The following is a 232,135-nucleotide window of genomic DNA, read 5'->3' on the forward strand; positions in this document are numbered from 1 at the left end:
ATGTTCCGACGATGCTATGCTACGTTGTATAATTAATGCTATAATTTAAGTCAATCAAGCAGCTATGCTATCCATTCGACCGTCTAATGAGCGTACCTATAAAGAAATTTCGTGTATTTCGTCTCAGCTCGTCGATTCAACATTACGCGAAGTGTGGCAAAGAAGTTCATTATGAAACTTGAAGTTCAGTATGGAGTAGACAGATAAATTCACCACCGAAAAGATCTAAAGATCAGGAGAGATACCCAAACTCACCCCGATGAAAACCACAGAAAAATTTAGGAAAAAGCGAGACAGTGAGAACGAAGCCCATGTAAAGAACAGACAAGGGGAAATGTCCTTTAGCTCCGCCTCTAGCAAACACGTTTGCTTCCATTTGTTTTGTTCCGTTTTAGTTCATGTCATTGCATTGTTCCCTCTGTTTATTCTACACACATATTGCAATTCGTAGCAAACCGTAGATTAACAACGCACCAATGCACGCATATGCAAGCGCATAGGAAAATACGCACGCGGCGTAGATCGTTGACTGCCGTTGGTAGTTCATTCCATGACTTTGCTGTCGTAGAGCAAACTAGTCTGGAATCAACCCGTACCAACTGTGCTGGTTAGTCTTCGTTCGGGGCTTGCGAGACTCACGCAAGACTTCAGAGATCATCGACATCGTCAACAGTATTGTGTACTCCTTGGCTGCCTTTGGAAAGGATGATTTTGTTGCTGTTGTGCTGTTTCGCACAAAGAGCGTGCTGATGATCCACGCTCGCCAGTGCGCGCACGACAAGGCGCAATCAAATGCAGACAGTGGAGATACTACCGGTGAAACTCATTACCCTGAAGTGGCCTAACCACCTGGAATGGGTGTTATACGAGAACGCAACCCACAGATGTACGCCGTTCAGAGGTTATCAATTACCTTTTGTAGTGTTAGCACCGAGCACCATTTGGAGCACCGTAGTAGCATGGTTTAAATGCAGTTTCGAAATTACCCAGTGATAAGGTTGCCCCCAAAAGTGTCAATAGTGTGGTAACGCAACACATACTCGAACTGATCGGATTCTACTTTAAACTGCATAGATAGAACGTAGAACAACCAAGAAAATAAACAAAAACAAAGCACACAAACACACCTACTCTACCCGTATATCAAGCATATATGTTTCAGATCATTTCTGTTCGTCACCAAATCAACCGTTGCTGGAAGCCAAACCCTTATGCCAGTCGTTTTTCATACCCTACGAAGCATCACCGATTCAGCAGAGGATGATAAGCGCGGCCTTTGGACAGGGAGGACAGGGTGGCAACTTAACCACGCAGCCGGCATACTATCGACTCTTTTTTTTGCTGTGGACTTAGATTTTGGAAACCGTTCGAAACAACGAATCTATGGTGTCAATTGAATGCCTCTCTATTGGGAGAAATGTTTTGCAGCATGTGGCAAAGGAAAATGTCGAAGGAAATTGTGTACATCATAACTGCTGATCAATATTAGACTGCATTGGTTTCGCTATCTTTCAAACGACAACGTCAGGAAGCTATCTGATGATCTATTGCTACGTTATGTGTAGTTTTATTTAATTTACTCCATCTACTGGTAGTTTCCTCCGTAGATACAACCTATTTTCTAACTAAGTTCTAGGGGAGACGCGTTACAATCATTATCTTAGAGGAAACTAGCTACAAGTGTCGTCTACCAATCATTGAACGCAAAGTAGATTTGAGTATGGGTCGGGAGGCAGCTAACTAAAATGCATACAAGAGTGCAAGACAATTATCAATGCACAATAATCAACCAACATCCGTTGCGTTGACTTTCTCTCATAGTGAACCCATGAACCTTTACCTCCTACCCCCTCACCCAATGTCTAAAGTTTAAGCGTTAATCTATTTCCTTGTGCTGATCTTTAAATTATACAACAACAAAAACAAGGACAATGGGGACATTGCAAACAGTGTCGTACAACAAATAGCAGAAACAGACGTTGAAAACCAGCAAACAATGAACTAGGTTTGCAACCAGTCGTCAAAAATTATGTAAATCATCTATGTTACTTCAAATCCCTTTTGCTCTCGGATGCTAAATCATCGTTGAATTCTTGATGTCAACAACAAGCAGTTAGAATATGTTCGAATCTTGCCATCACAAACGATAACGGCAACTTTTTTTGTCACTGCATTCGACGACAAGTAGTAGTATGAGACAGGGCAGACAAAAGAAATATTAACTATAAACCCAACACAAATCTAAAACCAAACAAACTGCTCATGCTATGAGATGTTAATTGTTGAAAAAGTTAAATAAAAATGTAATGATAAAACCGAACCTGTCGACATTTGTTTTATTTTTCTTCTTCTTTATTTTCGATTTATTGGGCTTAGTTGTTCTTTAAGTCGCGGGCAACGTAATAAGCACTCTCGATTAAAATCAATAATGTATACATTATTTTATATCTTTTTAAAAAAGCCGAGTCAATGTATGAGTGAGGATGCAAAAGAATATATTTCGAAGCCGAGAAAAAGGATTTGCTGTAGTTTTGCTACCCTCTAACAGAGGGCGGAACAAACGCTGAAGAGAATTATGCCATCTAACTCCCCCTTTCTTATTGAAGTGAGTGACCACGTAGCTCAACTGCCCTGCTGGCAAAGCTGCAACGAAATGAGCCTCTCGCTACCCGTCCGGCAAAATGAGCGACTTATCCAATAGGATCTCAGAGGTTTCAAAATGAGGTGTATAGCAGACCCTAAATAACGGATGAGTGTCAAGCGCTCACGGACCACGACTTCCCGCGGCCTTTGCCCACCCAGCCCGAAACGCATGGTGTGCTCAACAGCTATTTTTGTGTTCTTTCTAGCCATGCTACCAACAAATCAAAATATTGTTGTTTTTTTTTCTTTCTAGCGGTGACACGATCGCAAATACGCAATTATTCTAGAAGTAAGCACAAACACGGTTACATTACGGTTATGGTTACATCAAACACTTGTTTGAAATTTTATCTAAAATAAAACACTTGTTTGAAATTTAATCTAAAATTTAACAACACATTTAAAACCTTTTTTTTAATATTCACATAAACATGACGTAAAATTGCGAAGTGCCGTTATGGCTACGGAAAGCTTGCCAACAATCGGCGTTGTCTCCGTTCAGCAAAATCATAGCTGTGAATAGATGCACTCTTACCTGTCAATGCAAGCACTGCATATGTGTCTATACACACTGTTTAGACAGTGATGGTGAACACACTTCACCAAAGCACACCGGCACGAGACACACAACGAAATGCGCACCAGCGCACAACGCCAGCGTGCGGAAGTTAGAACGCTGTAACGAACAGCTCCAAGCTGTTGAGTTCGCTGAAAGAAGACGCGTACATTCACAGACGACTCGTTTAAAGATGGTCCCAAGCGCCACAGATTAAGCTTAAACGACTGGAAAATCACAAATCAATAGAAAAAAAACGAAAGCTCCATAGCTACTGGTTTACTCAATAGATGGCGTTTAATAACTAATCATTGTATCATTGTAACTTTCCGAGCAAAAATCTATATGAATGGTTGTGTGCTCACACTAACGACCGTTACTCAAACCTCACTTGCTTCAGTGTTGGTGATTAGAATCGAAGTTTGGTATTTAAACAATCGTATAGCCGTTATAGTTAGCGATGCATAACTTCCATGCGAAACCATAGAACAGTACAGAGGGAAGGAGAAAGCTCCGCTGTGTGACTAACCCACCAACAGATGGCGCCACCAGGTTTTTTTTTGCTAATTTTAGAATGCTTTAGTCGTTTGCCGTCTGCTAAACGAAGTTTTTTTTTACATTCCTTTTAGGTTGAGAGCTTGAACCATTTAAGGCCTGAAAATACTGTTATTCGATTTTGGAATATATCCTTCAAACTGGGTTTGACAGAACATACTGGGTCGGAAAGTTGGAATTCAGTATGCTCATTTCCGATTGGCTCCAGAGTTGATTTTTACTGTCAATGGGGCCCTTTCCATTTTAAGTTCGTAGGCTGAAATTTCAGTCGAAAGTGAATTCTGTCAAAAAGTGATATTCAAATTTGGTTATAAAAACCATGCTATGAGACCACCTGGACTACATACACTTTGCTTCTAGATTCCACCACGTGATCTCTTTAATGCACCTTGAGGTAAATGTACAGTCAGTCCAAAAAGTAAGTTGATAAAGGGACCATCAATACACACGTTTTGCTAAAAAATAAACATTTAAATAGTGCAATAGCAACCAAAATACATAAAAAACTAAAAAAAGTCGTTTAAGGGGCGCGCAAAAAGTATTCATCTATCTAGCTTTTTAATTATTTATGCTGTACAAACACTACGTAGACGTGAATTAAATTTATTATTATCAATCTACTGGTGATTTCCTTCTAAATTAATGCATTTATGTTGTTTCAATTGCACTTCAAGCGGTCAGAGAGGCACTAAAGGCGGGAGAGTTAAATGATTGGAGCATGATGGCGAAAATCGTATTTTTGACTTATGCATAACCTATCCTACCCATTTTTGAAGGTTACAAAATGTTTGGGAGGCTTCGTTCCTTTATTTGTGTTAGAATAGTAATTTGATCAGAGTTAAGCCATTTTTCTGACACTAATTGAGTGACAAACTGCCATGTAAGCAGCCATCCTTGACGGTTAATCTAACGAAAGCAGTGGTTTAATGTCCAAAAAATCAAATTTTACCAAGGAATCAGTGCATTTTGTGATGGCCAATAAGATCAGGAAAAGAGATGGGTCACATTTGGTTGATGGGTTATGCTGCATTTCATCGTAGCTGGTCATGTAATAGCTTGAATGAGTGAGTTATTACAAACATATTTTGTTTGAATAATACCATACACATAAAGTGGCCAAATCTGTTAAGATGCATCAAATAATTCAGGAATTTATTCCAAATTAGGCTCTACTAACGTATTAAAACTTGTTTAAATCGCCAAGCTCATACGGCCGACATGTACCATAGCGAAAACTAGATCTACAAAGATGCAGCAACAAACTCTCGTGTAACGGTAGCACCATGGTGTCATGATACTAGGACTCAGTGAGGAAAGGTGAGCTAGAAAAATGATTCAAAATGATAGGAGACGAGATGGGGAAACATATTAATGCAAGTTTTAAGTACTTTGAGTCCCAGTTCTGAAAAATTTTACTTAAAAATGTATTACATGTTTCAAGAACAGTCGAGCTGGAGAACTTACAGAGCATTGTCATTTGCTCGAAACACCAAACCAGCTGAAACCAAACTGATTCAAATGATTTAGTAGACTCTCAATATGATATCAGTTGCCATTTTTTCAATTGAACTTGGCCACGTAGTCCGGAAATGCAATATTTCTACCAGAGAATAATTGGAACAAGTCTTGTAGGATGGGTGGATCAAAAATACGCCTTTTTTAAGGTTCAAATGAGTTCTTGCGTTGTGCAAGTAGTCACCAATAGTTATAAATGCAATAAGAAACAAGATCAGGACATTTTTTGATACCATAACCTTTGTTTTCATACGCATATTACACCAAAGGTTTGATGGACGAATACTTTTGCGCGCCCCTTAAACGACTTTCTTAAGTTTTTAATGTATTTTGATTGCTATTGCACTATTTAAATGTTTATTTTTTAGCAAAACGTGTGTATTGATGGTCTCTTTATCAAACCTCATCATTACTTTTACCACCCCATGCCTATTGCAGCCATAATTCGCGTTTTTCTACAAAATATTCAGCTAGACGAATACTTTTTGGACTGACTGTAAACAACACCGTGTTTTCGAGCAGGTACTCGAATCTAATTCTAGCTTTGAGGCTATAATAATCTAGACTGAAAATTGCAGGCTAGTTTTTTGTGTGGTTTTGTATGGAGTGTTTACATGATTTCAGCCTCCAACTGTCAAACTCCGTACAAAAAAATGACTAGAATCGTGAAGGGCCCCAATGTCGATAGAGTGAATTGAATTTCAGTGTTATTTTTTTATAAATGGAAAACAACGAATGATAAAGCCTCGGATAAAGCCAAGAAAATCAACAAATTAAATAATAAATGTGAAAGGTGACATAACAATTCTCGTACCTTATTACACGTACGAGAGGCATTTTTGTGCCAATGTCTAAGTTTGACAAATAAATGCCAATCGAGAAATGACAATATTTTCCTCCGTCTAATAAGGCCTTTAGAACCCGTTTAGTGGTTGTTTAGTGGATTTGTGGCACTTGGGATATTTATCCGACTGCGACCGGACTATTTAGTCGACTTAACGTCGACTCGAACCATTTTCTGGTCATGGTAAAGCTGCGCCAGAAACTCTCCGTGGTTAACAACTAACGGAGTCAGGCTACCCCAAGGCTCAACCTGGATCGGTTGAAGTGTGCTGATGTGGCGGAGGGGTATGCGACAGCGCTCGGGGAAGCGCTACCGGCCGACAACAACATCGCCGCGATGTCCCTCGCAGACCACTGGCGTATGGTGAAACGAGCCATCAGCACTGCAGCCGAACACATGATCGGCCGCTTACCACATGGAGAGAAAAAGAAATGGTTCGACGAAGAGTGCAGATGAGCACTATCTGAGAAGCGCGCCCGCCTGCTGCGGCATGAAACCCGTCAGAACGTGGAGATCTACAGACGACTGAGGAAACAGCAAACCCTGCTCTTCCAGGCCAAGCAACGCCGTTTTGAAGAGTCAGAAGAACAGCTGCTGGAGCAGCTTTCTCAGTCGGGGGACACCCGCTTGATCTACAGGAGATTGAAGGAGGCACGGAGCGGGTTTGCTCCTAAAACCGCAATGTGCCGGGATGCAGAAGGAAATCTCCTGACGGACGAGCGGGAGGTGATCGAAAGGTGGAAGTGCTACTACGAAGGACATCTGAATGGAGCAGAGGCAGGAGAGGCTGGCGCAAGTGGCAGAACAAGGCAACCACCACAGCAGCAGCACAGCAATAACAACAGCGACAGTATCGGTGCAGACGACATGGTGCCCCCGCCATCTCTGGATGAGATTGCCAGCGCCATCAAGCAGCTTAAGAGCAATAAATCTGCCGGCAGCGATGGTCTGGCGGCCGAGCTCTTCAAGATGGGGCCGGAGAGGCTTACCGTCGAAATGCATCGGCTGATCGTGAAAGTCTAGGAACAGTAGGAACTACCGGAGGAGTGGAAGCTGGTTGTTATTCACCCAGTCTACAAAAAGGGCGACAGGCTGGATTGTGCGAATTTCCGAGCCATCACAGCCCTGAATGCCGCCTACGAGATCCTGTCCCAGATCCTGTTCTGCAGACTTACACCCCTTGCTACAAATTTTGTCGGCAGTTACCAAGCTGGGTTTGTTGGAGGCAAATCCACCACCGATCAAATTTTCACTCTACGGCAGATCCTCCAGAAGTGCCGAGAGCGCCAGATCCCAACGCACCACCTGTTCATCGACTTCAAGGCGGCCTACGACACCATAGACCGGAATGAGCTATGGAACATCATGCAGCGGTACCACTTCCTTGGGAAGTTGATCCGGCTATTAGAGGCCACGATGCACGGAGTAAAGGAGTTTTGATATCTCGGGACGGTCGTTGCTTCGGACAACGACATCAGCAGCGAAATCCAGAGACGCCACCGAGCATCCTGACGGTGGCGAAAGCTGGCAGGATACGATGGCTGGGGCATATCATGAGGATGCCGGACTCATGTCCCACCAAGAAGGTGTTCGACAGCAATCCCCAGTTCGGCATAAGGCGCAGGGAAGCACAGCGAACTCGATGGCTGGACCAGGTGAAGCGAGACACGACGGAGATCGGGTGTCTGCATGGATGGGAGGCGGCAGCCAGGGACCGAGCATCCTGGAGAAATATTGTTGAGCGGGCCATGTCACATCGACGTGCTCTATCATGAGCAGGCCAACAAGAGAGAGAGAGGGGGATATTTATATTGATGTTAGTGAAGCAAGCGTATAAAATAGAAAGCGAGCTCTCACCACAGCTTATTTCTCCTTATCTCATCTAGCTTCCTCATACCTCTTGGTCAGAATTAGCCAAATTTTGGGATCTCTTTGAATGCGTGTCAGTTATCTACACCTTCTTATGTTTTAGCATATCATCGCATGCGGCGAAGATCTGACCGTTCCCTGACTCTTCAATTTATTGACTTCGCGGATAACATCAACACCTTCGATAGAAAAATGAGGGTTAGTACGCGAGACTCATATCAGAATATTTCGGCGAAGCCATACATCTGTTTGCCAAGTTGAGCTTCCCGAGCAGCGTAGGCACTTTGAAATATAAGATAATGTTCATTTTTGAGATATAGCACTATCCTGGGAGATACGACGCTGGAAGATATGGATGAGCCTTAGCGCTTTGTAATGATACTAATGTCTCAAACGCCTCCAACGGTTTGAACGGTTCTGATGGGTTCGACGGCTCTAATTTCAAACTATCGGCTCCGGATAGCTCCCTACCCAAGCGCCACAGATTAAGCTTAAACGACTGGAAAATAGAATATCCATAGAAAAAAAATGAAAGCTCCACAGCTTCATTGGTTTGATCAATAGATGGCGTATTACAACTAATCATTATATTGCTATCCTGTTCTTGCAATGTGTTTCGACAAGTTTCATCTTATCATAACCTATATAGCCTTATAACTTTCTGAGCAAAAATCTATGTGAATGGTCGTGTGGTCAGATACGTGGGTATCAACACCAACGACCATAACTCAATTCTCACTTGCTTCAGTACTGGTGGTTTCCGTTGGAGTTTAGTAATTAAACAATTGTATCGCCGTTCTAGTTCTAGCGATGCATAACTTCAATGCGAAACCATACAACAGTACAGAGGAAATGAGAAAGCTCTCCTCCAAGCGATGAAACTCAACTGGTTGGGGTATCCCACCAACAGATAGCGCCACCAGCTTTTTTGCTATTTTTAGAATGCATGAGTCGTTTGGCGTCTGCTAAACGAAGTCTTTTTATATTCCGTTTAGGTAGAGAACTTGAGTCGTTTAGAAGCCGTTTAGTGGTCGTTTAGTGGATTTGTGGCACTTGGGTACCGTTCTAACTAGGCATGTGTAAAATGAACGAGAATCGCACCGTTCGAACAGTTCGGTAAAGTGCACGAACGAACGAGATTCTTAACAAAAAGAACGACCAGGACTTTTGGAAGAAACTGACTACACCGAACGCGTTCGAACGTTCCGTTCAGTGTTCGACGGCACACATAAATGTGGTAATGAAACGTGCAAAATCATATTGCTTTCTCGCTCTTTCTCGCACCATGCGAACGGGTCGTCAGAGATCAAAATGTACCCTGTTGGTGTTGAAATCGTACCCATTCAACTCAATTCCTCGAACGCCGTCGAATTTGTCCAGCAGTGTTCGATACGTGTGCTGTTGGTGTGGAAATCGTATCTATACGACTGAATTCATCGAACGCGTTCGAACTGGCTCATTTGTGTTCGATCTGTGTTCTGTTGGTATGTAAATCGTACCTACACAACTGAATTCATCGAAAGCGTTCGATCTGATCCGTTAGTGCCCGATGTGTGTTCTGTTGGTGTGTACATCGTACCTACACAACTGAATTCATCGAACGCATTCGATCTGATCCGTTAGTGTTTGATCTGTGTTCTGTTGGTGTGTAAATCAGAATGAGAATGAGAACTTCTTTGGCTAAAATATGCGTCTATGGTGGGTAAATGAAAAAGATAACTAGCGTTCTTTGTGAATAAAAAACCCATGAAAAAAATAACGAAAGAATCGTCGTTCACGTTCGGTTCTTTTTGGTGAGCGAACTAGTTCGTTCGCGTTCGGTGAAAAGAAACGTTTTGCCCATGCCTAGTTCTAACGGATCTGGACGGTTCTGCATGGCTCCGGTATTGTATAGCTATCGACTGCCCGCCAGCGGCTCCGGCCGACCAATTGGCGTCGTGCAGTTTACGGCAGCTCCAGACAGCTCCGACAGCTCTTGGTGGAACCATGGGTTTAACAAAATTTGCGGTCAAAAGAGTCGCAAAAAAGGCCAAAATTCTTCAAAAATGTTCGCAGAGTTCAACGTTAAGAGCCATATCTTCTTCTTCTTTGGCCGTATCTTCTTTTTCTTTGGCTCAACAACCGTTGTCGGTCAAATCCTGTCTGTACCCTCTTGTGGGGTTGGCTTTCAGTAACTTATGAATTACCCCCCAATAGCAGGATAATCAGTCCTACATATGGCGGCACGGTCCATTCGGAACTTAAACTCATGACGGGGATGCTGTTAAGTCATACGCATTGACGACTGTACCACGAGACCGAAAGAGCCATATAGATAACGTAAAAGCAAAAAAGTGTGAAAGTACTACAACATATGTAAAAGTTCTACAACATATATTAAAAGCCATATGGCTATGATATCATCCAGAAATCTAAGAACCGTACTTTGCCGATGGTTGGTTTAATCAATGGAACATGAAAAATGAAATATTTGACAGGTTCGAGTCTTGTTTGTTCGACATACCTGACCACTGGACCTACATATACATTATATACGTTTGTTCGAGTCGAATGTCAAATGTTCGATTGCTGCCAGTGCTCCACTTTAATTCGAAACCTGAGTAACGAAACTTGTAAGTGGTTTTGAGACGTGGGTGCGATTCCCTCTCATCACTATTCTTATCTTTGTTTGCGTTGCGTTGAATTGTTGTGTTCTTCCTTTCAATCACTGTTTTAGTTTAAAAGTTTGTAGTTTTCTATATATAAGCATTCACATTATTGTACCAAACAAGTTATAAACCCCGTGAGTGGAAAATAAATATTGGGCCTAATATGAATAGAGTGAGGCAAACCAGTGAGGGAATCGTTTTGCGAGGGAATCAATACGGGGTGCGTAGGGTGTGACGCGAAATGTGCTAGCCAGCCAACTAACTACGTTCACCGTGTGGTTGTGCGCCACGCATTTTGCTGCTGTCAAAAGTTTGATTATGGTTCATTTGGCCGTGGCTTTACTAAGTTTCGAAATGGTTGCTTGCATTTTTTCTTCCTTGCAAAATATTTTATCTAACTGAACACCACTTAATGTTATTTTATTATCTAATAATTCAAGGGTTATGTAAAACCCAAATTGTCCTAATTTATTTTTTCGAAATCCTCAATCACCAAATAATCTGTCAAACTCCAAATAAAAAAAAAAACAACACAACCTGAGCTTTTCGTCTACTGATAGCAAAAACAATTGTTACTAGACTATCCGGGCACGAAATCAGAAGCTGTCCATCTTGTCCATTCCCACCCCTACGTAGAACGGCTTTCCTGTCCACAGTAACCGGGTCCGCTTGTTCGGAATGCTAATTTAATGTGGCTTCATGAGATATGGTCGTGTGCGTGCTATTGAATACACCGCACTTGGCCCCCGTTACACTCGCGCTTATCAGTGAATGTTAGTGAGGAGCACGGTTCGTCCAGCGACAACTTTGACCGCGCCGAAACTTCGTCAGTTGCTCAACGAGATCCGTCTTGATAGGTACAATCCAAAATCGTGTCCCGGGTTCGGACCTCATCGCGTACCGGCAGCAAGTACCGTAGTCCAGCCTACTGGAACCAACAAGGCCCATCATCTACTCACCCACCCACTCGGCCTCATCGAGCTTACATAATCAATTGACCTGAGACTTGTCACCAGTTGCCATGGCAATCGAACTACCTCGCGTTAACCTAGACGAACCGCGCTATGACCAGAGTACCTACCTTAATCGTGCCAAGCATTTCCTTATCGTGACCAATCCGCTGAACGTGTTTGCCACCGAGGAGCAGCTTGACCGGGCTGCCCGAATCGTGCGCGACTATCGGTAAACGAGACCTTACCCATCTGACCTCCTGCTGAAAAAGTCAGGATCGAAGAGTGCGTGCCCTCTGTTTCTATGCCCCTAATACGTGCGTTTCGCTTTGCTTTCCATTGCTTCCTTTGTGTCGTTCCGCTAGCGCCGGCAAACCCGTCCCAGATGTGAGCAGTGTCGATGAGCTATGGAGCGCCAAATATCTGTACGACAGTGCATTCCATCCGGACACCGGCGAAAAGATGCTGCTCGTCGGTCGTATGTCGGCCCAGGTGCCGATGAACATGACCATCACTGGATGCATGATGACGTTTTACAAGTCGACACCCGCCGTCATCTTCTGGCAGTGGTTCAACCAATCGTTCAATGCCGTGGTCAACTACACGAACCGCTCCGGTGCGTCACCCATCAGCCAGGAGCAGCTGCTGACCTCGTACTGCATGGCAACAGGTGGCGCCCTGGTGACTGCACTTTCGCTTAACCGTCTCGTTCGGGTATGTAATGCATTGCTTCCTGTAGCATCATCCGGGGGAATCCCCGTCAAAATCTTGGCATGTGCCGGGCTTGGCATCTGTTGAGCGCGAAAGAATTCTGATCTGAACTTCTCTCATTCTCCACCTTTTCACATTAGAATGCTCCGCCGCTCGTTGGACGCCTGGTGCCGCTTGCCGCTGTTGCCGCAGCCAATTGCATTAACATTCCGCTGATGCGCATACAGTAAGTATAGCTAAAGCAGCTAACGTTGCATAAAGACGATAGAGAGGAAATGGGAGGGAAAAAACGCTGAGCACACACAACATTTGGAGCTTCATTTGGCTTCTGCTCCAAACTCCCTTCATCCCAAACTCCTCGTCTTGGTGACCAAGTTTGGTGACGATGCATGCTATGGGGAAAGGGAATTCAAAAATAGAATCACTAATGACGCGAATCTCGTGTATCGTAGCGGTCTCGCATGGTAAAAAGGAATTGCAAATCTGAGCTGTGGTGACGGTGGTGGTGGTGGTGGTGGCGGCGCTGGTGGTGACAATGTGCCTTGACATTGGAAACCCTTGTTCCTCCTTTGGCAAAAAAGTTATTTATGAACCGAAGGAGGACTCAAAACCCGTTTCAACATGCGTTCGCCATATGTGAAACCGCTGATACCCCCAGCCATAGGGGATCCACATGCTTTAATTTCGTGGTGTTTTGTCTTTTTCAAGGGAAATCAAAAACGGTGTAACGCTGCTGGATAAGGATGGCAAGGAACTGGGTCAATCGGTTCGAGCAGCCAAGGAAGGAATATCGGCCGTCACGTTCAGCCGCATCTTGATGGCAATGCCTGGCATGGGTAAAACATGAACATTTCAAACCTTTTACCGTACGATGGACTTTCCTGTGCGCTAACCACGCATTTAATTCACATCTTCTCTCCAGTGTTCACGCCGGTGCTGATGAATACGTTGGAAAAGCGTGGCTTCTTACGCCGCTTCCCGTGGGCAAATGCTCCGATCCAGACGCTCTTCTGTGGGTTGTGTCTTACGTTTGCCACACCACTCTGCTGTGCGCTGTTCAGCCAAAAGGCTTCCATTAGCGTCGACAGTATTGAGGAGGAACTGCGCACGAAACTGCGCAAGGAGCGTCCCGAGCTGGATGTCGTATACTACAACAAGGGTCTGTAGATCCTTCTCGCATCAACAACGCCGGATAGCAACGTGCTTCGTCGTTTCGCTTGCACAACCCTGCTGCTCGCAGATCGTGCGTGGTTTGGCACTCGTTTGCATTTAGTAGTACAATGTGCTTTTTCATTCGAATTTTACTAATGACCTGTTTGGCGCGCAATTCGACTCACAACACTCCACTTGCCATATTTGTCTGTCAGAACTTCTCTTAGTAAGTGTTAAGTTTATGTCCATTTCTGTGTCGCTCTAAGCATAAAAACGAGCCAAATAAATATTTAATCATGTGTGTTTGCTCGTGTACGACAATAAACGTAGAATATACTTTCGATGCTGAAATGCCTGCTTGTGGACATTACTGGGAAATGGGTGGTATAGGTCGTTTGTTCATCGTGTGGCACAATGTAGCAATGAATAAATAACCTGCTCACTGATCATAACGATCCTACAGTGAAAGCTCGTCTCTATGTTACGACCTAAGAGAAAGAAATGTTCCTAATATCATCATGGCCGATTGTGCTTATAACTTACTATTTATTCTTATTGAAAAAAAAAACATCTCACCAGTACCCAATTCATTCATTTCTTCCACTAAAACTTGACCATCAAGTGATTTATTACGATTCTTACGACACGATTCTCTTTTGAGTGCATTCGTGTTGTGATTCTATTCTTTAATTCTGTCTCCAGAGGTTGCCTTTACAAATCAGTACACTCCACTTACTTAATTTACTCTTCATTTGAAAAAATATTGACCTAATGCAACACTTAACGGTGGTCTACAAAAACGGTATCGATAGTATAACAGAACACTGGTTTTGTTGAACTGAAAAAGAAAAGTTCCAAGAAGAAGAAAAGAATACATCCCCAATCATTGAGGTGATAAAACAAAAGCGATTATTTCCGAAGTGATCGAAAATCTATTATTGTAAGTGTACAGCCGCAATTTTTCCGTGACACGTCATGAACTATTTTATTATTCTTATGATCTTGCAAATGACGACTTCGTCGCTCGAGACTGTACAAATAATAGGGCCAGAAGTAAGCGCCATGAATGATGAATGATTTTAAGCGCTTTCCTCGCGTGTTTAATGGATATTGCGGGGACTGATAGAGGTGTGTCGATTAAGACGTGGCCTACATCATTGTCGTCGTTCAATCAAATGTACCAACAACAAAATCCTTCAGTTCAGACATTCTCAGAGACTCTTCGGCTCTAGCGATGGTTGTTATTAAACTGAACATATGCATTTGGTTCCCGTGTACTGCTCCAGAGCTAACGATGTTAGGTAAAGAAAAGTTGTACAACAGATACCCTGCAACGAATTGTGAATAAACTACCAACATCATCTCCACCAAACTGTACACGTCAAACTGAAGCTAGTTGTAGAGGATTTACCAAAAACGTTGCCACAGGAGTTGTATTTTGTTTTCGTGCGTATCGTAGCTTAAAGTGCGATCTGTCTCCCACACCAAACTGGCTCTACCAACACCACACACACACACACGCACACATCGTCTACATTTTCACAATGGATTAATATTCTTCCCCTTCAGGACACATCTTGTGGTCAGCGAATTGATTGAAACACACGATTGCAAGCGTAAAACAGTTCATTGCTTTTCATTTACGTTTCACCCCCATGTCTTATTAATTCAATTTCATTCCATTATTATCTGTCGAATTTGCTCACTTGCCTTAACCTGTCGTCGTGCTTGCCTTCGTTCTAACATTTCATTTCAACTTCCTGTTACTGTGTATTAAAACTACGGGCGAGAATTTTGCCAAATGGTGGAGTTAAGACTGGAAACATAAATTGCATTCAAGGAACCGTAGAATTTATCATATCATCTTAGCAATAGTAAATCGGAGAAAGATACTTTAGAGAAAAGAGGGAGAAAAAACAACAAAGGGAATAGGTGCATGGAGGTCAGAATGCGCAAAAGGTAGTACGGGATGCGACGTGTCCTTTAGGAGGACGGTGGTGACGTTATGCTGGCTCGTTTCTTTGAACTAGGCTCATCAGCATCATCTGCGTTCGATAGTAAATGTTCAGTGTCCGCCGGTACGGGTATGGAGGAACCGTCGTCTGATCCAGCGTCATCTAAGCTGGATGGAGCAATAGAGACCGCGGGCTTATTATCATCCTTATTTTCCTTTGCTGCTTCCTGCTCGGCCGTTTGCTTCGCCGTTTCAATGCGCTTCGAAAGCTCTTTATGGAGCTTTGTAATCACTTCTGGACGGGACTGTACCGGAAACGAGATTGCAAGGATCATAAGTTTAATAATCGGTCATTAAGGAAACGATTCAGTATTAAACATTTACCATCACTAGAAACACCTTTATCTGTCCAGTACTGTCAATAGCTGTTAGACGCAGACTTTTTTGACTCGGTTGTTGTGCGACCATTCCGGCCCATACCTGGAAGGCGATAAAAAAAAGATAGCAGACGGATAGTTAGCATTAAAAAAAGAAAATAATAATAATAGCATTATTTGAAAACAAGCTCTGAAAAGGAGTTTTTATCAAATAAAGATGAAGCAAACCCTTTCTTAATATCACAGCCACGCCACAAAGTGTGATGCTTTTTGTGTTTCTTACCTTAGTGTTGATCAATACACGAAGATTGCCGGACTGCCGAAATACAACGCGAGATTCATTGTTGTCTTTGTCATTAAGTCGCAGCGTGCCGTGACCACGCTCCTCCCAGTTCGACTTGGCGAACGCAAACAGCTTGCAATTAATTTCGACCACGTTCCGTTCGTCCTCTTCGCCAGTGATGGTCTCGACCTCTTCGTACTTGCGTTTAAGTGCTCCCCGGCTTTCCTCATAGCGGCGGGCAGCTTCCTCCAGACTTTCGCGATCCTTTGGCTCCCGGCTGCTACCATCCGAAGAGTCGGACCCATCCTTGCCGGTTGCGGTGCCGGTAGCGTTCGACGAAGCTGTGTTCGCTGAATTGCCCCCCGCACCACCCGTACCACTTTCGCCCGCTGTTGCCGCCACGCTTGTGGCGAATGAAAAACCAGTGGTTGGAAGCGTGTTGGCACTGGCGTTGCTAAGATTTTCACCCGTCACACGTTCGTGGACATTTTGGCCAAACACAAATCCGCACGACGCTTCGCTCAGCGTCGATTTTTTCACATTCGCGAAAAGGTTCGACTTCGGCAGGGAGGCACTTTTCAGCTTTGCCAACGGATCGATATTGTTGCTGTTCGTACTGTTGTCACCATCCTTGTCCGTTGCCGATTTGCTACTCTCTGCCGAGCCACCCTTTGCATCCGCATCCGATGGTTCATCCTCGCTGAACTGCGTCTTCAGGAAGGGATTTGTAGGGGCCGGTGCGACGGCATCGTTACCATTCTTATCTGCAGCTGCACCGTTGCCTTCTTTGATGCTTCCGATTCCGCCAAACGATAGCTGTGATGGTTTCAGCACGCTTGGTTTCAGGTTGAAACTGTTTGCCAAGCCAGCATTACCGCCGACAAAGCCGGCTAGGGATGGCGATGACGATATGCTGTTGCTCGATGAAGAACCACCTCCCCCAAGGAACGCAGATCCGCCAAAGGTAGACTGTCTAAGGACGCTTGACTTCAGCTGGAAGCTGGATGGTTGCACCACACTGCTTGAACCATTGCTGCTGTTGGATTGGGACGATTCTTGCTCTTCATTCAACATGTTGTCGTCTCCTGTGCGAAATAAAAATGAGGTGCAATGATAGATATCGCATGAAAACATTGAATGCAAACAATCAAAACCAGCCCCGAATCAAGTATTGGGGGATTAACACATAAGAGAATTTCCGATTCAATCAATATTGCAGGAGCACCCCAAACACACAATTCAACGACAAGACCCGATGTAAATCGTTCCAAAACTTACTTTCAACATTCGCCATTCGGTGGTAAAGCGTTCGTGCCCTTAGGACTTGGTGGTGGAATCTTCCAGGATGTGATGCCCTCCCGATTACGCCTTTTCCGGCAGTGTTACTTTCCGCAGCTCAAAGCAGTTTTCCGCAAAGCGACCAACGTTAGATGTTGCGAACCAGCACACAATGGATAACGTCGATAAAGCGCTGGGAAAACGTTTTGTCAGCATCAAATCTGACCTAATCCGCACCAATCGCCAATCGCATACAAAACGTTCGGAAGAAGGAAACAGTGGCGAAGTGGACGACGCTGCACGACAGTCGAATACCCGGAATCACGGAAGAAATCGCGATGACAACTCATGAAACCAACTTTCGTCAAACGTTCGCGACTTGCAGCCCTGACAATGACAAAGGCGAAGAGAATAGTGTAACTGTTTTATTTCCACAATAAACGTACTTAATTGTAAAAGAATGTCTCTATTTTTTTGGAATTTGGTAAAAATAAAACTATCGAGAATTAAACCCCACAGTATAGCGAGACGCAAAGTTGTCAGTGCCAACAACGTCATTTGCAGCCTCAGCTGTCAAGGCGACATTTTCTTTTTTCCATCAACAGCAGAAAGATCCAGCGTCGCATAAGCGAAGAGAAGTGGAAAGAAAATAGTGTGGGATAATTTCGTTTCTCCTCAGTCCAATTGCTTTGTGCTGTACTTTTGCGCGTTGTATGTGGAAAGGATAGGGTCGGAAGGATGTCACTGTCCACTGTTTTGCCCGCGCCATCCAATCCCGTTTGGGATCGAGATGATGAGCGCAAAATGAAGACACCTTCGATGGGCGCATTGGTAAGCGCCAAGGTTGCAGCCCCTCCGTACGGACAGCGCAAAGGATGGATTCCTCGAACTGATGCCGATTTTGGCGATGGAGGTGCTTTTCCGGAAATTCATGTGGCCCAGTATCCTTTGGGTAAGAAAGTGGAGCGAAAATTGGCGAAGATGCATCGGTTTATTTACATCCACTATCGTTCCTTTGGTGACAGGTATGGGTGCTCCCGGAAATGCGTCCAAGAAATCGAACGCGCTGGCGGTACAGCTAGACCAAACAGGGAAGGTGAAGTACGATGCCATTGCTCGCCAGGGCCACTCGAAGGACAAAATTGTGTATTCCAACATAAACCAACTGCTTCCAGCGGAAGTGCTGGCCGAGGACTCGGAAGAACTGCAAATGCCTGACCAAGAGACGATTAACGAAATAACGGAAAACACTCGCAAAGCGTTGGAAAAGCTGACAAATCAGAAGATCGTATCGGCTATGCCGGTGAGAGCCGCCGAAAAGCAAGCGCCCGCACAGTATATCCGCTACACGCCGTCCCAGCAGGGCGATGCGTTCAATTCCGGCGCGAAACAGCGCATCATTCGTATGGTGGAAGCACAAGTGGATCCGATGGAACCGCCCCGTTTCCGCATCAACAAAAAGATCCCCCGGGGGCCGCCTTCTCCTCCTGCACCGGTGCTGCACTCTCCCACGAGAAAAGTCACGGTAAAGGAGCAGAAGGAATGGAAAGTACCGCCTTGCATTTCGAACTGGAAAAACGCAAAGGGTTACACTATTCCGCTGGACAAGCGTCTTGCTGCCGATGGCCGGGGTTTACAGCAGGTGCACATAAACGAAAAGTTCGCCAAGATGGCCGAAGCACTGTACATCGCCGATCGTAAGGCACGAGAGGCCGTGGAGGCTCGTGCACAGCTGGAAAAGAAATTGGCCCAGAAAGAAAAGGAAAAGAAGGAAGACATGCTTCGCCAAATGGCTCAGCGTGCGCGAGACGAGCGGGCGGGGATTCGTCATCCGGATGCAGCTGGCGAAAGTCTTGCCGGGGGCTCGGGTACGACCGATTTGCGCGAGCGAGATGAGATACGTGCGGAAAGACACCGCGAACGAGCCCGCGATCGTAACCTTGCACGAGCTGCCCCGGAGAAGCGGTCGAAGCTACAGCGTGAGAGGGAGCGTGACATTTCGGAACAGATTGCACTGGGAATGCCAGCCAAAACTAACCTGGCAGGTGAATCCCAATTCGACCAGCGTCTATTCAATACCTCAAAGGGTATGGACTCTGGGTACGGGGACGATGAAGCATACAACGTTTACGACAAGCCGTGGCGTGACTCGGGCACCCTTGGACAACATTTGTACCGGCCGAGCAAATCAATCGACAACGACGCATACGGTGCAGATCTGGACAAGATCGTCAACACCAACAGATTCGTTCCCGATAAGGAGTTCAGCGGAACGGACCGCAGTGCACAGAATGTACGGCAAGGGCCGGTACAGTTCGAAAAGGAAGAGGATCCCTTTGGTTTGGACCAATTTTTGTCAATGGCTAAGAAGGCGCCTAAAAGGAAAGAAGATTCTTTTGCTGGCGCAAGTGGTAGCGGTAGCAGTAGCCGTGATAAGGATCGTAAAAAACGCAGGGATTAGAAGAAAATGTGCATTAGCAAATCTTGGCGTAAATCAACGAACGCTTATTTGGCATCAATCTGTATCATTTTAATTTCAAAACTACATTGAGTTGTTGGTTTATTAAAGAATCACCCAAAAAAACACTTTCAATGAAATTTAAACCGTAATGAAGCGCATCAGTTGTTGAGAAAGAGACTAAGTAGAGCAAATGTTTGGACGCTTTGCTTTTTCGATGAAGCAAAACAAATAATATCAAAATACATAACAAAAGGCCCTAGGCCTAGCACCGTTTCTTTCTAAAATCAAAACAAACTGCCTCCTGGCAAAATCCTCCACAGCGGTGAAAAGCGAGCGTTACGCTGAATCTCGCAAAACAAATGTACACATGAACTTAAAAGAAAAATATCAATTATCATATATTCTGATTCTGATATCAAAATACACTTGAAAACATATGAACTAGCATTCCTGATTCATTTGAGCTGTAGTCGTGGGAAACTCCTCTCCAAAATGCGTGCACCGCAAATGGTAGCGTATGTCCAACACGGTGATATAAACGCAACACAATGGCCAACTGTCAAATGACGATGGAATGCCAAAATAGAAAAAAAGGAAAGCAAAAAACACTGTTTCGTTTGAAACAATTTGCCGAAACAATGGTCGTAGCAGGGCAGTGATTTTGTGTAGATGTTATTCGCTTTAATTTCATTGCTTCTCTTAAAACAAACAGCACAATCGTTCGGAACTAAAGTACGTGTGTGATCTCGTGACTACCCGCAAAAGTCCACCGTTTGCCGTTCGTCCCGTAGCAATCGAGCTGAAAAATTGGTTACCCTGCGGACAAGATAACTACCTAAACCTGCTACCATCCGCCCTCCGCCAGCATCGTGCGACAATGACCCAGCCCCTTGCGGGTGACAATAGATGGAGTAGGCATGCTGTAGCATAGCGGTGTGCTGTCACCGTGTACGTCGTCTAATTAAATATCATCACAGGTCGCTGCCTTCACCTCGTACCATCGCGGATATCGCAGTAGTGTTCATCGGAGAAAAGTGAAACGAAACATTTGTATGCCCTTCTATTTGGATCTTTGTTACCCAGGTGGCTATCTTTTACTGTGCCACACAAACATTTGACTGAGCTTTTCCAACACCAACTTTGGTGGCTAATCGTGCAGCAGCACAGCAACGTCGTCCGTGTTCCGGTGTTCACCATCGATCCTCACCATCGAACAGTCCTTGGGTGGACATGAGTAGCGGTAGCGCCAGTACTGCTAGTACTGCCGGTGGTACTACTACTTCGGCCGATGGTACGACTTCCTCTTCCTTTTGGCGCAACAATAGCCGTACCATACCCGGACGACCTACCACGGTCACCAATCGTATAGGGAGCGGGCGGACTATCGGAGCTGGCTCATCGGGTGGCAGTTCGTCCTTCCAGGATTATCAGGACTCCGTTAGCGATGCGTGGGACCTCGGCGACGATGAATTCTGCATTATTTCCGGTGTAGTGGATACGCGCATATCAAAACGAGCTTCACAGACAGCGGCACTGAATGTGATTAAAACTCACAAGAGTGGTGCTGGCGGCAGTGTATCTAAACCACAAACCTCCGTCCACCTGGACACACAGGAATTATTGCCTGGCCCCGCTACGAATCCGATTGAGCAACAGCAGAGCGGTGGTGATGCGCACGTGGAGGCAGAGTTGAGAATAGAAAGCTTAGATATCCAATCCCAGTCCCAGCAGCAACAACATCAGCAACACCAACAACAACAACAACAGCAGCAGCAGCAGCAATCGTCCAACGATGGAGTGGGATACGCGCACGATCAACGGTAAATGACCGTGATTAGGGTAGGTGCCACATTATCGTACTTTCTTCTAATACCTACTTTTTTTGAATTTCAGACTTCGACAACGGTTTCATGCGTATCCTGGACGTCCACAATTATTAAAACTTTCCTCAAATGTGGCGTCGAAGGATGTGGAGTGTGAATCAAAGTACGAAAAGTTTAGTAACATCCTCGAGGCACCGCTACTGAATCTGATCGCGCTAAAGGAACTCAGTTGGTCGGGTGTGCCACGCAAAATGCGAGCAGTTACCTGGCGACTGCTTTCGGGTTACCTTCCCACCAGTTTAGAGCGCCGTCAAACGGTGCTGGAACGGAAGCGTGTCGACTACAGAAAGCTGGTGCAGCAGTACTTTGATGCGGACTGTCGCGATGAAAGTCAGCAGGACACCTACCGCCAAATCCATATCGATGTTCCCCGAATGAATCCACACGTGGCGCTGTTTCAGCAGAAGCTCGTACAGGAGATGTTTGAGCGAATACTGTTCATCTGGGCCATCCGACACCCCGCTTCGGGGTACGTGCAGGGTATCAACGATCTCGTAACACCATTTTTCATCGTTTTTCTACAGGAAGCTGTCGGACCGGGTACGATCGATGATGCTACAACCTGCTGTCCTTAGTGTGACAATAACAGTAATGAGTGTTTGTTTGTTTGTTTGTTCATCCTTTAGATAAAGATTTGGAGCAGTGCCAACTGAGTGACCTCAGCATTGAGCAGCGGGACATTATCGAATCTGATTCATTTTGGTGTTTGTCCAAATTTCTCGATTGCATCCAGGATAATTACATTTTTGCACAGCTCGGGATACAGGCAAAGGTCAATCAGCTGAAGGAACTGATTCAGCGAATCGATGGTACGAAGTCTCTTCGATTGTGAGTCGTCGGGGTTCTAACCAGGCCTGTATAACATTGCTTTGCTCCCCAGGAACGCTGCACAGACATCTGCAAATGCACGGAGTTGACTATCTGCAATTTTCGTTCCGATGGATGAACAATCTCCTAACACGTGAACTGCCACTCTACTGCACTATCCGGCTGTGGGACACCTATTTGGCCGAGTCGGACGGTTTCGCCGTGTTTCAACTGTACGTGTGCGCCGCATTTTTGCTCCACTGGCGGGAACAGTTGCTGCAGGAAAAAGATTTCCAGGTCAGTTGCATTAGTACTGTGGGTGGGGATGCGCACGATAAACCATATCCAATCTTTCTCCCGTCCAGGGTTTGATGCTGTTGCTGCAAAATCTGCCCACACACAACTGGATGGATTCGCATATCGGAGTGCTGGTCGCCGAAGCGTTTCGCCTTAAGTTCACCTATGCCGATGCCCCAAAGCACCTCGAAGCCAAAAGTTGACCCGTAATGACACTAGATGGTGGGTATTATCAAAACTACTGTAGAAACTATTTGTACAAGTTTATTTGAAACAATCGCGCAAGTGTTGTTTCTACGCCGCTCCGAACATCAATGGCGGGACGGACGATTCAATTCACTCAATACGATGCTATTACGATTTTGGTTTAGGAAGAACGATAATACGCTGAAAGAAAAAGGGTTTATAAATGATGATGCATGCAGGGTTAAAATCTTGTAAAACAAGAACTGCATTTCTACTTCTGGACAAAGGGAACAAGCCACACAATAGATGGCACGTGTCTTTGCATAATGTTTTCGTTTGTGTGCGGTGCGATGTTGGCTGCGTTTCGGTTTACTGGCAACTGAAATCATTTTTTTATCGTTATCGATCTGTGCATATAAAAATCATCGAATCCCGGAACATTTGTAATTTGCCCGTTTTTCCTTTTTGATAGAAGCAGAAAAAACACCTTATTTAGCAAAAAAAAAAACCGTCAAAAAATGCGTAGCACATTGCAAACATCGAAGCCAGGTGAGAACTGAGTGAGAACGGTGCAAGGATGAAGAACTGAAGGCAAAAAAGGAACTGTGTATCTAGCAGCAGAAGATTATATAAAACACAAGAGAGGATAACTACAACCAATTAGCTAATTATAAGAAAATAAATCATAAATAAATAAATCAAACCAATATCGGACAGCTTTATAGCAAACGGTATCAGTGAGGGGCTTTGTGTGTTATCTCACGTTCGTCGAAGAAATTGATAACCAAGACAATGAATGAGATATTTTGGACTTGCATAAAGACTCATACCAGCTCTATAAGAATAGTTTGTCATCACTACTTTGTACGCCATTTAAACCATGATTCATTATTCAAAATCGACAAAGTTTGTTTGTATTGTCCTTTAATTTTTCTTTTCTTATCTGCGATAAGAATCCAGCGGACAATCTATTAACCAACATTACAAACTACGACAAATAATACAAAAAAGAAAAACCCCTGTTCAAAGTTGTTACCTTCAGTAACAATCCGCATCGTTCACCTCAGCCGCGTAGTACGAAAACAACACGTCCTCCAAAAGTGAACCGAAGCTTTCCGTGTTCTCTAGCCATCGCTGCCGACTTGCCACGATCGCAGATAGATCAAGTGACTGTACGGAGCGCAAAAACTCTTCCGCACTGACGGAAGCATACTGTCGGAAAAGGTCCACATGTCGGAGTGTTTCGTCACAGCCGCAATCGTTACCCGTTTGACGCCCGTAGGCAGTCGCCACGTTCGTCATGTGAGGATTGTAGGTCACTGAAAGAAGGTTCATATCGTTGAGGTTCACAATAGAATCAATGATTTCGTCGGCATTGGCCGAACTGCACGCCACATTGCCGCTGTTGTAATCAGCATCGTTTCTACGCTGATGTCGAGGAGGTATCGTGCCAGTCCCCCCGGTACTTTGGGTTGCGGCGGCAGCTGTCGATTCCAATTGAGCCTGATTTTGTAAAGCGCCCGCTTCCATCGAAGATCGCTCAGGAGGTTTCACCTCGGAGTAGTTCGTATCGATAACCGACAATCGCCCTACCGAAGGTGAAGCTTGCTGCGAGTTTGAGCTGTTCGTAGATGATGCTCCTTGTACCGTGGCATTTGCCTTCGCCAATTCGCCTTTAGATTTTGATGGATATGCTGCGGAAGATCCAGACCGCAAAACAACTTGATAATAGTCTAGAAAGTTGTACTTGTTCAAATGCGACATCAGTTTATCGATGATGGCAATTGTTTCTTTGACCACTCCAAGATCACAATCGTCTTTGAGACAGGCGAGCAGCACTCCCAGGCATCCGCGCAACGATAGCTCATTAAGTACCTTCATTAGGCGTGTTTGAATTTCCCGATCGGTAAGTGTAACGATTTTTTTATGCTCCTTCGAGAACGTAACCGCAGGGAAGGTTCCGTCAATCATCCCTTGATGTTGAAACTGTCGGCACATAACCAGGCGCCAAAACTGAAGCGCATTAATCTTCACCTCCCAGTACAGATCGTTTGCGGCAGCATACGCTAGCACGGAAAACACACTGTCCAAACATTGCGGTTGTATTTTATGATTGGCGTAGATTTCCTTTACCGTATTGACGGCTTCGCGGCGAACCACTCCTTCACTTTCGTTATCGATAACGTCGATCAGGTGATTCTGAAATTGGTTAAATCGCATTTTTATTGCCGGCATATGAAACGTTCCGCCGTATGCCGTACCATTAAGGAAAGCTTTGAAAGCGAATGATCCCACAGCAACCGAATCTTGACCATCAACGTCAGGCAGCGAAGGGCCGAAGCGCGGACGTACGCTTCAGTGTCGTTCTTTGCTGCAGCTTCTACAACCGGGATGATATCACAATCGAGAATATGCTTTTGGAAAGCGGGAAATTCTGTGAAGAAAATAACCACATTAATATGGTTCATTCATGACTAACCTTAAGTACTGCTGTTGCGAACGATGGTGCTACTGATTTCCGATATGCTGACAATCGATGCGAGCAACTCGAGTGCCGAATCCCTTGCCTCCCAGCTGAGATCGTGCAGGCGTTTATAGATTATGTGGCCGACATGTTCCAGTCCCGATCCAGAGATATTATCCATCAGCAGGGCAAGGTTTGGTGCCAAGAAGTGCTCGATGGAGGTTTGGGTGAGTTTTAGTGCAAGCACGACCAGCTGTAAAAATGATTAATTTGGTGTAACAAATTCTGGACCTCAAAGTTCAATACCGTATCTTCGTATGAGAAGCGGTAAACTAGACATCTGAAGTCGAAAACATCTACAAGTATATAACAATACCTAAATAATGTTTACATTGTAACGATGTACTCACCCTCGGAGGAAGATTGGGGTTTGCCAGCAAGTTTAACATGAAATTAACAATCGCTGTCGATTCGATGCATTCTTTCCAGGTGATTTTGAAGTTTTCGATCAATGACATCAACCCATTGATGATTGCGGACAGGAGATTAGGTTTGCTCAGCATAAGATCCGCCTTGCCGAAGACGCTTCTTTCTCCCTCGACCGAGCAGCACATATCGGGAAGGAACTCCTTCAGCAAGTACACGAACGCTTGAAACGCAATGACAGCTCGCGGACGGGGTAGCTTGTGTGTGGTCACAATTCCTTGAATTGATTTACATGCCAACTCGGTCACATTTAAATTGTACGCCTGAAAAATGTCCCGGCAGGCGTAAATCAGCCGTATGGTAAACTCGCACGCAATGTCGTACAGCTGTGTGCAAAACTTTTCGATATAATCCGGCAAATCTTTCGTGGCGAAACACTGCATTTCGTACACAACCGGAAAGAGCTGCAGCAGTAATATTTGGTCGCCAAAACGAATGCTCTGATTTTTCAGTACAACCTCTTCCGGTGCGCGATCGCCAAGAATGCGCCACAATGAATGGTGTGTTTCGGCCATCAGCATCACGTTCTGGACGTTGCCCCGTCGGATGGAAAAGTTGACGTAGTTTAGAAAGTTTATGGTGTACCGATCGAAGGTCAGATCCACTGCCACCGTGTCCTCCGGTGGGATTTCCATCGTGCACAACCGGGCACAGTTGGCGAAGATGTGGGTTTGCCAGATTTTGGCAAGGTACGTATGGTCGTGCATGGTGTCAGTAAACTTCCAGAGATTGCGTTCGAATTTGTACGTGTAGAGGATGAAGTACGCGACCCGGGTGCGTTGTTTTGATTCGATGATTTTGCGAAACAGCGTTTGCATGAGGTTTAGCAGTGGAGAGATGATTTTTTGCGAGTTATAATCATTCACCAACACCGCATCGTCCTGCTCCGGACTCTTCCAAACACAGTCAATCAGAGGAGACAGGATGGTGCGCACGATTTCCTTCACCTCTTCGTAGTCACCCATCGTACAGAAGCGCTCCAGCACCTCGTAAATGAACAGCGACGTCTCGCGCGTTATGTAGATCGTCTGGTAACCATTGTAGTAGTCCAAACAAATCCGCCAAGAACCGGATTGCTTGATCCACGACATGCCCATTGCATGGCGAGAGATTGCCTTCAGCACCAGCACGTGGCCCAATTTGATGGATGGGTTTTGTAGCTTCCCATTACGCTGAATACACTCCTGAAAACGATCCAGCATCCGGCTTCCATTTTGAATGCGTGAAAAATCCCACTCGTTCTCCACGATCATCGCCAGCAGCTGAAGCGTGAAGGCGGAAATATCTGTCGATGGGGCACGATCACTTTCCCATTGCTGCAGTATGCTCTCTAGCCATTGGAATACTTCCGTAGACTTGACAAATTTACGATGGTCTGGAAGTAGTGTAAAAACAGCATTCATCGATAATGGCAGTGTCTATACAAACGTTTCGTAACATTAGAGTTCCTCGTCACTTACCATCGCAATACTTGCCGGACAGGTGACTGATTATCATTTCAAGATACACATCATTGTTGATCTTAAATCCGCGGTTCAGGAAAGCTGTTAGCACCTTGTGAAACTTTTCTTGGCAAGTATCGTCCGTGCATGGTTGGGGTCGATCCTGTTCCATAGGGTTGCTTGTCCCGCTGCCAGGATTGCTGCCCATCGTTGATGAGGCTGCATTGATTTCGGAAGCCATCGTATTCTTATCACCAATGTTTGTTTCAGTTAAGGTACACTGGATTCCCAAATAGCAGCGTCACCATTGTTCTGATGCAAACCTTACAACAACAGCCGGTTTTCAAGGGTGAAGAAGGCACTGAGAATGTGCGAAATCATTCGTACAATAACAAATAAACAGAAATACTTTAACAAAATATTAAGACACTGATTTTAAAGAACGCTGGGAGTTTCGGTGCAAATCATCGTGTTTTCGAAGCGATGCTGCAATGTTATGACAGCCGTCAGATAAGCGCTGTGTGACAGATGACAGCGCTGTGCATCAGCATTTGACAAAGAGAGGTTACACCATTTTTTCTAGAATTGACACTCAATGGTACGATTTAGAATGTAGTACAGGCGGTCCCCGAGATACACGGTTAATGGGGACCGAAAACGGCCGCAAAATACCGCGTATCTCGAATTTCCGCGTAAGTCAAATCTCGTGAATCCCAGCTAAAATTTCACTAATTTTCGTGTAATTTTGCTATAAGGGGGCGGTTTTAGTCACTGTATGAGTTATTTTATATGATTCTTACTGAATATAACAGTTTTAAACCTTTTGAAATAGTTTTTAACATTCGATCGAAACGGAAATTATTTGGCAATTTACAATTGATGTGTCAAATCAGTACAATTTGGTCAAAGAACTGTCAAATTTAGAAAACCGTGTATCTCCGAATCCGCGTATAAGAGGTACCGTGTATCTCGGGGACCGCCTGTATTGTCGTCTGCTATCTCTGATTATCGATAAAATAAGTTCTCCTCAATCAGCTGCGTCTGAAAATCTGCTGGCTATGTAGGGAAGCTAAGCTCCTGGTGTGAAATTGAACTGAAAAAACGACAAGGCGCAGTGGTGCTAAAACATTGTACGAATCAAGGCTGTTGTACCCCAAGTGCCACAAATCCACTAAACGACCACTAAACGGCTTCTAAACGCCTCAAATTCTCTACCTAAACGGAATATAGAAAGACTTCGTTTAGCAGACGGCAAACGACTCATGCATTCTAAAAATAGCAAAAAAGCTGGTGGCGCCATCTGTTTGTGGGATACCCAACCTGTGGAGCTTCCTCGCTTGGAGGAGAGCTTTCTCATTTCCTCTGTACTGTTGTATGGTTTCGCATTGAAGTTATGCATCGCTAGAACTAGAACGGCGATACGATTGTTTAAATACTAAACTCCAACAGAAACCACCAGTACTGAAGCAAGTGAGATTTGAGTAATGGTCGTTGGTGTTGATACCCACGTATCTGACCACACGACCATTCATATAGATTTTTGCTCAGAAAGTTAGAAGGCTATATAGGTCATTATAAGATGAAACTTGTCGAAACACATTGCAAGAAAAGGATAGCAATATAATGATGAGTTGTAATACGCCATCTATTGATCAAACCAATGAAGCTGTGAAGCTTTCATTTTTTTCCTATGGATATTCAATTTTCCAGTCGTTTAAGCTTAATCTGTGGCGCTTGGGACTGATATAACCCAAGTGCCACAAATCCACTAAACGACCACTCAACGGCTTCTAAACGACTCAAGTTCTCTACCTAAACGGAATATAGAAAGACTTCGTTTAGCAGACGGCAAACGACTCATTCATTCTAAAAATAGCAAAAAAGCTGGTGGCGCTCTCTGTTGGTGGGATATCCCAACCAGTTGAGCTTCATCGCTTGGAGGAGAGCTTTCTCATTTCCTCTGTACTGTTGTATGGTTTCGCATTGAAGTTATGCATCGCTAGAACTAGAACGGCGATACAATAGTTTAATTACTAAACTCCAATGGAAACCACCAGTACTGAAGCAAGTGGGAATTGAGTTATGGTCGTTGGTGTTGATACCCACGTATCTGACCACACGACCATTAACATAGATTTTTACTCAGAAAGTTATAAGGCTATATAGGTCATGATAAGATGAAACTTGTCGAAGCACATTGCAAGAACAGGATAGCAATATAATGATGAGTTGTAATACGCCATCTATTGATCAAACCAATGAAGCTGTGGAGCTTTCATTTTTTTATATGGATATTCAATTTTCCAGTCGTTTAAGCTTAATCTGTGGCGCTTGGGAAAGCATCGCTACACGGTGTTATCAAACATTTGACTCAATGCAAGAAAAGGGCAGCAAATCAACGGTTATTAAAATGGCTTATGGTGATCGAAATATGGAAGCTTTGTAGCGTCTACTTTTTGTTTATTGTTTTTGTGTAATTTGCACAATTCATACCTTTTTATGCTGCTTTTTGTAAAAATGTAGCAGCATCGTGCAAACATGGTGAAAAATGGTGTTAACAATTCAGAATTATTTTGACGTTGCCAAAGCTCGCTGTTGACTAACATGGCTTCTTGTGAGATCCAATGAGCCTACCTGATCGTCTCATGATCCACTCGCTCCCCTGATTTGAACCTCTGTGGTAGCATAAAAAACAATACTGTGTGCAGCTGCTGTTCGAGAAAAAGTGTGAACAGCAGAAGTAATAACTCTTGGATTATGCAGTTCGCGTAGATTACTTACCGTCGAAGCGTCGGGTAAATGAAAAGTGTGCTTAGCTAGTAATCTAGTGCCGTGAAAAGATTGATTTAGCGTTACTCGAGAGGGGTTTTTCCGCACTTCCACAGCATTGCAGCATTGCGTTGGCCTTTGTGTGGCTTTCAACCTCAGGAAGGAGTTGCAGTGGTACCGTTGTTTTGAGAGGGTGTGTAGAAAGCGGTGTCTGACATAGTGCAACTTTTGCTAGGGTATATAGATTCCAGTGCTTCCCAAAGTATGGTTCCGCTTTAAGGTACCGTGCAAGAACTTGGCAGGCGTTTTCTGTGTGCCAGTATGAAAGCATTGTACGAATGGTGAAAAATGTAGCAGAAATCTGTTTACTGTACCAGTGCCCCGTTCGCGGTGTCCCCGTCTCAGCAAGCGTTATCGCTGGAAGAGGTCCGGTTGGTGTTGGGACGAATCGCAGTGCGGCGATTCTTGTGCTGTCTGCTGTTTCCTTTCTATCTTCCCTTCCGCCACCATCGCTGCATGTCCGGTGTTGGTAGTTCGTCGGCCTCGTTCATTCTCCATTTCGCCGCCACGAGCACGCGCGACAGCTATCTCACTGGCGGCAGTGTGTGTGAGCGATAGAGAGAACGTAGCGATGTGAGCAGCGCACTAGCAATAATACTAAAAACAGCAGCGGCGGTGCGATAGTGCCAGCGACATCGCTTGAAAAGGGTGCGAAGTGCGACAAAACGATACCGCAACCGCTTTTTCCGTGAACCGAAGCAAGAGAGAAACGTAGAAGAAAAGTGTTTGCCGGGATGAAGGTTGGTATGTGTGTTCAATCGAAAAATGACAATTTGTGTAAAACGTATCAAATGTGCAAAGAAAAGATGCTCATGTTCTGATCAGCAAAGTGCAATTTCCTCCGCTTACAGCCTAGCGCTCTGGTACATGGTGTAGGGTTTCCTAGCTTCCGTGGAGAAAATCTGCTCCTGGCTAGCAGGAGGCCTGGGTGGGCTAGTGGAATAGCTGGTGGAAAAAAGTGTTTGCCTTATTGGGAGTCTTCTTTACATTGCTGCTTGTTGGGGCCTGTGTGTGTGTGTTAGCGCGAGTAAAAAAATGCGAGATAGTGCGCTGTCGACGACGTTGGTAATCTTTGCTATTTTCGGCCATTCTAGTTTGATGTACGTAAAAGTATTTGTGTGGCGTGTGTCTGGTGTAAGTGCAAGTGTGTGAGCGTGCGTGCGTGCGTGCGTGCATTATCCCATGCTTTGGGTGATTTCACGCCCTCCTTATAGTACGCCGGTTGGGGCCATGTTTCGTATCGCAAGCAAAACCCTGCTTTATTCGCAATTTGTGACGTGCTGATGTGATCTGCGGAGCATAATAAAAGCGTTTTTCTTGTGTTGCTCCTTCGATTTCAAATAGTATTGTGCTTGCTGAACTGCATAACGAAAAGAATGGAACGAGACGAAACGGCGAATCAATAGCTGATAGCTGCGATGCTGTAGCAGCAGCCATAGGCAGCTAGTAGCGCGCATAATCATCGTGTATTAATCTGATTATTCTATTGTGCCCTAGCTAATACGTGATAACTTAATGTGCGTACATATTCGGTTAAACGCTTAAAGCGCTCAGGAACGTCGCAGCGAGCTACATTCGATTACAGATTGGATAAAACAATCGGCAGCACAAAATGTCAACATCATCAGAAAGGTGCGTATGTCCCATCGATGACTACAGATAGATAGCTTCACACCTTCTTCTTACTGTTCTTTCCGGCACATCGTACACACCAATACCAACGACCGTTACCGACATGCGTTCTGCGTGCGCCGTGTCGGATAGAGTTGTTTGTAGCGTTGTGCTCGTAGCGGCTTTCTGAGTTGTTGATGATAATTTTGTGCGCCGCCCTTATTTAAAGGGCGAGTCGCCAGGAACAACACAGCTGCTACAATGCGTGCGAGAGCGTGTCTCGTTTTAAGCTGCTTTCTGCTGCCTTCTGGTATAGCTGAGATTCGGCATGGCATGGAACAGAGTCAAAATCGATACAAAACACGCTTGTGTTTACGTTCAAGCAGCCACAGAACGTAGCAAGCCTTTCCTTTTCTTGGCAAGCGTGCATGCTTTTGTTGTTTTCTGTGCAGTGCTGTTCGAAGAACCTTCAACGAGATCGATCAGCAAGTGATGTAAACGCGAGCAAGCAAAAGACGTGACTAGGATGCGTTGGGATGTTGTTTTTATGATGTTAGTTTCTTGCAATGATTTGTTTTGTGAATATTTTTGTTAACAATTTTGTTGTTGTTATCAACTCTGCTCAAACCGGGGGCAATCTTGAGGCGTGACCGATTTTGTGATGTCCCCAATCAGTTCGGCGTTTCGGCGGAGGGTTCTAATACATCTTAACTAACTTTGTTTTCATTTTCTTTTTCGTTCAATCATTGAATAGGGTGGAATGGGTGGAAATTATCGAGCCCCGAACCAAGGAACATATGTATGCTAATTTGACGACAGGCGAGTGCGTGTGGGATCCCCCTGAGGTAAGTGATTTTAAGTATTTGTGATCGAAATAAACAATAATAATTATAATAAGATTAATAGAGATACAATTCTTGTTTGAGTAAATAGTTCATGGGTTTCGGGTTAACTGTTAAACATCTTCTTCTTCTTCTATTTGGCGTAACGTCCTACGCGGACATTCCGGCTTATACAGGGGTTCGAGGCTTAATTCATTACCACGCAGCCGGATATTCAATCCTTGCTACGGGGGGGGGGGGGGGGGGGGGGGGGGGGGGGGCGGTCCATTCTAAACATGAACCCATGACGGGCATGTTATTGGGTCGTTCGAGTTGACGTCTGTACCACGGGACCGCCGCACTGTTAAACATACACACTAACAACTGTTAAACATACACATACACGTTCTGCTCATGTTCATCCCAGTTTCATAAAGTTTTTTTTTTTTTTAAGATTTCAACTGTTGTATTTTGTCAAAACAAGTTTGGTGATTTGGAATGTACTCACGGTCACCACGAAATTTCAGCAAGAACAGCACAGTGGTGTGAAGATTTTACACAACCAAAACGGCTGCCAATTCTTTCGCATTAATCCAGCAAGCCGAAATCTCACCTGAAATTTTATCGTGGTGTCTGTAAGTGCTCACCAAATCAATTTTTTTTAAAACATGACATTAATGCTAAAATTCAGCAAAACTATCTATTACTGAATAGCGTTCAGTAAAAAACTTCACTGAAGCAAATTTAGAAAATTTGCTGTATACAGTCTTTTCCCCAGTTACATGGTTTGTGCGTTCCCGAGGAATCCCGAGCGTAACTCTAATATTCGCGTAGGGGAACTGGGGGTAGTTTCGGCACCTTAAGGTTTTCCTCTGATTGCAATACTTTTACCACTGTAAACTTACTAGTAGACATCGAAAAAGCTCTATTGGTTTATTATGTACCATCTTACGAGAAACTACGGTTCCTGGATTGATTTTGATAACATTTTGAAAAAAATAAAAAAGTGTGTTTTTTGTTGCGTCACGACTGCAGTGCGGGTAAGATCGACACCATGATGGGGTAAAATCGACACCTTGGGGGTGATTTCGACACATTAGTTTTAGCTTTTAAAATAACGACCTCTGATGGCCTGTAGTTTTCATTGAAATTCAGCAAAGTATTTCGTATCAATTTTATGAAAAATTAATTATTGAATTGATTATTGAAATATACGAAAAAAATGAAGTTACAAAAAAGAACTAAAATTTCATTACAAATAGCATCGGACCAGACTCCATATAGTAGAAGCTGCGGCGATAGCATCTGGTTTACGGAATGATTGGTAAAGATCCCTTTAAAAATCAACCTGGCAGCTATCTTCCAGTAATCTGTTTTCTTTTTTATAAAGTCTAAAAGTGTTCAATTTTATTTTTCTCTGCCAACTCGAAAGCCAAAAGTCGAACATCGGCCAATGTGATTCCAAACCAGCGACTATTTTTTTCTTCAGTTAAGCCTACCCGGCCTAAAGTCAGCCTAAAATACGGTCAAAGCCATAACAATATTAATTTTCATAAGCCAACCATATACAAAGTACATGTTTTGAGTCCGAGTTTGGCAAACGTTCTGTGAGAGAATAATAGCTAAATTCCATAATTATAACTTCCTAGGTTTGTTGACATCTTGAATTTTAAAGCTTCTACGGTATTTTTAATTGCGTGTTTGTTCAGCTTGATTATTACGTTTGTCGTACATCGTTAAGGGACATCTGTATAAAATACAGGCACTTTCAAATTACGATATAAAAAAGTTAACATGCTAAAAATAAGCATTACACTACTACCAAGTGGGGTGTCGAATTTACCCCCATTGGCCGTACAAGTTTTAGTGACATTTTATATTATATAGTTTAATATAAAAATTACGCCCTGTGATACAGAACTAATCAATAGTATTTATAAAACAATACTATTAACACGGAAACTATAATTTTGTTGCAATAACGCCACAATTCCTTAAGTCCCAGAAGTAAAAACTTACATCGGCTGTCAATCAGAACCACCATGTGTTTATTTTGTTGTTTTTTGACAATTGACAGGTTTCTGATCAGTGAAATGTGACTCAAATATTCGAAACAGTTGACATAAATAATATGTATAAGTTTTTTGTCTTCAAAAAGTTCTATAAATACAAAAACGGCAAGGTGTCGAACTTACCCGCAGTGTCGAACCAACCCCGACTTCCCCTAAGTCGAATTTCGCGATTTTTGACCAAAATACAATTGGTTTCTTGGTATTTTTATGCAATTAAGTAGTTTTATACACTTTATTATTTATTTGATATGATTCGTGCACAACTATCTGATTTTTTTTCGCTTGTAAGAGGATTAAATTTATTAGCAATTATGTAATTTTACCTGCACTGGACAATTCTTGAAGCAAATTGTATTGATTTGACATTTAATCTGTCAAATTTAGAAAACCGCGTATCTCCGAATCCGCGTAACTAAAGAACAGACTATACTTTGTTTCGAGTTTAGCTCTACTATGCAAGAACCCATCGTTTTACAATACTAAAAATGTATCAAACATTAATTCTATAATAATGAAAACGTATTGAAAGCCATGAGTTCAGTGCATGTGCAAATTCAATACTGCAGCGAACTGTTTTTAACTGAGTTTACTATCCCGTGCGTGACATAATGATGCGTTCAAACTAAAAAAAATAAATATTCGCACAAATTATTCTCGCTGGGACTACCTGCGGAAGTCTGGAATGATGGTCAAACAGAACATGTTTAGCACATTGTTAATATGTGACCGAATTTAGACAATAATTAGAGACAAAAAGAAAAACAGACACACAAGCACTTACACGCACAACTAAATTGAAGGGTTAATCAAAACAAAACTAGTATGAAAAGGGAAAGTGATTTTAAAGTGTTGTGCTTTTGTGCGATATTGTGCTCAGAACATTGTCAGCTACATTGCACTTTTAAGTATACGAACCTGATGCAATTTTAAAACTCGACTGTAAATATCGTTTCATTATGCTGCACTATTTAAATTTCTTAGTAGTACAAATATGTCCGATCTTCAAGCGTCTGCAATGATGTGTTTATAAGGAGCTACGTTGCTACTCATAAAATAAGAGCATCGCTACGCGAGGTAGAGGCGCGTTTTGTTAAGATAGTGTACTTGTAAAGAGAGAGAGAGAGAGAGAGAGAGAGAGAGAGAGAGAGAGAGAGAGAGAGAGAGAGAGAGAGAGAGAGAGAGAGAGAGAGTGCATTACGTGGACCAGTGAAGCGTCGTTGTAACGTTTCACTTTTGCTGTAACATTCCGGGCGATTTTTTTTTGTATTGCTGCTTGGAGGTGCGTTGTATTGGTTGGTAAATGCAACGATCAATGATCACGTCAAACATACAGCGTTTAGAAACGTTCGCCTTTCGCACTTTCCGTAGGAGCCGATATTGACATCGTTTCACTTGTAGTGCTGTGTTATTGTCTCAAGATTGACATGGTGCTTGGCCAAATGTTCATCCATGTTTTTACTTACAGGGTTTCTCAAGCCAGCTCAACATCGAAACACTATTTTTCGAACACGTTAAACGATTGTCAACATCGTACATACAATCCGAATCCGTAAACTCTTTTCAATTTGGTAACACTAGGTTTTGAACGCATAAAATCCCAACTCGAATCTGGAAAATGTATAATGGGTGACAAGACAGCCAACATAAATTTTCCAGATTCGAGTTGGGATTTTACGCATTCAAAACCACCTAGTGTTACCAAATCGAAAAGAGTTTACGGATTCGATTTGTATGTACGATGTTGACAATCGTTTAACGTGTTCGAAAAAGAGTGTTACGATGTTGAGCTGGCTTGAGCAACCCTGTAATTACCAAGTACAGTGAAGGCATGTACAATGCAAGGGCGGTCCCATGGTACAATAGCCAATTCGCAAGACTCAACATGTTGTCGTGAAATCAAGTCTAGAATGTACCGCCCCCCTGTGGCAAGAACTGACTATCCGGCTGCGTGGTACTGAATAAGTCTCGAAACCCTGTATAGACCGGCATGACCGCGTAGGACGTTACGCCAAGTAGAAGAAGAGAATAGAGTTTAGTGAAATTTCTATGAAATATATGAAGTCGCGCATGCAACCCTGCAAATCGTACTTTGCCGACCACTGGCTTAGATTGACTACGGTTGAGAAGCGCTATAAACAAGAGGACAAAAATGGAACGATATTTTTGTACAGCTGTTTTTGTTTAACAGTACCAAAACGAACATCCGTGACGCACAGCAAAGTTGTTCTAACTATTTTATGTGAATAAAGGGTTCTATTCGTAAAGGAACTTGACCTTGATTATTATTTGTTTGCCTTCTGTTTGCTTACGGGCTTGCAGATTGTTTGTTTTTTCTTGTCCATCGTCTTTTCAGGCTTTCCGTGGCTTAGACTACAGCCAGAGGCCAATGATGGCAAAAGAATGTTATTTTTAAAACTTGAGTTTACTTATTCACAGGCAAAGGTGTACTAGCCATCCACATGACGGAAGGTTATTTTAATTCTTAATTATTTAACCACTGATGAGCGCGTATTTTAAATAGACACATGTGTTTAGTCACTAAACTAGGGACCGCAGGCCGCATGTGACCTTCGTAAGCTCATAATGCGGCCTGCAATGACTTTGTAAAGGTTAAAAAGTTCAGTATTTTCACTATCTTTATGCGTTACTTGAAATACAATTCGGCCCACCAACTGAAAAATTTTGCAACCCCTGGGCTATACTAAAGATGTTTACCTATATTTCAAATTGATCATGTTCCTCAATATCTAACCTGCTGACAACTGTATACACTGTAAACTTATCATTACTTCAGAGTTTTAGAGTGTGCTAGTTGAGCTGAATTGTTAGTTAATTTAAAAATAAAATTCAAATAATAAAGCAGACAATGATGAAAATGACAGACAACACAGGAAATAACTTATTAAATGCAGGCGGAAGAATTGTGAAATGCATCTGCGTCTATGGATACGACATGCCTTAGTCGGTAATCAATTTCGTTTGAATAGCATGATCCTGATAATCCATCAAAGTCTTCTTTGTATCATGTATTATTATTCTGTGAAGGGGAAAGAGGTGGGACATCATCATGTATTATTCTCAAAATATGACATAAAATATAAAACATTTAAGTTGAAGGATGAATTACCACAAGAATGTGTGTTTTAAAAATATTATAATTATAATTATATTTGGCATTATATTTGGAATTATAATGGCATTTTATTTTATTTGATGAATTTATATCTATTTTTATAAGAAAAGTACTTCTGAATGAATGAAAAGGCTTCATGAAGTTTAATAGGTTAAAAAAGCTTATTAGTTTTAGAGAGCTTCTTCATTTTCTTAAGAAAATGGAAGGAAAAAATTGATAAAATAAGGAACTAGTTCCTTATTATTTGGCATTTTATCGGCTTTTCTACGGGTTTAAGCCATTTATCTGATTTTGTGAATGTTTTTTTTTGCGAATCAAATGGATTGAATACTCTCGAAAAGATTTGGTACATCTTCATCTTCAGATTCAATGGAAAATTGTATGAACCAATAGAGTGCTTCCTTTGGTAGCGATAATCGTTTTTCTCGTACTCGTTTTCTCGGTCAACAATCAACAACCACTTCTCCATTAGCGGAGGCTCCGTACACCAGCAATGAATTCACATTGCTTTTTCCAGATGTTTATGTAAATATTGAACAAAAATAAACTAGAGTGAGGTGCACGAGCTTGCTTTCGCCAGTGTGCGCCATTGACATGCTTCTAGTAAAGCCGTTGCAACGGAAGATGTTTGGTGTATATCGCAAACAGATTGATCCGCATGCCGCATAGAATGCATAGAATTACGTGTTTCCGAAAAAGGAACAACAAAAATCGTTTCTTGCCGAAATGTACCGATAGACAGAAAAAAGCATAGTCTTGCGCGCATCACTATTTGACCGAACCGCTATGAATCATTGGAATCAACTGGCTTCTTCGGACATATTTACCCGATTTCCATTCTTCTGGAAGGCAAAGAAAGCAGCCTTAATTGAATGTTATTATTAGTGATGTCGGTAATTGTGCTTGCTGCTCACAAACGTGATTGTTTTGACCTCAAATTATTTAAAAAAAGCTCGGTTGATCGGAGGTTGTGAAAATTGAGTCGTCCTCAGAGCATGGAATGCTGATAATTTTTGCAACAATCTTTTTTTTACTTTTTGGAACACTAGTAAATGTTTATATGGGAGAGTTGATATTTATTACAATTATCCATGGTGTTGCAAATATATTAAATAGTGTTTATTGCAATTGTTAGCATTCATTTTTATGGAACTTTAAACAAACTAGATGAGTTTTTTTTACAAAACATGTGCTGCTTTTCCTTGACCCTGTGACTAGCGCAGTCATACCGGCCTTCAATTGCCTTACGAGCGACCTGTATAGCTTAAACTACACGATGTAACCAAAACTTACAAAAGCGGCCAAAGTCATACAAAATCATCAAACTATTTGTGCTATGGCACGTTTTGATCTCCGACCCCAGAACCGAACCAAAATTTAACAGTTAAAAACAGACAACACTGTGCATACGGAGATAGTGGTGTGTTTTTTTTTAAATGAGAATAAGTGTCAGTAAGCATTTCGTAATTTAAATACGTTATTACATTAGATAAATATAAATATGATTACATTTTCATTTTTTATGCCGTTTTAATATTTAGAAGTGTGTAAAAAGAAATGAGGACTGTCGTTATATATGACTATCGAACATGGATTTCAATGCGTTAGCTTTAATTTTTCCTTGATGATGTAGCCTGGTTGAAATCGTTTCTACTTAGTTCAACTGTCACCCTGTATGGTGCGATAATACTCCATAATATTTTTCACGTGCCCGCTCATGACATGAAAATATTAGACGTGGAACAGATTGTTTTTGTATGGACACTTCTGATTGAATATTATCGAATATCATCTATTTTTGCTTCACATCGCGTCGCGCTATTTGACGATGTATCTAGGTGCACGGACCAGTGCATAACTATTGCAATGTAATACCCTCATAGTTAAGAGTCACCATGGACCCAACCTAGATGCGCTTCAGTATTGAAGTGATTTTTTGCCAAGCTTTTCCAAATTAGCCGATTTATGATTTATTTGTGGCTAGATGAGACAGATTCAAGAGCCATATTCCTTGTTAATTATATATTAATCCTTGATTTTTCCGTCCACTAGGTCAGCTCGTTAGAGTATGAACCAATAGGATTGAAGCTGCCAAAAAAGAGTAATGTAAAAGAGTCGCCAACTTCTGGTCCGTGGCGCAAACAGACGTTTTCCGCGAAAGAATTAATTTTCTAAAATGAATAGCTTGTTACGATGCATATTGTACAGTTTTTTTTCCCACAGGCATGTGTAGAATAAGAGTAAAACATCAAGAAGCTTTGAACAAAGTCTGCAAATATATGTCCTAAATACATGTGGGCCGCGGAAAATATGTATATATGTTTGGTTAAGTGGTCCGTGATACTAAACAGGTTGGAGAGCACTGTTGTACTTCACTTCGTAGCGTAATGTAACCTTTCGTCTGTTGCAACATACTCCTTGTTTGTTATTTGTTCGAGGTATACTTGCTAGGATACGAGCACATGCCTATTGCATTTTTATTTCCAAGCTTTGCTCAATAGTTTATCCTGAACGAATAGATCTAATAAATGTTCGCGTAGAAAATTTCGTAACTGTAGACAACTACGAACTGGCTATCAACATTTTTTCACTAAGCTGTATGTGCGTTTGTTGTTTGTTGTGTCATAATTGATCGTAATGTTTTAAGATTAACATTCAAGGCTTATCACTGCCACCTAATTGTTATATCACTCTATGTAACCCTTGCATATGGTGTTCTTATCATTGTGTCAATCCATTGTGAAGTGTGTTAAGAATGATGGTGCAAATGGAAATGTCTAGACTTCCTCTGCAATTCACTCTGGTATAGTGCAATCGATCTCGATTATTGTTTTTGCTCTCCGGTGTTTTTTTTTTATTTTTTATTGTGTAAAATAAGAAAACGCGATTACCAAAGCCGATTAATTTAATATGCGTTACCGAAAGGAAAGTACCTCCCAGCAGTCCCAACACATAACGTAGTTTTTGCGACCATAGCTGATGCAAATGCTAATGGTACAGGCGATCGAATGAACCGTAGAATGATTGGTCTATCATTGCCACTTATAATTGAAGCAAATTCATCATCTACCCCATTCTCTTTTTTTAGAAGCGACGACTACATACGTTTCGCAGTTTGTGATGTGATCATCCATTTGCGATGCGGCCTTATACATATGCGTAATATGGCTCTTACGTTACCAAACATGGACGTAATGGAGACAGAATGGTTTCAATTTTACCCGTATTCGATTTATTCTATGCTTTCCAGTCATTCTCTTTTACGAAATGTATTATCTGTAGCAAACAAGCTTGTGGTGTAGAACGATTGACTATAGTCATAGATCTTTCAAATTGTTCCATTAGAGTATCCACAAACCGTGTGTTTGTAAGTAGAGGATGTGCAACAGTTTGATGGTTTAAGGGAAAATAATATTTTTTTGTTGTAATTTTTAGTAATAGATATATATTTCTCATTTAGCATTCTAAAAATGCACAAAACTAAGCACACACACCAAGTACAAACTAAGTAAAGATTTTTAAACTACAAAACTGCATCAAGAGAACCCTCGATAAGCGGAAACGATTTTTTAGACCCTTTCAGTTTTGTCCGGGTGTCATTTTAGTAACATTAATGAACGACTTATTCTTTATATAGTAGCATGGGCAGCTGTGACTGTATAGATAGGATTGTATAGGGTTGTATAGAGTTATTTGTAACGCTTAGATGACAGGCATTCAATGAAACGAACGGAATGTGAAGTTCCTGTTACACCGGATATTAATAAACCGACCCTCTTGGCTGCTTTTCTGCAGAAGAGGCAAAGAAACCTTGTGAGGAAACAAATCTGGTAGAAAGGAAGCGTTAAATACGAACCAGCACGCGTTAGCATGATCTCTCTGTGCAGGTCGGGTATAAACATTGCTAACAGTTTTACTCGCCCATCTTGACAGTGCTGCGTGTCAGCAGAGCATGGTGATGATAAGAAAGTGAAAGCAAGCCAGCAAATGGGTTTATCCCCACTAATATCTTCGATGTGCAAGTCGGTTGCACGTTGTGTTGTGCACATTGATCTACCGATTTCTTCATGTAATTAGCGTTGAGTTCCCTTTTAAAGGTTTTAGGTTTCTTTAAAAAATATCATTACCATACATTGATTTTCTTCAATTGAAAGAAGGCGCAATGACATCTGGCTGTTTGGGCATGCAAAGTCAAACAAAATTCTCTAGGAAATACGAATTGTAGGTGGTGATCGATCGATCGATTGAGCTCTTCTGCATTCACAACATTAGCCCTATTGGTACGCTGTGCCAAGTTAGCGGTTAAAGAGGCTGCTTTCAACATGGCAATGTATGTGGTGACCGTTAAAAGAAAAGAAGAGCAACCCGTTAGCGACCGGCCGACCGAACGGCCAATCGACCAACCGAACAGCTTTTGAAGGTTGGCCTCCACAGGGCATCGTTCGTCGCTGCGGTCGTCGAGTATTGCTACGGTTGGTTGATTTTTTTTTCTCCATTACGAGCGCTTTGTTTAACATCGAATCGGGAAAAGTTGGTCAGCTACTCATGATCTCCATACTTACGAACCTTCGAGTGGCCTTTATAATCGTGGAAAGTAGTATTTTGCTCGCTGTGCAAACATTACAATTCTCATGCTGGGTACACTTGATGCGCTGCCTGTTGGACAATAGTCGAAGTTTTACTACTAAATCTCAAGTTTATTCAACAATATATTTTGTAGGTAGATTTTTGGCAAAGATGCAGCTTTCATGTCCTTCTTATATTTCAAATTGTTAAACAAATTATTGTGTTCTATAGTTTTCTGTAATAGAAAAAGTTAAATTCGAAGCAACAGAATCAAATGAAACAGCCAGCTATTTCCGCAATATGATCGTATTTTGTTTTCAAGAGTGTAAGTGTATTCAGTAAAGAGCAATCTGATAAGAGGACATGTTTTCATTGCATTATCGCTATGGCTATGGGTCTAAGGCGAAAGAATAAACACAATTGCAATGTATTCACTGTCTCGGTTAGCAAATTGATCCAAACAAGGGAATAATTTCTTTAATAATATGCCATGTTGTCTAAAATACAGCATTTTTAAAAAATGTAGGTGATATCCTACCGACGAATGAATCACTCTTTGAAAGCGTAATTAGTTCATCTGCAGTTTTTTTCACGAAAAACTTAAAAACAGTTTTCAGACATTTTCCAGCCTTCTTTTATTGAGAGGTAGCCCAAAAACCTCAACCATACGCATACCAAAACCGATCCGTGGTGTGATTATTCAGCGGATATTTCTATTGGCAGTCGCTGCACCGACACCATCAACCGAACGGAAGTAATGAATTATTTCCGTTGCCACTGGGAACTTTAGGAAGGCTACTTGTGTACCGTCAACCGTGTCCATACGATTTGGACGCTTGGCGCTTGAGTTTTCTCTGCAATCGTCCTTTATAAATATTAATGTAGCGGAGCGGGCATTGACAACTTCAGAGGGATGTCAGTAACGGTTGGATTAACGTCGGCGAGATAATGCCGTGTCTTTGTTTCTTTGCATTAACCATACAGCCACTGTCTGGGTATGTTGGGCTAGTGGAGTTGTTCATCCTTATATTTGATTCGCGTGTCGAAATCATTTCCTGTGTGTGTGTGTGTGTGTGTGTGTTTTTTTGCTGCAATACGTTGATTGGCGATTACATACATGCATCAAATTGGAAGTAAAACTAAGTCAAACTCTTGACGCTTGTGTAAAGCATCTTGTATCAGAATTTATTCTTTCTTCTTCTTTGGCACAACAACCGTTCAAGACTTGGCTTTCAGTGATTTTTTGATTTCGCATAGCAGGATATGCTTTGAATTTTGTACTAATTATGAGTTGCGTAAAAACGTGCATATTTTATGTTTATTGGAATTAGCTATCGCAACTGTAACCATATGGCATTATGTGCTGACAACTCCGTGATACTGATAAACTTTGGTTTATTATTTTTAATCTTCAAAAGGGAGAAATTCCCAAATGAGAAGCTAACAAAAAGAAAGAGCATAAAAACGTAAAATACGAAAAAGGAAAGGGTCCGACCCGACCAATGATTCAAATGAACGTAAAAGAACAAAAAAAAAACACAACAAAACATGTGCACCACCAACATGCGGGCACATAAGTAACCCATACAAACATATGCTTGCTTTTGCGAGATTCTCCGTGATTCTCGAAACGAGAGACATGAAAGAATACTGGCACGCACGCACGCATTGATTGTCATAGTATCTTGGTGGTTAACCGCATAAGTTTTTGGAAGCGCACACGACGACACTTTATGCAACCGAATTTTAACGCCTTATTCGTGGTGAGTCGCAGTGCGTTTGTTTTCCGACCTTAAGATTATTGTCGGGTGGCTTACCATGATGCATCCGCTAGACTGCTTTTCAGTTAGCATTGAGTAGGCAGCATTTGAACTGGCATTTGAACTGGCAGCTGTTGGCTACACTTCCGGTGGATTGAACGTATTTGAGTAAAATACAACACAAACAACAGTACAGCGACACCGTTCCATAGCCTGATAGATAGATTATTTCGTTGTAGCCGTAAGATTACGCCTGTTTTTTGTTTTTCTTTATATAAATTCTATTCCGAGTCTTTTATATGAATAGAATATGATTTAGTCAATCTTTAATAGTAAAAAATTTCAATAGTTTCTTATTATAATGGATGTTTGCAAATTTAATCATATGTATTCATCAATCAAACGAATGATCTGTAATTGAAGTTTAAGCGACCCGTTTTGGCAAATTTATTCGGCCAAGTTAATTTTATCGGGAACAATAGCAAGTTGCAAGAATGTTGTCATCGTAGTAGATAACTTTTGAGTCCAAAAATACAGAATATACATATAATTTTACGAAATTGACAAACGAGAATCGCCACTGATGAATTGGTATTTGTACGTTTAATTGCACGAATGAATAACATAACTGGCTGACTTTGTTGTGCATGTTATGCATCTAATTTGTTGATTCATATTGACCAACAAGTTCCATCATTTCTACATTTTGTCAATGTGCTCAGAAATTGCTTGCGTGCGTTGGACATAATGGGGATACATTGACGAATGTATTAATTATTAGTTTAGATTAGACACTTTAGAGGCTCTACTGTTGCAGCACGTCCTCAATGTAAAGATCTTCGGTGACGGCATAAATAACTCAGAAATAATGATTGAAACGCAAAAACTTTGTTTTGTAATAAAATATTACCAATCTTTCTCAATTAGCATAACACAATGAAAATATTGTAATTTTGATCTTAAAAACGTGAAAAACATTGCATTCTCATACGCAGAAGTTACTTATAAAGTTCTTCAAGTATTAGGTTTTGAAAAACGACTATATTTTCATTTTATCCCCGGTTTTTCAATAGCTTACAGTTAGTTACTGGTTGTAACTGTTTTTGCTTTAGTTATTTCCTCAGCTGCTTATTTATCCTATTTTTCGAATTCTGTTACCGATATTTTTTACATCTTTTCATCGGATCAATTTTTTGTAATATTATTTAATAAAGTTTAATAAATAAAAAAAAATAATATTTTGGAAGAAAATATTTTTCTCTGTGGCCTTATCCTGTCTCTATATGGTGTTATTTTTTTAGATCTTTTATAGAATTATTATTCAAAATTTTGTATGTTGTTTTATTTTTGCTACTCCTTTTCTATTATTCCTTTTCTCTCTTGCAATTTATGTATTTTTGTTTAATTCATGGTGATTAGTCACATTTATAGATATTTAAAGGCACAACACAGCAATCGTTCTTCGCGGCATTATGGTTAGTTAAAGATTTTTAATCGTCTTTTTTAATAAAAAAAGATCTATAAACTAGACTTAAATTTACTAAAACGTTCTCAATCTTTTCAAATGTACTTACTTGTAGATCAATCCCTGAACGTATGCTTCAAGAAATTGAAAAAAATCCATTATCTCTGTATTGTTTAGCATTTGGAGTACATCATATATGATGAGATACAAAATAGCCTAAAGCAGCAGGATATATTTGTTGCTGAGGTGTGCGCTTTTCATAAAAAAAAATAATTTCATTATCAATCATGTCGAGAAGCAATGATTTTTGGTGAGAGATCCAGCATTGCAGCAAGCTGATTGATCTCCACGGTAATTACACTATAGTAACTGAGTTATCTAATAGATTAATTGTGATAGTGATGTACTCATACTCTCACTTGAAAGCTATAACACGAAAGTATTGCGACTGATGAAATTGATGTGTTATGATGTGTAATAGTCAGTATCAATAAAAACAAACTATGCTGCAATCGTTTACCTGAACTGTTATAATGGTTTCTATTAGGTGCCAATGCTAAGATATTATGTATTTTCTACTATAGATGACTACATTAACTTATTGACTGTCCTTTGTAAAGTAATGGATTATAAAATCAATAAAAAATTAATTGCATTTGAAATGTTTAAATTTAACAACAATGCAATCGTAACTTGAAGCATTTTAATGCAAAAATGTTTTTTTGTGAGAATTGTTTTTCTATAACATTTTCTTTTTTACATTTAGGGTGTAACTATCAAACGTACGGATGCATCGCAGTGGTGGGAACTGTTTGACACAAATACCTGTCGCTTTTACTACTACAATGTTGCCTCACAGAAAACCGTTTGGCATCGGCCACAGAACTGTGATATTATCCCTCTGGCCAAGCTGCAAACCCTGAAGCAAAACACAGATCCTAGCGATCGGAAAGATGCAACACTTCCGCATCATCATCACCACCATCACCACCATGGAACGGGCAGTAGTGGAAGCACCGCAGGTGGTATCGGTGGTCTAGGTTCACTCGGTGGAGCATCGAAATTGGGTGGCAGTGGTACGGTGGGAAAATCTTGTGGACATCGAACGACGACAGGCGTCACGGATTACCGTGACAGAGATCATCACCATCGTAGCTCCAGCTCTGGCCACCGTCGTGGCGGCGGTGGCGGATTGGATCAACGCAGTAACAGTGAGCTTCTGGCCAGTCCACAGGGAAGACACAGCCTTCAGCATAGGTAAGTCTCATCGGAACCACACGAGTGTGATACGCCTTTTTTTACTATACTTCCACTAGAATCCCGTTTTGCAATGCGACCACAAACGAGAAAGAACGATTCTACGCAGTTCTACGTATATTTACTGTTGCTGTTGCAATCAGCAATGTGTAAATTAATTATTTCCGTTTCTATACTTTGCTAGCCTTTTGTTATATTCCTAAATCTGTAATAGTACGTTTGTCCCATTTTATCAAAATTTTAATTTGCCGAGTATGTATGTACGCTGCAGCAGTTATTTAGGTCGATATCTATTAGAACAAAATCGATTAGTTTTTATTTATTCTTCGTTTTAAGTGCCTCAATGTTGTTCTGTTTTCTGTTCTGTGTTTTGAATTGTTGTTTTTCTCTTCCTTTTTTTCTCTTTCTTTTCAACATTTTTCGGATGCTTCTTTTTTCTTCGCTTGCGATATCTCTTCTTCGTCTTCGTACATCTACTTTTCGCATCGTTTTGTTCCTACTGTCTTCTGGCATGACGACGACGACTTTTGATTTCGTAATATTTTTATTACATAAATTAAATTTTTTTTTCATGTTTTGTATTGGTTTGTGGTATCTTGATTTGAACATATTATGTTGTTGCTATTGTTTCCCTTTTGTAAACACAATTTCTCGTAATACCGTAATTATTTCGTGCCGTGTAACATAATTTTGCCCAAAAAAATCCAAATTATTTTTTATCCCTGCACCCTAATCTTCGTTCGGACTATTCGGTATTTGGCTCTACGGAAAACAACAAAATTTGTTGTTTAATTTATCACCGTTTTCAACTCCAATGCTTTCCATCGTACCGTAATTTTGTTTGTGTGTATGTGTGTCTTTCTGTCTGTCTGTTTTGTGCATATCCTTTTGAATGGCATTTGGCTTGCTTACTGGCACACCTGATTTTCCCGAACTTCCTACTCGTCCTTGTCATGCAACTCTTTCACACTGCCACCACTTAATTTCCCTTAAAAACAATGGTGTAAACCACACATTTCTTGCGGGGATACCATCCACTCTCTGGCCGTTTAAAACGCACACATCTGGGGGTTGTTGTAATGGGGTTGATTTTTTTGTGTTGGTTGGTGACATCAGATTACCACCGAAAATCTTAACCTCCCCGTTGGCTGATGGTAGCAGCCACTCTTCGATTAGTCGATTGGATTCACACAAATTTTGCAGACACGGTGGCATGTCTGTGCCATCTTCTGGATCGGTTCGTGGCAGTCAGCGCTATCCGGCCAGTTATCAACATAGCCATCTTCACGCATCGCAGCAACACCACCAGCGTTTTCACCACCATCAACATCCCGATAGCTCACTCAAGTCGCCTGAGGGGGGTAGCCTGTCCGGAAGCTACCGGCGATTACACGGAGGCGTTGTGGGCAGCGTTCCTGAAGCAACGGGAAGCAGTTTGCTGCGGTATGGCAGTGGTTCCAGTGGTTATGCAACGAATGGCCATAGCACCGGTGGTACGGGTAGTAGAAAACACAATCCTGACAGTAGTAGCGGGTAAGTGCATGGAACGCAATCAACTAGATACGTACTCGGGCGAGGGAGGTGGTGGTGTGCATGGTGGTGTGTAGTATGTATAGTAGCGTGCGTGTGTGATCCCAAGATAAATCCTGCATCCGCTATCATTGTCACCCGTAGTTGTATGTGTAATGTGTTTGTGTGTGTTTGTAGTGTCTGCACGTCTCTATTGGCAGTCGACACATTCACGAATTCTATATGACTAAAACATAACAGAAAACAAGTCCAAAATTAATTTCACTATATTCATCCAGCATCATCTCACATAGAAGGAAAGCAAACTAAACGGTGGTGATATTTGGTTTTTGTGATCGTTGAGACGCAAAAGATCCCGTTTTTGATAATCCGCTTATAAGAATCATGTTTTTTTTTGTGTATTATTTTGCTAGCTATCGTATGCTGCAGGAAAGCTCCAGTTCGCACAACATTCCGCATTCTGTGGTAGTTCCCTCGCCTTCATCATCTACTGCAGCTGTGTCTGCAGTAAGCAGCAGCGAAAAGTTAGCCCTTGGATCATTACATCATTCGTCAGCACTACCGCCACCGCACCAAATGCTGTCGTATTCGATCTCAAACTCATCGGATCTTGCTGCTGGCAGCCTATCGTCACCATCACACTCGTTGAGCACGCCACAGTTCAAAAAGAAGTTCATGCATGACGGTGGTGTTGGGGGTTCCTCTTCAAAATCAACCTCGAAAGATGGTAACCTCGCTGGGGGCATGGTATCCAAGCACGAAAGCTTCGATTATGGAGGCAGTAAGTAATAGTTTCCTGCGGCTGAACTGGATGGTTTTGCTCAAAAAGAATCTAAAAGGATTAATAATTTCCCCAATGCTCTTTCAGATCCTAGTGCATCATCAATCTCACTTACAAGATCGGGTAGTTTCCTGTCATCTGCGGGAATTACTAGTGGTGTGGGCGGTGTTCTTGGTACTCCAATTTCTTCCCGACCGTATGGTCCTTCCGGCAGCGGAGGAAGTCATCATTCTTCCAGTGGATCTCATCGGAAAGGTAGCTTTGACGGAAATGGTGGAAGTGGTAATGTACCCGGCTCTGGAGCAGGAGGAAATGTTGGTGGTTCCGGAACAGCAGCGGGTGGTGGAGGAGGGGGAAGCGATGATTCAATGCATGAAAAATATTTCAAATCTGTTGAAAACACACCTATCACGCGAAGGCGCCACACCACGTCCTCAAAATCGCCCTTGCAGCAGCAAAAGCAATCAAGCGATTCTAGTCCTCAGAGCCCAATTAGTCCTCAACAGCAGCAACAAGTAAAAGTGCAGCGACCATCAGCTTTGTCGGTGGAGCTATCTCCCGGTAGCAGTTACCAAAACAACAGCAGCAACAAATCTAGTCATAAAATTAGTAATACCAATAGCAGCAATACAGGTGATCATCCTAGCGAACCATACAGTGTGGATGGTTTGAAGGGAAAAGCAGATAAATATCAAGAAAAGATGAAGCAAGACCGTGCTGGTAAAATATCACCAGGTGCGGTGTCTGTGGGTGGTAAACAGTCTCCTTATCCACCCAACATTCCGACATCCTCGTCCTCTAGTCATCCTGTGGATCAAACCAACAGTGGTAGCACTTCCAAGGGCAGTGCGGGCAAGGATCATTTTTCGTTAAATCTGAACCAGTCCAATCTCGACCGGCACAATAGACAGCTCGATCCACAACAAACATTGGAGAAAAAGTCGTCCGGTTCCACTCATACCGTTGCTTCGAATAATTCATCATCGCACAATGCAAAACATGGAAAAAAGTCCAAGAATTACAGCAATCATAATACCGCTGGTGGTACCGGTTTCGATTTCGATTACGACAACGGCAACACCTCGCCTTTGTACTGCAACTGGGATAAGGTAATACTTTCGAAAAAAAGAACAATAATAATGATCTATCACTTCGATCGGTCAAATGGCTCACCGCAACTGTGGTATCGATATTTTCTTTACAGGAAATGCAGGAACATTTGCTCCCTTTGCAACATTACATCTTAGAACAGGCGAAACTGTCGGGTTCTTATGGGCTTGGTGATCTGGATTCGGATTCGTTTCATTCCGACAGTCAATCTGAGCACTCTTTCTCGGGACACGAGCCGGATAATGAAGATTCGGATCATTCCGACGGCCACGGTGACTATTTAGCGCATTATCCTTATGAAGAGTATGGTGCCCGACACGCCCAGGACGGCGGTGTGTCATACTATAATTTTGAGTTTAATTTTGGCGACCGCGACGAAAAGGAAGACATGTAAGTATTTGAAGTACGCTATTCAAGTAAGGTAGATGTTGAAACTTACCTTTCGAATGTTTTAAATTTATTTTGGTCAAATATAGATCTGAAGAAGTGACAGCGAAGTTGGAGAGCATGCCGGATCAAATATACAGTCCAGTCAAAAATCATCCTCCACTGCACAAATTCCCGCCAGCTGCATTCCAGGGAGCGAGATCAGCTCTTGACTCATCCGGTTTGGTGCCAGATGCTGTTGATCGCGGAGTACCTACGGTTCCGATGGGCGGTGCAAATAGTACATTTGGTTCAAAAACGTCCTATCTACAACAGATGGCTGCTGTGGCCGGTCACCACCAGCAGTTACAACTCGGGGGAGCAATGCAGTCTCCACAACAACAGCCGCCACACAAAATCAATAAAGCTACGTTGCTACAGCGATTCCAGGAAAACCTCTCACTGGGGGCATCTGCTCCGGGAGTTGGTGGTAACGGAAAGATAGCAGAAATGGCTTTGCTGAAGGAGTGTGACATCGAGAAATTCGCGCAGGATAATCTGAACCTCCATTCTAAGGGCATTTTCCGGAAAAAGTCTTCCGTGAGAGATATGCTCAGTTGGACATCAAACGCGATAAGCCGTCCGATGTTGTCGTTGGCAAGGGATAAGGCAGGCAAGAAAATGGCAACGGATCTTTTCAAGTTGGTTCAAATATACATGGGTGATCGAAAGGCACGTATTGGTATGAGTTTAAATTCGGTGGCGATAGATATCGTTACGATGGCGATGGGCCAGGCACAGCTGCGGGACGAACTGTACATTCAAATGTGCCGCCAGACCACAGAAAATCCGAGTAGGGATTCGTTGATTCGAGGCTGGGAACTAATGGCTATTTGTTTGTCATTTGTACCACCGTCCCCTACATTTCAACCAGCCTTGCTGGGATACATAAATCGGCATCGGGATCCGTCTTTTGCAACCAGCTTCCCAGAAGTTGGCAAGTGGCCAATTCACGTTCAGATTTCGCACTACGCTACGATAGCATGCCGCCGATTGGATCGTATTGGAAGCTCGGGAAGAAAACAAGCTAAACGACCGACAGAAGACGAAATCAATCAGGCACGTGAGCAAATATTCCGCGACAGCATGTTCGGCAATACTCTGAGTGAAGTAATGGAACTGCAGAAGGAAAGGTTTCCAGATCGCCAACTGCCCTGGATACAGACAACACTTTCCGAACAAGTAAGTCGAAATGATTTAGAATTTCTCAAAAATGACCTGAATTTCAAATTTCCTTTCAGTTTGTAAATTGTTCAATTACACATAATTCATCTCTATTTCAATCTACCTTTTTAATCTATATATCTGTTTTATTTTATTCATTAGGTGTTACTTTTGAACGGGAAGCAAACTGAAGGGATTTTCAGAGTACCGGCAGATGTCGACGAAGTTAATATGTTAAAAAATCTTATCGATCGTTGGGAATTTCCAGAAAACAAAGGCACGATGGGTAAGAAAACATCATCATGAGCCTCATTGGTTTAAAATGGTTAAAAATAATGAATATTACAATATTTCAGATGCTCATGCTCCTGCGAGTTTGTTGAAATTGTGGTATCGAGAACTGTACGATCCGCTGATTCCGGATGAGCTTTACGACGAATGTGTCCAAACGGAAGACCCTGCTGAAGCAGCTGCTATCGTAGAAAAGTTACCAAAAATCAATCGATTGGTAGGTGTACAACATGTTTAAAAAACAACGTCTTTTGATCTTGGCCCAGATTATAAACAATCCATCAATCCTTCTTGTTGTCCTTTCCAGGTTCTAACATATTTGATTCACTTCCTGCAACAATTTTCGTTGCCTGACGTTGTTGCTAATACAAAAATGGATTCATCTAATCTGGCGATGGTATTTGCACCAAATTTGCTACGCTGTCAATCACAAGATCCAAAAGTTATTCTGGAAAATGCCCGTAAAGAGATGACGTTTATGCGTACCCTGATACAACATATGGACACTTCTAGTGTCACGTATCTGGTGTGAAGAGTAGACCAACATGTATTGAAATATCATGGAAATAATTTGTACAATCCCGTAGAACATACCCCAATTCAATGGAAACATAGACAGGATAGACAGGTATCTATTTCATTTATGCTGTTGCTATTTGCTGCATCAATTAGATTTGCTACATTAGCTATAACACGGGTTCAAATACGGCATTGCCAGTAGGAATGTTGCTGTATTTAACATTGCAATGTTTTCCTGGCAATGTTTTACTGTTGAGTAGGAAGTTATGCAAAGAAACATACAATCTTGATACAAACAGTTATCGAGTTGCGAATATAACAGAATATTTTGCTGCACATTTTTGGATAACCCGACCGTGAAAAACGACTGTTCATAAATCTTACGACTTACCAAAATACAGCTTAGTGAAAACAAAATCGTAACAGCGATACAAGAATAAGAATAAAAGTTAATGAAACAAAACGATGTAACCACACAACAAAAATCAAATATTTTGCACACACAGCTAAACACCGTAAAAGAAGAGCCGTCAAAAGACGCTTCCGGGGATTGCTAATTATTGTATTATTTACAGAATTTTTTAATAATACAGTACGAATAAAAATACACTTTCACATTAAGCATCTTATAAACCATACCAAGTATCACTCATTCATTCATTCTCAAAATCCATAAGCAACGTAATGGTTGCGAAAACTCTTGGGCGAAAACACACAGACACTGGCAAATATTGTTAAAAGTATAAAACATATGAGCTAAAAGAGAATCTAATAGTTATTTCTTACTGGCATTTAAAGCAACAGGTGCGCAATATGCACAATTAAAAACACAAATTACACAATAAAAGCTACAAAACAACTATTGGACTGTGCTGGGTAGGGAGTACTGGAGGATAGCTAAGTGGGTATACAGATTTTTTTTAAATTTAAACGGCAAAGCACGGGACAACAAGCACAATTTAAATAAACAAAAGAATTATAGAACAGGTAATAAATGTAGTCTTACTTCATAATTGCTCTCAGTTTGATTATCGCAAAAACAAACCACACATTCAGTTTGTTTCACACAGGTGTGTGTTGAGTCCATACTCTCCCACCAAAAGATTTCCAAACTATTATCGTTTTCACGAATGCAAAGATTTCAGAAGATGTAGCTAGGGTTTCAATAACTTCTTCCATCTTGTCATATTTGTTATGATTTTTTTCAGTAAGGTCTATCATATTGAATTTGACGTCAATTGACGAATTCACAAGCTTCTTCTTAACTGCTAGTGTCTATTGGAAAGTCTTTACTCATTTGATAGTTTTAGGAGCTAGGGATTGTTTTATACCAAAATTATATGTATTTTAAGAACAGGCAGCTAGGTGATAGTTTCTTTCGCTCTCTTGTTTGTAATAAAAGAGTTGTGTAGATATATATTAAGAATGAGTTTGTTCGGAACCAACGATATGTATGAATGATTTAACGTATAAATTAGAACACACTTTGCGCGTGGTTAACGAGAATCGATCGGAAAAGAATGTTATGTTAGCCCAATAGACCAGTACAAAAGGGTACGTAGTAGTGACAACAAACTGTTTGCTCTCATCGTGTTGATGAGTTTTACCATCTCTATGGCCTTCGTGTAACGTACCCTAGAGCGCAATAACATGAAACTTTCTTTTTGATTTGAGAAAATGAACAAAATGCGATCGTAGGAGATGAACACATTATTAACAAGCGTCCAGCAACGAGGCATGCACGAACTCATAATCTATTTATGCAGAAACTTTGAAGAAGCAAACACAAAACTCACTTAACAAGTAATCTATCAAACAAACAAACAAACAAAACAAACACAAATGCAGATGCGAGCAATGAAACAAAAATAAAAAAAAAAATGCGCTAAAGAATATTGAGATAAAAATATATATTATATATTCTATATTGAGAGAAGTTTAAGTAAAGCAAGCATGCAAAAACCAATTAATAATTTATTATGAGGAAACTAAAACATAGACGCTAGTGAACGCCGACGAAAATGAAGAAAGGACATTAACCTGACGCATTATAATGCAAATAAAAAGAGAACAAAACCTACTTAAAAATATGTTCCACTGCAAATTATTTCATATATTGAATTCTTTACTTTATGTGATGGTGTGCGTCTTGGCGTCATGGTGTGACAGAACTGTATGTATTGTTTGTAGCATCGTGCCCTGATGCGTGTTTGTAGTATCGTCGTGTTAGTTGCTATTCATGCGCAATGCCAACGAACCATCAGTGTTAATCTACTTTACTCCGAAACAGATCTAAAATGGGGTTGATCCCAACACTGATCGTATTGTTGTATATGTTTGAATCGTGTTTTACCGACTGTTCTAACTCGTTAGTACCTAAATTGGTGTAGTAAATTGTTGGTGGAAGTTATATTATGCTTAATTATAATGTTCTTTAACCCCATTTTGAATCCTTTCGTTGTAGTGAACATCCGATCGCAGCGCTGGTGCTAGCCCGTGGTGGATCAAAGGGTATACCATTGAAAAATATCGCCGAAATACAACCGAATCAAACACTGTTAGGACGTGCTCTGGGCACAATCCACCAGTCGGGTGTGTTTGATTCAATTTGGGTGTCGACTGATCATGAACAGATTGCTTACGAAGCTAATCGCCTTGGTGCTGCAGTGTTTGCCCGGTCAGCAATGCACGCACAGGACCACTCAACATCATTGGATGCGGTGCGTGAGTTCCTAGATGCACATCCGGATATTCACAGTTTCGCGTTAATTCAATGCACCTCGCCGTTTCTGCGGGCTCACTATCTGGTAACAGCAGCTCATCTATTTCATTCGCGTGTGAACGCTGGAATGGAAAACGCACCAGCGTGTACATTTAGTGTAGTTAGAAGCTATAAGCTGCGCTGGAAGGAAGATGTCGAAACTGGCCATTTAAAGGCGATTAACTTCGATCCTTTCGCCCGCCCACGACGCCAGGACTGGCCGGGTGAACTGGTGGAAACAGGTATGTTTTACTTTGCCAACCGACGGCTAGTGATGGAGATGGGAAGTTTTCAGAGCGAAACATGCACTGTAGTAGAGGTAGACGAGCAAGATGTGCTAGAGATTGACAACTGGAGGCATTTGACCTTGGCGCGTATTTTGCTCGGTATGGAGTAGCATGTTAAATGTAAAGTTTTCATAATTAATGTGTCGCGTCACACTTCTCATTCCTCTGCTTAGGTGTAACGAACCAGGCCTGATCTTTTTGCATACCGATTGAAACTCTAATAATACCCAAATACGGTAATAGCCAAATTGATGTAGCCAGTATTAAGTATATATGATTGCGCTAAGGAGGGAAAAGAGCCACCACCTAAACTCCACCGAAGATACCGAATAAAATTTCCTGTTATATGAGGTTATCAACTTTTAAGTACTACAGTTTGCTTCATTAATAGAGATTTGTTGTAAAACGTAGCACACATGATTTGAAAAAATATATGATGCTTAATTTAAATTATTACCTGCAGTACAATGAGTGTGCTCCATCACTCCATCACTCAGTATTCTATCAACTTGCTGTGCATTGGATTATAGATGGCAAACACAAAACGTTACAGCAGGCAAACGTGTTTATACCAAACTCGTCATCGATGAGGTGTTCAAATATGTTACTAAGCTGGCGAGCTAAGTACGGATTTGATTGCATGGGGTAATTATTGCCTGTGATTACATTGTTCGCTTGCTCATCAGGTGTAAATTCTATTGGAGTTGACACAACTTCGAAGCTTGGTATAGTCACGTAGTTGTTGTTTAAGCACGTTTTGCGATTAACACATGATTTTGAAGCTTCTTTTTACTGGGAGAAAGATGGCAATGTAATGATATTGTTCTCAAATTCGCTTTATTCTACACGTTTGGACATACACTTTACATACTTGGTGGTAATGTTGGGAAAGACAAAGCGTTCGTCCACCTTGGCCATGTCTTCGTACGACACGACGTACGTTTCCTCATAACCTGCCTTTGCTGCTGCTACTTGCGATCCGATCGCGGTAAAGCAGGTGGATGTTAGGGGCAAACCAACGGCCTTGCACAGAGGAATGCGCGCACGCAGAATTTCAGTGGCTATGCCCCGTCCACGGTAGTTGGGCGCTACCGACAGTCCCATTGCGCCAATATATTTGTCAACCCCGTATCGCTCGTAGACGTTTGCCTTCTTCATCGTATAATCGACAAGATCGTAGATGCATCGCCAAACGCTTCCCTTGCACTGTTCGATCGCGATAAAAAATATTCATGTCATGGGTATGTATGTATAAAGCAAGCGTTTGTAGCACAATTTAACGAATGCAGCTCCTACCTGATACTCTTCCTTGTCACTTTGCTGTGAAACGTACAGCATGTTCATGCCGGCAATTTCATCGCTGCCTTCCTTGAAGCACACGAGCACAAGACGCAGCTTCACGAATTCACGCCACAGGTCGGCAATCTCATCAACGCTTTGCTGCTCATTGACGATATCTGTGGGAAAGCAGAAACAGAACCACCATCATCAGGGCAAATCCGAGGGCAAAAGTTGCGGCAACGCGAACTTTACTTTTTGCACGGCACGTCGGCTCATCGTACACGAAGTATTCCATCATGTGCGCGATCGCTTCTTCAAAACGTTCCTCCGGAAGATCCTGCACCCGGTAGGTGACCACTTGATCGCTCTCCGTATCCTTGGCTTGGAATGTATGCCATACGGACGGGTATGGAATATGTTCCGGTCGTTTCCAAGTCATTTTGCGCCAGCCAGCTACCAAATTGCTACCGTTGTGTTACACACTCCACGAGCGAACGGATCGCACTGTGCCACTGTGGGTAACACCCTAAGCAACACACCCTTAGCATTATGGCCCATAACGATTTGCTGGGAAGAAAATAGCCGCGCACGTGAGTATGTATACAACTTGCTTGTGTGAAAGCATCGACTGTTTATTGTAGTGGCCGCTATGATAGTAGAGAACCCAGCCGTTGGTAGTATCAGTGAGGTGTGTTGATAAGGTGACCTTCGTTCTGGTTTGAATCAAGTGCGAAACATATTGAAATGTTTTCATGTCCCCTTATTTTATTCTATTTGATTGGTTATCTGTGGATGTTAACATCAGATCAAAAACATTAATCCGGTTTGGTGGTAGTAGAGAGAAAGATGGACTGGGATTTCATGAGCTTTGGAAGGGGACAATCGTTGATAAAGAAATATAAACCGGCACGCAAAATGTGTCACGCTTAATATTTGAAAGAAAATAGGGATGAACAGATTTGTGGGATGACATTAATTCATTTAAGAGGTAAATAACGATGTACGTGTGTGTGTGTGTGTGTGTGTGTGTGTGTGTGTGTGTGTGTGTGTGTGTGTGTGTGTGTGTGTGTGTGTGTGCGTGCGTGCGTGCGTGCGTGTGTGTGTGTGTGTGTGTGTGTGTGTGTGTGTGTGTGTGTGTGTGTGTGTGTGTGTGTGTGTGTGTGTGTGTGTGTGTGTGTGTGTGGTGTGTGTGTGTGTGTGTGTGTGTGTGTGTGTGTGTGTGTGTGTGTGTGTGTGTGTGTGTGTGTGTTAGAAACGGGCCATTGCACATTTGGTTTGGCCAGCTCTACCGCAACACACTGATAAGAAAGAAAAGGAAGTGGGTCGTTTTATTGATGATTAGCCGCGTTGGTAAGATGTGTGCGTTGTTGAACAAAACTACAGCCAGCCAGCCAGTACGGCAATGGAACGATAGTTGGCGCGAAATTGTTAAGTCACTGTGTCAACGACTTACGCTTCGCTTGCACATTAGAGCTAGTTAAGTATGTTGACTGTTCTTGCGCTCGTGTGGTGGCGTAAAGCAATATAGGTGCTTAGTGTTTGGTGTGCTCTCATCTAAATACTACATATGTGTATACACATACGAGGGGGTATGTTTTGTATTTTTGTATGAGTCATAAGCTACCTGTCCGCTCTCTAATCAGATACAGCACGTATAATGATGGATTCATTGATTGGAGTTGATTATGATGCAATGATAAAGACTCCTTTTTTGGACTAATCCCCGCACCAGTATGGTTGATGGTTGGTAATCTAAAACAAAAATGTTGGGTAAAAACGGATTTAGAAAAGAGTCTGTTCACTACTATCTGCTCAAAAGGATTTCGCTTACAGTTCAATCGACGCTCTTAGAACTAAAACCGTCTACAAGGACAGAGGGGGCGTGGTAGGTCCAAGTAGAGGTAGCAAGATGGCGTGGAGAAGTCCGCCATTAAAGCCGGTTGAATTAAAGCGGCTGAAACACCGGATAAGTAATGAAAATTGCTAATGTAGATGCTTAACAACTTTTTGTCGATTGCAGTGAAATCAATAAAAACACCAATGTAAGCATTTTGCATCCTTTCGTGAAACTAACGAACCTTCTGGATATTAAAGGGATTCTAAGGATTTTAGAATGTTTTCCGATTTTCTTATTCATCTCACGATTTATTGAAGATTTATCACATATTTTCCCACAATTGGTCGCACAATTTATCAGCATGTTTCTTATTCTTTTTTTTGTTAAAATATGTTACAAAAGTTTAAATATACGAATGAGGTAAGAAATAAAATAAATGACAGTCACTCAAAAATCGAGAAAAACCGATAAATAATTGAAAATTTGGCCAAAAATCGAAATTATGTACTGCCAATTGTGCCAAATACCTTTTACAACCAGCGATTGATGCGGTTCAGAAGTAAATTATTTAGGTGCCACCCTCATGGCATAATGCTACACGATCGTTGTAAAAGATGATCTGACGATTTTATTGTAAAAATAAATGTTCGCCGGGAAGTGTCAGAGATGCCCGAAGCTGGTGCTAGTGAATCAGATCAACGCGCATGCGCGGCCTTTGTTGTCATCACGCAAACACATGGTTTTTTACTATCTTACGCTTGCGACCGGCGTTGGGGGTCGTTGTTATCACCTACATTTCGTTGTCAATCGTTGGAAAGAGCTGAAGCTAAACACCGCTAGCCACCAAAGTGCTCGAGGAACTGTGTAACCTTAAGCTGTGATTACTTCTCATAAACGCATCATGCCCTGGGAACGACCGGCCAACGTACCTTTTCCGAATGTTTGGTGGACGTTCGAAGCTCCCGATCCGGACCGTGAGGATGGTGCGTTGGTGACGTACCGTGTAGAGGACTTAACGGAAGATCGATTCGATGATGCTATCAAACTGTACACCGAACATTTCCTTGACGACGAGCCACTTTGTTCGTATGGCCGGGTTCGGCACATTCCCGCATCCTATGAAGAAATGCTTGCATTCTGGCATTACCTGTTCAGCGAGAAGTTTACCATAGTATGCTACAAGGAAGGATCCAAAGAGATGGTAGGAGCCAACCTGCTGTCGGTGAAGATGGCCAGCGATAAACACGACCTAACGGATTTGGTTGGTATCATTTGATTACCCAGTTTTCTGCAAGAATTCACATGGTTCAACATTTGTTTGCAGATAAAAACTGAAAGCATGCAAAAATTAGTTGCCGTCAACGAGTACATGACCGATACTGTGAACCTATTCGAACGGTACGGTGTGGATAAGTACTTGACGGCGTACGGATTGAGCGTGAATAGTCGCTACCGTGGGCGCGGAATCGCCACCGAAATACTGAAAGCACGTCGACCGATTTGCCGGGCATTTGGTTTGCGACTTACGAGCACCAATTTCACCGCCATTGGTTCACAAATACCGGCCGCAAAGGTTGGCTTTACAACGGATCTAGAAATGCAGTGAGTTTGAGTTTGGTGTTATTGTTTCAGTCCAGTTTCATTTTTCAACAATCTTTCATTTCAGATACGATGAGTTTGTAAAAGTCAACCCGACTTACACCTTCGATGGAATTAAGAGCAAAAGTTTAAAGCTGATGAGCCTACCGATTGAATGAGTTACTTGGCGGAAAGTGTGAGTGTGTGATGTAAGGCGCAGCTGCTTTTAAATGTAGTGATGTTTAATAAATATGAAATTGTTAATGTTTAGTTTGGGGTGATTTCAATGCGTTGGACAAATTGCCGCGATAACAGACTGTTATCTTGATGATTTGGCACATTTGATGAGCTCACCGGAATGAAAGAAATTGCTTGCTATCGAGCTGGGATGGTAACGAGAGTTTAAACAACGTTTAGGTGAGGTGTTTTATTCTTTATAAGCCTATGCCTATGATAAGCCAAGCCTATCGATTCATGATTCATCAGTTTATGTATTTTCTATATATTTGTATAAACACATTTTAAATTTTGTGAAAATTCCCCAATGTGATAGGACCTTAATAAGAGGTGATAAGAGGTACCGTGTATCTCGGGGACCACCTGTACTTCAAATACGTGTTTTCTTTATTTTGCATTTGAATCTCTGTCAGTAACAGAAAACTTACTTACTTACTATACCGGCGCATTGCGGTCTTGGACTGCCACAGAAGTGTCTGATCCCGCTCATGGTCTCGCGTCAGTCCGTTATTCCGGCGGACTTCTCCAAGCCATCTTGTCACCTCAATTTGTGTCACCTCACAAATACGGGGCCTAAGATCCTTCTGAGCATCTTCCTCTAGAACGCGACTAAGACGGTTTCGTCAGAATCGGACAGTGTCAATGTCTCAGAGGTACTCACATACACCGGTACTATCCCAAATAGCCAGCTTGTACTTTATAGCTGATTTAGGGCTGTTTAACGAAAAATCGTTCCGATGTCGTACTTTGTGGCTGATTAAGAGATAGACGGTACTTGGCGGAACTATGAAGCTTTTTAACAGGCACAAGGTACTTTTTGGAACTTTGCGGCTGATTAGCACTTTGTGTAGGGTTCATGGTGGAACTTGAAGGCTTGTTAAGAAAGCGTACCGAACTTGGTGGAACTTTATAGCTTTTTAATGCATGACATCGGTACGAGATGGCTCTTGTCAAAGTGTCAAAGACGGACGCCGGCAATAACCTCATTGCTGCTGCACAAGTTAGATTCGTTAATTAAAGAATGAATATTGAGTGAAGTGATTGTGAATCATCAGTAAATTGTGTAAAATTTGGTGTAATTCATCAATACAAAGGATTTAAAAATATTCATATGTGTTTAAACGAAACAAATCTTGTTGTTTATTTTATCGATGACGCTTGCTTGAAAATAAAACACAAAGAAAAATAATACCTGGCATCGTGGCATAAGGAAGCTGCTTAGGCGCTGTTTGAAAGACCCACATAGAACTTTGATGCTGTTTATCTACTGCAAAAGGCGAATTAGAGCAGCGATCTTTAGCGTGCCAAAATGAGCTGCTTAAGCAATTCTGGCTATTTGGGATATAGGTGCTATACAGTCCCAGCTTCGTCCGTCGCGACGGATTCTTTGAGGCAATGAATTTTTATGAATTGATAACAAAAACAGATATTTTGAAATTAAAAGATTTTATTTAAACAATTAAACAAAACAAGAGGTAGCAACTTTATAACCACATCTTAATGTAATTTTTTGTGCATAAAACCGTATCTTGTCTAGGCTGACTGAACTGTTTTTGATAAGATTTATAATTATGACTAATTTTTGCACGTCCACTGGAGGGACGGTTGACGTAAAATCAACCGGTCGTCATCATCGCATTCTAAGATATAGAAATAATGGCCCATTACGTGCAAAATTTGTCAAAGTTCGCCCGACTTTTGACCGAAAAGATTATAGAGCAAGAGAGAGAGAGAGAGAGAGAGAGAGAGAGAGAGAGAGAGAGAGAGAGAGAGAGAGAGAGAGAGAGAGAGAGAGAGACTAATCTTTTTGAACACGTTTTTCAATGAATTTTAAAATAAACCAAAAAATTATATTTTTTTACAATCAAAAAATTTACATCAAAAAAATCTGTCATTTGAGAAACCCGCGTATCTACGAATCTATGTATACCTATCTGGTACCGGGTATCTATTTCGTTGATTTTCGCAGAGTTTTAAGATTTCACCTGGAGAGTTCACCCGGACGAACTTTGCCGCTGCTGTCGACGTTTAAATATGATTTTGTTCGGCTGGGTAGTCGTGCAAGAAAATTAAAAAGCTAGTTTTGTTGTCAAGATAATGATGATGATTTTTTCACTTATTTAAACTTAAACTTTGATGATACAATGTGATACATTAATGCTATTATTATTATACTGTCCACAAAATTGCATGAAATACTCTTTTTTATCTCTTAACACTCAACACCCTTTATTAATGAAAACGATTTAATGCAAGGAAACAATTTCCTATGCCGGGCATTCAATTTTCCCCCTGTATTCGCTCCAAGCGGCCCAGTGTGCGATGTGAGCAAAACAATCATTTGAAAACGAACAGCTTGATCGGGAACACAAACACCACGAACCTTTCGCGAAAGCAGAACCACAGACTCTTCAGTCTGTATCGGACGGCGGATCTGTGTACAGTGGCCGTGGCAGTGCGCCATAAGGTGTGAAGAAACGTAATCTATGCAATCGATTTTCAAAACAAAAGTGTATTTTGTGAGGAATATACGAACGCAGTGCGTGCTCTATCTAGTTTGATTTGTTGATAATACAGCTAAAAATTTAGTGTTTAATGTTATATATCGCTAACGGATCTCGAAGAGTGAATAAACGTAGAGCAAACTGGAAGATACCTAGGTGCCAATTTATGAACATCGTTTGGCTAGATTGGATCAGATTTAGAGTGCGATCAACGACACCGGAATCCCGAAAGAATGTTAAGAAAAAGTGCAAATTGTTGTTTGCGAACCGAAGAGTCCATCTTTTACGCTGTACAAATTATGTGATCAATAACCATCGTGAAAAACTGTTACCGTCGATCGTATTCGCATTCTGATCGGCATACGCATGTTTTGTGAAACAAATCTGTAACAAATGCATCCAAAACAGTGCAAAAGTCGCATTAACCTAACAACATACTTGAATAATATTCCCTGTAGAACTGTAAACTGTAATTTGACTTTAAGCTCAAATTTAAAGGACTGAACCGTTGTCAGTGGCACAAGCATGCCCAGCGGTGCACCGACAACGAGGTGTGTATGTGTGTATGCAGTGTGATGTTCTTTGCGCTCCAAACTGTCCAATTATCGGCCATGGGGGAGGACATGAGCTGAACGACTAGTGCCTTTCTTGCCGCCACTGCTAGGAAATGTGCGCCGTGCGGAAATAATCGCTCTACCCTCCGTACGTTCGTTCCACACACATACACACACACAGAACACCACCCGATTGCGCAAGTGGCCGAGTTGGAACCGCGGTGGCAAAACCTTGCTGCTCGAAGCCGACGTAGCGTCGCTGGCGGGTTTGGACATGGGTCGTGAATTCCTGGCTAATGAGTGAAAACACACCGCCCTGGACATGCTAGTGACTTTTTGTACGAATAGTTGGTTACATTCTAGTGCGGACACAATTTGCTCGCTTTTGGCTTTAGGGGGCGGGGCGGGGGGGGCGGTCAAATATTAGAACATGAGTAACGCAAAGAACACGCCAATTGAGTTTGCATGTGCCGAAACCAAACGACTCAGTTATCAGAGGGGGGAGACAGAAGCTTGAAGCTTGAGATCAGTTTGAATGGAAATGAATTTGAAATCAATTCGCAATTTCAAAAGCGCTAAATCAGTTCACTTGAAGACTTTCATCTATCATCGTTCGATGTATATGATGCTGTGCATACACACTTACACACACACTTACACACACACACACACACACACACACACACACATATATATATATATATATATATATATATATATATATATATATATATATATATATATATATATATATATATATATATATATATATATATATATACACACAAATTCCATCATTCGCTTGCACTCATGATGCCCTGTGCCGTTGAGAAGCACCCCATCACCGTACGGGCTGGATCGGCGATGATCGCCGGTCGGTTTGGTTCGAAGTAAATTTAAAAACGCAGGTTCCACTCTCTCACTCTCGGTCGCTCTCTGTCTCTGTTTTTCTTTGTGGCCGATTTTCAGGTTTGCGGCCATCCGCGCGAGTTCACCGAAATGACTTCCCCGCGAGAGCAAAAGAAGCGACAAACTTTGTTAGAGAAGAACTTCTCGGTAACACGAACCGTTTGCCAACAGAGCCCTCCCATGCTGCCATGCTGTGACGTCCGAAAGGCCAAGAACACTTCAAGCAGTCTGGTTGTTGTTGTTGTTGTGGTGCGTCCCAGTCGAGGGTTCAATTTGAATGAGACTTTTTTTTTCTCTTCACCTCGCCTCTTCGCTTAGTACGAGTTATTTTTTCTCCGTTCGAATCACCGATCCGTTACGGATACGTTTTGTGTGCCGCTGCTGGACAGCGAAAAGCAAAGAAGCGGGTTCTGTTCAGGTTCGGTGGTGCTCATTTTTATTGTTTTATTTTCTTCGATCTACTACACCCTGTTTGTCCCCCGACACTTGTGCCAATCGTGCAATGTGTGCGTGTGCACACCGATGAGAACCCTTGTGCAACCCCCCCCCCCATCCCCATCCCCATCCCTACGCCCCCCTAACTGAACAGTTTCGGTCGCAGCTGCCCGTTACCAATGTCAGTACCACAGGCCCAAGCGGGTCCGGTACGGTTAGGGCGGTGAAAATGTGAAACCAAGAAAATGTGAAAATTTACTATACGCACACATTTTGTGCCACTTGCATTGGCGTTTGATGCAACGGAAATAATTTGAAATTCGAAAACAGATTGGCCTTTGGGAAGCAGCGATTTGCAATTCTAAATGCAAGCGACATGTACCGGAACAATTGAACAAGTTTCTTCATCGTGATCAATATTACCTGGGATAATTACAATTATAATATTATTAATATTGATACGTCGCATTTGAAAAATTATGGCGGCGGTCGATAAACTTTACGACCGAAAGAGCCAAATTCTACAAAAATGTTCGTAGAGTTTCACGCGATGAGCCAAATTGTCAAACCAAGAGCAAAAATGTGTGAAAATTCTAAGAGCCGTACTTTGCCGATCGCTAAACTACGGCAGTACAAGTTCCTGCAAACCTAGTAGCTAAGGACACTATCCGGGCACTATGGACCGCACCGGGTCCAGTGGCGGATTGAGACGAGAGGAGGCCCTTAACGGTCACACGGATGTAGACCTGGTTGAAGCGTCCAACAGGGGATTGAATCAAATATTCTAAACCAGAGAAGGATTGAGTAACGACTTTACTTGTGAGCGGGGGTGGGTTCCATTTTCGGGGGCCCCACGAGGCCGCTTAGTTTGCTTAGTGCTTAATCCGTCCCTGACCGGGTCACTTATTATCATTTGTTAACACACACTAATACATACACATACGATTTCTGCCAGTGTGATCGGAGAGATGGATGAATGGTGTTATTAGTATTTTTTTTCTTTTTTATCTTTCTGTGTTTGTGTTTATACATTTTCCATGGAAACGTTAAATATTGTTTTCTCTTCGAGTTATTTTTTTTAAACCGTGTTGAACAAACTTTACTTCAACATTATAAGCTAAAAATAATTATTTCAGGATTACTTATGGGACATTTCGCTCGTTGTAAACGATATTTGCAGAGCATTATGGGCGTTATGCAAAAAATCTTTGTAATATAATATGTCACGAGCAAGTCTTCCTTACATTAGCGTTTACATTATGTGATGTGTATTTTTCTACAAGTTATTCTTACACGCCACGCTTTATGCTGTAGAGCTGTAATTATAGAATTTCACAGCCCCATATTTCATTCCTTCTCTTCTTATTGCTGTTTCATGCGACCCTAACCGCCGTTGGCTCCGTGTTGCTGTTCGTTCGTTTGTTTGTTTATTGTTTGCTCAACAGAACACCTCACACAGTCCGTGTGCGTTTTGACGCAGCTATCCCATAACCCTCGCCGGCCATGTAGATTGGAACAGAAAGGCCCTATTGGCTGTTGTCCAATATCGTCGGCACTCGCGGATCGTATGGTACGCAGATTTAGTGGTTTGAGGCAAAACTAATTGATTATATTATTCCATACGTCACCCTCCCCCTCTTTCCCCTCTCCCCTTCGATATTGTTCCCCACCACGCACCATCACCAGCACGTGCAGTTTTGTTGTCGAACTATCTGTGTGACTAAATAGCCCCGTTTTGTACAACGCGCATAAATCAATGCTTGCGCGACGTTTTCCAGCACCGCTGGCAGGCACCGAACCGTTCGATCGATTTGAATCAAAAATCGATCAGTTTATAGATGGGTGTGGAGAGCAGCGATGAAGCGAAGCCGTGCAAAACGCCCTGCTAGCACAAGTTGGTGCATAAGTTGGCCAACAACGGCAACGGTGCATGTGTATATATATATGTATATATAAATATATATATATATATATATATATATATATATATATATATATATATATATATATATATATATATATATATATATATATATATATGTGTGTGTGTGTGTGTGTGTGTGTGTGTGTGTGTGTGTGTGTGTGTGTGTGTGTGTGTGTGTGTGTGTGTGTGTGTGTGTGTGTGTGTGTGTGTGTGTGTGTGTGTGTGTGTGTGTGTGTGTGTGTGGTGTGTGTGTGTGTGTGTGTGTGTGTGTGTGTGTGTGTGTGTGTGTGTGTGTGTGTGTGTGTGTGTGTGTGTGTGTGTGTGTGTGTGTGTGTCTGTGTGTGTGTGTCTGTGTGTGTGAATAGCAATGAAAGAATACGGAATTAAACTAGGATGTGTACGTAGGCATGATTTACAATCGAAAAGTGCTAATATGCTGCATCTACCCTGTGTATGTTTGGAACTGTGTGTTACTTTATACCAACAATGCTAGTGATGCTCATTCTCCGTTTCGTTTTATTTAGTGATCGTGATCGTGCTTTCCATACACTGACTCTGTAGTGTAGTGTGTGTTACAGCGGCATTGTCGTGCAAAGGATTTCAAACGCATCGCATTGTCATGTAATGGTAAGTACCGGCCCCCTTCATTAACTGCCTCTCCCTGGTTTTGAACGTTATCCCACTAGCTAATTTTTATGCGCTGTATAAACTTTTGCTCCTACGTGAGCACCCTAAACAATAAATTGCATAACGCGTTCGATCGTAGCGCATACGCGTTACCACAATTCGATCTTGAAAACTTTATCGCTCAATCATCTTGCACCGCTATGCTCATTACGACGCGTACGGTGGTTCCAGCGATGTGATTGATGAATGTCCAATAATAATCCGATCTTCCTTTCATTACCACCCCACTCACCAGCTGTGTGTAGCGTACAAACGCAGATTGCGGCTTGTTGTCCCACGGCCGCGTAAAAGGAAGGTGCCAGTTAGTGACCATTTAACACATGGCCCACCGTACCTTGGTGCGAAATTGGCAAGGTGTGAGGTTCCTTTTCATGGAACGAACCGAATGTCCAACATGTACCACCCTTGCCTCGCTGCTGGCTAGTGTGTGGGGGCTGCACGGAGTGAGTTGAAAGCTTTTTCTGAATCCATCATATACACCCTGACACCCCGAACGAACACTTCGGGCTCGGATGAGTCGTTCGCTCGAGGTTACAGCTGATTGAAGCATCAATCGTCTAGAAGCAGGACGCGGAAAGCGAATGGAAGATGAGACACGGTTCACAACTTTGTTGTTCAAGTGCACGTCGAACCAGCGGAGGTGTTGAGAAACAGTGCTCTCTGGCCCGATCGTGCTGCTTTTCCCATGAAATGGGAGACGCGCCTGGCTACGGATGGCCCACCGCTGTCGAGCATTAGTGCTTTTGTGAGCTGAGCTTGTGCGGGGGCTCCATTGATGTATCGTTTCGAGTGTTACATGAAGGACCCGGTACGTTCTCTTTCCCGGACGCTTGACGCATTGAGCAATCGTCTCCCGGTTGTTGATGATGACGAACAAAGCGGTTCCGGTCGCCTCAACTTACCTTCCATCCTGAGTGTTCCACGCTCGGTTGTGTGTGTGTTTTTTGTTGGGAATGGATAAGAGAAATGGCCTTTACAAGAAGAGAAATATAAAACTGATACGTTGTTCTGAAGTTAGGGGTTCCGATAACCTTAGTTCCGTGTTTACCTGGAAAGCATCACTACAAATGTAAGATCATCTTTCATTTTGGTCTACGTTTTTCGTACTGTTGCCCAGCTTTTGGAAATAATCTTTGGAGACTAAATTATCATGCTTTTTTATACGTAATTCACAACACTTCATTTGTTGATCGTTATATAGTTCATCGATTTGTACTGAAACAATCACGCATGATGCGTATTTACGTGATGCTGCATGCGAAAGTTCTTTTCCTTGATCACGTGTTTGTACGATTGACCTTTTCTGAATAGAGTGTGTCGACAGTGTGTGCTGTTTGCTCGAGGGCGGCTAGGGGTATAGTTTGGAAGTGGAAACTTTCGCCTGTGCAGCTACTTTCAAAACCACAGCTAGACTGGTGGCAAAGTCATCGTGTCCGAATCTCATTGTTGCGATGGCACAGCTACGGGGAGCAAACACTTTCACTTGTTACCCCGGGGAGGTTGGACCGTTTTTACCATTTTTTTTGTCGCTTAACGCGTTCCGTGTGTTTCAAGAATAACACACTCAATATAGGCGGAAGGGTCACGATGTGCGAGATAACTCACTCCGCGGTGGGTTCGTTTCGTTGCGTGGCGTTGAAGTCTTTTGATGGTCGTGCGAGAAAACGCTTGCGCGAAAGCGAACGTATCCAATACCGGATTGAAGTGTTCGACGGTTCTGTTCTGCGTTATGTGTATCCGCGTTTGAAGCAACCACACAACAGCATTAATGACTGTGGGTGGTCTTTTGCGACGCGCGTCAACATTTGAAGAAGATATGGCGCATACTAATTTGACCGCGTGTCCCACGCTGTTAAAGCACCGTCATATCCTGAATGGTTTTCTTATTTTTCTGTTGGAACGTTTTCAAATTCGGTGATTCCATTTAAGCTCGTGCTTATTGGACTGTCCAAATTGTTGTAGAGATAAGTTTGCTGAACTCAGCTGGCTTGTCAGCAAGCTAAAGACCATCGTCAATAAACAAACGACCCCATGCTTAAAACTTGCTCATTGTCAGATATGATAGGAAGTAAACATACACAAGCAGCTGTACTACCGATGATCGCCGCATTCCGTACAATATTGACCAAGTTTGGACTGATTTGGTATCAGTTGTTGGGTCGTAGTTTTCCTGCATATGCCTCATGTGGTTCGCTTCAAGCCGCAGAGCATGAAACTTCTGTTTGTTCATTCGCAAGAGCCGCGTCAGAGTGGGGGCAATCGCGCTCGGCAAGCTGTAAAAAGCGACTGGCAAGGAAGCAAAGTATAAGCGTTCTATTGCCAACTCATCGCTACCACAAGAGTCGTTCCCTTTCGTGCCTTCCATTATTCCCGCCTTCCAATTGAACCGATTCGTCATGCACCAACCGTTCCCAGGAGAGATTTTCCAACTCCCAAGTCGTGCACCGTTCTTGGTGTGGCGTTATTTCCCACGGTTTGGCAATGATTCAACGGCACCGGGCCGGGTTCGCTACACCGTCCTCCTTCTCGAGTGTAGTGGAAATATTTATTTAGGCCGACCATAAGCAGGCCAATCGCGCTGTGTCGTTCGCTACAAATGCCGTTGACATTGGAAAACCGAACGCTTGCGCCCTCTTCCCCGCCCCGCCCGTACACCAATCGCAATCGGGCGACAAGGTGTACAGGGAACAGATTGACCAGCGCTGGGTCCGGTAAGCGAACGACATTAATGCGCAGCTGGAGAGGTGGTGGATTTATGGTCGGCTTCGTTTCAATTCAGGACCCGCATAAAGCTGGGTCATGGTCCCAGCGTTCTGAATATCGTGAGGTCGCATGAAGGGATTGCCGCATGATGCTGGCGGTTCACACTGCCTGGGTGAAATTAATAAACCAATAAAGCTAGATAATATGAAAGAGTTACACCGCAGCGCAGTGTGACGATGTGTCCAGTGCGTTGTTGATCCTTCGCTGCTCGGGGCCTCGGCATCGAAATGACGTCGGAAACAAGTAATTTGCCTCACGGCCACCTTCAACGGGCACTCCCAAACGCTCGCAGGCAGGCAGACAAGCATCATGTGGCAATATGGCGCCGAAGCAAATCTTGTCCTTTTTTCTGGAGGGGTGGCCGGGGTTATAAAGTTTCAGAACTTGTACGCAGATTTTCGATCGTTTTTCGAGGACAATGCTTTGAGCAAAATAACGTTTTTCATCGCAGTATTTAATAAAGCATGAATGATGAGGTTCGATTGATGAGCATCACCCAACGATCGCATATACCATTGCGTTTCGTGTGGTGTTTCTGTTTTAGTAGTGTTGTTACAAATCACACTGCAATCTTTTCTATTCTAATATATGCAAACATTGAATAAACACTCATGCAATTTGCCTTTGAAAACAGCGTTTCAATAAGACATGTCCCATTTTTTAAAGTCCTTAATATGGCATCACAGGCTTATCCTTACCACAACACAAAAACCGTATGCTCCCGGCAAACAACACAAGGCAGAAACAGATTTCGTACAGACAATGTTGTTTCCCCATTTTGAACAACACTGCTAGAGGGCAGTGTGAACGCAATTAATTTGCCATCCTTTTACGGATAGTTCGAGTTCTTCCCTTTCCCTACCAGTTTCTGCAACGCTGCGCTGGGCAATGCTACGTGCGATGAACTGTCAAAAAACCACTCTGGTGCCGATTGCATTGATTACATGGCAGGGCACGGCACGGCACAGGTCCGCAAGCCAGCCGGAAAGAAAATGGGAACAGGAACAGCAAAAAAGCATCGGCCCGACACCGCAGTCCGTGCTCACGACTTTACCGGGGTGGCAATTACAGCTAACCAGGACGTTACTTGTTATCACGTACCGGTAGCCAATGCACACCGGCAACGTGCCAGAGGAACGGTAGGTAAAACTCCGGAACCGGCCAGCCCCTTTGACCAGGGTGCAACTTAGCACCGCCATGTCCACACACACACACACACACACACACACACACACACACACACACACACACACACACACACACACACACACACACACACACACACACACACACACATACACACACACACACACACACACACACACACACACACACACACACACACACACACACACACACACACACACACACACACACACACACACACACACACACACACATACACACACACTCACACACACATACACACATACACACACATACACACACACTCACATACACACACACACACACACACACACACACACACACACACACACACACACACACATACAAACACACACACACACACAGTGCATTTACACGCTGGCAAGCGCATGTGTTGTTCGCCCGCGAGCGCATCGTAGACGGGAGGGTTTGTTTTCCTTTTCCAACTACCTCTCACAGCGTCATACGTACGATCGATTGGAACGGTTCGACAGTGTGGAGTAGAGGGGGGGGGGGGCTGTGCCCATACGCGATGTATGCTTCACTTCATGGCTTAGCCTAGCTTAAGCGTTGCGACGGAGTCTGGGGCAGTGAAAACAACGGGTGTGCGCATTGGAACGAGCTGAATGATCGCTTGGAGAAAATAAAATGTAGGTCACTCCAACTCTCCAACGTCAAACCCAAACGTCACCTGCATCCTCGCGTCGCTCGTGCCCTCCGTGCAAGCTGTGGGTGTCTTCACCTTCCACGTTGCACCCCGCTCTTACTCTCGCGGTATGTTTGCGAACAAGAAGCGCTCTTTCTCTAGTCTTCCCGCGGGAATAATCCGGTCCGTTCGTGTCCCACTATCGTTGAGGTGTTTTGTTCGATCGCGGAAAATATAATATATTCAATCGTGCGCATTCACCTGCCACAAATCGGCGCTGTCCTCTCGATGAGTATGGGCAATAAAACTGTTCCTCTCTCTCTCTGCCTCTCTCTCTCTCCCTCTGTCTCTCTCTCTCTCTCTCTCTCTCTCTTGCTGAAGGAGTTTTGATCAAGCATATCTAATGTAGTTTTACTTTCATAGGCTTGGTTCGAGGGAGTCTTCTCGGCAAACGGTGTATACCAGCATAGCAGAACCGAAAGTCGTCTTCCCCCACGCCTCTCCCCCCATGCTCATCAACACGCCCATGAAAGCCTCTTTCAGGCCAGCAGGGGGAAAAAGTGGAAATAAAGTCGACAGAGGCTTCCCTAAAACCCGCCCAAACGAGAGTTTACATTCACGCCTTGCACACGCGGCGTAAGTGGTGACGATATGCAGGACGGCTTAACGTGGGCTAACGCTGCCGGACAAGTTTCGATGCTCGATGGCTGCTCACACACAGGGGTGTGAGAGATTCCGGCACATCAGTGAATGCTAGAATCTGCCACAACGTCTACCATACATCGGCTCTCTGAACTACACCACACCACCACTGTGCGGATGCTGAAAAAGGGATGTGTTGGTCATTCCTTTCCGATTGACACGATTTGCCCGACAGCGTGCGGTTGATAAAAGAAAGCCGAAAGCGGGACTACATAAATGTTGTTTCCGAAGGGACGGGGCCGCCTCGCCAACTTATATGCACCGTTGCGTTTGGCATAAAACAGGGCGGCGACGACGCCAAATGCAGCCGATCGACCGATGACTGCACCGGTCGGTCCGGCCCGGAGTGTTGTTGAATTCAATTACAATTTCAAAGGAAATAATGCCGAAGTAACGGGTTACTTCCGTGGCATCATCGGTGGGGAGATGTATGGATTTGTGCGTACTGGTGGCACATGTTGCATCGAGGTTGGGGAACATCGATCAGCTAGGGCTTGACAAAAAATGAGAATTTTCCTGAGCTTATTTTTGTCGAGTTGAGCCGGTCTGGTGGTACAGTCGTTAACTTGTACGACGTAACAACATGCCCGTCATGGGTTCAAGTCCCGAATAGACCGTGCTCCCATACGCAGAACTGACTATTCTGCTATGGTAACAATAAGTCACTGAAAGCCAAGCTCACTTTACTAGTGGGTACTGGCAGGCCTTGACCGACAGCGGTTGTTGCGCCAAAGAAGAAGAAGAAGATTTTTGTCGAGTCTTTCCTTATTAATCAAACGTACGTGAGTGTGTGCTAGTTCTCAACGGTTTGTGCACCGAGACCGCACATTTTGCATTGCAACTTGTTTATCCCCTTTACGATGGGAATATCTAAAAAAACTCTCTCTTTCGACCACACCAATCGACTGGTACCAGACAAGTTCTCAAATCGCATCTTTCAAGCAAAACCCGCCCGAAACCATTCGAACCGCTTTCACGCGACTCCGAAAACTGATAGCTAGACATCGTGAGCTGTGGAAAAAGAGTTGTGTGTCTCGTGGTTGCGACATAAGCAAGCAGTCAGAAATACACATTAGTCGACTCAGCGGCTTCACAGCGATAGTACGCGACAAATTCACGCTCAAGCTGTGTATTTCGCTTATCCTGACGCGTGTTACTTTGTTGCCCCCATCGCTTTGTCCACTTTCGACCTTCGCAAAACCGTGTGCCGGAAGCAGCTGACGCCGCAACAACGGTTACTTGGCTCTAATTTTAGTCGTGATGCACGAACGAGTGCGATGCTTAAGTCCCCTGGCCTTTCGGGAAAATACGTGAGCAGGGGTGGTATCGGTGTCATAGGTGAATCTGAGGTAGGGGAACAGGAATGGTTCGAAACATCTTTGTCGACACGCAGCAGGGGTCAGTCAACTTTCTGCAAAGAGCACCGCCGTCATGTTGCCCGATAGTGGTGTGGCTTAAGATAGCGCGCAAAGTGTTTCAACTTCGCCGTCGTGTTTGGCGCATATCCCGCTAACGGTGAATGTTTGTGCCAAAGTGGTGCCAACCCCCTCTAAACATAGCCAACCAACAGTTGCCGAACTTGGACTTCGGGTGCCGCTAGCAGTCAGAAGAATGGCTAGCATTAGGGCATTAATGAATAAGAATGGCTTATTACACGGCACATTAGCTTCAGCAAGATGGGCTGCCCAAAGGCGGCTGCTTCCGTTCGTTTACGATGAAGTTTCACTCGAAGGCAACTCAAACTATTCCATCTGCCGGAAGAGATGGGATGTGTTACACCTGTCAATAGCGATGAATGGATAGAGGTTTGACAGTCGGAAAGGGAGAGATGACGAAAACGTCAACGAACCTTCGTCAGGTGCAATCGTACTCTGGCGTTCTAGCCGCACCCGACACTAATAGGGATCGAGTTAATAGTTGAGTAAAAGCCGTTAGCGAAATGGCTCGACTTTGGCATTGATCGTATCACGAAACCTTCGCAGAACGCTCCCGCCTCATCAATATCGACACATTCCACCGGCCGGTGTCGAAACATCTCATCCACCAGACCAGAGGCAGCTTACAACAGACTTCGAGTGTGCGTTTCTTGTTAAATCGGATTGGAAGAGATTTCTTCTCCGGCCGCGTACCGGTGTGTACCGTTTAGCGTTCGCGAATGATATTCTACCGTATGCGGGGCTGTTCTCGCAATATGTAAGCATTGCGAATTGAAGCTAAGAAGACTTCCTGCTGTTACGGACGGCCGAACGAGAGACCCAGCGGTTGTGGTATTGCCAAGACCATGGTTCTGTTGGAGGCTTCGAATAAGCTGCTGCCGCCCGACGGATCGTGAGATTAACCGATATTCAGATCTTGGCTGGTTGATATAGACAGGTGCTACAAAACGCATTGTGAATTAAGGTGTCTGCTTTATGTGTTTTTGTTCCCAAGAATAGAAAACGATAGCAAACCATTTGACGGATGAGGTGCTGTAAAGAAAGCTAACGGTGTGGGCCATTACTACCAGCGGGGAGGAATCTCCCCAATGTTGACCTCCCGGCGGTGACCAGTAATTAACACAAACATTCAAAGTAGCTTTTTCACACGTGTTTTATAGCCGTGCCTGACCCTGTGGCCCTCGCGACATTCACCGGTCAAAGCTTCGAGGAAGCATGCTTTTGGAACACTCGAAAAGGGTTGTAATACATACAGAGAGATAGAGAGAGAAGTTGGGGGTTTTTGGAAAGCATCAGCGTTGCCACCCCACACAACCGCAAGTGGCCATAGAAGAAGGTTTTGGTACGCTGAAACACAGCGTGTAACCCAAATTTCACAGAACGAGGTTTATTTCTGTTTTGTTACTCTCCGGCATCGGACAGAGCCATTCGAAGCTGCTTTCTTTTTACGACCTTCCCTGAAACGTTAGGCATTTTGGGTGCGAGATGTGTGTTTCCGGCGACGGGATCGGGCGCGAGACCCCACTGGTGCAGAAGCATGTAGTGATTTCCGCACTGTGACCACCTAAGCCTTGCAACATCTATACGGCTGTTCTGGCCGTTCACAACAGTCAACACGAAAATGCGGAGGTCGTGTTTTCTTACACAAACGTCAATTAAAAGTAACCCAAGTGACATTTTCGAGCAGATTGTTAGGGTTTTTCGAGTTGCTGGAAGCTTAAAGAGCAGACTTAAAACTGGCTTTAAAAGCAAGCGATATTGCAGAGTTTAAGCTTATTATAACAGTTGAAACGTCAGTGTGAAGCTTTTTTTCTGGTGCCATTTTGAGAATTGTCATCACGTTGTGCACAAACTACCGGCCCAAAACAAAACATGTGTACTCTTCAATCCGTATCAAACAAAAAGTTTATTAAAAAAAAACACTCTTTTACGTTGATTTGTTGGTCCATTCATTTCCCCGTTATTCTGATACTCCTAGATAGATCGTTTATTTCTTCTTACTCAGTGTTTTGGTTGTTGTTCTCCGAGGACGAAACTGCAAGCTTCCTGTTTGCCCGGCTTCTACCGAAGTTCTAACATAAACTTTAACGCTTCAACACATCGTTGTTCACGTACACACCCATGTTTTCAAGCGTTTATATGAGGCAATGGGTTACATCGAGCTGTTCACGAGGAGTTTAAGCTAAAAATGTAGAACAATTGTCACCTGGGAATGTACTAACGTAGGACAAGCGGGGGCGAAAATGATACCGATAGCATGACAGTGCGACGACAGGCGACGGTGTAGATACCATGAGTAGTTTGGAGAAACCTGATGTCACTTCAAACGGATGTCACAAATATATTATTAAGGCCGGTGTACATTGTCCGTACTCGCTAGTGTAATTTCGATTTTGACTAGCGCATCTGGCGGAGACTTTTCGAAGCATTTTGCCAAACAATTTGGAGCCGCTTCAGAAAATTTGTTATTTTTCCATGTTTTTTACTTCAACTGAACTGGACATGCTTGGTAAATGTCGGATAAATATATTGTGCAAGTATTTCAGCCATTTTCGCATCAAAGCACGGCGAAAAAATTACTTAAATTTGAGATCCGACACGACCATTCCCTAAATAACCAAAAAAAGCTTCCACCAGCCGCCGCCAGATGCGCTAGTGATAATCGAATTACACTAGCGAGTACGAACAATGCACCCCGACCTTAACGTTCCTAAAACGTTTCAATATCGCACATGCTCACCATGCCCTGTCATAGATCTGTCTAGATTCAACAACGAACCTCTGGCAACTGTTTTCAATTTGGAAACCTTGATTTATGTTACCTTGTACACTATGTTTAACAGTTGCTTTTGCAAAAAGTATACTACAGTTCACATATTGAAGACCTCTATAGCAACTCGTGCATGAATATGTAAAATATTTTCTCCATCAGCAGTAGTTGTTCCATCGGTGTTGTCCGCTTTACGTCTTCGTGACATACATAGCACGTGCTTGTCTTTCACGCCTACCATATTATGATGGTGGAGGTCACCTAATGAATGGGGTACCAAAATACTAAACATAAACATCACTTGCTGCCGATGTGTAGGGCCATATGAAAGCATTGTTCGAAAAGTTTCCCTGCATGGGCTTCATTGTTTGCTTCTTTGGGCTCCTCCGTGCACGACTTTGCAATCCTAAGTGACTCGAGTGTCTGTCAGCATCGTCAGCATCACGACAGTGCCGCAGAAATGTCAAGCATGCATTCATGCTTACTTGTGAATGCACATCACACTGACGACATGTGACACGATTGGCAACAAATTGCATGCATCGCTTGGATGCTCCCAATCTTCTTCCTCCCTTGAGTCGCCCGCCCAAGACATCATCACCATGGGCATCCTTGTCATCCTTGGATGTGTACCTAGACTCCCAGCAGCACATCATGCTTGCAGCAGCTTTGACACCAGTTACTACCCATTTACGGTCACTACCGATTATATTCGTCGTACTGCGAGTTTATTCCGGGACGTTTCTCGGAAGACGTTTTATCCAAAAATGGAGCGTTCAAGGTATCTGGCAGGGGGTGTGCATTCAACGAGGTAAAGATGGTCGTAGGAGGGGGCAAATTAATTTCATAATTTTGTGTGTCCCATTTCTTTGCGTACTCCCCCCCCCCCCCCTCTCTCTCTCTCTCTCTCTCTCTCTCTCTCTCTTTCTCTATTCAATCAAACCGCTCAACCGCCAGGGTAACCTTTATCTTCCCGACCGACGAACGTACCACGATGCTGTCTTGTCTTGCTTTTTCGGCGCCCGCCTGTCGCTGCTCATAACAACTTTTATTGCATTATAATTGATTAATAGCCAGGTAAGGCCCTTCGGATACGTCCCATGGTGATCGTTTCACTTTCATTTCTCGTCTTTAAACCGCGGGTATTTGCTGGTGGCCCCACGCACTTCACGATCGCACCTTTCGAATTGCTCGATACCCATTCTGGGATCTTTCGTATTTGCGTTGATGTGTGTAGCTGGATGTATCGTGGCGCGTGTAAACTTCACCTCAATCCCGCCATAATTGGACCATCGCTCGATCACGGAGATCAAGCCGTAGTTCAATCCGCACCTCTCGGCGATAGAGGTGGGTGGGCGTCATTTTTCTAACACGGGACGACGGTGATGATAAAAAATTAGTGAGTGACCTTTTTCGCTGACAGATCCGGGAAGCGAAACATATCATTCAGTCACGCGTCATGTCGTCGAACGCAAGAGCGTCTGAAACCAGCAAACGTATTGCAAAACCATTCGTGCTTTATACAGATGCTGCAAAATGCTGTGAAAGTCTAACAATTAAATCATCAATGGCCGTTGCTTGAATTGATATGCCTTTTTAGTCACTAGACTGAATACTACTGTAATGGGTCTACATCGACTCGTACAAAGCCGGATGGGTTCAATCCCCATTTGGAGCTATCCTCTCCCTAGTAGCAAGGTATAACTACACTATTTAGATTGTGGCGTTATTATGGCTATGAAGCCTACATAGACTGCCCCTCACTGTGGATATCATTATTGCAAAAAATAATAATAAAAAGACTACAAACATTACACGTATATACTTTTATGTAAGAGCTGTTAACTTTATTCATACATTTGGAAAAGAATGTCTATTTGTGCCGGTAATTGTTTTTTATTAAAACGTATCTCAAGCTTGAAAGAGATTTTGTCCCACATAAAACAAACAAATCTACTAACCACCGAACAGAAGGCACACGGCAAGCAGCACCCCAACGGTGCGACGTTGGGCGGGGAAAAATATTTCCTCATTGTTCGCCAAACCGTTTTCGGATCCGTTTCGTGAGATTAGTGACCGTTCCGCGTGCATAAGAACCGTCAGGCGGCCTCCAGCTACATGGCACTGCGCATTATTCTATCGTTTAGTGTGATCTCACTAAACGGCAGTTACAAGTTCATATCCACACGCTTTTCCTCCCCGAGCAGAATCTGGCAGTTTGCTGCTCGCTTCCAGAAAAGTTGTGGTCGATTCAGAAACGGTCTACGAAGTAGACAGTGCATACACCTCTTCAAGTGCCTCGATCCCGGTACGTAATGTCTAGCGACGGTGCGCTGTTTTTAGCAACGAGCCGATGACGTTTCCTGATAGCAATCCACGTGTCTGTGTGTGTGTACGTGTGTGGGTTCCATGAGAAGTTGTTAGCAAACACCAATGTTTAAAGGTTAGTAATACCGCGTTCCTCCCGCGTGCTTGTCTTGTCGCGTTCTATCGATGAGTTCTGGCGTTGAACTTGCTTTTCTTGCGCACATCTCGCGCACGGTTGTGGGCACACGCCGTACCAGCGGATACCGAACTTGCGGCAGGCATTTACACCAGCTTAGTGCAACTCAACGGCCGATGCATTCGTTGGGCAAATCATCAGCAAAGCACCGTGTGATCGGCACACTGCAGTGGTAGTGACCATACCAAATTAACATTTTTTCCATGAATTATTTTCCGATTGATCGTACGCCCGTATAGCAACCCTTCGCGAGGGTTTTGCAGCGTACAATGCGCTCTTATCACTTTCAGGCGATCTTCGTTCGTTCGTTCGTTCGTTCGGTGGGCTCTACGCCGTGAAAGATCGTTTATGTACGCTCTACACCGGTACGTACGAACGCGTTCCTGCTGATCGAGTGAAGGATTTTTGCGGATTCTAGCCCCTCACATCAAATTATAGACCAAATCAATGATGCCTAAATGGCGCAAGAAGAACCAGCCATGACCATGGTACATCTTTCGGGATAGGACGCCATGAATAAGCACGCGTTTTTGCACAGTAGTTGTTACAGGGCGCAACGACCCACCCGGTTGCCATTTTTGTACTACATCCCAGAACCCTCCGATTCTCTAGCCCACAGTTTAGGGTCTCCGTTACATTCTCGCAGGTTAGTGCCCCCGATCCAGTGCTATTGCTGCAGCGCTTTGCTTGCGCTCTTCGCGTTTTGCGCTGCAGTTATTTTGATAACGAGAGGTCGTCCGTTTTCAAAGTTCCTGCCGAAAGCAGGAACGAAAATAAGCAACTGGTGGAACCTGTTTGCTGCCATCGTGGTCCCAGGTCCTGCTGCTGCTGCTGCCTTGGGCATGTTTTACACTTTTTGCTTCGTTTTGGCAGCCAGCGCCGCGAGTCGCCGCAAAGGTAGAAATTTCTTCTTGGCGGCGTGAAGATTTTACCCACCATGTCAATGTCTTCGGGTTTTGGCCAGGTTGTTCCACCCAGTCGCGTACAACAACAACAACCATCCAAACCAGTATTGTAATAAGTTGGAAAACATTGTTCCAATCACGAAGCAGGTCCAAAAGGACAAGTTCACGGCTTTTTGTACTAACTCGTGTAGTTTTGTTTTGCGCTGTGTACGCTCTTCGCGGTGTTACTGGTGTTGTCGTTTTGTTTCCATTTTCTTGTGCACATCAACATGCTAAGGCTGAAAGCGAAATCCTACGCCAATTTGCTGCAGATAGTAGTAGTAAGTGTGGAGAAAGTTACTTGACTTGTTTTCTGTGCATGTGTGTGCGTATATTTGCGTACATATGTGTGTGCATGCGGTTAAGAAATACACAAATTCACAGCGCAGTGGGTCTGGGATGGACCGGGGTTGAGTTTTTAAAGCAGAGTGGCTCTAAACGATTCCTTCGCCCGAGAGGAACGGTATTCACAAGACAATCTTCCCATCACATTGCCGAATGATTAACGGATCGCATGGCCGGGTCGCACCAAATCTGCTCGAACGGTACACCGATTAGGTTGGGACTAGATTGGAAAATTTACCAATTAGAAATGTTCTCCTTTTCGTTGCTCACCGTTGCTCGCCTTCCGAACGCGTTTCGCACGGTAATTGTTAGAAAAGCATGCTTGCTGAACGAAAGCAGGCAAAATTGGAACAGTTTTCAGCGTATTTACGTCATCATGAGCGCCATCATTATTATCTTTCAGAAACATTCAGATTAACACCACCAGTACCTCTCGTCAGGTAGACCATCCTGAGTTTGAACCTCATGTTGCTCTACTTTGTTTCCTTTTTTTACATGATTGCGGTAGCAATAACAAGGCAAGAAAATTAAAGAAGACTAAAAATGTTTGTTAGTTTGATTTATGATCCCAATGCCTGTCACAAAATGATCAACAAAGAAGGGAATCTTTGCGAGTGACTTGAGTTTTCAACAAATGGTGATCACCACGAGACTTGACTCAATTTGGACCCGTTAGTAAGTACTGCAAATTATTGTGCAAATTTTGCTAATAATGATCAAAAACATTCGACATTACATTTTCCATGATCTATTTATCGTCAAATTTTATCCTCAATCTTAATATGTGGTGCTCTAGTGACTCCAGTTCATTAGTATGAAGTGTTGTTGAGTAAAACTATTATGTAGTAAGAAAGGAAGTGAACAACCTGACGGTCTATTCGATAGATGCGCCAGCTTTCACAAAGCCCAACGGGATCGATTCCCAACGAACCACCGTCTCCAGTACCAAGGATTGGCTAGATCGTTACGCCATTGCCATTACGCATTGATCGTCGAGTAGTTCATTATTATTTACCTGTGTTTGATATTACCCCCGCAGGTTGGTGAAATGTTGATTACTTTCTCTTTACATGAATGAACTAATAAAAGCAACAGCAATTTCAACGAGAGTATGGCCGGTCATTTGGGTCACGGTTCAAAGGCTTCCTAATGATTTTTACTGATTTTGTGCAAGTGGGTAGTTAATCAATTGTAGAATGATGTTGCCTTTCCTAGACTTGTGGACCATTTCCAAAAAACCAATCGTGCGAAATGTAGGTCGGCAACTCTCACTGATGGCAGCATGCGATGAGGCGCTGGTCCTCTGACCTTCGCTTGATCAATCAACCCAACCAATCGATCGATAAACTCACCCTGTTTCTTCCGTCACCTTGCGTTGCCCTGTCCTCTCTTTCAGACAGCAACTTGTTCGTCGGATTCAACCGCTATCCATAGCCTAGCCGGTCCATGTCCGGTTTGATTTATTTTTCACAGCAGTTTTTGCACTGCTCTGAATTTTCCCCTCTTACTCGCTTCAAGATCTGGTTGTGCGATAGGAAAGAGGAGCCGCTGCGTTGGCCAGTTGCCCAGCAGCGGGCCCGTCTGCATCGAGCGGAAATCAATTTCATTAAGATAATTCATCATTATCGAATCATTAACGACTTGATTACCCCACATTCGTTCACAGTTCCACAATCTCTCTGTACAATGGGGCTGGCGAAAGCTTTACGTGGTATCCGCACACTCCGAACGGAATGATACACATCCGGGTGGGGGGTGGTGGTACTACAAGCACACCAGTTCGCATTCTCAGCTACTCCGTTTCAACTCGTTTTCATTTGCGATTGCGTTACGTACGATCAAGCGTAACATTTTCCTTGGAAATCGTCGTGTTTGCATTGTTGGCGGTTAACACGGCCACACCTTACCTCCGTGTGATGGATCGCGATGAAGTGCATGCGAAAACGACGTCGTGAACGATGTCAACTGCCAGTGCTTCGATGGACGTGGCACCCCTCCAGTACCAACAGGTAACAGCAATTAATTGTGTCTTGGAGAAAACGGCTTCTCCTCGCTGCCATCGGGCTTGCATCACCGCCATCGCGGACCCATCGATCGTGAAACTGGATGCTGTGACAGGGCAATCGTTCCAAGAGTAATGCAATCGCTCATTATCGGAGCTGATGCTGGCGCACTCTCACTTTTTAACGAGTGCTGGTCCACAGCATTAATTACGGACAGGAAAGTTAAATGGGTCGAGTTCCATTACGACGCCGCAAAAAATTCTACCGCGCGTGAGTATTACATTCTATCGTCTGGATTGTGCTGTTGTGTTTTGTGTCTGCAAAATTAAGAGATATAAAAAATGTTTTATTGTATCATGTGTTTTCTATTGTTCCATTAACACGCATACTGGCTGTTGATGGGATTGGAGTATTTTTTTACCAGATAAATTAAAATGATGCGTTCAAGCAGCAAAGAACGCAAACCGTTAGGATCAGACATATGAAGCAGCTCAAGCTTAGATCCACTACGGATCGTTGACCAATAAATGTTGACGTGCAGACCAGTTTGTATGTATTCCAATAACTGACGAGACTGTTTGCCACAATCCTTATATTAGCCGACGCATTACGGTCATAAGATCTTTATCTCGTTGTCTCGCCAATCATTGTGAAGAGCAGCAGGAACATACGCTTGTGCCATCTACGCTTCCATCTTTTCGTATAGTCCTCTTTCTTTCTCGATCGTGACATGGGGCACCGTTTTTGATATCATTGAGAAAACTTCACAGTTCGGGTAGGGTTACGGTGGTCTTATCCATCATCACCGATTGGTCGCGGAAATCATAGACAAAATCACACACAAAAAGAAGAAATATGAGGGGATCTAAACCGAGGAATGTTCCCGCTTTCAAGACGCAAACCTAGCCACACCGCACTGTCTGCCTGCTTACCTGGGAGCGATGGTTTAGCGGCCTGTTTCCTAAAGGGAGGTGTATGATCCCATGCCCCACCACAGTATCTGCCCGTGGATATCAGTGCGCTAGTCTGACGTGCCGGAGCGTCGCGCCATCATGGCGATCGAGGCGGGCGGATGAACGAACACAATAATTCGACGAGAGCGGCCGGGATGATGTTCACAGAAGGAGGGGTGCTCAAGTGGCACGTATCTGGAGCCGGAGCAGGAGTCATCGTTCGACCGTCCGCGAAACGAAAAGTCGTGCCTAGGTAATAATAATGTTTTCAAAAAAACGGGCACTCATTTTTCTGTCCCCGCTGACACAGCGTCAGCGTGGAATGGAACCGGGAACAACTGCGACGACGACGACAACGACGACGACGTTTTGGTGCCACGCCACCCGCGAACAGCAAAATGAGCGTCGGTGTTTCTATTCCTTCGTTTGGCCCTATGACCTGCCGGGGCCTTCAGCCGTAATACATATTAGAAGACGGTTCCTGAAAGCGAAGAGTCGAGAGCGGATAGCGGATTCAGGTCGCCTAAAGCCTCCATCGCGCATAATGGTTTCGGTTTTCCAGGATCCTATCGGATGGTTATGATCTTGCGACCAGCTTTCCCAAGGCGCACTGGACAGCGCAAGATCGCAACAATTACTGCAATTGCCTGCCATTCGGCTTCTATTGCCTTCATTTGCTGGCCGTTCTTTCTTTGTGTCCCGGTGTGTCACGCTTTTGGTCTGTGTCTCACTTAAGCCAAGGAAGGGAACCGAGTTGGTAGCGGACGAGAACACTCAAACATATTCATGTTGCATGCTTTCACCAAAGTGCATCGGCTAAAGTTTGAACACGATCGCTCGATTTGAGGAAATAGGGTGGTATGGGACGAGCTTTGCCGGCGTCACCGATATCGTGGCACAAGCGTGCCACAGACAGTTTCCATGTTCCATGGCCCTCTTTTCACGTTCATCGTCGAGATCACACTGATAATCCGTAGCTGATGCCAGGCGCAATCGATTTGGCCAACGTTTTTCCGCACTAGTTCGCACGATTGGAGATTCCTGTGCAGTGTTATACAGCACAGGTTGTTCATTGGCATCACCGTGGATCGACTTATCGTTCATCATACCCAACTTATAATTGTACGTAATGGGAAACACAAGCTGTTCGGTTTGACAATTGCCACCCTGATCATATTTTGGGAGTCAACAAAAGCCAAACTAACCAGCTATACCGTTTGGCTAAACATGGTGGTGTGCTTCTTCGAGTGAACGAGATGCGATGTCGCTGGCTACGATATAGCTTTCGATAGGTTTTTGGACATCAACATCCACACTGCAACGGGCGTTTGGAGGTCTTTTGAAGACGTGCTGCTGCTGCTGCTGCTGGTTGAATGCAGAGCAGCTCAAGGTGCTGCAGCGCTCAAACACTCGCTTTATGCGCTGTAACGAATCGCACCGTTTGGTCATGATTGTGCACATTCGCCAGCCTCGGAGCTAACGGTGTTGCCGGATACCTTCTATACGATCAGCCGACGAGTTGTTTGGGGGCCTGCCGTTCGTGGTGCTTCAAAAAGTGGGTCAATTATGGTTCATAGTTCAAGCGGTAGGAGCCTTCTACCACATATGTGGACGCTCGGAATTCATTCTTTAAAGGAAAGGAAAGCTAAGAGAAAGAGAAAGGATGACAGTGGTTTGGACCATATCGAGGGACGATCACCACGTTTAGAAAGGTGTCGTCTGTTGTGTCTGTGCTGTTTGTTTTGGGCTACATTTGTCTATTTAATATCGCTATGGCTCTGAAGCTGGGTTAGCTTTTCGTTTGTTGTTCATGTTTATATGTTTATATGTTTATTGATTAATCCATCGGGATCTTGAAGATCCTACATGAATGTACTTAAATTAGTGCTTATAGACTATGTAAGGTACATAAATCGATCGGGGAGAACAGGTGCACAAGAATAGAAAATGTATTTTGAAAATAAAATTATTACGTAAGTTGTGTCCTGAGTCTATCTCTAAAAACATTCTGTGGCATGTTCATGCTCACGGTCTCTCTGTGTGAAACTACAACCAGCTTGGTTACACTATGAAAATATAATCCGTCCACCACTAGAGAATGTACTTCCATCCCCGATACTGTTTGATGTTTTTATGTGGCAGTTTTACAACCATCTGGACAAGGACAGTGGAGGACAGTAAAGGGAGACAGTGCACAAACTCTCATTTTACTGCACCTCAAAAACATCACCCACAAAAGGATTGCAAAGTGACGACTGTTGAAGTGCATTCAGGTGAAAGATCGATGTTGTTTTCGTTTATGCATATCAATGTTAAACTAAAACCACTTTACCCGCAGTGGGATCACAAGTACTGCGTGTAGATTTTTGCTGCGATCGCAACATTGTTGATGCCGCTTACACGTTTCCCCATTTTTTTTTCTTATTCAGCCTTTTGAGGACATTGGAGTACACTGAGTGCGGGTTTTTCTTCCATGTTTTTTATGCAATTTGCCTCCGCCACGCAAGTGTGACGTCGGTAAAAAGGTGTGGTAAATCAAGTAGTAGCAGTGAAAAATCCTTTCCACCAGCGTCATCAAATCGGACAGATCATGAGCATGATTCGAAAAAGAAACAATCAATTCTATGGTGTGTCTCACACGCTCCATTGAAGAAGAACAAAACCTCACAATTAAAGCTGCCAACCGTTTACGGCAGGGGGGAGACTTGTACACTACTGTCACCTGCAGACACGATGCGCATGTGGAAGGGTGCAAACGCTCATAATCGTTATCAATTTCTGCCAACTGTCATAAGCCTCAATTACACCCCAGCCCCCAAGATGCAGACGCATGCATTTCGCTGCCTCATTTTTACCCTTTTACCTGCAAATCTGCACAACGGTTAGTTTCTGGCTTTATCATCGCGTTCATTACTGCCCCGTTTGCTACACACCATTGCATGTATTGCATGCTGTGAACTGCGTTTTTACCGGCCCACAGTGCCTGCCAATCGCTGTTATTATCCATTTTTGGGTAAAGCTATCGGGCTGCAATTCGTGCAACGGTCGCATCGCTCGCATTTGATTCCGGAGGCGAAATGCATGCCACCTCGCCATCCTCACCCCGGTTCGCAAAAACGGTCGTGTCCACGCCACCAGCGTCAAACCCCCATTTGGCCAACGGCCTGAATGTGTGCAAAAGGAGTAAATTACATTTAAATGAAGCGCACGGTTAGCTGAAGGTACTGTTATTAAAAATAATCATCTTGTTTATTTCGCTTTATGTTCGGTACGGCTGAAGAGCTGCCGTAAAACCTACGTCCTCCAACATCGCCACAACCAGAACCCAACCGGGCATGCCGGACCCGAGTAGAACTGCGCGAAGAGAAAACGAATGCGGACGACATACGGGGGCCGCCGCTGCTGACACTGCAGGGATCTCGCGCCCGCGTTGCGTTGGCACACGGTGGGCAATCGTTGCAGGCCGCTGCGGAGTCTTCTTTTTTCTCCACGTCACTATTGCACTGTTGCAAACACTCACGCTGTGATGGAGCAGCATTCGCTTCTTTTACTTGATGTTTTTTCTCAAGTGGCCTCTTTTATAGCTCTAGTCGAGCCCGTCCCTGCCCATCCCGCCAGTTGTGGTCGATTCATGCACCATAAATTTATCGACACTCACGCGAGAAAAAACACAACCACCGACTACGACGACGACTTCCATCTTCGCCGGTGTCTCTGTCGATCCCGTGCCTTCACAAACTATTAATTAACATATTACATCGGCGTGGAGCAGGAATTGGGAATGAATTAGTTAGTATCGACGAAACCGACCGCGTCCGCCACCTTGACATCCAATTCCTCCAGTGTCCCTTACTTGCGCGATCGCACGTATCATCTGGGTAATATTTATGGCAAATTTATGCACTATCGCAGTGTGTCAGCACCGTGTAGCGGAGAGGGGGTGGGGGGGGGGCGGAGTTCCCGGGTGGGTGAAAACAACAATAAAATCCAGCACGAGCTGAGACCCTTCATCGGAAACATCTTCTTCTGGGTGATCTAACACATTGATCTGTACGAGACCGCCAAGATCGTTGCTAAAGGGAAAACTTGGGAAAACGCTAGTGAGCCGCTCAACTGGTACCGGGAAGTGCAGTGCTAGGTTTCCGGGAGCGCATTATTGATCTCGACCCGGCAGGGGGTGTTTGACCGTAATCAGTAGGTTGGATCAAAGGTGAAGAATACTGGTCCGGCACATTTATTTTCGTTCCTCTGTTTTATTTTTAATATATGTTATATGTATGTATGTTTCCCTAAATATATGTTTTCCCTAAATTTAAATACACTCGTGCCCTATTTAAAGCCACCACAAAAAAAAACAGTACATCGAATCTCGTTTTAATGCAGTGACGTCTGCAATACGAACCTGTTCGAAAGCAACTGGAAAACCGCAAGCACAAAATCAATTTCTATAACACCTTTACTGTTCAGTGCCAACCGTCGGCCACCACCTGCGGATGGTTACTCGAAAGGCAAGATTGCTTTGCCTCCATTAAATAATGACCGTTATTTTCTGTTCAATTTCCGACATAATTATTTGGAACGCGCGAGCGCGCGCTCACGGCAGCATTGCGCGGGCGGCCGTGCGTCATTAACAAAGCGTACACACTTCTCCATTACAGTTCGCCGGTTCTCTTGTAGCCGATGTGTGCAAGTGCAATTGAAAGGGAGGAAAAACAAATAAAACCGAACGAACTAATTCACCACCCCACTGTGCAATAGCTACCCTCCTGTAGCCCCCTTTTTCTATTGAACGAAATTTGGAAATTGCAGTCGCAATTATTGCGTGCGAAGGTTTGATCTTGCGAACCCCCGCAGCTGCTTAATCCTCCGAGGTCGAACCATCTTGATGGTTTCCCGCTAGCGGTTGCCGTAGCAACCGCCGATTCATTCTAAAGCAGAGCCGATCAGTACGTAAAACGTGCGAGAATGGGAGAATGAAGGCCCGTGATGAATCACCGCTCGCTGTCGATTGATTGAGCAATGTAGCAGCGATGGAGTGCTGCAGAAGCAGCACGAACTTTGAATGCCATCACCATAGCAATCGCTTCGAATGCCATCAATCGGCGGTTAAAGTGTACCGCGCTTCTTCTACCGAAAGTGAGAAATGCATCCGCCGCTGATGGCACAATCACGCAATAAGCACAGCGTCCCAAGGAATCAATTTTGCCGCATACAATTAGCTTGTAGCCAGATTGTGTGCAGCTCCCAAACCTAGACCATTCTTCATCGTCAAGAGAAGTGTGGTGCGACGCTCTACCCAGCATTAGCTCAGTATCGTATCTTGTTGCATGAAGATGATTTATTGTGTGCAGAACTGTGTGCTGTGCAAAGCCTGATAGCCTGATAGGTGCCGGTGGTGCCCGTCACGGAATGTGGAAGCATGGTTCAGGTTGGAATAGCAAACAGTTGATCTACTATATATCTAAACTAACAGGATTAAATACTCTTGCACGTTTTTTTGTTTGTAGTTGCTAATTTAAAAAGAAACATTCAAATAGAAATGTACCCACTGTGTAGCGTAGAGCCTTCAATAATCAAATCAAATCCAGTCCAAAAAGAAATGCTCTCTCGCATAATTTCGATGACTGACCCGAAGTAAACTATCAAGATTGGATTGATTTTGTTTTGTTCGGTCTGCGCCTCGTGTTTTCTCCTCGCGCGCAACCATATGGGTGGATAAAAGTGTGCGTTGCGCCTTGAATGTTCAGCGCAACAGCTGTCGAACGTTAATAATGATCGTGGCCGATGGCGGTCTATACAGGGTGTTTGTATATATGGGGGGAAGGGAGGGGTTGGGCGTACAAAATACATTCTCCCAAAACACGGGAGATCCAGACGAACCGTACGGAAGAGTGGTGGTGGTGGTGGTGGTGATGGTGTTGTTAGTCTAACGCACGTTTGTAGCAGCATTAGTTCCTCTTTCACCTTTCGCTCCGAATAATGGATCGTCATAATATTCCGTTATCCGTGGAATTGATGTTGATCGACTGAACGCAGGATAAATGACGATCTTGTCCGTACGACGTCTCACATGGTTTTAGGTTTTCTGAGTTGAGCGCCCTGACGCCTAGTTTACGATGACTCTGCTTTCAGAATCGACGTTTTCTAAAACGGATTCCACACTGAGTTTTATTTATTTATTATTTATTACTATATTAAAGCACTGAAAAACGTATTATCGTCGTATATTTATATGACATGATTGCAACAAACTGTAGCGTCATTATTATGGCCAATTGTACGATTCCTTAGTATAATTGTAGTCTAATAACCGTAGTATAATCTAAACGTAATCGAACTTCGTTAGCCGTTAAGATCATTTTGAAACAATAGTACATCACAGCTCTTTCAACCGAGTTTTGCATGCTTCCGTTTTGAAAGAGAGTTAGTGGTGATTCTTATTCAACATCTGATATCCACGCAATGTACCTTGAATAGATGGATAGCTAATGGATAGAGAACGCGCAGTAATGTAGTATCCATCTTTTTTTTCCTTCATTGCACAGGTTTCCAGCACCAACTCCGTGCCCAACAACCCAGATGGCCCGCGGACTTCGAATGCATTCACGAAAACAGACGAGTGCAATCTCGGCTTGAGGTTAGTAACAAACGAGATGCGCCAAGCAACATTCACTCCTTTCTATATTTCCCATTCAAACGGTGTTTGCAAACTTATACTAGAACTTGTCCATTAGAACAGGCTTGAGTGAACGAGCCTATGTATCTTTGTATGTGTGTTTTATGCCGACGACTCTTTCACACTTCACGATGCAATGCACCGGATAGGTCGTGTGGATTGGTTGTCTAGCGTTCCCCGGTTTTTTTTCGTTTTATGTTTCGCTTATGCAACACGACAGTATTTCACAGCACCGGCATGAGACTCCCCCACTCCCAACCCCCGGTCGCACTGTTGTCCTTTGTGACGCGTCCAAACGCAATTGCTGTTGCTCCATTGCACCAGAAGCCCACAGTGACGTGACAGGTAGGGGTGATGGGGGAAGGGAGATGGGGGAGGACACGCGGAGAGCGTAGTACGGCACCCTATACCCCCAATGATCGTTCGGACAGCCTGCCTGCCTGAATGCTGCTTTGTAAGCCTGTTGGAGTCGTTCGTTCCATGAGCATCGCTTCACCACGCTACTGCTGCGTGCTGCAACGCCTGTGAGGTAAAGTTCTCACGCTCGGATACGAAAGAAATCGTTAGCGGAAAAAAAGAAGTAAAACGATCGCAAGAAGACGGCAGGCGAAAGGCGGTGGTGGCGAATTGTAATTTATTTTATTGCTGGCAGCTATTTTGTTATTTTACGCTACTCAAAGCCTCAAAGGCCCACCATTCGTTCCTCGGTGTTTCGGTTCCAATTCACCAGCGCGTTTCCAGCATCTTGGACTGAGTGATATGCATCCCTGCTCTCCAATTCTTCTTGCCGTACTACGCTATTCACGGGGCCGAGGATGGCGGCCGTGGAATCTTTGGCGATGCTTTCATTCAACAATAATACTGCAAGCCTGTCCTTTTCCTCGAGCACGATTCGTCAATGAGTTGCACTCCATACGGATGATCGCGCGTACAGACCTCAAAGATCTTTCATGAAGCTAAGCCCGTTGTTGTAGCATGTTATGACAACACAGGCACTGGACTGATCATAACTTGTTGCCAATTCCAGTTCATTGCAATGGAAATTCGTTTGTATTTATGGTGCGCCCTTTAATGACAGCAACCACATGCGCAGCACAATGCTCTACATCGATCATTTGTTGAGCGAGATATCGTCTCCTCCGTCCCAGTATACGATGATGACTAATGCGATCGGTGAACCAGAACCCGACTGCAGACACCCCTGTGAAAAAATCAACAAATCATTCAACCTTGAACCACGGTCAATACGCTTACATCGCACTGTGCCTACTATACACCTCCCACTACTGAGCCGGTTGGGTGAGTGGGGGTGGAAAAACTTGGGGCAACAAGTACCCGTTATCGGTTGTGGTTTGGGTTTGGCAGTTCCAGCTGCCTGCTTGGCCCGATTGAGGTCGAACAGCTGTTTCGGTGTGTCGATTGCGAAGGGAAAGGTACACGCAGCGGTGTAGCTTACTGTCCGTTAGTAGACGGACGGCGCCAAAACCTGTTCCCAAAACTAACAGTAGATCCTGTGCTGATCCTTGCGCCACATTTTATGCTATGCGCTTGGAATCGATTCGAATAGGCATGAGCGATCGTGAGAGCGTTTGTGTTGTTTTAGCATTAAGCCTTTTGTATAAAAGTCTTTTTTGTTCGTTTTCTAAACATAATAAATCTTACATCCCTCCTTTCCATTTTATTTTCTGCCAAAAGGAAGTTTACCGATGCAATGGAAGGACGGGAAACGAGCGCACCACCATCGATACTGCTGCCGGCCACATCACCCCTGCTAGCATCCTACAATACTTCCACAAAGAAAACAACTCATACTACAAATAATGGGCCAACGACAGCGAGCCATGTCACCTCCGGCACGCCGGTGTCGCTCCGTCCCAAGGGCCACTACCGATCATCTTCACTTGAGAACAACCCATTCCATCCGCATGGTGGTAAGCCGATGGTCGGGCTTAACATTGCGCAGGCAAGCTTCACCGGCACGCTGAAATCTCGCCGAGAGCAAAAACGGATATCCGATTTCCTCAGCAAACAGTCGACGGGCCTCAGCACCAGCTCTAGTGGCGCGAGCTCGCTCACGTTGGTCACAGCGGCGCGAGAGCTACCGTCGGAGAGCAGCCTGCGGAAGGCCCACTTCGAGAATATTCGCGAGATTTTCGAGAAAAATAATAGCAAAAATGCCAGCGCCCAGCAGCACAGCCAGAAGTCAGCGAAACTTACGGGCCACCATCAGGCCACCAGCAGCACGGCAGCGGCAATGATGGCGGCCAATGTCGCTACCGCCAGCGAACTTGCCAGCAACGGTGGCAGTGCCTCTACGCTCGGTATACCGATCGATGACAAACCTCCAAAAATACAGGCTTGCAGCGGTATTCTAGGGAAGGTAGGTCATTTTACCACTACTTTTATGTTTGTACGATCGCACTAACTCTTGCTTTCGCGTGCACACACACCTCTTAGGGCAAACAAGTGATCCGTCCGATTGCCTTCAAACCAGTTCCTTACAAATGTAACACACCAAATTACGGTGCCCCGATTGGTGGCCGCCTGACGGAGCTGAGCGATCGATACGGTTCGACCCCGTCGCTCGGTCCTACGATGAGCCTGCAGTACAAATTCGGAAGCACCACAGACCTGCACCACCTGCAGCAACAGCAACAGCAGCAACAGGGGAGCAGTGGCAGCAATGGTGCAACACCGACCGCCTCCGTAGGACCGTGCTCGAGCAACGGATCGATGGGGGGCGCATCATTCAGCACGTTCGGTGCCAGTATGATGAGCAACAGTTACCACCAGCACTATCCCCATCAATACAGTACCTTAATGCGTAAAGGAGGATCCTCGACTATACCCTTCAAGACCTACGATAGTCTGGAGTCCATTCTGAAGCTGCCGGATAGCATGATGGCATCCTATCCAAATCCCAGCCATGGGTACGTATTTAATTTGCCATCATTCACCACTCCACGTTCTGCAATGTACAGGTACACTCTTTAACTTTTCTTTTCTCACTCACTCGCTTTCTTGCAGCCTGTATCATCAACAGGATGTTCTCGATATGGCACCATCACCATCGGACTCGGGTATATCCGAACTAGAGGCAGCGCTGCGCGATCGTGATTCCGAGCTAGCCTACCTGCGGCAAACCATGGAGCACAATGAACAAGTAATATTCAAAGTTCATCAGGTTGGTAGTGTGCTGCGTTTTTGGATGCCTTTTTGGTGGTGAGAAATTGTGCGGTTAATGGGCAAACACAAAACTTTATCGGCGTGCGGCTTAATATCTAACGGGCTTGCTCTGGGCCATACTTGCTAACACCATTAACGATCGCTTACTTTACGTTGGAAGTGTACTTAATGTTTACCTCAGCTGAATATGCTTTCGCCTTGTCGTTCACAGGACAAGGAGAAACACTGGGAGCAGGAGCTGAACCGACTGAAAGCGATACACGAAAGCCGTTTGCGAGCCGGTGCTCAGAAGGTTCACAAACTCGAGCAACTGCTCATGATGCAAACGTTTCAGCTACGGCAGGATAAGAAGCGTTTACAAGAGGATAACGCACGACTGCAAACAGGCATAGCGCAAGCAAAGGATCAAACTGAACTGCACAAATCGGAACTGGAGCAGGCCCAACTTACCACAAAAGAGCTCAAGGACCAAAACGGAGATTTGTTGGACGAAATTCAGATGCTGCGACGAATAATCAGCGATCTGAAGGAGCGCTTGGAGGAAAGTGAATGGAATCTCTGTCAGAAAAATGGTGAAATAGCTCTGATGAAAACTCAGCTCAAAGATGCACAGGTGAGTAATAGATGATAGTACGGTACGATTTGTACGGTTGAAACTTGTCTGTAAATCATCTAACAACGCAACATTCTGTCTCTGATCGGGATCAACAGGCCGAACTATCGTCGAAAGACCAGGAAATTGTGCAGTTGAGAGCAGACGTGAAGCTGCAACACTATGACGACATTAGTTTGAAAAAGTCCGAGGTACAGCAATGATCACCTTGTGTGCAGCAAATCTTTCGTTCGTTCGAATCAAATCGACTAATTTTGACACGTTTTCTTGCAGATAAAAAAGGAGCTTGACTTTGATCTGGAAATTTCACAACTCAATCGCATTGTTATCTTCAAAGATCAGATCATCGTGCTGATGAACAACGAAATTCAGAAGTTACGCAAGGAACTGTCTGACATTTCGATACTGCGAGGCTATGAAGGTGCACCGACCGGTCGATACGCGCGTTATAAGAAGAAGCTCGAGCTCGTTGCACAAAAGTTCGAGGAAACGGAGCTCCGCAACGACAGCAACAATAACAACCAGCTTACGAATAGCAATAGCGGCAGCAACAAACCAACAGACTCTCCAACAGGTGTGGAAACCACCGATAAGCAAGCGGCTTCCCCGTCGGCAATGATCTCCAGCAGCGACATCATAAAGAACTATTTCAACAGCAAGCTCGAAATGGATAAGAAATTGTTTCTGAGCTCGCAGATCTGTAACTACTCCGACGAGGACAAGTCGAACATTATCGATGCGTACGGCAGTGGAAAACCGGTTGATATCACTGATATCACGCTCGATTTGAGCAGTCTGCTGCCAAACTCTCTGACTGCGACGGAACATAACCCAGTGGATGATGTACCAGTCACTACTGCTGATAGCTACAATCATCACCACAGCTCATCCGATGATGATTACAAATCCATGACACCTACGCAGGAAGAGCATGTGCCGGCAGAAGCGCACGAAAAGGAATTGCATGTTTCTTCTGCCAAACCCATCGAAAGCTCGGGCCTAAAGAAAGGAAAGCATCAGCACAATAGCGTTGACGAACTAGAACGGCTTAACCGGGAGCTAGCAGCATGCCGGGAATGCTTCGAACAGGAAAAGGCGAAATGGGCAGACGAAAAGGAAAAGGTGCTGATCTATCAGCGACAGCTGCAGAAAAATTACGTCGAAATGTGTAAGCGCACACAGCTGCTCGAGGAGCAGCTCAAGACTATGCAGATAGAACAAGGTCATCGTGACTCTAGTCGAAACTAGAGCCCATTTAGACAATTGTGCTACGTCTATACCAAGACGAGCACGGCTATTAACGTAGGTTTCCAAACGGACGTGAGCGTTTATTGTGTTGTGTATTATTTGCCCCTCTCTTGCCAGGGTTCGTTCGTTTTTCTTGCGTTCTATCTTTAGGTGTGTTAGGAAATATGTCGAATTAAGTTATGCACATGGAACCGATTTAGTTACAATGACATACACACAGGTGGTTTAAGTGATTGACTTTTTTTTGTTTCCAAGCGTCAAATGAATAATAATGAAAAGACATGATTCTCAATCAGTGAACCTGTGCAGTTCAGTACAACGTCGTAGTGAACACCATCACATGCGTAAACGGTCTCAGTAGGTATGAATTTGCTCCACTAAGCCCATACCAACACTCGTTTATCTTTTTAGCGGAATAGCGGCAGTCCTGCAACCACATTCGTTTCAAAACTCAAATGATCCTCTCCTCGAACGATCTTGAAGAAACCACCATCTCCCCACTGTGCACCCCAGGAATTGGCACACAGCCAGTACTTGACGTTATTTTCCACGCCCCAGCCCATAACCTTCACCGAGTGCGTTCCGACACGCACACCGAACGTGTGTCTATAGACTCCGCTCTTGTACTGCACAAAGTCAGTGTACATGGTAAAGGTTGCCTGGGCCGGTCCGAAGTTAAATACTTCGTACATTATGCGCTCTTCATCCTTTGGCACGGTGTACGCCACCCGACCGTAATGCTTATCCTCCGGGTACGTGACATTGTAACCGGGCTGGCAAAAGCGCAAACACCGCGGGGTATCATTGGACTCGCCCGACTTTTTGCACACATCGAACGGGTACGATTGACAGCCTTCATGAGACCCAAATGCTCCGCCGCTGGTAATACCGTTCTCGACCCAGTAGTGCCAGACGGCGCTCGGCACACCACCGTCACAGCCGAATCCACAGCGATGGCAACAGGAAAGTACATCGTACGCTCCGAAGTTGAACTGCGCCTTGCCTTCCGAGTGCACGCACCAGCGATCGGTCATCGTGGATACTGCTGCTACGGCGTAGCTCGAGTCACAACATCCCTGTTTGCGTACCATATTCATGCTCGGGCAGTACGACCACTTTTGGCGTGCGTCAAACGACATGGGTAGCGGTTGTTCGTCCTTCTTCAGCACGAAACCCAGCGGCAGTTGGAACTTCATCGATTCATCCGACAGCACTCCTGTGCGGTACTGATCGTTGCGCTGCGGGTTGACTCCGGCTTTCCAGGTTGTGCTTCGGTTGTTGATTGCTTCCACAAAAGCAGCTTGCGACGTAAGCACATTGCCATATCCAGTGCGGAAGAATTCTGGGACGAAAGAACTTGAATCGGCAAAGCGCGACCCATATGAGGAGGAATCTCGGTAGTAATTTTGGGGTTGGGTGTCCTCTGCGCTGGTTTTCACCACCAATTTCAATCCTAGCTTGTTCTCGGCACTGCCCGTTCCAAGGCTGCCCTGGAGACTGAACACTCCGATAAGGACTATCAATGCAAATGCCATTTTGATTGTGAGAACTTAGCTCGACAGCTTCACCACAGGACTGTACCATTCCGTACGGGATGCATTCCATTTAAATACTCTCCCCCAGATCGTTATCAATTATGCAACCGTGCTAACAGATGCAAGGTGAACGCTCGGAACATAGATTTGTTTACCAGCTGCCCCACGATCAGCTTATAGAGCAATGGGATGTTTACAGCGCTGACCAAAAAAGTTGATACTTTTCACATTACGATTAAAACTTAGCCAAAACACCTTCATTTATGTTTACCTTTAGGGGGAGTTTTTATTCTTAATTGTTTGTCTTAAAATGGAATAAGTTAGAGGATCTATTTTTTAAATTAAACTACTGATTCAGACTGCTACAATACGGTTCTTTGAAATGCGTCATAACTATTTCAGAAGTGTATAATTTTGAAAAAGGGCAATTCGTCAATAATTTTTGAAACCTTTCCGTTCCTCTTCATGCCGCATCCATCCACCCAAAGGAGATGAAGTAGCCTTCTTGTCTAAGATAAGCTTCATTCTCTTCGTGCTACGATCGACTACATCTGGGCTAGGTTTCCGTTTAAGGTCTGGAAGCTTTCCGAAGCTTTCCACACGACCACCGATAAACTTAATTCTCGTCTCGCGCTCACCGCCACTCCCCGCTGGTAGGACAATCGCGTCCACTCTGTTACGTATGTCTTGAGCAAGAGCGATCGCTTGTCGACAGCTAATACTGTCTGGCCGACCCAGGATACGTTCGCGAATGTGATCGATTTCGCTTACCAGAAAACCAGTGGGATCATCGGGTAAACATACTTTGCAGCCCGGTTTCCGTGGCTGAGGGTCACGTTTTTGAGTCGTATTCAATATTTTTGCCCCACCGGCGGAACCAGTGCTTGGTGTGGTGTGTGTGGAGCGATGCTTCTTGGCAGGCTCCTTGCGGGGCGGTTTCGTCTCTGGGCTTTGCTTGTGTTTAGTTTTCGAACCAGACGTTGAAGGTGATTTCTTCAGCATTAATGGAGCAGACACTCTAAATTCTTCCGGCTGTACGCGTTGATCGAACCGGGTCATGGGTCTAGGCGGTCCATGCGAAGCTCTTCCTACAGGCGAGATTGCTGTTCGGTTCAACAATGAATTTGGAGCCGTTTTTGGCCGCTCAACAATTTTGCTCGGTAATGGACATTGCACTGATACGTCGGGCGATTTTAAAAGATACGCCTGCAAACATATCTCATAAATTAAAATGCTAAGTTTAAATGAAACTTTCGTTGAGCTTTGCAAACACTTACCATACGGCAGGGACTGTCCCGGAAAAAATCACGAAATAATTTGGATCCCACGTTTGCAGCCATTTTCAGCAGATGATGACAAGAAAATGAACGAAATGTGAGAATAAGGGATTTGGAAAACGTGTGCTGCGACGAATTGTAATTTCAATCTTTAGCAAAGGTTGCTTGATCAAATAGGGGGAATACAAAAATTCCACCCTGATATAACCCTAGCACCAAATAGCCCCGGCTTACATTTAACCGTAGAGTTGGCAACCAGATTTACACACGTAAGGTCAAAAATACACGGACCGGAATTTCGCGGCCGCGGTATTCCGCCTGCTGTCAAACCCATATACAAAGTGTCAACGGCAACTTTCCCGAACTGTCATATCCATACATATTTCAGCAAGCGAAATTCCGCTTTTCGACTTGGTAACACTAGGTTTTGAACGCGTAAAATCCCAACTCGAATCTGGAAAATGTATGTTGGATGTCTTGTCATGAGACCATTCGTACAACCTGCTTCCGAGATACGTGGTTTGTGCGTTCCCGAGGCATCTGCGTAACTGAAATATCGGCGTGTGTCGAATATCACGTTTTTCGAATATCATTTTTGATGAAATCTAGTGTTTTCATACATTTAACCCACCAGTCTACAAAAAGGGTGACAGAGTGGATTGCTCGAATTTCCGAGCCATCACAGTCCTTAATGCTGTTTACAAGATCTTGTCCCATATTCCCTTGGAAGTTGATCCAGCTGTTAGAGGCCACCATGAACGGGGTGCAGATCAAGGTGTCATTCGAAGCGCGGGGCTAGACAACGACATGCGTCGCACGATCCTCCACCGGTCTCTTCAATTTCTTGGTTTCGCGGACAACATCGACATCATCGACAGGACAACGGCGAAGGTGTGTGAGGCATACACCCGACTCAAACGCGAAGCAGCAAGAATCCAGCGCATTGAGAATCAATGCGATGAAAACGACGAACAGGCGGTCCCCGAGATACACGGTTAATGGGGACCGAAAACGGCCGCAAAATACCGCATATCTCGAATTTCCGCGTAAGTCGAATCTCGTGATTTCCAGCCAAAATATCACTAATTTTTGTGCAATTTTACTAGAAGGGACTGTGTTTATTCTCTTAATCAATTATTTGAAATGATTCTGACTAAATATAATAGTTTTAAATCATTACAAATGGTTGTTAACATTCGATCAAAAGGGAATTTATTTGGCATTTTAAAATTGATGTGTCAAATCAGTACAATTCGCCCAAAGAACTGTCAAACTTAAAAAACTGCGTATCTCCGAATCCACGTATAGGAGGTACCGTGTATCTCGGACCCGCCTGTACCTGCTTGCCAGAGACTCAGATCATCTGGGAAGTAGTGTATTAGTTACAAGAAGGAGTCAATATAGTTCAGAAATGGATACGTTGGATAGGTTACACAATTTCACACTCCAAATCCAAAATACTTCACATCTGCAATAGCAAATATCATATTCTAAAATCTATAACATACAATAGCTCAGTAATACCAAACACACGCACAGCCGTACATTTAAAACACACACTACACGGGTCAAAAGAGAAGCGAAGATTATCGAAGATCCGTATTAATGTTTTCAGAATGCTTGGTACCGGTCAACATCGCGCTCTCCGCCAAACACAACTTTAAATCATCAATAGCTGGTTTCTACCAAAACTACTCTACGGCATCGAAATAATCTCCCTACAACGGGAAAATTTCCAAAAACAAATCGCACCACACTACCATACCGCCATCCGCAGTGCTACTGGGGCTTTCGTCACAAGCCCAATATCATCACTTCTGTGTGAATGCCGACTTCAACCCTTGGAACACATCATAACCGACAATATAGTAGCAGCTGCAGGACGAATGATCGAATGAATGACGAATGCCCGTATCCAAAGGGAAAACGCCGCTAACACAACAAACACTCCCCTCAGTCACCAAACTCATTCAGATCGGTAGTCACCCCTGGTACTGCCGCCCACCACAAATAGATTGGACCATAAAAAATCAGCTTCGGGCTGGTTTCAATAGTCTTATTGCAAACCGTCAATTTGCTACCATGCCAGCCGGATCATCAGTACAAAACGATTCCACTGGTTATCTAATCTACTCCAGCATCGATAATAGCGCCATCCGGCTACCAGACCATACATCAATCTTTACCGCAGACGCAATAGCCCTGGTTATTACTGCTGAAGAAGGCCTACGCAGAGATAAACCCAACGTGATCTTCACAAACTGTGCAAGTGTCCTTCAACCACTTAAATCTGGAATCACCCGCGACCCGAAGATCCATCAACTCTGCAATATACCGAATTCACCCCAAGTCACATTCTGCTGGATTCCTGGTCGCACAGGTATACAGGGAAACGAAATAGGAGACCGACTAGCCAACGCAGGACGTAATACAGGGTTTCCCACGATTTATTGGTCAGTTCCCATGATTTTTTGGTGCGTTCCCACGATTTTTTGGTCGTATCCCATAGATTTTTGGTTCGTTCCCATAATTTATTGGTATTTTCCGATTGGATATCAATACAATTGGACCAACAAATTCTGGGAAACGACCAAAAAATCGTGGGAACGCACCAAAAAAATATGGGAACCCACCAAAAAATGATGGGAACCAACCAATAAATCGTGGGAAACCCTGTAACCCGGCCTGCTGCCATAACACTCTTCCATGCCGAGACTTCATTCACCTTAGCAAAACCATCATCGCCAATAGCTGGAATGGTTGTTATTGGGTTAGCAGCGGCCGCTCTTTCCTAAAAAACATCAAAACCACAACACCACCATAGAAAGACCATCCATCGCATCATGACTAGAGAATCCTATCACGACTTCGGATTGGACACGGCTGGCTCACCCACACCTTTTTATTGCAAAAATCAAGCCCACTATGCAGTTTCTGTGGCGTCGACATCACCGTCCGCCACATCTTAACCGAATGCCATGGATATACTTCGAGAGAGAGAGAGAGAGAGAGAGAGAGAGAGAGAGAGAGAGAGAGTCATATATTTAACCATTTATTCAATACAATTCATGTAGAAAATTAGGATATTTCAGGCTTTTTAGCGGCTCAAAATGTTGGCTTCTTTTTTTGTTTTGTAAGAAACTGTGTGGCAAGAGTCAGCAAAATCTGCGACTGAAATAGCCAAATTCTACACAAATGTTTGCAGAGTTCCATGTGAAAAGCAAAATAGATAAGCCAAGCCATTCTATGAAATACAAAAACGTCCCTTTCGAAATCACATAGCTACATGCGAGCTGCACTTTGCTCCTATGGTGATCAACCTTGAGTTTGAAACCCCATACTCAGAGGCTTACTTTCTTCTACTATTTGGAGTCATATGTCTCAAAATTGGCAGAAAAGTCATTTTATTTGCAATTCTTAATCCACGGAGCAAATTGCACTAATTTAACAGGTGAAGTCAAGAACCGCGTTACTCGGGAACAGACTGTACTCAGAACACTTGAGCATCTTTTTCATAATACAAAATTAGCGAGCGAGAACGTGTGCGGCCACGCAGCACAACGATGGAAGGGGAAATCTATACATCCTTCTAGAATCACCATAGCAGTGTCTCTCAATATGAGGAATGATGTGCAATAATAAAGATAACAATCAGCTCCGATCAACATCAACGGCTACAAATAAGCGATACTTTTCGATAGAGGTGTCATCAAATAAGAAATCAAGACGAAAAAAATTTCGTCGTGATTAACAATAAACGCAAAATCTCCGATGTCCAGAAATGATCAAGCAACGATCAAAAACGTTCACTAAGGAGCATGTTGAAACTAAGTAGCATTCTTCGCGCAATGCGATATTTCAAATCGAAGTGTAATTAACATAAATACATTTAGCAACCAAACAACAGATGCGGGCAAATCAAATATCGATCATAAATTTGAAATTTATTACGAAGTCCAAAAAGGATATACAGTGGAACCCCTCATAACGAGTACGTTATAACGAGCAAATCTAAATGCTCTACAATGCTGCCTCTCTTAGGCAGCGGTTAGAACTGCGCCGCGTGCGATTTTGCCGCAAGCTTTTGTATGGGATTTGACGTTAATGACAGCACTTGCGAATCTGCCGCATGCGGCGATGCGGCAAAATCAAAATCATTTGATATTGCCGCATCGGCGCAAGCGATTTTATTTCAGATGTCAAATGTCTAAAATCATATCAAATAATGATTATCTTTATAAAGAACCAACAAAATATCATTATAATATCTTGAAAAGCTAAAAAATCGAGAAAACTCTTTTCTTGCCGCATGCGGCGAGGTTCTGACCGTTCCCTTAAAGAGTAAAATCTCGCGTTACGCTCAATTTCATGTTTGTTCCCAATAATTGTTCTCATTTAAAGAGTTTCAATACTAAGAATCGTTAAATATCAAACTATTTCCAAAACGGGCAATGTATAAGTGTGGATCAATGTGGCAATGTCGAAAAGTGAAAAGGGAGGTGACACATTAACGCCCACTGCCAGTCCAAAACTCATGAAGTCATACAACAGTCGAAAAAAATCTTTTCAGATCAGATGACGGAGCTGAGAGTTTTGCTGTGCTTATCGACAGCTAGAGTAAGCGAGATAGTGTCTTCAGTTTAATTGCTCCGTTTCCTTCCTGGTTCCTGGTTTAACAATGTTGGAGGCTCTCTTCGGCTTCGGCCGTGGAAGTGGACAGGACGTGTAATTTTAGTGTGTAGTGTACCTCCGTAAGAAGCGTGTGTTTCATAAATGTGAGGTGTGTTGATGAGTATGTTCTTGCATGAATTCTTGATCTACTTGCTCGTAAAGACGAGAATTTTGATACTAATAATTGATCAATGCTTTACTGTTGCCACTTGGAAGTGTTCCTTATGGTTGTGATGCATATATAAACCTTATATACCTGCACTATTTTGACCTGGAACCAATTATTTCGCTTTTCATACACATTGTATGGGAAAGATCCTCCCGCATAATTAGTGAGTCATTGGATCGTATTAAACTCGTTATGAGGGGTTCCACTGTACATTTCAACACACTTTTCAACTTTTAAGTTTTCGTCGAGAGAAAGAGACGTATAGACTAGACTTATAGAGACTTACAGAAATGTCTTGCAAAGAAGTTCGTGATTGATAATAATAATTAGAGTTAAGGTAATGAAGGATACACTCTATACAATCGAACTAATAACAGCAGCAACAACAACCACAACACAATTATGCGGCTGTAAATACATCCCGATTAAATGAAGCGTTCTCGGGCTCATTGTATTACAACGTGGTGCATTGTACGCGATCGTGCTTTCTTGTATGCAACCGTAATAGGTAGTCGGATGCTGTGCGTATTGCATAATCATCAGGGAGTTTCTGCAATTGAGTGTTTGAAAAATGATTCTGTGTTATTTTTTCTCGCATAATCATCCATTTCCACAACTGATATCATTTTTCTTTCAACATGATTACCTCCCTAATGTTTCGATGAAATTTTGCCACTGTCAGATTAATAAGAATTAGTCAGCATGACCGTATAGGTCGTTTCGCCCAATAAAAAAAGACCCTAAAGAACATGATGCAAATTTGGAAAATTTGGTTTATGCGCAGAATGGCAGACATTCAAAATTAAATTTCAAAGTTTTTGTTAAAGGCTAATGTACAATTTGTTAAATTCATTCATAAAATATTCATATAAGTTCATAAAATAAAAATCAACATATTTTTTATTTTAAATATCATGAAAAAAAGCTTTCAATTTGATTTTGCAATTAATTGCTTCACATCAGTACATATAACTCCAAATACAGTCCAATTTGCGTTTGACAAATAATATATTTTCTTCTTCTTTTATTGTATCGACCTACGGGATCATACCAGCATATAAAGGCTTACGAGACTTTTTAAGTATCATAAGTAAGCATGCATGTAATTATATTCGGTATGAATTTTTTGTAATGTTTTACTGTAAAAAATGTAGGAACAACGAAATGCCCATGAAGTAGAGACACAAGCGCTACCTTCTATAACATCGCCGAAAATATAAATAGAACATATGTAGGAAACATTATAGAATTGTACAAAACTTCCTACGTTTCACGTTGCAGTTTCTGTTGGCAAACAAAGCGAAAGTGTAGAATGGTTTTGTTTGACAATGTTCCGTTTCAAAAAGATTATCGGCACTTTAAACTCATGACGGGCATGTTGTACGAATTGTACGAGTTGCCGAGTGTACCACGGGCCCGCCCCTTTTATACAAATTATATATATATACAATTTATATTTAATCAAATTTTAATCTTGCAAACCAATTTTCAGTAAAAAAAAATTAGTTCCACATAGTACTCCCCGTTTCTTACACATTGATAAATAATTAATTAAAAAAAAACTATTGTTATTATTTGAAATTACGTATGGGATGCAAATAAAGAAAGATAAACACACATAAATATTGAAACGCCGACTAATTATTGTACATCTACTACTTTTCATTGCGGGCCATTTACATAATTACTGAAATAATTGAAATTCAGGACCCAATATATTTACACAAAAAGAAAAACCCGGATATACAACAAAATTTCAACTGTAAATAGAGGCACACATAGCCAAGTCCGTTAATGATATGATATCTGTAAGCCTTTATCAGGAAGATTTTTTGCGAAAATAATAAGCAAAATAATACATCTTTGTGTAAAAGTTGGTACAGTTACTGGAGGATGGGGTTGAAAAATTGACAAACAAAGAGGAAATAAGGCATGTTGGACTAAAAATGGGTCAACAGAGAAAAAAGATAAATTAAGCAACCCTTTCCCCTAATTATTATTTGGGCAGTGAGAAATGGACGTATTGTAGCACTACAAAGACTCTTCTACAAACTTTATCGGTCGTGTACGTCATTGAACAAATATATAAACACAATTACTTCTTGAAAAAAAAAAACAGTAAAAAAGGAGAAAGGAAAGAAGAGGGTGTAGAGATAAAAAGAATACACGAAATCATACCAAGTACAGTAAACTGTGCTAAATTTTGTACTAATATTTTTGTAGTTATAGCGTAATGCGAGCATACGAGACGAAAATACAAAAAAATCATTTTTATTTGTGAGATAGTTAATAATATGCAAGGACATGCTGTGAAACGTTGTATATGTAACAAACGATGGTTTTGTTATTTTAAAAATATGTCTTGAGTCAAACCACCAAAAACTGGCACAAATACCCTATTCGTTTTAAATATATAATTTCTTTCACTCATTTGTGGAGGCTGTGCGATATCAGGATCAGTTAATTTTGTCGCTGTCAGTTGGAGAAGATTTAAAAAAGGTCGAAGTGTGAAGTGCATGCCATTTTAGTGTTATTATGCATGCAACAACACCTTCATCGAATCATAATTTTATTTTGATTGAATAAATTTCCAAGACTCGCCAAATAATAAATATTCTAATATATAAACAATAATTATCAAAAATCAATACAAAGGTTTTAATGTAGCCCATAGCCAGAGTGTGTTAATCGACGACTAACGATAAATAACGAAGAAATAACAGAGTATTAACATAGATTTAATATTAAAAGACTTTTCAGGGGTTCTCATATTCTTGGGACCTTTCTTTCTTCTTGGACCTACTTGGACAGGCTCATTTAGAATCCAATAGGAATTTTCAATGTGCCTGTTCAAAAAAGGATGCCGTAAATTCAATTCGCGGAAGAAAGTGTTCTAAAATCATGGGATCATCTCAAAACCCCTGTATCGAATGTTTTAACTGATGATTTTATTTAATTTTTTTACTCTTATTTCATCTTTTTTTATTTAAATAAACAATTAAAATTACCATGGTACTGGCGCTTTTGAGTCTGAAGCCATTGATTTTATTTTAATTTATTTTTTTTAAATTGTGTGACCAATAGATTCTCGAATTACCAAGTTATTCGTTTATCGAGTAAGTTAAAAAAAACACTGGCACGGAATGTATTACTGTACTGTAGGGTCCAATGTCTCTTAGACATAATAAAGATTAATTGTACTACAAACTCTGCCGAAAGCGAAAGTAATCTTCTTTGAGATCATTCAACTTTGCTCGGTTCTGTTTCGTTGCGTTTTCGCGTTCTTCTCACCTGATTCGCTACATGCATGCGCTAAGCATTGCGCGCTCCATTCCTTCAAGGTCAGTAGATCAAGTTCAATGAAAACCAGTAAAACTACAAAACTACAAGCACTCACGGAAAGGAAGTCATCGAGTATGTGTGTGTGTGTGTGTATGTGTGTGTGTGTGTATTTTTTTTTCTTTCTTTTAGATCTACAACTATTTCCATTTAATACAAAACACTTTTCAGTGCAGTAGTTACAGAATAAAATTAAACAGTAAATTTGTCCTCATGTTTGGTAATGTCAAAAGTGCAACGAACATGAATGTGTTGAGGACAAATGCAATGAAGCATTGACTCAAGACAAATTCACCAACATAGTATCATACCAACATAGTATGCATGGCCGGTCTGGTGGTACAGTCGTCAACTCGTACGACGTAACAACATGCCCGTCATGGGTTCAAGTTCCGAATAGACCGTGCCCCCCATACGTAGGACTGACTATCCTGCTATGGTAACAATAAGTCACTGAAAGCCAAGCTCACTTCATTAGTGGGTACTAGCAGGCCTTGACCGACAACGGTTGTTGTGCCAAAGAAGAAGAAGTATCATACATAATATTTGCCATTCATTTAGTTTACATTTAGACTTATATTAGAAAAATTGTAGAATTAATTGAACATCAGTTGTTTTAAGATATCGAAGATCTTTATCAACTTGCACCCGGCAAATGTTTTGCGATGCATTTTTTTTTAGTTTGACATTTCCTGTTCAAAATATCAACAAACTAGAACTTGACGGCTGCCTAATCATTCTCATTCAATAATGTTACTTGGGTCTCGACTTTCACTTTCCTTCCGTTCTTGTTTTGTTCATCGGCAGCCAACTTTTAGCGTGAAATTATTACCATTACGTAGCGTGAAACCAACATCAGTCATATTTTTTTACTTTCTCGCTTCCCTTTTATGCTGTGCTGTGGTCACAAAAGCGAAACACAATAGGGTGAAAGTGAACGAAAACAAAGCGCCGAAAGAAAACGGAGTTGACACAGGCACCCTAACGCGAAGAAAGTTTAGTTGGTCGTTGGAAACCGGATCGATAAGGTTACGGTAACTTTGAGGAGGAAAAAAACGAGTCTTCTTCCAAATCCCGAAAAATTGTTCAACTTCATTCTCCGAAGCCAGTTCATTGCTGACGACGCGCTTATCAATAGAATACGAACCCTATTTGCACACCTCGCCCGCCAAAGTCAGAAAGTGTGAATCGACGGCAACGACAGCTATTCGCACAATCGCTGCCTCACACACACACTCACACACACACATATTGCGCGTATGCAGCTCGTCGATTCAGGGCCTGCCGCGACCAGGAAAGATTATTCGTCGTTCACCCCTCACGCTAGACGGGTTCCGTAGCGGGTCAGTCTGGTGCGCGTCCGATACCGTGCTTTTGTGTATGTGTGGTGTGTTCTCGGTGAAACGTGGAATATTCCCGTGCATCCCAGTAGCGCGTGTGTGAATTAGCCAGTCCGGTCACTTCACATTTCAATTTACATACGGTTTTCTTTGGAGTGTGCAATTAACAAAACAACCCTTTCGACCCTACCGAGCATTACCTCAATCCATCGCCGAAAATGGTCACCACGTCGAGCGTTCTCGGTAGTACCAGTGCGGTGCTAGTGTCGCTGTTTTTGTTACGCAAAGTTTTCCCCTGGATTTATCAAAACCTTATCGGACCAAAGGTCTTTGGTTGCCGCATCAATCTAAAGAAGACCGGCGAATGGGCTCGTGAGTATTTTTGGTTCCGAATTGCCTGACTGTACCTTTGTGCTGTGAATTTTCGCGTTCTGTTCCCTGTGGTTTGTCCTTTGAACATATCCGTTAATTGATTGGCATTAATGGTTGAAACTGGTTTCTTCCGTCCGATCCAGTATTTGTGCTTCCTTGTTCAAGTATCTTTATATCTTGCCGTCATCGTAAGACAAAAACTTGCCTCTCTTGTGAATATATTTGTGATACAATATTCCATATTCGTTTTCCCTTGTTCCAAGCCGGAATATTAACTGTGCCAAATTGGAATATACATATTCGCAAATCAATGTTGGTTTTTTCGGTTTGAATGAAACCGGTCTGATCGAGGCCATAAAACTGTTGCATTTCGATTAGTTATTACGTTCTGTTGATACCTCGTGACTACGTTAATTCTGAATGTATACGTTGATTTTTTTTATTAAATCATACTAAATCGTGAAATAATCATACATCTTTGGTCGTGTGCAAGCAGCAATTCCCCACATTCCCCAAATTCTAATTAAATATTAATGGACTTCTCGCGTGTCAGTTTTACTATAAATTAACGTTAATTTTAGTAATTTCAAAAACATCATACCCCAGAGCAGTCTCGAACGATATATAGAAGAACAAGAAAAATGCAGAAAATTTGCTGAATTCTGAATTTTTGAAAGCGAAGGTCAACGATGAGCTAATCCGTATTATAATACAGTAGGTATTATAATACAGTAGGGTCCACTTAAAAAAAAAAACATCAGTAAAACACATCCAGTTAGCAGTCACGTACTGTATCTCAATACTTTCTTATGCATAATATTTGTATACAAATTATGCGCTGTGATAGTTTTGGAGCGTATTAAAACTTAACTAATATGCTGCAACCTGCTCAGTCTCATAATCTCACATCGCTATTTAGGCATTTTCACCATCATGTTTTCCGGTGAACACACCCAAGTGGCTAGGAACCACGAAAGCGAAACTGATTAAATTCGGAAGCAAAAAAAACTACCGGTTATAAAATCTTACAACCACACATGTAATAAGAGCGATGAATAACTTTTGGTGTTGATCGAAATCTGTTTCTTTCTTTTTTTTTAACATTCGTCAGCCACGGTGTTTGAGGCACGAAAAAGGCTTTTATTACGGGAAAAGAAAGTTAATTTTTTTTGGAAATTCCTACCAATAAAACCGGTTTTCTCCAAGACTGTGTTGTTGACGCATTTATTTGGTGGATTCCAAATGGGCCTGGTGTTGTGCCACACCACACCAGAAACCAAAGATCTGCTCGTTCAAATGCCAATATAGCATACGACTGTTTTTAGATTGTTGGATTTGAACGATGCTTGAAATGTTTGACGCATATTCTCTCTCTCATATTCTCTTTTTTCTCTAACTCCTCCGCAATATGGCTACAAAAAGGGCCTTCTATAAACAATCACACTCTATCATTCTTAAAAATTGCTCATCATGGTATTCCTGTGTTATTTGTATCCAAACTGACATACAGAACTAAACTTTGACTGTCGACAAACAGGGCAGCAATGTTAAGCAATCATGTATTACAAGGAGCAAAAAGCTAACGAAGTTCTGAATAATAGTACGCTAGTGATTGCGTCAATTGATTTTTTTTCTTTCCCATTACCATCACACTGCTAACCATCATCCCAGCCTAAGCACGGGAAGAAAAGTTTGAAATTTGAGATATCAACAAAACACACGCACATGATTCTTGTGACGGTTTTGCTAGGCTGGGACGGAGAATGATAAACACAATCGTTGTCGATAAACACAATCGTTCAAAGCAAGTGTTAAAAATTCTATTCAGAATGTACATATATCAACCAACAGCGTGAAGTGGAACTCTAGTATATACATTTTTGATTCATTTATATAGTTAATTTATTGTCCAACGGATATAATAAGATCCCAGGGAATATTGGTGTAAGAAGCACTTTCTATCGTACATTACATGAACAATTAGGTTTTAGTTTGCTATGAATAAACCACTTCAAGCGATCGTTCCGATTTTTAGATCGTTCGGAGATCGATGTCTTTACCTAGGCTGAACAACACTTCATCACTGATAGATCATTATCATTATATCAACTAGGAATCATTTGTCTGCATCGATGGCAGTCTTTTACCCTTGCACAACGATAATACTGACTCTTAACACTGGGAGGCAACTAGTTGACATTGAAATGAGCCAATCTGATATACAATCGCCTTCACTTTGTAGGAGGGTAAGATTCAATAACCCACCAAGTAAGATAGATAGCCCTTTTTCAATGTAAAAAAAAAACACAAGTAAAAATGCAATAGTTCGCTAATGGGTGAGGAGAGCAAGCGCTGTTAATCTGTGCTGTGTTGTAGAATCGACCTCCATCGCAATGCTAACGTACGGTGTCGGTGTCTTATGATCAGTGCAATTAATAAGCAGTATAGTGCTGTACGAGCACTGCTCGTGACCTCAAATCGTGGGTGCGAGATTACGCCCTGCATAACAAAAAAAAAGATGTATGTAGATTGGTTTAGGTTAGAAGATTGCGCTTGAGTTGCGCATGAAGCAAGAATCCGGCATTAGTTTGTCTTCTCTACTGTGCTAATACAATATCTTTCTTCCGTTCTTTCGTTGCAGTAATCACCGGTGCAACTGATGGTATAGGAAAGGCATACGCTCAAGCGGTAAGTCGTGGGGCAAAATTACATTTTCCCTTCCGCGTGATGAGGAACGCGGAATGAAATGCAGTTGAGTCTATCAAGGTTGACTGGTAAAAGTCAAGTGCGCACGAACACGATCGTCGTGTGAGCGTAGATCGATCATCCTATCATTTGCACGCACAAGATGTTAGTGTGGATACGAAAGTATAAGCAGGAGAAACGCTCGAAACAGAAAACATTTAAAAAAAAGTGCTGAGTGGTCAACTTTAATGCGCTTGATGTGTAACCAACGGTTGATTTTTATACAATTGGGAATATTAGTAGACGGTTGTGGTTGTAAGGGACATAAGGGCGTCAAAGCAGAAAGCAAATCAACTTACAGCCAAACGAACGCATACGTGCTTAATAGTCATAGGTTTTTGTTCGTTCAATGATACCATTTTTTAAGGTTTTTAAGTTGGGTGCAAAAATAATAGTAAACGAATCTGACAAATTCTTTTGGCGTGACACATTTAAACAGTACAGTGTTCAGCGTCGGTTCCGTTATCTGCATAATCTAAGCACTATATTCTTCCTCTAATGGATGCATAAGAGAAATTCCTTCCCTTTTTTATAGGTATGTGCTTCACAGCATTGGCTTGTCCGGTCAACAATGAGGTTGCACAAATGAGTTTTCTTTTTATTGGATAGTTTCTTTTTTTGCATCGGCTTGGCTACAGTGGCTAGACCTGAAGATATTCAAACCCGCCGTAAAATCGATTGACTATCCTCGGCTGAGTGAGGTGTTTTTACTATCAATCTTAAGTTTGATGCAACACACACAGACGAGAGGTGAATTGAGACGAAGCCGAATGGAAAAAAACATCGAAAGAGCAAACAATTTCACTTCCCATGATCGTTGCTTAACCTGTAGAGTCCTACAATTCTTCAACTATCTATTGAAATGCGTCTATTTTCTTTTGTTAGTTTCATAGTAAAATCTCTTTGGAGAAAACTTATCCTTTTGTGGTGAAGATAGGAATGTTATCAACATTAACAAGTATAAAATTGAACATATTTAAATTTTCCATACAACTAGTAACAATGTCTTCATAACGGTTAGAATAAAAAGGCTTATTTTTATTTTCAGCTTGCTAGAAAAGGACTCAATATTATACTAGTCAGTCGGACACTTTCTAAACTTGAGGATGTTGCCAAAGAAATTGGTGAGTATGTTGTTATTGTTTTTATTTAAGGCTGCAAGCAATAAACAAACTTCTTTTGTTACATTTCTAGAAACGGAGTTCAAGGTGCGCACCATGGTAATTGCCGCTGATTTCACAAAGGGAGCTGAAATTTACGAACAAATCCAGCAACAAATTGAAAATATGGAGATCGGCGTGTTGGTTAATAATGTAGGCATGAGCTATTCAAACCCAGAATACCTATTAGGATTGCCGGACTATGAGAAGCTCATTAACAATCTACTCAGCTGCAACATTCTGTCAGTGACGCGTATGTGCCAGCTAGTGATGCCAGGCATGGTGAAACGACATGCGGGTGTTGTGATCAACATTTCGTCGCTTTCTGCCGTCATTCCGGCACCGCTGCTGACCGTGTACGCCGCGTCCAAGGCGTTCATGGACAAGTTTTCTGAAGATCTCGCATCAGAATACGCAAAACACAACATTGTGGTGCAATCAGTGCTACCAGGACCTGTAGCAACCAACATGTCAAAAATTCGTAAGAGCTCCTGGATGGCTTGCTCACCAAAAGTGTTCGCTAACAGTGCGATCAGCACGCTTGGACACACGCGCAAAACCACAGGATACTTTCCGCATGCCCTACTTGAGCTATCTATCAATGCATTAAGTTTTATTTCACCGCGCTTAGCGGAAAAAATTACCATAAATACCATGCAAAATATTCGCGCCAGAGCAATGAAAAAATCCACAACACGATCCAGTGCGCCTGCCGATAGCACTGCAGTACTAACAGCTTCTTCTTAAAATATTGAATTTAATAACAACTTATTGATGAGGTGAACATAGGATGACATTTCTAGAGTACCAATCTGGGTTATAGCGTAGTGAATCCATTGTCAAAAAATCAAAACGCATTTCGGTATTGCCCATGAACTAAGTGGCTGCTGCTAGCTTTATTTGTAGTGTTTACAGAATAGTCAAACCGGCTGGGCATTTAGTGTTAAGAAGAGGGTAAGGGCTATCCATCGATGCGACAAAAGGAAATTATTGTTTGTCCTTAAGTACATTTCCTAGTCTTGAATATGGACAAAGTTTGCACAAGACTGGTGCAACAGGAGCATAATTTTTGTGGCGTTTTTTCGTTTCTTAATGTTGAAGGCATCAGAAAAAGTCAATACAACTTGATGTTGTAGTTAGAAATAAAAGAGCTCATTTCCAGCACTGTAATCATAGTCCTGATACCTAATGAAGAACAGCAATCATTGTATGTGTTGTTATTGCGTCCACAATGATGACATTTATTCTTGATAAACTGCCAGCTATTGTAGAGATATCAGCAGAAAACTAAACACACTAGGGTAATTGTAGTATTGGGCCAGTAACCAGTATTGGGCAGGTTAGTGCAGTAGTTTCACAAAAACTGCACGTACACTTACGATTTTTATTACTTTTCATGAAAATGATATTATTTTGAACGATAAATTGTCGTATTATGTCGTGCTATTTTTTATTCGCCGATTTAAATGTATTCTTTAGAGACATTCGTGAAAAACACTGTTGCAGTTTGTTCCTATTTTCGGCAACGCAAATACGGGTCGGTAAATGCTTTAATCAATGCAAATAGTTAGACAAAAATGTTTAAAACAGTTTTACCTTTTCACTTTCCTAAGATTGGTGTTAAAATTAATATTTGGGTACTTTTCATGTTTCCCAATTTGGTCATTAAATTGGCAGTTTTTACAGACTGTTTGATGTAGCTTAACAAACAAAGTAGGCATTGAAAAAAGAGACAGTCTGACTGCTGTAGAACACGGCTCTAACAAGCTCAAAAATTATTATTTTTTCTCAAGTCTTTGGATTATTTATAGTGAAATTGGTGATATTTAATACAAGAAATGTCGTTTTATGTAGCGACATACGCATTGTAGTGTTCTGATCAAGTTATAAATGAATATTCAGCAAAATCAAAAGTGGGTTACTGTTTCAAGTTTCAGCAGAAGCCCGCAGCATTGATTTGCCAAAAATCAACATTTACCGTGTACCTATTTTTGGCAGCATTTAAAGAGAATAATTATTTGTTTTTCGTGATTTTCAAATTCCAAGCGAGCTAGAATAAATTCTGCACTCATATAATTTTTCATAAAAACCTCACGTTTATTGGTTTACTGCCCTGGTTCTCTTAATAACGAAACCTGCCGATCTCTATTGGCTGACAGCAAATCTGCCGAACAAATTTGAACTCTGTACATTTTGTATGATATCTTAAAAAACATGCAAGAAAATTATATGAAACTTCGTATATGAATAACATACATAACATTGACAGTTCTTTGAGCAAATTGTATTGAATTGACACATCCATTGTGAAATACCAAATAATTTCCGTATTGAACGAATGTAAAATACTATTTAAAAAGGATTAATTCAGTAGAAACATATCAGCTAATTAATTTAGTGGCGAAAACCACCCCCTACGTGCAAAATTGCACGAAAATTAGTGATATTTTGGCTGGAAATCACGAGATTCGACTTACACGGAAATTCGAGATACGCGGTATTTTGCTGCCGTTTTCGGTCCCCATTAACCGTGTATCTCGGGGACCGCCTGTATAGTTACCCTAATTCTTCCACGTAGTTTTTGGATACATGGGAATGTTTGGTACAAATGAGTTACCTTTTTATTACACTTTTTTTTTATTGAAGTTGCTTACTTTTGACCATGCCAATGTATCGTCACATCGTCGTGTTTTGTAAGCACTATTTTCACTAACTCTCTCAAACGCACCTCGAGCTTAGATTGCGCTCTCTCCTGTATTCTATTCGTTGCTAGGGTGAATTTTGCCTTCTTGCTCTATTGCTGTTTATCTTTCTCTCTCCACGTTGTATTTTGCGCAATGTTTTGGAAATGATCCAAGCAACCACGTTAAAAAAAAAAACAAATATTACGTCATAGTACAATATCTGGTGATATGAGTAGTAGGATCAATCTAATTAAAGAAATATCGAACGAAATTAGATTAAATATGCTACAAAAATGCTTTGCGGGTCTCGTAGTACAGTCGTCAACTCGTTCGACTTAACAACATGCCCGTCATGGGTTCAAGCCCCAAATGGACCGTGCCGCCATACGTAGGACTGACTATCCTGCTATGGGGGGATCAATAAGTCAATGAAAGCCAAACCCACAAGTAGTGTGGTACAGGCAGGCCTTGACCGGCAACGGTTGTTGAGCCAAAAGAAGAAGAAGAATGCTACAAAAAACAAAAACTGGTTTAAATGCACTAAAATCAAAAATAAAATTGCCTCAAAATACGTCAAATATCCATAGAAAAAATTAAACCTCCACAGTATCGCTGGTTTGCATAAGAGGTATATATTGTTATTCACAGCATGCAAAATATTGTTCCACATCGATCTGAAATTTCATGTCCATTATAATGATTTTTAATATCTACAGCATGATTTTCAACACGTCTCAAGCTGGATTTGATAGTTCTTTGTTATGTGTTGAAACTGAAATTACATTTTGAAACAAATAAACCATTTCACAGGTATTGAAAATCATCTATGTGGTGAATAACAATGTTTCACTTCAAACTGGCTTGGAAAATCCTGTAATAAACCCTGCATGTTCTAACGGTATAAAGCGTCATTTAACCGTCATTTAAGCAGTGGATTGATGACATCCGCACAATGTATTATTGGGTGTTCCTTTTTTTGTTACCCGTAACGTCATTTTGCTAAATGGGAACATCATCTTTCACTCCATGAATTAGCTCAAATCAATTATTCTGCATACTTCTTGCAAGAAAAACAGCCATAGAAAATTACAAGGCATTTTGGGTAAGTTTGGTACGTTTTTTACAACTTTTTGTAGTGCATTTTTATCATTAATAAAACAACTATCAGGCCTGTTATATATCCTCTCAAATGGTGCGGTAATTGATAATCGTTATCAATGATTCACAAAATGGGTATAAGAATGCGTACAACAGTTGAACAGAATAGTCACCATTTTGCTAGGATTTAAAAATTTACGCCATTTGGTAATTTATTTTTGCCTAATATCGCCTGGATAAGCATAGAACTAAATACGCTAAAAGAGTAAAGCAAAAAAACGAATTGCGTAGCAACAGTAAGTAGGTTGTTCTCACTATACTACGTTGCGACACAAACAAAGAAGGTACAGGCAAAGGGAATCCAGTTGTTATTCTGTTATGAACTACTGATAGCAAGGTTGGGAGTTATTTTCCAATTTCACGATAGTGCTGGTGAGTTAAAATAATTGCATTCTTATCTCTTTTACCGCCTACTTTGGATTATCTCCGTTCGTTCTTAAGGGTCGCTTTGTTGATGTTTGCTGATTCATCAAATGAATAAAAGCGGCTTCATGAACAGTTGATTTCATTAGATCACATTTACCGTCTGTGCGTTTTCAGATTTACTTAACAATTGTTAAAAACCATTATTTTTCCTGTTCCTGGTTTTTTATAGGAAAATGCTGTTCCATCTGGTGCTCATAGCGCTTGCCGCTGTCGGCACGAATGCGGCCGCTGGTGGTAGTAAAAAGTACCCACTCTCTTCCAAGTTCATCGAAGAAATCAATACCAAAGCTACAACGTGGCGTGCTGGTCAAAACTTTCACCCCGACACGTCGCTTACATACATCCGAGGGCTGATGGGCGTTCATCCCGATGCGGACAAATTCCGCGAGCCTGAAATCCTGCACGATCTGACCGATGGTGACGATCTACCGGAGAACTTTGACTCTCGCGAACAGTGGCCTAACTGTCCGACGATCCGGGAAATTCGCGATCAGGGCTCGTGTGGCTCTTGCTGGGCATTCGGTGCTGTGGAGGCCATGTCCGATCGGGTGTGCGTTGCCTCCGGAGGCAAGATCCATTTCCGTTTTTCGGCCGAAGATCTCGTTTCGTGCTGCCACACCTGCGGCTTTGGTTGTAACGGAGGATTCCCTGGCGCTGCCTGGAGTTATTGGGTCCGGAAGGGTCTGGTCAGTGGAGGCCCGTTCGGTTCCAACTTGGGCTGTCAGCCATACGCCATTGCGCCGTGCGAACATCATGTCAACGGAACGCGCCCTTCGTGTGAGGGAGAAGGTGGCAAGACGCCCAAGTGTGTAAAGAAATGCCAGGAAAGCTACAACGTGCCTTACCAGAAGGATAAACGCTTCGGTGCTTCCTCCTACTCGATCGCTCGCCACGAAGCACAGATCCAGAAGGAAATCATGACGAACGGACCGGTAGAAGGTGCGTTTACCGTTTATGAAGATTTGCTGCACTACAAAGAGGGGGTTTATCAGCATGTGACGGGCAAAATGCTCGGCGGTCATGCGATTAGAATTCTAGGCTGGGGCGTTGAAAATGGCACCAAGTATTGGTTGATTGCTAACTCCTGGAACAGCGACTGGGGCGATAATGGATTCTTCAAGATCCTTCGCGGTGAAGACCATCTCGGTATCGAAAGCTCCATCTCGGCTGGTTTACCGAAGCTGTAAACGATTGGCTGCAAAGCGCATCGAAGGAAAGGAGTTCAGTACATTCCGGCATAAACGAGGTAAACAAGCAAAAACTGCGCAAATAGCGTATTAGGTACAAGAGACTGTTGTAATACAACCCTCAACATGTTTCTTTCTTTTACATCCCAAAAATAAAATTCATCATTTCTTTTTGTAAAATTACGTATGCCTTTATGGTTTTGGAAAATGGGATTTTTAAATTTGAAGAGAAAGAAATTTTATTCTGTATTTATTGATTTGTTTCCGATGCTTCCAGTTGCTCTTCAATGATTGCTGGCAATCGAAGTTGTTAAGATCGCATTGCAAGTGAGAACACACGCTCATTTTATGTCAGCTGTAAGACTAATGGGTTAACGTTGGTTAGAACAGAACATAACAAACATACGACAAGTTAGAACAGTTTTCCAATATTGAAACAAAAAACCATTCTTTCTCTAGGATCGCAGTTGTGCACGGGCCGTCTTATGGAAACCGCTGGACTAAATCAAGGGCAATCCAGTAATGATCTTCGACTCAATTCCCAGGTGGTTGGAACCGCGAACGAACTTAAAGTAACCATGGTCGCCCCAATCGTCACCGTACGAGTTCGCTATCAACCAGTACGGGATTCCACCATCCCTGCCCCAACCGATTATGCGTACCGCATGCTTTCCTATCTGTTCACCATACACATGGCGATACACTCCGGACTTGTACAACAGCACATCCTCATATACATCGAAACCCGCCTCCACTGGCCCATTGGTCATTATTTCGTACCGTATAGCACGCTCGTCTCGAGGCACACTGTATGCCACCTTGCCGAATAGCTTGTCCTTTGAATAGTGCCGATCGACGCCATCTCGGCAGTGGTGTGTGCACTTGGGCGAAATCTCCACATGGCAGTCGTTGAATGGGTATTCGCACGGCTTGAACGGATATGGTTTGCAACCGTCCGTGGAATTGTAAGCACCGCCGCTCACCAGCCCTGCATCCACCCAGTACTGGAAGCTAGTTCCGTCCAGGAAGCCTCCATTACATCCGTTGCCGCAGTCCACACAACAGCCCATGAGGTCCTCTGCGGCCAGCGCCACGTTGATAGTTCCGTTGGAATGGATGCAGACACGGTCGGACATGACACTGGCTGCTGCTACAGCCCAGCACGATCCACAAGTGCCTTGATTGCGGATGGCACGCAGCGATTCGCAGTTGGGCCAGTGGTTTCGTGCGTCGAACGATTCCGGAATATCGACATCGTAGACGTACTCGTACCGTCTGATCGGCACCTTGAAGCCTGTTCTGCTTTCTCCGATGCCCTTTAGCGACCGGAAGGCATGAAAGTGCACGTTTGATTGAAAGTTTGTGTCCGGTTTCCAGGTCCGAGCCCGGGCGAGCACCCTGCGCAGAAAGTCGTCGTTGAACGGATCCTGACCGTGACGGTCGACACTCGACACTAGACCATTGGCCAACACCACAGTTAGTAGAATCAACACCTGTAGTCTCATTTTCCATTCACCGTTTGAACTACCTTTGAACGGGGAAAAGGTGTTGCGGCTAGAAAAGATGGAACAAGAGTGTAATGCGAAAAAGGTAGCATCTCAATCTGAGAATGCTAATCATTATCAATGATCGAATGAAAAGGGTCAACATCCGGAATGTTTAGAAACTAAGTCTTCAATAAAGAGTGTTCGTTGAAAGTGTTGAGCGCAGCTGCTTCTGTTGAGTTTGTGGTAGTAGGAGCGGTCAACCGTCTTTCGCACGTTATTTCACAACCATGCAATACTTGCGCCGGATCTTGTACTACCTAAACAATATTAATGTGATGTTACGACTTTCATTTTGATTCATACCTTCTCATTTATCGTATAAAAGAAAGGCTTAAATAAATGCGGAAATTTACAAGCAAGTAGTGTAATTCAAGATAGACAGCACACCAATCGCTTTTTGAATAAATGAATGGAAACATAAACATTAACACACATGCATCATTGCAATATTTTAACTTACTTAACAGAAAGATAAAAAAAAAACAATTAAATTTGAAAACAATAACGGCACATATAAAATTTGGATTGAGTAATTATGGCATACACAGTGGCGCTCTGACGGTCACACACACCTGACAGTTCGTATAACACATGCAAGGTGCGTATAGGTGAGCAGTGCTCCACATTTTGTTAATCACGAATAAACATAATAAAAACATTACATGTCACGAATGGAATCAACCATTTCATCGCTATAAAAAAGACCGTTGTTTTAATTAGTAATCTGTTTGGGATTCTCCTTTGAATGCCTAGAAAACAATACATTTTAAATAGTTTAGAAAAGAGGCGTGACGTACGGTGAAGCAGCATGCATGATGGCGGCACCGAAAATCACTTTTTGACAACTTGTTCTTTTGTCCACACCTTGGTTCGCTCCAAAAATTTGCCTGAATGCACAAGCTATTGCGGCGATAGGAGGAGTAAAACATTTACCACACACTGCGGAAAAACAAGCAATTGTCGAAGTTAAAATTTCCCAGCATCTTCGTGCGACGTACGAGTGAAGGGCGAATCTTAACCCGGTTCGACTAGGGCCATAGTTCGATGAAGTGACGCTATAAAGTGTACGTGAATTGGGAAACATCAAATTCCGTCTTTACACGAAAAAACAGGACTACAAAAGAACGTAGCGCTGTGCTTATCTGGAACGGCAAAGCCGACTGTAGTACCAATGTTCGGAAAAGTTGGTAACAAATATGCTACCTTAAAGCTAGAAGTATTCTTTAGCAATTGGCGAATGACTATTGATGTTTTCTTTTCTGTATAAGGAGCCTCTGTAGCAGAACTAGCCTCTTCATCTGCCGGTAATATGAATTGTCATTACATGGGCCTCTGTCATCGTCGATGGCGGTGTTGATTGCGAAGCTTCGATTCGTATATCCACTTTTTTACGCCGGTGCTAGGAAAATTGGCAAACTGAAATCAAACAAACAGAAGTTTGTCAGTACATTACGATGGCCAATTCGTTTGGACCGTCTTAAATCGGCGTTGCTTTGCTTCTACGTTTTCTTACATCTTGCTGCAGCACATTGGATGCATTATTATTTGCAAAAGATCGTCAGAGTTGTTTTCATTGATAGAAACTAGCATCACAAGACGCGTGTTGGGAAAAACATGCAGTTTGGCGCATTCACATACACACCCACCGTCGACGACTTGGTTGATTGAGAGGACTTCAAGCTAGGTTTCGGAAATTTCCCTGCGGAGAGATTTGTATGTGTGTCGTAAAGCGTGTTTGTGTTGCTTTGCATAGCGCAATTGGGGTTATATTGTGGCAATCCAATATCAGCGGTTTCAAGATAGACGTTCTAGTTGATGTGCATTTAACAAACAAAAAAGTTTCGATTGTGACCGCAACTTGTTTATTACATTTTACCAGGACAAGCAATAATTTGACAACCAATCAAAACCCAGCGACTGATAATCTTGTGCCCGTACGTACCGAAAGCATCTAAATTTGAATACAATGGTAAGTTGGCGAACGCAGCGTATGTAAGAATGGAGCTATTTACGATCATGAACTTTTTTTACAGGAGCCAGAGCTGCTTGAGATATTGTGCAAGCAGTTCTACGAATCCCAGGACGCCCAGTTGCGAGTGGAGGCAGAAAAGGCATTGTACCATTTCCAGGATGATCCCGAAGCACTGTCCAAATGCCAAACGTTGTTGGATCGAGCCAACTCGAGCTTCTCGCAGCTGTTTGCCACCACCATCCTGACAAAGCTGGTGACGAAGAACATACAGGTGCTGCGGATGCAGCAACGGGTCGACATACGGAACTACGTGCTGAACTATTTAGCCACCCGGCCGAATCTGCAACCGTTCGTTATTCAGGCCTTAATATCGCTGCTGGTCAAGATCACCAAGCTGTGCTGGATCGATATGTATGAGCAGGAGTACGTATTCCAAAACATCCTGCAAGATGTGAAGGAGTTCCTGGGCGGATCGGTGGACCACTGCGTGATTGGAGTACAAATTCTGTCCCAACTTACGGTGGAGATGAACCAACAATCGGAATCGGCATGCAATCTCACCTTTCCCAAGCATTTGCGCATCACCAGCCTGTATCGCGATAAGATGTTGTACGAAATCTTCATCTTAGCATGCACGTTGCTCAGCCAGGCAAAGGATAGCGTTTGCAAGAACTTAAACTGTCTGGATGAAGCCCAGCAAGGCTTGTTCACGCATCTGCTCGAGCTAGCCCGGAACTGCTTGAGCTATGATTTCGTCGGCGCCACGGCCGATGAGTCGTCGGATGATATAGCTACCGTGCAAATTCCGACCAACTGGCGGCCAGCATTTTTGGACTCGGAGTCTGACTCCCTGAAACTATTCTTCGATCTGTATCACATGCTGCCAACGCGTTTGTCCAGCCTGGCACTATCCTGCCTGGCACAGATCACTTCGATTCGACGCTCGATTTTCAGCAACTCGGAGCGCATCAAATTTCTCACCAAGCTAGTGAAAGGAGCCACGGACATCCTAAAAACGTCGCACGGGCTGAGCGATCCCGACAACTACCACGAATTTTGCCGATTGTTGGCTCGCTTAAAATCCAACTACCAGCTCAGTGAGCTGGTCATAGTGGAAAACTATCCAGAAGCAATTCAATTGATCGCAAAGTTTACCGTACAATCGTTGCAAATGTGGCAGTCAGCGCCGAATAGTATTCATTACCTATTGTCACTGTGGCAACGATTGATTGCCTCCCTTCCGTACGTAAAATCGCCGGAGCCGCATTATTTGGAAACTTACACCCCGGAAGTGACGAAAGCTTTCATAACGTCTAAGCTGGACGCCGTTCCTGTGATTGTTCGCGAAGGGCTCGAAGATCCCGTGGATGACACGGACATGGTGCAGCAGCAGCTGGAGCAATTTGCTACGATTGGTCGTTGTGAGTACGATAAAACGTGTGCACTGCTAGTGCAACTTTTCGATCAAACGGCCAATCGCTACCAGGAGATACTGTCCAGCCCATCTACAGCAAATCATATTGATCTACAAATTTGCGAGGGACAGCTGACCTGGTTGGTGTACATCATCGGAGCATCAATCGGAGGCCGAATCGCGACACCTTCGTTCGACGATCATGATGTGCTGGAGTGTGACATCATTATACGAGTGTTGCAACTGATGACGCTAACCGATTCGCGGTTGCCCCAGTGTGGATGCGAAAAGCTGGAACTAGCCTTCATGTACTTCCTAGCGCATGTACGCAAAATCTACATCACAGAGCACATGCAGAAGCTAAAAATGTTTCCCCGCTTGTCCGAGATTCTGGGAGTGAGCGATGACGACATGACAATGCTCACGGTCACTAGCCGTAAAATGTAAGCTGAAGCTACGCAACGCTTCTCACTGCGGTAACTTTTCGCTATTGTGATTAATTGTTTGCTCTTTCTAATCGTTTCAGCATCACAAACCTCAAATACTTAGGCAATTCCGAAATGGTGCTGCGGAAAACGCTTGCTTTGCTGAACGATCTAACATTAATCTGCTCTTCCGTACGAAAGCTCATTAAATTAGATGAAATTCAGTTCATGCTAAACAATCGTACGGTAAGCGTTGTGGTTCGGAATGTTAATCATGCAAAAAGAAAAATACACTCTAATATGTGTGTACCTTTCGTTTTCCAGCGCGAGCACTTTTCATTCCTAGGTTCCGGTACAGTAGCAGCAACGCGATGTCGCAGTATGTTCTATACATGCCTTGGTCGTTTGTTGATGATGGATCTCGGTGAAGATGTTGAGCGCTTCAACACATTCATGATGCCGCTGACGAAAACGATCGAAAATATAATCATGATGAATTTTCCAAGCGAGGAAGCGAAGAAAGAGCTGATTGGACTATCACGAGATCTTCGAGGATTGGCGTTAGCGTTTAATGCAAAGATGCCGTACATGATGCTGTTTGATTGGATGTAAGTGTAATCGTATCAAGATCCTTGATTCTTCAAGGGGCAACTGTGTATTACATGACTTCTGTGATCTGTTTTTTAGCTATCCAGACTATTCGCCTATTTTAATCCGTGCCGTACAAATGTGGGCCCACGATCCTACGGTTACAACACCAGTGCTGAAGTTGTTCACAGAGCTAGTCTACAACCGATCGCAGCGATTGCTGTTTGATGTCTCTAGTCCAAACGGCATTCTGCTATTCAGAGAAACGTCCAAACTGATCTGTTGCTATGGTGAGGAGACGCTCATCCCCTCCATTGGATTTCATGACCCGTTGCCTCTATTTCATGCTCCACTCCACAGGTGAAAGTATGCTGTCGCTCAATGTTCCCAAGGAGCAGATGTACCCAATGAAGCTGAAAGGTATTTCGGTGTGCTTTCAAATGCTGAAACAAATTCTCAGCGGAAACTACGTCAATTTTGGCGTCTTTAAGTTGTACGGAGACAACGCACTAGATAACGTTCTTAACATGACCGCTAAGCTGATATTGACCATCCCGCATGAGGATATACTGGTAAGCATTATGGCCAGAGAGCATTTTGAGTGCGAAAGTAAAAACTTATATTTTCCCTACAGGTTTATCCGAAGTTGTCGCTATCGTACTACACACTCATACAGTGCTTAGCCCAGGATCACATCTCATACCTGTCAACGTTAGAACCACCCTTATTTTTGTACATTCTAGAGAGTATATCCCAAGGATTGAATGCACTAGGTAGGTTGTAGAAAGCAATGCGCTTTATAAAACGATACATTATCTGCATGGGAAAATGGTTCTTTTTTACAGAATCCGTAGTTTGTTCATGCTGTTGCCAAACCTTGGATCATATTGTAACATACATTTTCAAGCAGCTGCAACTGAATGGTAAGTACATGTTTTGGTTTTTCGCAACCTTCTTAATTTAGAAATTGAAATAATTTTGTTAACTTCGTAATGTTCTTCGTGATGTTCTACAAAAAATTATAAGTCTTGGCGTCTTTTTCTTCCTTCTGCAAAACGATAAAAATATAGAGAAAAGTTCAAGAAAACTTCTATAATATCTAAAACAAACAAGAGCATATTAAAAAAATGTCGTGATTACTGCATTGCATGTAAAATATTGATGATGTCGTGAAACATTACTACTAATTGAACAACCGTTTGGTCAATTCCGATTAATTTGAAGTGAATAAGAACAATGGAGGCATATGTGCACATGTTAGTGTGCTAACAATAGATACTACACATATTAATTATGTTTTATTCTTTAAATAATTATTTCATTACTTACACATTGGCCATGCATTTTTTATATCCATTATTCATTGATCCACTTGTTTACATTTCCACAATTTGGATTGTTTTTTTTGTCAGAGAAATTAGTTAATCGTAGTTAAAATTTGTTGGCAATACATTTTGCCATGCAAAAAAAAAAACATGATTGAGAAGAGGTGCAGGTACAACGTACGGGTAAAGGCTCTTTTAGCCCTGCTGAAATGTCCAAGAAACAGACGCAAAAGGGAAAAAAAGAAAAAAATATTCACCCAGTTAGGTTCCACCGAGATTTGAACTCGGATCGTTGGATTCAGAGTCCAAAGTGCTAACCATTACACCATGGAACCTTGTTGCGAAGGGCCGATTTATATCGATATAGAAACAAAAGACGTCACCTGCTCATTGATTTTGCATTATTTGTCTGCATACTACAAATATCTAAATATTCTTGCATTAATCCAAACTTTTCAATTTAATTATTTGTCATTTTTTTCATACCAGTTTCAACATTCCCGAATAAGAAGCATCGCCAGGCAGTACCACCGGAAAACAACATGTTTCTAAAAGTAATGGAACTGCATCCTGAAATCCTGCAGGGTTTGCTCTCGACCATGATGAACATAGTAATGTTTGAAGACTGTAAACATCATTGGTCCATGTCCCGGCCTTTGCTAGTGCTAATACTACTTTACGAGGATTGTTTTCGGTAAGTATGGTATGACAAAAAGCCATAGCATTAAAAAGTTATTGGGTTTTTAATAAGGGAGAAGAAGAAGCAGTTTTAATGGTATTTCTTCATCTTCATTTAAACTTTTCAGTCGAATTCGTGAAACGGTCATTCAATCACAACCTGTGGCGAAGCAACAGAATATGGCACGTCTTTTTGAAATGCTGATGGATGGTATCGAGCGCAACCTGCTCATTCAGAACCGAGATAAGTACGTTTTATTGTTAAATATATTGATTTCCACGTTTCTATCGAGTGAACGTTCCGCCAATGCCTCGTCCGGCACCAAAGGCTATGAATCCCAAGTAGAAATATTGACCGTAGCGCAGTGAAAATGTCTTGAAGTGTGAATGTGCCAGCGGCCAACGTGTTTAACTTTATCCACTTTGAGATGTCAGTCACATTTACCCTTAACTCACACTAATAATCTCTTTCCAGATTCACACAAAACTTGTTGCAGTTCCGTCGAGACATAAACGCATCTCTTAAGATCACTCCACAGCCTAACTCTACGGCCAATGAAATGGTAAGAAGCTTGTGGCAGGAAACAGTATTGATTTAGCTGAGCATTGTGTTTGTTTATAAAATATGCTTTACTATTGTCTGTTTTAGGATGATTAAAACGAGAAACGGCAACTGGACAGTGCTGCAGAACAATTTTACACAGTATTGTGTGAAACCGAAAATCGAATGCGAAATAGTGTTATCTTGTTTGATGTTTAGTTGCTGTTAACGAAGGAAAAACGTACATCCAGCAAGGCAATTATATGCGTACACGTGCAGCAGCAGTGGTTACAAATCAAATATCGTAAAAGGTTCAGCATAACACACAGGCACTGAAGATGGTATCGTCGCCAACGGCAGGGAAATGTTGGATTTTTTGTACAATAATTGCAATGAGAGTTAACGCGCCACCATAAGAATAGCGTACGAGTAAATTAAATCCGATAGATCCGGTGACTACGGAACGTCCGTGGTAGATGCGGAATCAAAAAAGGGAGGGATTGTTTGTTTGTCGGTACAATCAATTATCTTCGTTTTTTTTTAAAATCTATTATCGTACAGACGCAAATAGTCGATACTTGGTATGGAGAGAGTTCATTTTCCAGCTTTTCATATGGGCAGCATTTGGCATCTTTTTTTTGTCTTGAAGCATTAACGGTAACATGCTGGTAGGATTGTCGGTCGCGTAGCTATGCCGTTGATCAACTACAAATGTTGCGTTTTATTTTTCCCATTTAAATTCCAATTCTTAATTATCTGCGAGCAGGAATGTTTACATTCCCCACTTCTATACAATATATACATATTATTATTTACGAGCATTGCATTAAGTACACGAAGAACGAATGATAGATCGATCGAACAACAAGGATAACATGCGTACTGTTAATATAAAATGTACCTTGGATGTGTTTCATAGAAAAACAAAGCTACACATTTCAATGTTTTTTTCTTTTCTTTTTTGCGTTATTCCATTAGCCATTTCATTCGTTCCTTTTTGGTCTTGAAGAATAATCTCGCTTTCTACTGAAGACAAAAGCCTAAATTTTGGAATGTCGTTCTTTGCAGTTGGTTGTTTGTAGTAAGAGAAATTAATTAGCAGAGGAACGTATAAAACAATACATATGCATCGAGTCGATGTGTGTGTGTCTGTGTGTGTACTGAAACAATCGACTGATGTGAAAGTACTTTGCACGGTAAGCAAACAGAAGCAAACGAACGAAGGAGGCATTGAAGCATTACCGTTTTCTGGTGGTATGTATAGAATAACAAGAAACTGGATGGTGTGAGATGTGAAGATGAAGAATTCTGGAAATAAAAACGTACCGTGAGAAATTTGATGTAAGTAGAAGCTGTACTTTTAATTGTCTAGACAATGTCACACACAAACACAAATTCCAGAGAAAGTTATCCATATTTGTAAAATAAGACTTCCATATTTATTATTGACTGTTTGACTTTTACTCGGATGGTCGATAAGTTAATTTTGAATTACTAAACGTGTCGTGACGCGGAGCGGTTGTACACATTTTAAAGTCACTCTGGCAGTGGTTTAGCAGTTTTTTCCTTATCCTCCGTAAGGGCCCTAGCATCATGCAAAAAGACGGGGACCTCGAGACCCTGCATTTTTGCTGCACGCGTAAATCCTTCGTTTGACGTAACCGTCACGGCACGATGAGACAGTCCAAAGGCGAATACTTGCAAACTACGCGGACGTATCTTACCGCCCAGCTTCAATGCTTGCAGCTCCTTCGGCGCTTGCTCCAGTGCCACATCAGGCAGGACATGTACGCGATTAAACAGCTCCTTGGCACGTGCCTTTTCCTGCTCACCGCCCAATATCGATAGGATGTCGTTGAACGAATCGTACGCCGTTTGACAGCAGATCAGCCGCTTGCCCTCAAACAATCGCTCGAGCACCGGTTTCACTGGTTTATCCCGTTCCCAGCGAGCCTGTTCCGATAGCAGTGGTTGCTTGAACTCCCAACTAGCTGATCCATTGGTCATTGCGCTGCAGTATGCTATTAGTGTGGTAACGTCTACATTTAACAGGTTTATTTCGTCCTTTGGATTGCATTCCGAGATAGAGGAAGCGGACGAGCAAGCCGTTTGGATTCCTCCCTCTTGACGAGTGTTATCGCATGCTTCTTCCGCAAGGATCACCACGCGCACTCCGATTCGCTGTAGTTCTTCGACCAGCTCGCCTTCAAGCTTGCTGAGAAAGCGAAACACAACCGTCGGCGGCCGGAACATGTAAGGAAAGTGGCAGGCCGCCTGAACGTACTCTTCCGCCTGCTCCAGTATTGATTTCGAGCCGTAGCTTGTGCGACCGTAAACTGCATCGCTGAGCGATTTGGGATTGCGGGCAATCACCTTGATCCATGTAGCGCCACCGTCGCAAACGATATCCACCCGCAGTGGACATGCACGATCCTCGACCGGAAGGGGATAGTCGACATGTTTTACGTTCGCACTCTCTAACAAGCAATCCACAAGACAGCCGAAATGGGTCAGGTTGCTGCAAAGAATGTGATTGATAGTGACTGTTCGATTCGCTTTCACTCGGTTGAGAAATTTAAGCTCTTGGCTGATTTTCTTCTGAATTTTCTTCACTCCTTCGATGGTGTTGCGTTGAGAAAGACTTTTGAGCAGCTTTTCCCCGAGGTCGATCTTATCCTGCGCCAGTTGCGTCAATTCCTCGATCGTGTGTTCATAGTTTTGCATCGTTCTAGATCGAGCAAAGCTATATTCCAATCGATTACACTAAACACATTCACAATTTATATATATGTATATTCGTAAAGTCTTTGAAGAAACTAGCAAAATAACTGCCGCATGTATAATCGCCAATACTGCTGAGATATTGCTTTGTTTTTCCTTCAGCTGCTTTGGTATGTTGCTTCTGTCAGTTTGACGTTTTGTTTAACCAATGAACCGAACAGATTCAGAATGGAACGACCATTTATTTACGCAAACAATCAACTTAACCTTTTTTAAAATTGGGAATTTGCTGTGTGAATAATGGTTTTATATTGATTAGAACATTTCTTAATTGTAAATAAAAATAGAAACATATGTTCTAGAGTAATTAAAACGTTTAAATAGCAATGTAAACTCCCTTCTCTCAACGTGCGTCGGTGGTGTAATGGTCAGCATAGTTGCCTTCCAAGCAGTTGATCCGGGTTCGATTCCCGGCCGACGCACAGAACTTTTTTTCGAATTTTACTTCCACACAAGTTATGAGGTATGATGTAGTAGCTGATGCATATATATTGTATTGCCGTTAGCTTTATTTTCCTGGGGAAAATTTCTTACTTTGTCATCAAATTTCATTTCCTGCTGATTGGTTGCATACTTCAAACATACATGTAATTCGTTAATAGGTTTTATTCATCCGAAATAAACGCCGGTCCATAAGCACGTATTCATAATCCATAATTCATATATAAAAACAGTAAACATTAACTAACCAATAAGAGAAGAGATGAATAATATTAACATAAAAATTTTCCTGATTTTGGGAGAAAAAAAATCCTTCAAACATTGAAAATTGAGAGATTTTGCAAAGATAGCACATTATAAATAGTAATTTGTTTGCTCAGCGGGGGATGATCACGATTATACATTTTACGTCTAGAACTTCAAAATCAAAATTTCCGTTTTTCGGAGAGAGTAGAAAGGAAGAAAAAAAATATTATTACCTAAACAGCATCGCCAGGCGTGGTTGTAATCGGTTGAGCTGTAAATCCTGCAAACAAAAAAAAAGCAATTTTGTTACATTTTTTTACCAGCCCAAGTTCTGTGCAGTCACCAGATTCCATATTACCTGTGTTTGAGTCATTATCCTCGGTATTATTATTTGCAACAACAATTCGCGTAAAATTCGTACACGGATTATTGGAGGAAGGTAATTCTTTTGAAGGTACATCAGATCCGTAATCCAGTTCAAAATCTTCCACATCGTCGTTAGTATTAACTGCGATTTCATCATACTCATCATTCTGTTCCAGATGCTCCTCTTCCCACTCGATTGTCGGGATGTTCTCTGTTAGGGGACTGTCTCTTCTGCTACTACTGCTACTACTTTCTTCGATTATTGCCTCGTCTGGTTCTACTTCTGGCAGATTAGATAAACTGACCATGGCTGGTTCTATGGCTGCTCCAGAAGATTCCGATGCACTTCTACTATTACATCGTAACCGCTCTTCATCGACATCTTCCTCGCTGTTTTGCTTCGTAGCTTGTTCTAGCTCTAGCTCCACGAAGTTGCCGCTGTTCAATCGAATGCGCTTCGTAGTCGATCGTTCTTCGGTTCTTTCATTTTGATTAATCAAATCATCGGGATCTTCTATTTCAGGTTTATCGGGACTCAAATCGCTTACACTTGCGAAGGAAGTAGATTTCGATGCGGTCTCATTATTGTTTTGTGGCTGATTATTCTCACAACTATGCCAACAGGTAGTTTTGGGAATTATTTTTCCACTCTTGGTCATGAGCAAGGTGTAAGTACAATATCTGTTGCGACACCTGTAAATCCATATACCGTCCGAGCGCTGGTTTCGTAGCATGTATTGAACTCCTTTGTACATCATGAACATTTTTTTCCGCTCGTCCTTTTTCAATATTTCATACTGCGATTTCCCACTTCCATCACTCGATTCCGATTTGATAAAAACCAAAGATGTAGGTTCCGTATTTTCCCGAACCCTCTGTCCTTCGTCAGGTAACACTGTTGGTCGTTGTACCACATTGTGCGATGATTTGCTTGAATTCGGCTCTATTTTCGAGTGCGTATGAGGTATGGTGTTAGCTGGCACTATTGTACCTGATGGGTAGCACAAGATGCCGGCATCGCAATTTTCCTCCATGCGTTTGCTGCAACGCCAGTACTGTACGCCGTCGCGACGGGTCAGATAAAAGTTGTACCGATTCCCTTCGAACCACTTTGTTCGCAAGTTACCGCTGCTGCTGGAGTTGGCATTGGACAAATGATTGGAAGTGGCTATTGGTGCAGCACTAGTTGATGCAGCTGGTAAAACTGGAACCACCTTTGGATTCACCACTTTTGGTATTACATGTCTTAATACATGTTTCGTCTTACCGTGCTCCCATTTACCACCGGGAGCGCGATAGAGTTTGGCCATACACCTAGGGTCATCTGCACATATCCTTACAACTGTTCCGTCCTGTCGTTTATCGTAATATCGATAGGATCGTCCTTCCAAAACCATCACATTTACTTCGGACGATTCGGATGAATTTGGGGTGTCGGAATCATTAGAAGTGGGCTGACTACACACAGGGTGCTGGTGAATACCATCTGTAATGACACGTCCGTTAGGTAACAGCTCCAGCGAAGCGAGACACCGTTCATTGAGATTGATCTTCGCGGCGCTAGACTTTTTTCTAGAGCAGTAAAATATTGTCGTATTGTCTGGTAGGGCCTGGCTCGCAGAAGCACAATACCGATGGCCTTCAAATAGTATCACAGGGTTTGAGCTGGGAGCTGTCGGTAGCAAACGATAGTCGGCCGAACCACGACCAACCGTACGGTAATCAGTTAAATCGGGTCGTTCATGAGCGTGGTGAACCGGGGACAATACCTTTAAGCTGCCGGATGAAAGAAGCTTTACAGATGCTGAACACTCCGAATATAGGCAGCTGTAAAATTTGCTGCCATTGTTGCGATAGTGCGAAGCAAGAAATTCGAACACATAGTCTTGGTATAAAAGCAGATTCTTGCTGTACGAGTCTTTTAGGAAGGAATATTCGTCCGTTATGGTTACTTCTTTCTTTATCCTTTCTTTTTTAGGCACCACGGGGTACAGCTGACTCTGCGCGAAAGGTTCACCATGCTTATCGTTGGATCCATAGCTGGACTTTTTCGAATTTGGTTTTTGAACTGAATTATCAGGTATGCCGCCTACCACACCGTTGACTTTATCTTTACTCGCTGCATCGTCCATTTCTGGTTCATGATTATGCATGGCATCGAAACGATGGTGCAGTAGATTGGTTTCGGTATCTAGATACACAGAACCGGTACAATCTTTCAGTTTCTGGTAACGACACCGGTATATATGCAGTCCACATGACAGCTTGCTGTGAAACCAATATTTATGACCTGCAAACAGCATAGAAACTCCCTGGGAGGATCGCACAAAGGTATAGTCGCTGGAGCCAACTTTTGAACATTGTTCCAATCTGGCCAGCTTTGACGCAGCGGACCAATGCCTCATAGTCTTTGATTCGTGCTTTATGGCCTCTGGGGTGTACAATTGCGACGATGTGCTCAATCGACTGTCTTCTGCTGTCGCCTCGTGGTTGTGGGAAGCGTTGGAACATTCAAACAGCAATCCATTTGGATCTATTTTCACACTCATCGGACATCCATGGGAAACGTTGCATATACAGTTATAGTGCGTCATACCGTCCTTTCGTTCTTTCCAGAAATATTTATATCCTTTGTAAAAAACGGTCCTCTCAGATCGTCCCATTAGCTGGTATTTTCTGGAACCTTTCACATTGGGCACGGAAGGAGCACGCTCCATTTCTAAAGGCTCAGCCGGAGGTGGTCGATGGTTGTGCGTTGGGTCCGTTTCGAAGTGTATTTCGTCTGTTGGAAGGATTTTCAGCTCTACCGGGCACTGATGACGGCTGTTCCACAAACAACAACGCCACCGACTTGGTTTATCGGCAGCATCCCGTTTACTCAAAGCAACGTACCGATGTCTTTCATAGTGCAGAATATTAACACCATCCCTTTGCACTACTTGGTATGCAGGTGTTGGACTTTCAGCACTCTCTTCATTGGGCTGAAGTTTGCTGTTTTGTTCGGAGTAGTGTTCGGAACCACGATACACAGCGAATGCTGTCTCTGTTGCTGTGGCCTTCGCTCTAGGACCACTATTTGTCTTGTGTGGGGCAACATCTTCCTGTGCATCAGATCGCGATTTGGTTGGTTCGTGGTTATGCGGACGCCCATTCGTACATTCTACAATTTTGCCATTTTTGTGACAAAACAGAGCAGCCCGACAAGCTCTTGTTTGGAACATTGTACAACGCCAGCATTCTCGACCGTTCTTAATCGTCTGCAGTTTGTAAGAGAAGTTCTTATGGTGTATCACTTGGTGTCGATCAATGCGTTCAGTCGTTTTAGGTGAGGAGGAGGAGTTAATTGGTTTGCCACTAAGTGTTCCGCTGTACGTTCCATTCAACCATTGAGCAGCAAACACACCCAAGTTCTCTGCAGGTGGGTCGAGATCTGCCAATTCAAACGGCACTGCCCGCTCAATATATTCACCGTTAATGGGATGATTGTGTGACACAGCTTTCGTCTTACCGTTTCCCTGCCGAACAACTTTGCCATCTTTGGTAAAGGCTACGAAAGCATTACAGGTTCTGTTTGCGCGACATTTCCACGAAGTGTCGTCGGTTATGTTGTTATGACTGCGCAGTGAAAATCGATATCCTTTGTACACTAGCGTTATATGGCCCCGATCACTTTTATACAGTTGGAACTCTTTACTACTTTTTGTAACACCTTTGGTGCATTGTTTTGACATTTTGGTAGGAGTCTTCTGTGGACAGTCTTGCGCGGCACTCTTGCTACTGTTGCTAGCGGCTGTTAAGAAGCTTGGATGGTTATGGGGCCACTCGAATAGTATTACCGGGGAGGATGTTGTACCTTCAGTAGATTCCAGTTGTAGTTTTACTAACGATTTACAGCTGTCTAGTTCCGCACAAGCATACATGGCGGTTCCATCAGGGAACGATTTTGTCTTTTTCATACGGTTTTGCTTATAAATAACCATATCTCCTTTCACAATCAGACTTGAGGACGCGTCTTGTATTTCGGCTGCCAGGTCTGCTAGCAAGGTTTGTTCAGGTGATGCCTGTGAACTAGTTTTCTTGGCTGGATATCGCAATGGCGGTGGAAGCACATCCAGTGGAGGATGATTGTGATATGTATTGCGATACATAGAGCACGTATTGTCTGGACGTAGCAATGCTCTACCTATACATGCTTGACGCACCATACAGCGCCAAACGGTCGATCCGTCCGGGCGCGAGTAATCTTTGCTGAAACGGTTTTGCTGGAATATCAAACTCTCCCCATTCGCGCGATTCAAAGCAAAATAGTAATCTTGTTCTTCTTTAACCTTAGGGTTGATTTGCTTGTCTTGCGTCTCATTCTTATGATCTTCCAAAGTTTCGTCCCATGCTGAAGCATTGTCGTCGTTGTCATCATCTTCGTCAGTAAAGTTATCGTCCATATCCTCCGGCAGCTGCAAATGGTTGTGCTTCTGATCGTCCATTTCCAAACTTCCATCTTTCATAATTTTTAAGCTGACGCGACAGGTTTTTCTGTTCATCTGGCAAATCCACTTCACGGTACCATCGCTACGTTCTCGCATAGTTGAGCGCGAATATCGAAAACCTCGAAAAACCAAGCCTTGTGTATTGCGTCGGTTTTTCACATAACGATAATGGGCTTCCGCAGCTGGGATCACAATTTTTTCAGACACTTCATTCTTTGGCTCGTCGGATATATCCAGCGTACTGTTTAGCAACGAGCGCATATTTGCTTCAGGATCATCTTTTTCCTCAATACATCTATTCAAGTTAGCTATCCTAACCCCGGGGTTGCTACAATGTTTGCTCGTGCTAGTAGACTCTTTGCTTATATCAAGATCATTGAAAATAATGTCCTCGTCGCCACTGGTCTTAGCAGGAGGCGGATGGGTATGATCAATATCTTCGAGCTTTGCTATCGTCTCGTTGGTGTACATCACAATCCCAGCACGGCAACCATTGCTGGCTTGGGAGCAGCGCCACATTGATGTATTGTCCGAACGGTCTGCTTTTTTGTGATAACGGTAACCAGCGTGAATGAGCGATGCACCATTTTTTTTGTTCCTCACTAGATACCACTCGCTGCTTACAAACGTTTCGTCGTCTATATGAAACGGGCGTTTTTTAACCACCTTTGTCGACATCTTTTTAGGCGGTGGTGAAGATGGTGCTGACGGTTCTGTTGCATCGGTGGGGCTGTGATTATGACGCCTTTCATTAATCCATTCAAATCGGCCATCGGGATATTGGTACACTCCAGCGCGACACGTTTTTTTGTTCATCCGACACACCCAACAGATGCTTCCATCTTGACGAGTTCGAATTTTGCAATACCGGAATCCGCCGTACACTAGAGCCTTGTTACCTTTCTTGTTCTTTATAATTCGATAGTTTCGCGCCGTTTGAGATTTAGACATAACTTTTAGTGATTTTCCTGCGGCAGAAGTAGTAGCGCACTCATTGGATTTTCGTGTTACGTTCACCGTTTTCCGCACTGGTGAGCATGCCTTGTTGGTAATTTGATTCCCTAAACGGACCATTCTTTTCTCATTTTTATTTGCGCTATCTGCCTGTTTCTCCTTGATTTGGGTGTTTTCAGCAACCTTGCTCGGGGATTTATTAGGCCGTTTGGGTTTATCATGCAAATGTTGTTCATTTTTGGAGATATAGGCTACCCCATCCGCATCAGTAGTGACCTTCATGCGGCAAACGACACCCAGCGAACCAACGCAACGCCACAAGCTCATCCCATTTACTCTTGAATAGGCTTTCAGAAACCGATATCCATTTAGCACGAGAGCCTCGCCACCTTTCCACGTGGGCGACAGTTCATAGTTCCTGGTTCTGGTCATGTTTTCTGTAATACTCATCGTGTTTTTGATGGAAGAATGATCATGGTTTCCCTTCACCTCCACTAGTCCATCTGGATGTAGGAATGCAACAACACCGCACATATCATAATTTCGACGACAACGCCATACCACCACTCCGTCCGCTCGAGCCGATTCGCGCACGTATAGATTCCCATCGAAATGAAGGCGAGGTCGACCATTTGCGTTGTTAACAATTTTGTAACCATAGCCTTTCCGAACAACTCTCTTGTCATCTTTTTGGTTGGTTTGCAAATCATCGTTCTTCTCGCCGCCCGTGGAAGGAGAAGGGGCTCGACTCTCCATTGCATTTGGTTGCTGACCGATCCGTAATTTAATCTTAGTCTTCAGAGGTGTATTTCCAGCCAATTCATCAACGGCATCGTTTGAATTATGTTGTGTTGTCTCGCAGCTGGATTCCTGCTGCTTGTGTAAATGAGTTTCAACAGTTTCGAACTCATTGTTTGTACTCTGATACAGTCCAGCCGGGCAAGTGCCGTTCAAAGCATTGCATTTCCAAAATATTGTGCCATCTAGCCTGCTATGTTTCATGCCGTATCGATAGCCCTTGTATACGATTGAGTTTTCTTTTTTTACGTTTTTTACATAATGGAACAGCTCATCTGACATTCCGTTTGGTGATGCGTTTTTCAGCAGCTGCAATATTTGGAAATCGGTTGCACTATTTTCCACTTCCTTGTTATGTGTATGAAGAATGTTGTTTGTTTCCAGGTCTTCGCTATCTACTCGCCTGATGATTGCAGCTGCACAATCTTCCACTCGGCAATGCCATTGCCCTTTCCCTTTTTGTATGTACAAAAACCCGTCTTGAACCAGACAAACTAGCGCCTCCCCGTTGTATACCTCGCGGAAAGGCCGCTGTGAATCTGTTTCGGGTGCGACACTCATTGAATATGAAGAACTTTCCATTAGCGGTATTAATGCCGAAGTATGGTCCATGCTAACATCGTCCTCAAAATTGTTCCAGATGTCTTCGGCTGTGTCATCTATATCGGGCATTTCTTCTTTGATCGGCACATCACAATCGATATCATTTTGCTGTTTCAAATAATCAAAAGCAATAATACAAAGGTAAGAGAGTTATTGTAGAAAATCAAGTTGTATTAGCTTACTATGGCGAGCTCCTTGTTGTCATTAGTGTACAAAAAACGGAATTCATCTTGTTCTGGCATCAGCTCCAAAAGATTTTCTTCTTCCTCCTCTTCCTCTTCTTCTTCTTCTTCTGGAGTATTGCATACATCGTGCTAGAAATAATAGGTTCAAAAATGCAAAGCAACGGTGTATTATTATATCTACAACTAATAAACCATTGTTTCTGGTCAAACAATGTTTGGCCAAAAAACTCTACACATTCAAGTTAGTACAGTGATCGTCTTACTTCTAAATTATATATTTTTGACTTAAGATATGACAAACAAATTTATTGTATAGGTTAAGGTTGTGGTAGTTTCAATACAATATTGAGCGATAGATTGAACTTCTAGGTGTTATTTTATATAAAAAATATTGGCTTCCACGTTAAAGTTCCATACAACACCTGCAGCAAAATGCTACTATACTGTGAATGATCCCATCAATAAGCATTTTCGATTGTTCAGATCCGGTAGATTGGAGTTCAGAAATCGTCTCCGTCGTTCTGTCTCTATCACACCACAGCGGTTTAGAAATAGATTTGACGTGTGTCCGTGAGCGCAAGATGTCGGAACTCAAGCATTGGGAATGAAAATATGAAACGCACACATTGCTGGAGAAAAATTTGCTTTCGTAACTTCATTTCCGCCATGTGCATGTTATAGCCACATCGATTATGCCACTATTGAGAAAATGTCTACTACATCTAAATTGTTTTATGAAGATTACACGACCAAAATTACTCAGAAATTTAGTAGCAACAAAAGGAGGGAACATACAATAAATATACGCCTCATGCGAAGATCTGGTACCTTCAGTGAGGACGTCACCTTAATTATGACTGCTATTGAATATCCAGAAATACACCAACATATCGGATCGTGGAACATGCGCACGTATTCCAGCAAATTAGATAGCAGTGCTTCGTTGCAAAATTGGTACCGATTTCTACATCTAAATAAGACCTACCTCGTTAGGAGCAGATGATGCATTCACCGCACTAGACGAATCAGCAACACTGGCAATTGGTCCATGCATACCAAACATCTCATCAGATTGTTGCTGAACATCCACCGGGAGGAAGTCGCCAGCATTGATTTCAAAGGATTCCACATCTTTTTCCTTTTTAATGTACTTTGTGGGAAGTATCATCGATGATGAAGATGAAGCCGTAGCGATTTGCCCTCCCAATCGCCGTTTCCAGTTTCTATGCAGTACATCGTTGGTGCGGCACTGTTCTCTGTAGTGATGGAACTCCTCAATTTTTGCGACACAGGAATAGCATATCAGAGCATCCGGGTCACTGGCCAAAGTGATCTGTGTAGCAAAGTCATACCCAGAATAATGGTCGGATTTAAGAAAATGGAAATAATGCAATCTACCGATGGAACGAACGATACCATTTCATGTTCTAGAAAGGTACCTGGCTGAGGGGTTTGCTGACAACTTCACGTATGTATGTAGGTAGAATATCTTTGAAAATAAAATGCACATACCTCCACTGTGGTACACTCGAAGATTTTACGAACGAGCAGCTCCTCTTTGTACCCTCCTGCAAAAAGTTCTCGGAGATGGGAATCTTCATTGCAGCACAACCTACAGCAACCACTAACGTCGGTAGAATTGGGTATTAGCGTGCGGTGGTCCTGGAATGATTGCTCCGATGACTTCTGGGAACCATCTTCCATGTTCTGCACCGGCATCAAACTGCTTTGTGCGATACTCTGCTCCATAGTGATCAGCCGACAGAATCACACAAATTTCACTTCTATCTGCGTATTTACAGTAGATTCTTCACCATCTATCCCAGATAAGCGAGCACACTACGGGTTTTTTGTACGATATCTGGTAGAACACCATCGACATATTCTCCACCAGAGTTGGATGTCGAATCTTAACTCATTGCTTTTGCACACACCGTCAAACGGGGTACGGTGTTCACCACTACACTCACACACGCATCGAGGGCCCTGTGTAAAAATCAATCCGGGTGAAGAGCACACACGTCTTGCCAGTGGTTTGTTTTGCTTGCAAGGAAGCTCCTAGCGTCTGTGAATCGTTTAGGCGGGAAATGAAAACACATACATTAACACTGCAAAAGGATTAACATTACAATCTCGCATCACATTATATAAGCTGTCTCCTGGTTCGAATGTGCGGTTTTCCACTATTTTGCGTGTTTTCTAACGTTTCCTTTCAACATGTTCTTCGGTGCAAACCCAGTGAAATGAGGTTACCTTTTTCATTGTTTGGATGTTAGCTCAAATAGCACACATTGTGCATAGTGTTACCCTCGAATAATGTCTATTACATGAGTCACAGTATTACATCGATAATACGTGTGATTGAATGATTTTGGTATCTAATGCTAGCGGGAGTTACAGCTTATGAAATAAATTATCGACGAAATGATTGTTGGATCACAAAGTGAAGCGACAGCGAGAGCTTCGATGTAGTTCAAGATGTTTCGCACTGTTTCCTTCATCCCTTCGCCGCATACAAACAAACAAATGTCAATCTCTCGATGGATCGGTTTATGGTTTCTGTTCGTAAACTTCAAAATGGATTCCTGATCTTGTCAACATCAAACGCCGGTAGGACTATATTAAAGCGTAAGTTTAAGTACGATTTGTAACATTTTATTGATTGCTTTTTCTGTCATAGATATACAAGCTTAAGGCACCAACAGAAAATATGCATTACACATACTGCAAGTTTTCTATTATTTCTCACTCACTGTAGTGAACCATAGATTGAAACAGTGCATCATCGAACAAGCGCCGGAACGCGGTTGGGGTTGGTCACACGATCCCACAATACAGGCCACAACGATAGTGGCCAAACCCGGGGACCCAACGAACTTTGCCACAAACCATTGCGACGATCCTTGGCGTACCGTTCAGCCTTGGCCAACGTTCGATAATATTGATATAGTGCGACAGCGTGCACATCTTTTCGATTTGGTACCGATTTTGGCACCGGGACGGAGAGCTTGGCGAACCCTAGGCTAAGCAATGCTTCACCAACATCTATGTGCTTTTTCGAATCGTTTATACAGACACGGCATTCAATCTGAGCGGCGCTGGATGGTTCCTTCATCGGGATGAAGCATATTTCTTTGCCGGTCACAACGGACTGCAACCAGGAATACCCATTGGCGTTGATATCGATACCATCTATCTTGATAGGTATGGTTTTGCTCGACCAAAAAAATACCTTCGCCGGTGGATGATGTTGCACAACTAGCAGAGGACCGTACACTTGTGACGGTTCTATTTTAGTTACCCTACCATACTGTTTTACTTGATCACGGACAAAATGATGCGGTATGTCCGATGGTTTACCGAAAATAGTGACCTGCAAAACAAATGTTCATCAATACCCTGTGTTGAGTGTATTAAACAATGATCACAACTTACTGGGCGTATTTTTCTGTAGGCCACAAACAGTAAAATTCCAGATACTGTGTAGCTGACTATCTGTAGAGTCGGACCGAAATATTCATAGAAAATATTTTTTTAATACTCAGACAATACAATTGATCCAGGCACTTACCTCAACGCCTTTCGTATCTTTACGCATAAAATTAGAAAATTCTTTCCACCAACTTGTGCCAGTGTCGCGGGTTTGTTCTGCTGCCATAATGTATGCCAAGTGCGTTATAGGATGGCGATTGCAGCAAAGTACAAAGGTGAAGTTCAGTTACAACTGGTATGACGTTTGAATACAGTCGAATAACTATGTTTAAAACGAGTGAAAGTTAAGTTGAAGGAATTTTACTGACCGATGATCGCTGAACAAACAAACAACAATTAAAGCAGCTGACAGTTTCATAATAAATTCATGACGTCATCTCATCCACCCTTGACATATTGTCAGAGCAAAAGCAAACGTTAAGGGTTAACGAATGCTTCAAAATGATTACAGTATGTTTCCGCGAAACACATATTATGGGTGTTCGAGGAAATTAAGCATGAGTCGTTGCTTGTCGCTATTTTGCGCGATGTACTTTTTAATTCTTTCGTACACGATTACAATAAAATTATTTTAAAATAGGATGGGTTATAGGGATGAATTGAAGCTTTTTATATTGTAATAAACAAAACAAAATGAAATAGATATTAAAGATTCGATAAAAAAAATGTAGAAACAAAGCTACTGTGATGTGTATATTATACTTTTTATTTATTTTAGCAAGCATTAGTAAAGTCATTTATCCAAAAACTAAACTCGGGAATTGTTCATTGACAAGTGTTGTAGCGGCACCAGCGATTGTATCGGATTACGTACTGTTCTTGGACCCGGACACATTTGCGATCCGTCGCGGTGGCAGATAGATACAGGAACTTTTCATTATTAAAAAAAAGTAGCGGTTTCAGCAGCAGTAGACAAGTTCATGACCAGCTCCAACGCCGTGATGAGTTTGGGATCTGTTTCAGGACCGGAATGGCCGTGGAATCAGTTTCAGGGCTTGTATGGGGTTGGAATCAGTTCAATCAGCTGATCAGGTGTTCATGATCTGTTTCAAGAGTGACATGAGTTCTGGACAAATACTAAAGTCGTTTAGGATAGGGATAGCAGATCCAACGCTGGTATGGGTTCAAAATCTGTTCCAGCATAGGTAAAGGTTCAGGAACAGGACTGATTTCGGAACAGGATCTTTTCTATAGATTTGGCTTATGATCCAGGACCTGCATGATGACCCAGTATGGATCAGAGAATCCGTTCCAGGAATAGTATGTATTCAAAATCAGTTTTTTTAGGAACAATTTGGGTTCAAGATCAGTTTCAGGATTGATCTGTCTTGTATCAGTTCCAGGATCAATTTGGGTTCAGGAACAGTTCCCGGACCAATATTGCTTGGTCTTAATTGCAGGAATGGTAATGATTCACAACCAGTCACTCTTGATGTGCTTCGTGGAATACGGAGGCATCTGCAAATTTAGCAATTAACAAATAAATGATTATTTACTTATTGCTTTAATGATCTAAAAACTTTGTTAAGTTGTTGATTTAAAGGTATTGTATTGTATTATTTTTTACGCATAATTTCATTGCATAAACCAGCAAACTGTAAGAAAAATTATCCTATTTCTTTGGAGATTCTAGCAGTAGAACAGACGGTGGAAATAATAGCTAGCAAATGGTGAGAATAAGCATTCGGACGACATGTTCAAAATTCTTGCCAATATGTGCCGGTCTCATGGTACAGTCGCCAACTCGTACGACTTAACTACATTACATGGCCGTCATGAGTTCAAGCCTCGAATTGACTGTGCTCTCATACGTAGGACTACTACCCTGCTATGAGTAATCCATAAGTCACTGAAAGCCAAGCCCCCACTAGTGTGTGGTACAGGCAGGCTGGTCTTGACCGACAACGGTTGTTGTGTAAAAGAAGAATGTTTTTCCTGGCAAAATCGAGTGGAGAAAAGCAGGGGGTGTTGGCGAATTTCTTTAGCGCAAAAGACGTATGAAGAACATCAGCTAAGGACGGCTGCCGTCCTAAAAGCCTAAAAGCTGTAATCGAAACTGATAGAAAACTATCTGTGTTTGAGTGTGTCCATGCATCAGTTGCAAGTTTCAAGTTATTTTTTACAATTTTTAACAGCTCATCGTATACACAATGTCTTATTGTTGCTACACATACGTTAGTAAAAGTGTGAAAATGGAATTCTTTACCATGCTTTAGTCTGCGAGTCTAATTTTCTCTATGTGTGGTACTGGTACTGTGGTCTAACAAAATTTTGGTACACGGACATCTGTTGCACAGAGAAAGCTAAGAATATCGCGAGTTCTCATTAAATTATATAGAAAACCATTCAATATAGGAAACAATCGTTAGGCATTGATTTGTTCTTTTGAGCGGTGCTTTCATTCGGATATGATGACCACCTAAAACCCACCTGTGGTGGATCTAACGGTGGGCGGACAAGGCGGTTGCTTGGGCTCCGTCGGGGGGATCTCTACTCGTCTTACTGCTTAGGGCCCCGATACCCTTTATCCGTCAATGTGTGGATGGTATGAATATTTGCTTTAATACTTACCTATTCAATGAGCAACAACCTATCACAACTCCAGCCAAAAACTAGTACCTAAGTACTTATTTTTAGTATTATTGTTACACAAAATAACACAAATATAAATTAAACCAAACAAATTTTTTTGTGGAAGAATTGCAATCATTGTTTCTGATATTTCATTTGGGTTTCAGAATTTTTCAACTAACACTATCCTTGCAGGAGTGGACCCGATTTGAAACATCATTGTACAGAAATGGATTCGTTGTTTACGCTCGATTGAATGTGTAAATATGTATTTGGAATTATCATTGAAATATGATGCCGTTTGATGGAATTTGGTGTACCTTAAGCTATTGTTCGATTGCCACACATTGTTCATCTTTGTGAGTTGTGTAAGGTATGCAAACATTGCTCTTAATGTGTTCCATCGGAAATATGTAACTAGCACAACACGCTTCGTTGGATAACATTCATTCTAAACCATTATGAACAAAAATCGGTATTTTACTTCTATTAAACTATTAACAAATTGCCTCTATCACCGGATACATCAATTCCGAACGGTAATTTTAGAAACGTTAAGCTACAAACAGATGTTGTAAAACCAGGTTCTAGCCATCAGGTTGTCTGCCATGGCCAGTAACCGTAGCTTACCGTAGAGAAGTGCTATCATTAGTGTTAGTAAACTAGTAACGCTTATATACGCGCTGCTTACACTATTGTTATGATTCTCATTATTACTAGTTCATTAAAGTTTTCCTTTTGAAAATGGGAATCAACGCTGTACACTAATTAAAATATAACTAAGATTCTGGCTGTGTGTGATAGGTACTGATAAAACGACTCTAGTTATGTTATCAAAGGGGAATTAGTGTAGTGATTGCTAAACTATCAGGCAATTGAAAACTGCTAACATGCTTGCTGTGGACAACTGCTGTGGATGCTTGCGGCGAACGAAATACTTTACACCTAACTGTCTGTCGTTATTAGTAGCATTGCTGTGAGTGAACATAGTACTAAAGTAATTGTGACTCTGTTCGATCTTTGGTACGATGTGGTTTGTTTGTTTGTCCACGAGCAGATAAAAAAATTCAGACACTAAAAGATTAAAGGAAAGCAAAATCCACCTGCTCTACTTTTAACTTTATCGCGTCTCGCGTAATCGTGTCACAGTTCCTGTGCACGAAACATCTAAGTATTGTGTATCGCAGCTTGTTTGAAAGATTGTCCTTAAGCTGTTGCTCCGTACGGGGAAAGGGAGCATTGTTACTCCAGCGACCCGTAAGAGCTGCTACGCCCGTTCATCGATGGATAGCGATGAGCGTCGGTTGTGGCCGACAGAGAATTAGGACCACTCCCGGTACCCAACCCTGGGCTAAGCCGGATCGAACCCGGCTTTCGGATGAAGTTGGTTGTCATTTCGGTGAGCGAATAGTGGCGCAGTTTTGCGTGCGGGTTTAGACCAACGAAATCGCTACTGCTATCATTGCGCAGGATGTGCTGAAAGTGCTGCAGGCTCTGCTGATGCTGCAAATGATGTTGCTGCTGCTGCTGCTGCTGCAGATCGGTCATCTCACCCGGCCAGAGGGAGAGCGAAGATGCGATCGAATGTAGCCCGTCCGATAGTCGATGACGTCGCGATGCTGCGATGGAGTTCCGCTTCGAGGATGACGACCCCATCTGTAAAGCAAGGCATTTCGGAACAGGGCAGGGCAGGATAGAGATGGAAATGGAAACAAAACACAAAAGATCGATAACGCAGGATTAGTGCACGGATCAGGGAAGCCATCTGTTTACCAACATGAAAGCCGGTGTAGAAGCGGTGATGATAAATAAGATCTGCAAAACTAAAACAGTTAGGTAAAAGTAGAGATCGTGAGGTAACGGGTAATAGACAAACCAAAATCGACAAGTACAGCCACAAAAGAAGCCAATGTTGATTAAAACTGGACTATTGAACTGCCGATGCAGTGATTTATGTACTTTTTGTTTGTTTGCTAGTATGTATTCAAAAGCAAAGCACATTGTTTTGACGATAACATTCCACCACTGCTTTGGCCAGTTTTTGGTGGTGGTGAATGAAGCTTTTAATTTTCTCAAAGAAAAAAGAAGTTTAATTTTGCTCTCTTTCTCTCAGTTTAAATTTTCTTGTAAAACAAACATAGGAACCGAATACAGTCAAATTGATAATGAACATTTGAACATGAAGGATGATCAATAAAAGCTTTTTGCTTGTAACACACACATACACACACACTAGCTGATGATGACCCCATCGAAGTAAAGCAAAGTTAACAGAAGAAAACAGAAATGGTATTTTTCAGTAAGTTAGCAATTATTTCTCATGCCCAGAGAGAAAGAGAGATGAATAAAGCGCACACAGTACGTTGGAGTGTAAGTCGATAGATTAAACTTGAAAGAACCGAAATACACACAGAATATAGTTTTAAAATGAAGATGAATTAATTTGTTACTAAGACATTAAGCAAATCACAAAACTGCATATGTAAAGCGATTCAAGATTGTGCCGATAGAAAGACGAAAAAAGTAACAAAAGCCAATAATGCAAATGCGTTTTACTTTGTAATGGAGCTACTACGAATTTGCCGAAAATATAATTTACGCGTATTGCGTTGGAGAAGGAATGTTTCGGGTCCGAAAAGCACAGCATACATCTAATAGCATCGATAGTTTATAATAGCGGTGTTTCTTTTACCTTAGTTGTCGCCCCAATGCAATCCAGGTGAACACAATATGCACAAGTGTGTGAAGAGTGTGAGTTTGTAAGGTGGTGTTAGAGTTCCGTTCGAGGATAGTGTGATTACTGTTAAGCTTCCAACAACACAGGATCGTGTAGAGAAGAAGGAGAACTGGGAGAGTGTTTAAAAACGAACAAAACATTCTGGTAGAGGATTTGCGCATTACCCTGAGATTGCAAGCGCAGGATACAGCGGTTTATTGCATATTAATTCAGATTATTAAAAAAGGGAGAATGTTGATAAGGAAAAAAAGGAGCAATTAAGGATATCAATATGAATATAATAGCGGTACGGGAAAACCATTTAAAGTATTGGTAGCACAAACAAGGAAGGTTTGGTGTTTGGTGAATGTGGAGGAGAAGAAGTCGGTGGTGTAGATTCGTGGAATAGAATAAGATTATGCGAAAGAGAAAAGAGAAGAAAGAGAAAGAGAGAGAGAGAGAGAGAAAGAGAGAAATAGAGAGAGATAAAGAGAGAAATATACATTGATAGGAAAAAGTGGCTGTTGATGTTGCTACAATTGATCTTGCGTTCGTTGTCGTTGCCAACTTCATTAGAAGAAGGATTTTCTAGACAATCTGGTGATGGTGATGGTAATGGTGATGATATAAAACTACAAAGTTGTAGGGTAGCAATATTATACAACGCGCTGTACTTACTTACCTTTGCTTCTACTTTCAAACAGCCTCTGCCTTGAAATGGTACAGGTTCTAGCAGGTCGGTTTTTGTTTGTTTGTTTGTTTTTTTGTTTCGGTTTGTGTTAGGTTTGGTTTGGTAGAGTGATGTTGTCTTTTGGGAATAGCTAGAACTACATTCCGCAACGCGACACAATACAACACAATCGGTGCGTTGTGCAGTTGTACTTTTTATCGAACAGTAGATGTGGGTGAGGCAACGACAATATCCCTTCTACAAAAGGCTGGCCGACTGCGTGCGTGTAACAATTTGCAACGAAACGAGGTGTGTGTTTGGGGTCGTGTACGTGAGTTATATGTTGTTAGTGTGATATTGAAAGATATGGATTAGAGAAGAATTAGAAATTAATGTAAATTCGATTGGCTTGGCGAGAGAGGGTTATTTAAAAAAGACACACGCACATAACTGAATAGTACTCAATGATGGGTAAGATTTTTGTACACGATGGTTTGAAAATAATACTTAAAAGCGTTGGCAATAAATGTAAGTGATCATTCATATTCATTCTTACAATCGGATGCTTGCTCAAATCGTGTTGATTTTTTTTTGGTTCGGTTTTGTTTATCTTCAAGATTGTCTTGAGTGAAACTATGGAATAATCACTAAATTTCCCTGCCTCGTGGTCACTATTGGAGAGTGTGGTGGGGGTTAAAACAGTGCAGATTATTTTGCTAGTACTTGCCGGAAAGTACGGTTTCCATTTCCGCAGTTTTGTTCCGTATGCAGTATAAGTGTGACAGTGATTGACTATGTTTAGGCACAGGCTTTCAGTGTAGGACATACAAATGTCGCAAATGATAACTTTTTACATACCAATTACAGTACGTTTGAGGTATATACAACGTTCCTTTATGTACCTACATTTCGATAGTGTATCTTACTACTAACAACTATAACAAGCAAGCTGTGTCAACTGGGATTTTTTTACTTATGGTGTATTCCCAACTTTAAAGATGCAGAGGATCGGTGCTTTACATGTGAAAATGTTTAGACCAATTTAACGACGGTAAGGGTCATGGTAATTATTGCACACTAATGGAACAAACTGATGGTGTGAGAAACATAGGAACAGATTGGTTGACGAGTGGCTTTTTTTTCGGAAGAAAGGTTTAGAAGCAGTAAATTGGCGCGAGCAGCAGCGTAAAGTAATTGATGTGCTTTTAGCACACACGCACAGACACACATACAAACATATATAGATTATATATGGCTGCTTACTACGAGACTGGTCTACGGAGAACAAATCTCAACCTACTTAGGAGTCTCACCTGGCCTGGGACTTGGCTTGAGTTTAGAGTACAATCTGGTACTATCTGTCTTGTGGCGGTTAGATTAGATGGGAGTGATTAGTTTTGGTTGTTTTTGTTTTTTTAGATTAATGATTTTGTTTTTTTTTTGCTTTTCTTATGTGATGCAATTTTGCTTCAAACAATCGCTTTCATTCACATATGCTTGTATGCATAGACTGGCAATGTCAAGAGCAGTTTAGAATCAGCAATTGGGAGACTCTGTTAAACGTTTACCTCTTTTGTAGTGTATCTGGAACGAGTAGGTGAGGAATTAGTTCATTGCTTATGAGACTCTACGGAAAAACAGGATGAAAAAACGGTGTAGATTCAATGTGAGGTGAGGTGTGGGGTTCGACTCAAACGAAAATTTGGTTTCTCAAGCTTACGACAATTATTCTAGAGGAACAGTTTCGACTTCATTTGCGCTTTGTTAAATGTTTTTGTTGTTGTTTTCTTCTAAATTTCTGCACACCAGGGAACAAAATGAACAAATAGAAAACTTATTTTTGAGCAAGCACTGTTTCATGGTTGGAACACGTTTTTGTCGATTAAGATTCCTGGCCACTTATAGCAACCCTGTTGTCCTAAATTAGTAAATCACTCTCTTTTTCTTCGCACTTTTTAATGGGCAGTGTTCGTACGGGGCGCTGCATGTTCTAATCACGTACCGGCACGTAAACGAAACGTGTGCGGAGTACATCCAAGAGCCACCGGCCCCAGAACCAAATAAATTATGAAATTTAATTAAATTCATCATCACGCTCAAGCGTAACAGTAACTCCGTTGCTGTTGCGGTTTTTTGGGGGCTATTCTACTAAACATGTTTGCACCGCTAAGGTAGAGGATTCCGCATTTCTTGATGTTTCCTCCATTTCGTTGATATTTATGTTTATTCCGATTTGCAATTTAGGTTGATGAACTTTTCCGGGAATACGTGGCATGAAAGGATCCCTCTTAGTGCAGAGAATGGCCGATTGATGAAAGTTTTAGCACGATTGAAACTGTTCAAAAGGATAGGGGTGTTATGCTAAGGAATTGAAATTAAAGCTCAATACTATGTACTTTTCGTTTCCCTTAACTTTAGTATATATTCGTCGTTCTCAGTATATCTTAGAAATCGGAGTATATTTTTGCAAAAGTAAATATTTTCTTTCAAATGATTCATTGGAGGTAAAATTGCATGATTATATTGTCTTAATTAAATATTGGCTCGATAGTAATCAATTGATATATAAATTATATATCAATAAATTAGATAAATTAGCGACAGTAGCTATCTCAAAAAATACAATACTCGAATGGTAATGTACTGTTACACAAACGATATGGCAAACAGAACAATCGATTGTGTACTATCATTAAAACTGGTTAGTAATGAAGGCAACTTTCACTATCATTAATCATGGTTAAATAGTATTAGTCCATAAGCTGCGAAATGTGTGATAGGCTAGCGCTTGGCCGATTGATCATCAGTCACTGGATTGAGAAGCAACCAGCCTAACCCGAGTACCAAAGCAAACGAGACCAGTAGCTATATATTTCGCAAAATATTGAACGAAACGAAACGTTTTTTTTTTTTCAAATGAAGAAGTATTTTGCATTCTTTTGTTGTTTAGAGATTGTGCGTTGCAAGGAACAATAACTGGTTTCAAGAACAATTTTGGCATGAGTTCAACACAAAGCATGCAAAAATGCATTAACAGTTGAATTTATCAGAGGAAATGTTACGCGTGTGTTTATTTTTGGCTACCATTATCTTGATGATGATGTTGAATGATCAACAATGCAGCCTGCAAGACATAATTGGATTATGTCTTGGATTAATCCTCCGTTTAGCATGCGAGATAAGAGATCCAATGTGCCTTAAGTCCTTATACTGCTGTTGGGTCCGTCCCACTCTTGAATACGCTGCAGTCGTTTGGTCTCCACCCGGTATCACTGCCATGGCTAGGCTAGAGAAAGTCCAACGCAAATTTACCCGTATTGCCATTCGTCGCTTCCTTCCCAATCAGTCTTCTATTCCTCCATATCATGTCCGTTGTCGCCTGCTTAGTCTGGAACCTATCCAAGCCAGACATTCTATCATCCAGTCCCTTTTTGTTGCCAATCTTCTCTCCTCTGACCTTGATTCCCCATCTCTCCTGTCGCGTATACCCCTTTATGTTCCGTCTCGACCCTTACGCCCGAGAGCTCCCCTCTACATTGAATTTCGCCGAACCCGTTACGGCCAAAATGACCCACTCCTACGAGCGTTAGCCACCTTCAATGACCACTCCGATCTCTTCGACTACCATATCCCACCCCCCCGTTTCCGCTCCCTCCTTCGCAACACTATCACCCTTCCCACTCCATAATTCGTTAACCCGCACATTCCTTCCTCCCCTTAGTTTTTAAGCAACATATTGTTAAGCCTTTGGCGGACAATTTAATTAAATAAATAAATAAATAAATAAATAAATAAATAAATAATAAAGAATTGTAACCCTTGTAAACAATACAATCCGAATAAGGTTTTGCAAATAGGGAACTATAGATTGCAAATGAAGTGACACCATCAACAGTAAACATATATGAAAATACATATTACATAGAGAGTGTAATCGGGCATTCGAAAGGTGACGATCATAACGGACACATGGACATAAAAACAGGCAAAGATAGACACCGAAAGGGCGCACGAAAAATGAACAGCAAAATCAAAAAGTTACAACGAAAACTGTCCTCTAGAGAGAGAGAGTAAAAGAGCGAGAGAGATAAAGAGATAATGATGATGAAAAACACCAACTCGATGTGAATGTAAACAGAAAAGTTCGGTAGGTTTGCATACTGCTGGAACGCAAATAGAACCGAAACCGTAACGATGCAGTAACAATTGTAAACAGAAGAAGAAAACAAAACAAAACGAAAGTTTTATTCGTTCAGTACGTTCACGGACACTCACCTCGCGTTGTGACCCAACAAGATGATATTTCTGGAAAACAATTGAAATATATGGGTTCGGTTTTTTATTTGAGAATTTAGAACGACTAAAAACCATTGGCATAACTGAACATCAAAACCAGTTGTACGGGAGAGTGAGTTAAAAGGACAGCCGAATGTGGCAGTGAACGGAGCGGGCATTAGGGTATGGGTGGAGGTGTGGTGTGGGTGGGGGTGAGTGGTTATAAGAGAGGCTGTGAAGGACCATGTAAGGGGATGTATCGGGATAGTGCTGTAACATATATCCTGACTTGCTGGATGCTGGACCGGATAATTGAATTTGTATGGTGGAAAAGGAATTGCTCACGAGTCTGACAAACGTTGCAAGTTCGGGAGAATATCCAAAGGTTGTGTAAAGAGCGATAGTTTAACCGAAGGAATAGTACGTTTCACGAAACCGGATTGAGCCACTGTGACTGGAACTCTGGATGTTGCAGCAATGCAATGATGAGATTATTTTATTTTAGCTTTCCTTTGCTTTGCGGTTCTTAGTCCTGCGTCTGGCCAATAGTATAGATAGCTTTCATCCTGCAATTTTCATTCTAGTCTATGCAGTGGCCTTGCAATCCTATTTTTCGTCTACTAAAGAGAAGTCTAAAGGTCACAGGTACTACTGAGGCCAGGAGTACTCAATAATGCTTGTAGCATGAGCTAATAAGTCTACATACATTGTTGCCAAACCTTACATCTACCAGAACTGTGTACATTACCGCAGCGAGAATTTTTGTGGTGGATATACAACGAGCCAATAACAGGATGGGATTCAATGGGAGCGATAATGATTTGACTAACGCCAGAAAATTAATCAATATTTTAATCTAGTGGACAGCGAAGGTAGGCGAAGTAGAAGAAATGAAGATAGGACAGGGGAAGAAAGATACAGAGCCGAAGAGAGAAGAGAAAGAGCAGCTCAGAAGTATACAACGAAAGAATGAAATATTACAACACGATGAAATATGTTACATCGAAATGCTATTATCCATGAACATATGAAAAGATAAGCAGTGTTTTAAATCAGCTGATGATGAACAGCCAAGGATAAAGAGAGTAGGAGATAAAGTGAAGGGTTGTGTGTGTCTGTGACAATACGGCGCAGAGTATGAAAGTATGAGTAAAAATCGGCAGTGGAAGACGAGAAAGATAGCGTACAGAAATACAGAGCATGGTTAACCAATTCGTTGCACAATATTATAGAGCTAGTTGTGGTACGGCGCCCTAGGCCATTCTTAAAAGAAATTAAAAAAAAAAATGGTATAGCTAGTTGTATTTGTATTTGTTGTGCATGGTTTAGGTATAAGAGTTGGTAGCTTTGAGAAAGTAAAGGCAAACCAATTAATTAATATAGGAGAATTTATTTTAATCTACAATAAATACACTACAGGAATATGCCATTCATTGAAACCGTCATTAAAAAGCTAATTATGGGTTCATGTACCGTACGATTCATAGGACTAACAGAAACAAACTAAGGTGAGAAAATATAAGCAACTAACACAACCTGCACTGAATTGATAGAAAGAACAAAAACACAATTACAAATAAAAGATTGAAAACTCCGCTGGTTAGGTAAGTAACAGCAAATAAACTGAACTGCTAAATTGTAAAATATGGTTTAAAAAAGACAAAACTTTAGTATATAAATAAAAAAAGAAATAATTTCAAATCATATAAAAAGATGATACAGGGAATAGGAAAGATAAAACATTTTAAAACAATACAGCTATTAACATGTGTGGTAAAAGATTGTTTTTATGTTAAAGTATTATCCTATTCTAGACAGAAACAAGTCTAGTAATGAAAATAATTATTTATTTTACAACTGCAGTACAGCAATTAAGTTCTGATCACACCTAGCGTATTGTAATTAGCAATAATGAGAATAATAATTCGCAGAGAGATACTAGAAATAATTTACAGAAAAGAAGCTTGAAAGAAGAGCTGTTATATATGTTCAAAAAGTATAGGGAGTGCCACATTACGTTTTCAAGGATCATAATGGTCCAACTTCTACTACAGTTTTTACTCAGGATGAATATTAGAAGGCAACTAGAACTGAAGATTACAGTAAATGAAAACGCACAACTTTATATGGAGTTAACAATTAGGCTTCGTTGGCGTTATGTCTCATCGTCCAGTGGGTAGAATGAACATTACATGGAAACTTGTGAGATTAACGAACAACGGAGGCCAGTGAGAGCTATACATGGTATGTTCCATTTTGTAGTAATGTACAAATGCAAAGTGACATGGTAAGATTGAAGAAATTGAAAATTTAAACTCAAGAAACTAGAACAGAAACGTTTCGGTATAGAAAACGGAATTGGATTTATACTGTTGGTTGTAAATTTTTGGTAGTGGTGTAATATTGGCGGATTAAGATTTATGATATTTGATTGATTTCCTACCGAATTTTCGTAATCATTATCAGCAGTATCACAACAACATTGGTTTCTTAGTAATGCGCGACCAGTTTTTCTGTAATTTTTGAATACAAACAATTTTAGTTGTAATCATGGTTTGTTGCATGGTTTATACATAAACACACACACACACACACCCATAAATATGAATACATACACACACACACACACACACACACACACACACACACACACACACACACACACACACACACACACACACACACATACATACATACATAGGCATCCATCCATACAGCACCTTTCGTTATAAAATTTCACAAAAAGGGTTACTGGATGCTCACTTTTTCTATATCACTTACTCGCGCGTACACATGCACACACACACACACACACACACACACACACACACACACACACACACACACACACACACACACACACACACACACACACACACACACACACACATATATATATATATATATATATATATATATATATATATACACACACACACACACACACACACACACGCGCACAAACACGTACACTCAATCAATAGAAGGTGTTGTGAAAAGGGTCAGAGGATATTGATGGCAGGACACATTACGAATGGTAAAAATAAAAGTTTATACGATGCATGGAAAGTAGCGCCTGAAGCATGAGCTATTATGCACACGAACGGAGGACAATTATCTACATTAAAAAAAAACACAAAACAAATGTATATAATCCTACAAAAATAAAAGATATGTGTTACAAAGGGGGCAGCATACGAATGCCAGGTAGAATGAACAAATCAGATTGTTAAGTTTTAAATTTAATTGTATAATCCTTGCGTTTTGTGTTACATGCAATTAAAGAGATTCGTTTTGTTCAATCTAACGCAAGAGAGATAGGAGAGGAAAAAATATCAATATATTCCGGACTTGGCTTTCTACCAAGGGGATGCAACATACAACGAGCGCAAAATTGACCAACGATAAGAGGCGAGGGATGCAAATATAGATAAATGGTAAGAGATATAAAGGGGACAGCCAGGTTTAGATCGAAGGACGCTTTCCACATCCATAGATAAAGAGAGGAAACGGAAAGAGTACGTGTCAATTGATGAGCAATCAACAAACGATACAAGAACAACTGGATAGCAGTTAGTATGGGACAAATATAGTTTAGAGAGGAAATTGGTCCAAAATGAGCACATGATCGGATACTATTCGCTGATGCCAATGGAACAACCTCGTAATGTCTGCTATCGTGACACTGTTATGATGCGTGTGTCTAAATTTCTATTGAAATAATTTAAATTATCTATAGTTTTAGGGGTCATCAAATGTACAACGATGGGCTACAAACTCGAAACAAATTTCGTTAACTGATGGATGACGCTTATGGATGGATGGATGAGCATAGAGTAAAGGTCCAGGACGTTCGCCCAATTAGCGCGTGTGAGGGTAGAGCGACAGGCGAAGAGAAGTAATTAGACATAGGAGGAAGGAAGTAGGATGAATATTTGGAAGAGAGCATAGACAATGGTAGATAAATAGGAATAATGAGACAGTAGAGACGAGCTGGGAACACAGACTTAAATACATCCGGCGCACAGGGCGAGAGGTACAGATAGTGGACAAGTAACGCAAGAAACAGTTCAAGTAAAAATACAAAACCAGCAATAAACACAAGAAGTACGACAACACAAGAAAGAGAAAAGAAGTGTCCGAGAGAAGCGGGGTGTGCGAGAGAAAGCAACTTACCGCAGCAAACGGGTGATGTAATCGGGCCAATTGTCCGGAAACATTACGAGAAAGAAACCGACTGCTATCAATATGATACCGGCCAGCTTCATACCAGCAAAGTGAGCCCCGTACAACACGATGTCGAGTGCTGTGAATGAATAGTATCAACAGATAAGACAGTCGACAGCTTCTATCGTTCGGGTGTCCTTTACGGCATGCCGAGTGGCACTTACCAGCTGAAACGGGTACAGCCGTTATAAGTCCCAGGGTGACAAACATGTTGTACGTAACGGCACTGCTGAACTGCGTAAGGATGTGGAAAACTGTCAGGGGTACAAGGGAGAAGTAAAAAACGAATGGTATGTGGTATGTCACTATATGGTTCTACCCATGCACTACTAGACAGACAGTGCTCTATTTGATCAGCAATTCTTCATTCAAAGATGAAGTCTGATTTTTCCTACTAGCCTTGCTTACCTAGCAGTAAAACGCTGGCCATCAGCAGCACTACCCAAGGAAGGGTTTCCCAGGGCATAATTTCTGCACCAGTAAAATAGAGTGCTATGCAGACCGGCCACAAGATGGCCGCATTCAGGAAGCCGATGATCGAGAACGTGAATGCGATCTGCCCGACGGGCGGATCGCCCATCACCTTACGAAACATTACTTTGAAGACAGCATAACCAGCGGCAGCCAGGGCCGCTAGAACCACTCCGCCCAACGTAGGGCTACCCGTAATTCCGTCCATGTAGGCCAGCAGCGCAATACCCGTATCACACAGTATCACAGCGACGATCTGGGAAGCGGAACCGTAGATAAGAAACTAAAGCTGATTGATCAACTTACTGAACTGGAATGGTTTACTGACCCGCACACCAACAAACTGCTCCTGGAGAATTACCCACGCCAATAGGTACACGCAGGCTACGTTCGTCGCGAACAGAGCCATAACGTCCGTTGCTAGAAGGTCCTTGAGCGAGAGCGCGTACAGATATGTGGTCAGCAGCCACAGAACGCAGAACGTGAGGCAGCGGTTCAGGAAGCGTCCGATGGTGAAGCCTCGGTCCCGGAAGCCCCGCAAAATTTCGCCCAGCACTTCGCCTGTTCCGTCACACTTCTTGATTGCGACCCGCCCGAGGATGTAGATTGGGAAGAAGAGTATCGCGAAGTTGGTACAGAACCAAGAGGCAAAGAACGGTGCGTTAAAGACGTGTGTGGTTAGCGGGGGCGCTACACGATCGGAGGTAATGATCGGTTTGGTTGTCGAGGGCAAGAACGAGGACGTGGGTCCGAAGCCGTGAACTATCATGGCCGAGGTGGAGTTCTGGTCCGGTGCCGCACCACCCGGAATCGCATCGGTCGTTCCGTCGGTGATGAACGCGGTCAGATGTGGAGGCAGCGTGGAAGCGTAGGTATTTCGGCGCAGGTACAGGAACTTGATGCAGTGCGTTGCACCAACCCACGAGGCCGTTACCAGTACGGTTACGCACACGCCGAAGTACATCTTCTGCGCCAGCTCCGAGCAGCATGACGCTCGGCATGCCTTTACTCGCGACGTGGAGGGGAGACTCGAGGAGACTGCCGGGTTAGCCGAGCCGGAGCCACCGCCGCTGCCAACACCAAGGCCACCGCCGCTACCGAGTAGTGCATGTGGCTGTGATGTTGGCGTATCACAACCGCCATGCATTCCACCGGTTACCGTGATGCCGATCAGACTGTCCTGGCCATCGTGCTGGCTCGAGGTCACCGAGTCCGAATGTGTAATCTGTGGCACGTTGTTCGTGAAACCTCCAAAGGGTCCATTTGGGGAGTCTCCTGGGGAATCATAACAAAGGTATTACAGACACATTTGAAAGGGGTTAGATCTATAAATAGGGTTGGGGCTGCGAAAAAGAGCAGCTGAAACTGACCTGTCACTACGACAGAGGGAGCGCGAACGCGTTTCGGATTGAAGATTGCCGGTATTTCGCTGTCCCGTGTCATGGCGTTCTCTACCATGTCCGCTGTCCCTGGTTGCTCGACTTGACCTTACGTGACGTCTCGAAGCCCCCGTTTACCATTTTAGGCGCACTAGAATATAAAAGCAGAAGAATCATGTGTCATGTTAACAATTAAAATTTTCAGCAAACAGCACATGGAAAAATGTAAAGGCATCAAAACTGCGATATGTCAGCCTTGGTCTAAAATTACATCTCTTACATTTCCAACTAAAACATATCGCAATTCACAGGCAATTTAAATATGTTTTGCAAATGATTTATACTGAATCAAATAAAGTTTTAAAGTTTTATGTTTGTAATTTGGATCTAAATTTTGAGTGGATTTTAAGCTGACTGGTTTCATGTGTTTTGCCCAAAACACAATATTTTGTTAAAGTCCATATGACAAAACAATACATTCTTATTTGTATGCTCCTTTCATGAGGTGACCATTTATGTGTAGTTTTATTAAACCTCTTTGAATATTGTACACAACAAGATGATAATTTAAGTATTTTTTGTTGGATTGTTTTGCTGCATTTTTATACTCTTCTGGGTCAGTTTTTTTGTTAAAAGAGTTATTTAACGTTCACGAGGTGTTTTTCAACAGCACGGTTGCCACAAATATAAGATAGCTGTTAATTTTAAATGAATAGGAAAACAGTGTACACATTCCGAAATGTAGACCAATTTTGATATCGTGGATATTTTTATTTTTAAACCGACCCGTATCAAACTTATAAGGATCTGTGCCAAATTAGTAAAAATCCATTATCAATCTGATGATGATGATGATGACCCCTGTACGGAATTGAGATGTTCGAGGTATCTTGTGATAATTTGATAAAGCTACAAATATTCAAACGGGTTGATGTTTGAGAGCTGAACAAGAGCATAAAGGTATGATGAGTTACTCACCCCTTTACAAGATTGTGTAGATTAATCTTGTGTCACGTCTCGTGTTGTGACAATACGTTTATCAAAGATCATTTAACTTACAATTTACATTATATTTATTTGCTGCTGCTAAATAGCTATTAACTGCTTTTGTATAATAGTCTTGTGAAGTGTGATAACAGTTCACTGCACCTACATCTGTTTGCATTCCCAACGATATCTGCCTTGAATGGCCATTGAGTCAATTCGTGCAATTCAACTTTCACACTATTTTCTTTTGAATGAAGTCAGCAATGGCAAGAAAATTCCCTCAGATCCCATTACATAATTTTCCCAAAACTCACCAAATCATTTGGATTTGCGGATTCATTAGTAGATGTGACTCAAAATGTTATCATTGATTTACGGGTACGATTGCAACGTAACAGAAGATCATAGCATAGAATAAAATGTGCTTAAATTTTCCCCGTTTATTCATACAATCGCAATTATAGTCCAGATAAATGTTAGTTTTTCAGCTATTAAGTTTGAAATGAAGTTTGTGCGTAGCATCAGGCTGCACCAACTGATACAAACTTTGTCGGTAGGGTTATGCCTTGCATCTTCCATTGGGAGTAATCTATAATCGTACGAAACCAGTCTGATAAACCCATAAATCCATAAACTCGGACGGCTGGTGAACGATAGGCCCATCTATCACAAACGATTTGAAACAATATCGGGACACCTGTAAAACAGCCTCTTAATGCTTTCCCCAATACTCAATTACGGAGAGGAAAAAAATTACACAACTGGAAAACGTCGCTCATGCGCGGGGTGTGCCACGGCCATCACTGCAATGGGGACACTGCTCAGATGAAATTTCGTGCTTTATGAGGTCTATTAATTCGTGCGTCCTTCTCAGTATGGCCTGCGTCTGTTCACCATGGTCTAATCAGTCACGGCTGAATGTTTCGGCCCTATGTAGCCCGGAACGCTGGACCGTAGTGATCAGTTTCTTTTCTAACACATTTTTGGTTTCTGTGTTCTTGGTGGATTATCAACCATAAATCATTGCTTCGTCAATGAGCCTCCCCACCCCTCGTTCTCATCAAGGTACCTCTAATGCCCATTCAAGCACAAGAACACGGCCTGGTTCGTGAATCGAAAAAAAGGGGATATTTTGGCAAAAGTGAAGGGAATTGTCCTGACAGAACTCGTCTCCTTGTTGTATGCAAACTTTGAACGTTTATGTTCCGTGCCACAGAAAAAAACAACAACATAAAGACAATTAAATAGCAATTTTACGAGGTACAGATACCAGGTTCCTTTCGAAAAATGTGTTTACCGCTATAACGCGGCTCTATAACAACGCTGTATAAGATGACATAATTTTGTCTCAGGTGAATGCCGAGAACGTCAACGAACTGACTGGGCTACTTTTAATCGAGTCAAATCTTAACCCCTGACCACGATCAACAAAAAACAAAAATACCCACGTGCAAACAAGCCTATCTCTCGCTATCCGCAGCAAACAAGGCGCATGGGAAAAGGGAAGGCCACTGTGTGGCGTAGAAAGAGAGAAGGAGAGTGAGAGTGAAAGAAATGAACCGAAAAATCGCAATCATTTGAAATCACCTCACCGTGGAGTTGGGCAGCTAGACACGTTGGAGTAGCATGTTGCGCTCATCAACCGTCGCGGTTTGCTCAGTTACGAACGAACACCGCACGCAAGCGCAGGTGCTAGGCTAAAGGCGTCTTGTGCAGGTGGTGCCCATTCGATTTGGTTGATCCATATCGGCCACCGTTTCTCGAAGTGGATTAAGACGACTTCAGTCGTCGATACATGTACACTAAGAGTGGATATATTAATTTCGGTGATGTCGAGTGTCTAGTAGTGTGTTCAATGTTGATAGCGTGCAACTCATTATTATGGTTGTGGTTTTGTGGTAGAAACGATTCTTACGAAACGTGCTACAAAATTCGTTCATAAAGTAAAAACGGTGGTTTCATGTTAAAACACTGAGTAAGAAAGCGCCGGTGTACTGACATTACGGCATCTGTAGCGTGCTGACGGAATAGCTGTGTGAGCAGTGAAACGAATTCAGCATTCCCAGCTCTTTATAGCGCCAACCACAGTGATCAACAATCTTCCTGACAACATGAAGGTTATCGGAACACCCAAAAACCTAAAACCCTTCCTAGGATGGCTGCTAGTGTTGGTAAGTATTGAACTGAAAGCATCTAATTCATAGCGGGTGCTGGAAACTAGCGGGTGTGTCCACGCAACAGGCGCAACGATATTCATGGATTCACAGCTTGTCGGATCAATTGCAATCGCTAACGGATGCTGAAGTGCGGCTCCGATTGTACGATAAGACTGATGTAACATAACATAACCGATCCCGTGTTTGGGTGAATGATTAATCACGATAAGTTTTTTTTTTTTAATTTCTACTTGCTACCGTTTCTCACCCATTTCCTCCCGCATGGGGTGAGTATGTCGATGGCGAGAAATTGGTGTAATTGCGGCAGCCAACCGTGCGAGCATAATCTGCCCTAGATAGGAGATTGTTTGAAATACGGATTTTTTTTTCTCCCGAAATCCATCTTTGCTGGTACAAAATGGTGAAAATACTGCATTTTGTATATTTCAAAAAGAAACTCAGTGTGGGAGGCTATATCCGGTGAGCATAACATAAAATCCAGCTAATGGTGCTGAATCATGAACATAGATCTGTTCCAAACACTACCTTGAACGAGTTGGATAAGTATTTTATATTTACTCTTGAGAAGCTCAATTCGCGCGCTGTGGCATGCAACCGATTGCACCTGAGGTCAAACAGATATGCAACAAACAAACCACCTTATGCAAGGTCAGTGCTAGAGGTGCTGGAGGGCACAAGTGCTTATATTTACGTTGTGTTGTGTCAAACCGCTTATAGATGTCAACAGTCGAAGTATCAATGTGACCAACCTCAATGTCGCCCAAAGCAAGGGGAACCTATTGGTACTGTAGTCTATGCCATTGCACTATGAATTTATCGGCTGTGCTGAAGAACGGAAACTATTTTATTATTTATTAATATTCATTACAAACGAACCGTTTCAAACTACACAAGTACAACAACTAAAGCATCGACAATCGATTTGAAATTGACCGGAAAAAAATAAAGGTAATGATCATTTGTAGCAATAAACTATTTGTTAATCCTTTCGCTAGTTAATAATCAATGATGCATGTTTAATTGCATTGTGTTAGCACACCATGATCGTTAAAATTTTAGTTTGAGTAACTAACGTAAAGTGGAAAAGAATAACGAATGTTTATGGTACAGTCCATATTAAATCAAATGAATGCTATTTTTCGTGTGAAAAACATTGATATTTGAGTGCTAATTAATTTTTCTAAAGTGTACCGTTCCAGCATATCTCCCTTGTTGCAAAGATGTATGAGAAAACATATTTGCGTCAACCGTATCCAAAACCATTTTTCACAAAAGACCCGCATAACGGCGAAAATTCACGAGTTACTCCATCAACAGCTGGAACTGAGCGTGAATATATGGCAAATTAACTTCCACAATCGTTTCGCATGATTGATCTTGCACAAATGCTTTGTGACGCTTATGCAAACTATCGCCTAATTGTTCTGCATACCTTCAGTGAAGATAATTTGGACTATCCCACGAACACGCGCGTTTAATGAAATTTGCTTTGGTTTTCAAACTACTCAATCATATGGACGAACACTTGCAGTCTAAGTGAAGTAAGCGGTCTAAGTGTACAACAATAGATACTAAACATTCAATTTCGTTAAAACTCGTTTTAGGCACTTTTGGCCAGTTGATATACTTTTAAGTAATGCACAACAAAATCGAACGACAAATAACAAATTTCATTAGAACTACCTTGCGCATTCAATACACGTTTGCAGAATGAGATAGATTGGTAGGCAGGCTAAATTACAACCATCTATCGTTAAACAGCCGGATGGATCGGATTGGTATATTTGGCATCAAGCCGAATTTGTGTTTTTTGTTTTGAATTAGGAAATGTGAATGACAAGAATACACACAAACATAAAAATACTCAGTCCGAGCGTTTAGTTCATAATCAATCAAACAATAGGAATTTGCTGTCGAAATGTATTTTAAATTCAACTAATCCACTGAATGGGAAGCAAAAAATGGATAAAAATTAATGTAATCTGTCAGTAGCCGAAACAGGAAACAATCAGCAGATCTACCAGTGATCTACTTTACCGCACAAAGGCAATATTTTACAGTCTATTAGTCAAGGCAAATCAAACGCCACGTAAGTGAGTACGTGTAAGATGTATAAAACGAAACGTTTGTTTTTGTCACCATTTTACGATACTAACATGTCAATAGCAAACATATAAAATCGTTTTATGGTGTTCACATAAAACATGTTAAACCCGCTAGCCCGCTAAATCGAGATTAGCCTCCAAATAGGCATACCCGCCGTCTGCACAGCTGAAGGAGTTGATTGGGGCATTTAAAACAAATGCGTGGTCTAAATTGAATTCATGGCGATCAAGTGTGTGCATATGACTGACCGACTGCCTGCTCCACTTGTCGCTTACTGTACTCCTTCTTTTTGCCAAACAGAGGAATGCTAAGCTAAACATTGGATCGGACGGGCGACTTCGTTTAGCGAAAATATGTAGTCAAGCCTGTTTTTCAAATGAAGGATATATCTATAACTGTCGGCGACTGCATACGGCTATCAAGGACCACATCGCCTCAAGGCCGAACGGAAAGACATAAAGAAAGGCTTTAATGTGCGTCTCCTTCGAAACTGTTCCTGGTGGTAGATGCTAGTGAATGAGCAATACAATTTCGTGATACAGTTTCTTAGCGTAGGATACGGTTGCCGTGCCGTTTGTTCGTTTTAAAAGATGCCAAAAAAAGGGAAAGTCTTTTGGAACCGTGTTTAAACCATGTCACGGAGAAGGCGTTCAATGGAGCGAAAAGCGACAGTTGAGAGAAAGACTAGCGTGCAATTTCAAACTCAAGGTGAATCACTTTTACTTGGCTGCACAATCCTGTAATGTGATGAGAATTGGGTTTGTAAAAAAGTGCTGTCAGCTTCAAATTCAAATAACTACCATTCATTGATTGTTATCATCATGTTAACAACCCTTCGATAATGAAGTGATTTTGATTGTTATAATGTACTGTGCGCACTGTACTATCGCTGTAACCCGGTAGTGAAGAGTTATTTCAAAGACCTTGCACCACTGCCTCCATGCTCTATTGCACTCGTTCTAGGATTCATCGAGTTCTGTTAAAGTACTTTAGCAAACAAAAAAAATGCGAAGGCTAGCTACAATTACTTGAGAACCATACGAGTGATTGTCATGGATCATCAATGATGCGTTGATTTCTTTTATGTTATCAAGATGTGAATGATAAACACCTTGGTTTGGCCGAATTAATTGGAATATATAAATTTGTTGCTAGTACAGGACGGTTTTACATTTTACATTCTCTCTTCTATAAACTTAATTTATGTACCTTTCGCCTAAGATTTCATGCATTACGTTGAATATTAAATTTAATTTCCATTAACGTTCCAGACCTCGAATGGTTCATTAGTGGGGTCGTTGGTTAGTTGGATGGTTAGTTGTTGATCGGGAGGTTGCTTGGGGTAATGACCACATGACTCGTTCATACCCAATGTTATGCTTACATTGAAATCACCTGTCCAATGAAATAACGATTGTGTTATGTTTTTGTTTTCTTTACCGAGCGCATTGCTTGTGAGCAGGTCCATGTCGAGTACTTTTGTACTTACGATTGTAATAAACTTGCTCCCTGTTTGTGAAATAATACATTTTAAATGACAGAGCCAATAAGCCAATAATTGAAAGTAATAAAACCACGTGAATCGTCGAGAAACACTTGGGGTCAAGTGTGCATGAATGAAAAATTATATTTCTAATGAACTCCAGTTATTTAGTGGAACATTTTGAATGATACAAAATGTGTGAAAAACATAAAATAAAATAAAATAAAACAAAATACAATTAAATAACAGAAAGATAAAATAATGTAAACTGTGTACTGTGGGGTTGGGAAAATAACGTCCATAATCCATTCATTTACTTCACTAGTGACAAAATTTAGAAAGAACTCTATAAGCAACGACTTTATTATTCATGTTCAATGCCAAATTCAATGGAAATTCTTCCTAGCATACAAGAGATGAAGAGCAAACATGTTTTACAGTGACAAAATTTACCACAATACAACAGCTGCCTTCGCGTCGCATGTTTGCACTGCCAAGGCACGGCAGTACCAAAAGCATAGCGCATACGAGTGTACGTAATCGAAGCAAGAGCGCAAACAGTCCAAACACTTCATAACACTTGGTGCCGGGCGTAATCGAGCTTTCCACCACTCGAGCTAACTGAGCATTTTTTTTTTGAATTTCATGTTCAATGCACACCGGTACAACCACCATGCCCACACCTGCTTACCCTGCGTATTCGTGCGATCGCAAACATGTACAGCGCATAATTTCTTCCGAAGCAAATTGAGTTTTCGCTCAAAGCGATCAATAAAAAAAGCTTATGATATTCTCGAAATAGGGTGTAGTCATATGGTAAAATGAAAACGTCACATGACTACAGAAAACGTTACGCATAATGTGTTCTCTCATCTACCTTAACAGTAGAAGCGAAGCCATCGTGTGCAGCCTGAATGATCGTAACTAATAGAATACGTCACGCGTTAGTACATTCGCTTTGGTTTAGATTTAATCGAACGTTTATCCAATTCGGTTGCCGATTGGCAATGGATTTCTCAACGCGATCTCAATACGATCTCAGCTATACTACGCTTGTGGCTTTGATATGGGATCAAACCTCAATGGTACCACCAAGGTGCTTCCAAGCTCCGCAAAGTTCCACCACGTGGTTGCGTGCCGTCGCCATTGTCTGTAAACCGTTTGCTGGCCAACACTGACCAACTTCCTCGTTTCTCAGAGTCTCCTTTCTGCTACGCACTGTTTGTTTTGTCGTTTGTGGCTAGTTGTTACTTTCAACACCTGCCGCAGGGGCGTTTAAGGTGGGATTAAATGCGTGCATTTTTACATTATTGATGAATTCGGGCTAAACCCACGAAATGTGCGTTCCACCTACTGGCGACGGCCTTGAAAGATTTGTGCTGTTGTATATCATTGGTACAACAGCGACACAGACGAAGTTGATGCTGGAAACTGAGTGAACGTTGCGCCAAGTCAGAATCTGTGTTGGTTACACATCTATTTTTTGCTCCATTTTTTCTGTGTATCTACTGTACTATTTTTCAACATCTATCCGGTAAGATGTTGACGTACGATGTATTTTACATCTAATCAGTATATTCGACAGATACTGAGATACTGATATAAATATTTCATAAAAAGTACGTCTTCTCTTTGAATTTTAAATTTCATGTTTCATAATCCTTCATTTTAGAAGTATAAACAATATTTTTTTCAGTTATTATCAAAATATTATCAAAACAAGAATCTCTTTATGTCGAAGAGATGGGGTTAATTTCAAGGGCATAAAAGTGTGTAGTAATAGAAATAATATTATGAAGAATTTACGCATCATGCTTAACTGAAGGATTGAGTTCAATTTGTAAAATGTGCGGTGAAATGGTTTTTTAAATATTTTGATGATTTTATGTTATTGATGGTCCGATCAATCAACAAATTTACATGCACTTGAAGCCCCGCAAAGCCTTTCAATTTGGCCCGTGATGAATTTTGTTAATTATTTGTATGAACCAAAACATGACAAATCATACAGGTGCGATTATTAAAATTAAAAGAGCAAGATGAATTATACAGATATATCCATAAGTAGATATATCTTATTGTTTGTTTTGCTCATAGAACCTCTGAGCGTTTGAGCCCCAGGGGAGCCTCGGTGATGGGATAGAACCTAGGTCTGTTATGCTCAGAACATTAGCCTTTTGTAGCTTATTTCACTGCCATTGTGAGCCCTGGGGTCCATTGATTACCCAGCGTAGAATCTCCAACTTCCACTGACATTTCTTAAAGGGGCAAGTACAATGGTCGGAGATTACAAAAAATATACATTTTGTTCCGGCTCCAAAGGTGCAACCTCTATGTCGATCGAACATATGTTCTGCTGCTGCGGAAGAAGTGGTCAAACATAGGGAAAAAATCGTTGTAGCAGAACAAACAAATGTATTTCATTGAAGTCATACAGCATAAGCTTTAAATCCCCCGAAAATAACCTGTTATATGGTCGCTTAAATGCATGAAGCACCCCCCCCCCCCCACCACCTCTTCCTCTGGAAAAGTTTATTGTCTGCAATACGTAAACCGACCCACCATCGAAAATGAGTTTGATATCAGTGATTTAAACAAACCGTACAAATAACCCATATGAAATATACGATGGTTAATTCATTGCTAAATAGTTTGCGTTATAATTTGCGGATAAAATTAAATGATGAAAAAAATTTGTTAAAAATCACACTTTTTAGATTCCGTACACATTATGTTCATATATTTGCGAAAATTAAGATCGAACGCTGTCTTTTTTTAGGTTATTCTACAATTAATAAGGACAGGCCCATTAAGTTTAATCGAATCAAAATTATAAACGACAGGTTGGCTTTTGTCAGTAGCGATAAAACAAAGAAAAATATTTGAAATGGATGATAGGAAGCATAAGTAGAAATAAATGAAAATCAGCTCGTTAGAAACCAAAGCATATCTAAGATTATACTTGGTATCTTTTTCACAGATTGCAATTATGCATTGGTATCAGCCGTTGGTGGCAACGTACAATGTAGCGGAACACAGACTGGACTATATAAAATTAGGTGAAGGTCGTGAGTATAACTATCAGTAAGTATGCAAACCGCAAAGTCAAAATGTTGCTATAAATTCTCCATGATTTTAATTTCACCCCATATGCCTTTTGTACTTTCCGCAGCTATAATGATGGTGTGTCATCCGGATATGACAAGCGTAAATTTTACAAACGCCCCCAAGCTTTGAAACAGCCATACACGCTCAAGAGCTTTGCATCACCGGTAGAGCAAATTGCGACGAACGAATTCCAGACACATCCTCAGCAAACGTACATGACCCAGGAGAGTCTGCTGCCGGTGTACGAGTCACACGAAAAAACGGTTAACTTCGTACCTGCGGAATACTCATCTTCCAAACCTGCCACCGCGCAAAGAGAGTCGCCATACACCTTGACTCAGTCCACAGGAGCCGTTTCGTACACGGGCAGTTTGGCTGAGCGAGTCATCCAGATGATTCAATTGCATCACCCACCCAGCGTGAAGAACATCAGTGTGCCTACATCCATCAGCAGCAGTAGCGGTATCATTAGCGGTAGTACAGCATACTTCCAGTCATCAGGTGTGCAGTATAACCAACATCCTGGAAGCTACCAGTATTTTAACGCACATCCAGCCCCAACCGAGTACGAGATGGTGCGACCCATAAGCAATTTTCCACCGCCGAGGCCCTACATTGCTCCGACATTGACCACGACCAAGGCACCGTATGTTGCACCATTCCTGCAAAGAACCTCCACTACTACTACTACGACGACGACAACGACAACGCCAGCCCCACCGAGCAGACGGCCTACGTACGTGGCGCCAGGGGTCACGAACGATCCTTTGCTTAGTTCAGTGTCACTCGCCAACCAGCTGAAGTACTCCAGCTCTAGCAGACCTACTACGGCCAACCGTCCAGCGGCCACGGCCAGTAACGGCAGTGGCAATCCAACGTTGCAACCCTACGAGCCAGAATTTGACATAGACATACGGATCGATTTGCGCGATGATTCCGCGTAGTGGTCGTAAATCTATACTAGTATAATTTAAGCTGCCTATAACGATACACCATTATTTCATACGCCAACGTGACAAATAAAATGTTCAATACCGAATTCGATGCATCGAGTTTCTTTTGCAAGAAAAAAAAACTAGGTCAATGTGTATGGATTTTTTGCATATTGTGGATTCGCAAAACAACGAATATTCCCATATCTTCTGAACTATATCGAACAATTTTGCGATTTGTGAACTGTACAGCGACCATAATCGAACTGATAGTACTAGTTAAATTTTGTCCATGTGGCAGACATGCTGAAAACCGTAGTTTTTTTTTAATTTCTTTTACTATTATTAATTTATGAAACATCTTCGACTAGACAGTTTATTGGGATTTAGTAAATATTTGTAAATTTTTGTAAATAATATTGTTTTAATCATCAGTTTTTTTTTTTTTTGCAAACATCAGCCGCTTGATGATCACCAATGATTTTTTATGAGTAATGAGTATTAGGAAAGGTAAGCAGCGAAAGCATATTTTATATTACATACACAAAAGGTAAGCAACGTACAAATGTTTACAGTATTACAATACGTTTAATACAATCATATCGTTCATTATCCTTTAAAAGTAACGTGAAGGCAAGTGATGCGATCTTTTTGAATTTGTTCAATACAAAGGGAAGAAAAGGCGTGTAATATAATACACACCATACACAATAATAATCGATACGCTCTAGCAGCGTCCTTAAAAACTCGATACATTTCCATGATAGTCATTGTAAACGAAAAGCCAACAACACATAAATGCAGCACGGTTTACCTGATGAAGACACGTTTTACATTCGTGTTTCGGAAGCATGGGAACCAAGCAGATGTCGGATGTGTAGTGAATTTGGGTCCATTTTTTAATTTGTTAGTAGCTTTTATCAAAAAGGAAACATGCATTTTAAATGTGCTGCTAGTGGAAAACTCTATGGTTAACACTCGCAAACGCCCAAAATCAGGATCAATGTCATTCAGGGGAACGAGAAGATCATTTATTATATAAAACAATACTTGCTGAAGACCATTAATCTTCACCAGTGATTGTAACTGTCGCGCAATATTAATAGTTTACATGACCTTCATTTGTGAGAGTTACTCCATAGATACTTTGTTTTTCATTTGAGAATGGAAGAGCCTAACGAACAGTTGGTGTATTAGTATATAGATATTCTTATACAACTCCGATTTTACTGCTATGCCTAAGAAAGAAAACATGCATTCTTTGTTACTTTTAAAGAAGAGCAAAATACATTTAAGTGATTAGGCTATTTCCTCCGATAGAATTATTCAGATCTCACATTGAAAATGGAAAATTCAATTGGCATAACAAAATAAAATAAAATAAATTGTCTTCACTGCTATGAATGTTTAAGTCTCTAGTAGAAGAATGTTAGAATTTGATCAATAATAGTATATAAAAGGGATGCTTAATAGGTGTAACATGAATAAGGTGCTTTTGTGTTGTTGTTAATTTAAGGTGCTGGTAGAGGGATTTGTTTTGTTTTTATCGTAATGAAAACATACAAACATCATGTACAAAATACGAAGCTGGCGCGTCGTATTTAGTACATGATATTTCTATGTTTCCATTACGATAAAAACAGCTCAGAACAATCCACTACAAATGCTATTTATAAACTGTATTTTCTGGATGATTCTAACCATTCTCCTGGTACCAGCCGACGAAATGCTAATTAAATACCTTCCCTTAAACCATTTAAGCATTCATGTTTTACTGGCCACAACACTAACGTTCTGTGGAATATTATCCTTTTAGGCTGCGGTGGAACGTTGGCGATTGTGGTCGAAAAAATAAATCGATCATAGTGTACCCTTATGGCCGCGAATAAGCCCAAAAAACATCACCACTGGACAAACAAAACGTGCCGCTAAACTTAGCCCACGAGCCGCAAGTCCCGCAATTCGTGACGAAAGCACCAGGGAATGTAACAGGAACACGAAATCAAATACGTTAACGACAAACGCAACGGATATGGGTAGCACCTGCAGTGGGTGGGGATGAGACGTTTGGCAGGTTCAGCGTCCACACTGTTGTCCTGCGCTCGTGCTTATCGCCAGTACAGGCGAGGAATTAGAAATAGCACGACAGAACGGAAGTATGACGTCTTAGCAACATGCGCCACCTCATGTCTCTTGGATCTGGCTTTGCAATGCCTACTAGTACATGACTATGGTTCATCGGTAGGTTGCTCGTGTGTCGGTGTAGACGGGGAGGATTTCGAACCAAAGAATGATGAGCACGATCTGGTTATGGACAGTAAAACCTGTTACGACGTCGGTGGTTTTGTCTTTCTATATACGATTATTTAAAATCGATAATGCTACATCACTTTGATGCCCGCGTACGCCTCCATGCATTAGCGCGGGCTTAGGGCTTCTCATCGTAACGGATTGTCTCGGTGCAGATCCAAAATATGTTGTGTGGCTGGTTTCTTCTGTTTGTTTTTCGAGAATCCTTCACAAGCCAACGAACGAACGAACGCCCGCCAGGACTTGGCCGACGACTAAAGCAAGTTTACACTAAACAAACTGTTACAGCTCTTCAAGACAAACAGGAAAAGCTTTGCGAGATGTAGCTGTTGAATGGTAGCATATGATGATGAGCAAGCAGAAAGCGTTTCTGGATTATGGTATAACTTTTTTGCATAATAAAACATTTGTGTGTATGTGTGCATGTTTAGCATCCTTTTATGTTGTCATTATATGAAGCACTGTTAGCACTCTTATTTTACCCCGCAACGTTAAATGATGCAGCACGTCAGCATCGAAAATGCCTACGATTCGCTTACTGTAGTAACAAGTAGTTTGAGCATTGCGATGCTAACCTTCGTTGTACACACGTACAGACATTGAACCGATGGTAATGGTATGTTATTGATTTTCTGTAGTTAAAAATTTAAATCTTCCAGCAAAAAAACGTTTGTAAGAGTATGTATGGCTCATTGATAGTATTTTTAGAACGATTGGAAGTCGTACGGGAGAATAGTTTGAATAAATAATGCGATAAAGAATAGTTTATTTTTCATCAGCAACATTGAGAATGGGTTGTAGGCAAGTGCTTGTGTCATTCTTCTTTATCCAACAACATAACTACGCAGTCCACGTTTAAACAATACCGTAAACAAATGGAAAATGTATGATGAAAACTATATTTGTGTTATGTTGCAAATGTATGCATGAAAGTAGTAGAAGCTAACATGGGATTTCTTTTTGAAGAATAAAAGCGGCCTTATCACACACACATTTCCTGTTAACCGAGTTGAACTTTGGCTTAACCATTCAATTCACACATTGATTCCAGTCCACCCAAAAGCGCTGCAATAAAGGTCCCAGAGCAATCGATAGATGTACAACATAAATCATCATCAGTGGACCCTTAACAGCACTTTTGGATTTCAGCTATCATTTTTTTTAAGAAACAAAAAATGTATCTCATTCTGGTATTTGTTTGCGAGGATTCGATGGTTAGATAGATGTATTATAGTTACGAAAGATACTGGATTCAATCACTTACATAAGTTCCATTCATTGGTTTCCCATTTCACATGTAGGCATCACGCTGACAGGTGCATTAAACCTTGACGAAGGATATTTGAATAGTCATCTCAAAATTTCTTTCATCACAAAAAACACTGATTTGCCAACAAGCACAAAATACACCTCTTTAAGAACACACTACTGCAATAACAGAAGTTCTATTATTTCGTAATTACAATGAAAACATCACGTATGTATATTTTGCACAGATGTTACACGGTTTCATTTGCATTCCTGCTGAGCTTATCCCCACTGACTATAAAACCCGGGCATCGGTAGCAGAATTAGTATAGCATTTACTTTAAACAAACTCTTTCCCAACAATGACACTCAATTCACATCACACACTATTGCACACACCGTGCGCTGGCTAGAACGCGGGAAGATTCACGACCTTTCGCAAGGCTCTTCGTGCGATGAAAACTCGCAGTAACCCAATACGAAGCCATACAAATCCGAACGGCTTCAAAACACTCGAACAAGCAGCAACAGCAGTAGCCGTCGGTTTCGTCGTGCGCAGTAAATGACTATGGCCATCATGCCGAAAAAGGGAAAAACTCCCTAATCAGAACCGTCATTGCTGCCCTTTCACCTTTCCGGACGAATTCAACTGGCGAGTGGTTTTGGGAATATTCTTCCTTTTTTTCACTAAAATTCGACAGTCAATGTAGCATAGCAACGCCTAATACGGCCTTCCTCTTTTGGACGTGATGTGCTTCAAGCAAGTACATAATATCGATTACTAGATCCCCTGCTATTCCTGTCCTGGCATATGGACAGGTAGCATAACACTAAGTACAATGAAAGTGTCCTTACACCCGCGAAGCGTTAGCTGTTAATTGCAGTAGATAATCAACACTAATCACCGTGGCTAAATTAGAAACACAATTTCACCTTTTATAAACACCTGTTCTTTATAACACAATAAGTTTTGACTCAATTATGGCAAGAAAATGAGTGCGTGTGGCACGGTGCTACAAGGATGCTTGCTCTGATCATAATGGCTACGTGCAGCCCGTTACAGCTCGAGTTCTGGAATTCGTGAAACCCCCGAAGCAAGCTCCATTTGGCACAACAGAGAAAACACACCCACCCGAACATTTCCTGCTTCTTACGCCAACTATAATCCACCACTCGCCAGAACTCACCGGAGCGTAGCAGCGCTCAATCGTCGGAGTGCACTAGCTCGTTCAGCTGTATGCAGGAACAGGGTAACGCGTGATTTGCCAAACAGTAACGTTTCTTTTTTTCTTCGAATTGTCTGAACTGGGCTAATTTTGAATGATTTAAAAATAGGGAAAAGGGAGTTTTATAAAGTCGAACATGAGTCGTAGCTATATTTTGCTACTTTAAATAAATGCACTGTATCTCTCTAAAAACTCGGATATACCCTTGAAACAAAATTGGTATTTGCTATTAAGAATTTAACTAAGATCTTTAAAATTATTTCGCTGATGATCAATTCTTTTTTTGATACGAATTGTACATGAACATCCTTGATTGTTTAATTGTTTATTTAACTCGTGGGGTTTAACAAGAGAAGAAAAGGTACGCAAAAATGTAGTTTAGTTTATCTAGCATAACTTACTTTTAGATAAATTTCATTTTATTTTAGTTTAAAGTAGCTTATTTTCAAACGAATTAAAACTTATGTTGTAGTCAAAGTTTTGTTATAGTTGTTTGGTATATGGCAGTGATCTCCAGCCTGTGGTTCGTGGCGTTAACAGACGTGGTCCGCAAAATAATTTATTTTTGGAAAAGAAAAGCTTATTACTACACATATCGTGCATTTTCCCCCACAATTAGGATAAAATTTTTAACATGCATGTCTAGAATAAGATTTTAACATGTCTTTAATAAAAAAAACTTTTAACCTGGTTAAAAAATGTATCCCTTCAATGAATGTGGGCCACAGCAAATGTATTTTCAAAGCCAAGTGGTCCACGATCCTAAAAAGGTTGGAGAGCACTGGGCTATGGTACAATATATGAAAACTGTTGATCAAATGTAAAATAGGTTTGGTATAATTGTTGCATTCTTTTTCATAATGAACCTACTTTTTTAAGTTACAGAAAGAAGATCTAAAGGCTTTATTGCTCTACGTCATTTTACTGTTCATCAATGTGCCTTGTAGCTGGATTATTTCAATACCGCAACCATACACAATTGCTTCATTATCTTCCTCTATGAACGATACTCCTTTTACGTCCGCAATGCATGTGTTGATTGTGCTTTCGACTACAAGCTTATCATAGCTAGAAAAACTGGTCACAAACAGCCGTTGATCAACACCAACGCTAATCATTTTATCGTTATCTAGCAACTTTAATCCCGTAACTTGTGCCGTATGCATATACTGTTCACTTAAATGCTTCAGCACTCGTACCTGTAGCTTTTCATTCGATTTCTTCATTTCTAGTAACGATACCGTAACTGACTGATCATCGCCACCGGTGACAAACACGAGTTTTCCCGCACCAATTTGCTTTACATCGACTGCATTCACGCCACTGGTATGATGTCGATGTCGGAAGATGGGCTCCGTTGGGCAGGATGCATCCCAGAAGCATAAATATCCGTCCGTTGCCATTGTTATGAAAATTGACTTTTCATCAATATCAATGCTAATCATCTTTAAAATGCATCGTCCGTAAAATGTTTCACCAGTCAGGGACACTGAAAACTGACGATCGGTTGTAGAAAGCTGATATATTCGCACAAACCCATCAGAACAGCCAAACACGATTCGATCATTGGTAAGAAAGGCCGCGCACATAAACTTTGTTTCTGGATCGAAAGTGGACCGTCGATTCGTTTTCCATCGGCTGCGCTCCGAATCGGTGGCCAAAAGCATATATTCATACTCCTGTTTTATGCGAAAACTGTCCATATCAATACTGGTTAAGCATATCTGTGCCCTTCCGCCGGCTGAAATCATGAGCAGTGCACCGGTTTCAAGCCGTTTGACTAGAATCGTTTTTACGCTTGATATATGGCTAAACAGGTGCTTACGAGGCGCTTCCACTATTTGCCCATTGTCTAAAACGTTGATTCTTAGAATATTGTCCTCCCCTCCGGAAAGCAATAAATAAGAATTTCCATGCTTCGCTACCTGCAACACGTTACATGCCCGTGTGTGCCAGTTGAAGCGTGAGAGTGTCAGCCCACTGCCACCGTTGTTGCGTGGTGTAAAATGTACTTTTTTCAGTTTTTTATGCTGAATGAACACGAACGTGAAGATTGCCGCTGATGGTTCGTAAAAGAAATCCCAACACCGGTGTCCTCCGCCACAGTCAAACTGAACAAACGTCTCATTGGAATCATCCACCACGAGGAAGTGTGAATCGTTGAAGCCAAGGTAGAACGTTTTTGGGCCGCGTACTATTTTGCGATCGATCCATCCGATGACCGATTTGCTGAACGTAAGGAGTTCCAATGTGCGTGTCCTACAATTCACAGCTAACTCACATATCCGGCCATCATGTCCAGTGGTTCTTAAGTTGTACACATCCGTTAATGGCAGGCAATTTTCCTCAACGATAATTGCAGTGATGCCTAGCTTTCCGTGCACATTCGTTAATTTGAATGCGGGTTCTACCTGGAGCTTATCAAAAAGGTACAAGTGTCCCGAACGATCGGCCATAAGCAACAATGATTCATTGAGTACCACAAAAGCAGTCAGCCATCGTTCAGATGAGTTAGGAATTATATGGCAGGATACAATGTCTGCCAATGTCTCATCGAACACAACGCATCGTCCGTTAGAATCGCAAACGGCCACTCTTTTCGACCGTGTACAGTAATTTAATGACCTTATGGAACTCTCTTTTACATCAACGCCGGCTTCATTTTCAAAAGATTTGTCGAAGGTTATGTTTTCGCTTCCTACGAGATGAGTGGGTTGGTCGTTGCCGATTTTGTAGATTTTCACACAGCAGCCACCAGCTAGATATAGATATGCTGCTCCAATTTCTATAATACTACATTTAAAATCATCCAGTCTTTCAAGCTGTTGTACAATCGTGCCACTACTATCCAAAATCATCACCTGATTGTGGTTCGTTATAGCTACCATGTATCCATTGTTTAAGAACTTAACTTTTGCCAAATGCTCGTTTCGTTGCAAATTGGGGCTGATGTCTGTTAAGGCATTTTTGTGTTTACAAAGATCGTCCCCGTCGTCGATGGCATGACGTATGCAGTACTTATGTAAGTTTCCATTGCTCGCTGTTACAAAAATCGTGGCACTTGGGGGATCATAATCCATACTCCATAATGTGGGTCCTTCATCTAAGCGTTTCTTCAGCACCAGATCTCCATCAACAGTCCAAAGGCAAAGGTGTGAATCCTCCCCGATCGATGCAACCAGAGTTTGGTGTTCTAAAATTATGATTTCATTCATAAAAAAACAGTGAGCAATCATATCAACAGTGAAACAACTTACCTCCATTTATGATACGACATTGAAACACCCTAGCTGTGTGGGCGAAACAATATCTTTCCTCACGCAGTTCTATCGCCCGCGAGCAGCTATCCTTATTACCTGACAGTTTAACGTTCCAAAATTTAACCGATCGATCATCCGAGGTAGTTGTGAGCAAGCCTATATCAAAATTGCACGATATCGAGAAAATGACCCCGTTATGGGCAGAGACACTCGTTAACACTTTGCCCCGGTTTGGACCATCAACGGACCAGATCAGCAAAAGACCTAAGGCAGTGCCAGAAAGTATTATAACGTTCTCCCACTGTTGGCCAGTAATCGTGGAACAGTAGAGCGTAGAACCGTCCTCGCACGGACTTTTATCTACAACATCCCATTGCAAAAATCGATCGCTATCGCCGCGTTTCAATAACGCTGCTACTCCATGCGCGGTAACAATGCACAGCTCGGTAGAAGAGAGCAGTGAGATCCTGCTAATCCAGTCGTTTAACCGTCGTCGAATGAAAGGTACCGGATGGAGGTCTATTTCTTCCGGAATAACGAGCAGAGCACATTCAGAGAACGTAGGGGATTGGCAATCTAAAATGATACTGTACGTTGCACGACCAGCGTGAACTATCACGAGCCATTGTTCTTCCTTCATAACGCATGCCTCTATTCCATGAATTTTATCCACTAGCCTTGGCAATGGAGCGATCCTTCGTAGCGTCGATCCGTTTGATGAGCGGTACACGAGCAGCAACTGGTTTCCTATGCCTGTACAGTTCGTCCAACACAGAGATAAAATAAATAAGTAATTCTAAACCGTATGATTATTTGTTTGTTCGTACCTATGAGTAATTTCTGGCCACAAAGCACTCTAATGCAAGTTGCATCGGTAAGCACACGCATGATTCCGACCGGTAAAGAGAGGTTTTGATAAAAAATTGTTTATTGTTTTTTTCACTGCATGCTCGTGACAGGAAATCAACCAAATAAGCAGGTCATACAACGAGCAGCAACACTGACGATTGCTGACATAATATCCTTTTCCATATTTTTGCGCCTTGCTGCACTGGCGATGATAAATGAATTGTTTTTCTTTTGTTTAATTTTTTATTGTGTAAGTTTATTCAAGACAAACTTGGGTGATAAGAAAAATGAATCATAAATCTTATTTAACGGCGAGTGCGCGATGTTTTAGCCGTAGAGTTGGCAACCAGATTTACACACGTAAGTTGGCAACCGGCATACCCGGGTATTCCACACGTTTTGATGCAAAAAAGTGACGATTTTCATAGGTAAACAATGCTTTCTATATTTTAATGCTGTAAGCAAGTAATGCCGACCAGATATTCTCTTCTATTTCATTTATTTATTAAGTTTTTTTCATTTTATTATAAAAATAACGTTCAAATTGAAATTTGGAATCGCTTGAATTTGACTCGAAAATAAGCACAATACGAAAAGAGGAAGAAGAGAAACGTCATTCTCCATACAAAATGTATGGAATACCCGGGTATGCTGGTTGCCAACTTACGTGGTAAAGTTTAAAAAAAATCAAAATAAAATACTTACAGGCTGTTTAAAATTACAATTTATGCATCAAAAAATCATAAATTAAAAGTTGAGAGACTACGGAAAATTTCAGGTGAATAAAAGCAATGAATCAAAAGTTATTGCAGTTCGAAGTTGAAAAAAATACCCGGGTATCCAGTTGCCAACTTAAAGGTTAGGCCATCGCCACCAGTTCATGTGCAGTCATGTATGCGATGAAAAATCAGTTGTCAAAATGTGCTGCATGAACTAACCTGACAAACTTTCAGTAACGCGAAGTCCTCCTATCTTTTTTTGCACGCACGGGCCAGCAAATCTAAAAGAAATAATTCTTCAATTCCTGCTAAAACCGGCTCGCGTTTAGCTAGACTCGTGCGGTGAAGGTCGTCCCAGTCCTCCCAATTTGGGATTCACTGTAATGAACTGTTAAAGTTAGCAGCATTTGTGGAATTTGAAGAGCAAAATAAGAAGCAAAAAGGTTCTTCGTTTTCATCTTAGCGCGCCTCCGCGAGTCCGCAGGGCTGGGGTTACGTGCGTGTAGCTGTGTGCAGTGTGTGCATCTCGTTATCGAAGCAAGGAACCGGGGAGGGCTGGCCAGCGGAATCAAATTGTGTAGGTACCGCCATAGCAACTGTTTTGGGCTGCTGGTGGGTGTAAAGGCAACAGCATAAATCGATTGTTGACAAGCTGGATCATCCGCTTTCCTGAAGCTTCCGGAGCAAACCTTCTGGTGTGCAAACGACTGGCAGCTAACTTGATCAGAGTCGTCTTCACTTAGGTTACAAGCTGAACAACATCGATTCAAGCTATAGTTTTGTATAGGTTGCGTTCACTCCCCTTAATCAAATCACACAAGTGTGAATTATTTCAGCAAATTATTGTCAAAACGCTGTGTGGTTCAATTGATGCTGCTCTTTGGATAAGCAAGGGCACTTTGACAAATCAGCATCATGTCTTTCCATCCTCGTCCTCCGGGAACCACCATCGTTTCCCCTGGGATACCGTACATCGCTCCACCAATTGTACAGGTAAAAAATGATACATTAAAGAAGTCGATTATAAATACTATTCATCAGTGATAATATGAATACTAAATTACAGCAACCGATGATGCCTGCTATGAACCAGCCACCCCCGTCTAACCGAGGAGGGAGTTTCAGATCCGGGGCGACAATCGGGTCTCGTCCACAGATGTACAATAACAAACCACCACCCCAACCAGAACCCGTGTACGATGGTCCGATAGTGACCGTATTCGTAGGCAATATCAGCGAAAAGGTACCAGATCCCATGATAAAACAAATACTAGCAGCTTGCGGCACAGTGGTAAACTGGAAACGTGTATCAACCTTTGGATTCTGCGAATATGAGTAAGTATTCCAGACGATGGGCCAGTTGTTGATGAATGCTAATATTTCCTGATCTATGTTTCCAATCCTGTCCAACAGTCCTGCCGGGGGTGCACGTGCCGTGCGCTTGGTACACGACCTAGAGGTGGGAGGAAAAAAGCTGGTGGCCAAGGTGGATGCCAAGAATAAAGCGCTGCTTGATTCGTTCCGTGAGGATGAAAATAACGCTGAAACAACCAACGAAGTGTCGGAGAAGCGGGGCGATGATGATGCAATGGAAAGCATCAATCGCATACTGGAAGACTTCAAGGAAGAGCTGGCAGCGGCAGAGCAGCAACAGGAAGAAACTCAAGCCAAGCAGAAAAAGATGCTTCAAACGGTGGACATTGAAGACGGGAAGCGCGACATTATCAATAAAGAAATAGGCAAATTTCGCAAGTACACCGAAGAGGAGGAGCTGAAAAAAGAAAAAGAAAAGGAGCGCAAGAAGCGGGAGGAAAAGCGAACGGAGGAAAAACAACGACGTTCAGTATCACCCCGCAAGGACAAAAAACCTTCGAACTCGTCGAGACGGCGTAGCAGATCGAGATCCCGTGATCGTGAACGCGACCGTGAGCGGGAACGAGAGCAGCGTGAACGTGACAAGGAGCGTGAGCGTGAGCGCGAGCGAGAGCAGCGCGAACGGGAGCGCGAACGAGAACGTGAACGTGATTTAGAAAGGCAACGGGAACGGGAAAGGGAACGCGAACGGGAACGGGAACGAGAACGTGAACGTGAACGAGAGCGGGAAGATATCAAGGTGAACCGGAATCCTCGTGACATCCAGAAGGAGAAGGAAATAGAAGAGGAAGCTCGGGAACGGAAGAAAGCGGAGAAAAAGGCCCGTGATAAGGAGGCAGCGTACCAAGAACGGTTGCGCAACTGGGAGGCTCGTGAAAGGAGGAAGGCCAAGGATTACGAAAAGGAACGGGAGAAAGATCGATGCAAGGAAGAGGAACGTGAGCGGGAAGCGAAACGGCTGAAAGAGTTTCTTGAGGACTATGACGACGATCGTGATGATCCGAAGTACTATAAGTAAGTAATACTACAGACATATTTTGTTTTATGTTGCTTCTACTGACTTTTCACGTTTGATTTGTATTGCTTACCCAGGGGTCGTGAGCTACAGCGAAGACTTGCTGAACGAGTTCGTGAAGCAGACGCCGATTCCAAGGATCGCAACAAAGAACAGGAGGAGTTGGATGAATTGAAGAACAAAATATTCAGCGGAGAGTATGACAACCCGACGCTCGAGTTCGAGAAAGCCAAAAAGGAACGCGAGGATCTATACAAACCCAAGATTCTGATTGACGTAAATTTGGAACAATCGCAGCAGCGCGAACGGGAGCTGGAACGGGAGCGTATGCGGGAAATAGAGCGTCAGCGCGCGAAGGAACGCGAACGCATGAATAAAGAGCGCTACGTACTGGCACAAGCTTCGAGGGAACTTGCTTCGGTCGACGCTGAACCAATCGAATCGGACTCCAGTGGGCAGGATAACTTTAATTCACCTGCTGGAAGTGCTCTGCAGGCCGCGAATAGCAGTACTTCTAATGGGCCAGGTTCAGGCTCTGCCAGCATAATGGATGGAATGGCAAATAGCAATCATCACCACCATCACCACCATCATCCGCATCATCATCATCAGCACCACGGTCAACATAATGCAACGGAGCAACGCGTCGCGTCTGCTGGACAACATCCGCCTCATGCAGGTTCTGAAACGCGTGATTCGTTCGGACTGATGGGGCACGGTAGTGGAGGCACGGCTGCACACGGTGGTTCTGGAGGAATGCTGGATGATGATAGCTCTCGACACTCGATGCGATCGAACTCGCAGCACGGAATTCCCGAAAGTCCCGAAGCAAATAGTAACAGTGAGATGAACTCTATATCGGACAAATCGTCGCATCATCACCATCAGCAACTTCTGCCACAGCAATCAGCAGTAGGCCCAACGATCAGTCTAAATCTGAACGTGAATGCCAAAAAGAAAAAGCTTGAAATGAAGGACGTATTCAACAGCCTTGATGACGACACTGAGGAATCCAACGGACCGAAAAAACGAAAACTTGTACCATTAGGTAAGCACACGCTCCAAACTCACGATTGCCATAGCAACTTGTTATTGGTATTAATACTATCGTGTAATTTGTAACTTTCTACAGAGTACGAGGATGGACGGGGTCAAGCGGACACACCGATTGGAACGGCAAACAGTACACCGGCGGGTAGCGCGCCAAAATCATCGAAAGGCAAAAAAGATGATGCATCGAGCCGAGAAACTCAAAAATCGCAGGAAGAGAAGCGCAAAAATATTAAGAGTATTATCGACAAGATACCAACGGAGAAGAGCGATCTCTTTAATTATCCGCTCGATTGGAACGAAATCGATAGTACGATCGAGAAGAAGATTCGACCATGGATAAATAAAAAGATAATTGAGTATATAGGTGAACCGGAACCAACGCTGGTGGATTTCATCTGCTCCAAGGTGTTAGCCGGTAGCACTCCCCAGGGTATACTGGACGATGTTCAGATGGTAAGTAACACACGTTCGGAAGCAACATCGATCTATCATTTTCATTCTCCGTATTCTACTTTTTTGGTTACAGGTTCTCGACGAGGAGGCGGAGGTTTTCGTTGTGAAAATGTGGCGACTGCTGATCTATGAAGTGGAAGCAAAAAAAGTTGGTTTGGCGAAGTAGGCACTACCACCAAACACGCGCTAAGGGAAGAAAAAGGAAAAAAAATGCTAATGCAAATTTACGCAAAACTGCGTGACACCGTGCAGAAGCAGTTCACCCCGATGTGTACCCCCTACCTTTGACCGGTGAGTCAGTTGACAGCGGTCAGTGAAAACATTTTTTAGCTGGTGTATTTGGTTAGGTTAAGCGATTAGCGCTACGAAAATGTTCAACAAGGAGCGGTGAGGTGTATAAGGAAGGCGAGCTGATCGCATATAATAAACCTTGTTCCTAATAATTCCCCTGATTCCCTTTTTGATGATAAAGATGCATTCTATCCGCTGACAATTTTTAAGTAGATGCCCCCGCCAACTCAGAGGGACAGTTTTTTAAAACTAAAGTTGCGTTACTGAAGTGCGCTTCATAAGTTATAGAAAGTGTCAATTTTGTTTTATTGTGAAGCACTAAACTACCGGTCTCCTAGTTAAAAGCCTTCTACTATCATGATACTTTCTCTCAGCGCAGTTATTAGTGACTTTTGATGGCCATGCTTATGGTTTTGAACTACTTTAAAACATACACTTTACATTACTACGACACACATAATGAAAACTAAGTTGAATACGAATTTCGGCGCGTAACAAAATGATGGTTTGTTTGCTCTGCATACAATTGTAGGAAAGAATCTGTAATATGTACTAGTTAAAGCTAGTTAAAAGCATTGTAAACACGAAACATTGAAGGAATATTGCCACAAACCCTTAGAATTAATTTCAATTGAACTTTTTTTTTTAATTTCGTTGAACGATCATTCGTGTCAGGAAGCTTAAACCATTAACAAGATAACCGGACTCTAACTAGCTCGGAGTAACATAGGAACAATATTCAATGTTTTAACCTTACATGACTAACCCGCACCAGAGCTACCCCGAACAGGCGTGTAGCTATGACACATACGCAGAAAGTGTAAAGGAAACAATTATCTATTATAGTGCAAAACAAAAAGGCTTATATAAATACACACTCAGCCGAAGGCACCTATAAATAATGTCAGCAAAAACTGGGTTTCAATTCCTTTGTATTATTGATGTTTATGCACACATTTAAAATAGCTTCCATTTTACTACCAATGTTCAACCTAATTCGAATTCTTTTTTTCAGTGAATGAATGTATTATTTGTGGAGAACTACGCTATGAAGAGTTGTATGGGCTCTTTTGGCGGATGGCATGCGGGAAACTGCTACATGTAAGTAGATAATTGTTGTTTTCGGTTTCACATAAAGTTTTGAGAAACATTTTCAAACTGTACTTTTACATGATTTTGTACCATTTTCGAACTAAATTAATGGCATAGATTAATGATAGTATGAATTTTATTTTATGGGATATTATTTTTCGATTTCGATGGGTGTTTTTCCATCAGAACCAGGCCACGAAAAATCAACAATAAATTTCTCCACACGCTGCTAAGCTAACCTTCGAAAAAGTTATATGTGTTTGTAAGAGAAAGAAAGTAATTCCCTTCCTGTTCATGTATGAAAAAAATCATTATACTAAGTTAGGTGTATGTGTGTGCGTATATATTGCGTTTCTTCATGTGGTATGTAAATTAACAAATGTTTTTGTCATAAAATTCGCGCCACACACAAAGGTTCTAGTTTGATGGTGATTTATTAGAAGGTAACTTAAGAATGACCCGTGAAGTGCTCATCGAGCTGCTCTTTTCCATTTTTTTTTTATTTTTCGTGGCGATCTCTCCATGATGGATGTTGCCTGTTCGACTAGTTCTGTTGGAACAGGAGCTGGTTCGTCCTGGTCCGGCTGGTTCGACCATTGAACCGTTGTTGATTTCGGCTTTATCTTATGATAAATCTTCGGTTTAGAGTTGCTCTGGCTAACAGTTAATGCTTCTTGATACTGCGATAAAGCATCTCTGTAAATTTCGGTTGAAGAAACTCGAGTTAGAAATTGTAGCCCGAAATTGTAGACGAAGATCCATAGTGGGCTGGGCTGGTCAGCAGACTGTTTTGCGCAACTTGAGCAGAATGGCTTGTGATCGTATCAGCCGTTGATGACCATCAAGAAAAACATTTTTATTTACGGATCCGATCTTTTTAATAACGGTGCCAAGTTCCCATTGCTTGGGAACCCTTGGCCCAACAGTTGGCTCGATGAACTTTTGCGTACTTCGGGCTTGAAACTTCTCTTGACAGCCCCTTGTTTGCTTTTTAAAAGCATGGTTCGGCATCATCCTGTTCGGTCCTATTGTGTTGCCATCTTCACTTATGGTTGGTCGTAACACTGACAAAATAGTGCGAAAAGGTCTGCTAAACATAATTTATTTCGGGGATTTTCCGCTCAAGTTCTGGTAGACATGGAGCGGCACACTTGCACGAATGTGAGTGATGCTTCTTCCAGCGTTTCTCCACCCAATACCCAGTTCCCACAGGATTATTGGAACACTATGGAGAATACTAAATAAGAGAAACATTGGTTGGGTGTAAAAGCAACTCGATGAGGCGCTCACGGTTCATTTTTAAATTGTCTTCTAATAAACCACCATCAAACTAGAACATTTGTATTACGGTCCGACGTAATTGGACATAAGGGAAGGTAGGTAAAGACAAACACTGTGGGTAAGATGAACGCTTCTCATAAATACACGATAAAATAAATTATCGAATAATCCAACAATGCAGCATACAAACTGAAAGTAAAACAACGCGTTTGAGAACATATTTAAGCTCTGTATATTGCATTGTTTATACTTTCGGAAGTTTAATCACATGAATGATGAGTTGTCGTGATTATTAACCAAAAAACTTTCCACATAATGAGGATGAAAGCAATAAAAATCTAGTTTTCTGGTGGTATATTCATCCTGACGCCGAAGCGGGAAAGACCGACATCGAATTTATTGATTTATTTTACTTCTTTTATCAATTGGTAATGAATATATTTCATTTGATACCTTAAATAAGGGTATTCCGAAGATATAAACCATCCAACAACTAGCGAAAGCATTGAAATAAGCGAGAAATGATCCACCGATCAAACTCTTGCGTTGTGCTGTTATACGCTCGATGCTGATTAGGCACTTCACGAAACCCAATACCTTGCCTCGACATGGACCACTGTAATCAACAAAGAGAAGAGGTATTGATATGATGGGATCGTTCATCGTTCAGGAATAGAAGAGGGATTCTATGAGATTACAACGATTAAAATTTTTAATAATATCAAATATAAAAATAATTAAAAGTCTAATTTTGACATGGTGGAAGAAACGGCCTTGACCTTGATTAACAAAAGTCCATCAAGCATGCTAGGGTCGCGGACTTGAGTACTTTCCTAAAGGGTCTAGTAGTTTCCATGTAGTCTAGTACTTGACTGTTGTTCAGTAAACTAGAGCAACATCAGCTGTTAATGTCTGATATTTTAATAATGCTTCAGGTTCTGAATTCTACGATATCTTAGAAGCGGCGCTTACGATTCCTATATTCACGGTTAAATGAACCGTCGCTGCTATTGGCCAAGAATTGGTTTATATTCGTACCAGGACGTGGAAAGCAATAGGATATGTCAAAAGGATATGGATAGGATATGTCAAAACTTTAAAAATGTACATACACTTATAAGTTTCAACACATTTTCTAATATAAATCATGTCTGTAAGATAAGGTATGCACATTTTCCTGGTCGCTGTATATCCCTAGATTTTCATCATTTTTGTTAATCTGTCCGTTTTTACTCGTTTTAATGTGTCTTGGGCCGGTCTCGTGGTACAGTCGTACGACTTAAGAACATGTCGGTCATGGGTTCAAGCCTCGAATTAACCGTGCCTCCATACGTAGGACTTGACTATCCAGCTAACGGGGTAAATCAATAATTCATTGAAAGCCAAGCCCATTAGTAGTGTTATTGGGGCAAGCCTTAACCGGCCACGGTTGTTGTGCCATATAAGAAGAAATACGTTTTTTACCTTACCTACCTTCCCGTATCATTTTGGCGACGAGGATGAGATCGAATAAGATTGGTAGGTGTACACAAACATAATTACTGGTAGTTTACGAAATAAGCAAATATGCTTCGCCTTTATTAATCTAAATCTTGCGCATTGGCGTAGTTGAGGCCAAGGTAAATGCAATACATGCAGCTATTGCAGTAATTCCCATTCTAGTCGTTCCATGGCTTTATACCGTAGTTGTGATCACTGTTAATTTTTTTTCTTTTTTTTTAAATAAGCCCATACACATTTAAACGGAATGTCACGGTAATTATCTACCTCCGATACACGCTTGATACAACACCGTCGTCTCCACATTTATCTCATAATATCCTCGTAATAGATAGGGTGAAGCTTTTATGTGAAATGTCGTACTATTGAACACGAACAGTAAAATACCTGTTAACACTAAAAGCGATGAGTTACGTTTAATGTTTTAATGTGCGCCTTTAAAGCGCTTTTTTTATAACGTTCAAAGCGCCAATGAGGTGACCGGATGAGAATGTATAGATGAGATACTAACAGGAATATAAATTACAATTTCCTGAACCAGCAGAACCAACTGAATCTATTATTGATATAAATCCATATTCGCGAAGAAGATATACTATGCATCTTTTCCTCACTAACCCATATATTGATAAGTCGCAGAAACGGGCTCAAGAATACGCCCGCGTCTGTCTTGAATGGATATCTTCTGTATATGGCAAGAACGACACATAAGTCTACCTTCGTAGGGGTAGCACCGTTTATCCGACTCATCCGTCAACTGCATACCGCACTCTTCACAGATGTAACAATCGACATGAAAATCTTTATCCATCGCCACGACGCGTACGGTGTCCTCCGTACCCTCCATCGGGGTGATACCTAAAATGATAAACATTAAAACACATGTTGATGTGAGGAATGACTCGAAGGATCCTGCCACCAATCATACATGGATGGAGATCCATTATTATCACTCACCTTTACCGCAACTCGCACATTTCGGCGCAAACATACTATGATAATCATTGACACAATAAATCTTGTTGTCTACGTCCACCGTGAAGGGTACGCCATCCAGACATTCATTACACACGCAACACCGGAAGCATCCTGGGTGATAGGATTTTCCCATCGCTTGAAGTATCTGCAATCACACATAACACGATCAATGCACTCATATCGCTCAAGTTACATCACAATGAATGAGTATCGTGCTTTCATTACTTACCATCTCCATGATCAAATGGCCACATATTGCACATTTCTCAGCCGTTTGCTGGAATCCAGAGTACTGCAAATGAGAATGAATGCGCGTAAGAATTGTAATTGTAAACAGACACTTCCATGCGTTCCGAATGAATGCTTACCATGTAGTCTTCCTCACAATAAACACGCCCATGCACGTTGTAGAACGCTTTACCACGCAAAGCCCGTCCGCAGGAGCAACAGATAAAGCAGTTGGTATGGTAGAGATTTCCCATTGCTTGGCAAGCTGCCCCGGCACCGGTTACTTTCTCTTTGCATGTATGACAAATGCCGAAATATTCACCCTGCTCCTCATTCTTTTCCATCTCTTCTTCTAGTTGACGAGTCAACTCCTCAATCTTTCGCTCAGCCTCCGTCGGTCCTGTGGGTCTTGGTGGTGTGACGTTGTATGGGAGTAGATTTTTTGTCAATCCTTTTGCTGCGGAAAGAATAATAACGTAAAGCAATATTCAGAACAAGTGATGTACGAACACTGATGCTGGAGCAAAGTAAAAAATCAAGGCATCTTACGCTTTCCTGAGCCCGACCCTGTACTCAATTGCGAAGGTGTCGGAGAAACGGCTCCTCTCAATCCCATGCCCATCCCCCGGCCATCGATGAACTTCCATTTGCCGTCAATTTACTTCCAAGAGCATTGTTCGAAGAGGCTGACACGGTCCCTTTCCCTTGGTTATTCGATAATTGATTCTTTGCTATTTCCATTTCTTGAAGCGTTGCATACTGCCGTTCTTGGCCCACCTGCACCGGCATAGCAGCAGTGGTGGAACCTGCGACAACGCCAGCTGGAGTTGTTGTACTTGGCGGTGATGTTAGGGGGCTTGTTTTGATCGACTGTAAAGTGCTGTTCCCAGAGTTGTTATATTTGGAGCCGCTAGTCATGCAGACGTAATCCGATCCGTTGATATCCTCGACAAAACTTTTGTTGAGCGAGCTTGAACCAGAGATGGAGCTGCTGCGCGACGGCGACTTGTTGTTTTTCTGTTGTGTCTTTAGGGCTTCCGTAGACTTGGGGGGCTGTAGAAAAAAAAATATATTCACAATTATTACTGCCAGTCCGGCGTTGTTGGGCAATTTAATGCTACATACCAATGACGGTGCACTCGATGCACCAAGTTTGGGTGATTTCTGATAGTCGTAGGGCAGTGCTGCAGATGCCGGAACTCCAGTTGCGTGATATTTTACGTTCGGCAATTGGACCGGTTGCGGTTGTTGAGCAATTTTAACAGATATGCTACTGTTTGTCGGCGAGTGCTGGTATTGCTGTTGCTGTGGATGATGATGATACATAGCGGCTGCTGCATTATGCATAGGTCCGGCAGTTGCGGCAGCATTTGCACTTGTTCTGTAGCTATTCGAATTCACATTTGTCGTTTCATAGATGGGCTGGGACAGCTGGTCTGAGGAATGCTGATACTGTTGATGCGGCATTTGCTGCTGCTGTTGCTGGTGCTGCTGCTGGTGTGATATTGCATTAGGGCTTGGAGTTGTGCCATCGGGACGCTGGTGATAATATACCTGCATGGATCCTTTGGTTGCCTGCGGCTGTGCCTGCTGTCCCGCTGAAGGTGGTGACTGCAAGTTTTCATAGATTGGCGGCTGTTCGGCACTCGTTACTTCCGGAGGCTGCGGAGTGTGTGCATATCGGCCAGCCATATTCATCATTCCTGGATGTTCCCGTCCGGCCATCACAACGCCGTTCGGCAATATATACGATTGGCCTGCCGTACCCACCGGAACCTGTGGTTGGGCCTTTGTGTTGTGCGATTCGAACTTTCGATGTTCGTACAAGTGTGCATCAAATGACTGTTGTTGTAATTGTTGCTGCTGCGTAGCTGTCGGATAGCAGTCTATGTTCTCGTATACCGTTTGATAACGCGAATCGTAATAATGTTGCGGTTGCACCGACCCTACTGAGGAGCTGCTTGTCCTAGGAATGGTTCCACCGCCACCACCTCCGCTGCCAGAGTGATGGGATGAGTTGCTCATCGAATGGGTGGGGCTGTTATTGACCCTGTACTGATAACTGCCACCACTGGTACTGACACTGTTGGCTCCGCCACCTGCCATCGCAGATGTGCTCGAGACCGTAGCATGCGCACTGTTGTTCTGCTGCACGGGAAACTTGCTCCCACCAGCGGCCGCAGCAAGCATCTGATTCTGATACCGATCGTACATACGGTAGTCATTCATGTTCACCATTGTGGCCATCGATACGGCCACAGTTGCACCATTACTACCCGGCGCAGCTCCCATAGCCGATGCGGTCGAAGTCACCATACCGTAGACACTGCTGTCGGAATTAGAATCCTGCCCACCGCCACTACCAGAAAGGTTGGCTCGTGATAGGGCACTGATCATTTTTCCACCACCAGCAGCACCACCACTGCCACCACTTCCGTCAGCTTCCAAACGCATTTGGTGCATACGAGCAATCAGCGCTGCGTCCGGATTTTGGGAATGCATCTGATTCGACATTGTGAAACGCAGCCCCGATTGGCCTTTTATTGTTTACCAAAACTATGAGGTAAAGAACTTTTTTCGTACTGATTCGTTGTTGCTATTTCGAACTCACGAGCTTAGAAAAGTGTGCGTAATGAATCACTTATCAATAATACTGATCACTTATTTTTGTAGCATTGATATTTATTTTACAAGATCACCGTACATTATTGCTTATTCTTTTTCTGCCAAACATTCTACCTGCATTCTAACATCCATTACCAGCAAATGTTGCTTGTGAGTTTTGCACTGTTTTTTCTTCTGTCTCAAAAATTTCACACACACTCCCGATCTGCTTGACGCTGTCACATCCAAGCAGTAAATGTGGCCAGATTATTTTGGCACATTTCGGTAGGAGCACCAACATTTTATCTGTAGTTTTCGGTAGGTTAAAACTCGAAACTCCGTTAAAAAAAGAATATGCATCCTTTATCTAGGATATGGATTAGATTTGGTTAAGCGGTTACACAAATGAAGGTCTTTCTGAAGTGTCGATCTGAAAATTGTACTAGGAATTCTAAGCCAAAGAAGGACTAAGATGCTCATTTTTTTCTTCTCAGTGGTGGCAAGTTCTTTTTCTCGGGGCTCCACGCGACCGCTTAGGGCCGCAGCAGTGCTCCATTGGATACGATTTTATCGTACGTGCTTAGTACGACGTGATTTGATTTTCGCTGGATTATTTAAACTGTTCTGATTATTTGGCTGAGTCTTATAGTTCAATGATTAAAAAAGTTGAGATTCTTTCCTTCATATATACATTGGTATTTCTGGTCACTTTGCCCACAGGTCAAGGCGAGCTTTTTGGCGGCCACCGTCGCAAAACCGTCGCAAAATGTCAAAATCGACGTCACAAGTACTTAAAAACGACGTCGCCAGCGAGGGAAAAATCAATTAATTTAATTTAATCAATTATTTTAATGATCAATTTCGTTTTAAGCTTTAACCACCGACAGCGAGATTCAACATAAAATTTAAATGATTTTCTCTGACGAGTAATTGCCGGAATCCACACAACTGACATTTTTTACTTATTATGAACATTAAATTTTAACGGATAAAATTTTGAATTCAAAACGCATGTAGCATTTTTCAAGGCAAACAAACGTGCATCAGCGCGATAAGGCAGCGGTAATCGCTGATGCGGGCGTGCGAGCGATTTCTGAAAATGTATGGAATTTGACAATCAAAACATTTTGATTTTTTCGCACACACGCCCGCAGTAGCGATTACCGCCGCCTAAGTAACAAATGAGAATAGCGATCCTTGAAACAGCATTCCAAGCGCCACAGATTAAGCTTAAATGACTGGAAAATCAAATATTTGTGTTGTGCAGACGTGGAAAATCGGTAGTTTTAGGGCGATCATCTGTGAATCGGTAGGCATATAAAAAATCGGTAGGAATACAGATAAATCGGTATTTCTGGTCACTCTGGCTGCCACATAAACCCGATGAATAAGACGTTTGAGCCCCAAACGCTTGAGCGAGCTCACTATAGTGAGCGGAAGAGCTTGAGCTTCTCACGAACTAAAAGCTACAAACATGTTTGTTTTAAAAAGATATACGGCCGTATCGGGGTGGTCGTTCGTTCCTGGGAATGTTCGCCGCGACGCTCATTTTCACTCATTTCATAGACCTCTATGATCAAAAATTAGAAAACTGTCTAGGTTTTGTTCTGCCCATTCTAGTGGTACAACCCTGTCCACTCATGAGCGACGAACGACCACCCCGATACGGCCGTTTATAATGCGCGCCTTTACGTATTTTAATACAATATAAAAAATAACACATAAAAGGATGAAAGGTACAACGAATTATTTTTTCACGGTTTGTAGTTGCATTGACTCAGCTTGAAAAAAATGTATTTAATTTCATGCATTGCATACATTCTTTAGGAATTGTGAGCGTTGATTATCTTGAATTATAATTCAGCAATACTATGTTCAGATTATTGGATTCTGTTTTTTTTTTCAAGAATATCCCTGAGCACATCATCCTTAATGATCAGTTATTTCCTAACAGCACAAATTATTATTTCCTAAGCACAAAAAGTGTCAAAAATGCTGATTTTCTTTTATGATCCGTGTTGGCCACGAAGGACATTTGCATTCCCTTACACAAACAGAGATCGAGCTTTCTATCAAATCAATGCTACGGAAAGCATATTGTATTAACATTTAGAACATTTGGCCGGTCTCATGGTACAGTCGTCAACTCGTACGACTTAACAACATGCCCGTCATGGGTTCAAGCCCCAAATAGACCGTGCCGCCATACGTAGGACTGACTATCCTGCTATGGGGGGAAATCAATAAGTCACTGAAAGCCAACCCCACAAGTGGGTTGGCAGGCCTTGACCGGCATCCGTTGTTGAGCCAAAGAAGAAGAAGAAGATTAACATTTAGAATGGATTTTTATGTATTGCTGTACAAATCTTTGCAATAATAAAATACGCAGGAAGAACTAGTGAAACATTACAGAAAAACTACCTTCCAAGACATCGCCAAAAACAATGAGAGAACAATAATACATCATACGTATAAAAAAAAAAATTATGATGCTTCTTGCGTTTCACTTTTTAGATTGTTTCAAAAAACAAAGCTATTTCAGATCAATTTGGCAACAATGTATCGAGTAAACGAAACAATATTTGAACGAAAATACAGAAGTCTCTAATAGGATTGTATAATACCGGTTTCGTTTTTGTTCGTGTAGTTCGTGGTTATGTTTAACACTTTTCCGTTTGACTCAGATTACTGGCACTAAGTTTTAATCAATCAATCACTTCATATTAATCATCAAAATAATCAATATTAATAACAAAATTTGCTAAGCAACATGGCAGTTCCGTCACTACTGAATTAGAAAAAAACAAAATTAAAATAAAGTCACGAAGTATTCCATATTTTACTACACGTTGACTATACAGTGGGACCCCTCATAACAAGTTTTATCCGTTCCAGTGACTCACGCGCTACACGAAATAATCGTTATGTCTCCTCATTTCCATGCAATTTACATGAAAAGTGAAATAATTGGTTCCAGGATCGCAAATGTGCTGATAAAAAGGGTAAATACGAGCAATGTTCTCATTATTAGTTACGGGAAGATTCGTATAGTTCACTATTTCTTTGTCATTTGGGTCCTTTCCGTTTTAAGTTCGTAGGATGAAATTTTAGCCTGTCAGCTGTTTGCATTGTATAGCAGTTTTCGAGCAGCTATCTAAGTAGGTATAATATACAGGTGGGCTTATCCCAAGGTGTATGAATTTAGAAGGCTGATTTTTATCGCTTCTGTTGGTGAATGAAGATTTTAAGAGTGTTTTGAGTATTCGTCAAGCCTCCAGAAAGCTTGTTTGAACGAAAGTTTTTACCCATCCTGTCAAAAAGTGATATTCAAATTTGGTTTGAAAAACATGCTATGAGACCACCTGGACTACATACACTTTGATTCTAGATTCCACCACGTGATCTCTTTAATGCGCCTTGGGGTAAATGTAAACAACACCGTGTTTTCGAGCAGGTACTCGAATCTAATCCGAGCTTTGAGGCTAGAATAATCTAGACTGAAAATTGTAGACTAGTTTTTTGTGTGGTTTTGTATGGAGTGTTTACATGATTTCAGCCTCCAACTGTCAAACTCCATACAAAAAACTAACTAGAATCGTGAAAGGCCCCATTATTGGAAAAGTTATCGGTTGTTTAAGTATTTTCTTTAAAATTGTCTAAAAATATCGTATTGCGAACGATATATTTTGTTTTGTGTCTAGGAAGAGTTTGTTGATAACAATTGGCAGGGAAACTCTCCCCGATCGTGAACAAGTAGATACAGTAAATCACGCTAGAAACTCGCAATAAATTTATATTAAACTATGCTTAGTATCGAAGCTATCATTTGACTGAGCGATAATTAAAATTAAAGAACTGTCCAATGTTTACCGATCTTGATTTCAGACCCGCTCCCAAAAAAACGTATCCCCAAAACGAAATATTTTGCTCGTAATGCGAGATTTTACTCGTTAAGAGAGGTATTAGTTGAGCATATTGATTTGCTAGTTATACGAATAGTTATGAGGCGTTCTACTGTATAGTCCTTTAGATGTCGTAAGAGTTTTGAACTATGAAGTCATAGTGACTTTATTCAATACTGTGGTACGACGTTAAAAAAAATCAAAATTTACCTAAAATTGGCCCAAGTTAGTTAAGACTGGACTGGATCATATTACGATTGGGAAGGTGAGCAAACTATTTTACTTTTGTTTTTATCCCAACAAAATCCCCGGTATGTATGTAATTATTAAATTATTATAAGAGATTAGCTATAATATAAGAAAATTATAGCTTGTTTACCCATTGCTTTGTACAATCATATTTGACGGCAAATGTTCTGTGCTAAAGCAAAGCTTCCTTATTTTACTCGTACTATAATTGCTGTGGTTCATTATGCTCACTGCCTACATTTACTGATGCTGGAGGCTTTTTTGTTATCAATTTTCTAGTTAGAATTGTGTGTGCTCTCTTGGCAAAATTGTCGTTACCCTAAAGCTCTGTGCCTAAGAGAAGATAAACAATTGGCCAATTAGACATGTTCAATTATTTGGATTTACATCTTCCGTGATTGTTCTCTGCTAATTGTAAATTGTGCTGGTGTTTGCTGAAGATGTGTTGAGTTAAAAATATTCCATTCGTGTTTGAAGAAATAAATGCTTTGTGTAAGCGATTTCGACAAAAAAAAAAACAAAAAAACCTTATTCATTTATATTATTCCTGCAAGATGATCATCGTTGGAAGAAGGCTCACAGCGGTGGATGACATTGACTTGAATTGAAGAAGGTGAAGCGAATACAAATGTTCCACGCATCATGACCCATCAACCAGTGAAGATTTCATTATCTTAGAATACTTTGGTGTAGTGTGGAATAGAGGAAAAAAGACGCATTTTCAAGCGTGTGGTCGCTTGTATCCGGTCTGTGTGATCATTAATTCATTTATTATTGTAAAAAATGTTTTGTCTTGAAGAACCATTTGCTGGCGATCGTTTGCTGTTTCTATTTTAAACCCGAACAAAGACATTGATCCGCTTCGCATCCTATACCACTCTAAATCTCGTAACATTTTTATTTTTCAAGTATCGTTCAGTGTAGCTGATTTTATTATTTCATGTAGTTTGAACTGTATTGTATGGCGCAAGCAGTGAAATTTTCATTACGAACATTTCCTGCTCGTTTAGCCTTTGTAAAGGATGTTAATTTTTCAATCGATTCTGAGAGAACGATGAAGAAATGTCTACATAAATAGCTAGCCATTGCTTGCGAGTGCTCTGGATTATTGAGGGTCCAGTGCTACTTATCACGTTCGATCATGACTTGTCAAAACATCGATCATGTGCCGTCATCCTTCATGGTTGTTTGCCAGTTGCCTAAGAAAGCCGACTTGTGCCCGTAGACCTTCGCGCGCTAATATTGACTGCCTTTCTCTGCCCTTAAAAACTATATATTCTGGGTTATCATTTGGGAGGTTTTTAGCGAACGGGTTAGCCGTTAGGAAATCATGTTGAACTTTGCAATATCGAACCTCGTTTTGTGTGGGAACGTACTACTAGCGACGACAGGTGTTTCGGTTATTTTGACTGAAATGTGTTCATATTTTGTTAGTCTTTTTTGTTAGTTACGGCACACTAGCAATTAAAACAAGATGAGTTCATTTTATGAAATCGATTTCTTGTGCAAGAGTGTTCCACAGTGTATGTGTCTTTCTGGTTGAAAGATGATTGTAACAAGCTGTGCGTGACGCGTGAGAGGTGCAAGAAGTTAATTTATGAGACAGAAAATGAACAATAAAGCAAAATACAAAAGAGAGTGTGTATGGGATTATTAATCTTAAGTTAAATAACTGTTGTTTCTAGCTAACAAAGATCATTTTAGATCGGTTTATAGATCAATTAAATTACGCGTTTAATAGGATAAAGATGTTTACCTACACGAGATTTCAATTAAACCCATTAGAGGTGACGCAGTCTGATGCCGCGACGCAGACAACAAAAGTATTCAAACGCTTTTATGGTGGAAACATTGACAAACGTACATCCGGCTGGACGATATTTCCAAGGCCTTGAGCGTATGCATTGATCCATATTGTATGTTTTGAGCTAAATAAAGATACAGTTTGAATATTGATAAATAGTGACGAAAAATTTGCGTCAGATTGTTACATTGAATATTTGTTGGTATATCGTTACTTCTACATTACATTCACTCCTAAAGCAACACAAAGTCAATGTGCACAATCATACGATTATGAGCCATTGTTATTGATGCTGAGAAACCTGCTTTTCCACTACGAAAAATCCCCAATCCGATCGGGATTACAAGGCGCGTTAGACTGTTTAATCAATGTGACGTCACAGTACTGAAATGCTGAACGAGTCATGCCCGTATCGTCTTCGTCTCTTCTCGGATCGTGAAATGAAATATCATTTTCTGTCCAATGCCGCTTGTATGCCCGGGCTTTACTTCGTAAAAATTTGCATATTTTTTGAAAATCCTACCACTACCATTTGCATATTCTAATAAGTTTGTACAGTTATATTCTATGTCCTGCTTACTTCGCTTCCTTTTCTACGATGGTGGAACCGGCATGGAACGGCAGTGGGTAGGTTTGCCTACCACCAGCCTCACAGACGATGGCCATAAAGTCAGCGTCGTTCGGTTGGTCGCGAATGTTGCGTGTAGTTGTGCACGTATTGCATTGTTTGTGTGGGCCCTGTTCACAAGAAACAGTCAGGGCTGGGTACCGGCAACGATCGGTTCAAACCTCGGCGCAGTATCGAACGGATCGCGCACAGAACAACAGCTGAATCGCAAGCGGAACGCGCAATTATTGCATTCGATCGTCGTCGATCGATCGTTGGAAAGTGTGTCCTCTACTTTTGGAGATCGGTCAATCAAGCGGCGGGTGATCGTTGTGGTGGATTTAGTTAAAGGTTACCGAGTGCTACTATCTGGAGAGTGTTGCAATATATCGAATAAAAGAAGAAAAAAGCAACCAACGCGATTGATCGGAACTGACCACATGAACTCTATTTCGAATTGGCAAACGAGCACGTGTTTATGAGTGAATGTTGATGTAAGTGAGATTGTATGAAAGCAGATAGTTTTATTTATTGCCTTTGCTATTACACAAACCCCTAAAAGCAACTTCCAGCTAGTCCGTGTTTGACGGTCAAAAGTGTAGGGGAAAGTGTTTGGAAGGACAGGCCTGCATGGTTCAGCGATTCGTCCAGCAGGGCGACTACTGCTCGTGCCGAGTAGCATCACCCGAAAACGCGATGCCATTCACTGGTGGCCGGCTCTTGCTAGCCGATTACTGATTGTGTGCGAGCGGTGCAGCGGGGTGGTAGCTTCGCATTTTTTAAGTTGCCTCACCGGTGCACCGGTTTCCGCAAGAATACGGTGGTACGGTGCGTGTGCATTTTACAGCGTCCGCGTGTAGGAGAGAACAACAAGAGAACAAGAGACTGGAGGACGCGAGGCGACAAGAACGAAACTGGTTCGATCGTTGGGTGGCTGCAAAAGAGAGATCGCGTTCGAAACCGCGTGGATAACTGCGGCGATCGTGGCAAATGCAGCATTACCAGTAACGTGTGTGTCGTTGCTTGATCGAACCCCACGATCGTTCTAAGTGGCAGTCTGGACGATCCGGAGCTTTTGTTTTCGGTGTTACTTATTGATGATGTTAGCTGTTACCTATATTACCTGTATTACCTTTAATTACACAGGGAAACTGCAGAAATGTAGGCCATTCGGTTTGTGTGAACAGAATGTGTACAGAATATACCAAATCTGTTGTCAGACTGTACATGCTATGGCAAGTGAATTTAATAAGAACAGATCTTATTTACACTGTTTGTTTATCGACTAGATCGACTAGATTTGTGTACGACACACGGCGTACACAAATTATTACACGCACCATTAACGTTGGTGATCGACAAGGTTACAAGGTGGTGCGTGGTGCATGACGTTTGCGCGTACAGCATTTTCGGAAGTTGGCTGCCGTGCCTGGGGGTGTAGTGGAATTGTAATTAAACGCGTGTGCGCACATTTGAACCGGTTGGAAGTGAGGCAGTGGTGCATGTGTGTATGGCATTTTGGTTACATTTCTGTGTGGGGAGGGAACGCAATTGTGTTTCCCATGAATGAAAATCGAAACATGCATTACAATTTGCATGCACCCTAGCTGGGTGTCTACAATTCAGAACCCATTGGCGGTAGAAGTAGAAAGCGCACTCCGCGCAGTCGGCAACGGGTGGGGAGACGCCAATCATGAGTGATTTGATGGTGTTTTGTGGTTTTGGTGAGATTTTATTGGCGTATTGTAAGGCGCAGTACAACCGCAGGGTGCAATTGCATCTTTCCAAGCACATGGTAGCATTGAACGGTTGGGCTTTTATGGGGTCACTATCTTAGCACGTTCTCGGTGAGTGGTTTTTAAGGATGTTTTGCACGACGTCTGCATCACCACGGCAATTAAATGGTGCTCAAAGTGAAATGAAAGAAACCAAACGTTAAACTGGGTGTGACAAAATTAAGCGCTAGAGTGCATTTCTCCCTATCATGAGAATGATATTTAATGAAGTTGCGTTTAACACAACGCACTTCCTTGGACCAGTGGACCAAAGGTTGGTTGCAAAGGTGCGATTATTTGTCAATTCATTGCATTTTAAGTACAATCGTTCGCTTCTTTTTAATGATGGATTTATGAAACGTTGGTTAAACAATGCACTTCTGCAACAAAATTAGTAGACGAACACTTGATACATTTTAAGCAAACCTTACACCAATCTTTGATCGCACTTACCGTTCTGCGGTTAGTTTATTGTTGTGAAAAACCGGTTATCACCCAAACTGAAACCTTCCACTGCTCCGTAGTACACCCTTGGGCGGTATGTTAGCTACTACTAGAAACAAAATATACAAGGCAGTGAATTGATAACACGTTTGTTAGCCTCCACTAGTGACGTAGGCCAATGGTACATGCAGCGTGTTCTGGCCACGCAGCGCCACCGAACCGTAACCGGCATGGTGTACAACCGGGTTTTTGGGTGTGTTATCATGTTTCCGGGGGCACGGTATGCACCTAAGACACTTTTCCACACCTTTGCGAATGGTTTTAGCACCTGGCAAAGCGCTAATGATGAGACTGAGCACGCACGCACTCACGCTAGTATGGTCGACGAACCGTGAATATGAGTTCATAAGTTCGATTCGATTCTACTTCGCAACCACATCCCGTACCCATCCTTCCGCACCTACCGCCAATCGCGATTCGTTAATGATGCGAGGAATTTGAAGTTTACAGTTGAACGATCGTGTGATCTGTTGACTGACAAGACGATCTCCTGCCGGACAATATCTTTCATGCTTCAGGGGCATCGGGTGTAGCACAACCCGCTGGGGGTTGTGCGCGTGCCGCGGATTAGACAAACTTGTTTCGCTACAACATACAAGGACAATCGCAACCGACGGTGGGCCTGTCTCCCGGAGCAGGGCTTGATCCTTGTACAAGATTGGCCGGCGTGGCTTCGCGAAAGGAAATTACGTAATTCAGGTTAATCTGTTTCTTCCGATGGTGCGTGCGTGTCACTGGCGGTTCGATTGTGTTTCGTTGCTTCCTCGTTTTCGTCGTCCGGTTACGAATTCATATCAAAACCATTACCTCACACATTTTCGAATTATTTATATACGTACATGAGTAAAGCGGGAATTGAATCAGTTCGTGGTTAGCTTTGCATAGAGTAACACTAAGCTCGTCAGTGTCTAATCGATCTCTTCACAGTAAGCGGCACAGAGATGGCAGCCCGATCGCTATTAGCACTGCAGTTGCTACTAGTTCTGCAGCTTCATCTTGCCTGGGGACAATACTTCGGCCAGCAGCTTAAGGGTGTGCTTCAATGGAAGGCAGCCGACTTTGCCTTTCCTACGCCACAGGAGCGTCAAGAGGCACTGGCATCAGGACGATACGTTCCAGAGAACTGCATACCGCTCGACATGGATGTAGATTATTCTAGTAAGTGTGGTAGTAATTTAAACATGCAGCCGAGTTATAATAGCTATAATTTATTGTCTTCATATTCAACGTTTACGTTTAGATCCCGCTCGATCGCGTTTGTTTGTGACCATTCCGCGATTTGTAGAGGGCATCCCGTACACACTTGGGCGTGTGAGCCGCGTTCAAGGTCCTTCTGGTCCGCTGATTGAGCCCTTTCCCAACGCAGCAATACAGGCAAGACCTGAGACCAACAACTGCCAAGGAATTGTGTCCGTGTTCCGTATTAAGGTGTGTTCGACTGTAAATTAAAATCATATTTAGTTGCCTATCATTTACATACCTGCACAAATTCCACCGCTCAGATCGACGAATGTAACCGTATGTGGGTGCTCGATACGGGAAAGATTGGCGAAAAACGCATCTGTCTGCCGCAGCTGGTAGTGATTGACATGAAGACGGATAAAATCATCCATCGCTATCAAATACCGGCCGATCAGCTCGTGTGTGAACTGTCGCTGTTGGTAAACTTGGTACGTTACTATCGTAGACTGCACTGTTTCGAATATCCAATAACAGATAATTTACATTCAATCTGAAGCTTGTAGACGTACAGGACCCATCACCGCTTGGATCGTGCAAGAATACGAAAGTATACATGGCGGATGTCACTGCCCCGGCGATGATCGTGTACGATATGCCACGAGGCAAATCATGGCGCATAACGAACAAACAAATGCATCCCAACCCAGACCACGGTACCTTCACCATCTCCAACGAGAGCTTCGATCTGATGGACGGCATGGTGGCAATGGCATTGTCTCCGCGCATACCAACGGACAATGTGGTATTTCAATCAAACTACGGTACAAACTGGCGCCCGTCCAATGACCGATTGCTATACTTCCATGCGCTGGCATCAGTGACAGAGAATGCAGTGCGCACCTCCGTGCTGCACAATGACACCATTTGGGAGGAAGACGTCGAAGCAATGCCACGAGCCTTCCGCCCAATTGGCGTACGCCCGTCGCAGGCGGTAGCAGAGGCCATGGACAGCAATGGAAATTTATTCTTTGGATTGGTTGGTCAGAATGCGATCGCGTGCTGGGACTCGACAACGCCTTACAATCCGGCCAACATGCGTATTGTGTCACAAAACAGTGAAACATTACAGTTTCCTAGCGGAGTAAAGATCATACGAAACCGCAAGGGAGCCGAGGAGCTGTGGGTGTTAACGTGCCGTTTCCAAAAGGTTATGACGGGATCGTTGAACACGAACGAGACCAACTTCAGAATACAGGCCATACAGATTCCGGAGATTCTTGGATACAAAAGCTCGTGCAGAGTGTAAAGTTTTGGTATGATGCGCATGGGAGATTTGAGGGAGAATGATTACAAATAAAACGTTACCATTAAGAAATAATTAAAAATGTTTTTTTGTTTGTTTCCCACGTACGTCCACCACTATCTTCTCGGCCTTTATCATTGAAATTGTGTATTTTGTGCACTGGAATGGAAATTTTGTATTTTATGACATGAATGAGTAACTTTTTCAAGCTGATCACCAACCAAATTATAATAAGATCATCTTTACATTCGTACGACTATGATTCTCTGTACGATTGCTGCTTTCTTTTGGATTCGAGGATATACGAATCTCGAAACTTAGAAGTATTCTTGTTGTTAAAAATGATCATATAACAACGGTCATTTTAAACAGCCTCATATATCCCAGCGAAAAGGCCCATTGGCTTTCGTTTGGCGTTTGACAGGAAGATGTCTTAAAAAGAGACAAACTCATGTTTGCCGGTTTCGCTTTCTCTTTCGTTAGTTTGTACGTCATCTGTGCCGTCGTATTTTATAAGCTCGTATTATTTTCCCTTTTTTAACAACATTAACATTGTAAACATTCCAAAAGAACTAATAACACAAATTTGGGTGCTAAATAGTGATAACAGTTCTGTAGATTGTGTTGTTATAAACGATACATTTAACATTTCGTAAGTTTGTTGACTAATTAGTTCACAGCTAATGTTTCTTATAGGTAATATTCTTTCCCGCAAGATTTACATCGCAACACTCATTTTGGGTAACACATTTTTAGACTTTTGCTTGACGCTTTTTACAGAATAATCTCATCGAGCTATCGAACTTTGAAGAGTGACTCTCTTCGCGCCTATTAAGACAAAATGACGAAACTGTTCGAATGGTTTATGGCTGCAGCCTGTTTTTTCAGTGTTTATTTTGCTATTGTTCTTCGTCAAGTGAAACATCCACTGTTGGATGAGTACATGCTGGAAATTCAACTTTCGCCCCTATTTTTGGTACTGTTATTTGGTGTAAGTTAGAGCAACTGTCTAGCTTAGCGATGGTAGCATCTTCTCACTTCTACTTTGTTCATATACTTGCAGATCTTCTCTGCCACGGTGGTGTTGTATCGCACCTTCACCTTCAACAACTGTGAAGAAGCTGCCAAAGAACTGATGGAGCAGATTAAAGAGGCAAAGGCGGATTTACGAAGCAAAGGACTGGTTTTGAGTGATTAGCTTTATCGTGCGAATGTGTTTTTTGTAAATAAAATCTTTAAAACGAACTATTATGGCTGTATTTGTTTGTTATAACAGGCCAAGGTTTGTTATGCGGAATTAGAAATTATAATTACTCTTCTGCATGCGTGTTTAGTGATTAGTTACTTTTAAAAAACTAGCGTGCTTTATTTGTTAATCTGGACTGGAATTTCCATCGCATTTCCTTTGTTTCGCGAAAATTAACATGAACATAGTTACACGTCTTTCTTATTATTAACATACCATGACTAATAACGGTATGGTTAAGATTTGTTTGTAGATGAGACAAATTCGAGCATTTTGTTTAGTATTATGTTGAATTGAAGTTGTTCGGAAAATTTAAAATATTCGATGTCATATGATGGGCCCATTGCACACGCAATACATCCTTACCCAATGCCTATCATCAAATTTTGGATGCAGCTGTTGAAACAATATCATGACGAGTATGGTTTTTTCTTCGCTTGTTTTCCCACTTCTGTGAAGTTTGTCCGTTTAAAATTTGTTCTCCCCACATGTGTCCCAGAATGTTACCGTTGAACTTTAAATTGAACATTCTTAAGGGCTTTGTCATGCACACGGCGTTGCAAGAATGTGATTATGCAAATACCGGTTCTTTTTATTGTCCGTAGCTTTGTTGTGTTTGTGCAACTTAACAAAATGGTAGCATATTGCAATGTCGCCTCACCAAGCGCAGTCTCATATTGAACATGTATATTAGCCGTCGCAACAAATGCTTAGCATTTAATTGCAGTGCAATTAGTAAAACATCAATTTCGAAAAAAATATTTCTTTTTCTTCGACTTTGTTGCTCTCCGAGAGCGGTACAAAAAAAAAAAGAAATAGAAAAATATTACTAAAATATTACAAACAATCCCAAAATAACAAAATACCATGTATCAATCGCGAGTTACATGATCCTTCAGCTTGAATCCGCAACTGGGAGCTTTTTGCCTTTGCCGCTTGAAACTGTTTGCATTTTTAAACGACGAATGGCACCTGCAGGCTAATGAATAATTGGATGAGTAAACAAATGATGAGTAATAGTGTACTGCACCATTTACCACATCGGATACAGGTGTAAATAGTGTGCTTGTGAAAGTGTTTGTATAACAACCGGTTCGGTTTTTCTCAAATATGTATTGATCGGTAGCGTGCCCTAGCAGCACAAAAAAAAAACAAAATTCTACAAATGTTTCCCCAATCCACCGGATTCGCCAATCCGTCGCGATACGTGAGTTTGTACGTTAACAGTCACAATATGATGACTTTAAAATTCTCCATAAAAAAAAAAACGTTATTGCTTTAGAATTCCGAACAAAACAGGTCCACGAGACCGCCGCTATTTACGCATGTACCAAAACGAGAGAAGCATCGTTACAATGGTTGGAGCAAACGTGCCTACTCACTCTTCCACACGGGTCGATTGTGTGCGGGTATGCTGGACACACACGGAGCCACCTTTGAAAGGTTTAATGTGTTTCCACACCGCAGCGATCCATGCCTGGGCGGTTAGTCATTGTGCGACGTTTGTAACGAGTGGAAGCTACTCTCATAAGCGCGATCTCGGAGAGCGTTGTACCAGCGTGTATCAAGCCGAATAGCCCTGCCTTCCTTGAAAGATCTCGAAAGATCGCGTTCGTTAAAAAGAATCTTCGTTTGGTATCGTAACTCGTTTTCGGGGTACGGCCGTTAGGTTGTCGGGAGTGAGAGTTTGTTGAACCGTTGTTAATCTGTTGCCGCGTATTCCAACATAACCGCCATTGTTCAGGATGCTGTTCAAAAGCTTGCTTCTGCTGAGCGTGTATGCCGTCGCCTGTTATGGCCAATCAAAAGTAGGTAGTTTTCCAGCCTCGGCTTGCATTCATTAGCGCGGACGTATCGCGCGATCGTGCGAAGATCATCGATCGTTGAGGAAGACAGCAATAATGGTTTGCACTCTGTGTGACCTCTGTCGACACATACACATACACACGTTGTATCAAATACGATAAAAAAGGGGAAGAGTTCAGCGACGCGCGACCCAACTGTATGAACGCAGCAGCCACAGCAAAGCGTCCAACAACATATACCTAGTTTAAGGTGTGGCCAGCACCATCGCGTACGGCGTGGAAAGTGGTTTTCTTCTTTTACCATGAGTGCAGGTCTCTGCCAGACAGAGTATGTTTGTATGTATGTGTGTACCTCTGTTTGCTGCTGTTGCTTTTTTAAATACACGACGGACCGGAAACCCAAGCTCGATCCGGTCGTTTTAGGGGCAAAAAGGGAAACAAAAACACAACTATCCAGCTATCAGACCGAACGTTATGGTTCTGAAAATGCATCGGAACCAACAACCGCTCAAATCAATTTCACCCCAATGCATTCCTATTTACATGAATGAACGCGACAAAAATACGCCACTAAAAAACCGTCCATAGATAAATTATGAACCTGTTGTTTTTAATAAGCAAAACTCGGGTACAGCCCGAAAAACAAACTAGGCCGCGCCGGCACGTTGAAGCGACCTTAATGCACTGCAGCAGTGATTGTTTGTAACGGTTAGAAGTATTTGTTGCTGACGTCGTAGCTGTACATAGCATTTCGTGCCGTGGTGTAACCCGTTTCTCTCCCTAGCCCATTTAGCAATGGCTTTAAGCCGGGAGCACAAAAGCAACAGAATGCAAAAAAAACGCGTCAACTAATTCCTCATCATTTATGGAGCAATAAGTTATGTTATTTTTAAAGCTCCCCCATTTTTAAAGCGCCCCTTCGTATTGATCGTGCATACATTGGCGGGTTGCGTGTAAAGTGTTCATACGCAAGACAGAAGTAGGCAACACAAGGTTGAGAAATGAAGGTTGTTTCGCTGTCAAGGTCAAGAAAGCTCCACACACATCTCCATGCCAACTAAAATACACCGAAAAAAATTTGGTGCTAGAACCAAAGCACGCGCACTTCCCGTACACAAAGCTTTCTTAGTTTGTTCTTACAAGTTTTATGTTTACAGACGGGCGAAGAAAGTAAAATGCATTACAATAAATTGGACATTTTTCGTTATTTTTTCCTCGTTGCAAAGTAATCAAAAGGCAATAAAAAATGATTACACTGTTTAAAATGCTTTTTGACCATTTCGATTCTATGAAGGAGTAAGAGCGATATCATTATCATCTAACTCTCTGGCCCGGTCAGATATTTTTAAACTTCCAAGTTTATCGATTTTAGTATTTTTAAATAAAAAGTTAAAGTTATAGTTAGTCGCCGGTTATTAATTGTCTCGAAAAAAACATTCCTGCATCTTTTGGATTGTTTTTTTGTATATATATTGGATTGACAACTAAACAATGTGTTTGTTAGATAACACAATTGCAATATGATTAAAAAAAACATAACAATTGAGTCCCATTACAACGTTCTCTCTAAGCAATACGACCTTTTCGGACCGTTCCTCCTGAAAAAAATCAACGTTCTCTCACTGCTGATAAATTCCATTGAATCTGGTGAGGCCCATCTTGAAGAATGCATTTGTTTGCATTGGCATGTGACATGCGTCGTATATTTTGCAAAATTCAGTTATGCGAACCTTCGATGATTCAGCCGTATTAAAAAAGTGTTCGAAGAGTGCCGTACCTATAATTACCATGACATCACGGGGTACTTCAAGAGGAACTTTTGAGTTAGCAAAGGTCTTGAGAAGGTCATCGACATCATTATGAACGTAGCATTTCCATGAAGACGGAACGCCATATACAGAGGTGTACTGTAATATAAAACACATAGGTCTGCGCGATCTAAAGTAATGTCAACGATTTGAACCGGGAACGTGACTCGCACGTCTATCGCGGCGGGGAATGAACATAGGCCTGTACCTTATTATTTTGCGATCGTTCCCGAAGTTTCGTAACACGGGCGGTAACCGTGAAAAGCCATTCGCATGGCGATTGCTAATGACTGTGTAGTTGCTTAATCAAATGTTTGTTCAACCTGCAGGTGCCCGTATACGTGTACTACGAATCGCTCTGCCCGGATAGTGCTCGGTTTATCAACGAACAGCTGTATCCGGTGGCGAAGGAGCTCAAAAAGAATCTAGAGCTGCATCTGGTGCCCTTCGGCAAGTCGTCCTATACGACGCAAGGCTCGGATGTGATGTTTACCTGCCATCATGGCGAAAACGAGTGTTACGGCAACAAGGTGCACGCATGTGCGATCCAACATATCCAGGGTAACTCGTATCAGCCGAACATTTCCAAGGAAGACCTCACCCTCGACTACGTCAACTGTTTGATGCACCGTGCCCAGCTGAAGGACGGTGCATTCCCCACGAAGCGCTGTGCCGATGAGGTGAAAATAGACCAGTGGCAAGCTATCATGGATTGTGCCAACAGCACTGAAGGAAGCCAGCTGCTGAAGCAACACGGCGATGTGACTAACAAGCTGCAGTCGCCGCTAAAAAGTGTTCCTACCGTCGCCTTTAAGCAGGTGTGTATTTTTCTGTTGCTCTACACAAACTAATGTCGACAAGAACATGTTTTATTCATGATTTTCCTCCTCTTTCAGACTTACGATGATGAGCTGCAGAAACTGTCTGTGAGCAGCTTCCGTCACGCGCTATGCAAAAACCTGAGCCCACAGCCCGTCGAGTGTCTCGATCTTCCGTCCACTGGCTCAGCCATTAGCTCGCTCGGTATGATCGTTACTGTGGTCGCTGTTCTCATCTCTAGACTGCTCTAAGCAGAACTCCGTCCAGTGGGGGTATTGAATCTTACTCTTCTAAAGAACACTTATTAGTATTGTAGGATAAAACAAGTCAGAATATCTTCTTTTATTGGTGACATATTACAAAGAACACTCATCGATTCCAGGATGTGCGTACATTCATAAACTCCGTCCAACACAATGCACATGCCTGTAGATGTCTTATGAATATGCTATTTTAAAAATAAAGTCTGTTTGACTCGAAGTGTTCCGTGATCCTTAGCTACATAAACAGGAATCCTTAATGTTACGATTAATCCAATACAGATACTGACTGACACGCGTGTACACTCCAGGATAGTTCTTCTGAGCACAGGCACGTCCCCACGAAACAACTCCGACTAGCTCATAATGATTTGATTTAGTGTTCAGTACCTGCAGTGGTCCTCCACTGTCGCCCTGTTGTCAGCAGAAAAGAAAGAAAACATATACTTCAATGGCAAACAAACAAACAAACAAAAATATCACTTTCAATATCATTATACCTGACAGGAATCTTTGCCTCCCTCTAGATATCCGGCGCAGAGCATCTTGTTCGTTATCTGAAACGCCCAATACCCAGCACGGCGACACTCACGGTTGGTTAAGATTGGAACTTCGGTTTGCATCAATGTCCCCGATAGTCCACCACCCGCTTTCGTCCTACCCCATCCAGTAACTATGCCCCTACTACCCTCATACATTTCTGTGGCCTGTGGCAGGCAAATGGGCATCACACGATCGTTGATCGCCACCGGGTATGTGAGCTCGAGCAGCGCTATATCGTTGTTATTGTTGAAGGCATTGTACCAGTTTGTCAGGATTCGCTTCACGCTTCGCTCGATGGATGTGGCGATCGGTTTGCTACGATCGTTTATGCCAAACTGCACGCGAAACAGCCCCCGATCTGGTTTGGTTGTACAATGGGCTGCCGTTATGACGTATCGATCCGAAAGCAAGGAACCACCGCAACAAAACTTATTGTCGTAGTACAGGGCAGCCATCCAAGAGAAGCTATTGTCCTCCACAGGTATGCCACCCACTATTCGTTCGTTTATTGGTTCCACCGAACCACACTCTGTAGTGGAAAGAGCATTGAGATGTTTGTAAGATTTTCTTTTGGTTTTCATTTATAATTCTGATTCAAACCTAATTTAAACATGGCGTAGCTACGTGAATAAGATTTACTTTTTTATAATTATATGCATATTCTAATTGCACCAATTCTAAATAATTTGTTTTATTACACATATTTTTTGTGAAATTGAGAGAGATAGTAAACAATGGAAACAATAAACTACTCGTACTCACTGCATGGAGTGCAATTTTGTGACGGTCCCGAGGAATCACTGGCAAAAACAGGAGCACCGATGACACCCGTAATCCAGTCGATAATTGGTCGAGCACGATTTATCTCGAAGTATTCCGGGCGCACAGTGACGAAGTTGACGAAGCGCTCCTCCTCTATCTCGTACTCGTTCGACACATAATCTTCCGGTAGCGTTGGGGCCGTTCTATCCTCATAACGGTGTCTATTCCAATTTCTTAAGCCACATATCACTTTGATGGAAAGTAAAACAACGACTAAACACATCAATCGTTCATTCATAGTTAAATTTGATACGGAAATTAAGCACTATGGTAGACTTTTACAGCAGGTATAGCGTGTTAAAGAGTAGCTTTAATTTTGGAATATCATTTGCTCATCAAATTAACGTTAAATATACTTTAAACAACACAGTCAATCACAGTACCGTCAGATTCGTTTGCACAAGAGCAGCGAAAATTGACGAAACAGTCGCTCAGATCTCGAGATCAAGCGATCACTAATATTCGGTGTCATATTCCGAGCTCGTATACGCCATACAGCCCATGGACGATGATCCATCCCGTCTTCGCCACCTAACGGGATCAAGATGAGCGAATATATTCAAAAATCTGACGTCGATGATTTCGACCCAAGCGCTTCGAAATGGGTTATTCTATTGACCAGTCTTCAGCATCTCTTTCTTTCTCATTTAGACTGGACGCTATCTATTTGCCGTTTACGGTGTTTGTGACTTTCACTACCGATGAGAGACACTGAAGCCCGCATGTCGATTCGAACGTTGAGCGTTTCATGGCGCTTGAGCACTGCTTGGGAGGAGAGACAGGTTTTGCACATTGATGACGAATGAAGAGAAAGCGAAACAAGAGCATTCACTGCAGCTCGGGTTTAACACGTGCAGAAGTATATGTCGCATAATAACGAGACTCGTCGAGGGGAAGTCTTTTTTTAAATGATAAAACGATTAGATAATCATTAATACATTATGGATAACTACACTTATAAATCAAATAATAAAATGAAAGTTGAATAATTCCAATGTTGTTATTTGATTCATATCAGTAGCACAATTATAATACTCTAGCTTACTTAAGCTTAGTTCCATAGCTTCAATTTTGTTGTTTCCTATCATAAGTATAACTCAATACTGCGGGGAAAAAAACAATACATAAAACATAAATCCATTTTTATATGCTTATTAGTTAACAAAAAAAAATCGTCAGAAAATAAATTGAAAAAATATGAATATTTCTTACAAATAGAACAATTTTAAAAATTATGCTCTTTTCGGCGTAAATGCATAAAACAGTGTTTAAATACCGGTGACATTTTATGGTGATAGTTTTTTCTTTGTACAAAATACACAATTGGGTGCAAAATAGAACATTTCTTCGAATTCCAAGCGTCCGATGAGCAAAACATGTGATAACATTTCTTTTTTATTATTAACTTTATCCTATCCTAGAGATCCTCCTTTCATCATTGCAATCGTATGACGGTGTTAATTTATGAGATCATGAAGAGTTCATCACATGAGATGATTTAATTTATTAAGTTGTTTTTTATGTTACTTTCAACAACAAACAAACGAAAACTAAACATACACAATAAATTAGTTTAATAAAATGGGTACATAGTTTCTACTTCCTAACCTAATACCTAATTCCTAATTGTACAATCTTTCCCCGAGTTACGCGACACTCTAGTTACGTGAATTTTTATTTTTGAAAGTTTAGATGTCAAATCAGTACAATTTTCTCCATCAATTGTCAAATGAAAAATAATTTGAAATTTTTTCCAAAAATTCCAAAAATCACTAAAAAGACAGAAATAACCGAACTTTCTACACCAATTGCAGCAAATAATTAATAAATTACATTAATGAACTAAATTCAATAAAAAATGATGATTAATCAAGTATATTTTGGCTGTAAACCTGATATACGCGAAAATCCAAGTTACTCTGGGAAAGACTGTACCTAATTTTGTACAATAAGTAAATTAGAAAAGCAGTACACTATTTTTTTTTAATATTGAAACTATCTCATCATTTAAGACTTTTTTTTTAATGTAGAACATAGAACATTACTTTACATTGGTTTATAAAAACCATTACATTGGTTTATAAAACTGCGGTCCGCGGCCTTCGAGTGCCTTTAATGCGGGTTGCAATGACTTTGCTAAGATTTTAAAAAATGTTTCTTATTACTTTTTAGGATCAAAATTTAATGTTGGCTAAAAAAACTAAGATCAAACATCAATAAAAACAAAGTTAGGATTAGCAAGTGTTTTCTCATTGATTCGATATTGAAACGTACACATCGATTTTTAGATAATGTAACGATTAAATGTCCTCTACAACAGTATTTGTGATGCGGTCTGTGAACTGAAAAGTTTGAAAACCCTTACTATAGTATGTTGATGTTGCATATTTTAAGTTAGCCGTAATATTCCTGAAAAGCTGTGCGAAATAAAAATAGCACCAGTTGAATTTTTGATATCTTTTTAACTGTAACGTATTACACAATGGGCATTCTAGGAATGAATCACACATTGATTGATATTGGTTTCTATAATTGTATATTGATTTGAATATACCATTTGATTTGAATTTGATATGTTTACTGGAAAAAATGTACACTTTTGTGTATCTCGCATTTTTCTTCAATCCTCATTTTACTTGTGCTGTCAAAAATTCAGACTTATGATTTAATCTCAAACGCATTAAAAAAATCTAAAATGAAAAAAATGCATTCAAACCTGTTTGGAGCGCGCGCCTCTGCTATAATAAATTGTTCACCTGCACTACCGCACAAACCAAAAAGCGCCCTATACTTGGTGTTGCGGCGTGTTCGGAATTTTATATTAAAAAAAACCGTACTATTTTGCACGTATTTCACATTTTGTAACAACATATTTAGAAACCGCAACATATTTTTTGTATCCGCCGAAAGTCTAAGCGTTATTGACAAAATCAAATGAACAACAAATTAACTAACCGGCTTCGAAGCGGTGCTGAGTGCAGTTGAAAGTGTGAAACATTAAACTAAGATCAATCAATTGACAATATTGATTGGATTCATATTTTGATTTTTTAATATTTAGTTTTATTAATAAATGTCGATCGAGTTAAAATAGTGGTCTAAAGCATTATTTTCTTTTCCTTTTTAAATAAAGAATTGTTTATGATTGTTTAAGGGCGCTATGCGCACTTGGAAAATTGATGATATTTTTTTTATTTAACAATTGTATCAGTTTTCGGCAGTGTGTCTGTTTTCGGAAGGGTAACTAAAAACGAGAAATTATGCAAAAAACACAACCATTGTCTGAAAATATAACTTTGGAATAAAAATATGCTTATTTTTTATTCATATACAAAGTTTTACAACATTTCCTTGGGTATTTGCAAAAATATCAAATAAATTGTAACATTAACATTTTTCGGCAGATTTGCTGTCAGCCAATAGTTCAGCAGGATTTATGTTTACGAGAACCAGAACAGTAAAAATGTGGGTTTTATGAAAGATTGTACGATTGCATAATTTATTTTGACTTGTTTGGAATTTAAAAATCACGAAAAACAAGTTATTTTTCACTGCCGAAAATAGGTACACGGTAAATGTTGATTTTTGATAGTTCAATGCTGTGGGTGAGAGAGAGAGAGAGAGAGAGAGAGAGAGAGAGAGAGAGAGAGAGAGAGAGAGAGAGAGAGAGAGAGAGAGAGCATATTGTAAATAAAATCACTTAATGGTCTGTAATGATTATCTCCAAAATATTCAATAACTTCGAATACACTTGAAAAAACATGCAAAACAAATACGATGTAATATCTTCTTTTCTGAGTTTTTAAGGTTTATTTATTGCATCAGCTTCTCAATACATACTAGCGAAAATCATCTCCTCCCATCCCCTCAGGTCCTCATACATTTTCCTGTATGACGTTCATCAGAAGTTTCGCACGCGGCCCGCAACTGGTCGGCTTGGGTAGGTGGGTTTGTTTTAGGCGGGTCCGAGGCTCTTTTTTTAGCATAATGCGGACTGTGCAAATCAACATCAATCAACAAATCTGGTCAGCTACTGTTGTTGCACAGCTACAAAGAAACCTTGTTTTATGCAGTATGGTCGTTGGTCGTATGGTTTAAGATCTAAGATGTCTTTATTTGTTAGTAATATTTATTCTTTTATCCGAACAGATGTGTTCGTATTGGTGTTTATCTTACACGCCTTGGTTTATGTGTGTAATGAAGTCGTACAAGAGAAATGTCGCATTGATTTGATGATCGATACTTAATCCGTTCGTATATTGTTTATTATTATATTATGCCTGAGAAGGAACGCTCTTTTGCATGGTTGGATTTTTAATTTTGCTAATGTTGTTTATGTTGATCATGGTTTGATCGTGAATTTTGCGCGGCGCTATATATGCTACTTAGTTCCAACTGTTTATGCTTACCCTTTATCGCGTCGGTACTGCCGCGTTGTCAGCAATTATGCTGAAAATTCGAGAAATGCTACTTAGTTGCAGCTATTTACGTGTATTATGCTTGATCTTCGCGCTACATCGGGTGCTATATAGTTATGGATAAAGCGATACCAAATTTTATTATTCGTTTGATCTGAAGACAAGCACCTCTTATTTGAAACTAACCCGCCGTCAGCTTACTTTTTTGTTTATTTTTATAGAGACTTTGAGCCAATTGACCTCATTCGCCTCTTTAAATCGGCTGATTAATTCTAAGCTTAAAATCTTACATTCTTCTTTGCAAGCCATGTGTGGCTTGCAAAATAGCTAATACCGGGTAGTCTTGGTTTACTTAAAGCTATTACCTGTTGATTTTATTGAAAAAATGTCTGTCATAAATGTGGTTTTGGTTAGAGTTGTTTATAAAGATTAGTGTTACGGAGAAGTTTTAAAAGTTTACGTTGGCAATCGCTGTCTGGTCTGTCGATGCTGTGGTCCAATTTGCAGGTGATGCGTTCCGGAGTGTATCCGTGGCATTCGGTTACGATTTGGCGGACGGTGATGTCGACGCCACAGAAACTGCATAGTGGTGGGCTGGATTTTTGCAATAAAAAGGTGTGGGTGAGCAGGGCGTGTCCTATCCGAAGTCGTGATAGGATTCTCTGGTCTTGGTGGATGGTCTTTCCATGGTGGTGTTGTGGTATTGATGGTTCTCAGGAAATAGCAGCCGCTGCTAACCCAATAACAACTATTCCAGCTATTGACGATGATGGTTTTGCTAAGCCGAATGAAGTCACGGCGTGGAAGAGTGTTATGGCAGCAGGCCGGGTTATTACGTCCTGTGTTGGCTAGTCGGTCTGCTATTTCGTTTCTCTGGATACCTGTGTGACCAGGAATCCAGCAGAATGTGAGTTGAGGTGAATTTAATATATTGCAGAGTTGTTGGATGTTCAGCTCGCGGGTGGTTCCAGATTCAAGTGCTTTGCACACTTTGCACTGTCAGTAAAGATCACGTTGCGTTTGTCTCTGCGTAGGCCTACATCAGCAGCAATAACCAGGGCTATTGCTTCTGCGGTGAAGATTGAGGTGTGGTCTGGTAGCCGGATAGCGGTATTGTCGATGCTGGAGTAGATTCCACAGCCAGTAGAATCATTTTGTACTGATGATCCGTCAGAGATGGTGGTTATGGTATTTTTGCTGGTATGGTAGCTAAGTCACGGTTTGCAATGACACTATTGCAACCAGCCCGAAGCTGATTTTTTTATGGTCCTGTATATTTGTGGTGGGCGGCAGTACCACGGGCGACTACCGATTTGGATGAGTTTGGTGACTGGGGGGAGTGTTTGTTGTGTTAGCGTGGTGCAATCGGCGTTTTCCCTTTGGATACGGGCATTCGTCATTCATTCGATCATTCGTCCTGCTACTACTATCTTCCATCCGTTGTGATGTGGTCCAAGGGTTGAAGTCCGCATTCACACAGAAGTGATGCTACGGGGCTCGTGACGAAAGCCCCAGTAGCACTGCGGATGGCGGTATGGTAGAGTGGTGCGATTTGTTTTTGGAAATTTTCCCGTTGTCGAGAGACTCTTTCGATGCCTTAGTGTAGTTTTGGTAGAAACCAGCTATTGATGATTTAAAGTTGTGTTTGGCGGAGAGCGCGATGTTGACCGGTACCAAGCATTCTGAAAACATTAATACGGTTCTTCGCTTCTCTTTTGACCCGTGTAGTGTGTGTTTTAAACGTTAAGTGACGATCAAAAGTCACTCGCCGTCAGCGTCGTAGGATCAGCCGAGCACGCATCTAATGATGTCCACAACCACTATCACATTCCTGACGTGTCGCTCGACGAGGAAGGCAACTGTACACGCGTACATGTATGCTTAAAATCCTACAGTGCACCTTCGTGATGAACGTAGGCAATTCCCCAGCCAAGGGCAGGTGTGCCTCATGTACATATCTATATATGTGTATGGTTCGCATCGGAAGGAAGTAAACATTTATTATTTCATCATTTTCCTTGTACTGCGACATAGTGGCCGCGCACGTGCTCGCTAGCTCAAATTAGCAATGAAACAATCAAAGTAAAAAAAAAAGACGTTTTTAATGCACCAAAATAAAATTGCCTTAAAAACGTGAGGTTTATATCATTGCTCATTTCATTCAAACTTTAATTAAAATGGTACAAGAGAGTAATGTTGTTATTAAACCATGTTAGTAACGGTTACAGTTTAACTTTTGTTTTTAAACCATTTGCTACTTTAAATGCAGTCTCATTAAATAATTAAATTACAGTGTAGTAGTTGTGGTAGAGCGTTTAAAATCTCAAATGTACCGAACTCTACATAGACAGATTTTACTATCCTGTAATAAGTGAAATAGTCAAGTCACACACACCCAATTCAATAGTGGCAAAAGCTGGTCCAAACTAATAATGGTTATTGTGCTGGATTGTTTAGGATTTGAATAGTAAAGTCTAAATTTAAATCAATTGCCAGTGGTAGTAAGGTGGCCTATTTGATATTTGATTCGCTTTTCACTCGGATACTCCTCCTTCAGCAAAGATAGTTCTCGAGTATTTGAAATGTTGCATGTGTTCAAAGTTAAAATACTTACAATTATAGTTGTTACAATATGGCATTTTTTATTGTTTCTTTAGAAAACAAAAAGTTATTCCTAAAAATAATGATTCCTTAATAATGGTTCAAAGCGTGTTAAAATTATTTTTATTATTTTTTGGATAGTTGTAGTAAACATATATACAGTCAGTCCAAAAAGTATTCGTCTAGCTGAATATTTTACAGAAAAGGGCAAATTATGGCCGCAATACGTATGGGGCGATAAAAGTAATGATGAGGTTTGATAAAGAGACAATAGTGCAATAGCATTCAAAATGCATGAAAAACTAAAAAAAGTTGTTTAAAGGGCGCGCAAAAAGTATTCGTCCATCTAGGTTTTTAATTATTTACGCTGTAAAAACACTACGTAGACGTTAATTAAATTTATTATTATCAATCTACTGGTGAATTCCTTCTAAATTGATGCATTTATGTTGTTTCAATTGCACTTCAAGCGGTCAGAGAGGCACTAAAGGTGAGAGTGGAGCATGATGGCGAAAATCGTATCTTTGACTTATGCATAACCTATCCTACCCATTTTTGAAGGTTACAAAATGTGTGGGAGGCCTCGTTCCTTCATTTGATCAGAGTTAGGCCATATTTCTGACACTAACTGAGTGACAAACTGCCATGTAAGCAGCCATCCTTGACGGTTAATCTAACGAAAGTAGTGGTTTAATGTCCAAAAAATTAAATTTTACCAAGGAATCAGTGCATTTTGTGATGGCCAATAAAATCAGGAAAAGAGATGGGTCACATTTGGTTGATGGGTTATGCTGCATTTCATCGTAGCTGGTCATGTAATAGCTTGAATGAGTAATTTATTACAAACATATTTTGTTTGAATAATACCATACACAGAAAGTGGCCAAATCTGTTTAGGTGCATCAAATAATTCAGGAATTTATTCCAAATTAGACTCTACTAACATATCAAAACATGTTTAAATCGCCAAGGTCATACGGCCGACGTCTACCATAGCGAAAACAGCCTACTAAGATGCAGCAACAAAATCTCATGTAACGGTAGCATCATGAAGTCATGATAGGGCTCAGTGAGGTAAGGTGAGCTAGAAAAATGATTCAAAATGATAGGAGACGAGACGGGGAAACATATTAAGACAGGTTTTAAGTACTTTGAGTCCCAGTTCTGAAGAATTTTACTTAAAAATGTATTACATGTTTCAAGAACAGTCGAGCTGGAGAACATACAGAGCATTGTCATTTGCTCGAAACACCAAACCAGCTGAAACCAAACTGATTAAAATGATTTAGTAGACTCTCAATATGATATCAGTTGCCATTTTTTCAATTGAACTTGGCCACGTAGTCCGGAAATGCAATATTTATACCAGAAAATAATTGGAACAAGTCTTGTAGGATGAGTGGATCAAAAATACGCCTTTTTTAAAGTTCAAATGAGTTCTTGCGTTGTGCAAGTAGTCACCAATAGTTAGAAAAAGCAATAAGAAACAAGATCAGGACATTTTTTGATTCCATAACCTTTGTTTTCATACGCATATTACGCCAAAGGTCTGATGGACGAATACTTTTTGCGCGCCCCTTAAACGACTTTTTTTAGTTTTTTATGTATTTTGATTGCTATTGCACTATTTAAATGTTTATTTTTTAGCAAAACATGTGTATTGATGATCCCTTTATCAAACCTCATCATTACTATTACCACCCCATGCCTATTGCGGCCATAATTCGCGTTTTTCTGCAAAATATTCAGCTAGACGAATACTTTTTGGACTGACTGTAAAGTGTTCGGAAATGCATACTAATTAAAAAAAGAACAATTTAAAAAGACGTTTTTAGGACAAATTTTGGTTTTGATTTAAGTGCATTGAAACGTGTTTTTAAATTGTTTTTATTTTATTTTTTTAGTAAAGCTTGAGTAGTTTCGAATGATTCTTTCTTAATTTGATTTATTCTACTGCACGTATTAACAGACATTGTACCCGGACGTCACATTTATTATTTTCTTAACATGGCTACTTGGATCATTTTAAGTACATTAACCCTTTCACGACGAAGGGAAATATTGTTCCCTTATACAAAAGTCGTTATCGCTTCATAAATTATTATTGAAACGATATTGTTATGGACATTATGGCAAAATAATACGTATTTCGATGATGGCAAATCTATCTCTGGACGAATACGACATAAAACGACATAATTTCGAAGTATTCTCTTACTTTTTACTAACAATGGCGTTTTATTGGCATAATTAGTCTTCGAAGTCTTATGGTCGTGAAAGAGTTAAACATAAACAGCAAACGACGACAAAATTCATCCTAGCAACAAATAGAAACAGGGAAGAGTGCAATCTAGAGCGTAAGGTGCATTTGGGAGAGATGGTGAGAATAATGCTCGCAAAACACGGCGATGTAACGACGATTACATTTCCATAGCCAAAAGTAAGCAACTTCAATAAAAAAAATGTAACAATAATAAAAATAATAAAACAGTAAAAATTTATCTTCCATAACTGTAACCGTTGCGGAATATTGTGCCGAGCCTTGGACTCGTGAGGGCAATTGAGCCATAGGAATCTATTATTTATTTTGTACCGTAATAAGTTTAAATTATAAGCAATAAATGTTTGGAATGCACACATCTTATCCAAATCATATGCATGAGTATATGGTGATCGGATTTTTGCGAGCGTGTCACTCTGTTTTGAACTCTTCCAAAATATATATTTTATTAATTTTTAGTTTAAAGATATTCTTATGAAATGAAATGATACAAACCAAAATCTACCCAATGAATGAAAATCATTCCTAAGTATTATGGAAACACTACATTTGATGATAATGAATAATTGCCACACGTGAACAAGTAACAGCAAAAACATTTACGGTAATTATGAATGCACTAGTATTAGTTTCCCTATTTAAAAGGTTTTCACAAATAACGCATGATTAAGGTACCTCTTATGTATCTTATTATAAAATAATTTATCATCTATAGTTTGTATTTTTTATAAAACAATCACTTCACAAACATTCCTAAGCAAACGTGTTAATTGCATTGTTAGTGTTAGAATGTGTATTTTAGAAACTTAAAATTTTTTAAACTTTATACATCATTTATATTGTTGTAGATGAATCATTTTCATATGCAAAATTGTGACATGTCTTGAAAACTAGTTGGTTACGATAATTTGCAAAAAACGTAAAAAAATCAGATTGAACAAAAAACAATAATCAATTATTTATTTTGCTTCCAAAACAAAAGAAGAAATTATTGTAAAACTCAATTGAATGGTGGATTGATAAAAAAATAATTTTGTCATTATCAACTTTATATTAACTAATATTAACTACTACTTAAAGGAAATAAAAAACCATAATTGTTGGCCTACCTGTGGGTGCAAACTTTCGTTTTAAAAAGCTCCTTACGAAGGACAAAGTCTCTGCATAGGGAAATTGAGTGGGTGTTGATTGATGATACCACACATTCCATTGAATGTGTTTTTCCTTCCTTCAAGCTAACATTTAATTTAATTGTTTTAAATATGTTTTTTTTCTTCTGCGAGAAAGATATGCTTACGGGGCGGGCATAAACAGTTCATAATGAATAGGTTCATTGTGTACCGGTTTCTAAGAAAATGCTGGGAACATCTTATGCATCTTTCGCTGTACATATGGAGCTATTGAGAATCATAACCGCGGAACAGACAATTCACTTGCTGTGCAATGGCAAGGAGTTTAGAAATGCGAGTATAATGTTTTACTATACCGCAGCAGTACAGAGCAATCATTTGAACCGAGACCAATCTCAGGCAATTCGTTTTACTCGGTGCGTTTCGTTGCACACAATCAGTAGCGCCAAGCTGTGCCTACACTTTCGTTTAGAGTTTCCGCTAAAACTCATGATATACCATATTGTCAATTTTCAACCCATCCTTAACCTGTGTAGGAAACGATAAGGACTATCCCTGTTTCTTCTGATTTTTGGAGCTTGCTTGCAAGGATCAGTGTGTTTCAATATTAGGTTTGTGTCATTCGTCAATTCAATTCCGTATCATATGTATTTTGGGGCTAAAAACACCGTGGATGGTGGTTTGGTTCGTTTATCTAACCAATCAAAACCATCGATCATACGTCGGCGCTATCTATAGTTTACGTTTCCTAGCAACTACAGCCACGCTAACACACGCGGCTCTTGACTCCACCGGTCGAACATCACGTTCCACAGTTTAATAATGCTTGACCACGTGCAGCGCTTCGATTATGCGCTACAACCAAAAAACTCGTGCTCCCGAAATAATAATGTAGGCAAAAAGTTAATCAAAAAGCTGGCCTCAACATATCAAAACCCCATAAGTCATCGCACTGCTACCGTCTCTCATCCTCGTACTATTGTGTGCTATTGTCGCAATATGCGATGGCACCTACACCGAGACACCTTCCGAGATGCTCCACAATTAAGTGATTCTATGCGCGAACGATTGTCGCTCACACTCGAACAATCTGTTAGCAACAGGGTGGTGTTGTATGCTGGACGGCTGACGTAGACCATTTTCGGGAGAAACGACAACACAAACGGGTAGGGCAGTTCAAGTGGTTTGTTGTTTTGTTGCTGTTGGGTGGGCGATGAAGGGGTCTTTTCTATTCCGGAAGTTACATAGCATGTTGAGGCAGAGTGTGATAACAAATTACGAGCGAGTACAACGCTTTATTTATTATTATGCGTTCTATATTGGTGGGATAGTTGCAATCAGCTGCAATACAAGTATATTTTTTAATGAAATTTATCTTTTTAAAGTAATTTGCTGGTCAAATAATTAAACGCTTGAACTGAACCTGATACTTGAAATCGCTATCCTCGAAAGAAACATTTTGCTGTGCATTTTAGTGAAACTATCCAGTCAAATTTTAACCACCACAATATGCTTTAGTCCTTGAATGGGGTCGTTTCACGCCCGTGAAACTTTATGTTCAGAGTTAACCATAGTTTCATAAAGCGCTTGGTATGTTGTGTATACATGCAAAGAAACTTCAAAATTACATGACGCATGCTTGCAGTTTAGTGTTTATCTTCATTATTAACACAGCCTAATAATACCGTGGTAGAAAGCTCCCATTTTTCTTTTGTTCTTCTTTGCCAGCCAAGATCATGAAGCTTTTGCATGCAGCCTATCCAGTAAGTTAATGCACAGTTTATACCAGTGCACAAAGAGTTGAGGTTTTTAGAGCAGCTTTAATTAGCTCTAGAAATTGTCTATTTCGTGGCAATGATTTTTACCTTATAAAAGCTTTGGATTGTTTGTATTTTTAATAGCTAAATTACTATCATTTTTTATCTTGGTCTTGCTATCAATTATCTATTACGTAAAAATACGATACATGATATCGCAGATCAGTGTGATGCTGAGTAGTTCTGGCTGCATGGATCGTTTATTTGACACCACCAAGTATTACGGGAGGCAGGAAGTAATCACGGTTATCGACTCACGGACTCGCTGCTGTTGGTATCAATGGTTGGGAAAAATGGTTATAAATTTATCATAATTGCTCTGCGAACGTTTTATCGCTGGGGCGGTTTAACGGTTCTGATGGTCTATTTGCACTTCCAGATTTTAAACGTGCGAGGCAAGATGCAACCAAAGTGCAGAACTGTGTGTACTGCAACAGTCATAAACGTATGAGGATGTGATGCAGCGAAGGCTATCGTTCTCGTACAGCACCATCCCAACCAAGCTGAGTCATTGAAGAATGACAATTGATTCGAGCCATCGATGGATACTTTATCAAATATATAACTGTTCAAATAAAGCTTAAATCAACAAAATATATATGAAAACGTTTTTAATATTTCTAATAATAGTTCAGTTGTGGCAAATCAAAGATATTTTTTATGTTAAGTGAGATATTATTAACATCTACTGTATTTGTTTTATAGTAATCATAATTATGTTACTGAACGAAAGAAGAATATTCTTATCAAAACCGGCCACAACCCAAATATATCCAGTTGTTTTTTTTATGAATAATGTTTCAAAATGATGCAAAAAATGCAAACGTTTATAAAGTACAAATTGAATAGCAGAAGCAACATTAAATTAATTTAAAAAGTAGTTTAAATTAACCACAAAAGAAGCAAATCATTGGTAGTAGGTGAGTTATGAAAGAATTTAAGAAATTTTTCATGAATTACAGTATGCAGCAAAACATCAAAATTTATAAAATAATTAGATAAGAAAGGTTAAGGTAACTTTTGTTTATACCATAGCGAATTTTTAGATTTTTTATAAATAAAACGCCTAAACCCATTCCGACAGCCATTTGTAATTCATATTGAGATGACTGTAAAATTGTTCTGCAGATTAATTGCTCTCATGATATTTGTTTATCACTGTCTCTTCATACTTCTTTGCTCACTTTTTAAGCTATTTAGTGTGCCAAAGGGACTATTTTTACCCTCTTATGCATCACCTTACACACCTTTTCAAGCTTTCACAGCGTACTATCGCACCAGCAGAGCAATGACGGGCATCAGCTACAACCAACTCATTACAACGAAGCGAAGTGTTGTACAGTGCATGCACTATTTGTTGCTCCCGATCCGACGGTTGGTTCCCATTTGGATTTACTCTGCAGGTCGCACTGATAAGGAAGCCAGCAAGCGCACTACCATCCCGGCCAGTGGATCCTTCTGTCTCGGTCTGATGTCGTCTCATTCTAGTCCACGAACGGAAGCTGACAGTGAGGAAGTGAAACCGCCAGCACCATCACCCCCATCATCACCACCTCCAAGAGATGAATGGTGCGACGTCGTGGCAGACTGGTGGAGCTAGAAGGGTTGCCGGTATTTTCGGCCGTATAAAAGGTAACCCGTTGTCTTTGGCATCAACCATTTGTTGCTCTAGCGTGCTCGTGTGCAGTGTGCAAGAAGAACCGATCTCCGATCCCGTGGTGAATGTCCTCGTATACAAAGTGCTGTTTGGCAAAAGGTGCCGAAAGGGCAAGTGTGTACTAAAATAAGTCTGCCGTTAAGTTTGGTTCCGTGCTGCAGTGTGGTGACCGTCGGGGTATTCGTTAATTTGGTGTAAACACCACCACCGCACGCCAGTACGACCAAAAATATTCAGTGAGTAAAAGCACACAGGAAAGATTCCAAAATCGTTTCCACCGAAAGCAGAAACGGTGGCAATTAAATTATGTATGTAAGTTCGATTATGATCCGATGATGAGCATCCGGATGTGTTAAGCTGCTTGCTTCCTTCTTCGATTGGGTTCTGTTCGTTCGCATCTACGATGATGCAGTGCCATTAACTGTGTAGTATCCTTCCTGTCCTTTGATGAAGATGAGTTGCATCTTTTATACCAGATTCGTCAAATATTTAAATTGACTCTCGAAAATGGCTCCCCATTGAGCGACCCATTGGTGAAACGTGTGGCGTATGGCGCAACGGACAGGATGGGCGACGGTTATCTAGAACACGGCACTTGGCGTGTAAACTTTTGAGTGCAACAAAATAAAAACGACTAGCCAGGCTTCTTGTCCAGGCAAGTACTGGGGGCTGTTCCTGGTCAACGAGAACACCGTTGGGTTTGCGGTGGTCAAAATTAAGTTAGCCCTCCTCATCTCATGCTCATAATTGGAATAGCACGCTTTTGGATACAATTTGCAAACCCCAGGTCAGGACCGATCGTGCTAAGGTGCTTCAGAGGGATTGCGGTAGCCGTACACATGTGCCAGAAGCGTCCTATTTGGTTTGGTGAATTCAGGGGACAGTTTGCATATTTGATAGTTTCGTAATTTTAGTCTGCGCTTGAAGCCCAATATTTGCCCAACAGGCGTCACACTGCACAGGTTAGTTAATGTAAACTAGCACGTTGCTCTTTACCGTTTATCGTACGGAGCCCTGCTAGTTAAACGTTGGTCAAAGGTCGAAGGAAGCAGTAAAAGCCAAGCAAAAATATTCGGCCCATGTTGGTATTTTACTGTACAAATCAAAGTTGTGTAAATGCTCATCAAAGTAAAAACCACCGTCGGTCACCGGGATAGTGTTTTGGAATCTTAAGGCCTGTTGCTAACACCTTTCTAGGGCCGCAAACACCACCAAGGATCATGCACCTAAATATGACCAAAACCTTTTTGGATTTTAAATGGAAACGGATGATTAGGACGGGCTACGCATGCAGCGCGTTTTTCTTGTTTTTTTTTATCATCCATCCTTAAAACGAAACTTTGGACTAGCGCTGGGAAGTGTGTATCAAATGATGTGGTTATTAATAATTAAACAGGCTTTTAGCACATTCATCACAAGGTGCGTGGTAATGTGTGATGAGAGCAACAGCCAGCAGTTCGTATTATATCCTGCTCGCAGTGAATGGTTTCGGTTTCGGGTGTGTCTGTGTTCCTTTGCTTGAGTTTGATTTCTAGGCTCTAACCAACCGTGCGGCAGTGAGTGTTACGTTTTATCAAGTACTTTGACAAACTCACTAAATCTGTTATTCTTGCTAGAGAGGATGAATATCAGTATGTCTCAGATCCTATGTGAAAGAAGAAAATAATTACCATTAATGCTTTGACGCACTACGACTTTCCCCGTTTCCCTTGAAATGAAAAAGAAATCGAATTAAACGATGCACATGATATACATACAACTTTTCTTAACCCGTTCGTTTTAACTGCAAAAAGTTTACTAAGAAAATGTAAATGTGTTAGTTAATCATTAATTAGTAGTCCATCAATTCCTTCCATTAGTACAAAACAGACACATAACATTAATCATGAAAAGAGGTTGTTATGCTGTCTGTTTTTTTATGTAAGCCCCATTCGAACTATAAACGTGTCATATAAATAAGAACTGTTTAACTAATTTAGACAGTTGGCCAAATTTAAAAAAAATTTCCTACTATAATCAACCGTTTAATATAAATAAACTAAGGCATTGAATATGAATTCGCTGAAAGATATGATTATCTTAACATTATTCGTATAGCAAGAATGATCTAACATATTGCGTTTTAATCGTAATTTCTCATTGAGTCTCCTTACCATAGCATAACAATAAACTTACATTTAATCCATTTTCCATCTTGCAGCGACCATGTCGTTATTTACAAAACAATAAACTGCACGAACCTGCAGTGAAGAGAGTAGATGTCCTTCAATTTACATACACTTGTACATAAACATTTATTATAATCAGAAAACTGACGCTAAAAGATATTTTGTGTATCTTCTTCTTGTATTTGGTGTAACGTCCTACGCGGACATGCCAGCCTATACAGGCTTTCGAGACTTAATTCATTACCACGTAGACGGATAGTCAGTCATTGTTACAAGGGGACGATCCATTCTAGGCTTGAACCCATGATAGGCATGTTATTGAGTTGTTCAACTTGACGATTATACCACGGGACCGCGCTTTGCATATATCTAGCTTTTTTGTGTATATCGTAGTTTAATAAAAACTGGAAATGATTAACCTTTTCCTATTTGCACATGATCTGTCTGTGGCGCTCAGAAGAAGTTCTTTTTCATGGATTCCCAATTTCTAGTTACGGGAGATTTTGACGATTATTTAGGCCAGGTATGTCAAACTGGCGGCCCGCGGGCCGCATGCGGCCCTCGTCAATGCTGAATGCGGCCCGCGAGAATATTTTGAGAATTGCTAAATGCACTGCAAACCAAAAAACTGTTATTACTATTTGTCTAATTGTATAAAATTTTCCAGAGAAGAACAATCATTTTGATGGTATATTTTTCGAATCTAACATGAATGTAACCATAACATCTCATAAACTTATGCTGCACAATCGTACAGAACAATTGAAACCCTTAAGAAAAATTGATTTGAATGCAAACTCATTATGTTTCGATGAAATTCTGAATATTAGCACAATGTTGTGTACACTCGATTGCACATTCTATGAAAAAATATGGAAAAATAGATTTGCGTCAACCTTCTACAAACGAAAAAGGAATGAAATACTTTCATACACACACTTGGAATCTTCGCAACAACTAGTGATGGATTGTCAGAATCGACATTTTTGATCTTAGCTATTCTGACTCCTGATCCGTCCAAATCAAACCAACAGTTCCGTTCGGTGCCGACCGAAGCTTATAGAGCCGTTTAATGCCATTCGGAACCATTGGAGTCATCGGTTGTCGCACGGAGCGGCTAATCTGCAGTGAGAAATGGATCCGGTCGGTCCTACCGAATTTGACCATGCCCCAATTAACCGAATTTGACCAATTATGCCCCCGAGTGCCGAGTAAAGGATTCATTGGGCTCCGAAATTCTTTTTCGAATGAATTTGCACGGCTCCGACCTTAGAATGTTACATTTTTGATGTTCGATTGAAGCCACTTCTGTTTTATTCATAATCATGCCACGATAAATGTTAATAAAAATGATTGTAGCCATGTTGGAATTATGTGTACCCCACATTCTACAAAACGAATTAATGTACTTTCCAACCTCCCCAAAAATCAAAACCAAAATGATATGATTACGCTTAAGCCATGAGTATTTAGATTAAAGATTAAAATAATCGAAATGCCGAAGTCCTGCGATGTATAGCTTATTTCCATAGATTAGCTCACACAGTCCATTACCTCAATTCGCAAATCATCTCCCTTCAAATGTCAAAAAACAAATCTTTGTCAGATAAAATTATCGTAATTTAACAAAATTATTTGTAAAATACGGGTTCTTGGAACTTGGAAATTAGCAAAAATTATGTTTAAACACGTTTTATTACAATTTTTCTCTTGATCTGTCAAAAAATTGCAGGCAAATATATTTGTTATTCATCCAGCGATGGATAGCTTGGATGGCTTGAAAAAGATTCGCCTCGCGAAAAAGATACCTTAGTGAAAAAGTGTGGTTGGGCGATATTTTCTAACAGAACTACCGTGTTAGAACGCGACTAATGAAAAATGTCGTATTTTAATAATAAGGATAAAAAATGCATGTGACTTTAAAAGTACATTAAACTAATTTTCTAAATAAAAAAGTGCACAATGAAAAATAACACAGCAAATTTGTAAATAGGAAACTATTCCAGGGTCAAGTTGGTTTAATTTGAAACAAGCATTTCCTTTGTTAGTTTTATATTCTTCACCGAAGCATCTGGTGTCTAATGCTTCTCAAGGGGACAATGGTAAGGAGAATAACGTGAGGATTCCGCTAAGGTTTCATCGTTTGACTTATGGTTTTCATCAGTAAGGAGCACGTTTCCGTGTTTAATGTTGCAACCACTGAATTTAATTTACGTGCGCACTGGTAGTGTTGAATGTTAACTTTTGCCAGAAACAGAATGGATTACCTCAGACCGTAGATAAACCGAACGTTCAATTCCCAATGGCAGGGAAACCGATTTCCTTCGCACAGCTAGGGTGTTGTTGATTTGCCTGTGATTATTTATTGGCTTGCGTTCGCTGATATTAATTGTTCTTGCGAGAAATAGCAATGAATGTGAAGTGGCGATATTGAAATAATTTTGAGTTCGTGTCATGAGACATGGAATGGTTGACACCAACGTGTTTATAGATCATAAAAACCCATTCTAATAATTGTAAATCGTTATCTATCATTGCAGAGTTTAAATAACCACTCAAAGATGCATCAGCTATCCACAATCTGTTTCGCCCTGGTCATAGTTTCTGTGCTGGTACAGAGTACAAACGGAAAAAGTAAGTTATCTGTATACCATTCATCGATACTTAATACAAGATTATTGATTTTCAAAATGGTACTGTTGGCGTGGGACATAACAAATCAACAAATTTTAGATTTAGCCCAAGCCGCTCCATGTTCGACCGAAAGGAAATTGAACTGTCCAGTAGTCCCAACAGAGCACCATATCCTTTATTTTTGTAGTCTGAAGTGAAATTTGGAGCCGTCGTACGGTCCAAAGTTCTCTTTGAATGACTGCAAACGGTAGAAACAGGTCACGAGCAACAAAGGTTCGAATGAACTGTTTTCATACATCCACATCGCTCCATGGATGGCGGAGTGAAGAAGCCAAGACGGAAACGAACAGTCAACATTGGCTCTCATTACTATCTATAATATTATTATCCTATTCTTCTCGATGTGCCATTGTGCGTTCAGCCACCAACCTGCGACATTATGCAACATTCGTCTTGTGCACTATTTCTTTGCGCAGTTTTGTAACGCGGAAGCGTTTGTGGGACACTAAATTGTGTTGCAGTGGCGAGTGTGCACCATCACATGCACTGTTTTCATCTTGAAAACGTCGGTACCTGCTTAGGTACCGTCTGCTTCATTCAACCTGATGGCAGGAATCGCGCAAAATTTTCCACTTAATAATGCTATCAACCTCGTTCGTTTGGCAACCCAACATAAATAAACGACACACACTTTGTCTTGGGCGAGCTTCCCTGCGCTACACCTCAGCGTACTGTGTACATCGGTTGAAGGAAGTGCTGTGGACGCTAGTAAGGTGACCCAGGACAAATATGTATTTTTACTTTCTTTAATTCTGCTCAACTCTACCTTTGGAGAATGAATGCATTAGCTTACCTAGTACTTGTTGAGGAACGTTTGGTGAAAGCTATGAGTTATTTGCTACTAAGAAGTAATGTGCGGTAATGTCAAAAATGTTTACTTTGATTAAATATTTGTATGAAATTGGTTATTTATTTTGACGTTGTTAAATATTGCATGAGAAGCCTAAATTACAGTTTAAACATGATTGTATTCAAGATGAATGGCTTAAGAAACTAAGGTCTAAACAATGAAGATAGTGTTAACAAAATTTAAATTTGATTTCAGAAATATATTTATTTTAGATACTCATGCGAAATTCCTATTTTTTTACGATTAATGAACAACCATGCGCCTCCATGAAGCAAAGTCTGAATAATTTAAGACAAGAATAGAAAACATCCTAATCGATTCCATTCCAAGCCGCTTTCACATGTGGTTAACATTCAAATTATATTATCCTACTGTTGCAGACATTTTCAACTGAGTAAATACCACGTGTTTTATTCAGTTCACGCAAAACCCCATTGTTGTGATACTCTACTATTAATTAAATTAATGATTCAACTGTTATCATGGTTTATTTATTCTTTTTTATCATGGTTTATATATTTATTTATCTTTTTGTTTAATATAACCTTTTTTGTTTATTATTTTTAAATTTATTAATGGATTAAATTATTTATTTATTCATTTTGTTATTCATTTAGGGGACGGAATACGTAGTGGTGGTATTGCACTAAACTGCGTTGCATACGATAAATTAAAAATAATTAAGTTACTTATGTTAGTGTGAAATATTCTCAGGCCTTTAACAAAGGGTTTAAAAATTTAATGGGGCTATTCCGTTACTTAATGACCTAAAAATCCATTATTTTGTGAAATATGTCAACATTTTTCTAAAATCCTTAGGATTTCATAACGAAACTCATATCTTTTTTAACGTTCTAAATGACCACATCACAACACAATTATTAGTTTTTTAACATATTTGGTATCAAATTAAATTGTTTCATTGAAATTCATTGCCTTTTGAGCAGATTTACGTATTTTTAAGTTTTTTTTTACTATGGGTACGCAAATAGGTACCATTATAGGTACGCAAAACAGGCATGTTCCTATAGTGGTTTTAGTTATAAAATCAATAAAAACATAATATTTTAGATTTTTTTCGAGGATATTTTTGACATTTCGTACTGCTTTCATTGAAATAAGCAACAGAAATGAGTTTTCTGTAAGTAATTTACTAAACAAAGGCTATAATTTGCTTATCTGGCTGAGTGAAAAATCGACCTCTAATCAACCAAATTCATATATTTTTTATGATCAAATTATGTAAGAAATCTAAATTATGGTAGTAATCCTTGCTATTTATACGAAAACAGCTTCAAAACTAAGTTCCATTGATATTATACACTGTTTTTGGGGCATCTTTGTTTACCACCACTATAGGAACACAATACGACGACTATAAGAACCATATCACCATTATAGGTACAACGAAGCAGTAACAAAAACATGTATTTTTTCGTAAATTTGATGTTTTTTATGGTAAGAATGGTTGTGATTGTGAAGATAAAACATATTCCAATTGCTAGGTGTTAAATATTCATCAATTTACCTTCCTGACACTTTAAATCCATTAAAACACATTTGTACCACTACAAATTGCACCACTATTGGTATATTTACCCTATGTATTCTTATTAATTTGTTTTAATTTTTTTTTAGGTTTTTTATTTTATTTATGCTTATCATTAGTAGTGGGACATTCAAAGTTCATAAAATGCGAAGACGATGACTTTAAGATGGATATTCCCTAATTCATATAGTCCGAATAAATATGTTTGCTTTAAGATTTTTGAGTATTAAGCAATACGGCCTTTTTGGACCGTTACTCCTGAATAAAAAAAAAAGATTTTTGAGCTTTCAGTCGGCGACATTATTTGATTTAGTTTATTTTTCATTTATGAAACTTTACTTTTCTATGTTATTGGAAAGTATATGACAGAATTTTATCATTTACTTCTTCTTGGCATAACGACCTACGCGATCATACCGGTCTATCTTCTTCGTCTTTGGCACAACAAACGTATCTTATGGGGCTCGTATCAATAGACATCTTATGGGATCCAATTAAGTCGCCCCAACAAAATGTGATTGTTTTTCTATTGTTTCATTTAAATAAACTCTTTGGTTTATGTTTTGTCTTGTTTTTTTTATCATATTTCAATTGGTTTGGTTTGATATGAAATTCGTTTCGACCCAACTAGGTACGTTCTGTTCCTTCGATCTACCGTTCGAAACAGTATCTTGCGAAACGTACGGTAAACATAGTTTGCATTGTGAAAATCGTTTTCTCGTTGACGATTGAGCACAGTGAGTGAGTTAAAAACTTAAATTAATTATACAATGAGTTATCATAATTATTTATTACCTACATTATGCACTACACTTATATGAAAGAAAATTCAATAAACTTATATTATCCATTCCATTCCTTTCCAGTAAGAAACTTATATCTTACTTCTTCTAGTTAGTTGAATCTCTTAACAATTTTTATCATTAACAATTCTACCTCTGATGTTCAGGAGGATGCGCCGCTTTTGGCCATGCATGTTACGGAGGACATGGCAAACGATCAGGATCGTCCGCATCCATTCTTTATCCGGATGGTCTTGATCCCTCCATGGTTGGGCTGCAAGTTCTACCAATCCCATACTCGAAGCTAGCCTTGGACAAATCTAGATCGATGGATTCTGCACCAGAAGGCATACGTTTGACAAATGTATATGGATTTGATGTGCCTGCTGCTTCAACCCACCGCACAGAAACGCGACCAGAAGAACTAAAATATGCAATCTACGCAATGCTAAGACAGCTGGTAAGATGACTATAAAGTCAGATTAGTGAGTTCGACGTTTGGATTTTTTACAGCAAGAAATTAACACTTTTCACTCTTTCGCATTCCTATTCAGATGGATGAAGCAGCAATCAATCGACAGGAACAATCGCATCAACAACAACAGGCACAAACGCTGAATCAACCTCCATTTCCACACGAGGCTGCGAGTGTAAGCGATATTGAGCGCAAGTAAAACTATGTCGAGTCAAATTTCTTTGACCAAATGGATCTACTGCTCATCTTGTCAACAAATTGAATCCTGAATCAAATGAGTTTATATTTGCGTGAAGATAGAAAAAAAAAACACACACACGCAATTTAGTTAATTATCGGCACCAATTTAGAGACTAACAAATAATATGCTCCAGCAGTTAACCATTAGCGTTGAGCAATGTAAATATAACCAGAAAAAAATACGCAGCACGGTGAAAAAATGTGTTAAATAGTTACCTAAGCAATGATTGCCAAACGCAAATGAGGATGTAATAAAACAAATAGTTAGACGGAACTCGTCATGGCTGGGACAGTTTCGTTTAATTATTCCCCAAAAAAATCATATTCATTTATTTGTGTATCTTTATTGATATGTTAAAAGTTACGATAAAAAGAAAGAAGATTCTACATTATACCTAAAGCGCTTAACAGATATCCGACATGCTTTATCACCGTTTATTATTAGATCACTGGGCTTATTCTTCTTCTTACTTTGTTTGATTTAATTCATACGCGGACATGTTGGCCTATACAGGCTTTTGAGACTTGTTCAGTACCATAGCATCCAGGTAAACAGTCCTTGCTTCGGGGGGACCATTCCAGGCCCACGACGGGCATGTTGTTAAGTCGTGCGAGTTGACGACTGTACCATGGGATTCTTATTAGGCGCCACAACCTAATCATTCTAGGCCAGTCAGCCACTAACCGTCTTGACTATTAATTAGTATAACCATAACTTGTTGGGATTACTCATAACAGTCCAGCGTTTGGAGAGCCCGCCCCATTTAAGATTTGATACCATCGCGGGCATATTGTTAAGTCGTATGGCTTCTAAAACGAAACCATTTTTTTTAAAGATGATCTATATTAGCACGTGGCCACGGAGGTGGCAAAATGTTGAAAAAAATTTCAATCTTGTCAAAATTGCTTGTCAACTGCAAAAAAGAGCTCTTCGCGTGGCCGCACCAAAAATATACACAAGAAGGACAAAAAGCTCCAACATCTGAGTATCATCGATATTTTGTTTAAGACTACTAAATAGGTACATAAATTAGTTAAAAACATGCATTTTAGCACTACTATCATAGCAATCGGTCACAACTGCGCCACTTTTTGTCAACTTTTGTCAACTTTATTTCCTGGCTGCCCCTGGATACAAAATTTTGACAAAAGCTCACGTTTTAAAAAATTTGTCAGCATTTTGTCACTCCCATCGCCTTTCGCCTTATGATACTAAACAAGGTAAAATTGATATATCAAGCTTTTCTAAATTTACTCAAAAGTTTTACATCGAACCATACATCTAAATTAATCCACATATACTATTAATCCAATACATAACAATCTATAGAAGTGTTTCATATGATATTCATATCACAATAGTTTCTAATGCAGGCAATTTCCATGTAATTGTATTTGTTTTCCTTTCTTGACCTTTCTGATTTTCCTGTACAGATGGCGCTGTGTAGACTTTGTGCTGCGGAGCTTTTCCAAAAGCTACAGGTTTAGTGATGTGCCTTGTCTCAGCTAAAGTCTACCAAAACAATCAACCCGAAGCTTTACTACAGTCTTTCAGTGCACCGTAATTATTTGTTGGTGTGTTGTGTTAAAGATAGATAAAACGTAACGAGAAAAGCACGAGCATCTACTTCCTTGGCGTAAAGTCGTGCCCGGTTATGGATTCCTAGAATTGTTTTATTGCGGAAATGGAGAGTCCATTGCTACGGTAGG

At 41.6% G+C, this 232,135-nt stretch overlaps 29 protein-coding genes and 2 non-coding genes across 78 annotated transcripts in view; 18 read left to right on the forward strand and 13 right to left on the reverse strand.

The window, feature by feature from the left end:
• The window catches only part of LOC121588018 (probable sodium/potassium/calcium exchanger CG1090), a 13,407-nt gene extending 11,087 nt beyond the window's left edge, over positions 1–2,320 (forward strand). For all 4 annotated transcript variants that reach the window (XM_041905497.1, XM_041905496.1, XM_041905498.1 and 1 more), the window contains exon 4: positions 1–2,320. This exon is cut by the window's left edge and continues 2,277 nt beyond it. The gene's annotated coding sequence lies outside the window, so the exon portion shown is untranslated.
• Positions 2,321–11,042: 8,722 nt separating this feature from the next.
• On the forward strand, positions 11,043–13,911 carry LOC121588361 (sideroflexin-1-3). The gene is made up of 5 exons (XM_041906194.1): positions 11,043–11,812; positions 11,946–12,294; positions 12,432–12,517; positions 13,000–13,127; positions 13,214–13,911. The coding sequence occupies exons 1-5, from the start codon at positions 11,652–11,654 to the stop codon at positions 13,456–13,458; spliced, it is 969 nt and encodes a 322-aa protein (XP_041762128.1). The 5' UTR covers positions 11,043–11,651; the 3' UTR covers positions 13,459–13,911.
• A 122-nt stretch (positions 13,912–14,033) lies between these two features.
• On the reverse strand, positions 14,034–17,792 carry LOC121588360 (ran-binding protein 3). The gene is made up of 4 exons (XM_041906192.1): positions 17,336–17,792; positions 16,058–17,142; positions 15,782–15,877; positions 14,034–15,702 (listed from the first exon to the last, which is right to left on the reverse strand). The coding sequence occupies exons 1-4, from the start codon at positions 17,349–17,351 to the stop codon at positions 15,427–15,429; spliced, it is 1,473 nt and encodes a 490-aa protein (XP_041762126.1). The 5' UTR covers positions 17,352–17,792; the 3' UTR covers positions 14,034–15,426.
• A 129-nt stretch (positions 17,793–17,921) lies between these two features.
• On the forward strand, positions 17,922–19,880 carry LOC121588667 (puff-specific protein Bx42). Its single transcript, XM_041906867.1, has 2 exons — positions 17,922–18,287; positions 18,361–19,880. The coding sequence occupies exons 1-2, from the start codon at positions 18,074–18,076 to the stop codon at positions 19,794–19,796; spliced, it is 1,650 nt and encodes a 549-aa protein (XP_041762801.1). The 5' UTR covers positions 17,922–18,073; the 3' UTR covers positions 19,797–19,880.
• Positions 19,881–20,270: 390 nt separating this feature from the next.
• On the forward strand, positions 20,271–23,676 carry LOC121588666 (TBC1 domain family member 22B). The gene is made up of 5 exons (XM_041906866.1): positions 20,271–21,616; positions 21,690–22,219; positions 22,306–22,488; positions 22,560–22,783; positions 22,852–23,676. The coding sequence occupies exons 1-5, from the start codon at positions 21,027–21,029 to the stop codon at positions 22,984–22,986; spliced, it is 1,662 nt and encodes a 553-aa protein (XP_041762800.1). The 5' UTR covers positions 20,271–21,026; the 3' UTR covers positions 22,987–23,676.
• A 177-nt stretch (positions 23,677–23,853) lies between these two features.
• LOC121589278 lies at positions 23,854–27,887 on the reverse strand. Its single transcript, XM_041908052.1, has 5 exons — positions 27,380–27,887; positions 25,844–27,294; positions 25,482–25,686; positions 25,231–25,403; positions 23,854–25,168 (listed from the first exon to the last, which is right to left on the reverse strand). Exons 1-5 carry the CDS (start codon positions 27,600–27,602, stop codon positions 24,008–24,010), a joined length of 3,213 nt encoding a protein of 1,070 aa, XP_041763986.1. The 5' UTR covers positions 27,603–27,887; the 3' UTR covers positions 23,854–24,007.
• Positions 27,888–30,006: 2,119 nt separating this feature from the next.
• Positions 30,007–54,209, forward strand: LOC121603496 (hornerin). 13 transcript variants are annotated; one of them, XM_041932300.1, is made up of 13 exons: positions 30,007–30,156; positions 31,285–31,324; positions 31,688–31,822; positions 32,556–32,646; positions 46,385–46,875; positions 47,992–48,408; positions 48,819–49,186; positions 49,274–50,295; positions 50,391–50,686; positions 50,773–51,904; positions 52,049–52,172; positions 52,243–52,394; positions 52,485–54,209. In XM_041932300.1, the coding sequence occupies exons 3-13, from the start codon at positions 31,803–31,805 to the stop codon at positions 52,707–52,709; spliced, it is 4,338 nt and encodes a 1,445-aa protein (XP_041788234.1). In that variant the 5' UTR covers positions 30,007–30,156; positions 31,285–31,324; positions 31,688–31,802; the 3' UTR covers positions 52,710–54,209. The 13 variants fall into 13 exon arrangements, with proteins under 13 accessions (XP_041788234.1, XP_041788226.1, XP_041788228.1 ...); XM_041932292.1 differs by having other exon boundaries at positions 31,042–31,822; XM_041932294.1 differs by having other exon boundaries at positions 31,285–31,822.
• A 766-nt stretch (positions 54,210–54,975) lies between these two features.
• Positions 54,976–56,341, forward strand: LOC121603499 (N-acylneuraminate cytidylyltransferase A). Its single transcript, XM_041932308.1, has 3 exons — positions 54,976–55,064; positions 55,161–55,699; positions 55,918–56,341. The coding sequence occupies exons 1-3, from the start codon at positions 54,994–54,996 to the stop codon at positions 55,935–55,937; spliced, it is 630 nt and encodes a 209-aa protein (XP_041788242.1). The 5' UTR covers positions 54,976–54,993; the 3' UTR covers positions 55,938–56,341.
• A 223-nt stretch (positions 56,342–56,564) lies between these two features.
• LOC121603498 lies at positions 56,565–57,813 on the reverse strand. Its single transcript, XM_041932307.1, has 3 exons — positions 57,278–57,813; positions 57,041–57,201; positions 56,565–56,950 (listed from the first exon to the last, which is right to left on the reverse strand). The coding sequence occupies exons 1-3, from the start codon at positions 57,462–57,464 to the stop codon at positions 56,582–56,584; spliced, it is 717 nt and encodes a 238-aa protein (XP_041788241.1). The 5' UTR covers positions 57,465–57,813; the 3' UTR covers positions 56,565–56,581.
• Positions 57,814–59,546: 1,733 nt separating this feature from the next.
• LOC121603497 lies at positions 59,547–60,998 on the forward strand. The gene is made up of 3 exons (XM_041932305.1): positions 59,547–60,123; positions 60,187–60,464; positions 60,529–60,998. The coding sequence occupies exons 1-3, from the start codon at positions 59,764–59,766 to the stop codon at positions 60,617–60,619; spliced, it is 729 nt and encodes a 242-aa protein (XP_041788239.1). The 5' UTR covers positions 59,547–59,763; the 3' UTR covers positions 60,620–60,998.
• Positions 60,999–63,031: 2,033 nt separating this feature from the next.
• Positions 63,032–95,945, forward strand: LOC121588527 (leucine zipper putative tumor suppressor 1-like). 9 transcript variants are annotated; one of them, XM_041906574.1, is made up of 10 exons: positions 63,033–63,144; positions 66,525–66,649; positions 67,528–67,630; positions 90,468–90,559; positions 92,294–92,978; positions 93,056–93,528; positions 93,626–93,782; positions 93,996–94,397; positions 94,496–94,588; positions 94,671–95,945. In XM_041906574.1, the coding sequence occupies exons 3-10, from the start codon at positions 67,628–67,630 to the stop codon at positions 95,643–95,645; spliced, it is 2,880 nt and encodes a 959-aa protein (XP_041762508.1). In that variant the 5' UTR covers positions 63,033–63,144; positions 66,525–66,649; positions 67,528–67,627; the 3' UTR covers positions 95,646–95,945. The 9 variants fall into 9 exon arrangements, with proteins under 9 accessions (XP_041762506.1, XP_041762504.1, XP_041762503.1 ...); XM_041906573.1 differs by lacking the exon at positions 66,525–66,649 and adding an exon at positions 67,409–67,454; XM_041906572.1 differs by lacking the exon at positions 66,525–66,649 and having other exon boundaries at positions 63,032–63,216.
• Positions 95,946–96,028: 83 nt separating this feature from the next.
• Positions 96,029–98,669, reverse strand: LOC121588528 (cathepsin B-like). Of its 2 annotated transcripts, none has more exons than XM_041906580.1 (2): positions 98,458–98,669; positions 96,029–98,398 (listed from the first exon to the last, which is right to left on the reverse strand). In XM_041906580.1, the coding sequence occupies exon 2, from the start codon at positions 97,178–97,180 to the stop codon at positions 96,053–96,055; it is 1,128 nt and encodes a 375-aa protein (XP_041762514.1). In that variant the 5' UTR covers positions 97,181–98,398; positions 98,458–98,669; the 3' UTR covers positions 96,029–96,052. The 2 variants fall into 2 exon arrangements, with proteins under 2 accessions (XP_041762514.1, XP_041762513.1); XM_041906579.1 differs by having other exon boundaries at positions 96,029–98,386; positions 98,458–98,661.
• An 8,723-nt stretch (positions 98,670–107,392) lies between these two features.
• On the forward strand, positions 107,393–113,442 carry LOC121587687 (very-long-chain 3-oxoacyl-CoA reductase). Its single transcript, XM_041904707.1, has 4 exons — positions 107,393–108,348; positions 110,990–111,036; positions 112,142–112,217; positions 112,288–113,442. The coding sequence occupies exons 1-4, from the start codon at positions 108,195–108,197 to the stop codon at positions 112,998–113,000; spliced, it is 990 nt and encodes a 329-aa protein (XP_041760641.1). The 5' UTR covers positions 107,393–108,194; the 3' UTR covers positions 113,001–113,442.
• A 2,483-nt stretch (positions 113,443–115,925) lies between these two features.
• Positions 115,926–117,891, forward strand: LOC121587685 (cathepsin B). Of its 3 annotated transcripts, none has more exons than XM_041904702.1 (2): positions 115,926–116,039; positions 116,691–117,891. In XM_041904702.1, the coding sequence occupies exon 2, from the start codon at positions 116,695–116,697 to the stop codon at positions 117,706–117,708; it is 1,014 nt and encodes a 337-aa protein (XP_041760636.1). In that variant the 5' UTR covers positions 115,926–116,039; positions 116,691–116,694; the 3' UTR covers positions 117,709–117,891. The 3 variants fall into 3 exon arrangements, with proteins under 3 accessions (XP_041760636.1, XP_041760638.1, XP_041760639.1); XM_041904704.1 differs by having other exon boundaries at positions 115,945–116,048; XM_041904705.1 differs by lacking the exon at positions 115,926–116,039 and adding an exon at positions 116,224–116,467.
• Positions 117,892–117,899: 8 nt separating this feature from the next.
• On the reverse strand, positions 117,900–119,637 carry LOC121587686 (cathepsin B-like). The gene has a single exon (XM_041904706.1). The coding sequence runs from the start codon at positions 119,211–119,213 to the stop codon at positions 118,209–118,211; it is 1,005 nt and encodes a 334-aa protein (XP_041760640.1). The 5' UTR covers positions 119,214–119,637; the 3' UTR covers positions 117,900–118,208.
• Positions 119,638–120,105: 468 nt separating this feature from the next.
• LOC121587680 (ran-binding protein 16) lies at positions 120,106–126,611 on the forward strand. The gene is made up of 13 exons (XM_041904684.1): positions 120,106–120,319; positions 121,135–121,224; positions 121,289–123,084; positions 123,168–123,312; positions 123,391–123,674; positions 123,754–123,944; positions 124,015–124,226; positions 124,289–124,427; positions 124,500–124,577; positions 125,469–125,673; positions 125,786–125,905; positions 126,133–126,220; positions 126,307–126,611. The coding sequence occupies exons 2-13, from the start codon at positions 121,222–121,224 to the stop codon at positions 126,313–126,315; spliced, it is 3,270 nt and encodes a 1,089-aa protein (XP_041760618.1). The 5' UTR covers positions 120,106–120,319; positions 121,135–121,221; the 3' UTR covers positions 126,316–126,611.
• Positions 125,243–125,314, reverse strand: Trnaq-cug. The gene has a single exon. It is a non-coding gene; the product is annotated as a tRNA-Gln (tRNA).
• A 1,003-nt stretch (positions 126,612–127,614) lies between the features above and the next one.
• On the reverse strand, positions 127,615–129,110 carry LOC121587683 (UPF0415 protein C7orf25 homolog). The gene has a single exon (XM_041904699.1). The coding sequence runs from the start codon at positions 128,920–128,922 to the stop codon at positions 127,735–127,737; it is 1,188 nt and encodes a 395-aa protein (XP_041760633.1). The 5' UTR covers positions 128,923–129,110; the 3' UTR covers positions 127,615–127,734.
• A 219-nt stretch (positions 129,111–129,329) lies between these two features.
• Trnag-ucc lies at positions 129,330–129,401 on the forward strand. Its single transcript has one exon. It is a non-coding gene; the product is annotated as a tRNA-Gly (tRNA).
• Positions 129,402–129,567: 166 nt separating this feature from the next.
• On the reverse strand, positions 129,568–139,534 carry LOC121587679. 2 transcript variants are annotated; one of them, XM_041904683.1, is made up of 6 exons: positions 139,313–139,534; positions 138,572–139,124; positions 138,045–138,392; positions 137,057–137,188; positions 130,025–136,982; positions 129,568–129,946 (listed from the first exon to the last, which is right to left on the reverse strand). In XM_041904683.1, exons 2-6 carry the CDS (start codon positions 138,806–138,808, stop codon positions 129,900–129,902), a joined length of 7,722 nt encoding a protein of 2,573 aa, XP_041760617.1. In that variant the 5' UTR covers positions 138,809–139,124; positions 139,313–139,534; the 3' UTR covers positions 129,568–129,899. The 2 variants fall into 2 exon arrangements, with proteins under 2 accessions (XP_041760617.1, XP_041760616.1); XM_041904682.1 differs by having other exon boundaries at positions 139,202–139,534.
• A 77-nt stretch (positions 139,535–139,611) lies between these two features.
• LOC121587684 (mucin-5AC-like) lies at positions 139,612–167,765 on the forward strand. 2 transcript variants are annotated; one of them, XM_041904701.1, is made up of 3 exons: positions 139,612–139,687; positions 166,594–166,697; positions 166,786–167,765. In XM_041904701.1, the coding sequence occupies exons 2-3, from the start codon at positions 166,603–166,605 to the stop codon at positions 167,663–167,665; spliced, it is 975 nt and encodes a 324-aa protein (XP_041760635.1). In that variant the 5' UTR covers positions 139,612–139,687; positions 166,594–166,602; the 3' UTR covers positions 167,666–167,765. The 2 variants fall into 2 exon arrangements, with proteins under 2 accessions (XP_041760635.1, XP_041760634.1); XM_041904700.1 differs by lacking the exon at positions 139,612–139,687 and adding an exon at positions 159,215–160,018.
• Positions 139,689–140,906, reverse strand: LOC121587688. The gene is made up of 3 exons (XM_041904708.1): positions 140,631–140,906; positions 140,495–140,554; positions 139,689–140,432 (listed from the first exon to the last, which is right to left on the reverse strand). Exons 1-3 carry the CDS (start codon positions 140,715–140,717, stop codon positions 139,842–139,844), a joined length of 738 nt encoding a protein of 245 aa, XP_041760642.1. The 5' UTR covers positions 140,718–140,906; the 3' UTR covers positions 139,689–139,841.
• Positions 143,225–172,265, reverse strand: LOC121587682 (putative thiamine transporter SLC35F3). Of its 14 annotated transcripts, XR_006004090.1 has the most exons (11): positions 171,228–172,265; positions 156,852–157,011; positions 155,810–156,756; positions 155,419–155,737; positions 155,175–155,264; positions 154,960–155,089; positions 153,227–153,296; positions 150,784–150,813; positions 148,077–148,092; positions 146,521–146,784; positions 145,935–146,024 (listed from the first exon to the last, which is right to left on the reverse strand). XR_006004090.1 is itself a non-coding variant. In XM_041904691.1 (10 exons), the coding sequence occupies exons 2-10, from the start codon at positions 156,937–156,939 to the stop codon at positions 144,672–144,674; spliced, it is 1,797 nt and encodes a 598-aa protein (XP_041760625.1). In that variant the 5' UTR covers positions 156,940–157,011; positions 171,228–172,263; the 3' UTR covers positions 144,521–144,671. The 14 variants fall into 14 exon arrangements, 11 of the variants coding, with proteins under 11 accessions (XP_041760621.1, XP_041760623.1, XP_041760622.1 ...); XM_041904691.1 differs by lacking the exons at positions 145,935–146,024; positions 146,521–146,784 and adding an exon at positions 144,521–144,778 and having other exon boundaries at positions 171,228–172,263; XM_041904687.1 differs by lacking the exons at positions 145,935–146,024; positions 146,521–146,784; positions 148,077–148,092 and adding an exon at positions 143,225–144,778 and having other exon boundaries at positions 171,228–172,260.
• LOC121587681 (WD repeat-containing protein 6-like) lies at positions 171,423–176,651 on the reverse strand. The gene is made up of 3 exons (XM_041904686.1): positions 176,525–176,651; positions 175,695–176,450; positions 171,423–175,630 (listed from the first exon to the last, which is right to left on the reverse strand). Exons 1-3 carry the CDS (start codon positions 176,583–176,585, stop codon positions 173,349–173,351), a joined length of 3,099 nt encoding a protein of 1,032 aa, XP_041760620.1. The 5' UTR covers positions 176,586–176,651; the 3' UTR covers positions 171,423–173,348.
• Positions 176,652–177,478: 827 nt separating this feature from the next.
• LOC121587674 (RNA-binding protein 25-like) lies at positions 177,479–181,326 on the forward strand. 3 transcript variants are annotated; one of them, XM_041904663.1, is made up of 7 exons: positions 177,479–177,842; positions 178,087–178,258; positions 178,332–178,600; positions 178,679–179,653; positions 179,732–180,702; positions 180,787–181,160; positions 181,234–181,326. In XM_041904663.1, exons 2-7 carry the CDS (start codon positions 178,181–178,183, stop codon positions 181,324–181,326), a joined length of 2,760 nt encoding a protein of 919 aa, XP_041760597.1. In that variant the 5' UTR covers positions 177,479–177,842; positions 178,087–178,180. The 3 variants fall into 3 exon arrangements, with proteins under 3 accessions (XP_041760597.1, XP_041760598.1, XP_041760596.1); XM_041904664.1 differs by having other exon boundaries at positions 178,102–178,258; XM_041904662.1 differs by having other exon boundaries at positions 177,479–178,258.
• A 36-nt stretch (positions 181,327–181,362) lies between these two features.
• Positions 181,363–200,541, forward strand: LOC121587676 (protein yellow-like). Of its 3 annotated transcripts, XM_041904667.1 has the most exons (6): positions 181,363–181,451; positions 182,467–182,552; positions 198,903–199,133; positions 199,216–199,403; positions 199,478–199,645; positions 199,714–200,541. In XM_041904667.1, exons 2-6 carry the CDS (start codon positions 182,534–182,536, stop codon positions 200,461–200,463), a joined length of 1,356 nt encoding a protein of 451 aa, XP_041760601.1. In that variant the 5' UTR covers positions 181,363–181,451; positions 182,467–182,533; the 3' UTR covers positions 200,464–200,541. The 3 variants fall into 3 exon arrangements, with proteins under 3 accessions (XP_041760601.1, XP_041760603.1, XP_041760602.1); XM_041904669.1 differs by lacking the exons at positions 181,363–181,451; positions 182,467–182,552 and adding an exon at positions 195,815–196,190 and having other exon boundaries at positions 198,881–199,133; XM_041904668.1 differs by lacking the exons at positions 181,363–181,451; positions 182,467–182,552 and adding an exon at positions 195,816–196,190.
• Positions 185,373–189,513, reverse strand: LOC121587675 (LIM domain-containing protein jub-like). Its single transcript, XM_041904666.1, is given in 7 exon segments — positions 185,373–186,182; positions 186,282–186,447; positions 186,532–186,594; positions 186,671–186,987; positions 187,080–187,157; positions 187,160–187,583; positions 187,656–189,513. Coding segments are annotated over 7 exon segments (2,682 nt in total). The 5' UTR covers positions 189,045–189,513; the 3' UTR covers positions 185,373–185,937.
• Positions 200,542–200,928: 387 nt separating the features above from the next.
• On the forward strand, positions 200,929–201,705 carry LOC121588708 (dolichol-phosphate mannosyltransferase subunit 3). 3 transcript variants are annotated; one of them, XM_041906981.1, is made up of 3 exons: positions 200,929–201,156; positions 201,217–201,451; positions 201,524–201,705. In XM_041906981.1, the coding sequence occupies exons 2-3, from the start codon at positions 201,302–201,304 to the stop codon at positions 201,656–201,658; spliced, it is 285 nt and encodes a 94-aa protein (XP_041762915.1). In that variant the 5' UTR covers positions 200,929–201,156; positions 201,217–201,301; the 3' UTR covers positions 201,659–201,705. The 3 variants fall into 3 exon arrangements, with proteins under 3 accessions (XP_041762915.1, XP_041762914.1, XP_041762916.1); XM_041906980.1 differs by having other exon boundaries at positions 201,241–201,451; XM_041906982.1 differs by having other exon boundaries at positions 200,929–201,112; positions 201,241–201,451.
• Positions 201,706–203,175: 1,470 nt separating this feature from the next.
• On the forward strand, positions 203,176–206,618 carry LOC121603432 (GILT-like protein 1). Its single transcript, XM_041932108.1, has 3 exons — positions 203,176–203,514; positions 205,649–206,137; positions 206,216–206,618. The coding sequence occupies exons 1-3, from the start codon at positions 203,452–203,454 to the stop codon at positions 206,387–206,389; spliced, it is 726 nt and encodes a 241-aa protein (XP_041788042.1). The 5' UTR covers positions 203,176–203,451; the 3' UTR covers positions 206,390–206,618.
• LOC121600366 (trypsin-like) lies at positions 206,484–208,824 on the reverse strand. The gene is made up of 5 exons (XM_041928884.1): positions 208,809–208,824; positions 208,147–208,200; positions 207,704–207,952; positions 206,899–207,470; positions 206,484–206,812 (listed from the first exon to the last, which is right to left on the reverse strand). Exons 1-5 carry the CDS (start codon positions 208,822–208,824, stop codon positions 206,633–206,635), a joined length of 1,071 nt encoding a protein of 356 aa, XP_041784818.1. The 3' UTR covers positions 206,484–206,632.
• A 12,848-nt stretch (positions 208,825–221,672) lies between these two features.
• LOC121603434 lies at positions 221,673–230,739 on the forward strand. Its single transcript, XM_041932111.1, has 4 exons — positions 221,673–221,903; positions 226,376–226,469; positions 229,878–230,170; positions 230,265–230,739. The coding sequence occupies exons 2-4, from the start codon at positions 226,397–226,399 to the stop codon at positions 230,382–230,384; spliced, it is 486 nt and encodes a 161-aa protein (XP_041788045.1). The 5' UTR covers positions 221,673–221,903; positions 226,376–226,396; the 3' UTR covers positions 230,385–230,739.
• The last annotated feature ends 1,396 nt before the right edge of the window (positions 230,740–232,135 follow it).

The sequence above is a fragment of the Anopheles merus genome, chromosome 2R (assembly GCF_017562075.2).
Source record: "Anopheles merus strain MAF chromosome 2R, AmerM5.1, whole genome shotgun sequence".
NCBI lineage: Eukaryota > Metazoa > Arthropoda > Insecta > Diptera > Culicidae > Anopheles > Anopheles merus.

What these genes read in the sequence shown, in the direction of transcription:
- LOC121588361 (XM_041906194.1), top strand. Translation starts at nt 11,652, where the DNA reads ATGGCAATCGAACTACCTCGCGTTAACCTAGACGAACCGCGCTATGAC. An exon ending in CGAATCGTGCGCGACTATCG is followed by an intron (nt 11,813 to 11,945) that starts GTAAACGAGACC and finishes TCGTTCCGCTAG; the next exon opens with CGCCGGCAAACCCGTCCCAG. An exon ending in CGCTTAACCGTCTCGTTCGG is followed by an intron (nt 12,295 to 12,431) that starts GTATGTAATGCA and finishes TTTTCACATTAG; the next exon opens with AATGCTCCGCCGCTCGTTGG.
- LOC121588360 (XM_041906192.1), bottom strand. An exon ending in GTGTATTGATCAACACTAAG is followed by an intron (nt 15,878 to 16,057) that starts GTAAGAAACACA and finishes ATCGCCTTCCAG; the next exon opens with GTATGGGCCGGAATGGTCGC. An exon ending in TAAAGGTGTTTCTAGTGATG is followed by an intron (nt 15,703 to 15,781) that starts GTAAATGTTTAA and finishes TTTCCGGTACAG; the next exon opens with TCCCGTCCAGAAGTGATTAC.
- LOC121588667 (XM_041906867.1), top strand. Translation starts at nt 18,074, where the DNA reads ATGTCACTGTCCACTGTTTTGCCCGCGCCATCCAATCCCGTTTGGGAT. An exon ending in TGTGGCCCAGTATCCTTTGG is followed by an intron (nt 18,288 to 18,360) that starts GTAAGAAAGTGG and finishes CTTTGGTGACAG; the next exon opens with GTATGGGTGCTCCCGGAAAT.
- LOC121588666 (XM_041906866.1), top strand. Translation starts at nt 21,027, where the DNA reads ATGAGTAGCGGTAGCGCCAGTACTGCTAGTACTGCCGGTGGTACTACT. An exon ending in ACAGGAAGCTGTCGGACCGG is followed by an intron (nt 22,220 to 22,305) that starts GTACGATCGATG and finishes TTCATCCTTTAG; the next exon opens with ATAAAGATTTGGAGCAGTGC. An exon ending in TGCAGGAAAAAGATTTCCAG is followed by an intron (nt 22,784 to 22,851) that starts GTCAGTTGCATT and finishes TCTCCCGTCCAG; the next exon opens with GGTTTGATGCTGTTGCTGCA.
- LOC121589278 (XM_041908052.1), bottom strand. Translation starts at nt 27,602, where the DNA reads ATGGCTTCCGAAATCAATGCAGCCTCATCAACGATGGGCAGCAATCCT. An exon ending in ACCCCAATCTTCCTCCGAGG is followed by an intron (nt 25,687 to 25,843) that starts GTGAGTACATCG and finishes TCATTTTTACAG; the next exon opens with CTGGTCGTGCTTGCACTAAA. An exon ending in TTTCAAAGCTTTCCTTAATG is followed by an intron (nt 25,169 to 25,230) that starts GTACGGCATACG and finishes AACCAATTTCAG; the next exon opens with AATCACCTGATCGACGTTAT.
- LOC121603496 (XM_041932291.1), top strand. Translation starts at nt 32,328, where the DNA reads ATGCGTTGGGATGTTGTTTTTATGAT. An exon ending in GCGTGTGGGATCCCCCTGAG is followed by an intron (nt 32,647 to 46,384) that starts GTAAGTGATTTT and finishes TTTTACATTTAG; the next exon opens with GGTGTAACTATCAAACGTAC. An exon ending in AAGCTTCGATTATGGAGGCA is followed by an intron (nt 49,187 to 49,273) that starts GTAAGTAATAGT and finishes ATGCTCTTTCAG; the next exon opens with ATCCTAGTGCATCATCAATC.
- LOC121603499 (XM_041932308.1), top strand. Translation starts at nt 54,994, where the DNA reads ATGGGGTTGATCCCAACACTGATCGTATTGTTGTATATGTTTGAATCG. An exon ending in TTTACCGACTGTTCTAACTC is followed by an intron (nt 55,065 to 55,160) that starts GTTAGTACCTAA and finishes CTTTCGTTGTAG; the next exon opens with TGAACATCCGATCGCAGCGC. An exon ending in GGGTGAACTGGTGGAAACAG is followed by an intron (nt 55,700 to 55,917) that starts GTATGTTTTACT and finishes TCCTCTGCTTAG; the next exon opens with GTGTAACGAACCAGGCCTGA.
- LOC121603498 (XM_041932307.1), bottom strand. Translation starts at nt 57,464, where the DNA reads ATGACTTGGAAACGACCGGAACATATTCCATACCCGTCCGTATGGCAT. An exon ending in GCCGACGTGCCGTGCAAAAA is followed by an intron (nt 57,202 to 57,277) that starts GTAAAGTTCGCG and finishes GCTTTCCCACAG; the next exon opens with ATATCGTCAATGAGCAGCAA. An exon ending in GTGACAAGGAAGAGTATCAG is followed by an intron (nt 56,951 to 57,040) that starts GTAGGAGCTGCA and finishes GCGATCGAACAG; the next exon opens with TGCAAGGGAAGCGTTTGGCG.
- LOC121603497 (XM_041932305.1), top strand. Translation starts at nt 59,764, where the DNA reads ATGCCCTGGGAACGACCGGCCAACGTACCTTTTCCGAATGTTTGGTGG. An exon ending in AACACGACCTAACGGATTTG is followed by an intron (nt 60,124 to 60,186) that starts GTTGGTATCATT and finishes ATTTGTTTGCAG; the next exon opens with ATAAAAACTGAAAGCATGCA. An exon ending in ACAACGGATCTAGAAATGCA is followed by an intron (nt 60,465 to 60,528) that starts GTGAGTTTGAGT and finishes CTTTCATTTCAG; the next exon opens with ATACGATGAGTTTGTAAAAG.
- LOC121588527 (XM_041906572.1), top strand. An exon ending in GAGTGCAATCTCGGCTTGAG is followed by an intron (nt 90,560 to 92,293) that starts GTTAGTAACAAA and finishes TTCTGCCAAAAG; the next exon opens with GAAGTTTACCGATGCAATGG. An exon ending in CTCAGCTCAAAGATGCACAG is followed by an intron (nt 94,398 to 94,495) that starts GTGAGTAATAGA and finishes CGGGATCAACAG; the next exon opens with GCCGAACTATCGTCGAAAGA.
- LOC121588528 (XM_041906580.1), bottom strand. Translation starts at nt 97,180, where the DNA reads ATGGCATTTGCATTGATAGTCCTTATCGGAGTGTTCAGTCTCCAGGGC.
- LOC121587687 (XM_041904707.1), top strand. Translation starts at nt 108,195, where the DNA reads ATGGTCACCACGTCGAGCGTTCTCGGTAGTACCAGTGCGGTGCTAGTG. An exon ending in GAAAGGCATACGCTCAAGCG is followed by an intron (nt 111,037 to 112,141) that starts GTAAGTCGTGGG and finishes TTTTATTTTCAG; the next exon opens with CTTGCTAGAAAAGGACTCAA. An exon ending in GGATGTTGCCAAAGAAATTG is followed by an intron (nt 112,218 to 112,287) that starts GTGAGTATGTTG and finishes TTACATTTCTAG; the next exon opens with AAACGGAGTTCAAGGTGCGC.
- LOC121587685 (XM_041904702.1), top strand. Translation starts at nt 116,695, where the DNA reads ATGCTGTTCCATCTGGTGCTCATAGCGCTTGCCGCTGTCGGCACGAAT.
- LOC121587686 (XM_041904706.1), bottom strand. Translation starts at nt 119,213, where the DNA reads ATGAGACTACAGGTGTTGATTCTACTAACTGTGGTGTTGGCCAATGGT.
- LOC121587680 (XM_041904684.1), top strand. An exon ending in ACGGTCACTAGCCGTAAAAT is followed by an intron (nt 123,085 to 123,167) that starts GTAAGCTGAAGC and finishes TAATCGTTTCAG; the next exon opens with CATCACAAACCTCAAATACT. An exon ending in CCAAGGATTGAATGCACTAG is followed by an intron (nt 124,428 to 124,499) that starts GTAGGTTGTAGA and finishes TCTTTTTTACAG; the next exon opens with AATCCGTAGTTTGTTCATGC.
- LOC121587683 (XM_041904699.1), bottom strand. Translation starts at nt 128,922, where the DNA reads ATGCAAAACTATGAACACACGATCGAGGAATTGACGCAACTGGCGCAG.
- LOC121587679 (XM_041904683.1), bottom strand. Translation starts at nt 138,808, where the DNA reads ATGGAGCAGAGTATCGCACAAAGCAGTTTGATGCCGGTGCAGAACATG. An exon ending in CATCATCTGCTCCTAACGAG is followed by an intron (nt 137,189 to 138,044) that starts GTAGGTCTTATT and finishes TATTATTTCTAG; the next exon opens with CACGATGTATGCAATACTCC. An exon ending in ACAACAAGGAGCTCGCCATA is followed by an intron (nt 136,983 to 137,056) that starts GTAAGCTAATAC and finishes TATTTGAAACAG; the next exon opens with CAAAATGATATCGATTGTGA.
- LOC121587688 (XM_041904708.1), bottom strand. Translation starts at nt 140,717, where the DNA reads ATGGCAGCAGAACAAACCCGCGACACTGGCACAAGTTGGTGGAAAGAA. An exon ending in AAGATACGAAAGGCGTTGAG is followed by an intron (nt 140,555 to 140,630) that starts GTAAGTGCCTGG and finishes CCGACTCTACAG; the next exon opens with ATAGTCAGCTACACAGTATC. An exon ending in CCTACAGAAAAATACGCCCA is followed by an intron (nt 140,433 to 140,494) that starts GTAAGTTGTGAT and finishes TTTGTTTTGCAG; the next exon opens with GTCACTATTTTCGGTAAACC.
- LOC121587682 (XM_041904687.1), bottom strand. Translation starts at nt 156,939, where the DNA reads ATGGTAGAGAACGCCATGACACGGGACAGCGAAATACCGGCAATCTTC. An exon ending in GGCCAGCGTTTTACTGCTAG is followed by an intron (nt 155,265 to 155,418) that starts GTAAGCAAGGCT and finishes TACCCCTGACAG; the next exon opens with TTTTCCACATCCTTACGCAG. An exon ending in ATAATGATTACGAAAATTCG is followed by an intron (nt 150,814 to 153,226) that starts GTAGGAAATCAA and finishes ATTGTTTTCCAG; the next exon opens with AAATATCATCTTGTTGGGTC.
- LOC121587684 (XM_041904700.1), top strand. Translation starts at nt 159,959, where the DNA reads ATGAAGGTTATCGGAACACCCAAAAACCTAAAACCCTTCCTAGGATGG. An exon ending in TAGGATGGCTGCTAGTGTTG is followed by an intron (nt 160,019 to 166,593) that starts GTAAGTATTGAA and finishes TCTTTTTCACAG; the next exon opens with ATTGCAATTATGCATTGGTA. An exon ending in GGTCGTGAGTATAACTATCA is followed by an intron (nt 166,698 to 166,785) that starts GTAAGTATGCAA and finishes TACTTTCCGCAG; the next exon opens with CTATAATGATGGTGTGTCAT.
- LOC121587681 (XM_041904686.1), bottom strand. Translation starts at nt 176,585, where the DNA reads ATGCGTGTGCTTACCGATGCAACTTGCATTAGAGTGCTTTGTGGCCAG. An exon ending in TGGCCAGAAATTACTCATAG is followed by an intron (nt 176,451 to 176,524) that starts GTACGAACAAAC and finishes CGAACTGTACAG; the next exon opens with GCATAGGAAACCAGTTGCTG. An exon ending in ATGTCGTATCATAAATGGAG is followed by an intron (nt 175,631 to 175,694) that starts GTAAGTTGTTTC and finishes TCATAATTTTAG; the next exon opens with AACACCAAACTCTGGTTGCA.
- LOC121587674 (XM_041904662.1), top strand. Translation starts at nt 178,181, where the DNA reads ATGTCTTTCCATCCTCGTCCTCCGGGAACCACCATCGTTTCCCCTGGG. An exon ending in GATGATCCGAAGTACTATAA is followed by an intron (nt 179,654 to 179,731) that starts GTAAGTAATACT and finishes TTGCTTACCCAG; the next exon opens with GGGTCGTGAGCTACAGCGAA. An exon ending in TACTGGACGATGTTCAGATG is followed by an intron (nt 181,161 to 181,233) that starts GTAAGTAACACA and finishes TTTTGGTTACAG; the next exon opens with GTTCTCGACGAGGAGGCGGA.
- LOC121587676 (XM_041904667.1), top strand. An exon ending in CATGGATGTAGATTATTCTA is followed by an intron (nt 199,134 to 199,215) that starts GTAAGTGTGGTA and finishes GTTTACGTTTAG; the next exon opens with ATCCCGCTCGATCGCGTTTG. An exon ending in TGTCCGTGTTCCGTATTAAG is followed by an intron (nt 199,404 to 199,477) that starts GTGTGTTCGACT and finishes TCCACCGCTCAG; the next exon opens with ATCGACGAATGTAACCGTAT.
- LOC121588708 (XM_041906981.1), top strand. Translation starts at nt 201,302, where the DNA reads ATGACGAAACTGTTCGAATGGTTTATGGCTGCAGCCTGTTTTTTCAGT. An exon ending in TTTTGGTACTGTTATTTGGT is followed by an intron (nt 201,452 to 201,523) that starts GTAAGTTAGAGC and finishes ATATACTTGCAG; the next exon opens with ATCTTCTCTGCCACGGTGGT.
- LOC121603432 (XM_041932108.1), top strand. Translation starts at nt 203,452, where the DNA reads ATGCTGTTCAAAAGCTTGCTTCTGCTGAGCGTGTATGCCGTCGCCTGT. An exon ending in CCTGTTATGGCCAATCAAAA is followed by an intron (nt 203,515 to 205,648) that starts GTAGGTAGTTTT and finishes TTCAACCTGCAG; the next exon opens with GTGCCCGTATACGTGTACTA. An exon ending in CTACCGTCGCCTTTAAGCAG is followed by an intron (nt 206,138 to 206,215) that starts GTGTGTATTTTT and finishes CTCCTCTTTCAG; the next exon opens with ACTTACGATGATGAGCTGCA.
- LOC121600366 (XM_041928884.1), bottom strand. An exon ending in TTGTGCAAACGAATCTGACG is followed by an intron (nt 207,953 to 208,146) that starts GTACTGTGATTG and finishes TTTCCATCAAAG; the next exon opens with TGATATGTGGCTTAAGAAAT. An exon ending in ACAAAATTGCACTCCATGCA is followed by an intron (nt 207,471 to 207,703) that starts GTGAGTACGAGT and finishes TTTCCACTACAG; the next exon opens with AGTGTGGTTCGGTGGAACCA.
- LOC121603434 (XM_041932111.1), top strand. Translation starts at nt 226,397, where the DNA reads ATGCATCAGCTATCCACAATCTGTTTCGCCCTGGTCATAGTTTCTGTG. An exon ending in ACAGAGTACAAACGGAAAAA is followed by an intron (nt 226,470 to 229,877) that starts GTAAGTTATCTG and finishes TCTGATGTTCAG; the next exon opens with GAGGATGCGCCGCTTTTGGC. An exon ending in ACGCAATGCTAAGACAGCTG is followed by an intron (nt 230,171 to 230,264) that starts GTAAGATGACTA and finishes ATTCCTATTCAG; the next exon opens with ATGGATGAAGCAGCAATCAA.